The 288,358-nt window shown below is 40.4% G+C and overlaps 6 protein-coding genes and 1 long non-coding RNA gene across 31 annotated transcripts; 3 read left to right on the forward strand and 4 right to left on the reverse strand.

Moving 5' to 3' along the window:
* The first annotated feature begins 7,009 nt into the window (after positions 1-7,009).
* Positions 7,010-94,709, forward strand: LOC131240681 (myosin-6-like). Of its 7 annotated transcripts, none has more exons than XM_058239070.1 (43): positions 7,011-7,490; positions 8,707-8,835; positions 9,199-9,342; positions 9,654-9,799; positions 9,888-10,047; positions 10,225-10,283; positions 10,389-10,548; positions 11,345-11,494; positions 11,647-11,783; positions 11,894-12,040; positions 12,194-12,295; positions 20,470-20,527; positions 20,649-20,750; positions 22,525-22,562; positions 22,696-22,822; positions 22,918-23,088; positions 23,176-23,307; positions 23,411-23,520; positions 23,629-23,689; positions 42,417-42,594; positions 43,647-43,852; positions 44,116-44,235; positions 44,753-44,851; positions 45,712-45,816; positions 45,896-46,108; positions 46,582-46,785; positions 47,391-47,594; positions 48,060-48,263; positions 48,405-48,608; positions 48,744-48,883; positions 49,060-49,171; positions 49,257-49,334; positions 49,491-49,661; positions 54,204-54,356; positions 54,535-54,714; positions 74,459-74,626; positions 74,711-74,781; positions 74,869-74,962; positions 75,071-75,127; positions 92,091-92,147; positions 92,326-92,406; positions 93,681-93,763; positions 93,854-94,708. In XM_058239070.1, the coding sequence occupies exons 1-43, from the start codon at positions 7,488-7,490 to the stop codon at positions 93,966-93,968; spliced, it is 5,433 nt and encodes a 1,810-aa protein (XP_058095053.1). In that variant the 5' UTR covers positions 7,011-7,487; the 3' UTR covers positions 93,969-94,708. The 7 variants fall into 7 exon arrangements, with proteins under 7 accessions (XP_058095056.1, XP_058095053.1, XP_058095054.1 ...); XM_058239072.1 differs by having other exon boundaries at positions 7,012-7,490; positions 46,582-46,683; positions 93,854-94,707; XM_058239071.1 differs by lacking the exon at positions 92,091-92,147 and having other exon boundaries at positions 93,854-94,709.
* Positions 94,710-100,693: 5,984 nt separating this feature from the next.
* On the forward strand, positions 100,694-132,637 carry LOC131240683 (uncharacterized). 4 transcript variants are annotated; one of them, XM_058239080.1, is made up of 8 exons: positions 100,695-104,337; positions 104,439-104,525; positions 113,389-113,541; positions 113,889-114,052; positions 114,132-114,279; positions 125,192-125,314; positions 125,385-125,472; positions 132,219-132,390. In XM_058239080.1, the coding sequence occupies exons 1-8, from the start codon at positions 101,467-101,469 to the stop codon at positions 132,248-132,250; spliced, it is 3,666 nt and encodes a 1,221-aa protein (XP_058095063.1). In that variant the 5' UTR covers positions 100,695-101,466; the 3' UTR covers positions 132,251-132,390. The 4 variants fall into 4 exon arrangements, 3 of the variants coding, with proteins under 3 accessions (XP_058095063.1, XP_058095061.1, XP_058095060.1); XM_058239078.1 differs by having other exon boundaries at positions 132,159-132,294; XM_058239077.1 differs by having other exon boundaries at positions 100,697-104,337; positions 132,239-132,637.
* A 1,831-nt stretch (positions 132,638-134,468) lies between these two features.
* Positions 134,469-167,595, reverse strand: LOC131240684 (3'-5' exonuclease-like). 5 transcript variants are annotated; one of them, XM_058239082.1, is made up of 7 exons: positions 167,375-167,595; positions 165,596-165,956; positions 143,617-143,805; positions 142,946-143,076; positions 142,657-142,818; positions 134,864-134,974; positions 134,469-134,764 (listed from the first exon to the last, which is right to left on the reverse strand). In XM_058239082.1, the coding sequence occupies exons 2-7, from the start codon at positions 165,945-165,947 to the stop codon at positions 134,681-134,683; spliced, it is 1,029 nt and encodes a 342-aa protein (XP_058095065.1). In that variant the 5' UTR covers positions 165,948-165,956; positions 167,375-167,595; the 3' UTR covers positions 134,469-134,680. The 5 variants fall into 5 exon arrangements, with proteins under 5 accessions (XP_058095065.1, XP_058095064.1, XP_058095066.1 ...); XM_058239081.1 differs by having other exon boundaries at positions 165,596-165,960; positions 167,375-167,594; XM_058239083.1 differs by having other exon boundaries at positions 143,626-143,805; positions 165,596-165,960; positions 167,375-167,590.
* Positions 167,596-169,907: 2,312 nt separating this feature from the next.
* LOC131240685 (carbamoyl-phosphate synthase small chain, chloroplastic) lies at positions 169,908-177,455 on the reverse strand. 2 transcript variants are annotated; one of them, XM_058239086.1, is made up of 10 exons: positions 177,119-177,455; positions 175,459-175,597; positions 174,150-174,238; positions 173,960-174,020; positions 173,784-173,851; positions 173,473-173,601; positions 171,722-171,831; positions 171,162-171,509; positions 170,629-170,794; positions 169,908-170,279 (listed from the first exon to the last, which is right to left on the reverse strand). In XM_058239086.1, exons 1-10 carry the CDS (start codon positions 177,249-177,251, stop codon positions 170,212-170,214), a joined length of 1,311 nt encoding a protein of 436 aa, XP_058095069.1. In that variant the 5' UTR covers positions 177,252-177,455; the 3' UTR covers positions 169,908-170,211. The 2 variants fall into 2 exon arrangements, with proteins under 2 accessions (XP_058095069.1, XP_058095070.1); XM_058239087.1 differs by having other exon boundaries at positions 175,459-175,591; positions 177,119-177,453.
* An 11,965-nt stretch (positions 177,456-189,420) lies between these two features.
* Positions 189,421-214,663, reverse strand: LOC131240686 (increased DNA methylation 1-like). Of its 3 annotated transcripts, none has more exons than XM_058239088.1 (9): positions 214,225-214,662; positions 209,144-213,541; positions 206,172-206,295; positions 204,942-205,024; positions 199,965-200,206; positions 199,680-199,766; positions 191,804-191,903; positions 191,182-191,386; positions 189,421-191,081 (listed from the first exon to the last, which is right to left on the reverse strand). In XM_058239088.1, exons 2-9 carry the CDS (start codon positions 213,350-213,352, stop codon positions 190,234-190,236), a joined length of 5,898 nt encoding a protein of 1,965 aa, XP_058095071.1. In that variant the 5' UTR covers positions 213,353-213,541; positions 214,225-214,662; the 3' UTR covers positions 189,421-190,233. The 3 variants fall into 3 exon arrangements, with proteins under 3 accessions (XP_058095071.1, XP_058095072.1, XP_058095073.1); XM_058239089.1 differs by having other exon boundaries at positions 209,144-213,544; XM_058239090.1 differs by lacking the exon at positions 199,680-199,766 and having other exon boundaries at positions 214,225-214,663.
* Positions 214,664-269,500: 54,837 nt separating this feature from the next.
* On the forward strand, positions 269,501-282,611 carry LOC131240688 (uncharacterized). 8 transcript variants are annotated; one of them, XM_058239095.1, is made up of 3 exons: positions 269,501-269,760; positions 280,871-282,054; positions 282,152-282,611. In XM_058239095.1, exons 1-2 carry the CDS (start codon positions 269,729-269,731, stop codon positions 282,036-282,038), a joined length of 1,200 nt encoding a protein of 399 aa, XP_058095078.1. In that variant the 5' UTR covers positions 269,501-269,728; the 3' UTR covers positions 282,039-282,054; positions 282,152-282,611. The 8 variants fall into 8 exon arrangements, with proteins under 8 accessions (XP_058095078.1, XP_058095079.1, XP_058095077.1 ...); XM_058239096.1 differs by having other exon boundaries at positions 282,189-282,611; XM_058239094.1 differs by having other exon boundaries at positions 282,232-282,611.
* A 1,679-nt stretch (positions 282,612-284,290) lies between these two features.
* LOC131240689 (uncharacterized) lies at positions 284,291-287,741 on the reverse strand. 2 transcript variants are annotated; one of them, XR_009168840.1, is made up of 5 exons: positions 287,429-287,722; positions 286,805-287,228; positions 285,920-285,981; positions 284,482-285,218; positions 284,297-284,443 (listed from the first exon to the last, which is right to left on the reverse strand). It is a non-coding gene; the product is annotated as an uncharacterized LOC131240689 (long non-coding RNA). The 2 variants fall into 2 exon arrangements; XR_009168839.1 differs by having other exon boundaries at positions 284,291-284,443; positions 286,805-287,741.
* Between the last annotated feature and the right edge of the window lie 617 nt (positions 287,742-288,358).

The following is a 288,358-nucleotide window of genomic DNA, read 5'->3' on the forward strand; positions in this document are numbered from 1 at the left end:
ATCCCAAAGAGAGAGAGAGAGAAAAGGGTTTCATCAGCCGAAAATTGAAGATAGTGAAGAAAAATCCCTCAATTTCAAGAGAAAATGAAAACAAATCAAAGCTCATGTAAAGAAAATACCTGGAAAACGCCAACAGAGAGAGAGAGAGAAGAGGTATTTTCTTTACATGAACTTTTTCTCCCTTACATTTTTCTCTAATACATAATTAAGTAAATATGTATATATAAGTATATAAAAATATTTTTCTATCTTTAAATTCATTTCTTTATCTATTTATTTAACAAGCATATCTCCTTAACTAGAATGATTTACTTAATGTACCACATATGATTTTGGGGTAGGAGAAGCTAATTCAGCCAACCAACCTAGTTATTTTCCAAGATTCCATCGGGTCGATGGTCAAAAATTCATTTCATTCAGTTCATGGTCAATTTCAATCACTTCGCGGTCAAACTGGAAATTCAACGGGGCAAACATGAAATTAAGTGAGGCAAACATGAAATTGAGTGGGGAAAACTAGAAATTTAGCGGGTAAAACATGAAATTGAGTAAGGCAAACATGAAATTAGGGCTGAAAGTCGGGCCGGTTGGTTCGGGTTGGTGCTCAACCCTAACCCAACCCAAGGTTCCTATGCCTAAACCTTGACCTAACCCAACCCAATCTTGGGTTGGAAATTCTCAACCCAAGCCCAACACAAGAGGGCTCGACGGGTTGATTGGGTTGGTCGGGTGTATGCATGCTAATATTTTCATTATTATATTAGTTTATTATATTTCAATATAGGACTTATTTTTTGTATCTATGATTTTATTAATTATATATGTGATTATTCATCATAAAGAACTTCATTTTTTTCTTTAAAAAACCAAGCTAAAATATAGGACTACCCCTTTAAAAAGTCATGTAGCATAGCACGCAATCTATTTGGGAGAGAGAAATCCGACATATCTTGTTAGCTTGAGTCCTTAGAAATGATGTGGACAAATGAGACCCAACGTCACTAGTGTACGTTCTATACAAACAATCCACACTCAATCTATTTGCCCCGCTGCTTTTCATGCTTCCTCCGCTGATTTTCTAGTTTGCCTCGCTCATATTTCAGTTTGCCCCGCTGCGTTTCATGTTTCCCCCGCTGATTTTCTAGTTTGCCCCGCTCATATTTCAGTTTGCCCCGCTGTTTTTCTAGTTTGCCCCGCTGCTTTTCATGTTTTCCCCACTGATTTTCTAGTTTGCCCCGCTACTTTTCATGTTTCCCCCGCTGATTTTCTAGTTTGCCCCGCTGTTTTTCTAGTTTGCCTCGCTCATATTTCAGTTTGCCCCGCTGCTTTTCATGTTTCCCCCGTTGATTTTCGAGTTTGCCCCGCTGCTTTTCATGTTTCCCCCGCTGATTTTCTAGTTTGCCCCGCTGCATTTCATGTTTCCCTCGCTGATTTTCATGTTTCCCTCGCTGATTTTCTAATTTGCCCCGCTCATATTTTAGTTTGCCCCACTGTTTTTCTAGTTTGCTCCGCTGCTTTTCATATTTCCCCCGCTGATTTTCTAGTTTACCCTGCTCTTTTTTATATTTTCCCTGCTCTTTTTCATTCTTGCCTCGCTCATTTTCATGTTTGGCCCTCTCATTTTCATGTTTGCCCTACTAATTTTCATGCTTGCCCTCTCATTTTCATGTTTGCCCCGCTAATTTTCATGCTTACCTCGGGTGGTAGACTCTTAGGAGTTTCAACACCTGGTCAAGCGTTTGAGTATCCATAGGTGGTAAAATTCCACTAGTGTGAGTGTGTGGGGGTGTGTGTGCGTGTGTAAAAAAAAAAAACAAATCATTTCAATTTAGGAGATATGCTTATTGAATACATGGACAAAGAAATGAATTAAAAGATAAAAAAATATTTTTATATACTTATATATACATATTTATATAATTATGTATTAGAGAAAAATGTAAGGGAGAAAAAGTTCTCCCAGTAAATAAAATAAAATAAAATTCCGCCAGACTGCTGTGATATTTTATTTTTATTTTTTACTGTGTTGCATGTGTGGGTCCAATCATGAGGTTTGTGTTATATCCAAACCGTTCATCTATTTGGCGAGCTCATATTAAGGCTTGAGATGAAAAATAAGATAGATCTAGCTATCAAGTGGACCACACTGTAAAAGGCAGTGGGGAATTGAACGTCTACCATTGAAACCCTTTCAGGGGTTACAGAAGTTTTTGATCATTCTGAAATTTGTTTATCCTCTTCATCCAGGTCTTTGTGACCCTATGAATGAACTTAGATGGGGAGGATTTCTCGCAAACATCACAGTGGGCTCCACCTGAGTTTCCAATGGTTGACGCTCATTCAACAATGTTTCCTGTAATGTGGTACACTTGAGACTTGGATATACCTCATTTTTGGTCTCATATTATAAAATGATCTGAAAAAATATATGGACGGCATGGATGAAAAGAAAACATCATGGTGAGGCCCACGTACCACTGACTATCGGCCATGGGCGGGTGGTACCCAATCCGTTTCCGTGAAAAGTAGGGGTATTTTCGTCCTGGAATTTTTCGTCCGTACGAAGAGGTCGAAGTGCGTATGATAAGTTTGTATTGTTTCAAGAATATCCAATGGATAAAAGGTGGGGTCCACAGTCGTAAATTTCTTTAAATAATAATGGCTCATTCCCGGCTTGGGGAAATTATACGGTGGTCGAGGAAGAACCGTAATATGATCGAGCAGTCTCTCCTTGGGACACGTGGCGGGGCGATACGAAAATCAGATACGTCTATATGCAGGGCCCTAAAATGATCGGTTTATATCTAAAAACAACACTTCCATTAGACAACCCTATCAACCTGATCTGTGGCCATTAATGTGACGGTTCAAAACAAAATCAATTGACCGTCAAATATGCTGTGGGATTATCCGTATTAAAAGTAACGGATAGGATTGTCTCATCGGTTTTATTATTAAAATACAAACCATCTATTTAGTTCCAGTGTATGGATGGATCTGATCGATACATCACAGTGCCACGTGTACCAGGATTGATTGCTCTACCACATTGTAGTTATCCATGCTGTAGCGGATCATCTCCCTCCTTTTTCTAGCCTTTAGCCACCTCTCCCAACTTAGCCCGTCCGTAGAAAATGCGGGAATTCCATCTCGTGGGGCCCACAATTCAAATGAAACTAACCCTGCACAGGTCGGTTTCTCTACTACGTTGGTAGAATAAGCGAATGCTACAACTGCGAGCGTGGGGCCCAATTCGATGTCTGTATGAAATCTGAACCGTCCATCATGTGCGTCTCCTCATGGTTTCATCAGAGCCCAAAAGATCAGGCCGATCCAAGATTAAGATGAGACTAAACATTTAGAGCTGTGCCTAAAGCCTTTAAACTCACGACATATGGCCCACCCGAGTTTTGGACTGCACTGATCTTTGGGGTGTCCATCTATCCTTGTTGGTTGCATCTTATGAATGCATTGGATGACATTTAAATCTACGGTGGATCCCACACACAGTATGGAAGTTTTTAATGGTGGTGCCCCATCCCAACTGTTCCCTGTGGCGTGACCGACGTATGCTTTGGATCCGCCTGATTTTTCGCTGACAGGGTGAACTTTACGAGTTGCATCTTTTGGACGGAGCGGATTCGAGCCCCTTCCTCAGTGGACCCCTAATAATAAGACACTCAATGGATTCGGTGGGCCGCAGGACCTACGAACGGTTTTAAAACAGTCGAGGGTGAGGGTGGGCGCGGATTTCCTGCCAAAGCCTTCCGCAGGAGTTTCCTGCACTGGGATGCTGTGTGGAGCCCACCATGATGTTTGTGAGATATCCACCCCGTTCATCAGTTTTGAGAACTCATTTCCGGACACAAGATAAAAAATGAAGTAGATCCAAAACCAAAGTGGGCCACACGAGAGGAAACAGTGGGGATTCAAAGACCACCGTTGAAACATTCATATAGCCATGAAAAATTTGTAGCAGGCTAATCTTTTTGTATTTTCTTCGACTCGGTGGGAATGACCTTAAAAACGGTTTGGATGGCATATATAAACATTAAATGTAGCCAAGGAAGGTTTCAAAGGTAGGCTTCTTTTTTTTTTTCATTTTACCTCTTGTGTGTCATACCTGAGTTTTTGATCCACCTTATTTTCGGTGACGTGTCCTATAATAATCTCGAAAAATGGATGGACAGAGTGGATTTCTCGAAAATATTAGGTTGGCCCCACCCTGCATACCAGCCCGGTGCAGATTGGATAATATCCAACTAGGAACTAGACGGAAGTACATGTCGTGGGCTCCGTTGGACCCACCGTGATGTATTTGTTTTATCTAAGACCACCAGGCCTTGTTTGTTAAATCTGAAGTCTAGAGCCTGAATCTGAAATTTGAAGCCTGAATATGAAGTGTGAACGCTGAATCTGAAATCTAAAGTCAAAAAACTTGTTTGGTAATTATGGTGGAAGTCTGAAAATTAAGTACTGAGTTTAAGACAATGTATTTGTTAACAAATATCTGAAATGTGTTAATTTGATGCATTTGTCCTTATCTCCTGTTCAGAAATGTTTTACATTTTAAAGAAATTATTTTTTTCATTAAATGAAAATAAAATTATTATATTTGATTTAAATAAACTAAAGTAATTAAGAAAAAATTAAAATATCGTTATTCATAAAAAAAAATAAAAATAGATACATTCGTTATGTTGCCCCAAGAATATTTTAAATCAGGACGTTCAATCCTCACGTTTTGAGCCCCCTTATTTATTAGATCTATTTCAGTTTCGATCCCATGTCCTAAAATAAACTCATAAAAATGATGGGCAGGGTGGATTTCTCACAAACATAAAGGTGGGCCTCACCTATGTTTCCAGCGTAGGGAATTTTGTAAAGAGGCTTTGGCCGTAAATTCGGCATATGAATGTACATGGATTTCCAAACGAAAGCCTTTCGCATGAAGTTCCAATGCAATGATTTTGGGTGGGGCTTACTGTGATGTTTATGAGAAATCCAACACATCCATCTGTTTTTCGAGTTCATTTTAGGACATTCAACCAAAATGAGGAGTATCCACAACTCAGGTAAGCCATACAAGATGAAACAGTAAGAAAAGGAATGTACGCTTTTGAAACTTTCCTAGACTTCACATTAATGTTTATATTTCATCTAAACTATTTATAAGGTCATTTTGACTGAGATGAAGTGAGAATACCATAAACTTAAATTAATACAAAACTTTTGTGGCCATATAAATGTTTTAACGATGATAAAATAATTCCCACTATTTCCTCTCGTGTGGCCCATTTAAGTTTTGGATATATCTTATTTTTGGTGGCATGTCCTAAAATGAGCATACTCCGGGGGATTAGATAATTATAGGTTAGCGAGACTCGCTACTGAAGTGACGTCACCAAGTTCCATGGGACCATACCATCCATCCATTTGGAGATATCATTTTAGGGTATTAGACAGAAAATGAGTTGGATTAAAATTTGGAGTGGACCCCACCATAGAAACTAGTGGGAAGAGTGGCATAGAAACCAAGTGGGAAGAGTGACGCCTACAGTTGAAACCTTCCTAAGGTCTACTATGATGTTTATCTTAGATCTAACTTGTTCATAAGATGGATATCAAAAGAGGTAAAACACAAATTTCAGCTTGATCAAAAACTTTTGTGGCCCTTACAAATTTTTAATGGTGGACGATACTCTCTCCACTGTATTCTATTGTGGGGTCCACTCGAGCTTTGGATCTGACTTGTTATTTGGCTCGTATCTTAAATTTATATCACCAAATGGATGGACGGTATGGATACAACACATACATCATGGTGGGTCCCACATAACTTGGTGACGTCACTTTATAGCGAATTCTCGCTGATCAACCTATCAGTAGCTAATCTGCGTCGTTCGCTAGAAATCCGAGTTATCGGACGGAAGCGAATTAGCTGGTGTACCACACACCAGCTATGTAGATGATGTATTGGCGTTAGCAAGTTCCGTAGGTTACATCATGAATTATGTGTTATATCCAAACCATCCATCCATTTTTTGAGCTCGTCTTAAGGCTTGAGCCGAAAAACATGGCAGATCTAAAGATCAAGTGTACCACAATGCAAAAAGCAATGGGGTTTGAACATCTACCGTTGAAATCCTTTTTGTGATGACAAAGTTTCGGAACAATATGAAATTTGTTTTTCCCTTTCATCCAGGTATTGCTGACCTTACGAACAGATTCGTTGGAAAATAAACATTATGGTGGGCCCGGTGAATTTTTTAACAGTAAAAATCATGGTCCTGCTGCTATTTTTGATGCCGTACATTTGAGCTTCGGATATGATTATTTTTTTGATAGGAGAACAGTGTGGATATAATAAATACATCATTGTAGGCCCTTGTAACTTTGATCTCCTTTGAACCGCTGGTACAGCTCGGAGCTCGAGGAGCGTAGGCACTCGTCTTCCCACAACACGTATCTGCCCTCCCACCAACCCCGCGGCGGACGGTGGGTGTTATGTGGGCCATCATGATGTATGTATTTCATCCACTCCGTTCATCCATTTTTATTAATCATTTTAGAGTTAAAAAAAAAATGAGAGGTATATAAACCTCAGGTGGACCACCCCACAGGAAAACAATGGTGATTGGATATCCACCATGAAAATTCTCCTGAGGACCACCGTAGTATTTATTTGACATCCAATCTGTTGATTAGGTCATACAGGCCAGATGAAGGGAAAAAGCAAAGATCATCTTGATCCAAAACTTTTATGCCATAAAAGGTTTTTAATGGTGGACTTGAGTTTTATTCAATATCCATTAGTTTTTATGGTGTGGCCCACTAGAGTTTTACATATACCTCATTTTTGGGCGCGTATTCTAGAATGATCTGAAAAAGTTGATGGACGGTGTGGATCAAACACATAAATCATGGTGGGGCATATTTATGCGAAAGACTTTTGCATGAAAATCCGCGCACGGCCAGTTTGAGACACGTGGACGGTTGATGGAGCGAATAGCTACCGTTTGCGGCTCGCGCCATGCAAGCCAACGTCAGGCAAAAATAGGGGAGAAAAGAGGTTGCAGAGGTTTCGTCTTCACGCAGGCCGGTTTTCGGCAATCGGGCTGGTGAAGAAGGGCACCTCTTCCACACTCCTGTAATTCCACCTAAATGGAAAGGGCAGAAATGAAAAATACAAAAAGAAAGAGAGAGCCCTGACGTTTCATTTTTGCGGAAAGAGGGAAAAAATCAGACATTTCTCCATTTCTTCTTTTCCTCTTTTTATTTTCTTTCCATTTCCCGCTCCATTTTTTATAGGGTTTCAAAGGCGGGAGACTTTCTACGATTTGATTTTAGTTTTATTTTTTTGGATTTTTCATTCCTTTTTCTTAAATTTTTTTTTATTGGTTATCCCGATGCGATCTTCAAGGCGGGGAAGGTAATTGAGGGCGGATCAGGAGGCGGCTGAGATTCGGATTGAATCGAGGTTCGAAATGGTATGAATTTCGTCTCCTGCATTGTCTTGTCCCCCCCTTTTCTTTCTTTTGTTGATGAATTTGCGAGGTTCTTGCGTCTATGATGATGGATTTCATTGTCCAATCGTAGGATTCTTTTGAGGTTCTTCTTCTTCATCTCCTTTTTTTTGCCCCTGCATTTTTGTGTAATTTGGTTTGGGAAATACTGGTCGGAATTGACAATTTCCGTTCGAAATGTGTAATGTGATCTCATCATGGCCGATGAATTGTTCTGTTTGTATTTCACACTTGGCAGAGCTCGTGTGGATATTCTGATTTCATGCCTAATTCCTTTTTCTGTTCTTTCGCATTTCATGTTTGGGTCTTGTTTGCTTCTTGTGGCGCTGGAAATGGAAGAGCAGCTGCTTCGTAGCTGTGATCAAGTATAACCCATTTGGTTATTAGTTCACTTTGTGGTGGATTTTGATAATTTTTTTGCTGAACTCCTGTGACCGCAATTTTTATTCTGTAGATGTTAATCATTACTACTTTTGTCAATGAAAATGCTTTCGGATGGTCTCAACATTTGAAACTGAACATCCATTAAGGCCATGTCAACGCCATTCTCTGTTTGGGAATGGGTATTGAAGCAATTGGCGCGCATGGGTGCACACACACATTGCATGAGCTGTGACATTAGGGGCATTTTCAGTCATTTTCCCGAGGAAGGCCTTGATAAACTCAAAATAGATATGTAGGTTAGGTTAAGTTCAGAAATAGCTCCAAATGTAGGATATGATACTATAAAAGCTGTCTCGAGGAATGGACCCAATGGCTGTTTCTTCTCTAAGAAGTTGATACCAGTTGTAGTTCTCTATTGATATGTTATCAGCTCTTCCAATGATCATCATAAGCTTACATATTGGGAGTTCAGCTAAATAGTTGATCCAATGTATCTTTGTCACCAATAGTTAAATTGCAACTACATCATATACATTAGATGACTCATCTGAGATCAATCTTGAGAAATGATGTAATAACCAGTGGTCTTGGTAAACATCCGATGAATGCAAACAGTTATGCAGAACTCTGCTATAAATGACTGTATAAATAGCCTTTTTTTTTTTTAGGTTGCACGAGTATTTCTAGTTCAATATTTCATAGTTGTTTGCATGCATATGGGGCTTTTTTTTGGCGGTCTAGATTTGTCTAGAGATCGTATTAATGTAGCTGACTCTGCTGATACTGTTCTTTGCAGGTTGCTCCAGTAAAAATAGCAGTAGGATCGCCTGTTTGGGTGGAGGATCCTGATGTGCTTTGGATAGATGGGGAAGTATTGGAGGTCAGTGGGGAAGAATATAAGATCAGATGTTCAAATGAGAAGACGGTGCGTGCTTCGTAATACACTGAACTTAACTGCTCAAGTTCCTCGTGAGCTGTTGTCCAATGCTACCTTCTTCCAAGTTGTCCATGTTTAAGTTACAATGTCATTTTGTTATGTTACTTGTGTCTTTTTGAGGAATAGATGCTCTACTTTCCACTTTGAACTTCTATCTTGAGAACATCTGGAATTCAACCACAAAAGCTTTCCTGTTGTTGACTTGAGAATTGTTTGTTCATGGACCGATAAACAAATTGAAAAATGTTGTTCCCTCAAAATTTCTTCACAGCCTATTGTCTTCCCAGATTTTAAGGATGTGGATACTTGTGCTTAGATTTATGGATATTCTGTTCACTGTTCTCATTTCAGGTGGTAGCTAACGCATCCAATGTCCATCCTAAAGATGCCGAAGCACCACGTTGTGGTGTAGATGACATGACAAAGCTTTCTTATCTGCATGAACCAGGGGTCCTGCAGAACTTAAAATCTAGATATGACATGGATGAAATTTATGTAAGTATTTCCAGAGAACATAATTTGGATCTTTACTTCCACCAATGATCTATGCTTTTTGGTCTATGTTTGCCCTGCAGTCAAAAAAAAAAAGGAAAAAGATTTGTGCTTGCTGTCTGCCCTTAAGTGGGCCCAGTTGATAACTGGGGGAGTGCCAATTGATTGGGTATATCATTTTTGAACATGCAGTGTTCTCGTGTATGTGCATGGGTGTGGGCATGAACTACTAGACCTTGAACATGTTATTTGTTCTTTTTGGATTTACAAACATACGCAGTATAGTGTTTCTAATGGACCTAATGGTGGTGCAGACCTACACTGGAAGTATTTTGATTGCTATAAACCCTTTTAAAAGACTGCCTCAACTATATGACAGCCACATGATGGCACAGTACAAAGGGGCAGCCTTCGGTGAGCTGAGCCCTCATCCTTTTGCTATTGCAGATGCTGCATATAGGTACTTTCTGCCCTTTCCTTTGTCAGATCTAAGACTGAAGGGTTTCTTATTTAAATCACAAAGATAAAGCTCATTTCTTTGAGTGCAGACTAATGATGAATGAGGGGATAAGCCAGTCTATTCTAGTGAGTGGTGAAAGTGGAGCAGGTAAAACAGAAAGCACAAAAATGCTTATGCATTATCTTGCTTACATGGGAGGGAGAGCAGCAGCAGCTGAGGGGCGAAGTGTGGAGCAGAAAGTACTCGAGGTGAGAGGGTTACTTATTTTACATTTCACAGAAGGCAGTCCAAAAAAGAAGAAAAGAACTATTACACTGGACTGTGAGATTCTGTGGCTTCTGTTAACAACTTTGATTTTACAAATTATCACATCCATACTTCATATGATTTTAATGAGTTTTTTTGGCTTTGCTTCTGTTTGGCAGTCCAATCCTGTTCTAGAAGCATTTGGCAATGCAAAGACTCTCCGGAATAATAACTCCAGGTGGGGACACCTATTATGCAAGTTTCTTGATTTTGTTGCATTGTCTATCATATGGCATGTTTATTGGCTTAAGTTACACTTTCTTGGATGCTATAAAATATGCAGCCGTTTTGGTAAGTTTGTTGAGATTCAGTTCGACCAGATGGGGAGGATTTCAGGAGCAGCCATCAGAACTTATTTGCTCGAAAGATCTCGTGTCTGTCAAGTATCTGATCCTGAGAGAAACTACCACTGTTTCTACATGCTTTGTTCAGCACCACCGGAGGTATATGGTCTATGAGCTGCTGTTTCCAAATTCTTCTTCATGGGGAAAATGAGAGGTCAATGTGCCACACTTTAGTGAATTTGTGTGGGTCTTGTTTTTCTTCAAAGTTAAAAGTTCATTTGGTCATTTTCTTAGACAAATTCAGTCCATTTTTAAACCAGCAGAAGATGTTGAGCGAAATGGTACATGCCATGCCCCAAAAAGCAGTATCTAAATGGTGTGGAAAGTGCCAAAATGAACTTACAAACTTTTTAAAAAAAGACAAACAAGTGCCATGTCTCCAGGGTGCCACATTGCCTGCTTTTCTGACTAATTTCATGAGGCAAGCATATGCCTTGACACCAGGACGGGAGAATAATGTGACCATGGCCTACACTATATGGTGTTGTCAGAGAGACACATTCCCTGGCACATTCAAGAAACAGTTCTTTGTCATGCATGGTGTGTTATTGGCCTGCTGTATCCAAAGCTTTCCTGTAAAATTAGAAGGTGTCTTCCACATTACATGTCACCCATTTTAGAATGCCATTCAAAACATTTAGAATGACGTGCAAAACATTTTTGAACAACAAGGATAAAAATATTTAAGTGTGATTCCCAGCGGTGGTAAGCGCTCTATCAAATCATGCATCTTTTGAAGAACATATGTTCTATGTGCTTACTTCCACTTCCATCAGTTTTCCTGACCGAATTTCTCTAAATTAAAGTGAAATGAATGGTTAATGTGCATAAACTTTGAGAATGACCTATATGGCTCTTATTTTTAATTTTCTTTTGCTTGATCTCTTGCTGTCAGGATATTGAGAGATACAAATTGGGTAATCCAAGAACATTTCGTTATCTAAATCAATCTAACTGCTATGAGTTAGATGGGGTAGCTGATTCTAAGGAATACTTGGTAACTAGGAGGGCGATGGATGTTGTGGGAATAAGTCATGATGAGCAGGTACGTTTTCTTTTCTTTTCAAAAAAATTTCAGAGTTAATTCTCATGGGGCCTCTTGTGGAGTATGGATACCTGTACTGAATCTCTCTCTCTCTCTCTCTCTCTCTCTCTCTCTCTCTCTCTCTCTTTCTCTCTCTCTCTCTCTCTCTTCAGGATGCAATTTTCAGAGTAGTAGCTGCGATTCTCCATCTAGGCAATGTTGAATTTTCAAAAGGAGCAGATGCAGATTCATCGGAGCCTAAAGATGAAATATCTTGGTTCCATCTAAGAACTACTGCAGAGCTTTTCATGCAAGTGGTCACTTCTATGATTTCTCTTTATCTTTTCTGAAAACTTGAAGTGTGTCAATGATGCGCACAATGTGAGAAGTGCAAGACTTTATCTGCAATTTTCTGTTCAGGTGTGATGTGAAAGCTCTTGAAGATTCCTTATGCAAGCGTGTGATTGTAACTCGCGATGAGACCATTACGAAAAATCTTGATGTGGAATCTGCAACACTCAGTAGAGATGCTTTGGCAAAAATTGTATATTCAAAACTATTTGATTGGTAAGTTATGATTTTGTTTTCTGATATACTCTGGTGGGAGAGGTTAGGACACATTAACCTTCTATTTATTTATCGTTTCAGTTTAAATATGTTTTTGAACATTGTTTTGTGTTTTTGGACCTCGCTCATCCATCGATTCGCTTGTTGCTGCAGGCTTGTGAATAAGATTAATAGTTCGATTGGTCAAGACTGCAATTCAAAATTCTTAATCGGAGTACTGGATATTTATGGATTTGAGAGCTTCAAGACAAACAGGTGCTTAACTGATATGCTTTTTTGTGTTCATCATTTCAAGAGGCCATGTCCTTGCAATGAACTGCATGGAAATCCTCTACATTTGTGTGATGAAGGGTTACTTACCCCCATTATAAAGGAAGTTAGGGCGCACATGATTAGTAACTGTGCCATAGTTTTTCTGGTGGATTTCTCTTGTTCTTGATGGAGTTTTTTAATCGAATTTTGGAATTTGATATCTTCTACCTTTAAGGCTAACTAGTCCACGTCACTAGATGGAAAATATCCTTGAAGGTGGTTTCCTGTAAGATCGATAGTTTCAGCCTATTGGGATATCTTGAAATCAATGAGAGGAATAAGCACATAGAAGTTGACTGCCATTTCATCTGAGAGGATCACTTCCAAGGAGATTTCCACAACCTATATTCAGTCCAAATCACAGGTTGCAGATATCATCACTAAGGCATTACTATATGCACAATTTCTTTACTATGTTCGAAGCTGAGCATGACAGATATCTATGCTCCAGCTTGAGGGAGAGTGTTGAAGTGGGAATATTGTATTTTGGGTGGTCTTGTGGACTACCGTATGTCTTCTCTTATTAGTCCGTTAATATAAATTAGAGAGAGGGGTGTGAGAGTGCCCCAATCTCAATTTATCTCTAATTATGCAATTTACATGTTCAAATCCACCTATGAAATGTATAAAATTCCCATGCACAGTCCTTCACTCGCTTATTGCGTTCTTTTAGAATTTGGGAATGGCAATAAGTATTTTGAGAACAATAATTTGTAGGAATGTTCAAATCCCATTTTGTCTTATTCAAAACTAAAAATTCTTTTTTTCCATGTGTTGTTCAAAAAACTCTAAATATTAGTTTATCCAACTAGATCAAAGTGTATCTTGTGTGTTGTTTAAAAAACTCTAAATATTAGTTTATCCCACTAGATCAAAGTGTATCTTGACAATTTTATACAATGAGCTTCACCCACTTTAGGCCTTGTTTAGACAAAAGTCAAGTTTTGAAGTTATTATTATTTATAATCTATTATCCTATTGTTAAAAAGCACTCACATTTTAGTCAATTCTAAATAGATTAGTCAATTCCAAAATTTTAATCGTTTGCTTACCAATTATTTATGAAATTGATTATAGTGAAATCATTCACATATTTGCTAGGATCTATAGCTAGTATCTTCCACTCAGGGAGATTTTGGTGGATGGACCATGACTGAGAATCTTTGCACTAGGAATATTTTTTTTGGCATCATCCGTTAGTGGCGTGGCCCATCAAATGAACAACTATGGAGATTTTTAGGTCATGGTACTGTATACACTCTTGCTCACACATGCACACAACTCCGGCTTCCTCTCGTGTGATATTGACTCGAGAAAATGGTATGATTGACTTGAAGTCGCCACTATCTAGTAAATCTCCATGGTCGGCTAGACATCGCAAATGTTGGGGAATCATAGACTCCCCAACTAGAATGACTCTTGCGGTTAGTCTGCGCCGTAGTGTTTTAAATAGCAGTAGCGTGATGCGTAGCGCTCTGCCCTCTATAGCGTGTAGCGTAAATACATAGCGTGTAGCGTAAGCTACACGATACTTCTATTTTTTAATTTAAAAATAGGACAAATATAATGAATAGTGAAAAAAATGAAAAAATAAAAATAAAAATGCCTAAAAGATGATTCATTTTATCAATTATAAGCATGTTCAAAAAAGTTATTAGTTATTATTTATCAAAAGCCAATCCACATATATAAGCCAAATCAAATAATTATCACATCAACAACTTTCTAAACAAACCACTTTAATTAACAATGTCTAATTGAAACCACAAGTCACAACTATGAAAAGAAATAAAAATCCTGTAGGTTAAAAGTATCAAGTATAATATAAGTGTCACATTCCTCAACATTAGAAACAAAGAAAACTTGAAAAAAATAATAAAAAAATAAAATGGTAAAAAAATACATTGTAGCTTATGCCACAGACGCTACGTGCTAAGTAGCTATAGCGTACACTACTACCCCTGTAGCATACGCTACATGGGATTTACGCTATTTGGGACGCTACGTAGCGCTACGGCCACGCTACGCTACGTAGTATACGCTACCGCTACGCTATGGGCGCTATTGGAAATACTGGTCTGCGGCCAGGGATTTTCAGAAAGGGGCTCGGTGACAAAGAAGGAAGGTTTTAGGCACTCTTCTTTGCCCGTACCAAAGTACGAACTCTACAGGGTTTGATATTTTCTTCAAGGAGTGCTTAAGCTTTAAAAATATATACAAAAAATAAGAGGTATTCGACTAGAATTATGACAATGAAGGCGGAGCGCTCGACATTAATAATGATTGAGGAGGCGATAGGAAAGTAAAATAAAATAAAAGAAAAATGCAGTATATGTAAATGTAAGCAAGATGTGGCTGGTGATCGTGGATGATCGCGGTGTGTGTGGAGATGTGAGGGGAAATCCGAGAGACCTGACTCTCTAGATGTCAAAGATGATCGGATATCTTGAACTTGGCCTTTACTCCACTTGGTTTGAACCATTGGGAATCTTAAATCTCTTCTTGTTCTTCTCTTTCTCTCTCTTTTCTATTTTCTTCTCTCTTCCTCTCTCCACTAGCCCTTCCAACTGCTCTAGCTGCTTAAAGCTTCTCTTCTCACCAAGGAAGACCTCTCTCCCACTTTTCTTTTTCGAACGAGACTTGAACCTCCTCTTATATTGATGGCGGCGGGAATCCAAATGCCATTGGCGGTAATTGGATTTATGCGGGCTATCAAAGATCAAATCCTCAGGTTCTCCTTAGACAAGAAACCTAGGGATTCGAGCTCGGTAACAGATAGTGGGAATTGGATTCTTGCTATTGCACTGAACTTGAATCCCAAGGTGTTCTTAACGAATCGGTAGCTCTTGTTTGACTGGTATATGAATCTATATTCTCTCATAGTTGGCTTCCCTTGCTGGTTCAGATCAAGCAATGTAGATTTCCCCTATCAAGGGTGGGGTGTCTATAGGTGCATCCATGACGGACCCATTACATCAATGGTCTGGATCACATAGTTTTCCCAATTGTAGAAATGATACATACCATCAAAAGGAAACCTTGTTTCCATCTTAATGGCCAAGGAAAAGGTCGGTCCCAATTGACCATATTGGAAAAATGTCCAATAATTGATTGAGATCTTCAATCATGTGTCCCCCTTTTGATTGCCTCATCTCTCTTAAAACCCACTTTAATTAGATGATCCTAGCCATTTAATGAATGTTTCGGAAGTGGAAGGCTTGGAAAGGGACAATCCATATTTATTTTACTAGAGAGATTATGTCATTGTCCATCCTGTATGGTCTACTGTCCACCTTTGATTCCCCAGGTGTCACAAAAATTACTTTGATTGAATGATGCTAACCATCCGGGCAATGGCTTGGAAAATATATGGTCTGTATTGATTATTCTAGAAACAGTTATTAATTTGGACCTTAGATCACTTGAGGTCCACTTTATTGCTCATCCCTCTCAAAAATCACTTCGATTGCCACTTTGAGTACTGGAAGAGTCTCCTCTTGTGCAGCCACTTTAAATTATAAATTAATCTTGTTACACTTACACAAGCCTCCTCTTTGCCTTCCAACACTATAAATTATAAATCCAATCAGGTTTTTGAAAATTAAGAATACAATAGATTATGACACTTAAAGCGCTTTTGGTTATTTTTAGAAGGAAGTTCCAATTTTTGAAAATTAAGAATACAATAGATTATAACACTTAAAGCACTTTTAATTATTATTAGAAGGAAGTTCCAAACGGATGCTTTTGGTATAATGAGTTAATATATAATTAATCTTCTAGTAAGCTACATACTCTAAAACCTTTGCAACCTTGGATAACCAATCCAATAAGTCTTCCCCATGACAATGAATTTAAGGATTTCTACTTTAATGCCTGAATTATAACTTCGTTCAATCGCCCGATGAGTTGATCCTTATCATGATTGCAGTCATGGATTTGGTTTTGATCTTGATTTCATTTTCTATGTTTTTCTGGATCCCCATGTTAATGGAAAGGTTTAAGTTAAATTTGCCTCCGTTAGAACTATTCCTATCACATCCATACTACCTGATATCTCTCAACATGATATGATTTTCATCAACTGATCTAACCTTTCAGCTGTTCTTGGTATTTCTTTCTCCAAGGGAGTGTTTGGTCCATATCTTCTTGGGCTCTAACTAGGCATCCTTTTAGGTAGCATTCCAAACTATAAGTCCCCCACACATCAGCTCCTCCATACCAATTGATGCAATTTGAGTGCTTCCATTTGATCCAAAAACAACACAAATGACAAAAGAACGGAGTCGAATGCAGCAAAAGCGTTTGGAATGGTTGAAAATCGGTGTAATGGCAACTTGAAAAATTGATCTAATCCAATCAATTTCAAGAATCCAACAACTAAGCTAGGAAAAATAAAATTAATAATCACTAAGATACTGAATTCAAGGGGGAGGAAGTTTCTTTATCAAACTAATTTCCATCCGACTTGACTTCATCATTTGCCTCCCCCAAGGGTCTGTTTGGCGTGAATCATAAAGCTGTTTGCATTAGAGTAATGCTAGTGGCATGGATCGTTTTGCGTTTGACTCGCCACTAACAAGCTATGATCATAGCAGCTATGATCATAGCGTGTTTAACCAATTAATACTATTCCCTACTCTTTTTTCTTAGCGTTAGTTGAATTCTTATGCAGATAGTTGGATCCTGAGAAAGAGCTGGAATGCACTTAATTTCATAACAAAGAAGGGAACAAAAATTGTAGCATCTCTAGCCTGGCTTGCACAGGTATATTGGGGTGTGACTAATGTGGGGAGATCCATACCTTCTATCAGGTGAACCACTTCGTGTTTGGCTTTGCACCCAAAAAATGAGACCAATCTAAAACTCAGGAGGGCCACACCACAACAAACCATTCGAATTGAGTTGCCCACCATTAATACCCTCCACATTTTGTGGGGTCTATCGGGGTTTGTGTATGGCATCCAATCCATTCATTTGATGGACACCACTAGGATGAAAGGAGACCCCAAAATTGGAATGCCAAAATTAGACCAAAACTTGGGTGGGTACACCACGTAGCCGGTGTGATACTTTGGGCACATCCTTTTCTCATGAATCTTAACAATCCTACATTTCAAGCTCATGGTAGGGCATTCCCTGTAAGCATGTGCTGCACTAGCACCCATGCACAATGAGATTTTGGCTAGGGCTTTCCCTATAAGTGATGTGCTACACCCCACCTATGTGTGGTGAGAAATGGGAAAGGATTAGTTGTAGCGCCCCTTGGAAGTTAGTCACCACTACGACACTCGGTTGCCATGAGAAGTAGGTTAGGGTTCCTTTGCCATTTTGGACGAGTGTGGGTATGGATGGTCGATAATAGTGAATCCAACCAACCATGTGGAGAAATTTCTCAAAAAAATCCTTTTGATTGGGAGAAATGACAAAATTCTCGAAAATGGGTTATTTTCGAAACATACTTTGTGGGGCTCGAAACACACCTTAAACAATTCCCAGAAAAAAAAAAACAAATCCACAATAATCACCATAAATCTTCTAAAATCAAAATCTATCTACCCATAGCCTTCTTGGATCACAAGTCTATATGTGATAGTACAATTGCTGATGTTAGCCGTACGACGTCAGCAGTCTCCGATAGCTCCGATCAAACCCTCAATCAAAAGCGAAGGCTCTGATACCAAGTAGATGAAGATTGTAGGAGAATGAGATGATTGGAAGAAGAGGTGAGAAAGAGACAAGAAAAGGGAGGGAAAAGGCTAGGGTTTTTGTGTTGTATATTTTCTCTACAACACCCCTCTTGACTAGAGCTGGGCATGGGATGACTCAACTCGCCTGACTCGACCCGAATCGAATGGGTGAGTCGGTCCGAACCGAGTAGGCTTCGCCCAATCCGAACTCAAATCAAGTCGAGTTCGAGTTACCCAGTAACTCAACCCGAAACTCGATCCGAAACCGACTCGACTTGGATTTGGATATATAATAATAATAATAATAATAATAATAAACCCAAATTTCTAAGTATCTCTAACCTATATGCCGCACCCGACCCCAACCCGATCCCAAACTCTCTCTCCCTCCCTCACCCTCATCTTCCAAGCCCGACAACCACCCACCACCCTCCTCTCTCTCTCTCTCTCTCTCTCTCTCTCTCCCCTCTCCACTCCCTCCCTCCCTCTTCCAAACCTGGCAACCACCCACCACCATCACCACCCTCCTCCTGCTCTCTTTCTCTCATCTCCACTCCCTCCCTCCCTCCCTCATCTCTCGATCCGAATCAGTGCCAACTCGAACCAACTCGATACTTTTGACCGGGTTGGACTTAGTCCGGATTAGTCTAGGCCAGACCCAGACTCGGATTGGTTTAGGCATGCTGAACTCGGTACCAAGTCGAGTCGAGTTTGGGTCAGGCCTATTTCAAAACCGGATCGAGTCAGGTTAGCCCTAACTCAGTCCGACTCGACTCGATGCCTAGCTCTACTCTTAACATATATTGATATAAAGATATGGTACACAGTAGAGTATATAGTCTATGTATACACACTCACAAAAAAGGAATACAAATACACTTCCAATAGCCTGTGCTTTGATCCTCAAACCATTTGAGAATTGTTCTCTAGAGTCTTTTAAATCTTCTTGTTCTTGGCTTTTGTGATTTCCAGGGTATTGATTCTTAATCTTTGTGTTGTTTTCTCTTCACCATAGACCTCTTACGTAAGAGGTCAATGGTGCTTTTGAATGTTTGTGTGATGTGTTTCAAGGATGGGGAGTTGGTCGATCATCTCTTCATCCATTGCCTCTTTGTTAAAGGAATCTGGGAAGGCTTTTATTTTTTATTTTTTTGGGGTGGTGTGGGTGATGCTTGACTCAATTGGAAGTTTGTTGTTAGCATGGCATGGGGTTGGAGTGGGAAAGATAGGGAGGGCAGTTTGGAGGCTCTTGTTGCTGGCTGGAAATTGGCTTATTTGGAAGGAGAGACAATCGTTGTTTCATGAATTGTAATGAGAGGGCTGCCGAGATTTTTAGTAGGGCTAAATCTTATGTTATGGGATTGACTCTAGAAATAAAAGTAGTGGGAGATAGTTATTCTTTTAAAATGATAACCTTTCAAAAAAACAAAAATAAAAATCGCTTGACCTCTCAGAAAAAAGAAAAAGAAATAAAATCTGACCTTGAAGCCCTGGTTGATTGTAATCCTGATGGCTTGAGCTATTGCAGTCATGAATCATGGCTAGGATGGCCTACTACTTTTTCTTTTTAGAGTTTTGCACTTTCTGATACTGTTTTGGATCAATGGAGTTTGGAGAAAGCCAAAGAGTGATCAAATCATTCAAACCTCTATTGATTGACATATGTATGCTGAATTTGATGGTGGATTGAACAAACTGAAAATTAGTCCATAACCATCCAGTTTTTATTCTTGACAGAAAAAGATAAAAAAGTGCCAAACTGATGACCCATTTATGAAAAAAAAAACTGAAAAGGTGAATAATGTAGCAAGAAAGATTAGCTGTTTGATTTTTGGGAGTTGGGACAAGAGAAGGTGCTTTCCTGGGCTATTAAATGGAGGAAGAAGGCAGAGGAGAGGCACCACGGGTGGAAGAAATGATGAAGGAGAAAGAGTGTGGAGATAAGCCTCGACATTATGTCCGTGGTTTGGAAAATGAAGAAACAGAAGCTAATGGTATTTCAGCCGGGATCTCCACTGTTATCTCTCGAGTCAAACTGCTTGTTTGCTCTTGGTGGAATCTATCTATTGATTTTGGGGCCGCGGCTTCCAGATGGTCATCCCTTCTTTGTTTGCTTTGAGTTTTTCATAGGTGTCATTTGGTGTTTCCTTAAAAAAAAATTCAATTGCCAATCATTAGTAAAGGAAACGGAAATCAAATTATGAGGTTCTAGCAAGAAATGAAAATGGTCCCTTTCCCAGAAACAGGAGGTCCATCAACATCCATGTCTATGGGAAAGGATCATTTTCAAATTCCCTATCATCGGAAAAGGGCCATTTCCATGGACATCGATTTCCTTACAAAACTTCTCCTCGCTCCCAAACTGGCCTAATGTTTGATCCAAACGGTTCTCATTTTAGGTTTTTACAATTGATGGGTTTTGTGCAGTTTTGAGCAATTTTGCATCAATTTGACAAACGAGAAACTTCAACAACACTTCAATCAGGTTCATTATGAACTCCTTGTCCAAGTTCTTCTTCACCACTCTGATTTGCATAGTTTGGTTTTCGAACAAGTTCTTGATCTTTAATCAGAAAATTTGATTCATTGTTATTCTTTTGGGACAGCATGTTTTTAAAATGGAGCAAGAAGAATATACGAAAGAAGAAATTGAGTGGAGTTATATTGAATTTGTTGATAATCAAGATGTTCTAGATCTCATTGAAAAGGTTAGTGTTGTCTATGTGCGAAAGTTGTTGTATATACTGTGGTACTACAACTAACATGAATGATAACTTACCTAAGCAAAACATTGAACAACTGAGTGACAAATGATGTAAATCATATGCAAGAAAATATTAGTTTTTATCATCTAACTTTTACCTTTTGAATATTATGCTGGAAGGCACATTTATTATAGTTACCTCTTGATTTCGTGGTAAATGTTTTATTTATTTTATTTTATTTTATATTGTTATTTTTTTTTAATTCAAGAATTCAATCATACACAAGATCTATTGTGCAGAAAAGCAATTTCTTATCATTCTTAACTGGCGAAAAACTAAGTTAATGTGGAAGGAGATAATGCTAGAGGCATGCCAATGTCGAGAAATGCAGGCAACAAGACATGTCTGGAAACCTATCACAAGCTTCTTGCTTTAATTATAGGGATTTTACATACAACTACCTTAATGAAATTAGATATTGCATCCCAATGCCTAAATTAATCCCCTTTTTAACCTACCTTATTAACAGTATGTTACATCACATGGCCTTCGGAGTCGCTTCCTCCTCAAAGCCCCTTCCAAGCCATTTTTCCATCTCCCCAAGGAGCTGATGGAAGGTTATACCATCAAGTGCCAATCTTTGAAAAAGTCTCTTTTGGCATATGACATTATATAGAAGTCAATAATTTTTTTTTTTTTTTTTTTTTTTTTAAAAACTTGTGTTATTGACAAATGAATCCTGGATAAGAAACTTATGGATGTGTTTTCGCCAACCTTCTATGATTTTAGGGTAAAAATGTTGTATTCTCTCTCATATTTAGCCATGTTGCCTATGGCTAGATATCCGCCTCCGTGCTAATTCTTCCCTTGTCAGAGGCTTGGTTGTCACTCTTGACCCTCTTTCTCCCAGCTTCCTTTAGCAAGCTTGCCTTCCTCTTCCTTGTCAATACTTTGAATGGCACTCAATAATTCTTCTTTCACAGTTCATCTGCTGCAAAAGACTTGTGTTTTTCTATAAATAAAAAACTTACTAAACGGAAGTAAAAGAAATATTAATATTACACCAAGCAAGGAGTAGATATTTCTATGTAATAAAATGTCTAGATATTCACTAATGGGATTTGATTGAAGGAAACATACATCTTTTGTTTGTTTTCCAAATACTTGAGACTCCACAATCTTTTTCTTTGCTCGGGATGTTGCACTAGAAGAATCACCTTCTACAGTAGACCTTGTGGTTTCTCAAAAATAACCCATGTTATGCTAGATTTCACTCCACAATTGATGTGTCCTTCTTCATGTCAAAGAAGAAGAAGAAGAAGAAGAAGAGAAAGTAACTTCTTGTATAAACATTGAAGTTGGGTCGAACAAGGAACACATATTGAGGAATTTTCATTTCTCAAAGCAAGTATGCCTGATACATTCAAAAGTTGTCGCATGACATGCAAATCTGCAAAGGCCTCGGGAAGTTCTGAGATGATTGCTCATTGCAGGCAACTTTTCTGAGCTTATTGTCTGTCAACCCTAAACTGCCTTTGGTGTAATAAAAAGGCTGATTGGCTGTTATGAAAGCGACATTTTTAGTACCGTTACCTTTTGCTATTGTCCTTTACTTTTGGATGGATGTCATGGATGTTTCGATTGCTCAAAAAGATGGCCAATATTTGGTGTGGTTCCAGATACATTTAGATATATATATATATATATATATACACACACACACACACACACACACACACACTTTTTTTTCTTTAACATTTTGTTTAATGACTTCCAGAAGCCTGGTGGGATCATAGCTCTTTTGGATGAGGCTTGGTACGTATTGGGATATGAATTGACAGTTCCACTACCTTTTCTTTTTCATTTTCATTAAGAGTCTCAATGGATTTTTGTCATTATGATATTTGGTGATTGAGATGATGAAATTAGCGACGCATCTGTTCTGTAGTATGTTCCCAAGATCAACACATGAAACATTTGCCCAAAAGCTGTACCAGACATTTAAAACACATAAACGCTTCAGCAAGCCGAAATTGTCGCCCACAGACTTTACAATTTCTCACTATGCTGGGGATGTAAGTACATTCTGTTGAGGATAGCACAGTTAATATTTATTCATTAGAACTGCAAGATCCATGCTGATGCATAATATGTTTCATTCTGTTTGCAGGTCACATACCAGACGGAATTATTCTTAGACAAGAACAAAGATTATGTTGTTGCTGAGCAGCAAGCACTCTTGAATGCCTCGAATTGTTCCTTTGTTTCGGGTCTCTTTCCTCCTCCATCTGAGGAATCATCCAAATCATCAAAGTTTTCATCAATAGGCTCACGGTTTAAGGTATTATATTGAGGTTTGTCTATTGAGACATGTTGTTGACTGCCCGTAGCCCCTTCAGTTCTGAATCCCTTTATTATGTTTATGCAGCAACAACTGCAAGCCTTGCTAGAAACTTTGAGTGCCACTGAGCCACACTACATTCGCTGTGTGAAACCCAATAATCTTCTCAAGCCAGCAATTTTCGAGAACACTAATGTTCTACAGCAGCTTCGATGTGGGGTATGAAGGTTCTCACTTTTGGTTTATTCATACATTCTGTCTGTGCTACTTATTCATCTCAGCTACATTTATTCAAGGTCGAGACTTATCTGTTTAACTTTAGGGAGTCATGGAGGCAATTAGGATAAGCTGTGCGGGATATCCTACAAGGCGAATATTCTGTGAATTTGTTGACCGGTTTTGCATCCTTGCTTCTGATGTTTTGGATGGGAGGTAGCCCAAGTATTTTTCACAATATTTAAGACCTCTGTTTTCTACCTATGTTGCTTCTATGCTTCGAAGGTATTGACTTATGTTTTTATTTATTTATTTTTATGGCAGCTGCGATGAGGCCACTGCTTCTAAGAGGTTACTAGAGAAGGCAGGTCTCAAGGACTATCAGGTAGATAAATGATTGATTGTCCCGAGATGAGTGTTTGAGTAGAAATTCTCTACATGTTTCTTTTGCAGAGGCCTGTTGGTTCATTTATTTTGATGTTCCGATTTGAGTTATGTTCATCATAATTAAATGCTTTTAATATGTCGTGTTGATAATTTACTCCTGCATCAGCGAGCTAACTAGCACTGCAGCAATCTTCCAAATAACTTTGAACTGTCACAAACATCTCTGGCTTTATCCAAATCCTTAAAAAAGAAAAAAGAAGAAGAAGAAGACTCTTCCTTTATCCAATCTAAAAGGTGGTGCATATCATGAGAGCACTGGTAATCAGATTGGCATGGATATAATGCAAACATATATGAGTGGTTTTCTTCATCCATTCATCATTGTCATAGCCTCATCCCAGCTACATGGGGTTGGCTTTCATGATTATTTACTTGGCAAAGTTTGAAGATTGGCTGCCCATGTGACACCAACCCTGCTTTACTTGAGCTTGGGAACACCTAGTAATTAACGCAGGGGCATTTTCACGCCAGGCTCGAGTGGGGTGGTCTGTGGGATGCAGGGGCACACTCGGGGTGGGCAGCCCATGTAAGGTAGGTGGCTTGTGTGAGGCGGGTTGCTCGTGTGAGGCGGAACCCATGTGATGTAGGGCCCACGAGGGGGCTTCGGTCGAGGTCCTAACCCATGGGATGTGGCGCCTAGGCTATGAGATAAAGGGATTGATTTGCCACGCTCTATCAGTTCGAGCTTTTAGAGCAAGTGGTTAATTGTCCTGCATCACCTAAGGAGTTAATTATCTTCTTTAAAAGGGAAAGGTTGCACCAAATCTCTGAGCACTGCAAAAAAATAAAATAAAATAACAAAGCTTGCTCTAAACCAGCCGCCGCACCTACTCTACGAATCACACTCAAGTTAACCACAGACTTATCCACTTATCGAGTAAATCATTCCGCACTAGTTTTAGTCTAGTTTATTATATTTAAAGCCTCTTTTAGGATTGAATTCAAAATTACCAACTGACTATCAATATATCCACAGTTGGTAGCATTAGAAGAAAGGTCTCTTTGGTGCTTGAATGGGCCTCCATGAGGCCCAAGTTTAAAGCCCCTTCAATGAACGATTTCCTTTGGGGTTGGAAATGTTGTTGATTGATGTCTTAAATCTGTAAATCAACATGTCTGTCAAGGACGGTTCGATGCCATCGAGCATGCTTTAATGCCATCGAAGTCGGCTTGACGCCATTGGTAAAATCTGGAATTTATCAAGTTGGTTGCTGGACACTTTAGGTGTCCTGTTCGATGCCATTGAAGGTTGTTCAATGACATTGAACGCCTGCTCGACGCCATCTGTAAAATCCAGAAAATTCATGTTTAGTCGCTAGAATGTTTGGTCTTTAGTTCGATGCCATCGAAGTGGGTTCGATGCCATCAACGGTCTGTCGATGCCATCGAAGTCCCATCGAACGATTGCGTAGAAAATACGTAGAATTGCGTAAGTGCAGGATTTATTTCCTATTTCGATTGTGATTCACCTAGAGGCTATATATATGGGTGTAATCGGGATTAGGGTGTATCTCAGAGCTTTCTAATTCGTTCCTAGGGTTTTCAAGGGCTTGTAAGGGGAGATTCAAGGCTTGTTCGAATCGGGTATTCTCCTATCTCTTGTAATTTTTGCTTTCATAGTGATATCTGTCGCTTTGTATTGTGGTTTTTTCCCATTATTCCACGTTAAATTCGAAGTCTTTGTGATTGGGCTTGATTGTGCGATTAGAATACTTTGCTTAATTCATCCCTGTGTGTTTCCTCTCCCAACAAGTGGTATCAGAGAGTATCGTTAGGGCACAAGTTGAATTCGAAAGTAGAGCATCAATGACATCTAATCCTAAGTTCGATGTTGAGAAGTATTCCGGAAAAAATAATTTCGAATTATGGAAGGTCAAGATGATTGGCCTCTTAGTTTAGCAATGATTGGATGATGCACTCCTTGAGAAGCGGCTACAATCTATGACTAATGATGAATGGAACAAAACTGATAAGAAAGTGAGAACCTCTATCCAATTGTGCCTAACGGATGAGGTCCTCTACAATGTCATGAGAGAGAACTGCAGCAAGTTTATGGGCGAAGTTAGAGGACATCTATGACAAGAAATCTCTTGAAAATCGCCTATACTTAAAGTTGCAGTTGTTTAATCTACAGATGATAGAGGGAGGTGATGTTGAGGCCCACATTATGATCTGCAAATTGCTGGATGTGGAGGAAACAATGAAGGATGAAGATCAGGCATGTTTCTTGTTGAATTCTCTCCAGGCTTCATATGAGTCATTCAAAGACATTGTGTACTGGTAAATCGTTCCTTAGTGTCGATACCATTATCTCAGTCCTTCAAGGAAACACGATGAGAAAGAAAAATGGTAACATAGGCGCCTCTATAAATGCATTGGTTACGAGGGGGCAAAATTCTGAGTGAGACAGTGGATCTTCTCAATTGAGATCCAAATCCAAGGGCAAGGGAAAGTTGAAGTGATAGAACCGTGGGATGTATGAGCACATGAAGAAAGATTGTACAAATCCTAAGGCAAGAAAATAGAACTTAGAGGCTTCTTCCAGGGAAGCCAACACTGCCGAGTCCGATGAAGGTACGAGTGGAAGTGACATGTTGTCAGTATCTATGGTCGGACACTTATACGATGATTGTATGGATGAGTGGATTTTGGATACTAGGGTATTATATCATATGACTCCTCATCGGAGTTGGTTTTCCAGTTATAGAGAGTGCGATGGTGGCCAGGTATTTATGGGCAATGATAATGCCTGTAATGTGGTGGGTGTTGGAACAATGCGCATAAAGATGTTTGATGGCATGGAGCATACCTTAACCGAGGTGAGACACTTTCCTGACATGAGGAAGAGTTTAATATCTCTTGGAGCACTCGAGACGCTTGGGTGCAAGTTCACCGGTTTTGATTGTATTCTTAAAGTTTCAAAAGGGGCGCTCGTTGTTATGAAGGTACATTGGAGCGGGAATCTTTACAGGTTAGTCAGGGGTACTTCATTGGGTGAAGCTACAACGTATGTAGCAGATTCCACGTCTACACATATGTGGCATGCACGTCTAGGCCACACGAGGGAGTGGGCCATGAAGGTACTTTCTGACTGTTGTTTAATTGCAGTTTTTAAAGTTTTTTATTTAAGTATATGCGAGCATTGTATATATTGTAAACATTCAAGGTTACCTTTTAAATCTGGAAAACATGTAAGGGTGTTCTTGATTATGTGCATTATGATGTATGGGGGCTGGTGCCCATGGTTTTTGCCAGAGGGTCATCGTGGTTTGTCACATTCATTGACGATTACTCCAGGAAAGTGTGGGTTTATTTTATGAAAAATAAATCCGATGTTTTCACCAACTTCAAGCAATGGAAGGCGATAGTTGAAAAACAATTAGGGCGAAAGGTGAAGGTTCTAAGAACAGATAATGGTGGTAAATTTACTTCATGCAAATTTAATCAATACTGTAAGGATGAAGGGATCGTGAGGCACAACACAGTGCGCCACACACCAGAGCAGAATGGTGTGACTGAGCGGATGAAACAGACTCTCTTGAAGAGGGCCCGTTGCATGATTAGTAATGATGGGTTGGGCAAAGAATTGTGGACTGGGGCTAGGGGTGTACACGAACCGAGCTAGCTCGGTTAGCTTGTTCGACTCGACTCGAAAAAGCTTGATTCGACTCGGTTCGGAGCCGAGTTCGAGCCTAGTCGAGCTGATTTTTTGAGCTCGAAAATGAGTTCGAGCCGAGTTCGAGTTGGCCCCAGCTCGGCTTGACTTGGATCAAACCCAGCTCGAATCGAACTCTGATCGAACCAGTTCGGTGACTCGGTTACTTTGATATTGGTGTTGCTCACCAAGTGTTTGATGAAATGACTCAAAGAAGTGTGGTTGGTGTTAAGGAAGGTATGTATATGAAACCAACACCCTTTTTTTTCTTGATTTTTATGTTGCTTAGAAGGTGTTTGATAAAATACCTGTAAAACCATTGCTGTTATCTCAAACACAATGAGATTTGGAAGGTGCAGTCCAAGTGTTTGTGAAAATGCCTCAATGGCGAACTCGGCTCGAACTCGGCCCGAGATGCTGATCGAACCAAGTTGAGTTGGCCAGTCAGGCTCGAGGATCAAGCCGAGTTGAGCTGAGGCCAACTCGACTCAGTTCGACTCGATGTATACCCCTAACTGGGGCCGTTAATACGGCTTGTTACTTGGTTAATTGGTCCCCTTTTACGACCATTAATTGCGAAATTCCAAAGGAAGTATGGAGTGGTCAACAGGTAGACTACTTAGGATTACGTGTGTTTGGTTGTGAAGCTTACTCTCATGTACCGTCAGTTAAAAGAGATAAACTAGACCAAAGAGCCAAAAAGTACATCTTTGTTAGCTATGGTGGTGGTGTGAAGGGGTACATGTTGTATGACTGGGTCACACGGAAAATCATCATTAGTCGTGATGTTAAATTAGACAAAGGATCCTTTTAACATAAGGATGTGAATGAGGAATCAGAAAAGTTGGTTATGGACATTCAGGTTGACACGGATGATGCTCAGGCTAATACGGGTACATAGACAGAGGTACAAGAATAGGTGGAGCAGCCACCTATGAAAAGGAATCCGTCGCGAGATCACAGGTTACCAGCGATATATAGGGATGACTCTAATATTGCATATGCCCTCATTGTGGATGAGGGGGATCTATCTACTCTTCAAGAGGCTCTGGATGAGACGGATGCTGAAAAGTGGAAAGTTGTGATGGATGTTGAGATGAACTCCTGATATAAGAATGAGACGTGGGAGTTGGTGTGATGCAGGACATGAAAATTAATTATGATATGCGAGATTCTAGGCTTTAGATCATACTAGTTCAGAAACAATCACACAAAATTCTACATCCCACATAACGTTAAGCACTCAACAAGGGAAATCTATGCGGGTCCAGGCCTACACATGCTAGGGCTGGATCAATTAAAATTATAGGCCAAACAATGCTCAAAGGAGAGTAAATTCATCCACACATGCACAAAAATATTTTCCCAATCCAAGGGATTCATAGGTTCAATTCGGGGAACCCTAGGGTTAAAGAAAATGGATAAAAATTGGGGATTTAGGACAATCTAGGGCTAGGGCTTGGGAAATCAGGTGAGAGAGGAGTGAAAGAGAGGAGAGACAGAACCCGTAACCAGCCCGCGAGTGTGGACGGCAGGTTGGGCCTGACGCACGTGCGCTGATGGCTGGCCGCACGTGTGTGGGGCCCACGAACCCAAAAAAATGCCCTCTTGGGTCTGGTCGGCCAGGGGTGAGCTTCAAAACCTCTAAGTTTCAAGTCGATCTGATGTACAGTCTGGGCGTGGTACTCCGCTGAAGTTTCAGCCCTCTTGCAGGGCCAGATTCTGGAATTCTGCTGATGAGAGAAAAATTGCTGCAATAAAGGATAGATTTGTAGTGCAGATGATTGTGAGAGATGAGAAGGGTGGATGGTAGAAGATGGGAGCGAAGCAGGATAGATGTGGCTTCGCACCATGATAGTTAGCCCTTCGAAGAAGGGAGGGCTTCGCACCCAATTAGGTTTTCGTAACTTGGAAAGGAGCAGGAAAACGCAACAATTTTATTAATCTTCATTGAGAAAAAAAGCTAACAAGGGGTGCTTATTTATAAGAAAACCCTATACCCCAAACTCACGCCATGTGCGCAACCTATTACTTGGCGATGAAGTAAACACAAATCATAACTAATCAAAGTAATCTAAACTGTCCATGATATTCTAAATAACATTAATAAGCAAAACCTAAAATATGAGACTAATGAGACTAGCGGGCCACGATCATGAGAACCCATGATAGACTTTGTTTGACTATCGGGCCCACTCCAACGAACCAAAACTCAATCTTCTAACTAGGCGCCCTTCCTGGACGTTGTAATCGATCCAGATCGATGGTGGGGCCCTCCTCATTGCCTACGTGCGTGGAGGGGTGGGGGTGCATGTGCGTGATGTCCCCATCAACTCTCTCCCGCTGCGAAGATTTCTCCACTGGAGAAACAAAACTCCTGAACTGCTCCAAGATGTTAGGATCAAGTCTTTGAAGCTCCTTTTCAGTGCTCCACGTGCTGTCTGAAGCTGGGCGTGACTTCCATTTAACCAGGTACTTCTGAAACCTCCCGTCCGACGTTGAAACCATTTGATGGTCCAGACTATCCTCTATCTCTTCTCTGGGTGTGGGAAGGGTAGGTATGAGAGGTAGAGGCTGGGAAGATGGGTTGGGAGGGAGCCATGGATTAGGGGAAATGTTTGGGGAATCAAGATGGTTAGGTGACGGGCTAGACAATGTATCAGTGGTCCTCTGAAATGCAACTAGATCCTCTACATTGAATATGGGACGAATTCCCATGGAAGGTGGAAGATCTACCACATACGCGTTGAGACCGTTTTGTTTTATAATTTTGAATGGTCCAGTGCTACGCGCGTGTAATTTGTGAACAGCTCCCTGAGGGTACCGCTCTGGCCTAATGCAGACCATCACAGAATCCCTTACATTGAATTCCTTGAAACATTTATATTGGTCTGCAGAAAGTGAATAATGTTCATTACTAGTCATGATCTTCTGCCTGATTTCTTGATGCCATGAATGAATATGATGCGCAAAAGACTTTGCAGACTCTGACGGCCTATGGGACAGTGACATAGTGACCGGTCTTCATATTATCGGTGAAAAATCGATAATATCGCCAATATTATCTGTATCGCCGGAGTTGCGATACCGAAACTCACTTTTTTCGTTTCTCTTCCTAATATCGGCGAATATTCGGCAATTTTATTTTTCATGTAAAACACAATTGTCGACCAGAAATCACGACCTTGTCAAGGGATAACTGTAGCCAACAACTCCTTTTCGACAAGAAAAGGGACGATAATATCAGGGGCTGCGTAAGTACCAAAAAAGAAAAAGAAACTTTTGGAAGTGTACTTGTAGAATCGGATCGTTGATCATGGCCCTGTCAAATGATGATTCCGGTGAAGAACATGCGAAATCTTAGGAATTTTTTGAGATTTTCGGGATTTTAGGGTTCCCTTCTGGAACCTCTTCTCCGGGCGTGTTTTTCGGGAGTTTAGGGTTTTGAAACCCTTTTACAGGGAGGACGCGGGTTTACTGCGAAAGCTTTTCTCAGGAACTTCCTGCGCTGGAAACTTAGGTGGGGCCCATCGTGCTGTTTGTGAGAAATCCACTCCGTCCATCCGTTTTCTGAGATATTTTTACAACAAGAGGCCAAAAATGAGCCATATTTAATACTCAAGTGGGCCTAAAATGTGAGTATTGAACATACACAATTGAAATATTCGTGGGGCCACAAAAGTTTTGAATTAGGCTAATATTTGTGTTTTCAGTTCATCCCAGTAGGAATGATGTTATTAATGGTATGAATGACATGTAAACATCACTTTCTACCCTAGAGAGTTTTCAACGGTAAGAATTTTCCTACCCACCTTTTCTCTAATGCGGCCCACTTGAGTCTTGGATCCTTCTCACTTTTGGTCTCAAGTCCTAAAATGGGCTAAGAAAACAGATTTACAGTGTGGATTTCTCAAAAACATCACGTTGGGCCCCACCCAAGTTTCCAGTGTAGGAACTTCGGCTTTCGCAGGAAATCCGCGTCTGCGGATTAGGTGTTACGTGTGTTAGCGTGGAGCGTGCGACCTCGGTGGCGACGTGACGTGGATGTCACCAAGTTCTGTGGACCCCACCATGATGCATGTGTTATATCCACACAGTCCATCCATTTGGAGGGATTATTTTAGGTCATGAGCCAAAAAATGAGACAGATCCAAAGCTTGGGTGGACCACACCACAAAAAGCAGTGAGGACAATGATTCCTACCGTTGAAAACTTCCTAGGGCCCATAGTGACGTTTATTTGTCATCCAAGCTGTCCATAAGATCACATAGTCATCGATGAAGGAAAAAAACAAAAATTAAACGGATCCAAAACTTCTATAGCCCCTAAGAAATTTTCAATGATAAACGTTCAATTCACACTATTCACTGCAATGTGGTCCACTTGATCATTGGATATGCTTCATCTTTTGGAATCAAGCGCTATAATTATATGGTAAAATGGATGGACAGAGTGGATAAAGTATATAAATCACAGTGGGCCCCACAGAGTTGACTTGGTCCACTCAAGGTAATAATTCACACGGTGCGCAGTCGACTTCTCACGTCCAACTCGTTTAGGTCTCCAGGGTCGGTGGCTCAGTGCTCTGTGGGGTCCATTATGATTTGATATATTTTATCAATACCATCCATATATTTTGCCAGATAATTTTAGGGCATGAGCCCAAAAATGTGGCAGATCCGCATCTCAGGTGGACCACACCAAAGGAAGCAGCAGTGATTAAATACCCACCATTATAAACTTCCTAAGGCCATTGTAATGTTTTTTTGGCCATCCAACCTCTCAGGTGGTCCATTTGATCATTGGATATGCTTCATCAGAATCAAAAACACAATTATCAACTTGATCGAAAACTTTTTGTGACACCTTAGAAGTTTTTAATGGTGGGATTCAATCGCTACTGTTTCCTTTGGTGTGGTCCACTTGAGATTTGGATCTACCTCATTTTTGGGACCATGTACTAAAATGATATGTTGAAATGAATGAATGGGGTGGATTTCTAGCATATATCATGGTGGGCCCATGGAACACTGTCCAATAGCCACCTCGTTATTGGCAACATGATAAAGCAGATGCGTTACAGTGGGTACACAAAGTCCTTACGCCAGGACATGATTTGGCTAGTGACGTTAGCTAGATGGCTAGTGGTTGGTGCTATATGGGCCTAATCGTGATGTATTTATTTGATCTACGCTGTCCATCCATTTTTTCAGATCATTTTAGATCTTGATCCAAAACATCAAGCATATATAAATCTCGGGTGGACCACACCACAGGAAATAGTAGTGATTGAATGTCCACCATTAAAAACCTCCCAGGGTTCATTGTAATGTTTATTTGATATCCAACCTGTTGATTAGGTCATATAGACCAATTTGATGCAAAACTTGTGGCCCTTAAGAAGTTTTTAATGGTGGGCATTCAATCAACACTGTTTCTTGTGATGTGGTCCACTTGAGATTTGGATCTACCTATTTTTTGGGCTTATACCATAAAGTGATCCGGAAAATTGGATGGATGCGTCAGTATTTCAAACAAGTGTCATATCCAAGCCATCCATCACCAAGTATACCACTATATAGATTCCATGTCTCAAGAAAGGTATACTTTTTTAGTTCATTAACTTTTGCATGGCTTAATTATTATATGCTAGTTGCATTTGTATTATATGAATTCATTTTGGTTACAATTGGAGTGATTTCTTACAACAGAGCATGCTTTTTGGGCCCCATTAAATGAGAACTTATTATTTAATGCATTCTTTTTGTAATTTTTTATTCCTAAATATACAAATGTGTATTTAGGCATGCCCTGAAGTTTCACTGAAAAATTCCATCATTTTCCCCATGTTTCGCCATTTTTCTTCACATTTCCAGTTATCAGCGATATTATCAGCGATAACGATATTATATCTTTATCTCCAGTCAGCAAAACTTGTAGCAATACTGACAACTCGAACACTAATAGGGACAAAGTCAATAGGTTTCTTAGGTTTATAACAAGTAACGACTTCAAAAGGACTTAGACCTGTGGACCTATTGACAAAACTATTAAATGCAAACTCGACTATATGTAGTACGGTGTCCCACGTCCTGGTGTGTTGTACAACTCTCATAGGGGGAAACTCTTCTAGTAGATCATCAGGAAAGATATCACGAAACTCATTCACTACCGAAATGGCCTCAGTGGGTAACTTTACCTTATCCTCTGGTGCACTCTCTCTAGCCATAAGGCCATAGATGTCGTTCCACTAAAAAAGGTGGCCTACGTCTGCCAACCAATCTTGAAAAACTTTAAGGTCCAAGTGGCCATCAAATGTGGGGGCATCTACTCTAACTCCTTTGAGAAGTTGTGCATCGGGGTCATAGTGGTCTTGATGTACCTCACGGGGTGGGTGCATGTGTGCGCGCCCATAACCGATTCCTTGGCCACCTCCATTCCTTGGTTTATCCTCCTGACCACTTGCCTGAGATTGGGCATCTTCCCCCATGGTGGGGTTTGCCCTGGCGGAGGTCTCTAGTTGGGTAATGCGCACATCAAGCTGCTCAAGGCGTTGGTCCATACATTTGTTCCAAGCGCTTATCCAAAGACTCAACCTATTAGGTCAATTTGTTCAATGATTCTTGCAATTACTCCATTTTAGTGTAGGGTGCAAGCCAAAACCACGACCCGTACGTGTGGGCATACAACTGCTAACTCCACCTAAGGACCTTCTACTACGACTATATGCAACTAAATGGGACTAAATGACCCTATAAGACTCTATATGAGGAAAACTACACAACGCTGCCAAAACTCAGCAATATAGTTGTTAAAATATAAGAAAGTTTTGTTATTTATTTATTTTTTATTTTTATTTTAAGAAGCAACCTAGTTTCTAAAAATGAAAAAGGAAAGTTTCTAAAAAAAAAGCAACCTAGTTTCTAAAAACAAATTAGGAAAGTTTCTAAAAAAAGCAACCTAGTTTCTAAAAAAGAAAAAAGGAAAGTTCTGAAAATAGAAAGTAAGTAAGTTTCTAAAAAAAAGAAAAAGGAAAGTAAACTAGTTTCTAAAAAAGAAAAAGGAAAGGAAACTAGTTTCTAAAAAAGAAAAAGGAAAGGAAATTAGTTTCTAAAAATAGATTAAGAAAGTTTCTAAAAAATTAGTTTCTAAAAACAGAAAAGGAAAGTTTCTAAACCTAGAAATAGAAAGCTAAGTTAATTTCTAAAATAATTCAAATAAGGGGATAACAGAAAATTTCAGCAGCTTATGTCAGGGTTTATGGACCTCTAAACAGCCATATATGATGAGAATTGATGCGTAATAGACATAAACAACTAAACCCTAAACATGTAATGCATTCCCCTATAATAACCCTAAGCTTTGATACCAAATTTGATGCAGGACATGAAAATTAACTATGATATGCGAGATTCCAGGCTTTAGATCATACTAGTTCAGAAACAATCACACAAAATTCCACATCCCACATAATGTCAAGCACTCAACAAGGGGAATCTATGCGGGTCCAGGCCTACACATGCTAGGGTTGGATCAATTAAAATTATAGGCCAAACAATGCTCAAAGGAAAGTAAATTCATCCGCACATGCACATAAATATTTCCCCAATCCAAGGGATTCACAGGTTCAATTCGGGGAACCCTAGGATTAAAGAAAAGGGATAAAAATTGGGGATTTGGGACAATCTAGGTCTAGGGCTAGGGGAAATCAGGTGAGATTGGAGTGAAAGAGAGGAGAGAGAGAACCCGTAACCAGCCCGCGAGTGTGGATGGCAAGTTAGGCCTGACGCACGTGCGTTGATGGCTGGCCGCACGTGTGTGGGGCCTACGAACCCAAAAAAAGCCCTTTAGGTCTGGTCGGCCAGGGCTGAGCTTCAAAACCTCCAAGTTTCAAGTTGATCCGATGTACGGTCTGGGTGTGGTGCTCCGCCGAAGTTTCAGCCCTCCTGCAGGGCTAGATTCTGGAATTCTGCTGAAGAGAGGAAAATTGCTGCAATAAAGGACAAATTTATAGCGCAGATGATTGTGAGAGATGAGAAGGGTGGATGTTAGAAGATGGGAGCGAATCGGGATAGATGTGGCTTCGCACCACGGTAGTTAGCCCTTCGAAGAAGGGAGGGCTTCACACCCAATTAGGTTTTCGTAACTTGGAAAGGAGCAGGAAAACGCGACAATTTTATTAATCTTCATTGAGAAAAAAAGCCTACAAGGGGTGCCTATTTATAAGAAAACCCTATACCCCACAACTCGCGACATGTACGCAACCTATTACTTGGCAATGAAGTAAACACAAATCATAACTAATCAAAGTAATCTAAATTGTCCATGATATTCTAAATAACATTAATAAGCAAAACCTAAAATATGAGACTAGTCAGACTAGCGGGGCATGATCATGAGAACCCATGATGGGCTTTGTTTGACTATCGGGCCCACTCCAACGAACCAAAACTCAGTCTTCTTACTAGAGGCCCTCCCTGAACGTCGTAATCGATCCAGATTGACGGTGGGGCCCTCATTCTCCTTGTGTACGTGCGTAGGGGGGGCGGCGCGCGTGTGCGTGTGCGCGTGATGTCCCCATCATGGTGGAGCTTTGCGTCGGTTAAAAAATGATTGTGTGCAAGTGGATCTTCAAGAAGAAACATGATAAGTACAAGGCAAAGTTGGTAGCGAAGGGATACGCTCAGAAGGAAGGTGTTGACTTTGCAGAGATATTCGCACCGATTGTGAAGCAAGTATCTATCAGATTCGTGTTAGCGCTAATTGCTCAATATGATCTCAAGCTGGAACAGATGGACGTGAAGACTTTCTTCTTGCATAGGTTATTGAAAGAGCATATCTACATGAAGCAACTAGAAGGCTTTGAAATAAAATGGGCAGAGAACAAGATTTGCAGGTTAAAGAGGTCATTGTACTGCCTGAAACAGTTGCCTAGGTAGTGATATAAGAAGTTTGATTCTTTCTTATTGAGTCAGAAGTTTTGCAGGAGTGAATATGATCACTATGTTTATTACAAGATGCTGAGTAATGGCAAATTCATCATCCCGGTGATGTATGTTGATGACATGCTGATCGACAGCCATATCATGTTTGAAATCAATATACTGAAGACTCAACTATTAGGGACATTCGAGATGAAAGATCTGGGGGCTGCAAGGAATGTTCTCGGCATTGATATACACAGATACAGGAAAAGGAGTAGGCTTTGGTTATCTCAGGAAGAATACCTTGAGAAGGTGTTGGTAAAGTATGGGATGAACAAAGCAAAGCCGGTCAGCGTTCCTTACGCGACTCGTTTTAAGTTTTCTTTTGAACAGTGTCCTAAAACCGATGAAGAAAAGCAGATGTTTCGTGTGCCTTATTCGAATGCAGTGGGCAGTTTGATGTATGCCATGGTCTGTGTTAGACTGAACATTTCACAGGCGGTTAGTGTTGTCAGCAGATGCATGTCTAAGCCAAAGCAACACTGGGAAGCAGTGAAATGGCTACTTTGATACGTTTGAGGTACGCAGGACTATGTCTTATCTTTTGAGAAATCAAGGGCCAAGTTAGTAGGGCATGTGGATTCTGATTACGCAGGCAGTGTGGATTCTACAAAGTCAACTTCAGGTTACTCGTTTGTGCTAGCGGGTAGAGCAATCAGTTGGAAGTCGAAGTTATAGTTGTGGTGGCTCTTTTCACAACCGAAGCTGAGTATATGATAGTGACAGAAGCATTCAAGGAAGTGTTTTGTTGAGGTGGATGATAAATCAGTTGGGGCTTCTCTAGGATACCGTGCCTGTTAATTATGACAGCGAAAGCGCGATCAATTTGGCTAAAAATTTCTGTTTATCACTCACGTACTAAACACATTGATGTTCAGGTGCTCGAGGAAGGAGGCGTGACTCTGGAGAAGATTCACACGAGCGTGAATCCGACGGACATTCTCACTAAGGTGGTTCCCATAGACAAGTTCAAGTTCCGTGCAACTTCTTTGGGCTTAACGAAGGCGTAAAAGGAAGACGGATGATGCACAAGAAGCAGTGGTGGAGCAATGATGCAAGGCGGAATTAGAGATGATGAAAAATGAGATATGAAGAATGGCAATTGAAGACGTGGTGGAGATTGCTGTTGATTGATGTCTTAAATCTGTAAATCAACATGTTTGTTGATGATAGTTTGATGCCATCAGTAAAATCCGGAATTTATTAAGTTGGTTGCTGGACACTTTAGGTGTCCTGTTTGATGCCATTGTAGGTTGTTCGATGACATCAAAGGCTTGCTCGATGCCATCGGTAAAATCTTGGAAATTCATGTTTAGTCACTAGAACGTTTGGTCTTTATTTCGATGCCATCGAAGTGAGTTTGATGCCATCTTCTCCCTATCTCTTGTAATTTCTGCTTTCATTGTGATATCCGTCGCTTTGTGTCGTGGTTTTTTCCCGCATGGTTTTTTCCACGTTAAATTCAGAGTCTTTGTGATTGGGCTTGATTGTGCGATTGGAATACTTTGCTTGATTCATCTTTGTGTGCTTCCACGGTCCCCCAACAGGAAAATGACCATTATACATGGCAAGAAGAAATCAAAGGTTAAACTCTGATGTAAACCTCCAAATGGATATATGGTTGTTTCTTTGATAATCTGGGGCTTGCTGGTATATGAGATGCCTTGAGAAATGTCGAGCGAAATGGTGATGACTTTTTTCGGGCTATATGGTGAGGTTGTATCTAATTATGTGTAAGCTCTAGTAATCCAGGAAAGTTTGTGCAATTTCACTAGTTCCTTCTCTCTTGCGCTAGTGGTTGAAGGAGCCTTTAAAAATGCGATAAAGTTGGCTACCTTGACTAATCCAGGGTCAGGGAAATTGCATTTTGTAATATATGAAATTAAAGCTCTAGCTGCTCCTTTGGATGTTTCCTTTTCTAGTGTTATGATGGATTGGAATGGGATTGCAAACATTCTTGCTACAGTGGGAATCAATGTTTGTATTAGTATCACTACTAGTTTTGCTAGCCAGGGATACAGAAACAATATCGATACGCCTATATTATCACCGATAACTGGAAATGCGGGGAAGCATAGGGAAATCGGTGGAATTTTTTAGTGAAACTTCAAGAGATGTTAAAAATACTTATATTTGCTTATTTAGGAATTAAAAAAATTGCAAAAAGAACGCATACATAATAAGTTTCCATTTAATGGGGGCCTCAAAGCATGTGTTGTTGTAAGAAATCAGTCCAACCATCCCATTTATCCATCCTACAATCCAACCTTTCATCCAAACATCCATCAATATTTTAGAATATCGACAACACACGGTATTTTGCTGAAAAATCGTCGATAACTGGAAAGGAAATGAAAGATCGTGGTCTTAATATCACCTATGTTGCGATAATGATAATATCTTGATATTATCGATATTATTGTCAAAAATTTGAATACTATATACAATCATGCAGTGTTCGAAATATCAATATTGCATTACGTATCGCATTCTTGGGATACAAATACATATCGGTTATCGCATGGGTTATATCGTTTGTACCGGGTAATTTATCGTACTTTTTAGGAAACATGGGGAAACAGTGGGAAAATGGTTGAATTTTTCCATAAAACTTCAGGGATTGTTAGAAAAGATCTTAATACACACTTTTAAATCATAACATCTCAAAATAGAAGTGCACATAATAGGTTTCCTTTGTATATGGTCCCAAGCTATGTGTTGTTTGACTGAATTAATGTAACTATATTCAAATTGAATGCATAACATTTAGAGTGTATATGATGATCATTTCATCAGACACTCCTAAATAATTTAAAATTAGTTTCAATTGACAGCTGGGTGAAGGGAAAATTTGAGAAAAAAATTAATATTTTAATAATTTTTAATTAAAAAATAATTTTTATTTTCTGAAAATTGACAAGGACTTAACACATCAACAGATCAGCCCTCATACATGCCTGATTTCATGTTTGGAGTGCAACATTACAAGCAATTTAGGAGAAATTGGGGAAATTTCAAAAATTTTCCAAAATTTCCCAAATCGGACCGCCTACACTCAAATTTCAAAATTAGGGTGTATGTGATGATCATTTAATCAAATACTCTTAAATACTTCGAAATTAGTGTCAATTGACAGCTTTGTGAAGGAAAATTTTGAAAAAAACATGAAGAACATGAAGAACCAATGGATATCGAAATCACAGCTCCAGCTCCATGATTTTTCATGCAAAACATGAAGAACCAATGGATTTGTAACCATTTGACAGTGATTTAACACAATTTCAACAAAAAAGGGATCGAAAATTGAAAATGCTCACTTTATTGAACGTGTGGGATATATCGTCACTACCTATGCGTTTCGTATCACACGGGTGAGATATAAGATATATCGACCAATATCGTCGATATTTAAAATATTGCAATCATGCACCCATAAAAATTTTTGAAATAGATTTTTTTTAATAAACAGATTTTTTGGTGATATTATCGAAATATCACTGATACTTTGGAAATACAAGCGACACATGGAATTTAGATAGTTGGAAATATTGGCGATACATTGGCAATACAAGCGACACTTCGAATTTGCATAGTCGAAAATATTGGTGATACATTAGTGATACTCAGTGATACATCGCCGATATTTAGAGTTTCTGATGCTACCAATGTTATTGGTATCACTACTAGTGTTTTCGCTATCACAGAGCTGGAGATATGGCTAATATCAGGGACACTCCAAACAATGGTGGGAATAATGGGAGGGCTACTTGCACCCTGATCTTAATTTCCTATCCCTTAAGTTGTATCCTTCTTCTTTCTGATTACTTCTGTTAACTTTTACAAAAAGTGAAAAAGGGAAAAGAGAAGAAAAGAAAGATGGTGATGGTTAATATATGCATGATGCGCAAACAAAGAAAGGAATTAGTGGATCGCATATTCTTACACTGTGAATGGGACAAGATCAGCTGGGTGATAACAGTGGTCTCTGGTAGAGGTCATGGCTTGCTGGACCTCAGGTCCATTTTTGGAGAAAAGTAAAAGAATTTAGGCCCTAATTCCATACACAATCATATGGGGAATATGGAAAAATGGAATAATATTGAAGGACAAAGCTAAATCAATCACAGGTACATCATATGCTGTCGTCTCCATGGTATTGGGTTGGGTCATTGAGACTCCTGAAATTTCTGGATCTTCTGCTGCATCGATGAGAAGCAAATGGGATTCAATGGATTTTTGATGAAAAGGCATTGAGCATGGGAACCTAAATATTGCATTGTAATCTTGTTTGTGAGTATGTATCATTTTAGAGTGATGATAGGGTCACCTTCCATAATTGCTAGTGTAATCACGCTTTCCAATCATTAATGAAATTTTCATCTTTCCAAACCGAGAGGGAGGGAGGGAGGGAAAACAGCTCGTGTAGCTTTTAAGGTTATTGTGTTTTATCATATCTAATCCACAGGACTATGGTGATCATTTTCTTTTATCCTGGAACTTATGCGTTAAACTTCACTTTGGTTTCATTTATGTCATGCTTGTCGTGTTTGTCCTTGGATGGGATCATTAGGTTTATATTAGTCACTTGTCATTTGGAGCTCATATTACTCAATTATCTTTGCCATTATGCTGTGTGGCTGATGGAAACAATATAAGCACAACCAGTGTTCAAAGTATCGGTATTGCTACAAGTTTCGCTGGTTGGGGATACAGAATCAATATCGATATTGCTGATAACCAGAAATGCGAGAAAACATGGGGAAAACAGTAGAATTTTCAGTGAAACTTCAGGAGATGCTAAAATACACATATTTGCATATTTAAGAATAAAAAAATTTGCAAAAAAATATATATACACAATAAATTTCCATTTAATGGGGGCTTAAAAGCATGTGTGTCGTCATAAAAACCATTTGCAGGCTTCTCTAACCATCCAACCTTCCATCCAAACATCCATCAATATTGCAGAATATTGACAACTTATGATATTTTGCAAAGAAATCATCAACAACAGGAAAGGAAACAAAAGGTTGTGGTCTTGATATCACGCATGTTGCAACAATGATAATATTGAGATATAATTAAAATTAGCAACGACAAATTGAAAACCGCATTCAACAATTCGCTCATAAAAAATTTGAAATAGATTTTTTTTTTTTTTTAAATAAACAAACTTTCTGTGATATCTCTACGTTAGCGATATTATTGAAACATCGTTGATGCACTTGTGATACAAGCGTCACCTAGAATTTACACATTTGGAAATATTGGCGATATCGATACATTAGTAATACAAGCGACGCCTGAATCTACACAAATGAAAATATTGGCGATATCGATTTGTTGGCAGTACTTAGCAATACATTGTTGATGCTTGGAATTTCTAATACTACCGGTGTTATCGGTATCGCCAAGCTGGAGATAACGATAATATCAGAGATAATTCAAACAATGAGCACAATTGTGGAGATTGCTTGAAGCAACGGTGGTTGGAGGTGTGCTGAATAGGTGCATCTAAAGTATCTCAAGGGCTGTGTTTACGAGCGTTCATAATGGCTTTTATACTTGGAGAGTTCAAATACAGCTAGTAAAGCAACTGGAACATGGTATTAAGCTGTGCAGTTATGTTTATCCATCTTAAGGTTTCGATTAAGTTGTTGGTCGTTGTAGGCATTTTTATTTTTATTTTTTGGTGGTATACTGAGCTTTTCTTTTTCTTTTTTCTTTTTTCTTTTTATTGAAATTTTGTATATTTTGGTAAAAAGGAACTGCCAAGAGAGAAAAATAGTGGTTGCATTTAAATGTTTTGGTAATATTACTAAGGTAATGGTGGTGATCTTTACTGGGGTCTGAATAATTAGTTTAATGCACTTGCCTAATGGATTTTGAGTGGTTATTCCTTGCATTTATAGCTAATTTTGACTGATCAAACCCATAGATAGAATTGCCAATTGTTTTGATCTCCACTTAGAAGGCGCTAATATGCATTCAGAAAATGTCCTTATTGTTCCAATTGAAACATGCAGGTAGGGAAAACAAAGGTGTTTCTTAGGGCCGGTCAGATGGCAGAACTAGACGCCCGTAGGAATGAGGTTTTAGGAAGATCAGCTGCCATTATCCAAAGGAAAGTCCGTTCACACTTGGCCCACAAAACATTTGTCTCATTGCGGCGATCTGCAATAGAGATTCAAGCAGCATGCAGAGGTATTGAATACTATTAAATGTGTCTTAAGAGCAGTGTTGTCAAAATCCCACAATTTACGATTGAATGATTTGAGTCAAATATTAAGCAAAACGATTTGAATCCCAACCTTGAATCCTTTTTTATATGGATCTACGATTCTGTGATTTGAATCCTACAATTTACAATTCAAATCCCGATTTATGATTCAAATTATACTTGTTCTCTTGTATTTTAAGCTTCACTTGGCTTTCATTCTATGTTTTTAAATTGGTGGGGTCTTTAAGAATCGTTTAGAAAAGATAAATTATTTTATTTGTTCTTTGTAAGAGATTAAATGATATATATTTTCTTCAAAATAAAATCATGTAGCTTTTCTTCTTCTTCTTCTTCTTCTTCTTTTTTTTTTTTTTTTTTTTTTTTTTTTTTTGTGATTTCTTACTTCTTAACTAGTCGAAACACCAAATTGATGTATGACTTACCTGTAATGTTTTTATAGATGGTTACATTCATGCTGGCTTATGTATTCTGGAATGATGTTGAGAAATCAAAATATCTTTTTTCATCGGTCTACAGTATCAAAGGCCGCTTTTTCACTGTGATTCTGCATTAAAAAAAGGTAACAAGAATATAAATTATTAAAGGATCCTTGTATTTTTTTAAGGGAAATTTCTTGAAAGAGAAAAAAAATTAAAAATAAAGGAATAGGAATCCTTTAACCCTATCATGACATGGTATTACTTGGTGCACATTGATGGCATAAGGAAGATTGATGAGGTCTTAAAAAATCTGATTTATTTATTTTTTCAAAAGTTTAAGAAAATTATAAAAAAATATTACGATATACGACACAATTTGCGATTCGATACGATTCAACCATACTACGATTTGTGATATGATAACCATTTTGACAACATTGCTTAAGAGATTAATCTACTATAATAGATGCATTTTTTTCATCTGGACTTGTTTCCTTATATATCTAAAAGATATAATAAGCATTCATGTGTTCTGATGCAAAGGATACAGGATGCTGTTTTTGGACTGTATGTGAATTAATTTGTGCTTATTTCAGGACAACTTGCACAGAAAGTTTATGGAATAATGAGAAGAGAAGCTGCCTGTCTGAAGATCCAGAAATATTTTCGCATGTATCTTGCAAGGAAGGCTTATAAAAACTTGTCTTTTTCAGCCATTACTATCCAATCTGGTTTGCGTGGGATAGCTGCTCGTAACGAGCTGACTTTCAGGAGGCAGAGGAGAGCTGCAGTTGTTATCCAGGTAAATGAAATTGTTGACTAAGTTCATTGTGATTATGGATCTTGTGAAGGATCTTTGGTCTGCCCATCTCTTATTATACTTTTGCAGCTATTCGATGACAAGACTATCGAAAGAAATCCCACTCCTATTACTTCACTTCCGTGAAGTAGATGGTTTTTAGAACTATTTATCCTTTCCAGATCCTCTTACATGTCTTGCTGGAAAATTTAGTCTGCTATTTATTTTCCATCTTTATTCTGAGTGGTTTTAGTTCTTTACTCTAGAGTCAATGCCGCCAATTCTTGGCTCGCATGCATTATATGAGGATAAAGAAGGCAGCAATCACCACACAATGTGCATGGAGAGGAAGAGTTGCTCGAAGAGAGCTAAAGAAACTCAAAATGGTGAGCTTTTTATTTTTAGTCATACAATCTTGTTAAGGGAGAAGTTGCATCTTGTTATTCTCTTCAACTCTCCAAGCCTCTCTTTGGATTTGGTTATCACTGATAATGAATTTTCAGATAATTCATGAGAATTTTCTGGTGATAATTTAAATTTGTACAAGTTCGCACCTTGGTCTTACATTTTGGACTTTGACAAAGACTTGATTATCCTTTTTATGTTCCTCAGGGTTGATGTTTCTTGTAGAATCACATTCTGGTTTGCAATGTCATGTTAATTCCATGAAGTTGAAAACTGTTGCAGCAGCTTTTCCTCAAAACAGGAGCTGGCTAGTCAATGAAATAGTTAGCACTTGCTTTGTCTGTTTTATTCTTCTGTTATCAGTGACACTGTTCTAGAAACTAAACATCAACTGCCTGTTTAAATCCCTAGTTTTGTTCCTTTCATTTTTTCATAAGCCTCAGATCAGTTGATAGTTCTTCTTCTTCTTCCTTTTTTTTTTTTCGTCTTTATCTGCAGGCAGCTAAGGAAACTGGTGCTCTCCAAGCTGCCAAAAGTAAGTTGGAAAAGCAAGTTGAAGATCTTACGTTAGAACTACAGATGGAGAGAGGCATGAAGGTGAACTTAATAAGTACCATACATTCTTTCTGGTTATGTAAATCACATTTGTCCATATCCAAGTGATATCTGACAGAGTTGCTAGGAGTCCAGTCCTATTCTGCACCAATTCATTGGTTACGACCAAGGTGTAGATTACCTAGATCTGGACAGTAGTATTCTAGAGTTGTAGTATTAAGAAACCACCAATGGGCAGGGAGAAATTGCAGATTGCAGTTTTCTATCCTGAGATCTCATAATGCACCCTACTTTGTAATTCTTCGTTTAGTTAGGACTCGAAAGTTGGTGTTGACACTTTCGTGGCCTCAGGTTGTAGGATTTTCTTTTTTCGGAAGGAAGCAAGCCTTTGTAGTAATTTTTCTTTCCAGCAAGTGGTTGTGTAGCCATCATACATGCCATTGCTGTAATAACTTTAAGGCTTCAAAATGCGTTTATTAAAGAAAAAAAAATGAAAAAAAAATTGATGATGATTTTAAAATACAGAGATTGGCAATTGCTATTTGTTAATAGAATGTACATGCTTGCATATATCGCCCCTTTTTGAGTCAAAACTCAAAACTGTACTAAACCTGAACTTTACATTCTTTTTCTTCTTCTTCCTTTTTTTTTTTTTTGGCATTTCCATTGCTTTGATGGAAATTTTGACTGTCACCCAAATTAAGTGTGAACATTTCCCAGTACTTTAAAAAAATAAAAATAAAATTACTGTTATTATTTTTTTTATGCATGATGTTGTCATGACTCATGAATGAATAGGGAGAGGCTGGTGTGGCTCATTGAAGTATGGTTGTCTGCCAACTTGGTTGCATTTCTGATATCATCTTATCATGCTAATTCATGATTCTCATTTTCTTTTATAGGCTGAGATAGAGGAAGCTAAAACACGAGAAAATGCAAAATTGCAATCTGCTCTGGACGAGATGCTACTTCAATTCGAAGAAGCCAAAGAGATTCTGATGAAGGAGGTATGGTTTTCTGCCAACTTGGTTGCATTTCTGATATCATCTTATCATGCTAGTTCATGATTCTCATTTTCTTTTATAGGCTGAGATAGAGGAAGCTAAAACACGAGAAATTGCAAAATTGCAATCTGCTCTAGACGAGATGCAACTTCAATTCGAAGAAACCAAAGAGATTCTGATGAAGGAAAGAGAGGCTGCAAAAAAGACTGCAGAGCAAATTGCTCTGACACAGGAGGTCCCAGTTGTTGATAACGTGTTGTTGGATAAAGTTACTGTTGAAAATGAAAAACTGAAGGTGGGACTGTCATATCAAGGATGCCAGAGTTTTGTTGTGAATAACATAGCATTTCAAGTTCATCATCATCATCTAACCCTTATTCCAATCAATTGGGGTCAGCCGTATGAATCCTGTTTCGCTACTCCACTCTATCAAGGGCAGGGAACGCCTGAGCATGAGTTTGGAATGTCAGATTGTTCGGATTCATGTTGAAAGTTATGGCATAAGTTTGATGCCAGCCGCCAGCTTGTCACAGCCCTCTTTTATCTTGGCTGGGGACTGGCAATGAGAGCATAAAACTCCCATAGGCACAATGTAGTAGACTATTATGTAGGTTGATTACAATCAAGCGCCATCAAACAGTCTATGACATATGTTGACTACAATCAATGAGTTATAGCATTTCAAATTAGTTTGCCTAAAGTCCATGGGCTAACATAAATTTGCATCTGCTTGTGATACTTATGTCACTCACCATTAATTTATTATAGGTTATGGTGAGTTCACTGGAAAAGAAGATTGACGAAATTCAACTGGACGGGATTCAACTTCAATTCAAAGAAACTAAAGAGATGCTGGTGATAGAACAAGAGGTTGCAAAAGAAGCAGCAGAGCAAATTCCTCTCATGCAGGAGGTGCCAGTTGTTGATAATGTGCTGTTGGATAAACTTATTGTTGAAAATGAAAAACTAAAGGTGGGATTGCCATCTCAAGGTTGACAGAGTTTTGTTCTGGATAACAGTGTTTCAAATTCTTCATCATCATCATCTGACCCTTATTCCAATCAATTGGGGTCAGCCATATGAATCCTGTTTCACCATTCCACTCTATCAAGGGCAGGGAACGCCTGAGCATGAGTTTGGAATGTCATATTGTTCAGATTCATGTTGAAAGTTATGGCATAAGTTTGATTCCAGCAGCCAGCTTGACACAACCCTCTTTTATCTTGTCTGGGGACCAGCAATGAGAGCATAAAACTCCCACAAGCACAATGTAAATAGACTATTACGTAGGTTGGTTACAATCAAGAACTATCTAACAGGGGTCCCTACTCATGGCTCGGTGGTAGACTCAGAAGAGTTTCAACATAGAGATCATGGGTTCGAGTACCAATTGTGGTGTGTGTGGGTGTGTGAGTGTGTGTGTGGTAAAAAAAAATTGCTATCTAACAGTCTATGACATAGGTTGATTACAATCAACGAGTTGTAACATTTCAAATTAGTTTGCTTAAAGTCCATGGGCTAACATAAATTTGCATCTGCTTGTGATATTTGTGTCACTCACCATTAATTTGTTATAGGCTATGGTGAGTTCACTGGAAAAGAAGATTGACGAAATTCAACTGGATGGGATGCAACTTCAATTCAAAGAAACTAAAGAGATGCTGGTGATGGACCACGAGGTTGCAAAAAATGCAGGAGAGCAAATTCCTGTCATGCAGGAGGTCCCAGTTGTTGATAGTGTGCTGTTGGATAAACTTACTGTTGAAAATGAAAAACTGAAGGTAGGATTGCCATCTCAAGAAAAACAGAGTTTTGTTATGGATAATATAGTGTTTCGAATTCATCATCATCATCTAACTGTTATTCTAATCAATTGGGGTTAGCCATATGAATCCTGTTTCGCCATTCCACTCTATCAAGGACAGGGAACGCCTGAGCATGAGTTTGGAATGTCATATTGTTCGGATTCATGTTGAAAGTTATGGCATAAGTTTGATGCCAGCCGCCAGCTTGACACAACCCTCTTTTATCTGGGCTGGGGACTGGCGATGAGAACATAAAACTCCCACAGGCACAATGTAATAGACTATTACGTAGGTTGATTACAATCAAGCTCTATCTAACAGTCTAGTTGATTGCAATCAACGAGTTATATCACTTCAAATTAGTTTGCCTAAAGTCCATGGGCTAACATAAATTTGTATCTGCTTGTGATATTTACATCACTCACCATTAATTTGTTATAGGCTATGGTGAGTTCACTGGAAAAGAAGATTGACGAAATTCAACTGGATGGGATGCAACTTCAATTCAAAGAAACTAAAGAGATGCTGGTGATGGAACAAGAGGTTGCAAACAAAGCAGCAGATCAAATTCCTGTCATGCAGGGGGTCCCAGTTGTTGATAATGTGCTGTTGGATAAACTTACCGTTGAAAATGAAAAACTGAAGGTGGGATTGCCATTTCAAGGATGAAAGAGTTTTGTTGTGAATAACATAGCATTCAGATTAGTTTGCCTAAATTCCATGGGTTAACATTCATTTGCATTTCTACTAATGATATTTATGTCACTCAACATTAATTTGTTATAGGCTATGGTGGGTTCACTGGAAAAGAAGATTGAAGAAATGCAATTGGAAGAGATGCAGCTTCAATCCAAAGAAACTGAAAAGATGCTAGTGAAGGAACAAGAGGCTGGGAAAGAAGCAGCAGACCTAATTCCTGTCCTACAGGGGGTCCCAGTCGTTGATAGTGTGCTATTGGATAAACTTACTTTTGAAAATGAACAACTGAAGGTGGGATTGCCATCTCAAGGAGTTTTGTGACGAATAACATAACATTTCAATTTAGTTTGCCTAAATTCCATGGGTGAACATGCATTTGCATTTCTACTTGTGATATTTATGTCACTCATCATTAATTTGTCGTAGGCCATGGTGAGCTCACTGGAAAAGAAGGTAGATGAAACTGAAAGAAAGTATGAAGAAACACACAGGCTTAGTGAAGAAAGGCTTAAGCAGGCTATGGACGCAGAGTCAAAGATAATTCAATTGAAGACTGACATGCAGAGGTTCTAGTAATTTCTTTGCTAGCTTTCTTACTGTTAAGCTAGAATTAAGCTTCAGCTTCAATGGATTCTGCCATTTCTAAATAATAAGAAGAAAACTATTTTAGTGCTCCCTTGTTTCTTTCTCATGATTGTCCTTTTTTTGTAATTGAAAAATCATTGTTTACTTTTTGTCACAGACTAGAAGAAAAGCTCTTGGACATGGAGACCGTGGATATTCTAAGGCAACAGGCCTTGTTAAAAACACCTGTAAAACACATTTCAGGGCATTTGTCAATTCCAAAAATGAAGGTGTATATGAGTTCTGGATTAATTCAAATCTTTATTTCATGGTTCTCCTCAGGATGGTTCTATCTTAGGATTTCTTTACTTGCAGAATTTGGAGAATGGTCACCATGAGAATAATGCATTATCCAATAGCAAGTTGAGGGCATCCCAGGTTCAGAGACAGCATGTATGTGCTCACTAGTATCAGCATTCATCTAATCTGTGTAATTTATTAGTTTCAAAAAGAAAGAAAGAAAAAAGATTCTGTGTAATTTATTATGTGCTTCATGCCTTCCTCGGCCTAACTCAATTCAGCCAATGTGATGATCCTCTTTTGTCACAGGAGAGCTTAGATGCTCTTATGAAATGTGTGGTCCAAAATATTGGGTTCAGTCAAGGAAAACCAGTTGCAGCATTTACCATATACAAATGTCTTCTTCATTGGAGATTGTTTGAAGCTGAACGGACTAGTGTTTTTGACCGTCTTATTCAGATGATTGGTTCTGCAATTGAGGTAATTGAATGTTGTTTATACAGATTCGTTATTTATTTGATTTACAAATCTTGGAAACATCATCTAAATAATATCCCATTAGACAATTCCATTTTCTGGAAAACGTTCATGTAATAAATTCTTATTGAACAAACACAATTATGTACTCTTATGATGAAGTGGTTATTTTCAGTTTTGAAGAACTGCATATCTTTGTCATACAGATAATAGATATCAATTTATGCACCCAATGCCACCTTCGCCTCATTACTCTTCCTTTTCAACGATTCTCCTCTCCCTCTACGTTTACTTTCTCATAAAATCCCTCAGCCTTCAATGCTCACGGATCTTGTAGGGTTGGAGAGCGTAGGGCATTTGTCTTCCATATTCACATTTTCTCTCCATCTCATATTGTAGGGGATGCTTACCCCTTTCTAGCGTCGTGTCGTGGTCCTCTCCCTCTCATTCATGACTTACATCACCAATTAAGGCTCTTTCTTATTCTCCTTTTCTTGAGCAACACGCATCATTCACCCTCATAGTCCAAACCTATACTTTAGGACCCTTCCCTAACTACTTACCCCCATCACTCCCTCTACTTTCATTCAACTTCCTTCAATAACCTTTAAGTTTCTTCAAGAAATGGGATGGAAATAATGATAAACAAAACAAAAATCCATAGCTATATCAGCTGGTGCCATCCCCAAACATCCATATCATTTACTTGACCTCGAGATGTTATCCCATATGATTAGACTGGTTTGGAGAATTGCACACTAAAACAGTTGGGCTTTTATAAACCTGTTTTCTGGATAGGGGAGAATTGCACACTAAAACAGTTAGGCTTTTATAAACCTGTTTTCTGGATAGGATCACCCAGTTTGGATGGGTTTTCCAGTTGCAAAAATGAACATGAACATCACCCCCCCCCCACACACACACGCACACACAAACAAACAAACCCACACTAGCTACAACCTCCTCCAACTATTGCCGTCCAATCCAGTGTAGGTTATTTCTACAATACACTTGGAAGGGTTACGTGTAATTCCAGATTGTCCATCTGATGCGGACATCAGTGGTGCACCCTTTAGAGTGTACCAGAGGAGGAGGCGTCGCCGACAGAGTACCGGAGTGGAGGAGTTGATGTGGATGGATGTTGGGTCCATCGGACCCATTTTCTGACACGCTACGAGTGCAAGAGCGGCATGACCACACCCTGACCATAGATCCATGAGTCGGATTTCACACCCTACCACACGGGTGTTTTAGTTTTACGTGTTTTTGTTCTTTTTTCTTGTTTCAGGGGCTTTATTGTACTTTCTTTATTTTTTCATCTTTTTGTTATTTTTCTTGTTTTCAGGGGCTTTAGTGAACTTTTACTTTTTCCATAGCTTATATATACATTGTGAGAAACCCTATTTTCATTATTATTGAATGAATAGAAATTCGTATCTTTTCTTCTTCTTTATTCAAGAGATTAGAGTTTTAGGATTGGCCCTTGGGTGTTGAGGATTCCACCCCGATTTCAAGTTTTCTTCTTTCTAGATCTTCGATGTGTAGGAAAAGGTAAGAATCATCCTCCTTTTCTTTTGACAACAAAAAGACCTGTACTTTTTTCCATCTCGAACCCTTCATTCTTCACCCCTTTCGTTTCTCTCTAGATATCCCCTTTCTAGTTTGAACGGAAAAGAGGGATGGTTAGTCAGTACAATCAGATGCAAACTTGACCATAGACTGACTTATGCTAGATCTGGGATATCATCATATCCCTAGGTCCTTCATTTTTACTGTTTACACAATTTTATGCTAAGGGGCATGATCCTGACGGAACGACCTCATTATTGTGTTGAAATTTACCTAATCCCTTTGATTGGAAATAGTTAGTTGATTCGTGTATTTATTTGAACATTCTTTAACCTGATTATACATACATCTAGGATTAGGACATCACATGTCCCTGCATCACCATCTAGAGGGCATCATCTTGGATGACTTATGTGTGGGAAATAACACTTATCGGAGGATCATAGCGATTCATTTCCTTCACTTCTCAATGCTTAATGTTGACCATAGACAGTTTCTCTTTCCTACTATCCCTTTGGTGGCCACTATTTAGATGGCTAGAGTCATTTGATTCTTGAATCATCTGCCATCAATAGTAGGGACCAATATTGTTAAAATCTTACAACTTACGATATATGATTTTAGTCGAATCTTAAGCAAAATGATTTGAATCCCAACCTTGAATCCATTTGAATCCTATGATTTAGTGATTCAAATCCCAATTTACGATTCAAATTATTCTTGTTGTCTTGTATTTTAAGCTTCACTTGGCTTTTATTTTATGTTTTTAAATTGGTGGAGGCTGTAAGAATCCTTTAGAAAAGGTAGATTATTTTATTTGCTCTTTGTAAGAGATTAAATGATATATATTTTCTTCAATATAAAATCATGTAGTTTTTTTTTTTTTTTTTTTGTGAGTTCTTACTTCTTAACTAGTCGAAACACCAAATTGATGTATGACTTACCTGTAATGTTTTTATGGATGGTTACGATCATGCTGACTTGTATGTATTATGAATGATATTTCAAAATCAGAATATCTTTTTTGTCAGGCTACAATATCAAAGGCCGCTTTGCCATTGTGATTCTACGCCATTGTGATTCTACATTCAAGAAAGATAACAAGAACATAAATTATTAAAGGACCCTTGTATGTTTTTTTAAGGGAAATTACTTGAAAGAAAAAAAATAAAGGAATAAGAATCCTTTAACACTATCATGACATGGTTACTTGGTGCACATTGATGGCAAAAGGAAGATTAATATGTTTTTAAAAAATTTCTGATTTATTTATGTTAAAAAAATCAAAAATTTAAGAAAAATGTAAAAAACCTTACGATTTACGATACAATTTGTGATTCGATACGATTCATCCCTACTACGATTTGCGATACGCTAAAGATTTTTGCAACATTGGTAGGGACCACTAGATGGACAGTCTCAATGGACATGTCACCCTGTCACGTGTACTGTCATGTGATGGCTATGCCATATTCCATTTCCACGGTGTCAATCTCCACCCAATGTAGGCCTAGTTTGGCCTGCGTCATAGCATTATTAGCATAAATATAGTTTTAGTATGATAGATAATCTTGTGTTTGGCACTAAATTTGCTATGCTCATAAATGTAGGTATTGAAATAGCATTATTCACTGCCTATTTTTTCTCTAGCGTTAACTGTCGTGTCATGCTAATAGCTGGATTCTGTGAAAAAAAAACTCTGAATCCAGCTATTTTGACAAGGGAGTGGTTCTAACATGTGTGGCATAGTCGCATGGAAGAAAGGTGGATTAGATCCAAACCATCCATCAGGTGCTCAGCCTCTTGTTTACCTTGAATCCCAAAAATTAAGCCCATCCAAAACTTCGGAGGGCCACACCATTGGAAACAGTTGAACTGGAGACACCTGCCATTTCCTATGTTTGGCCCACCTTAGTTTTGAATAGTACTGATTTTTGAGATCTTGTTGAAACATGTATTATTGCATTTGATAGACGGTGTGGGTTGTATGTAAATAATTTGTACACCCCATCTTCATGGTAGGCACACCCCCACCCCTTGCCACACTAGCGAGAAGTCAGGCTCTTTTTCTGAATTTTTTAAAAGGGAAGGGGACTGAAGATTGGCTGGTGGTCTATCTTAGTTAATGCACTTGCATTGCCAAAATTGTACCCGCGTGGCTGTTTTCAGAAAAACCAGTCCGTCTAGATCGCTGAGTCAACTATGGATGGAGCATAACCTAAAAAATGGAATTTACCCCTCACACATGTATGTGATCATTTTTCCAAACATCATATATCCATTGCATTATTAATACATGCTTATACAGATAGATAGTATCATTACCAAAATAATTTGATCAAGGCAACACTATCCATATAGCTGCGTGGCTTGTGCCAAACGGAGCCGTAGCCTTCTAGTTGCTTTATCCATCCAACAGCAGGTCATCTCATATTTCAAGTATTTCAAGAATTTATCTTTTTATAACTTCTTTGTTTTAGTTAATTTACTTATGGCACTTCCATGGCATCATGGTTAACTTCTTTGTTTTAGTAAATGGTTTGATGCTAAGTCCAGGTTTTAAAACACTGGTATGACTCAGAGCCACCTCCAATTCCCCACACAAGGACCAACATCCTTGCATACCTTTTTTGAAGTCTTCCACTTCATGCATAGCCCTTCTGCCATGGTCTTCCAGTTAGATTATACGAGGGCTATTTAAGATTGGTCGGGGCTTAGGCTGCTAAGGCTCTAAGTAGGGTTTTCTTTATTTATGATTCCCCGCACCACGCCCCCCCCACACCCCACCCCCCCCCCCCCCCCCCCCCCCCCCTTTTTTTTCTCTCATTTGTTCATTTGGGTAGATCAAAATCTTCTATCCCTGCATGTCACGAAGTACATAGTTTATGAGAACCTATTTTCACTTTTGAATTTCGCATAACATGAAATGTAACCTGATTCACTTGTTTTAATATGAATCTATAATCTATTATGCAGAATGAGGAGAACAGTAATCATTTGGTTTACTGGCTATCAAATACATCAACTTTGTTGTTCTTGCTACAACGAAGTCTAAAAGAACCTGGTGCAGCTGGAGGCACTCCTCACAAACCACCCCCTCCAATGTCATTATTCGGGAGAATGACCCTAGTAAAGAAGCACCTTTTTTCTTTTTTACTTCATTTCCCTTCATCATTATGGAACTTGATTGCCTCTTGGGCATGGACATGATTAATGCATTTTCAGATTTTTTTTCAAGTGCATAAAGTAACTAAAACATGACAAAATTGCTCATTTCGCTATAAAATGTGATTTTATTCTCTCTCAGGGATTCCGCTCTTCTTCGAACCTTCCGGTAGGTAATCTGGCTGTCATACGCCAAGTTGATGCGAAGTACCCTGCCTCGCTTTTTAAGCAGCAGCTCACAGCATATGTTGAGAAGATATTTGGAATTATTCGTGACCAACTGAAGACTACTTTGACACCACTGCTTACTCAATGTGTTCAGGTGTGGTGAAAGTTAGCTTCTTCTTCTTCTTCTTCTTTTTTTGTCAATGAGTAATGGCACCTCCTCTTTTTTTTTTTTTTTTTAATAAATTGAACACGAATGAAGTGGTGAAACACTCATAAATCATAATATAGTTATTTACTCTTATCCAATATTTTAAATATCAATGTATCGACTGATATATCCCACGATATATCTTGTATCCCACCTGTGCAATACAAAACGCACAGGTAGTGCTGATATATCTCATATGTTCAATCTGATGGGCATTTTCAATTTCTGATCTCTCTCTCTCTCTCTCTCTCTCTTTGAAATTATGTTAAATCAGTGTCAAATGGTTACAAATCCATTGGTTTTTCAGGAAAAATCATGGAGTTGGTTCTTCATGTTCTCCATGTTTTTTCAAAAATTTCCTTCAACTAGCTGCCAATTGAGATTAATTTCAAAGTTTTTAGGAGTATTTGATGAAATGATCATCACATATGCTCTAATTTCGAAATTTGTGTGTACGTGGTCCTATTTGGGGAAAATTAGGGAAAATTCAGAATTTTCCCAATTTCTCCCAATTTGCTTACGATGTAGCACTCCAAACATGAAATCAAGCATGTATGAGGGCTGATCTACTGATTTGTTAAGTTCTTCTCAATTTTTGAAAAATAAAAATCATTTTTAATTAAAAAGTAATAAAAAGATATTAAAATATTATTATTTTTTTGAAATTTCCCTTCAACCAGCTATCGATTGAGACTAATTTCGAAGTATTCAGGAGTGTTCGATGAAATGATCATCACATACACTCTAAATGTTATGCATTCAATTTGACTATAATTGTATTAGTTAGGACACTATACAAAGGAAACCTATTATGTGTACTTTTTTTTTTTTTGAAATGTTATGATTTAAAAGTGTGTATCAAGGTCTTTTTAATAATCCTTGAAGTTTCATTGAAAAATTCAACCATTTTCCCATTGTTTCCCCTTGTTTCCCAAAAAGTGCAATAAATTACCCGATACAAATGATACATCCCGTGCGATAACTGATATGTATCTATATCCCAATGATGCGATACGCAACACAATACTGATATTTCGAACACTACTCTTATCACACTTTTAGCTAAGGTATCGGTTACTCTCTTTTTTTTGAAAGAAGAAGGAATATTATTAGTGCCAAAGGCCAGAAATACAGAACACAACAGAGACGAACACAAAACAAAATAGAAAAAAAATAAAAATAAACAGAAAAAATAGAAAAATAAACCCCGAACAACACCCTCAGGGAGCCCACTCTCTGATATACAAGGCAATCCGATTATACACACCAATCTTAGAACCAAAGATGTTTTGGAAGCACCAATTATTCCTTTCAAGCCATATAGACCAAAAAATGGCAAGCATCACTACCTTCCACACACCCCATCCCCCCCCCCCCCCCCCAAAAAAAAAAAGAAGAAAAAAACAAAGCTTTAATTGAACCTCGACATCACCCAATCAAGGCAAATGCGGCTACTTCATCAGGCTTGCTACAAATAAAGGCAAATGAAATGTTTTAGGCCTTGTTGCATATTGGAAGTCAAAAAATGTTTTAGGCCTCTTGTTATTTGTGACAAGCAATCACAGAGAGGCCCCTTTCACATATTTAGGAGTCTCAATCTTCAAGGGCAGGGCGAAGAGAGCTTACTTTCTATCTACGTTGGAAAATTTTCAAAACCGATTGGCGGGTTGGAAAGGGAAAATCTTGTCTCAAGCTGGCCGAATCACGCTAATTAAACATGTCCTTAGCAGCATTCCTGTCCACACAATGGCAGCGACAGACATACCCCGCACTCTTCTGGGCGAGTTGGAAAGGGCTGCTGCCGACTTCTTTTGGGGCTGTAACAAAGATAGAAAGAGCTGCCACTGGGTAAATTGGAAAGTCGTCTCCTCCCCATTGTCGGAAGGTGGGTTGGGATTTCAAAATTTGACCACCATAATGCAGGCATTTAGGATGAAAATGGCATGGGTTATCCTATGCAAGGCTAAAGGTAGTTGCTGGGCAACTTTTATGAAAGCAAAATACACAAACGACCTTCATTCGGAAGGTAGCGGGAGGCTGGTCCCTTGGGCCTCGCCCTTGTGGAAGCAAATTCGCAAAACTTTTGCATCTATTGTGGCAAGTTTGCGGTGGTTACTAGGGAACGGGCAGTGCAGATTATGGGAGGATGACTGGACAGGACTTGGGCCCTTATCAGGCTGGAAGCTTCAGGCAGCCCCCTCTCTGCCTCAGCCGCAGCTGGCCCAAGTCAGGGACTTCATCGGGCCTAATGGGTTGAGGGACGTGGTTGCGGTCAGAAATCATCTGCCTGCTATAGTGCTCGATCACGTGGCGGACAACGGGTATTGTACCTTCGATTTGGAAGACAAACGGGTGTCGGTTGCTTCTACTTTAGGCGAGCTGAAGGTTGGTCATGCTTGACTGTATTCTAGACCCCCTGCCGTTAAAAAAAGGTGGTCCGTTTGGGTTTGGCACTCGAAGCTACCCCCTAAGATCTCTCTACTCTCTTGGAAGATAATTCACAAAGCCATCCCAGTTGATGATAGAACATAATCAAAAGGGCCCATTTGGCCTCGAAATGTGTGTGCTACCATGACCCCAATCCGATCCACACAAAATCTATTGACCATGTCTTCTCCTTGGGAGAGCTCACCTCCAAAGTTTGGACCTTCTTTCAGCCCATTTTCAAGATTCAGACTTCCCACTAGGATTCAGCAATCATCAGAGCTTCTAAGTGGTGCGCATTTGTAGCAACATCTGACCAGCTGCACACCCTCACGGGTTTTATCCCCTCACTTATTTTTTGGGAGATCTGGATGTCCAGAAATGCGGCGGGATTCGAGGATGTCCCAACCTGCCCTTCGAGAGTTATTACTAGAATCCAGCTCTGGGTTAGCTGACTCGTTCCATCCCTCCCTCCCCCAAAAGTTCTAAAGCGAGCTTCCTCCTTAGCCTTATCGGCGCAAGGCTTCAATGGCGTCCCAAGCGTTAGGAGGGAGATCCAATTGATCAAATGGACTAGGCCCAAAATGGCTTGGGTCAAGATCAACGTGGACGGCTCATCGCTGGGGAACCCGGGCCCATCTGGGGGTGGTGGCGTGGGTAGAAATAGTGATGGAGATTTTTTGTTTGCTTTCACGTCTGATTACAGTGTTGGATCCAACTCTCGAGTAGAGATCATGGCAATTTGGGAGGGCCTCTCCCACTGTGTGGATTTGGGTTACTCCAAAGTGGAGGTAGAGAGTGATTCCAAAGTGGTTGTGGACATCCTTGCGATGATCTCATCTCCCCCATCGGCCTTGAGCTACTAGTGGTCCAGGATTAAGAGGATATCGGCCGACTTGGAGGTCTCCATCTCTCACATCCCCAGGGAAGCAAATGCAGTTGCTGATGATCTAGCTAGGAGGGGCAGCACTGCTCAGTCCCGGATGCTCTTCCAATCAGCAAGGGACCTGCCTCAGATTACCAAAGGCCTCATTTTCCTAGACAGGGTGGGATTGGGCAACCTGAGGTAACACTAGTTTCAGTAGTCAATTCCTTTCTTTTTCGTTCTTACGATAGGCGGACCCCGCCCCTTTTTATAGTTGGGTCAGCCCAAAGCTCTCGTGTAAAGTTTCTCCTATCAATATGATGATGTCTAATTATTATTATTATTATTATTATTATTATTATTTTTAAGTAGTTTTATTGGTTGGTTAATTATGGTCACATTTTCTTCGTGAAATGGGTTGGATTGGTATAATTCTGGATACAGATTATTCATTCTACTAGATCTAATGTACTTCTCGATCTAATAAGTACTAGTAGAAAAAGGTTTGATGATTATAGTGTGGAGAAAAGAGGAGAAGAGTGAGAGAGAAGAAGAAAGAGGAGAGTTTGGGGAAAATGTTCTGTTAGGCTAACATGCCCTAACACACAATGTTTTATTAGAATAGAGCATATAGTACACTACGGGAGTAGAGGAAAGTGTGCACATGCACTTACATTAAAGGAGCCACTAATCACATACACTTGACACTAACACTCTCTAGAGTACCTTCTGTCAGAATTGAGAAATCCTATGGCTTGAATCTTTAGTATTCTCTTTTTATTACTTGTGTTTTACTTTTTGGGCAGAATACGGTCACTTATTGTCAATAAGTAACTGAAAGAAACCTCAGAAATGGAATGGACAAGACTAAACAGGAACAAAATACCCCACTCCTTTGATTCTTGCTCAAGTTAGAGAATGAAAAATTATCATGTCTGGTTTCTTCAACGGATGGATCCATGAGAATTCACATATCCCAATAAAAAAAAATCTAACTCAAATGATCCTGTATTACAAGCTAAATTGGCTAAAGGGATGGGACATATTTATAATGGAGAACCTGCATGGCCCAATGACCTGTTTCTCTAGTTGTCATTCTAGGTACTACTACATGTAATGTTGGCCTAGCAATTCTTGAACCATCAATGATTGTTGAACCATCAGGTCCATTTGCAACTCCTTAGAAATATTAACTAAATGGTACTTCTTTTCCTTTTTTCAAATCCTCCATATGCCTCTTTGCATATAAGAAATCGTTTTGGATTTTCATCCCTGGTTGTTTGTTGGCATGGGACGCGTGGTTCCGAAAGGTAGCTCATCTTGTTTGATGAGCTCCTCCCTGCAACATGACAAGCAAAAGAATGATATGGAGCCATGGGCTCCACTTCATCAAGAACTGCAGTGGTCAAAACAATAGGGTGTGTATGCGAATAGAAAAATTTGCAACTTTTGTCTGACAGCTTTGATCTTTGCTTCATTTGAGTGTTCCCCATCTGGATGGTCTGAAAAGACCATTCTAATCACTCCTTTTATAAGAACTCTGTCAATACTGAAGGGACCTGGATTACCAGGGAGGATCAATTGAAGTTTGATTTCATGTCTTGAAGAGTAGATATCTCCATTTGCTCTTTTAGTAAATCGAAAACTGAAACCCCTCATCTTTTTAATGAAGACCTGCTTGATTATATTACTTTTGATGCTTGTTGGTTTCTTATCACCAAAGGAGCTACCACACGTTAAAGATGCATTTATTCAGCTATTTACAAATACACTGGTGAAGTGCAGATTGGAGCATTCACATAAAGTTCTTTCATCTATCAATCAAGGAACTGGTCTCCTTTTCGAGAAAAAAAATAATAATCCAACATCTTGAATTACTACAGAAAATGCCCCTACATAAACTGAGTCACTTGACAATGAATGGAAAGATGGATAACTGATTAATGCACCATATTGTGCATAAAACAAAAATTGGAACGTTTATGTTCTCAATGTTGAAAATGGTCCAATTTAAGAATTTTGTTAATTTTAAGCCATCCACCAAAAAAGCTTCCATTCTTGGGGAATTGATGTTTTAGGACTACTCAAGGAGACGCTTCCCCACCTCTGAATGACAAGGCTCATCTTTCTTGAAAGGGATCCTTTTGATGTTTGGATGATCTATCCTTATGTGGCAAGGACAATTCGCTTTTTAGATGTTTGCGTGCCAAGGGTTGATCTGTGACACATTGACTCAATGGTTTGGATGCATTTGTTTTATCCTTTTCTTTCCTCATTAGCATAATTTGTGTGTTTGTTTACACATTGTAAAAAAATGCTTGCGACTCTTCAACCATACACCTGTTACACTTGTAGAGATAGTTACGGTTGTAACAGGTGTCATTCGAGAGATATACTCTATATACAACAGGACTCAATACTTTCAGTACTCTGCATAGCTATTGTTTAGTGCTACATGTGAGGAGGATGAGTCACCACCATTTTTCTATTGCTACTCAACTAAGAAAAATGTTTTAGAGCCAAAATCTTAAAAATTGGAGCTTTAACTGTAGCATATGCTACATCCTCTCTACACCACGCAGTGTATAACATACACTACACTACAAATAATGCAAGCTACACTACAAATAATGCAAGCTACAATACAAATAGTGTGCGCAACATGAGACTTGCACCACTATGGACAATATTCAAAATTCTAATCTTAGTTAATATTGCTAACCGAGAAGTTGCCCAAAATGACCACTTTTGTTACCATGGGTGGATAATTCATGAGTGGACAAATTGAGCAGGATGTTACCCATAGAATTCAAGCTAGGTGGAAGCAATGGAGATGTGCCTATGGAGTTTTATGTGATCGCCATGTACCATTCAAATTGAAAGGAAAGTTTTACAGGATAGTTATAAGACCAGCCATGCTTTATGGGATGGAACGTTGAGCAATCAGGGAACAACATGTTCATATGGATGTAAAGAAGAATATTGAAGAGGCATGAGGTAAAAACAACTATCCTTGTGGGCGACAATTACTGATTCCGCCCGAAAGCAGAAAAGGAACATTGAACGGAAATCAGGTCTCTAGGTAAACGTTAAAGAGTTTCAATGAGAGAGATTAGGTCTCTAGGTAAAGGAGAGGAAAAGGTCAAGGTCGATCACGAAATGTATCCTGCCTTAGGAAATCAGAGGGAAGATGCTAGCGGCTCCTGGGTACCAATTAGGAATAGCAAGAGCAATCATGGAGGTTGTCATACCGAGAGATAGATTTACAGCGTCCTATGGAGGGTTCGTGTTTGTGTGGATGAGTTCAAAGGATGAGCTGGCTTGGGCGATGAAGATGCTACATGGAAAAAGTTTCAGAGGAAAGAAGCTGAAAATGCAACGTGCTCGATTCGACCCTGAGATGAAGAGAAAGGGAAGGGAGCCAAAGGTGGAGAAGGTTCAAGCATCCAAGCTTTCTAGGGGCCCTACTAAGTCCAGGGAAGAGAGGGAGCCTCCACCTCCAACGAAAACAATAGAGCAGAGGCTGGAAGACCAGCTTCCTATCAGGAGGCGATGGTGCTCAGGCAACCCAGGCCTGGCCCGGATCTTCAGGATAGAGGGTCGAACGCGGTATTAGTCGGTATTGAACGGAAGCTTGCTTGTTGGAAGTGCTGTTATATGTGTCTAGGAGGTCGTTTAACCCTCATCAAGTCGGGTTTTTTTTTTTTCCTAATATGCCCATTTATTTCATGTCGTTATTCCAATGCCCAAAGGCGGTTCTCTCAAGGCTAGAAAGGTTGAGACGAGAATTTTTTTTGGAAAGACGCTAATGAAGGAAAAAAGTTCCATCTCCTAAAATGGGACAAGATGTGTAGGCCTGATGGGGACATCTCGCGCACACGCACTCTCCCCCTACTCACATACGCAAGGAGGGCCCCACCGTTGATCTGGATCGATGATGGCATCTATGGAGGGCCTCCTAGTTAGAGGACTTTGTTTTGGTTCCTTGGGGTGGACCCGATTATCATGTGGATCCCATCATTGGATCTCATGATTGTGGCCCACTACCCTAGGTGACCTAGGACTTTGAGTTTTGCTTATTACCGTTATTAGGAACATCTTGAACGGTTTAGATTGCATTGATTAGTTGTTATTTTTAATTACTTCGTCTTTAGGTAATAGTATGCGCACATGGCGCGGCTTTTGGTGTATAGTTTTTTCTTATAAATAGGCAACCCCTTGTAGGTTTTTTTTTCCATTAAAGATGATTAATAAAATTCTGCGTTTTCCTGCTTCTCTAATTTTCTGAGTTGTGAAAACCTAATTGGGTGTGAAACCCTCCCTTCTTCGGAGGGCTAACTACCGTGGTGCGAAGCCACACCCATCCCAAATCATCCCCATCTCCTACCCTCCATATTCCTCATCTCCTACAGCCATCCCCTCATCAAATCCACCCACGTTTGCAACTAATCTTTCCCCTACAGCAGATTTCCAGAATATGACTGTAACACCCTGAAAATCGGGGGTCGAGCAGAAGCTTAACTCCCAAGTTCCAACGCATCACTAATGCAACATAGATAATGATGATTAAATGTTGTCCGTATTAGTGCATTAAACATGAGTGGGATTGTACCAAATTAGCATATCATACTCCAGAGACAATTAAATTACGTAAGCGGAAGACTGTGATAAATATATAGAGCATATAAGTGATTGTAAGTCCCCAGAGTATGAATGTCACTAGGTTAAATAATTATATGTATAATTCCAAAATTTACAAAATAATAAAGTGTAATGTCATCTAATCCATATCCCTGTAGCCCCGGTGATGCAACTCCAGTTCTACATAGACCCGCCAGAGAGTTGTAGGTAGGAGACCTCGTCGTCATAGAAGGCAGGCTCCGCCTCGTAAGCCTCGCCATCACCTGAAACTACAACAGAGTCTGGTTGATGTTTTAAAACACCGTCCCAGAGTGGGAGTGAGTGATCAACTCAGTGGTGCTATGAGGCAAAGGTTAACATGTTATCAATTCAGTCAAGCAGTAATGATAAAGCAATACAACAAGCATTCCTAAGTACTCTGGTTAATGCAAGGATGGGATGCGATAATGATGTATGCCCTCGCCTACACTCCCTCTGCGACATCATCTCACGGTCGCGTATGCAACACTCTCGCTGTGCTCAACTCCAATGCCAAAGGCACATGCAATGATGTGCATGTGCGTGATTAGCCAAGTTCTTAGTTAGACCTATTCATAAAGCAGGTTTGGGAAGCTAAGGTACCTCCCTTTATATCATTTATCCAAACAATGATCCATCTAGGGTCGTCAATCCTAGTTAATCACATACGATATGCAAGTTTACGAGTTTACACTATAGGTCGCTACGGGAGGCTCGTCACCTCAGCGTAGGCTTAATTCATACTCGAGGTCACTACGAGAGGCTCGTCACCTGATCGTAGGCCTATTTTATACTTAAGGTCACTACGGGAAGGCTCGTCACCTTAGCGTAGGCCGACATCTCAAATACGGTGTCCCATACACCACCATATTCGGCTCATGAGTTTGGGTTGCTCACTGGTCACTACGGGGAGGCTCGTCAGCCCAGCCTAGGCCGACAGTTCGACTACGGTGTCCCATACACCACCATGCTCGACTCATGAGTCTTAGCGGATTGTGGTACCAAGGTTAAACGAGTTTTGCACTGGTAAGTGGTACCTTGGATTCAGGCAGTAGTGTCCATACATGGTTAACACACATAAGGCCAATCGGGTTACTTGACAAGTCCGATTGGTACGAGCGCTTGTTAAATTAATCAACATGGAGCGCATACACACTCCTTGTGGCCTAACCATTGTCGATAATCACCATACGACTCGGATTCATCGAACGTGTCCGTGGTGGCGAAACTAGTTCGGCCACTGACATTAAATCATTACCGAATGCCTGGACTATGTATTAGTCCCAATCATACTCAGATACAATAGGTATTCATATGTGATAGTCAAGACAGCATGTGACAACCAATTTAAATATAAATCTCATTTAAGCAGTACATCATAGTGCACATGTTGGCATACATAGTCATTTCATCCATAAAGGACGTAGTAGCGATATAAGTAACATGAAGGGAATTGTAACTATAGATGAGGTAATTGAGAATCCTATCTCAACACCCTCATTAAATACATTTCAACAAGCATTTTCTCATTCAGGCATTTTATCAAACACTTAGACTACACATAACACATACATGTAATAAATTTATTATAACGTATATTATAGCAAATCCTTCCACAAGGGAATTGCCACACATATAACAATCATGTAATCTCAATCCACAATCATGGCAAGCACAAATCATGATTCCATATTCATTCAAACATTTCAACAAACACATGGAATGCATTATATTCGACATAGTTCATATATATGTATAATACTTAGAAAACAACGCATCCAAGTACATGTGACAGCAATCAAGTCAATCATAAATTATTAACTGACATTGAAAGCCTTGAAAACCATAACCTAAATGTTTATTGTCCGTACCTTCCGTCGGTAAACTCGTATCAAACTCAGTTCGATCACTACGCCTTTGTCTACAGCACAACGGCTACCTAAATCAATGAAATAGGTTAGCTATTTCACCGATCTACTTATTTGGATATCTAAAATAGATTAGGGTTAGGATTTCTTACCCAAAAATGGTTTCGGACTCGATGGTGTAGCGATACAGGAGGGATGATTTGGCATGTGGAGCGGTGGGAACGAATCCCAGCAACTATCTCCCACTTTCTCTCACTTCTGCTCACTCTTTCCTTCTCTTTTCTCTCTTTTCTCTCTCCTAGGGTTTAGGGAATTCGTATGGAATGAGAGAGGGGTGAGTTAAGGCCCTTATATAGGCCCAGAATTGATGTCAATGGCCCCGGGGCCATGGTATACTTAGGTTATAGCCAAAGAGTGGCTATTTCGGGCTAACGGAGCTCATCTGGAGGTCCATTTCTTGCATATGGTCCGGTGAAAGTTCCCTGACAATGGATCTATGTCAGGTTAAGTTTTTGGTTCGATCAGGTTTGTAAATCGACCGCGGAGGACCAATTTCAGTTCAACGGTCATCGTCACTCGATCAGGGTCACAAGTATACTAACATATGTAGGGAAATTTCCTTGATCCGAGGGTGTAGTTGGGTCAGAATCTGACGGCCTGAAACCTTAAATTTGGCCTGCAAGTGAACGGCCCAAATAACTTAAGTTTGAGTTCATTTTCTAAAGATATTCGCGTTTCTCACACACTTTGGTCCAGGCTCAAGTTGTGCATTTCTGGATACTATTTGGACTTGATTTCCGAGATGGTTGTCAAGCCCAGTAGGGCGGTCATAATTGTATTGTTTCGCGGTAATCAGACTTTCGATGCGCGGTCCAGGTCCGATACGGAGTTTCAGTGTGCTCCCGAGAGCAACTGGGTTTTGAGATTGATCCTAGGTTTTTAGGTGATGTAGAGTTAGCGATTCTACTAGTTTTGGGTCTTGCAGTTCGTATAACAAGCGGTCCAAGCTAATCTACCGATTAATTCAGTTTATTACTTAATTGATTTTCGTCTAATTTCTACATGCTTCGATCCTTAGCGATTTCTGCCTGAGGTGGTACTCGGGTCATTGTACGTATTTTTCCGAGACGTTACACTGACCCTGCAGGAGGGCTGAAACTTCGGCGGAGCACCGTATTCAAACTGATCATCTGTTTGGCCTGAAATTTGGAGGGAAGGTGGCCCATCCCTGGCCGACCAGCCCTAGCTAACCAATTCCAGATTCGTGGGCCCCACACACGTGCGGGCCGCCATCCACGCACGTGCGTCAGGCCGGTTTGCTGTCCACATGTGCAGGCTGATCACAGGTTCCCTCTCGTCTCTATTTCACTCCTCTTTCGCCTTGTTTCCATAACCCTAACCCTAGATCATCTCAAATCCCCAAGTTTTATTCCACTTTTGAAACCCTAGGTTTTCCCGAATTAAAACATGAGAATCCCATGGATTGGGAAATAATCCTTTGCATGTGTGAATGAATTTACTATCCTTCGAGCATCGTTTCGTCTATAATTTTTAATTGATTCAGTCCTAACAAGTGTAAGCTTGGTGTTGAGATGTGGAGCCACATCTAGGGGCTGCACGACCGGTCGTGGCCCCTGCTCGATCGGTCGTGCAGCCCACACAACCAGTCCTGGACTGGCTCGACTCAAAGTCCAGGAGCATCAATTTTGGGTTTCGAGGTGCTCGACCGGTTGTGGCCCGTGCTCGACCGGTCATTTAGCTTGCACGACCAGTCGAGGTTACACAGATTCGCTTACGGATTTGATGCGGACTTTGGATTTTTGAGTCGGCTTTCGCAAGGGTGCAAAAGGGAAGTTGCCTAAACTATATATAGATGTCCCTAGGCCTTTTCTAGGGTATGGGGAAATAATTCTAAGGTGTGGGCGAAGGGTTTTCTATGTACTTCCAAAGGAGAGGTTAGTATATTGCCTTGTAATCTTCATTTTTCTTCATAGTGGAAGTTTGCATCCGTGGTTTTTTTTTTTTTTTTTTTTTTTACCCTTGTTGGGGTTTTTCCACGTATATCGTCTTGTAGTTTGTTTGGAATGCTTTGATTCTTTTTCTAGTTTATATTTCTTTTTGTTTATCGTTTGTGGGTGAAACTTGAGATTGGATCTCGGTTCACTGCGTTGTTGGCGTGCTGCGCAACAACTGGTATCAGAGCTATTGGTTTAGTTCTATTGGGAGCGATGACAAAAGAAGGGAAGACTAGAATTAAGAAGTTTGATGGTTCAAACTTTGCCTTCTGGAAGATGTAGATGGAGGATTATCTGTATCAGAAGGACCTCTATATTCCTCTAGGAGGAAAAGAGAAAAAACCAGAGAAGATGATAGATAATGAATGGTTTTTATTGGATCGGAAGGCTTTAGGAACGATCCGACTCTCTTTGTCCAAGAGCGTCGCCTTCAATATATCCGAGATGAAAACCACAAAAGAATTAATGGAAGCCCTAGCCACCATGTATGAAAAACCCTCAGCGTCCAACAAGGTTCATCTTATGAAACAGCTATTCAACATGAAGATGTCAGATGGTGGGAGCGTGACTGAATATCTAAACGAGTTCAATACAATCACGAGCCAGTTCGAATCCGTTGGCATTGTTTTTAAGGATGAGGTCAGGGCGTTATTGATCTTGTCCAGTCTGCCAGATAGTTGGGATGGTTTGGTGATTGCTGTGAGCAATTCCTTAGGGTTGACAAAGCTAAAATTTGATGATGTGGCCAGTCTAATTCTCAGCGAAAAATTTAGAAGAAAGGCAGCAGGAGTTTCAGGGGATTCAGGGAAAGCTCTAAACGTTGAAGGAAGAGGAAGATTGCTGAACAAAGGAGGCAATAAACACGGGCGTTTTAAGTCAAGGAAGAAGTCCAAGGGACCGAAAGACAAAGGCGGGTGTTGGCATTGCGGCAAAAAGGGGCACATGAAACGTGATTGCAGGGCGCTTAAGAAATAAGAAGGAAGCTCTCAAGGTGGGAAGGATTCAGTGAATCTATCTGAGGAGAGTGACACAGAGGCGTTGATCTTGTCTCTTGATGCGAGGAATGAGTCTTAGGTTATAGACTTGGGTGCTTCGTTTCATACCACTTAATGTAAGGAAGTTCTGCGTAATTATGTATCAGGTGACTTCAGGAGAGTCTACCTGGGTGATGATGAGCCGTGCAGTATTGTTGGAAAGGGGGGATGTTCATGTAAATCAGAAAGACTTTGAAATTGAAGGATGTCAGACATATACCGAGTTTGAAAAGTAACTTGATCTCAGTGGGGCAGTTAGCCGATACCGGTTATGTGACGACATTCACCAGTGATTCCTGGAAGATCACAAAAGGTGCCTTGGTGATATCTCGAGGCAAGAAGGAAGGTACTTTGTACGTGACTTTAGGATCGTATAGTTCACTCACAGTCGCATCAACTGGAGTGAATGGACAGTTATGGCATCAGAGGTTGGGACATATGACTAAGAAAGGGATGAAAGTGCTATTGTCAAAAGGGAAGCTACTAGGGCTGAAGTCTATTGACTTGGAATTCTGCGAGAACTGCATGTATGGCAAGCAAAAGAGGGTCAGCTTCAAGAAGATGGGACGCGCTCCAAAGACGCATCTGTTGGAGCTTGAACACACTGATGTGTGGGGACCGACACATGTATTATCTCTTGGTGGCTCACGTTATTTTGTTTCCTTTATTGATGATGCTAGTAGAAAACTGTGGGTCTATTTCTTAAAACATAAATCTGATGTATTTGATGTATTTAAGAAGTGGAAAGTTATAGTAGAAAACGAGACAGGTAAAATAGTAAAATGTCTCAGATTTGATAATGGGGGAGAGTATGTGATAAGAGATTTGAGGAGTATTGTGCAGCAAATGGAATCAAACATTAGAAAACGATTCCAGGGACACCGCAACAGAATGGTGTGGCTGAGCGCATTAACAGGACCATCCTTGAGTGCGCCAAGAGCATGAGGTTACATGCAGGGTTGCCCAAGACCTTTTGGGCAGATGCTGTGAATACTGCCGCATATCTCATCAATAGAAGTCCCTCAGCACCATTGGATGGTGGGCTACCAGAAGAAACGTGGACTGGGAAAGAAGTGAACCTTGCACATCTCAGAGTGTTCGGTTGCACTTTATATGTTCATATTGATTCAGAGCACAGAAACAAGTTAGATGCGAAGTCCAGGAGGTGCATGTTTATAGGCTACGGGCAGCATGATTTTGGCTATAGGTTTTGGGATGCAGAAAATAGGAAAATCATCAGAAGCAAGGGCGTAGTCTTCAATGAAAAAGTGATGCATAAGGACAGTGTGTAGGAAAATAAGGCCGAGAAAAAGGAATTCGTAGAGATGGAAGAGTTGCCGGATACGGGTGTTACAGCACCACAGGATGATCATGCATAGGAGCATTATGAGGCAGAGCCGCATACACCGGTTGTGAGGAGGTCTACTCGGGAGAGGAGACCCACGGTCCGATACTCACCCTCCTTACATTTTCTATTGTTGACAGATAATGGTGAACCGGAGTGTTTTAAAGAGGCATTACAGTCGAATACACGGGTTAAGTGGGAGCAGGCTATGGATGATAAGATGGACTCTCTTGAGTCTAATCTTACATGGGAGCTAGTCACTCTACCCAACGGTAAGAAAACTCTTCATAACAAGTGGGTTTACCGACTGAAGGAGGAGCACAATGGTTCGAAACGGTATAAGGCTAGATTGGTTGTGAAAGGGTTTCAACAAAAGGTAGGTATTGATTTCACTGAAATATTTTCACTTGTGGTGAAAATGTCTATGATTCGTATGGTCTTGAGTATAGTGGCTACAGAGGACTTACATCTAGAGCAGCTAGATGTTAGGACAACCTTTCTTCATGGGGACCTCGAAGAAGAGATATATATGCATCAGTTGACAGGATACGTGGCACCAGGAAAGGAGAACAAGCTGTGTAGACTGAAAAAGAGTCTATATAGCCTGAAGCAGGCCCCGAGGCAGTGGTACAAGAAGTTCAACAGTTTCATGTCGGGAAACGGTTTTATGAGATGTCATGCAGACCACTGTTGCTATTTGAAGAAGTTTGATACATCGTACATCATCCTTCTTCTGTATGTTGATGATATACTTGTGGCTGGTTCAAGCATGAAGGACATCTCAGATCTTAAAAGACAACTGTCTAGAGAATTTGCCATGAAGGATTTAGGAGCAGCAAAACAAATCCTAGGCATGAGGATAAAGCGTGACAAGGAAAACAAGAAACTGGTTTTGTCACAGGCAGAATATATAGCCAAGGTACTTGATCGATTCAATATGGGAGGTGTTAAGCCAGTTAGCACTCCATTCGCCAACCACTTCAAGCTATCTAAGGAGCAAGGTGCAAAGATGCAGGAGGAACAGGATTACATGACTAAAGTCTCAGACGCGTCAGCTATAGGGAGTCTCATGTATGCTATGGTGAGCACAAGACCAGATATTGCTCAAGCAGTGGGAGTTGTTAACAGGTTCATAAACAACCCCGGGAAGGAACATTGGGAAGCTGTGAAGTGGATCCTTAGATACCTGGTAGGTACTAAGGATGTAGGGTTGTGTTATGGCGGATCGGAAATGAAGTTACAAGGCTACGTGGATTCAGATTTGGCAGGAGATGTCGACAGCAGAAGAAGCACTACAGGTTATGTTTTTTCTCTGGGTAGTGCGGCAGTCAGTTGGGTCTCTCAGTTACAGAAGATAGTATCTATCAGTACGATAGAAGCAGAATATGTTGCGGCTACAGAAGCGTGCAAGGAGATGGTGTGGATGCAAGGTTTCATGGAAGAATTGGGTAAGAAGCAAGTAGATTGCAAGTTGTACAGTGATAGTCAGAGTGCAATACACTTGGCTAAGAATTCAGCCTTTCATTCAAGGACCAAGCATATTGCCATCAGATATCACTTCATACGTTTGTTACTAGAAGATGGATCGATTGCTCTGGAGAAGATTCATACAAGTAAGAATCCTGTGGATATGCTGACTAAGGCGATCACATGAGAGAAGCTGAAGCTTTATTCAGCTTTGATTGGTCTTCAGGCTTGAAGACAGGGAGGCGATGCACTCCGGATGTAGAAGACGAATGTTTATGGCTATGTGTCTCCAAGTGGGAGATTGTTGAGATGTGGAGCCACATCTGGGGGTCGCATGACCGGTCGTGGCCCCTGCTTGACCGGTCGTGCAGCCCACACAACCAGTCCTGGACTGGCTCGACATAAAGTCCAGCGAGCATCAATTTTGGGTTCTGAGGTGCTCGACCGGTCATGGCCCGTGCTCGACCGGTCGTGCAGCCTGCACGACCAGTCGAGGTTACGCAGATTCGTTTCCGGATTTGATGCGAACTGTGGATTTTTGAGTCGGCTTTCGCAAGGGTGCGAAAGGAAAGTTGCCTAAACTATATATAGATGTCCCTAGGCCTTTTCTAGGGTATAGGGAAATAATTCTAAGGTGTGGGCGAAGGGTTTTCTATGTACTTCGAAAGGAGAGGTTAGTATATTGCCTTGTAATCTTCGTTTTTCTTCATAGTGGAAGTTTGCGTCCGTGGTTTTTTTTTTTTTACCCCTATTGGGGTTTTTCCACGTATATCTTGTCTTGTGGTTTGTTTGGAATGCTTTGATTCTTTTTCTAGTTTATATTTCTTCTTGTTTATCATTTGTGGGTGAAACTTGAGATTGGATCTCGGTTCACTACGTTGTTGGCATGCTGCGCAACACTTGGACCGTCGTAGATTCCCCTTGTTGAATGCTTGACTTTATATAGGATGTGGAATTATTGTGCTTGTTTCTAAATTATTATGATCTAATTCCTAAGATCTTGCACGTCATATCTAATTTTCATGTCCTGCATCAAGGCCAATTAAGGAAGAAGGGGCAGGAATTAAGCCGTTGGGGTATATGAATGCCGCGTTGTTGGGAAAATGTATTTGGAGGGTTGGAGTGGAGAAAGGGAACCTATGGAGGGAAGTGGTGGCTACGAACTATGGCACTCATGAGTGTGGTTGGTTCATTAAGTCTTCCTCTCTGTACCGAGCCTCTGTGATTTGGAAAGTAGTTGCGTTCACTGAGCATATTGTGCGTAGGGGCATGTCCTTTGCTATTGGAAAGGGACTTCATGTTTGCTTTTGGCTGGATGTTTGGTGTGCTGACCAAGCGCTTCAAGTTATGTTTCCAAGAATTGCTCGTTTGGCTCCTGACTGATTCGTCATAGTAGCGGATTGTTATTCAGTTATGGGGAACTCGATAGTTTGGGCACCTCTATGTCGCTAGGATTTATTAGATGCAGAGGTTAATGAGTTCTCTAGTCTCCTTAAGAAACTAGCGAACGTCAAGTTTGATGGGTAAGAAGCATATTTTATTGTTTGGGCCAGAAATGCTTCTGGGAAGTTTTTCGGGAAGTCGCTCTTTGGATTGGTTTTAGATCCAATGCATTGCCTCCCCCTTCATCCATTCCATCTTTTTTTTTTTTTTTTTTTTTGGGGGGGGGGGGGCGTTGTCAAAGAATTCTTACTATTGATAATTTGCAGAGGAGGGCTATGATCCTCCCTAATACTTGTTTGTTGTGCGTGAATAGTGAGGAGATGATCGACCACTTCTTCATCCATTGCCCCTTCGCCCAGAAAGTGTGGAACTATTTCTTCTTTTTTTATTCCTGATGGAGTGGGTAATGTTGGTGATGGTAGAAGATCTCCTTTGGGCTTGGCATGGTGGAGTAGGGAAGTCTGGAAAAGCGGCAGGGTGACTGCTAATTATGGCAATGTTTTGGGCGATTTAGGGGGCTAGGAATGGATGTTGTTTTAGAAATGATTGGGCAAGGCAGACAAGGTTATTAGAAAAGTTACTCTTCTTATGGAGTGTTGGCCTTTTAATGTAAAGACCATTGTGGTCACTCATCCGGTTCTTTTTCTTTTTTTTTTTTGGGTGTTGTATTCTTTGTTCGCTCTTTGCGAGTTTTAATTTAGTTCTCTCTATAAAAAAATGATGGGAGTAGCTGAATTGAGGATGTTGAGATTGATGAATGGCAAGACGAGAAAGGATATAATTAGAAATGAATGCATTTGAGGAAACTTGGGAGTAGCACCAATAGGTTGTAAGATGAGGGTAATTAGACTTGGATGGTTTGGCCATGTGCAACGAGACCAAACACTACACCGGTTAAGTGAGTCGATTCAAGTTGAAGGCTCTAAAAGGGAAGGGGGAATGCCCAAAAGGAGTAACTATTAAACGAGTTCACCTCATGCATACTCCTGCAGAAGACAATGTATTTTAGGGCATCTCATTCCTTTGGTTCTCAAGTGCACCATACTTGTAATATATAGATAGAATTGTTCTTATCTTGTACTTAATAGTTATTTGGACGTATTGTATTTCCTAAAGATAGATAATCTCTTTTCTATACGAGTCCCTCTTGAGTCAATGTGATGCATTCAGATCATCCTCTCAATTCTTCCATCTCTCTCTTTGTTCTTGCATTTTATAACACAGCTCTTAAGCATCCATTGTGGAGAATAGCTAGGGAAGATGAAATGACAACATTGGAGAAAAATCAGTCCTGGAAGAAGACTATATTACCCGAAGGAAATGTCTTGTTGGCTTCAGATGGGTGTTCTTTCTCAAACATCATCCTGTTGGAAGTATTGCTCATTACATAGTCAGGATGATAGCTAAAGGCTCAAATCAATGGCGTAAACAACTTGGAAACAGCTAAAGGCTAAACACAGATAAATGGCGTCAACTACTCGAAAACGTTTGCTGTGGCTGCGAAGCTTAACTCCATCCACATCCTCCTTTTTATCTCTGCTAACATAAATTGGCCTCTCTACCAACCTGATATTAAAAATGCTTTCTCCATGGTTATCTTCTTGAAGAAGTCTATATGCATCCTCATCCTAAATTTACTCATGAGGGGGAAGATCCCCCTCATTTGTCACCTAAAATAGGCTCTTTATGGGTTGTGCTAATCGCCGGTAGTCTGGGTTGACAAATTTAGCACCACTCTCCACAACTTCAGTTTTTCTCAGTCTAGTTCTGACCACTCTGTTTGTCAAAACTCAAGGTGAACTCTTTCAACTGTATAACCCAGCTCCACACATGCCTTCACATGTTATAACATGGCTTATGCATGAGGGATCCAAGTCACCTATTACGTGGGCCCTAGTTTGTAGATTCTCTGGTCTGGGAATAAGGCTATTCAGCTCATCTGGTGAGGTACATGTGTACATTGAATATGGACCAATTGGGAGCTTCTTTTTAACCATTAGTTTGTTTTTGCATTATGGCCCTCTTGATGTGCAAACCTCAGTAATGTAGTTTCATCATTAGTGCAGACATGTCCGCCTGGCACTTTATGCTGTTTAAGTTGCATAGGGTCTACAGTGTGCGAGACTTAATCCTTTCACTAAAGCAGTTTAATTTGGAGTTTTTTTCATGACATGCATCAAAGCATAAAAGAGATTGTGCAGGAGAATTTGAAACTGTGATTTCTATTTAGGTTTAAGAGTTGTCTTCCTGAGGAAAGTTCGTGTAAAACCAGCCATAACTGCTGGTATTTTTTAGATTGTTTTCTTGTGGAGATCCATGTAATTTTATATCAAAGAAAATGTGCCATAGATTGGACAGGAAGCAGTTTGTTTTCCTGCAAAGCTAAACTTGTACCAAAAAGAAAAAAGAACTCTGTTCCTATGAATTGGTCCCAAAATTTTAGAAATACGTGAAAAAAATATCTTTTAAGAGTAGAATGCTTCTTTGTAGTTGGGGATTTTGTTAATTATGTCTTGTTGGGGTGTTGAGATGTTAGAAGTGGTTAATTTTTTGCTACTCTGAAACTTCAGGCACCAAAAGCATCAAGGGCAAGTATGCTTAAAGAATCTGGAGAATCTTCTGGGAATCACGCTCCAAGCAGTCATTGGCAGATCGTTATTGAAAACCTGAAAAGCAGTCATTGGCAGATCGTTATTGAAAACCTAAATACTCTTCTCAAAACAATGCAAGAAAACTTTGTAATGATATTTCTTTTCATCTGTTGAACTGAGTGAAATCACTCCATATATGCACAGATTGACTTGTGCTTATCCTTGTTTCAGGTGCCTTCGATTCTTATACAGCATATCTTTACTCAGATTTTCTCATATATCAATGTGCATCTCTTTAACAGGTAGACAGCTATCTTATTGTGATATATCTTTAGTCTCTACTAAAAGGATAACTGCTGATATTAGAGAACTATATAATGCTGCTGCAGCCTTCTCCTGCGTCGTGACTGTTGCACCTTCAGCAATGGAGAATATGTGAAATCTGGGTTAGGTGAATTAGAGCAATGGTGTGCGCAAGAAGAAGTACTTATCTTGCATGTGAACTTTATTTAGCCTCCTAATGAGATCTTGCTGATCTATGGTTACACCAGAACATTTCTTGTTTGTATCTGACCATTTCTTGCACTGCAGCATGCAAGCTCCTGTTGGGATGAACTTAAGCACATTAGGCAAGCTGTAGGATTATTGGTACGCAGATTTTGATCTCTACTAATTTGAATGTGCTTTTTTTTTTTTTTTTGTCTGATGAATTTGTGCACACTGTTTGTAATGGTTAAGGCACACAAGCAGATAAGTAACAGTTAATGCAATTTTGGATAAACTATGATTTATAAGAAAACGTTATTTGCTGGTTTGTGTATTTGCTCTGGATAATAGGGATTTGACCAATTGGCTAGCTGATTTTTCAACCATTTCTCGAGTGAAACAATCTTGACAAATAAATTCACAACCACATATGTAGAAAGAAATGGTTAAGGCAGATTTTTCCCCTTTTAAATGTTAATGGGTAAGTCAGATTGTATCATCTTTCATTTATAGGAAAACACTTATTGTTGCCCCTGGTTCAAGATATGACCAGATCAATTCACAAGTTGTTTAGGCTACCCCGTCTAAAGCGAAGCTGTATTTTTTTTTTTTTTCAGATTCACAGATCACAGTGCAGATAGGTAACAGTTAAGGCAGATCTGGATCTACTATGGTTTTGTACAAAAACTTGTTTGTTGGTTTATATCTTTGACGTAGGAGAGATAAACAAAGATGTTTCTAGTAGAATTAGAACAGTTTTGGATGAAGTGGAGATACCTCTTGGGGGCAGTGTGATTACTGTTTGGCAATAAAAATTAAGTGAAAATTTTATAAGATAGCTAATAGATTGGTTATGTTGTTTGGAATGGTGGTGGACAAGTGGCAAGATAAGTAAATGCTAGCCATGGCTGATGCGGCTGATTTTCTGAACTGTGCAGTGCACTAAGAAATCTGCTGGGCTAGAAATAGATCGACTGAGATCCACCACCTTGGTCACCATGATCTCTAGCCAAACTGTCATGTTGTCCAGCACCATGGAAGAAATCACAACTGCCAACTTGGCTGTCCAGCTAAGCACTGATATTGGAGCCATTACAAACACCAAACCAACCACCACTATTGCGGGCACCACCATGGTCACGTCGAGCAAGAAGCACTGGAGGCTTCAATAATTCGATGTAGAGCACTGTTGGAGACTTTGCTTGAGAATAGTAGCAGGTAGTTTGGCAAAGGTAAATGTCAATGGATGCGATAGATGAGAGTCAATAAACAACTATTCCCATTTCTAATTTGTTTACATGAGAGATGAAATTCAATAGCTGCAGTCAGATTACAGATACTCTTGATGTTGCACAAGTTACTCATAAAAGGAGGAAGTGCTGTGACAAGGATACTAAAGCTGTTGATTCAAATAGAGCATGTGTGCTTGATATTAGTGAGTAAAGGTGGTCTTAGGACGAAGTACATGTAATTTGGTTAGATCAATTGTCCAAGTACTTCCTCAGTATGAGTGGCATTGATACATGATAATATATTGATCCACATAATGCCACTTTTGATACAGAGAGGAGTTAGGCAAGCGGTACGGAGGTAGAAGAGAGCCCCAATAATTTCCTTGAGTCCCTATGGGTGAAGGAGAGGAAGAGATAGAGTAAGATGATAAAATAAAATAGAGGAAGTAGATAACATAGAAGAGGTGGTAGTAGGAAAATCAGAGGGAGAAGAGGGAGAAAACGTTTGAGAAGATGCTATATCATATATATTTTTAAAAATAGTATGAAAGAATGAATTTTTATTTTATTTTTTAATTCTTAAAAAACAGGCCTAGGGCTTCAAAAGAAGAAAAAAGGAAAAATGATTTTCAATTCGAAGAGAAGGGGAGGGATGGATTTGAGAAAAAGATGAAGATGAATGGATTTTCTTTTTTCAAGAAAAGAAGGTTTGATGTTAGTGTTGTTGTTTTGTTGGAATTGATGAGAGTGTGAATGCTTCCACGTGAGTGGTCACTTTCACTTCTGCTTTCAATTGTGCAAATGGGGTGTAGAATTGACTCACATGTTAAATGTTTGATTTTTGGAGTTGCCACTAGCCAAATAAAGGTTAGAATCTATGGCTGGCTAGACACCGTAGAATCACTTACGGGTCATAGAACTTGAGATTCCTCAACTCAGTGACTCTTGCAGTTGATATGCGACCGTCAATTCTAAGGGCCTCGTTAACAGAAGAGGATGGGTTTAGGCACTCTCTTCTACCCGCACAACATGCTTTCTCCACTCTATGGGATTTTATGATTTTTAGGGGGATTTAGTAGAATTTCAACATTATATATCTAACCATATTTCGTATAACCCACAAGGGGCTGGGCAAGGAAAAATAAAAGGATCCTAGCGTTATTGCATAGAGTCAAATGACTATAGTTTGGCAAAATAAAATGAAAATGCAGGAAGTAAAATGAAATGCAATCATGGCCTTACTACGTGGAATTTAAGACCCCAGATAGGCGAATGTAATAAAGAAAAAGAGATGTAACAAGAAGGAAAATAAAAATGCAAATTGATGATGCAAATATATTAGGAATGCGTGGAGTGGAATGCGATCTGGGCTTGATTGACATGTGAGAAAGAAAATGGGATATTAGACACCCTTTTTGTTCAAAAGGGATGGTAAGATATCTCCAATTCCAACCCTACTCTTTGGCTTTCCTGGCTTCTTTAATGAATTGTTTTTCCAAGAGCCTCCTGAGTCGGAGAGGACCTTAGCGTCGATCAGGAATCTCTGAAGTCTTCAGAGAAGAGGACCCACCTGGCTCGACTCGACTCAACTCGAACTTGGCTACGCTCGACTCGAATATATTATATTATATTATATATATATATATATTATATTTAAAAATAAACAAGTTAAAATTAAAAACTAAAAAAAAAATAAATCTTACCCTACCTGGTCGTCCGTCCCTTCCCTTCCCCAACCTGCCGCGCCCAAGTTCCTCTCTCTCTCTCTCTCTCTCTCTCTCTCTCTCTCTTGAGTTCGACTCAGTGTACGCCCGACTCAGCGTCTGTCCGACTCGTCTCAACCGTACGACCTGCACTTGGCTACTCGCCCAAGCTCTCTCTCTCTCTCTCTCTCTCAGCACCCACAACAAGGTACCTCTATGGCTCTCTCTCTCTCTATATATATATATATATCATTGAATATTTTATTTGGGGGTTGGGTTAGGTATGTTGGGTGCGGGTTGGGGGCTAGGTTGAGTCAGGTGTGAGTGTTGGGTTGGGTTGGGTTTGGTGCTGGGTTGAGTCGGGTTGGGTGTGGGTGTGGGTGCTGGCCAAGGTGTTCTGTAATGGTAACGGTGGCCGTAACAACTACCATTGTTACCTTTATGATACGGGACGTAACGCTTGTTACGGCCCCCGTAATGGCCGTTACGGTCTCTCTTTTTTTTTTATTGAAAAAAAATCCTTAAAAACCTATATTTGCCCCCCGTAATGTTGATTAAAAAGTATGGAAAACATGTATCTGCTCCATAACAGACAATTACGGGACTATTATGGCCTTTATATGGGACGTATCGTGCCGTTGACGGCAATTACGGGTCATTTTTTCCATAACGACTGTTACGGCCCCATAACACGTAACGGTTGCCACTGTTACATTTACATAACGGCCTTTACGGCACACCATGGTGTTGCCAGATGGGTTGGGTGTGGGTTTAGTCAGGTGTGGGTGTTGGGTCGAGTTGGGTGTCAGTGCTGGCAGATGGGTTGGGTCGGGTTCGGTGTTGGAAGATGGGTTGGGTCATGTTGGGTGTGGGAGCAGGCTCGACTCGAGGTAAGCTCGCCTCAATTCAATCCACTAGCTCGCCTGGAGCTTACCTCGAAAGTTTTGGCAAACAAGCCAAGCTCCAATGTTAAGCTCGAGGAGAGCATGGACGAGTCAAGCCAAGCTTGGCCCACCTCAGCTCAACTCGACTCGACGTACAACCCTAATCAACATATGTGCATCGAGAGTGTCCGCGAGTCGTGATTTTGAATGGTTAGAGCTCCTGCGCATTTTACGACCTTACAAGGATAGCACACTTGAATTTGGAAGGGTAATTCTTGATGTTGCACAATCCCCTAAGATCACTTGTAGGATTGGTTGTTGTAATGGCCAGTTGCCTTCGCTTTTTGCGGCTTTATAGATTTCCCACTTTCGTTGCTTCTCTTCATCATGATGGCTAAAGCCCTTACTAAAATGTTGGATAAAGGTATCTCCTTGGCCTTTATAAATGGATTCAAGGTGGATAGGGAAGATTTCAAGTGTCTAACCTTTAGTAGGGGTGCACATCGAACCGGTAGAACTGTGGAACAGGACCGGAACCGTTGGATCGGTCTGGTTTGGTCCAGTTCTAGACAACACCGGTTCCGGTTCCAGTTCCAAAATTTCAAGAACCGTTGGATATGGATCGGTTCTGGTTTAGGGCCCTATAGAATAGAACTGAACCGAACCATGAACCGAACCGTTGATCCGAACTATGAACCGGTTTAGGTTACCTTGTTTGCATACATGCATTTCAGGTCTAGCTTTTGATTCTATTAACTAAACCAGATGTTATTGGCACAGGTATTTAACTGAATGATAAGGAATGTAAATAGCTATGAATAGGACATTTCAGTGAATGAAATTTGCAACAGTTTCCAGAACTGAGTTCCAGACGATGAATTCAATCCTTTCACCATGAGTATACTTGATTTTCCATTCGTGCATGCCACCCAAAAACCAAGATGTATTTATCTCTTTTTAAAATTGAAAACCTCAGTTTCCTTTTGAGAGGGCTCTGGTTCACAAACTATGTTTTGCAATAGTAACTTAATGCAATGTTCTCATGGTTATATCTCGAGAAAAGCTCATTTCTTGGAAATTCTAAACTTTTTCTGTTGGTTTTCATTACTTTCAGCATCTCCACCAAGCATCAAGGTAGCATTTGCATTAGATATTGTCTTCCATAATACATTAGAATATATGCACTTCAAACCTGTATGCATTTATCTTATATCAAACTGTCCATATTGTGGAGCTGCACTTTGGATGGGTCATAACCCAAAAACCATACTGAACATATGATTCTAATTGGTCCATTTGTTGACATCCCTATGACGGATAATTATAGGTTAGGATTGTCTAATCAATCTGATCTTGGGGTCATGCCCATCTGTAGTCGCCCCATTGTTTGGATGATTTGGACTGAGTTGCATACATTCAATGTGTGCTCTGGCCGAGTGAATGTGTATGAATCTCTGGGTGTGTATCAAATATCTCAAACATTTGAGCGAGAAGGTGTGCTAGGCCGAGTGAATATGAATTGTCTCCTTCTATGAACATTATCTAAAACTTCTCAGGGATCATTTGGCATCTGGGCTAGATGTACGGTGGATATAAATGGGCTGGATTTTTAAAAGCCCAGAACCGTGGAACCGAACCATTTTTCACGGTCCAGTTCCGGTTCGGTTCTAGGGTGCTAACGGTCCAGTTCCGGTTCCAAAAATCGTAAAACAGTTAGGTACGGTTTGGTTCCGGTTTCACCCCAGAACCGGACCGAATTGACCCGTGTGCACCCCTAACCTTTAATTCGCTGACGACACTATTATTTTGTAATGCAAATGAGTCTCACGTGGACAATCTGAGGAAAGGTTATTTGCTTTTTTGAAGCAGTCTTGAGTTTAAAGGTGAACTCTCCAAATGCGATATGTTAGTCATCGATTTACCTAAGGAGGCAGTAAAGAATCTGGCAGTAGTGTTTGGTTGTAGGGTGGGTGCATTCCCATCTAGGTATTTAGGTTTGCCACTATGTATTGGGAAGCCCACTAAACACCTTTGTGATCAGGTTGTTGAAAGGTTTGTATTAGAGAGCAATTTAGGATAATTCTGAGTTTAGGGTTTTCTCCCACACCCTCTTTCTCTAATTTATATCAATAAACTAATAAGAAATAACATGTGGTAGTCCATAAGACACCAAAGTCCAACGTTCTCATTTCAACACCCCCCCTCGAGCTGGAGTATAGATATCTATCATGCGCAGCTTGAAGCATAGTGAAGGAAAGTGTACGTATGGCCTTAGTAAGAATATCTGCAACCTATGATTTGGACTGTTGTAGGGACATGTGATGGCCTAACCCTAGATGCATGTATAATCAAGTTGAAGAGATTCAAATAATAAAATTAATCAAGTAACTGTTTTCAATCAAAGGGATTAAGCAAATATCAACACAGAGATGAAATCATTCCGTCATGATCATGCCCCTTAGTATAAAATCACCTAAACAGTAAAAAATGGAGGACCTAGGAATATGAGAATATCCCAGATCTAGCATAAGCCAGTCTACAGTCAAGTTTGATTCTTCTTACTAGCCATCCCTCTTTTCCGTTCAAACTAAAAGGGAACATCCAGAGAGGAACGAAAGAGATGAAGAAGAGGTGGGTTCTAGATGAAAGAGAATACGGATTCTAGGGCATCAAAGAAAAGAAGACGGTTAATTCTTACCTTTTCCTGCACCTCGAATATCTAGAAAGAAAGACAATCTGAAACCGGGGTGGAATCCTCAACACCCAAGGGCCAATTCTGAAACCGTAATCTCTTTGGTAAAAAAGGAAGAAAGCATACGAATTCTCATTCATTCACTAGTAAATTAGGGTTTCTCACAGTGTATATATAAGCCACAGAAAAAACAAAAAGTGCACTAATGCCCCTTAAAACAAGGAAAATAACAAAAAGACGCCTAAAACTAAGACACCAGCGTGATAGGGTATGAAATCACCCCATAGGAATGCGGTTAGTGTGCGATCGTGTCGCTCCTGCACCTGTAGCGCGTTAGAAAATGGATCTGATGGACCCGGCGTCCATCCACATCAACTTATCCGCTCCGGTACTCTATCGGCGACGCCTCCTCTAGTACACTCTAAAGGGTGCACCACTGATGTCCGCATCATGGACTGAATGTAGGCTATGGTAATCTCCTTGGAAGCAATCTTTTCTCAAATAAAATGGTACTAAACGTCGATATGCTTAGTCCTCTCATGGAAAACTGGATTATTTACGATGTGGGTTGCTACTTGATTATCAGAATAAAGCATCATAGGATCACCCAAAAACAACTAGAGTTCATTTAATAAAGACTTGAGCCACAACAGCTCGCAAACTGCATGTCCCATGGCTCTATACACAGCCTCTGTGCTGGAACCAGCCATCGCATTCTACTTCTTAGTCTTCCAAGTGACCAAATTTCCCCCAATGAAAGTACAGTATCCTGAAGTGGACTGCCTATCTGTAATAAAACATGCCCAATCAACATCTGGAAATGCCTCTATTTGACGGTGACCGTTGCTCGATATAAGATCCCTTGGCTAGGTGCTTTCTTCAACTATCTAAGAATGCTAAGAACTACCATCCAATGTGGAACTCTTGGCTGGTGCATGTATCTACTCACAATGCTGACAATGAATGCAATATCTAGTCGAGTGACCATGAGATATATCAACTTGCCAACCATCCTTCTAAGTTCTATATCTACCTGCGTCACCAAACAATTCTCCTTAATCATCCAATAACTTCTCAGGTCTCCATAGGCGTATCAGCTGGTCTTCGTTCAAGCATGTCAGTTTCCTTTACAAATCAATAACATTTCCTCTTAGAAAGGTTATTGTCTAACTTTGATCTGGCAACCTCAATGCCCAAAAAATAGCAAAGCAACCCTAGATCTTTGGTCTGAAAATTCTTTTGGAGATGCTTTTTGAGCTCTGAGATGCCAAATGTGTCACTCCCTGTAATGACAATATCATTGACATATACAACTAATGTTATCATACCCTTATCACTTTGCTTCATAAAGGTTGAGTGATCAACCTTACTCCGATAGAAACCATAAGTCAGCAACACCTTACTGAACTTGTCAAACCACGCCCTTGGATACTTATTTAGACTGTAAATGGCTTTCCGAAGTCTGCATACTTTTCTAGTCTCCCCCTGACCAACAAAACTAGGTGGTTGTTCTATGTAGACTTCTTCAGCTAAGTCGTCATGAAGGAATGCATTCTTAACATCCAGTTGATAAAAAGGCTAGTTTTTGGTAGGCACAATAGAATCAATACTCGAACAGAATTGAGTTTTGCTACAGGAGAAAATGTCTCCTCATAATCAAGTCTTTGGGTCTGGGTGTAACCCTTGGCAACCAAGCGTGCGTTCAACCGCTCAACGGATCCATTTGGGTGATACCTAATGGTGTAAACCCATCTGCACGAAACAACCCTTTTTTTTCAGCAGGAAAATCTGCCAACTCCCATGTACGAGTCTGATACATAGCAGCCGTCTCATTCTCCATAGCCTTACGCCAACGACGTTATGCCAATGCATCATGGTAATTTGAGGGCATGATGCCTTTGACAAAGATAAAGTAGGAATGGAAGAACCTAAGCAATGGTAAGAAATGAAATGAGAGTTGTGATGGTGGGTGCAAGATTTAATACATTTCCTGAACGCAATAGAGAGATGCAGATCAATCGGAATAGAGGATGGACCCACAGGTGAAGAGGAAGATTGAAGGTTGCCTGAATTAGGAGGTACAACAACATCTCCAACATATTTTGGTTGTACAGTAGCAGAGTCGGTAGGTCTAGAAAGATTAACCATTGGGCAAGGGACTACAAAAGAAATGTCCATGGAGGGTGACTCCCCCTTACCTTTGGCAGTGGTGAAATAGAGAGTCCTTAAAGAACGTGACATCGACACTCACATATATAAAATGAACAATGGAGGCAAAACACCTATACCCTTTCTGTATACGAGAGTATCCAAGAAACACACGTTACTGCTCTAGCATCAAGTTTGTCATTGCTAGGTCCAAACTTATGAATAAAGGAAATGCACCCAAATACATGAGTAGGTAATGGAAAAGGTTCTAAGTCAGGAAACGTGGTAGAATGAGTTTTTCCATTCAACACTACGGACGACAAACGATTAATGTGGTGATAAGATGTGAGAATGACATTACCCCATAAATGTTTAGGAACATGCATATGGGTGAGTAAGGATCTGGCCACTTCCAACAAGTTTTGATTTTTCCTTTCAGCCACTCCATTTTGTTGCGGGGTGTGGGTACATGAAGTCTGGTGTAAAATGCCAGATGACACCAAATAGCCTTGGAATGAAGTAGACAAATATTCCAGTACATTATCAAACCGAAAAATAAAAATAAAAAATAAAAAATTGATATATTAGTGTAATATTGATTTTAAATCTCACGATGAAACAATAAAAAAATATAAAAAAAAACTTCAGACTGATCTTTCATAAGATACACCCAAGTCATGCGCGAGTAATCATCAATAAAAGTAATAAAATATTGAAAATCATTAAAACTTGGGATCCGCATGGGACCCCACGCATTTGAGTGCACCAAATAAAAAGGGACATAACACCTAATATCATGTCTTGGAAGAAAAGATAAACTGCGGTGTTTTGCCAATTGACATGTGTCACAATTGATTGAAGTAATTGAAGATAATGAAGGGACTAAAAGTTTTAGAGATTCCAATGAAGGGTGACCTAACTGACTATGCCATTGTAAAGGCGATGCGTTAGTATGAAGCATAACACCAGAAATTCCTAGATCAAAGTAGTAAAGTCCACGTGATTCACGACCCCCACCAATCGTCCTCCTCATCTGCAGGTCTTGAAATAAATAATGAGAATGATAGAATGCCACAAAACAATTTAAGAATTTTGTTAATTGGGTCACAGATATAAGATTAAGTGGTAAGTCAGGTACATAAAGAACCAAAGATAAGGACAAGGCAAAACTAGGACGAGCAACACCTTTACCTTGGACCTTAGATAAGGATCCATTAGCAAGGGTAACAGAGGAACACGATGGTGAGGTGGTTAGACCGTGGCTCCTGAATCAATCACCCAAGGGGTGGTACTAGAGGACGCAACAAGAGCATTACCTGTGTCAGCTAGAATAACAATGGAGGAAGATGGAATTGTCACCGCCATATGCCTACCCATCATCCTCTTATAAACATCGCGAGGAACTGTGATGGTGAGTGAATCTCCTGCAGAAGTAGGGCTAGAAGTATCAATAGATGGTCCACCGTTTGAATACATCGCTTGGTTAGCCATTGGAGGTCGACAATGAAGAAGCCAGCATCTATCAACGGTGTGATTCGTCCTCTTGCGATGAGTGTAGAAGCGTCACTATCCAATAAGGTCGGAAGAGAAACTACATCCACGACCACATCCAACACCACATCCCCCTCGTCTTCCCTCCCGACCACCTCGACATCTAGAAGCTGTCACAAAAGCTGAGGTTTCTCCAAAGCTAGCAGGAGAAGTAGTAGACGGAGGAGAAACACGAAGGACAAGAGCAAAGACATCAGTCAATGAAGGAATGCCACCACTCCCTAACATCTTGAGATATATCGGGCTCATGATATGGGCGCAAGGTCCCAAGAAATAGGGCTACACCAAGCTCTTGTCTAAATTGTCTCTGCTAGGCAATATCATTAGTGTATGGATGCGCATAATCCACTCATTGAACAATCCTTTGAACCAGGCACAATGCTCATGAAGATTATCTCCCTATTTCATATTATAAATTTTCTAAAAAAACTTCATAGAGGCGATTCATGTTCTTCTCAATTGAGTATAACTAGTGCAGATTCTCCCATACTTCTTGAGTCGTCTCATGACACATGACTGTGGTATGCACTGTCTCATCCATACTCCCATATAACCATTTCCTAACTTGTGCATCATCCTCACTACACTGATGATAGGAAGAAGAGTCCTCAGAATGACTACCATTTGTCAAGCATTTAATTGTCCATTTAGATTTCAAGAAAAGCTTAACAAAACACGCCTAGGGGAGGAAATTAGACACTCCTTTCAGTTTAACTGAAGTTATTTGTGGAACCTCATATTTCACATCAAGTTTCACATTAACACTGGTACTACCCATGATGTAGAAATCACATAAGAAATGTGTGACAACACTTGGAAAGAGATTTGGCTGTAATGAGATTCCACAACAGTAGATCAAAAAATAGATGTACACACCTGAAAAGGGCTAATATAACGCTGGAGACTTTTTTTTAATAAAAAGAATACCTAGGGGTTGGGGTGCGCGAGCGGTTCGCAACAGGGGAAGAGAGCAGGTGTAATGTCTTGAATTTTCACTATTTTGGATTGCCAAAAATCTTTATATATATATATATATATATATATATATATAGCCTATGTCGTCACTTACTGACCCTTGATGGTTGAGGTGAGCCTATACATAGGTGATACCAATAAAGAACGGCACAAATTCGATTAATCAACCATAGGAAGCTAATGAATCTGCCCAATCACTTAAGCATCGAGTTTAGCTTCATGATGTGTTCACATAGGGCCCAAATCTAGCCGGCCTATCACTGAATAATCAAGATGACCACAACTAAATTAAAGACATACCTAAAGCCGAGACAACTATGGGTCAGATCTTAATTAATAAACCAAATCAACCCAGTTACTCATTTAGCCTAAGAACCAATGGTCGAGTGATTATGCCCGATTCGCCATTTTTACTAATTACGAATAAGCCACACTGTGAACGTAGTTAATCCAAACCCTAATCATTGCGCATAAGAATTCTTGATACCTAATTTATTCCAGAAATGCCTTGATTATCCAAACGAGCTCTAGACCGCTCGTTAGTGTGCCACTAGTTCCAAAACTATAGAATAATGTCCGTCTCACTGGGCTTGACGTCCATTGCGGGTGGCGAATCAAGAAAGTACCCAGAACTGTGCAACTTGGGCCAGAGGCCGAGTGCTTGAAATGAGCAAATACCCAAGGCTGAAACGTGAAACTTAAGTGAAATGAACCTCCCACTCTTTCGTGAAGTTGTGACTTTCCGACCGTTAGATCGCGACCAAACTCGAGGTATGAGTTAAAGTTATTTCCCTGCTCATATCCATATAACTGTGGCCCCGATCGAACACTGATAGTCGTCGATCGCAAGTAGGGTCCCTGCGGTCGATCAAGACATCTGATCTCCACCAAAATTCGACTGATTGCTCATCCTACGATGGGGCACCTGCCCCATGGCGCGGATGAACCAATAGGCCCCTGAAGGAGCCCTCTGGGCCAAAACCTAGCCCACTAGGGGCATGCATGTTAGGAAAAGGGCCCCCTTGGGCCATTTAGACGTAAAATCCAGACAACTTAAGGCCTAAAATTTCACTTTCTCACTCTCATCCGAATTTCTAATTGCAAGGGAGTGAGGGAGAGGGGAGAAGAGAAGGTGCCTCCGTTGGAGCCCGTAACCACGCCCTTCTGTAGAAAGCGGCTCAGCGACGATAGAGAGGTAATCCCTTAACCCCCTTTTGAATTTGAGCTTTGCGAGCTGTCGCGTGTACCCTTACGAGCTAACCTATTCGATGCAGGGTGTCGATCCACCAATTGCTCGGTCGATATCCTAGGTGTGGCACAAGAGAATCGTTGGATTTCCCCTAGGTGCAGACCATTACCTTTAGGTTACCAATTATCAAACCTGTGTCGTAATTAATGATTGTGTAGTGAAATTTGGAACTACATGCTAAACGATGAGTAATTCTTAGGTGTAATATCCTCTATGAATTGTGAATTTTGCCTAGAATAGTTGATCATTGATTGCATGCTAGAATAGACTGTTTTTGCTGAAATTTTCATGCCCATATGCTCCACATTTTCCCCTTGTTATATGTGCGTAATTATCTGGTTGTTGTAAATTGTGCGATGATTGAATAATGCACTACATGCCTAATTGTTTGCCCATATCAGACAATATCCTGAATTACGGATGAGTTTGGTTGCCTATTCCTGAATAAAATTGATTGTGGCATGCTATAGAATTGTAGTCTATTAGTAATTGGGTTGACCAGTAAATCGGAAAAATTCACAAGGGCAGCCCTGTTGGATCGACTGCCCTGGGCCAATCTGACTAATTCAGGCCGAAGACGGACAACCGACAGTAGTTGGACTACATGGGATGCTTGCACCCAGTGTCGATTGCGCCATAGTTCGCCTAAGTTAGTTGAATTAGTCCGCTAGTTGACCAACCATGTGTGTTCACCATGTATGATCACACCTATTTGAACCTGAGACACCCCACACCCCTGGAATGCCTACTTACAACCGCTATGATATGATCCACAAGTCTCGTGAGCTGGTGGTATGGGACATTATGCTCGAGCTATCGGCCTACGCTAGGGTGACAAGTCTCCTCGTAGTGACCGCGAGCAACCCAGTTTACAAACCCGCCTTTCGTATGAGTTCAGCTGGGAGTGACGAACCTAGACAGATCAAGGATCGCAGGCACGAGGCCGCTACAGCCGCGTTGGGCCTCGCGATCGAATTAGGGCATTGATTTCATGGGAGTGCCTCAGTTTCCCCGATCTTGTTGGACAAACGGACATAACTAAACACAAGGCTAACATGATCACTATCCCATTGCATTAGTTAGGTTGGCGACTCGGCAGTCGAGGTCGCATTGAAGGAGTGTTGGTCATATGCAAATGTATAGATGGAGTCGCTTGAGGGAGTGTTAGATGGCGATGGCATGCATCATATCATAATACCATGTATGTGCATTAACAAAAGTATCTAGGGACTGTACGCTTAAATTGCTTTTCATTAATTGTGCATGTGGATTTGATAGCTTGTGTAACTTGATGTTAATACAACCACTGAGTTGATCACTCACTCCCACTCTGGGACGGTGTTTTAAAACACCAACCAGACCCAATCTTAAATACAGGTATCACAGAGTCCGACGTGCTGGATGAGGCATCTATAGACTCGGAGGAGGAGCTCTCGTATTTCCAGCTCCTGGGCAGGCCACTGTAGGTCGCCTTACGGGCAGCAATGAAATTTTGGGCCGATACGTTTCGTATTTTAGAACTACATGTATTTTTGCTGGGATGTAGTCTCGTACACTGGATATATACATTTTCTTGTTAATTGTATTTTGAGTTAAATTCTGCGTTTAATCTAGGGTACATCACAGTCCATTGTAAATATCTTGAATGCTCACATACTAAGTAAAACAAACTATAGAACCCGCCTCCACAAAGCATAAGTGACACCTGGGATATCGGGAGTCGAGCATTACTCGGCCCCTGAAATCCAGGGCGTTATAGCAAGGGTGCTGGCAGTGGTGCTGGGCGAAGGTGGCAGCGCTCGAAGGCAAGGACAGAGATCTCAGGGGCGGTAGTAGCACTTGAGGGTGGCTGCGCTTAAGGAGAGGGCGGAGATCGCGACGCGATCGGGACAAGGTTGGGGCTGGGGCTGGGTTTGGGGCGACAACATGATGCATCGTTGGTGAGGGTAGGGATGGGTTTATGCCGATGAGTATGGGTTCGCGATTGGGGTATGTGGTAGGGGTTGGGTGCGCAAGGAAAGGGGGCCGGGTGCAGCTAGGGTTTGCAGTAAGAGTTGGGGTCGAGGTGCGCAGGGAAAAGGGCCAGGGTGCAGCTAGGGTTCATGGAAGGGGTGCACAGGGAAAAAGGTCGGGGTGCGGCTCGGATTGTAACAGAGGGGTTGGCGAAGGGCATGGTTCACAGCGGAGAGGCGGCAGTCGGAGCTGGCAGCAGACGGTGAAGATGGGTTTGCAGCGGATCTAAATGGGGTGTACCAGGATTGAATGGGATTTGGGCAATCGGCAACGACATGTGGCACAACGCCTTTCTCTAATTTATATTAATTTAGAGATTAGGGTTTTCTCCCACACCTTATTTCTCTAATTTACATTAATAATCTAATAGGAAATAACATATGGTAGTCCATAAGACCACCAAAAGTACAATGTTCTCATTTCAATAGTTTAAAAAGAAGTTGTTGTCAAGGAAGCGACATCATCTATCTTTGGGTGGAAGGATAGTCCTAATCAATGCAACCCTCTTGAATCTTCTGCTATATTTCTTCTCTTCATATGCCTTACGAGGGTGATAAAGAAGTTGGAAAAGCTTAGGAGGATTTTCTTATGGAAAGGTGCAGAGGGGAAAAGTAAATTTCATCTTGTGAATTGGGAAGATGTGTGTAGATCGAAGATTGATGGAGGTGCGGGTATCAAGAAGCGAGAAATCATGAACAAGGCACTATTACACATATGTCTATGGAGATATGGATTGGTAAAGGACAAATCTTTGGAAAGAGATTGTTGCTATGAAATATGGGGCCGTTGAAATGGGATGGTGGTCAAAAAAGTCCTTCATGTACAAGGCTATGGGGATATGGAAGGCGGTCGTGGGAATGGAGGGGAGTTTTAAGGAAAGGGTGGGGTTTTCAATAGGCAATGGGAGTAGGGTGAGGTTTTGGGAAGATTTTTTGTTAGGTAGCTTAAGTTTATAGAAAAATATTCTAGTCTGGCATCAATGTCCTAGGATCTAGGAATATTTATAGCTCAATGCTTCTTATGGCTAGGTTCTAACGTTGTTTGGACTCCTCCATATTTGAGGAACTTGCAAGAGGAGGAATTCCTATCGCTTTCGAAGTAGATTTCGAGCATGGTGCTCAATTTGGATCCGGATTTGATGAAGTGGCTTGAGGACAAGTCGGGTCTATTCTCTATTAAATCCTTTTATAGGAAGTTAAGTAGCCCCACATTGGCAAAAGGCTCGGCTCATTTGTCTTTATTTGTTCTTATGACGCTCCCCTAATGATAGCAACTTTTGCATGGTTAGTGGGATGGAATAAGGTGCTCACTATCGATAATCTCTGAAAGAGGGGGTTAATCACTATCAATGTCTACTTGCTTTGTTGGAAGGCTAATGAGTCGGTATATGACCTTATTGTTCATTGCTCATTTGTGAAAGTCTATTTCAAACCTTGTCTTGGTCTTGGCATGGAGGGGTAGGCAATGTTTTAAATATCGAGGATATTAGCCAATATATCCCACGAGATATCTTGTATCCCACCTGTGCGATACGAAATGCACAGGTAGTGTCGATATATCCCACGTATTCGATTCGGTGAGCATTTTCAATTTATGTTCCATGTTTTTGTTGTAAATTACGTTAAACCAGTGTCAAATGGTTCCAAATCTATGATTCTTCATCTTTTCCATGAAAAATCATTGGAACTTCGATTTCGAGATTTGGTGGAGATGGGTTAAGTTGCGGAAATTTGAGAAAAATCTAAATTTCTCATTTTCTCGCAAATCAGTTGCAATCTCTATATCCAAACACAAATTTAAACATGTATGTTACCTGATTTAGTGATTCTTCTTTTGCTTTTGAATGTATTGCTTGGGTTTCCATACATTTCTTACGTTTATAAATTTTATGAATATACTTTGAATATACTTACATCAGTTCAATTGGAAAGCACATTTATTAGGACCCCATACAAAGGAAACCCCTATTACGTGCACTCTCTTTTCTTTTTTCTTTTTTTGTAACGTTTTGATTTCTAAGTTTGTATTGATGTCTTTTTCAACTATCCCCGAAGTTTCATTGAAAAATTCGACCAATTTCCCAATGTACCCATGTTTCCCAACATCAACAATAAATTACGCAATTCAACCAATATATCCCATGCGATAACCGATATGTATCTGTATCCCAAGGGTGTGATACATTACGTGATAACGATATTTAAAACATTGGGGGTAGGCAAGGTAGGTATGAAAATTTGGAGGTTGGCTTTGCTTGCCAATTTGTAGGTGATTTGGTAGGAAAGGAACAACATATGTTCAACAATCTATTGGGGAATATTTTGGGGATATTAAGTAGGGCTAAAAGCAATTTATTGAATGGGTGTCGGTGTCTCCCAACTTGAGTAGATGTTCTCTCTCATGCAATGCTTGGGCTGCATAGTAATTTTTGGCCTTTAGGCTACCTTATCAATAAAACCATTATCTTTCATAATATTCTTTGTTTTCTAGCTTTTGCCTCTTTATTAATAAAATCATTACCTTAGGGGCAATGGCATGACTTTTATAATAAAATTAAGATATTTTTGTTGGATAAAATTATCCTTAGGGGCAATGGCGTGATCTGTTGTAAAATTGTAGTTACCTTCAAAAAGAAGTAATCCATAAGTGATTTTTTTTTTTCTCAAATATAACTACAGGTGATACACCAGAAGTCTACAATTTCCCTTGATGACATCTGCAACAACCTATGCCCCGTAACACTCTCTCTCTCTCTCTCTCTCTCTCTATTTATATTTATATATATATATGGGTGTGAGCAGTCAGTGTGTGTGTTTATTTATGCATGTATGCATCATGTAAGTATTTATGTACGCACACATACATATGTATCTATCCATTTATCGCTCACTCACAGATTCATACTGTCTGCAGATCCTGAGCATCCAGCAGCTTTACAGAGTATGTACAAACTACAGGGATGACAATTATAATACTCAGAGTGTTGATGAAGATGTAAGTCCAAATGACTGAGGATCCTGTCCCAGACAACACGACATTACCTGCGTACTCTTGTTGGATATGTATCACTAACCTGTATCAACGTGGCACCTGTTTAACAATCCCACATGTGCTTATTCTCTTATGGCTGTGTGATATGTGCATGGGCTTATGCTCTTAGCAAAGAGTGTAAACCAAGGTTATCTAGATCGCAGGTCTCTCCAGTGTATGGTACAAGAATGTGTACAGAGTACACTACTTCCTCTAATGCATGGTATGCTAGGGGTAAGATCATGTAGGTCACTTCAATACCTTGACTAAGTATCAGAATGGATTCATGTTGGAAGTTACGGCATAAGTTTGACACCTGCTTCCAACCTGACACAACCCTGGGGACTGGCAATGAGATCACAATACTCCCTCATCACAATGTAATAGACTATTAACGTAGGTTGATTACAATCAATGAGTTACCTTGAAGTAAGTATCTACAACATAGCTTTATATATGAATTGATAGTGTAATCTATATATGAAGCAATGGGTGGTATTATTATAGATCCCGCATGCTTAGTATCATATTATATGCATTCTAGACCATCAATGGAAGTATAGATCTCTACATTCTAAATACAAAAGTTACATTATAACTTAATCAACACTAAGATTATAGAACTAAAATATTGGGTTGGTAAAAATAGCAATCTGGGTAAAAAATGACCCATTATCTGGATAGTGTGATTTGGAATGGAAAACATAGGGGGTTGGCGATTTGGTAACGTTTGTGTAAACCCAGATACTGGGAGGATATGACAGAGTTACATTGTGAGGTGAGCTTTTACAGTAGTAATTAAAAGTATTAGGCATATATATGGGAGATAGTCTTTGCCTAGCTTGATCTGGGTATTGTAGACTTCTCTTTTTGGATGTTAACTTATTTGCTGGGATTATATTTTCCCTTCACAAATAAGAGAAATACGCAGTATTTCTTTTTCTGATTAAAAGAGGGTGTGTCAAAGTCAGCCCCACTACACTTTTTTTTTTTTTTCATTGTTTATTGTTGTGAAGTTTTCATTTTGATTATCAACATGTTGTGAAGTTTTCATTTTGATTATCAAAGCAAAAGGAAAGTGTTTGTCTCCATATAGTAGGGGATATTTGCCATTTTGAATACTGGGGCATCTCATATGCACTAACTGACTAACATTCTACTAAGTTACCTGAGACCCAAAAAAAAAAAAACTTGTTTGGTAAGTTTAAACATGCGAATCCTTTATTATCTCTCCTCAGGTCATTGCCAGCATGAGAATGCTGATGACGGAGGATGCCAACACTGTTGAAGGCAATACCCTTATTCTTGATGACAACACTAGGTAAGAAAATTTGTGCCCCTATTATTGCAATGAATTATAAATGACAAGTGCATGATCTAAATACCTTATATCCAACGTTTCTCAATGCAGCATTCCATTCTCGGTTGATGAGCTATCTACTTCCCTTCAAGAGAAGGACTTCTCGGATGTCAAACCTGCGGCTGAGCTTCTTGAGAATCCAGCCTTCCAATTTTTACAGGAGTGAGGCTGTGAAAGTTTCAAGCATTCTTTCATTCTTTTTTCTCCATGCATCCCCACAACTGCCCTGAGGTAGAAAGAAATCTCGGGCTTTCATGTAAATCCACCCCATTCTTTTTATTCAGGTCCGTAGCTGTAAATTTATTCTTTGCATTTCGATGTGTAAAATCTCCTAGAGATAGCTAAAAGGGTATTACCCTGCTGTTGAGTTTGGTCTTTATATTATCGTCTCCTCCCCATCTTCTTCTTTTAAGTAGTGGGGAAGAGAGACCATTCTTTGTAGATATAAGGCAGCGTTCATTCATTGTAGGGTGGTAGGAGGAGCCATATTAAACACCCCCCCCCCTGTAAAGCAAATTAATTACTGCATCTAACATCTTATTTATAGCATTTTTTCTCTTTCAATTTTTTTTATTTTTTTTATTTTTAACATTGACTAGATTGAGATTGGCTAGAAGACTTGTATTCAATTCTCCTACTGAAGCTGTACAGCAGTTTGTATAACTAGACATTGCTTGCTACTTCTATCTTCAAAGAAGGGTGGTTTCTGCCAGATTTATGTTGATGTTGATGACATGTATTCACTTTCTGCTAAGAACAGTTTATGGAATGAAGCATTTGGAAGCTTCTTGCAAATAGCTCTGTGGGCATACTTGGATGTGCTCGGACCATTTTCTTAAATGTTATGTAGACGTGTATATTTTTTTTATGACTGGTGCTCTCCAATCTTGTCGCTTGGATCTGCCTTATTTGTTGGTGTTGCAATTAGTTGCGAGCTCGATAACAGTTTTAACAGATTCGGAGGTGGCATGCACTTGATGGCATATAGTTTCGCTGTTTTGTTATTGAAGCGATGCTGTAAAGAAGCATTGCAAACAAAGACCATCACAAGATGTAGTTCATGAAGGAAAAGTTTGGGTGCTTTTGGTCCACCTTATAAATGTGGGGTTGATTTGATAAGGATGCCTCCAGATCGGTAAAATATTACGGCCATGTGTGTGGGAATGGGTCTTGATTAACAAACACTGGTTTGTTGCAATAAACCACTGATGACAAGATTCACAGTTGAAATTTTCTTCTGGTGGGCCCTATCCCCAGGCCCCCCACAGTAGTAACAACCCCATCTGATCTACAGGCTTCTATCAGAAGCTAGAAATAGGCAAAAGGTTCGGTGGTAAACATACGGAAGGAAGATGGTTAATGTTGTTAAATCACTGCAAATGGATGGTCTCCATTCATTAACTGTCAGCCACTGGCTTGAAGCTGAGTCGCAGTGAAAAGGACGGGTAAACGAACCCAAGAGTTATATGATGTGTTCTTCCAATCTTATTTGCAAGCGGAAGTAGGACTTACATGAAATTGGGAGTACTGGTGCTCAGTGCTCACCACCTTTCCGTGCATATATATATATATATATAGAGGCATGCTCCCCTGCGCACCTATGCAAGTGTGCACCTTTGCACACGTGTCATGGGTGTCTAATCTGAACGGTCCATGTGATGCGGAATCCCATGAAACCCCCTGCGATAAATTTTCACCCTGATCTAAATTTCTGGTGGGCCATAGCAAAGAGAAATGCAAATCAAGGGAGGAAACTGTTTTCATTTTCCATGGCCCATAAAACTTTTAGATTAAAGTAAAACTTGGTCCCGGGGGGGTTTCACGAGGTGCTGCTTCACATGAACGGTTCAGATTTTGGATCCACATCAAGTATGATGGGTTCTCAAAAAAGTTCGTATGTAGTACGTACGAACCAGTTCGCAGGTGAGCGTTTTCCTATATATATATGTGGAGAGATTAGATAATTGATTGTTGATTACTGATCGGAGAAGGCTGTAGATGATATTGCGTGGGAGAATTGAGGCCTTTGGATTGTTTTATAGTGGACAATGTTGCTATCTGAAGCTTCCATCTCAACCAAAAGAAGGAAAGCCGATTTGAGTCAGCATCAAAGAACCCCTTTAAATGGGGAGTTGTTCTTTTCGGTAATGCTGTCAATGGGCTGCGTCCTGGCCAGGATGAGGTCTGTCAAAACCCCTGCATGCTGCCCTGCGTGGGCGGTAAAGTGTCAAAACCAACAGGCCTGAGCTTGATTATGCATGGCACGCACCTGCCCACCCACTTTTATGCAAGATCTGGGCTGTTCATTTGCTGCCCCCATCATCCATTATATTTGACAAAAAATGCCCTTGTGCACTAAACAGGCTATAGGCTGGGTTGGACGCGGAATACTGACACTGCCAATAGCAAAGGGGCTATTGGACGGTGCTCTGTGGGCCCCACAATGTTGTATGTGTTTTGTCATGAGCAAAAAAAAAAAAAAGGCAGATCCAAGTCTCAGGTGGACGACACCACAGGAAAACAGTGGTAATTGAACACCCACCGTTAATGTTTATTTGCCATCCAACCTGTTGATTAGGTCACAAAGACATGAATGAAGGGAAAAGACAAATATCAGATCCAAAACTTTTGTGAAGTTTTTAATGGTGGACGTTAAATCACTCCTGTTTTCCTGTTGCGTCGTCCACCTGAGACTTGAATCTGCCTATTTTTTGGCTCGTGCCTTAAAATAATGCTCCGAAATGGAGGGCGGGCGTGGACAGAGCACATACGTCATTGTGGGCCCACAGAGCACCGTCCAATAGTGACCGGTAGCCACGTCACTACAGGCAGTGTCAGTACGTAACATGCATCCACCCTTGACAGTCATGCTTTTCAGCTTCGGTCCCCCTCTTGGAGAGGAAGTGATGCTTGTCACCCTACGATTACGATTGGCATGACCAGCCAAATGCTTGTCACCCTACGTTGAGAGGTTTGCTAGAATACAGCCCGACGAATTGCAAGAGGATACATCGGAGGTTAAGTTCGGTGATCCTAACCGTTTACAAGATGGACCTCACCGTCGGCGTCGATGGAGGGTACTTAGCAATGAGACTCTCGAAGTGGAATACCTTAGCACTTTGAATTTTCTTTCTTACTTTGAATATGGACGTACCGTCTCCTCGACGGTTGCTTTGTGGATCATTGATTCAAAAGTCTTAAAATTTTCAAATCTTGAAGATTTTTGACGCAGACACTTTTACCGCTGTATTTCGTCAGATTAACAATTTGGATCATTGACTCCGTATTCAACGGCTATAGTTCAGGTGTACCCTATCCAAGCACGTTGGGTTGTATTCGTTCGGGGCGCAGCTTCGTTGATCCCTGGATCCACCGAGGTGGGTGCCTCCCTGACTGTGGGGCCCACCTTGATGTACTTTACTGGAAACGGATTGGCTACTCCCCCTGACACCAGCCCCGGAGCTGGTGGTCGGTGCTCTGTGGGCCCATCATGATGTATGTGTTTCATCCATTCCGTCTATATATTTTTCTAGATCGATTTATGGTAATACACAAAAAATGAGTTATATCCCAATCTCAACTGGACCACATTACAAGAAACAGTGTTGAATGAACTTCGACTGTTAAAAACTTTTTGGGGGCCATAAAAGTATTGGATCAAGTTGATCTTTGTTTTCTTCCTTCATCTGGGTCTTTATGACCTAATAAACGGATTGGATTTCAAATAAACAGTAGATCAGGCCTTAGGAGGATTTAAATGATAGATATCCAATCACTGTTTTTTAGCTGTGGTGTGATCCATTTGAGATTTATATCCCTCTCATTTTTCGGATAAAGATATAAAATGATATTTTAAAATGGATGAACGGAATGGATGAAACACATACATCATGGTGGGGCCCACAACGCACCGACCACCAGCTCCAGGGCTGGTGTCAGGGGGAGTAGCCAATCCGTTTCCTATTTTACTTACGTCTATGCTGTCCAGACGTTTTGAAAGCGGGCATAGTCCCAAAAAAAGAAACAGAAAAAAATCTTAGGTGGACTAAACCACGTAAACTTATCCACCGTCAAAAACTTCTTTGGGTGTCTGAATGTTTATTTGCCATCCAACCTATTGAGAAGGTCAAAAAAACTGGACGAAGGGACCACAAAAATATAAGCTTCATTCAAAACTTTTGTGCCCACGAAAGGTTTTTAATGGACAATCACCACTGTTTCCTGTGGTGGGATCCCCATGAGATTTGTATCTACTTCATTTTTCCGATCATGCCCTAAAATGATATGTCAAAATGGATGGACGGTATGGATGTAAGGAAAATACGTAAAGGTGGGCGGGATCAACCTGAATCCGCGCCCTTCGTTCGGACGTGAATTGCCGTGACCCGGCAACAGGAAGTTACTGCGGTTGGAAGCTATGTGGGGCTCACAGAGGTTCCCTTTACCAATCCACTCCGTCCAGTAGTTTCTTGAGATCAAAATAGAATAGGAATCCGAGAATCAGATATATCCAAAACTAAGGTGGGCCATACCGCACGAAACAGTGAGAATGGAAACGTCCACTGTTGAAACCTTCTTGGAGCTGACCATGATTTTTATATTCCATCCAAACCGTTCATAAGGTTATTACCACTCAGATAAACTGTAGGCACAAATATCATCCTGATAGAAACCCTCTGTGGCGCCCACAAAGCTTCCAATATTGGGCGTTCAATCCCTGATGTTTCGTGCGGTTTAACCCACCTGAATTTGGGATATTCTTTAACTTCCAGTCCTATTTTGATCTTGAGAAACTGATGGACGGAGTGGATTTGTCAAGGGAATCTCTGTGGGCCCCACATAGCTTCTGACAACAGGAACCTCATGTGGCGGGGGACACTGGCAATCCGCGTCCGTACGGGAGATCCCAGTCGCCTGACTCGGTGTGCTCCATTTGGTGTGGCTAGGCTGATCTGTTCATCAGGTGGGCCTCACGTTTAGTTTAAATCTAGACCGTTGGTGGATTTTACCGCCTTCCCATTTTTAATGAACGACTGGATCTCACTCACGTGTCCCACCGGCATGTCTGAGCACGGTCCCGCATCTTTCCATGACATTTCTCAAGAACTGCCGCCATCTTATTCTGGAATTTGTGAAGCTTGCCATACGAGTTACAGGATCCACCGTACATGTCTGGCCCATCTGATGAAGATACCGACATATTTTTTGAGGCAGCACAATATGAGCTGGAAGGTCCACCAGATGAACGACCAGGATCTCGCACGCTTCTGCGAGTAGCGATCTTCGCTATCTTCTAGTTGCCAAATTTACTACTTTACCCCTGCGATTTGCTATTTTATGTTCAACAAACATTCGACTGGTCACTATGTATCCGTATGCGTAGAGGGAGAGCTTGTTTTGCTTCTGTCGCGAAGGATTGCGTCCTATGCCCGCCCGTCTCTAGCCCCGAATGGGCAGTTCTGTGGGAGGGCCCACCGTGATTTATCCGTTTATCCAAGCCGTTCATCACTTTTCTCAAATCATTTTAATATATCACCATAAAAATGAGGCATATCCAACACTCAAATTAACCACACAACAGATGACTATCGCATTTAATGCAACCAAGCTTATTATCTAGTGTGGTCTACTTGAGCGTTGGATCTGCGTCATTTTTATGTTATTTCCTTAAAATAATCTTAGAAAATCTATGGACGGATTGGATAAACAGATACATCACGGTGGCCCACCCACAGAACTGCCCGTTCGGGGCTAGTGTCGGGCGGGGGTAGGACGCAATCCGCGTTCCTGTCGCGACATAGAATCCTGCGTGCGTCTCCACCCACTGGGACCTACATTCTGAGATGGTAAGATTCTTTGAACCGTCCATATTCTATTTTCTCCTACAACTAAGATATTATCCCGTGATCCAGCTTCATCGATAATTCTGACCTTTGATTTTTAGAGTTTAATTCGAACCGTTAAAAAAATTTTCTTTTCAATTTCTAAATTCATCTACAGATATTGGTCCAATCATCCTTTTAGTATAATTTTCTTAATATAGGCGGCTCCGATCATAGGATCACTTATCATGTGGGCCCTGTGGGCGGTGACAAAAGCTGGCTTGTATGGAAGTCGGATTGCCTACTAGTTACTCAATACGCTTTATAATACGCAGTAAACTCTTCTGGGCCCACCTTGAATGTATGTGGTTTATCCACGACATTCATCCATTATTTTTTCAGATCATTGTAGGGGTTTACCCAAAATTGAAGCATATCCAAATCTCAAGTGGACCACACCACAGGAAACGGTGGGAATAATGATTTCTACCGTTGAAACCTTCCTAGGGGCCAAAGTGATGTTTATTTGTCATCCAACCTGTCCATAAGATCACACACAGAAATGGATGAAGGGAAAACATAATTATAAGCTTGATACAAAACGTCTGTGGCTGGCAAGAAATTTTCAACGGTATACTTTCAATGCACACCTTTTCCTGTGGTGTGGTCCACTTGAGCTTTAAATATTTTCGATTTTTTTGGATCAAGCACTAAAATTATCTGTTAAAATGGATGGACGGAGTGGATAAAATACATAAATCGCAGTGGGCCCCACAGAGCTTACTCAGTACGCAATCCGCTTCAAAACGAACACTAGATGGTACAGAGAGAGGGGAAATGAAAAAGAGGAACTACCGAATCCATATGCATCAGAAGCCCAAGAGTTCCCTGATGCACGCGTAATTCATCAATCTAGACCGTTAATCTAGTGGGACCCACTGCAGATGGGAAACGACCAAAAACGTATCCAGATTTGAAGATTTGTCCATAGAATCTTTGGGTAGAAAGGATTTGCAGTAGCGATAGGTTACAGCAACCTTCCTTTGTTAATGCCGACTTGCAAGGGATGTCGCTCTCTCCCGCACCCCATTCTTGAAATTCCCAGGCGTAAGCAACGGATTCCTTTCTTTTCTTTCGTCCATTTCCTCTCTCTCTCTCTCTCTCAGGAAAAACCAAAATTCCATAATCTAACCTTTTGAACTCCTCCCATTCCGTCCAGAAAATACAAATCCAGCTTTTGTTTCCTCTCTTTCACTGAATCTAAAGAGACAGGTACCCTTTCCAGGTTTCTTTTTCAATCATTCCAGAATTCAATTCCTAGAATATCCATTTCGATTTTCTGGGTTTTTTTCTTCTTCTTCCTCGGTTTTGCTTTCTGGGAATTGAAAGAGGGAGTATGAGCTGGGATTCGAACCGATTCCAGCGATTGATTCTGCTATGATTTTGTGGATTGACCGTCTTCTTATATTTGATTGAATCTGTTCTGTTCGCCATTCTTGCATGGTGGAAATTCACATGGTGGGTGAATGTGGGAGATTCTGTGATGGTGTCTAGGATATGATTTCAGCCTCTCGAGAGCAATTGATGATTGTTTTCGGTATATTTCATTGATTTGATTTGGCTACGTGGTTGTGATCTTGATTTGTTGGTACCCTTTTTTCAACATCGATGATCGTGACACAGGAATTCAGAAATCTATGTCAATGATATTTATCTAGCTTCCTCACTTTTGTGAAATTTGGATCACTTGAAGATGTTAGTCCGATGGATTATGGGCTTTGAGAACTGAAAATTCATGAAATTTAGGTGGATCAGAAAGCATGTTCAGTGAGTCTGAACCAGATGTACGCACATTTGGAGAATCAAGGGATGGAGAGGAAAGGTGGGCTCAAGGACCCAAGGAATTTCTATGCACAGGTAAGCAGACAAGATTCCTTTCGAAATATAAATCGCCATGTCCCTGGCTCTTCAGGCCAGATGACCCCACAAGAGTCTGTTTTTGTTGTTCTGGGTGATGGGCCCCACATGGGGAAACGCGCGCATAACATCTCTGTGCAGACGGGTGAGGAATTTTCTGTGGAATTTCTTCAGGATCGGGCCACTTTGAGGAGAGTGCCCAGCAGACTTGATCTGGAACGTCATGGGATGAGAGGAGGGTTGAATTTCAATCAGAACGTTCATCCAGGCTATGAAGATCTCACTGGCATTCAGTACCTTCATCCAGGCTATGAAGATCTCACTGGCATTCTTGGGCATAGGAGGACAGCCTCCGATTGTAGTTCCGATGCCTCGAATGTTTCTCTTGGAAGAGGGCATGCTATGGGAGTCATGGACAAGGGTTATTCTGATCAACCGAGCAGAGTTTGCAAGGAGATTACTGGCAATGCATCCAGTAACTCGTTGGATGAAGTTAATTGTGATCCAACCATTCCTGGACAGATCGCTCAATCGGGTGGTTCTCATTACGAGTATTCTCATGGTTATGCCCTTCACAGGTCGGAAACATCGGACGGTTATCAATCCAGCAAGATGAAGTTCCTATGCAGCTTTGGTGGAAGAATCTTGCCGAGGCCAAGCGATGGAAAACTTCGATATGTGGGCGGTGAAACACGGATTATCACCATTAGGAATAGCCTTTCTTGGCAGGAATTGTTCCAAAAAACTTTAGGCATTTGCAACCAGCTGCACACAATCAAGTATCAGCTCCCAGGTGAGGATCTTGATGCCCTCGTATCGGTGTCGTCAGATGAGGATCTTCAGAATATGATGGAGGAGTACCAAGGGCTCGAATGTGTTGAAGGTTCCCAAAGGCTTCGGATATTCCTTATATCTTCAAACGAATACGATAACTGTTCTTTTGATGCAAGATCTGGGCAGAACAACTCCGAATATCATTACGTTGTTGCTATTAATGGCATACTAGATCCAAGTCCACGGAAAAGTTCGAGCGGGCACAGCTTAGCTAGCCAAATGGGGCATAACTTGGACAGATCTCCAAGTTTTCACAAAGATTCTCCCTCTTTGTTGCATCCTTTGGATATTAGAGATGGCAATAGCCCCACAAATCATGCAGGAATCTACTCGCATCCCTCTGGTCAGTTTTTTATTGCCTCACAAAATGCTACCAGGTCCCCCAATTCACCTCCTTTCTCTCCCATGCCAATTCAGCAAAAAGATTCCAGAAATGCTCAGAAGCAATCACGTGAGGGTCAGTTCTACCATGTTGGTAATGAAAGCGCACCTTTTCTCACAGCCCAACCACCTGACAACTCTTATATCCTAGATTCCAGCCATCGTCGGCATGGAGAAATGGCAAAGCATCCTCACAACAAGCATGCAGATGCTGACCAACCTGTTAAATCACGCGAGGTGCATTTTCACAAGCGTACACCTAGCACAGATTTAGCTCGTCCTCCAGCATATGGTCGCTGTGACAGCGACTTGGGTTATTCCTCCCGTGAAAAGCCCTTGCTTAAGGAAAGAACCTTCCATTCAGAAAAGTTCCCAAGGCAGCAAGAAGATTTGTTACATCAGTTGGCAGGATCAAAAGATTCGATTGGTTGTCATAATGGGATGTCTCATGCGCTTTCCGACTCACAGCTTGAGGAACATGGTGGGAGGTCTGTGTATGGTTTGCCAGAAGGACCCACGTCTGCATCGACTTCACCCATGAACCACTGTATACTACCAGAAGGTTCAGCACAATCTCTCAAGAATACAGAAGCCATTGATTCAAAACACCAAGTTCAGTCACCTAATGCAATTCCTACCTGCTTCCAGGCAAGACAAGATTCCTCAAGTTCTGTTCAGCATCCAGAACTTCCGGACAGAAGTGAATCTGTTCATCACACAGACCAGGAATTAGAAGGATCAGAGAGCATGATGTGGATTCCCACATCATCATCTGCCACTTCAGAAGCCAGTCAAAATGTTCTTAAAGAGCATTCCCGAGGCTTCCAAGTGGATGAAACTGCATCTGCCCATTCCATAACTGCCAATGGTCAGCTGTATGGTTTGGCTAAGGAGCCATTGAAATATGATCTGGGAAGTGAGGCAGGTGATGTAATGACATCTATGCCTTCTTTTACATTGTCCAAGAATTCTCCTGAAGTTGTGGGCCTAGATATAGTTCCTGGCCCTAATGCCAAACAACAATGTGATGTTTCATGTTCATCGGATGATCAACCCTGCTCATCCATTGACCAAATTGCAGATATATCACCTGGTTTACCATCTGTTGTTACACACAAAATAATGGACAGCCAAGAAGCAAGAGCAGCAAGTTCTGTACATTTGTCTCCGCTTACCACAAACAATGACGCTGGTGTAAGCTTGAACTTGCATACTAATGATCCCACTTCTTGGTCTGTATTTCGGAATCCAGTTACTGGTCCAGCTTTCAGGGGAGAAGCTTCTCTCCTTGATCAGCATCTTGTGAACTGTCCTTCTTTGTATGTTGAAGAGGTGCCTTTGAAGGGAGAAGATACTATGTTAGGCTATGACGAGTCCAAAAACAATTCCTGTGGGGAAATTCAGCTCAAATCAGTGGTCTTAGTTGAAGATGTAACTGATTGTGTTCCTTCTGGAATCCACTCATCCCCAACAGTGGTTCCTCATGTACGGCATGCGACAACTGATGATCTGCAGATTGGGGACATCTCATCCCCAAAAGTAACAGAAGCTGAAAGCATGACTCCAGAGTCTGAGTGTGAGGTAACTTCTCCTTTTGGCATTTCATCTGGGGGCATTTGGTTATATTGGCCAAGCTTTTTCTGGTCCATTTGAGTTGTTTCCGTCTGTCTTCTTTTTTCTAGGACATCAAAGTTGATGACGGAGATATGGATGAGACTATCAGTGATGCTGCAATAGCTGAAATGGAAGCTGGCATCTATGGATTGCAGGTCAGTCACTACTGTCTTATGCGATTCACACTCATTTTGAACTGCAGGTACCTTGGCTACCATGTTTGGGTGCATAACTTTCTTTCTAATCCTGCAGTCAAGAACCACCATCATATATTTAGTTTCCTGCCGGTTTAGGATTTTACTTCATGATTATCTGCCAAGAGCTAATTGAAGGGGATATCCGAAGCTGAGATGCCGTGGAATTATGGGCTGATAGAGGACCAATTTATGATGCTATATTTGATGCACTCCACTATCTTCCCTCAAAGCATGTGGAAATGTTTAAATATCCTGTTTTTTTTTTTTTTTTTTCTTTACAATCTCCAAAAAAGGAACCCCGTTGTTTTAAAACGCCTCCACACCAACTGGCAAAGGCGTTACAATTCCAATTCCAATGGTCCTGCTGGATTGAAGATTTGTTCATAAACCACTTAGGGAACTATCTGTTGGAGATTTCTGGTCCGCTTGGAATTACAATTCCAATGTTTCTGAAGGTGTACCGCATATATTACTATTATTAAAAAAAAATTGACACCATTTGTCCTCTGTTCCCCGCCCGGGTTAGCCATGGCCCTAGAATTGTGCCAATCAAAATGATCTCGGCCATCCAATTTGAGGCCTTCCATGCATTGAATAAGGATCTTAGTTTTCTTAATCATACATTTTCGCCACCTACTAGAAAGTTAGGATCACTGAATCTGTGAAATGCCTCTTGCTTATTTCTTTTTCTTAATTTCTTTCAATGGACACAAAGTCCATTTCTGGGATGAAAACATAAACCGTGGTGGTTTCTTGTTGTTCATGTATACTCTATAGAATGAGGAACGGAATAACAAACACCAAAGCTTAAGAAGACATCCACCACCTAATGTTTTATGCTGCTTCCATTCTTCCTTTGGCATATGCTTATGCTTTGCACTTTGACAGCACCAATATAAAGTGTTGTTCTTAGTATTGACTGTAGCCCATTTCTTTTTTGGATTACGAAAGAATTGTTTAAGAAAAGAAAATCCTTCAAAAAAATTTGTTTAACAAAAGAAAATGAATAACAGATCAAATGAGATTTGGGGGTCCCTTTCATGAATCCTGATCCTGCTAGATTGAAGATCTGTTCATAAACCACTTAGGGAACTATCTGTTGGAGATTTCTGGTAAGCTTGGAATTACAATTCCAATGTTTCTGAAGGTGTAGCGCTTCTACAAGGGGCTAGAATTGCACATGAATCGACCTTTTTTTGCCTCTTATGGCCATGGTATTAAAAAGAAGTTACGTTACGGCCATAAAGGTCATGGTGTAAAGGAGATGGTCACCTCCATTATTTAATAAATGGGCCATATAAGTCCCTATTATTTATTTATGTAATAAATGGACTATATCGGCCCGCATTGGCTTATATGGGCTGATACACCCTGTATCAGCATCATTACGAGGCTAATATGCTATTTCAGGCTGATACGACCATAAAGGGCCCACTTTGAAGACTTCTATTTTCAATTTATCGCTATTTTCCACTTCTTTATTCATATCAACCTCGAAGAAAGCTAAAAAACTATGTTTAATGTAGACGTAGACTACTTTGAGGATCAAAACACAAAATTTGTGTGAAATTCGATGAATTGAAGCTGAGCGGACTATTTTGGAAATATTGGAATGGGTAAACTACCACTTTTCCTTTCCTTATTCATAATGGGCCCTAATCCACCAAATCGTGCTTGACTTCTATTCGATTAGGGCATATTTGGTTGACTTTTGGTAGGTCAAGTTGACATTGATGATTGAACGCACAACACTCTTTCCAAAGAATGGCCCGTTCACCATCAAGTACATGTCCAAAACCAAACAATAATACATATTTGGGATGCCCGCATTTTCTAGAGTTTTACCAATATGTTTTTGAGATTCTTTTACCAAAGAGAAATTTTTCGGTCGTTATAGGGCCATATTGGCCGATACAGCCCATGTACGTATCAACCAGCTATTACCATTACATAATACCTTCTTCTTCTTCTTCTTTTTTCAAAAAATTATATATTTGATTATCTCAAAAACCTTTACAAGTGGGCAACTTCTTTACATAAAACAGAAGACCAACCTTGAAAACCGAAGAAATAATTACAAAAAACACCCAATAGGGATCAGACCATTTTGATCGCACCCAAACCCACTTTGTCTGGAAAAATGTTACCTCGAACCTAACGGGGAAGATCTGAAAGATTCTCAAAAGAAACATGAGACTAAGAAGCACTACCAAAATGGGCCAAGAAATCTGCCGGCAAGCCTGGCTGCGCTAGCCCATTAATCAGGTCAACTACGAGCCTTGAATCTGACTCAATAATAATATGATCGAATCCCCTAAGAAGGCCATCATGCACCGCTCGCAGCTCGGCAACTGTGTTGGTCCCAAAACCATAACCGTGTGAAAAGGCAAAAATGAAATCACCCCTCTCCCCTCTACAAAGTCCACCTCCACCAGAACTCCCGGGATTCCCCCTGGCAGAACCATCCACGTTGATTTTGATCCAACCAGGCTTTGGCCTTATCCACCTTACCACCTCTATTTTGCCGCCAGGATTGACAATTGACGGGGAGAAATTATGAGGCGCCCGCAGCCCTGTTGCACCTCCACCGTTATGAGTAGTGTTTAGTAAGGAATCCCACCATCTGATTTTAGCAACGACTCTATCAAGGGACACCAATCGACCCTCAAAAATTGCTGCATTGCGAGCTTTCCACAATTCCTAGATAATTAAGCAAGGAAGCAACATGAAGTTTACCGATCGTTGATGCAAGGCGTTAACAGCTGCCCACCATTGACCAAACCTCGCTTCAATCGATATTATTGTCATGACGTTTATGCCGATCTGATTGCCAATGGCCAGCCAAATAGTCTGCGCCAACCTACTGTTCACGAAGAGGTGAAGTGGAGATTCGGTGTCAAAGGAAAGGCTGTTGCAGCAAACACACTTTGACACAAGCTGAACTCCCCGGGATTACACTGCACTATCCACCGGCATTGCATTTTGAAACACCTTCTAGACTAGGAGAGAAATTTTTGGGGGAAGTTTCGTATGCCATACCCATCAAGACCAACTTCGAGTCGGATATGACACCACAGACAACGACCAGGCAGATTTAATAGAAAAAGCCCCTAATGGCGTTAATGGCTAAAATGGCATATCAACGTCATCTGTTATACAAAAGCCTGCCTGAAACACGTGATCAATGATGATTTGAGGAAGAAGAAGAAAAGCTGCAGAGGGAGGGAGAGGACCCATCGGTTCGATCACCTGACAAACTTGGATATCCTGCAAGCCAATAGGCATGTCTGCTTCAGCTAGCAGGTGGAGAGGGCCCAGGCCCGTCCAATTCACCATCCAGAAATTGCAATGTCCTGCACCAATTTGCCATTGGATGTGAGCATCAATAGAAGGAATCAGGTCCCGTATATGTTTCCACAGGGGTTAAGATTGCCTGCTAGCCGAATTGAATCCGCTTGCAGACAAATCTCTATGATACTTTGCCGTCATGAACACCTTCCAGACATTCTCCTCTTTCCCAAACTTAATAGTCCAAGCCATTTTAAAATGGAACGCCCTCATAATGTTAGCAAGTTTCCTGAATCCAATGTCCCCCTCATCCTTTGGCGTGGACAGCAACTTCCATGACTTCCAGTGGCACTTTGTATTCCCCTCGGACCAGCCCCAAAAGAAATTGGCCATATGTTTTTCAATTGATTTAAGCACTTGAGCATGAATATGGACCGCCGCCATAGAATGGACCGGAATACTAGAAAGAACATTCTTAATGAGTACCACTCGCCCTGCTTGGGATAAGATACGACCCTTCCACCCATTAATACGCCCCACTACTTTATCCACTAAAGGCTTAAACTCACTTGCTTTTAGCCTCCCTTCTCTTATAGGAACACTCAGATACTTTAAAGCGGAGGGTGATTTCCTAAAACCAAGGATTCCTTAAATTACTCTGAGCCGAGACCTCGACAACTTTTTGGAACAATGAAATGAACATTTTTGCTGGTTAATTCTTTGGCCCGAGGAGGCTTGGTAGGAATCCAGAAATATCTTGTGATTGAAGGTGATTCAGCCAATGTGATTAAGTGGACCAAGTCAGCTTATTAATTATTATGCCTGCAAGGTTTTCAACTTCATGGATGAATTCCATGACATATGTACCAATTATGTTGTTGAATTCTCTCATGTGCATGGAGAGGCGAATGCTGAGGTGGATAGCTTGGCAAAAGAGGGGGTCTGTAGATCTAGCAAGATGATTTCTATTTTGGGTATTCTGAATTTATCATAGTTTATTAGGCATTGGTTTTAATTCAGTTTTTTAAGTGGTGTTGTTTTTTGCTTGGCAACCGCAATAACCGTTGCATTTCTTTCTTAGTAAAATTTTGATGCTATACATGAAAAAAGAAATAATAATAATAATAACATCAATTAGTGGAAATCATTCCCCATACAATTTTGATTTTGTGGCACCTTTAGCTAAGTTATTGACCATTTCATTAGCCTATCTACCAATAAAAGCCAATGGAATGTTTAACCTATCAAGTAATTCATATATTTCTCCAAACTTATAGTGAATAAACACCCATATATTATCTGCAAACTTGTTTCCATATTCTTTTATCCTTTCTACATCTAGGAACATAGGGTTCACTTAGCATCATTATAGATTTGTAAATTCACCACAGGACTAAATTTCATCCTCTCTCAAATTCCTAAAGTTGATGTTCGTTACCAATCTCCCCCTAGAAATTCATGGCACTCCTTGACAATACTGTTGATCGAAAAATAACAATGGAGGAAACCGAATCAAATAAAATATAAGATCAAACTAGGAACAGGCTTGAAGCACATATCAAATACACTTTCCTTAAAGCGCTATTCGCCCCCTCATTGGTATGAGATCGTTGTCAGGTTTATAGCAAACCACTTCCAGGGTACAATAAGCCTCGGTGGATCGGCATGTAGCAATCACGAAGATTCCACAGCAGGAACTCGGTACGCAGTTTTCTATTTTGGCACTCTCTGTATTGTGAAAAACAGAGAACCCACATCGGTTGCTTACAGAGAGAGAAAGAAGATAATAGTTGTAATTATATTTAATCCTTGATTTACACGGGGTTATATAGAGAATGAATGGGCGTGTGTTTTCACAAAGAAGTGTTTCTTAAAGACACATCTAAAACTGTTCACAACGGTCAAGTCTTTTAAGAAGAGATGATTTAACTCAAAAGGTGGAAGTAACTATTTTCTTATAACGGTTGGATTTTGATGACCAAACCATCACAACGTTTAAAATCCATCGACCAACCGGCGGACGGTCAAAATATTTCAAAGAATTTTCACGTTTCAAATAAGTTTTTGGAGGGAAAATGAAATCCAAATCTCTTTCTATTTAACCAACCCAATTGAGATAAAATCTCAATAAATACTACCTTTTGCAATTACTCTTCATAAAGCCTACGGACTTTAACTGCCAGATTCTCCTCCTCACCCATCCATATATGCTCCCAAAGTCTCATTTTATCCTCTAGTTTTAGGCTCGCAATTTGTACTTGCACTTTGGATTCCCCACCCACTTCCTTGGCTTCTCTACTTGCTAACATTATGAAATAGATGTTTTTGTACTCCAAGTCCAACACTTGAATCTCTTCCTGCTTCTCCCTGTGCTTTGTGCAATAAGCCACTTCAAATCTTTACTTTCAAATAAAAAATAAAAAAATTGTCCTCTTTTGGGGGTCTCTGGTTTGCAAATATTTTAAATTCTCATCCTGCCACCCCTACCGACAACTCTTTGATCCCAGCCTCTATGTTTAAACCTGAATTTATTATCAAGATAAAATGATGAAGAGCATATTGAGATGGTCCAGTCATGTGAAATGAAGACTGGAGAGAGCTTCTGTGAGGATGGGAACTTTCACTGGGGTTGAAGGGCCTGAAAAGGGGATGGAAAGACCTAAAAGGACTTGGATTGAGGTCTTGAGAAGAGATATGAAGGGCTCGTTCACATACAGAGGATAGGGCCTTAGAAATGATTGGTGAAACAGGAAGGCAAAGCCAACCCCAAAATAGTTTAGACAAGACTCAGATGATGATGATGAATATGTCAAATTGTAACATAATTAGAAAAAATGTCATATTGTAATATGCACATCCAAATAACATTAGTAAAGAAACAGATCATGTGCCATATAATACAACCGTTTACCAAATGGTATATTTTCCAACATATTGTGTAATGCATATTGCATTCTTATTACTTTCACCCAGTATCTCAGCCAAATGATGCATCAAACTTGAAAAGGCTGCAAGTCCCTTATTAGGTCTGTAAGTTACAGATGGTTGAAATCACTACATTATGGCAGCCTGGAAATCAAGGTATCATTTACGCCCTGCAATGAGCCGGGCTTCTATCATTATTTTAGGCCTGGCCTGTTCATGAACAGGGCCTGAAATCAGGCCTGGGTCCAATCAATAATGGTCATAAATGGGCCTGGACATGGCTCTGGCCAGGCCTCAATAGAAGTTGTCATCAAAAAAGAAAGAAAGAAAGAAAGAAAGAAAAAATGTTTCTGATTGGCCTGGGCTGGTCCTTTGATTAATAACGCTTGAAATTCACATCCTGTCCAGCATGCTGCATTGCTGACTAAAAAGGCTCAAGCGAGGCAGCTTGCTGAAAGAATGATTGGCCCAGATCTCGGGACAGCTTGTTGAAATATAGCTTCCACGGCCTTTTTCGTCTATCCATGGACAATGGATGCTCAATATCTTGGTTCATACCTTGGGAAGAAGGGGTACTGTGGTTCCTTGTTTCTGAAGAAATCTGCCTGAGGCAGAGATTGAATTCTCTAGGCTCGTCTTTGCTGCATCAATTAGAGGTGGAAGGATCGTCTGGGACAGATGGGTTTGGAATCATGACAGTACAGGCTGTTTCTCAGTTCCTCTCTCTCTCTCTCTCTCTCTCTCTCTCTCTCTCTCTCTCTCTCTCTCTCTCTCTCTCTCTCTCTCTCTCTCTCTCTCTCTCTCTCTCTCTCTCTCTCTCTCTCTCTCTCTCTCTCTCTCTCTCTCTCTCTCTCTCTCTCTCTCTCTCTCTCTCTCTCTCTCTCTCTCTCTCTCTCTCTCTCTCTCTCTCTCTCTCTCTCTCTCTCTCTCTTTTCTTTTTTTTTTTTTTTTGAAAAGTAATGAAATTTTATTAAAAGAACCTACCAAAACGAAAGATAGGTGCGGAAAGAAAACAGCCCCAAATTACAATCAAATGAAAGACAAAAGACTAGAAACATCTACGGCCTTCAAGATGGATGCCCATCCCACCACTTCCACCTTAACCTTCCTCACCACCTCTTCCACATATCCACTCCTATTCTGAAAGCAACACCTATTCTGTTCCACCCAAATCACCCATAGCACTACCAAACGAGCCGTTACATCACCTTTCCTTCCTTTCCTATTCCTCCGCCATGCCAAGCCCATGGGAGGTCTTCAACAGACTTCACATCACCTACGATATTTTGGAAAAATCAAGGAAGCACCCCCACACCTTCAGAGCAAAAAGGCAATTGATGAAAAGGTGATCGATCCGCTCAGCATCGTCCATGCACATAATGCAAATGTTGGGAAGGATCATGGATCTCTTTTAGAGGTTATCTATGGTCAACAGGAGTGAAAAAGGGTGACCAGATTTCCCTTCCAAGGGCGAGTTCCAAATCAAGCTATAGAAAGAACGAACAGTGAAGTGACCCGAACTATGCACATGCCACATCATTGAGTCCTTTTCACCCACGGAGAGGCAACAACCCTACAACTGGTCCAGAAGTATAACAAAATCACCCACTTCCTGATCTGACAAATCCCTATAGAAAGGGAAAACCTCCGCAGATGCAAAAATAGTGAGCTACTGTAAAGGATCCTTTGTGTCACATCTGGAAGTATAAACAGTCCCCTCATATCCTTGATTTTGTGTGGTTGGTTCAGAAAAACAAGATTCTCAGGGTCGACAATTTGCAGAAGAGGAACATGATCATTCCGAATGGATGCTCTATGTGCCTAAAGAACGCGGAAACAGTTGACCACCTATTTCTTTAGTGTTCCTTCACCCAAGAACTCTGGTGCAAACTTTTCCACCTTTTCAGGGAGACTTGGGTTGCCACAATCCATGGTCGAGTTCCTTTTGGCTTGGCATGGAGGGGGGAGAGGGAGCAATTTGAGATCTTTGTGGAGACCATCGGTGATAGCTGTTTCGTGGGCAGTTTGGCTAGAATGTAACACCTGGATCTTTAGTCGAATCTTCCGGGCGCTGTTTTTCTGTTTTTCTCAAAGCCAAAAGAAATGTGATGGAATGCGACCGTGTGGCAAAAATTGTGGGGGATATGCAAGGGACCTTTTTTTGGGTCTTCCTGTTTTGTTTTCCAGTTTTTGCAATGGCAGCATGTCATCTTTTGTAAGCTTTTGCCTCTTAAATAAAGTTTTTGGAATTAAAAACAAAACAAAAAGACAATAGGCCGAAGCCAGTTTGTGGTAGGTCACTCCTTTAACTTAGACGAACCAGCCCAGCCCATTTCCAGTCCTGCCATCCTTTTTTTCCGGAGAGGTACGTCACTGCGTGCATCAGGCAAACCAAGCTATGCTCCTAAAAATCGACATGCCTGTAGTTTTCCAGGTTTCTTAACATTGTTCAACACATGGGAAGTCTAATAATTGTAAATATGTAAACTAGTTTTGATATGCAGGCCTTTGTCTCCTTTTCTAGTTATTGATTCTTGTGTATGATCTTTTGTCAATTAGATACGTTTCCATTTCATTTTCAGCTGAATGTTCAGATGCTGATTGACAGATCATAAAGAATGCTGATCTTGAAGAACTGCGAGAATTAGGATCTGGTACATTTGGAACCGTCTATCATGGGAAGTGGCGGGGAACAGATGTTGCTATTAAGCGGATAAAAAAGAGCTGCTTTGCAGGGCGATCATCTGAGCAGGAGCGATTGGTGCGTTCAGAACATTATTATCACTGATCTTACCCTGGTTGAATGTTGGTTCTCAATAGATATAAATGTTTGTTCAGTTTTTGTTTTTGTTTATATGAAGTAAGACTAAGCAGTGACCAATTGGCTTAGGGAACTGCTTCTGCTGTCCAAAAATGGTGATTTGATTACCCTGGAAAAAAAAAAAAAAAAAGGAAAAATAGTTTCAGTATATCCAGGAAAAAAAAGTAACTTCCACCTTTTACTCTCTGTCATATTGTAGCACCTGTTTAATCTTTACAAATGGATTGAATAAAGGAGTTCTGTTGCGCATTTGTTGAATGTACATTTTATTATTCTTGTCTTTGCAGACCAAAGACTTTTGGAGGGAGGCACAGATCCTTTCTAAGCTTCACCATCCAAATGTTGTAGCTTTTTATGGTGTGGTTCCGGATGGGGCTGGGGGAACTTTGGCAACTGTAACTGAATTCATGGTGAATGGATCTCTCCGGCATGTGCTTTTAAGGAAGGACAGGTTAGTTATCCTCCAGTTCTCTTTACTTTTGCTTGTAGATAACCTTGAATTTTTGAAGACCACAGACTGCTCTCTGCAGGTTACTTGATCGTCGTAAAAGGCTGATAATTGCAATGGATGCAGCTTTTGGCATGGAATACTTACACTCGAAGAACATTGTTCATTTTGATCTGAAATGTGACAATTTGCTTGTCAATATGAGGGATGCCCAACGACCTATATGCAAGGTAAGTTTTACCTCATACTATCGTGTAGAACAAATGGCTGCTTGAGGATCCAAGCTAATAGATAGGAGAACTCCTTTTCATTTTTTACCTGAATTCTTTCTCCTTGTTTTATTTGCTTCTGACGTGAACCTCGCATCACAGTCTTAAAATATTCTTGGGTATGAAATGAGCATCATGGATTTGAAAAGGTTTCAGGTTGAAGATTACTTATAAGGTGTGCTGATTTTCAATTAAAATGATTTCAAATCTATGATCAATGTTCTAAAGGCTTTAAAATTAGTTAGTATATGAAATGCAAATTTTTTTTGAGAGAGAAATAACTGTTTTATTGATTAAACAACCAAAAGGTCAATGAATTACAACTCAGCTCAATCATTACAAGAGAAAAAGCATCCGCATAGAGCGGGAAACACCAACGCCCATTCAATTACAGCACTTTCTGCCCTATTGAAAACCCTCGTAATATTCCCCGATAAATTGTTAAAACAGCTTCTTCTTTTTTGCCTTTCCCACATGCCGATGAGCAAAGCCATTCTCCAGATTCTCTCACCTTCCTGCCTATCCCTCCTCCATGCCATGACCAAAATAGATCTGAAATTGACTTTGGCATCACCCATGCCACCCCAAACAGTCCCCCCCCCCCCCGAAAAGCGATGAACAAACAGATGATCTACTGACTTGTTGGGCAAGCATTGATAACAATCAACCCCTTATTTTGAAGATTGTTGATAGTAAGCACCTTGTTCCATCCCGCTAACCACGCAAAAGCTGTTGCTATCTTGAGGGGAATGCCATGGTACCAAATGAAAGACATGCGATAAAGCCTTTGTCGGGGCGGGGGCGCTAAGCTTCCTATAAAAGGATCTAATAGAAAAGCATCCCGACTTGTCCTCAAGCATTTCATCAAATCTGGTTGCAAACAAAGCACAACACCCGAGAACCGTTATGTTAAATTTAAAATTTTCACCTCTTCTCACAAATTTCTTCTACATGGTGGAGTCCAAACTCCATTAAAACTTTGCCACATAAAGCACTGAGCTATATTTATTTCCAGATCTGAGGACACTTAGTCCTAGATAATTATCTTTTAATCTTCTATTTCCCAACCATACATCTTCTCAAAATCTTACCCTTCTTCCATCTCGTACTAAAAATCCCACCTCTTCTTCAAATCTCCCCTCCATTCCCACAATTGCCTTCCACATCCTTGTAGCCTTGTATATGGATGACTTTTTCGACCACCATCCAATTTCCTCTTCCTCGTACTCCCTAACAAATATTTCCTAACACAAACTGTCCTTTTCAAAGCCATATCTCCAAAGCCATTTACCAAGAAGCACCTTATTCATTATTTCCAACTTCATCATATCTGCACCTCCATTTTTCTTTAGTCTACACGCATCTTCCCATTTCATAGGATGGATTTTACTTTTCTCCTCTACTCCCTTCCATAAAAATGCGTCCTTAGCCTTTCCACTTTCTTTATCACTCCCATAGGGCATTTAAAGAGAGAAAAGAAATATAACAGGAGACTCGTTAGGGCTACCTTGATTTTGACAATCCTTCTACCCAAGGATAAATTTCGCCACTTCCATGACGACAATTTCTTTTCAAACCTTTCAATAACTTGATCTCAAAGGTGGGTTTCCTAATAGATAGAGGCAACCCCAAGTCTATAGATGGAAACGTTCCGGCGTCGCATCCAAACACCACTGCCAGATTCTTAACCACCTCCTTGGGTAAAACCTATACCTAGTGTTCGAGTTGTTGGTATTGCTACAAGTTTCGCTGGCCGGGGATAAAGATAAAATATCGTTATCACCGATAACTGGAAATGCAAGAGAAACAAAGGAAAACATGGAAAAATGACGGAATTTTTCAGTGAAACTTCAAGAGATGCCTAAATACACATATTTGCATATTTAAGAATAAAAAATTTGCAAAAGGAATGCATACATACAACTTTTCATTTAATAGGGGTTAAAAGCATGTAATGTCGTATGAAATCACTTCAATAGTAACCAAAATGAATTATATAATATAAATGCAGTCATCGTATAATAACTAAGACATGTAAAAATAAATGAAATTTAACATATACACCCGTCTGGCACAGCTTAACATGTTGGCAATATTGTTCACAAGTCATCCTCTACTCATACCAATCCATCTAACCATCTAATCTGTCTATCCATCTAACGAATCATCATAACCATCCATCCAACCATCACATCAATCCATGCCATTCATATGTTTTGCCAACTTATTTTAGAGCATGGTCCCAAAAATGAAGCAGATACAAATTTTAGGTGGACCACACAACAAGAAACAATGGTCATTGAAAGCCCATCATTAAAAACTTCTTAGGGTCCACCATAATGTTTATTGACCATCCAACCTATTGATAAGGTCACACAGACCTAGATGAAAGTAAAAAACAAATATCAACTTGATCCAAAACTTTTGTCCCACACAAGGTTTTGATTGGTCAATAATCATTGTTTCCTATGGTGTGGACAATGTGGTCCACCTGAAATTTGTGTCTGCTTCATTTTTGGGACCATTCCCTAAAATAAGCTAATAGAACATAACGGATGTCATAGATATACATTACATACATCAAGGTGGGCCCTACTATTAAGGTCCCACCCAAATCATTGGTTCCTGTCGCTCAAGCTTACACAACCCTAAAGTTCTACACACGCAACACGAACATCCTGCAACAAGAAACTATGGGGCCCATCGTGATGTTTGCGAGACATCCACTCCATCTATCCGTTTTGCCAAACCATGTTAGGAGATGGGCCCAAAAATGAGGCAGATCCAAAACTCAGGTGGGCCGAACAATAGCAAATAGTGATGATTGAATGTCCACCATTGAAACATTTGTGGGGCTGTAGAAGTATCCAATCAGGCTAATATTTTTGTGTTTTTAGTTCATCCCAATAAGGATGACCTTATGAATGGTTTAGATGGCATATATGCATCACGATGGAGCCCAGGGTGGTTTTAACGATCGGCATTTCCCTATCCACTTTTTTCATGTCATGCAGCCCACTTGGGTTTTGGATATGCCTCATTTTTTGGCCCATGTCCAAACGTCATCTGAAAAATCAGACCAATGGGGTGGATTTCTAACAAACATCATGATGGCCCCCACAGCCCCAACTAGCTTCCTATCACAAGAAGTTCCTGTTAAAGGCTTTTGCAAGTTGCCCCTAACCAGCGATGTGGGTGGGACCTGGCCATGGGACCCACTTCAATACATTTGTTGTATATCTGCGTCATCCATCCGTTTTGCTAGCTCATTGCAAAGTATGGGTCAAAAAATGAAATAGATCCTAATCTTAGGTGGACCATTGACCACACCACAAGAAACAATAGTCGTTGACCATTAAAAAAATTTTGTGGGCTAGAAAAGTTTTGGATCAAGTTGGTATTTGTGTTTTCCTTTCATACAGGTCTGTGTGACCTTATGAACAACTTAAATGGCAAATAAACATTATGGTGGACCTTGGGATGTTTTTAATGGTGGGTATTTAATGACCATTATTTCTTGTGGTGTGGTCCACCTAAAATCTGGATATACTTCATTTTTCATCCCATGCCCTAAAATGACATGGAAAAATGAATGGATGGCATAGATATACAAAGCATACATTGAGGTGGAACCCACAGAGTCGCACAATCACTGGTCGCAACTTAAGTTGCGTGCAAAGGGAAAGAAGGAACCTAAGATTTCTTTTAACCCTAAAGTTCAATTTGCACCCACAAACAAAAGCGGAACAAAATCCTGATTTTTTTTCACCCTAAAATCATGTTAGAAAGAATCTTCCCAATGTTAATTCTTTCCAAGAATGAGAATATTGCATGGGAGGAAGTTTCGATGGAAAACCCCAATAAGATTAGGAAAAGCTCGCTGAAATCCTTGGATATTTTTTGTTATTTCATACTTTTGAAGACTGGCACACAATCCAATCACTTCTCATCTTCCGAAAAGAGGTATTTCTAATTTATTTTGTTTTATTTTTTTATTTTCTAGTATTTACGTTCTACCCTCACCCGATTTTATTGGCGAAAATTCAAAAAAAAAAAAATTTAAAAAAAAAATCGGAGAAATTCAGAAGAAAAAAAAAACGACAAAATCTTGCTGATATCCTAAAGAGAAACGAACTTTGGATTTTTGGTTTTGAAGGGCCAGCGAGGGTGAAATTATTGGCGACAATTCGAAAAAAATTTCGACAATTTAAACATTGCCTATTCTCAAATTATTGCATTTATGAGAATTTACTTTTAAGCTCAAGATCGCTGCAAAACAACATATAACCTGTGTTTTAAATATCGACGATATTGGCTAATATATCCCACGATATATCTTGTATCCCACTTGTGCGATACGAAACGCTTAGGTAGTGCCGATATATCCCACCTATTCGATCCAGTGAACATTTTCGATTTCTGATCCTTTTTTTTTTTTTTTTGTAAATCATGTTGAATCAGTGTCAAATGGTTATAAATCTATGATTATTCATGTTTTCTATGAAAAATCATGGATTTGGAGCTTTGATTTTGATATTTAGAGAGATGGGCCACGTTGCAGAAAATTGGGAAAAATCGAAATTTCTCAATTTCTCGCAATTCAGTTGCAATCTTTGTATCCATACACAAAATCAAACATGTATATAACTTGATCTAGTGATTCACCTTTTGCTTTTGAATGTATTGTTTGTGTTTCCATACATGTCTTCTTAAGTTTATAAGTTACATGAATAGACTTTGAATATACTTGCATCAGTTCAGTTAAACAATGCATATATTAGGACCCCATACAAAGGAAACTCCTATTATGTGCACTTTTTTGTAATGTATTGATTTTTTGAGTGTGAATTGATGTCTTTTTCAACAATCCCTAAAGTTTCATTGAAAAATTTAAACAATTTCCCAATGTTCCAATGTTTCTCAACAACAGTGATACATTACGCAATACAATCGATATATCCCATGTGATAACTGATCTGTATTTGTATCCCAAGGGTGTGATACATTATGCGATAATGATATTTAAAACATTGCATATAACCTTTCTCAGATTGTCCACTTGGGAATTATTTGCATTGCAAAACAATATGGTGTCATCTGCAACTTGAGGATGGGATAGTTGAAGGTCTCCCCTATACACCTTGAATTTGTTTAGTAGGCCCTGTGAGACTCCTTTATCCAACATTCTACTTGGAGCTTTTGTCACCACGATGAAGAGAATAGACAATAACATATCCCCCTTGTTGTGGACCTCTAGATGATTTTTTATTTTTTATTTTTTTAAAAAAAAAAAAAAACCTTTTGGTGACTCATTGACTAGGAGCGAAAACTTGGTAGATGCGACACACACTTGAATTCATTTCCTCCATTTATCCCCATAATCGAGACGACCTAACATGTCATCTAGGAAGTTCCATTCCTCATGATCATACACGCCTTTTCCAAGTCTAGTTTGCAAACTATGCCGCTTTTGCCTTGTACCTGGAAGCAATACACTCGGGGACAATCAATGGACTATCCAATATTTGTCTACCTTCTACAAAAGCGCCTTGGACCTTGGATATAACCCTTCGATAGTGGCTCAAAATCTCTTGAATAAAATCTTGGCCAAGGGGTCCAATTAAACTTATTGGCCTAAAGTTCCTCAAACTGTCTGCACCCTCCTTTGGAATCAGTGCAATGAACAATGCATCGAGCTCAACCAGGAGTGTACCACTCTCGAAAAACTCACGGAGAAAAGCAACAACATCATTTTTTACTGAACCTCAAAAGATTCGGAAGAACACTAGGAGAAAACCATGTGGCCCTGGAGGCTTGTCCCTCCCCAATTCATCCCATGGTGTGCCGTTAAGGCCGTTACGGGGTCGTAAAGGTTGTTATGTAAAGGTAACGATGGCAACCGTTACACGTTACAGGGTCGTAACGGTCGTAACAGCCATTATGGAAAAAAAAAATGACCCGTAATTGTTGTTAACGACACGTTATGTCCCCTGTAAAGGCCATAATAGCCTCGTAATGGTCTATTACGGGACATATATAGGTTTTTCATACTTTTTAATCAACATTATGGGGCAAATACAGGTTTTTAGGGAATTTTTTTCAATAAATAAAAAATAAAAAAGAGAGACTGTAACGGCCATTATGGGGCCGTAACAGCCGTTATGCCCCGTATTGTAAAGGGAATGGTGGTGGCCGTTACGGCCACCATTACCGTTACGGAACACCTTGATTCATCCATTATTGCCTTGATTTCTACTTCGAAGACCGGCCTCTCCAGAAAAGCCACTTCCTCCACAGAGATAGATCGGAAAGTTAGATTATCCAACCACGGCCTCCGCAAATCTTCATTTGTAACCAGTTGTTGATAGAATCTGACAAAAGCCTCCCCCACCTTGGCTTTTTCCTCAACCCTGACGCCATCCACCATCACGCTATGGATTTTGTTGGTCCTAGCTCCTATGCTTGCTAAATCATGGAAAATTTTGGTGTCATTACCCCCTACCTTCAGCCAGGTAGCCCTTGAATGTTGTTTTCACTCTTTTCCTCCTTCAGGCAACTTTTATATTCTTTGATAGGCTCTTGACGTGCCCCCTTCTTATCCATTGCCTGCATTTCATTGAGGATAGCACCCATCTTGTGTTCCCAACTATTGAACACTTCCTTTTTCCACCTGATGATCTTTCCCTTTAAGAACCTTCCACTTTTGGAATAGGACGATGCCCGGATAGCCTTCTACCACAAATGAAACCCACCATTCCTTAATCGGCTCTGCAAATCCATCCACTTTAAACCATGCAAGCTTGAACCTAACCGATCTAGGTCCTCAATCATCCTCCTCTACTTCTAGAAGAATCGAACAATGGTCCGAGACAGTTCTTGGTGGACCACGCTGGGTTATCAGTGGGCGCTTCTCAATCCACCCAATTGAAATGAAAACCTATCAATCTTGGACTAAATGGGTTTTTCTTGTCTGTTAGACCATGCGAAACTTACATCACCCATTGGAAGATCTATTAATTCGTTTCTTTGCACCCATGCCAAGAACTCTGACATGCTCCGAGTTATTTAAACCCCTGTAGATTTTTCAAAGGAGAACCTGGTTACGTTGAAATTCCCCCCTACACACCAAGGCACTCTCCATTTACTTCCAGCTGTTTCTCTGCCCAGAAATTAGTTCGCTGCCCCGGAGGGTTCGGTCTATAGATTGCCGAAAAGGCCCATCTGACGCGACATCCCCTTAGAAGCACTAACAGTTTGGCACTGAAAAATCCCCACTCCATTCTTCTTTCACCCATATTGAGGTATTCCATATTATGACCACCCCTTCCGCCACACCCACCGCATCCTTCACCACCTAATCCTTCACTTCTCATCCAGATATCATCAACGATTTTCTGATTTAGAGAGTTCATCTTGTTCTCCTGCAGTGCAACCAACTGTACCTCATAACGCTTGCATATATCCTTGATTTGGGCTTGTTTCAGGGGGCAGCCCAGGCCACACACATTCCAGCCAAGAACTTCTATTGAGAGCCTATATTATCTCATATCAGAAAAATTCCTCTCTCCTTTTGGGGCTTTTCCTTTCCTCCCTTTCCCCCTTCCTATGGCTGGAGTTCCTGAGTCCCATCAACTCTCTCACTCCCCTTGGAATTCTTAGAACCTCCTGCTGAGCTGACACCTTCTCTTTCTGAATTCCCCTACTTTCGATGAGTTGGAAACGAGCAATATAGTCCACTTCACATTCTCCAAAGGGTGACCCCAAATCACCCTACCCACATTTACCGGTGCTTCCCAAACCCATTGCATACCTTTTATCATTGAAACATGACTTCCTTTTGTTTTTCCTTGGATCAATGCTACCTTAGAGACTCCTGTTGAGATCTGCCTATCTACCTCAATGCTTGTAACTGCCATCTGAAAGGGGGAAATAACTAATGCTTCTGCTATCTCTTCCGCTCCATTATGATCGTACATCATCAGCTCCCAATTTTCAGCTTTGAACCCACAGTCTACCTCTTCTGCTGCAACCAGCTTGCTTGATGCTCTGTCCAATCTGAACCCCACATCTGCCACAGTGGTCGAAGCTGCCTTCGATCCCTTCAACTCCAGAGAAACTCGAACCAGCATCGAGATCGCTGGGTCTCTCGATCGCTGCTCTCCACTAATAGTCATTGCAGAGATGGTTCCTCTGTTCGGGATCGAGAAATACCTCACTTTGCATCTAGGGGAACTTAAAGATGATAGGGCATGTGCCGCTTGAAAGTCGAAAGACGCACAGGACTCCTCCCGCACACAAACCACTTTCATCTCTCCTCTCCCTACTCCAAGTGTCACAGTGCACTGCAAAGTTTCTACTGCAGCAGCTTCCTACGTCCACATGTTGCTCAGAAAAGGCACCATCGTATCTCCCTTGTCAGAGAATGAGCCGAGCATCAGAACTTTATTTAATGCCCCGCTGCCCTCCTATGTTGACTCCATCTCTTGTTGCCATCCGGTCTTGGCTTTGAACAAGTGTCAGAGTGCAAAAGCTGCTGCCATTCTCTGTTAACTCCCTGCTTGCCACACATCCCACATGCATTAAATGATCCATCCTTCTCCTGCTCCGCCGAATACACATCACTCCATGCTGCTCCCCCTATGCTCCTGCAAGCAACCTTGGTTCCGCTTCTCCTCTCATCTGCTGCCACGAACCCACCTACCTCCTCTCGCTGTTGCATTCGACATGTGTCCCCTCGAGCATCCAGAGATCTGTCAGAGCACCCAGTTCCTACACCTTCATCTCTCTCCTACATCCCATCCTTTCTCCCCCACCTCCATTGCTACTTCACCTCATGTTTCCTTCCAGATCCTCACTGTCAGCTTTATGTTGATTCTCCTCTTAGTTTCGCATTGTATTCTTTTCCTGCCCTTGAGCGGGCCTTCTAATAAATAACCATTTTTGATATCTTGGTTGATAATTCTTGAGAGTGGAGAGACCCCAAAAAAAAAAAAAACATGAGAGTGGAGATTGAGAAGGGTGTTGCTTATATAATTAAAGTGGGGTGGATGAAGTGGAGATGTGCCTTTAGAGTTCTGTGATCGCTGTATACCAATGAAATTGAAGGCAAATTTTATAGGATAGCAATAATACAGGCCATGCTCAATGGGACAGAATGTTGGGCAGCTAAGGAACAACATGTTTGTAGGATGAGCATAGCTAATATGAGGCATGTTGAGATGGATGAGTGGCAAGACTATGAAGGACAAAAATAGAAATGAATGCATTTGAAGGAACTTATGAGTAGCACCAATTGATTCTGCGTGGGATAAGTCTTAGATGATTATGATTAGTGTTCCGGAGATTGAAATCTGATTGCAAATTGTATAAGGGGGTTGAATTGAATATTTAATTGGAAGATTTGTCCAAACTACTAATTTAAAAATCAAGCAAACATGGGAAAAAAAATATGCATCTATTCCAGATCCACATCCATCATTTAAAAGTAATGATGTATAGTCTGATTTCTGGGAGACTCAACTTTGGGAGATCGGATTAGTTGATTGCCTTTGGTGTTTTCTTGACTCCTTGATTTCAGGTAGGGCCTTTGGGATTGCTGGCCCTGTAATTTGTTTTTGCTTTCTTCACTTGTGGGTTGCTTAGGTTGGAGCAACAAGAGGGTCACTCCATGTTTTTGGGGTCTTTGTGTTTTTGTTTCTTCAACCTTTTTTATAATATTTAGTCATCTTTTCATATTTAAAATAAAAATTAAAAAATTAAAAAAAAATTTAAAAAAAAAGAAGAAGAAGAAGAAAGAAAGAAAGAAAGAAAAAGAAAAGAAAAAACTGTGAAGAGATCAAAACGAGCCACCCATGGAAATGGATTGTAGTTTATGAAAGTACATCTATAATTATTGAAACATTTTGATAGGCGTGGAAGCATTATGAACATCAATATTACTATATTGACATTGCCATTGTCCTCCTTGGCTTAAGTTGCATGGCACATAAGTTCCAATTTCATATTGAAATACTTGGTGGTGCAATTTTTGTGAGTATTGCTAACTTCTCTTCGAATATTTGCTACAACCACCAAGATCGACACCAGCCGCTCCGCCCGAGCTCGCCACTTCTCTGAGAGAAAAGGTGACCCTGCAAAGAAACAAACAGACTACTGCAATGATTTGACTTAGGAATCACAACTTTCGATTGTTTCCATCAAAACTCTCTCAAGATATCAAAATGACCATCCGTTGATGTGGAAACACGTAGGAAGAAACTGATTTGACATTATCATAAAAAAATAAAACTGGTTTGAAATTTGCCAATGTCAAAGGAAAGCTAAAGATTCTCTGTTGTATGGTTTAGCGTGTTGAAAAAAATAAATCCAAAACTCTGTATAAAAAAAACAAAATAAATAAATAAATAAATAACTCTTAAAATTGCTTACAACTAAAAGAGAAAACAGTAACAAAACTCTCATGATTCGGGCCAAGGTTTTATGATCCTTTTTTTAATGGAATTATAAGATTCGAATCATGAATCATGAGCATAACCCACTTCCCTTTCAGACTATGGTTTAGTGAATTGTAAGATTCAACTCATAAACCGTAAGAAACAATGTCAATGATTATTTGCGGAAATTTTGGAGAAGGTGCTTGGACTTTTAAATTTCCATATGTATGCAGCTGGGCAAGATTATTATGACGATGTTGATGTCTTCGCCATTACAAATTGTGTGAAACTTAGCATTCTTAAAGAGTGAACAATAGAATCTTATAATAATTAAAAGCATGGTGGATCAGTGGGTTGACAAAACTTCTTCAGTTTTGGTTTTTTATTGTTGCTTATATTATCAATGTCACTCACTGTTTATTGGGACTTGGCTTTCACAGGTTGGGGATTTTGGATTGTCGAGAATCAAGCGCAATACTCTGGTTTCGGGTGGTGTTCGAGGAACTCTTCCTTGGATGGCACCAGAATTATTGAATGGTAGCAGTAGTCGGGTATCTGAAAAGGTAGGCCTATTCTTTAGTGGTCACTTCAGCCATGTGGAAACAATTAAAAAGGTCCTTTGGGTTTCGACAGGTTGATGTTTTCTCGTTTGGTATTGCAATGTGGGAGATCCTTACAGGGGAGGAGCCCTACGCCAATATGCATTGCGGTGCAATCATAGGTAAGCTTCGTAGCTTGACAATAAAATTTCAGTGCAACGCATATGATCCATATTCTAAAGATTTAACTGTCATGAATATCTTCAAAGGTAGCAGACATATCAACCCCAAAATTTGAAGATTGCTGACTAATTTTGAATGCCAATTGAGACAATAATGTTTGTGTGGGAGCAGCTTACATGCATAGAGAGAGAAGGGTGCCAAAAATGGTTTTGATAGTAGGCAACCCAACGCCACTCAAATTTCACAATGTCATGGTGATCCCCATAGGCTTTGTTGAACTAGTTCCGTAATACTACCATCAGTGCGGGCTACATGAAAAGAGGAGCAAACAATGGGAGTGGGCTACTCGCATGAAAGAATGCAATGACAAAAATACCCTCAGTTAAAGTGTCAAAGGCATTCCCATTTTCCAAACTTTTATGCCCCTCCCCATGACTAGTTGCAAGCAATGTTAGAAATATTGGTATCGTGTTACATATCGTACCCTTGGAATACAGATACATATCGGTTATCGCATGGGATATATCAGTTGTATCGCATAATGTATCGTTGTTGGAAACATGAGGAAACATTGGGAAATTGGTCGAATTTTTCAATGAAACTTCAGTGATTGTTAAAAAAGACATCAATACACACTTATAAATCAATACATTACGAAAAACAAGTGCACATAATAGGTTTTCTTTGTATGGGGTCCTAATCTATGCGCTGTCTAACTGAATTGATGCAAGTATATTCATATAATTTATAAATGTAAAAAGACGTGTGGAAACACAAGCAATACGTTCAAAAGAAGAATCAATAGATCAGGATACATGCATCTTTGGACACAAAAATTGCAACCTATTTGTGAGAAATTGGAAATTTTTTATTTTTTTTCAATTTTCCGCAACTCGGCCCATCTCCTCCACATCTTAAAATTAAAGCTCCCTATCCATGGTTTTTCATGTAAAACATGAAAAAGGTTTACATGAAAAATCATGGATTTGTAATAATTTGACGCCAATTTAACATGATTTATAGAAGAAAAAAAGAGAGGGGGGGATCGAAAATGCTCATCGAATTGAACATAGGTTTCGTATCGCATAGGTGGGATACAAGATATATCGTGGGATATATCAGCCGATATCATCGATACTTAAAACACTAGTGGCAGGGGCACTCTAAAAGTGGCCAAATGCTGCCTTTGTTATATATAGTTGAGATTTATGCTTATAAATCATATTATAAGACTACTGGTCACCTACAACTGCTTCTAGACTTGACCAATGTTTTAAATATCGATGATATCGGCCGATAGATCCCACGATATATCTTGTATCCCACCTGTGCTATACGAAACACACAAGTAGTGGGATATATCACATATATTCGATCTGGTGAGCATTTTCGATTTTCGATCCTTTTTTTTTGTAAATCATGTTGAATCAGTGTCAAATTGCATGAAAAATCATGGATTGAGGGTTTCGATTTCGAGATTTGGAGGAGATGGGTCAAGTTGCAAAAAAAAATCAATTTTTTTTTCAGTTTCTCGTAAATCAGTTGCAATATTTGTGTCCAAACATTAAATCAAACATGTATGTGACCTGATCTAGTGATTCGTCTTTTACTTTTGAATGTATTGCTTGTGTTTCCAGACATCTTCAGTTAGATAGCGCATAGATTAGGACCCCGTACAAAGAAAACCTATTATGTGCACTAATGTTTTGATTTATAAGTGTGTTGATGTCTTTTTTAACGATCACTGAAGTTTCATTGAAAAATTAGACCAATTTCCCAATGTTTTGATTTATAAGTGTGTTGATGTCTTTTTTAACGATCACTGAAGTTTCATTGAAAAATTAGACCAATTTCCCAATGTTTTCCCATGTTTTCAACAATAGCGATACATTACGCGATACAACCGATATATCCCATGCGATAACCAATGCATATCCGTATTCCCAAGGGTGCAATTAGGGCTGTTCGTGAGTCGAGCTAGCTCGAAAAACTCGCTTAACTCGTCTCGAGTCAGCTCGGATTGACTCGGCTTGAATGGCCAATTCGGGTCGAGTCAAGCCTTTTTTGTGAAGCTCGAGTTGAGTTCGAGCCGAGTTCGAGCAGGAGGTATTTCAACTCAACTTGAACTCGAACTCGAGCTCGACTCAGCTCGATTAATAATTTTAAAATTTTTAAATCATATATATATATAAGTTGTAAGTTTAAGTTTTTTAAATTTAAAAAAAAAAAAAAAAAAACCCTAGCTACACCCGACCGACCCCTCTGCCCTCTTTCCCTTTTCCCTTTTCCTTTCTTCTCTACCCCACCCACCCACTGCCCGCACGCCCGCCCAGCACTCCATTGGACCAGCACGTTGCCCGGCGCCCGCACGGCCATCTGGCCCATCTCTATCTCTCTCTCTCACTCTCCCCATCTCGCCGAGCGAACCAGCGCGACTGCGCCCAATCTCGACTCGGCCCGATCTCTCTCTCTTCCAATCTCTCCGAGGTAGGTGTTTAACTTCTTTTTTTTTAATTTAACTTATAGATTTATTTGATTGGAGATTTATTTTATAAATTTGTAGATTGGAGGCTGGATTAGGTCAAGTTGAGGTTTGGGACGGGTTTGGGTGGGTTGGGTTGGGTCGGGTTGGGGTTAAGGATGTGTTGTGGTGGCTGGCTTTGGCCGTCACACATATATGTGCTTTGTCTTCCTTATGGTTTATATTTATAACCAAATGTGCGACTAATATTTATCAAATACCATCAAATATTCATTGAACCTTTTGAGTTAGAAAATAACCACTTACATTAATCACAAGTTCACGACCTAAAATCATGCTCATTTGGAAGTTAATAATCACATAACCTACCCTTTGTGTGGGCTAGACTGTATGAATTGTCTGGCTCAAAAATGGGGCAATCGCTTCCATTTGCCTTGTGCGCTACAGCCCACTTGATGAATGAACTGGTCTGATTTTTTACAATATGGCCTACCAGATGGAAGGTGCGTGTGTGGATGTAATAGGGAGCACTCTAACTTATAGTGCTCTGGGAACTAAAAGAAGCCTTAGAGAATTAGTTAGAAGCTAAATATGCTTTGTTTTTAAATAGTATGCAACAACCAGCAATGTCTTCAGATGATCCATCCACTGCTATCTGAGATTATAGATCCCAAGTGTACTCCCCAACTTCTGGAAGAATGAAAATCCAATGTAAATTGTGTGGGGGCAGATTTGTTAACAAAACAAATCGGCTTAGACTACACTTACCAGGTCGGGGGGGAGATGCAAAACCATGTCCCAAAGCATCAGAGGAGATATGATTTTTATACTAGGCTCTTGTAGACTCCAACAAGAAGCCTTCTATCCCCTCCCCCACACCGAATAGAACTAGCCATAGGATATACAATAACAGACCTGTTGTGACGCCCCGTCACTGTGGCCACATGTGGGCGGGCACATGTGGGCGGGCCCCAAGATGGTTGGCAGGCTACTGTGTGGTTGGCAGGCTACTGTACACACAGTGAAGGTGAAACTTTGTCCCACATCGGAAGTGTCGTTTGAAGTAATGGTAGCTATATGTGGAGTTGTCACCCTATACTGCATGAGGCCTTTTGGGGTGACCCCAAGAACAAAACCATGCGGGCTGTGCCCAGAGCGGACAATATCATACAGTGTGGGCGTGGGCTGTTACACCTGCTTTAATCAACGAAGATTCTGAAATAGAGAGGGTGAAGAGAATAAGTAGGGAAGAGGAAGAGGAGAATGAAGTTAAATTAAGAAACTTGAAGAAGAACAATTACAATTAGCCTTGAAGTTAAGCAAGGAAGAGGCAGATTTATCAAGATATCAACGATGTGCTCCTCAACAACATGACGCAAAAGTAGGACCAAACTCAACAAGCAAGAAGCTATCAAAGTTTATTTCCAAACTCACCTCATTCTACAAAAACTTGGGTATTCCGTATAGATCAGCTCATAAAAATAGTTTGAAAAAATTAGCTGAATATATACAAAAGCATGGTGAAATAATCCATCCACCTTCTGATTCAGGAGAGGTTAATGATCATATTGGAGAGGATACTACCACCAGCCCGAGCTTGGATGACGAAAATTATGGATCTGATCTAAAGTAGGATAAGGAGAATAAGAATATTAAAAATTAACTTTGATGTATTGGGCTGAATGCCACTTGTTAATGGCCATTGTAGTTGTCCTTGATCCACAATACAAGATGGCAATGGTTAGATTTGTTTTCAGATCACTTTATTCCAATTCTGGAAGAGTTTCAGCGGAGACCGCCATTATTAATGCTGCAATTGAAGAGTTGTTCGCATCATATATTGATAATTCGGCCGAAACATCAAGTAAAATAGGTACTTCTCAAACTGCGGATGGTTCTTCTACTGCCGGCGAGCGACTTCGTGACTTTATGTCTTTTTTAGACGAAGACGAAACGGAGACGTAGAAAATTGAATCCAAAGTAGAGAAGTATCTAAAGGAACCGGTCATAAGGATACAAGATAATGATTTCGATATTTTGCAATGGTGAAAGTCTTGAGCTTGTGAATACCCTAGACTTTCGTTGATGGCACGGGACATTTTATCAATTCCAATTTTGACCGTGGCATCAAAATCAGCTTTTAGCACTGGGAGCAGGGTAGTTAGCAAGTATCGAAGCTCACTCGCCTCGAATACAGTTGAAGCACTGATATGTACACAATATTGGTTGCATCCAGTTTGGGCCGGTAGCAGTTTCGATGTTGAAGAGTATGAAGAGGACAATGGAATTGAAAACGTGGACCAGAATGCTTGAAGGAAGATAAGCTTTAAAAATTTTCATGAACAGTTTTATAATTTTTGATATATTTTAACTCTTTAGAATTGATGTTGATTATTGAGGACAAAATGTGGTTTTGTGGTATGATACTGATAGTATCTAGAGGTTTATGTTTTAGTAATGTGGTATTAGCATATGAGACATTTAATTTGTAATTTTTAGCCAAAAATTTAATAAGTTAACATATGATGATATGAACAAGCTCGAGCTCGACTCGAGTAAACTCGACTCGACTTGAACCACTAGCTCGACTCGAACTCGACTCGACAGCTTTGGCAAACAAGCCAAGCTTCAATATTGAGTTTGAGGCCGAGCTCGAGCTCAAGCTCGAACTCGAGTACAGCATGGACGAGTCGAACCGAGCTTGGCCCACCTCGACTCGACTCAGCTCGATGTACAGCCCTAGGTGCGATATGTAACGCGATACCGATATTTCAAACATTACTCAACCTACAACCCATTTTTACAAGAGCTTTGCCCTTTGAACATACCCAATATTTTTAGGTGCGAAAGTGGGAGGGTTGGGTCGCACAACCCTTTATCAATATAATCACATACCCTTTCAACCTCTTAGCATGTGTTTCTTCCTAGGGTTGTCTACACGTACGCTAAATACACTACGACCCCTGTAGCGTACATTACGGGGGACTTATGCTATCTACTAACGCTATGTAGCGTCATAGTTACACTACGGATGCTATTCAAAACACTGGTGGCTAGATAAAATCTACAACCCTTTTATAGCCGTTCATCATTGCAGGCCATGGATCTAGCAATTTCCGGACCCAAATCTCATCATCTAGATACTATCGAAAAAGCTCGGACAAAAAATGGGGACATGGACCACCCTCGAATGCTAGCTTGGTCCATCAGTAGTGGGCTAATTTAAAATGAGGGAGATATCACGTCTCGAAGATCATCAGTAAAAGTTACTCACCCCTGGACATGGGAGTAAATTTTACTCGCCTAGAAGAGGCTTTCTTGCCAGAAACCAAGGTGGACCGTCCATCTTAATAGAACATCTAAATTCATCTGAAATTTCATCAATGTGGGTTTGAAATGTTTTTTCCTGGATTTATCCAAATTGGGGTGTCTACAATCACATATATACTTTCATTACACACACACACATAGGGGAAAGGTACTATAAGGTCGAGCTTTGTGGACCTCACCGTGTTGTGTTGGACATCCACCCCATCAATCAAATGCGGCCTTCCATGTTGGGCCATGGACCTAAAAATTAGGCCAATCCATGACTTGGGGAGGCCACACCACAGACAACCGTTGAGAGTGGATGCCCACCCATTGAAACCTTCCAGATTGTTTAAGGGCCCACTGAGATGTGGTTCAGACATCCAGCCCGTCCACTTCATGTCCCACTTGGATGAGGGGTCACACCAAATTTCAGACCATTCCAAAACTCAGGAAGGCCCCACCAAGTTCTTTAGATGTGTTAGGCATGATTTCACATGGTTTCAGATGGTGCCGCCTGCCTGAGTTCCGGATTCAGCCGACTTTTGGGACATCCCATAAACCTGGAGGGGACCCACCAAATTCACGGTGTGGATGTTCAACACATATCATGGTGGGGCCCACTGAAATTGACTTTTAGGAAGCCCCATAAGCATCCAAAGAAAGAAAGGAACATACCCTTCAAATAACCAAAATACCCTGACCTGTTGTGTGAATATTTTGGGCACTCTTATAAGTTGGCAAGTTGTCTGATATGAGAGCATCAATGCTAAAAAAATAAAAAAAGGTTTTTGAGATGTTCTAGTAAGATAAAAAGGTTTGAACTTAGTCAATGTTTATGATCATGAACTTTCATCATTTGTTGTTATTGCAAGCTTTTTTTTTTCTTTTCAGTGTCCTTGGAGAGACATTCCATTTGTTCATGCTTCTTATAACACTATCTTGGTAACATAGTATGCCTTGTTGTGATGAAGGGGGGATTGTGAACAACACTCTTCGGCCACCAATTCCTGATCATTGTGACCCCGAGTGGAGAAAGCTAATGGAAGAGTGTTGGTCGCCTGATCCTGCAGTCCGCCCATCATTCAATGAGATAACTGGCCGGCTGCAGGTCATGTCAATGGCACTTCAGGGCAGAGGACACAATCCAGTAAACAGATGAAAAGCTCTACCTTTCCTTGCAATTCACCAGGGCTTCCAAGTGAAGGTAGATCTGAGGACAGAATATAGAGAGCTCCCATGGGAAGGTTGGGCAGTTTCAACAATCATGTCTTGGTATGAAGATGAGACGACAAACCTCGGAGACGAGCATGAATAATATCTGTAATGTTCTTCCTGCCTTTGATTGGTAATAAATTACTTTGTTTTTTTCTTCTTTTTTCTTTTTCTTTTCTTTCTTTTTTTCGTTTCTTTTTTTTTTTTTTTTGTAAAGTTATATATGTGAAAAGGGCTCATTTACGACCGATTCCTGTTCAGTTGTATCTCCTTTTGGCTGCACATCCATTGATTTAAACATGATATGATTATGAAAATGATGAAAAGGAATGGATATGTGATAAATGCATGGCTCTAGCAAGATAGGCTGTTAAATGTGTTTGGATGGGCAATTGGATTGAACTGTCCACTCGTTTGATGGACCATTCATGATAAGGACCAGATTTGAAAATTGGGCCAATCCACTTATCGGGCTGGACAACATCAAAATCAATGGAGAGCTCATGATATAAATCAGTGTATTAGTGGGACTCACCCAATGACCAGATTGGCTTGATTTTCACCTGGTGATCATCGCTGTGCATCCCACCTTTTGCATGGATTGGATATTCTCCACTGGACATGTTGGGAAAACAAATGGGTGCGTCATACACCATTGTATCTTTTTTTTTTCTTTCTTTTTTTCCTTTTTTTGGTTAGCTTGTAAGTACACACCCCACTGTCAGTACACACTTCACTGTTAGCCACCCCCACTAGGGAATCGATACCACCACCATTGTATCTAATCATTTCTCTGCCTTAAAAATCCTCCCTGACCTGAAGATTTTTACTTTTTTAAACCTTTGGATCAGCACCCCACTGATAAAAGGTTTGGGAGAACGCAACAATGACCAGAGATAACAGTCATAGAAGCAATAGCATCCAATCTAGAACATAGTTGGGGTTACTCCATACTGATCCCAGCAATTGTCCGGATCACTAGAACATGGCCTGACTAATATAAAAAGAATACATGAAGACTTTCACTTGAAAAGGGAGTAATTAGTTAATATCTATTGTCCATTTAACCAATTTTAGACAATATAAATCATTGATCGTGTCCAAGAGCCATCCCAACTGTAAGATCAGAGGGATGGTTAGATCATTTCCGCTGCTGTAGTTAAGCAAACTTGTAGACAAGTGCTGTACACCTTCAGCTTTGTGCGAAGGGTCTCTAACATTGCATAGATACGGTCAGATCCAGAGGCCCACCCATCCAGGCCTTTCACATTGTGCCTTGATCACTGTAAGTACATCACATGCATACCATCCCAAGAACATCATACTATGAAATGGCAGCCGATCAACTAGATCATCTTACTGCATACAGGCGGTACATAGGTAATCCATGGCACGTGGGATTTGGTCCACCTTGAACATGCCGTGGGCTATCAGGTGCATCGCACATGCATTAAGGAAAAAAAAAAAAAAGGTACAGCTAGAAAAATGATGGCCGCACATGGCATGTGCTGCAAATCTCTTTTCCGTCTTGCATGAATGATCTCATATTTTTTGGTTAGTATGATCTGGGACCATCATCGATTTCAATGGACCAAAAGAGGTAGGCCAAATATTGCCAACACAGACTCTATATTTCCAACCCGTCCCCTGACATTGTGAACTACATAGGTCAGACCCAAACATCACCCAACAGTAAGAAATCATCAGAATAATGCAATTTCATATCTATTCTGCATTGCATTGATAATTTCTAGAGTACAAAATGTTTAACAATGATGCCCACTTAAATAACACAAAGGACCTGCATAGTGTTGAAGACGGAAATTTTTGGTACTGCTCCAGCAAACATTACAGTTTTGCAGACACGTAACAGTCAGTACGCACGAGTTCACAGTTTGCTGTCCAAACCAACGATCTAATGGGACGCACTGGATGGTGGTTGATCATAAGCTTACCCAGATTGGGAGATCCCAACACTTTGATTGTTTGTTCTCTCCTTAACCACCTATTCCTAGACCATCTTTTGAAAGGTTAAGATCTTCTAATCTGGATGTTGCTCAAGTAATTCACCCACACATGTTGTGGCCCATCTGATCAAACATTTGGGATCACCAAACCACGGGTACAGGAACCTACAAATCAGCAAACTGCATTTGTGCTGATCAGCAGGGCCATTATGATTTGAGCGAGTCGTTCTGTATTCAAGGATCCTTGTGATCATGTACACCATTTGCTTTCTCCTCCACAACTTGGTCGTTAGCTGCATCTGGTAAGCTCTTTAGCACCTACAGTTAAATGCAGAGATTGAAATTTTTTATATACATAATTAAACAGAGGCAAATATGAGCTGTTCAAATAAGTGGGCCATCGTTTTCTTGTCTCACCTGATACAAGTACCAAGAAGCAAAAGCATCTGTAGCAGCATACTGGAGTTGCCCCTTCGATAATGCATTGGCTTCCCAGTTTCCCATTCTGATTTTGTTGGGTTTCTCCAACTGCAAACAGCAAATGAAATGGCATCATCAAACCTCTTCAATAGTTGTTAGAGCAAACTTCTGCCTACATGAGTGTAATAACCAATTACACATTGGCAGTTCTAAAATAGCATCCTAAAGCTTCAAGACCAAGACTTTTAGGCTTTATTGGTGTTGTACGATCCTCGCCGAGCCCATTGATCAGCAGCCTGAAAAAAGATGGTTCAGAAAAGAGATGCAGCAACAGTCCACATGCGACTGAGAAAAGAACGATTGGTTAGGTAGGATCTTCCAATAGGAGGATTTTGCATGGTCCATCAATGGTGGGTCACATTGGATCAAGGTATGTATCACTGAATCACGGACCATAACCGTCATCATCATTATCATCTAAACCTTTTCCCAATTAATTGGGGTCGGCTACATGAATCCTATTCCGCCATTCCACTCTATCAAGGACCATACCTTCAATTAGACCATAGGTCATCGTCTTTTCTTACTATCCCCATCCACATCCTTTGGGCTTTACCCTTGCAGTTTCAAGCCTTCAACTTGTACCAACTCATTCCTTACCAGTGAGGTTCTTGGTCTCCATTGCACACGACTAAACCATCTAAGTCTACTTTCCCTCATCTTATTACCTATTGGTGCTACTCCCAAGTTCCCTCAAATGCATTAACTTCTAATTTTATCCTTCCATATCTTGCCACTCATCCTTCTCAACATCCTCATATCAGCTACACTCACCTATAGACATGTTGTTCCTGAACTGCCCAACACTCGTCTTATAAAGCATGGCTTGTCTTATAGCTATCCTACAAAATTTCCCTAACAGTTTGAGCAGAGGCACATCTCTATTTCTCCCACCTAGCTTGAATTCTATGGGCAACATCCTTCTCAATCGCTCCACTCTCATGAATTATGAATTATGGACCCAAGGTATCGAAAAATGGGCCACACCTGTCAAAATTAAAAACCCCAGGATACCATCATATCCTTGAATCAATGATCTCTTAGCTATAGAGGGAGAGAGAGGAACTTGTTTCAACAGTTCAATCATTACCTTGGAATCCATTGGTCAACTAAAATAAATAGTCTGATTATTAACATTCGAATGGTCCCTTATCGAAGAGATTGATGAGTTATGTAGTTTGCTTCAAATGTTGTCCAATGTGCAGCCGTCGATTTCAGATAAGGATTCCTTGAGATGGTTGTTTGAAAAGTCTGGAAGATTTTCAGTAAAATCTCTTTATAAGGTCTTTGTTGGAGGTCGTGCTATAGATGAGGAAAGTCCTTAAATTCACACTCCTATAAGTTCAATGCAAATTTCTTACTAGCATATTAAATTGCAGTGTGACTTTCTTTCCATCTCATTGTGTTTTTCAAGACTTGAGTACGGAGAGGATTATTGGTGTGGGGTATAAGCATGGTGGTCTCAACTTCTTGAGACAAGGGAAGCTTGCTGCTGCTAGTCTTCCGCCACATCTCGTTCATTTGTTTCTCAGTTATGGAATTTAGAGTCCAACAAAGCATCTGCTGCCATTTGGCATGCAAGACTGTCATGTGTCTGTTAGAACTTTACAATCTCTTATTCCTCAATTTAATAAAATTAGTGATGCTTACTCTAAATGTGAAATGTGTCAGTTGAGTAAATACGTTAGCAGTTCATTTCCTATTGTTGAGCATCGTTTTGATAATGTTTGCATTGGTACATACCGATATTTGGGGGCATAGTCATGTTGCATCTCTGGATAATTTTTCTTACTTTGTTACGTTTATTGATGATTTCTCTCGTGTGACTTGGGTGTATTTGATGCGTCGTCGTGATGAATTGTTTAACTTGTTTCGATCATTTCATCAGATGATCAAGACCTAGTATGATTGTTCCATTCAGAACCTTCATTCTGATAATGGTGGTGAGTATGCCTCATATAACTTAAATTATATCTCCAAGAGCATGGCATTCATCATCAACTTTCTTGTACCTAGACTCCACAACAAAATGGAGTGGCAGAGCGCAAGAATCGCCATCTTCTTGAAGTTACTCGCTCTCTTTTGATAGGAATGAAGGTCCCTAGGTCATACTGGTCTGCAGCCTTGTTAACATCATATTATTTGATTAATAGAATGCCAACCTGTGTCCTCAAGGGAGATATTCCAATATGTGTATTGAAACCTACCTGTCCTTTGTTTATTGTCCCTCCTAAAGTGTTTGGTTGTGTCTATTTTGTGCATTCATTAGGTCCATCCAGGGACAAATTTGCCAATCGGTCTATTAAGTGTATTTTCGTTAGATATTCTCTTCAACCTAAGAGTTATAGGTGTTATGATTCATCTACAAGGAAATATTTTGTCTATGAATGTGACCTTCTTTGAAGATCGCATATTCTTCTCTTCTTCATCTGAACACACTGATGCAATTAAGACAAATCATTTTCTGCATATGCCAGTTGTTGATACTTCTCCTTTTGCATCTCCCTTAGCACCCAAGCGGGTCCTCACCTATGTTTGCCGACAGTCGAGGACCGTCTGTATCAATAGCTCCTCTTCTAGTCTCAAGTATCTTCTCTCATCCTATCCCTATTGCTAGTCCTTAATCCCCTGTTGCTTCTCGTACTCATAGTCATCATCCCACATTAAATCTTATTTCTAATTTTGTCTCTCATAAGTCTATTTGACCATCATTCGTGCGTTCTTGGCCCCCATTTCCTCTTCCATTATTCCTAAGTCAGTGCTTGAGGCTCTTTCAGTCCCTGCTTGGAAGCAAGTAACGGAAGCAGAAATGGTTGCTCTTCATAAAAATGGCACTTGGGATCTTATTCCATTACCTCTAGGTAAGAGTACAGTTGAGTGCAAGTGGGTGTTCTCCATAAAGTATCAGGTTGATGGATCTATTAAGCACTACAAAGCTCATCTGGTGGTTAAAGGCTCCACATCATTTTGGGGTTGATTACAATGAAACCTTCTCACCTGTGGCAAATTTGAATTCGGTCCGCTTGATTATTTCCTTGGCCGCCAATCTTGATTGGCCTACGTTCCGACAGAATGTTAAAAATGCCTTCCTTCATAGCGATCTAGCAGAAGAAGTGTATACGAATCTGACCCTGGTTTTCAGCTTACAGGAGAGTATGGGAAGGTGTGTAAGCTGAAAAAGGCTCTTTATGGCCTTAAGCAATCTCCCAGAGCTTGGTTTGCTAGATTTGGTATTGTTATTCTCTCCTTCGGATGTCAGGCAGATCATACAATCTCATTCATACCCAACAAAAAGGCAGAACTATTATACTGTCTATGTGGATGACATTGTTGTGACTGGGGATGACTTGGAGTTTATTGATCAAGTTAAGCACAAGTTGAGCAAAGAATTTGATATCAAAGATCTAGGTCCATTGCAATACTTTCTTGGGATTGAAGTTGCCCACTCATCCAAATGCATCTTCATATCCCAAAGAAAGTATACTTTTGATCTGCTAAGTGAGACTAGGAAATTAGGTGCTCATCCATCTTTATTTTCTATGGACCAGAACCACTCGTTGCATGCATTTGAAGGTGAGAATTTGACAAATCCAGGTATGTATCATAGATTAGTTGGAAAATTGATCTACTTGACGATTACAAGACTGAACATTGCTCAAGCTGTAAGTATTGTCAATCGATTCATGCACTCGCCAAAGGTGCCTCTCTAGATGTTGTACATCGCATATTAAGATACCTGAAGTCATGCCCAGGACGTGATATTCTTTATAAGAATCATGGACATGTTAATATTGATGGCCATTCTAATGCTAACTGGGCAGGATGCTCAACAGACAAAAAGTCTACTTCTGACTATTGCACATTCGTTGGTAGCAACTTGGTTACATGGAGAAGTAAAAAACAGGCAGTCGTATCCCAATCCAGTGCAAAAGCAAAGTATAGATCTATGGTTCATGGGGCTTGTGAACTCATAGTTGAGATCCATTATGATAGAACTAGGTTTCCCCATCACCTCAACTATTCCTATCTATTGTGACAATCAGGTTGTCATCCATATTACATCTAACTCACAGTCTTTCATGAGTGGACTAAACACATTGAGGTTGATATATATTTTATTCGAGAGAAGATGTCCTCTGGATTACTAGCTACTTCATTTGTCAAATCTACAAAACAACTAGCAGACATGTTTACAAAGGCTCTCAACTCTCCCATTTTACAAGAAATCTCTGACAAGTTGGGTATGACAGACATTCATACACCAACTTGAGGGGGGATGTTGGAATATTAAGTTGGTAGGGTCATTTATGTAAGTATGATATTAGTGGGCTTATTTGCAAATATTGTATAAAGTGGGTTGTTATGATGTAATATAGGAAAAAAAAAAAAAACCTACACATATATTGAATAAGATAATAGAGAGATCCAACATTCTCTCTCTCACATTTTTCTCCAATCTCTTGCACATTCCTCGTCTTTGGTTCTTCATTCTTCAATAAGGTCCTAATAGTGGACAAGCTCCAAAAAAGGAATATGGTCCTCCCGAACGTATGTATTATGTGTTATAAAGTGACGGAATCAGTGGATCATCCCTTTATTCATTGCTCTTTTGCAAGAAAACTGTGCAACAGCCTCTTCCACTTCTTCAGTGTAGACTAGGTGGCTCTAAGTTCAATTGGCGGCTTCTATCTGGCATGGCATGGAGGGGGGAATAGGAAAGATTGGGACTCATGTCTGGGGCACGTTCCTTATCGCAGTTCTCTGGTGCATTTGGTCAAAACAAAATGATCGTTGATTTAATAACAACCAAAAGCTTGTTTCAGTGGTCTTCCAAAAAGCGAAATCAATGATCAAGGAGTGGATCTTTGCTTCAAAGTTGCTTGAGTCATTCCCCGATAGCTGGGTTGGGTTGGGTTGGGTTGGGTTGTAATTTTATTTTCCTTTTTGTATTCTTCTTTGGCTGTGGCCTTTTAATATATTCATCATCGTTCCCAAAAAAAAAAGCGTTCGAATTGTTGAATTCCACGATCAATAATAAGGCCTCATCACAAGGATCTGTAATGTGAGTAAAATACTTCTGGTAGCAATGAAGCTGGTTGACTTGAGACAGAGAACTGATGACTAATTTCAACAGCATTGGTGTACCAAACACCCAAGAACATGATGTGCAAACTTAAAGCCTCGAGTAGAACAGATGTTGTCCGCCTAAATCACAAGCAGCATTGTTTCTGGTTGAACTTGACATGCCGCAGCTCATGATCTGAGGGGTACATTAGCCTTTCAATTTTCCAAAAGAAAAAATAGGTGCCCTCCAAACAGCCTTTCTTTCAAAATTATCAATTAAAAGCACTGGATCTGCCCAAATAGGAATTTGAGCAGACATCCACATGCACCATAAATGTAATCAATTCTAGTGATCACATCTCTTTCTTCTTTAGTCAGTTGACATGATGGATTATAGATTCCAGATTTATTTGGACATGTCATAATCTTGCGGTGCAGATCACCAATAGTGCACATAGTCTTAAACATTTTGTAAAACTAAAACATTGAAAATGCCAACTAAACAGAAGCGCTGCTACTACCCTCAAGATGGTCTATCTTCAGCTGCTTAAATCTTTACTCATCGAGTTAAGTCTCATGTTTGCTGACCAGTCCCTATTTCATATTTGGTTGGCCCCATAAGGGACCAATAAATCAAGCTTATGCATATGGCAGAAGCCTGCTTTATATCACACAATTCACACCTTGCCCTGTCTATACACCCCCCAACCCCTCAATATGGTAGGGCTTATGTGGCATTCCCATAAGCTATTTGACTCACAAGGAAATAAAAGTATCTCAAGAGATCAGAAGATTATACGTTTAATGTACAGATGAATTACTGAAGAAACAAATGCACATCAATCAAGCAGTTACACTCACAAACCGGTTAATTCACATGTTTGTCTACTTAGTGGGGAGCTCCCTTTTCTTTTCTTTTTCTTCTTTTTGTTTATGTTTTTTTTTTTCTTTTTTTTCTTTTTTTTTCTTTTTTTTGACTTTTTGGCTGCTCCCTCTACCAGAATGAGGAACTCTAGTGAGGGCTTCCCAATGAGGAGAAGCTCAAGCACTAAGAGTTCCCTCAGTTCCAACCCATAATTCTGAATTCGTAGAGGAATTGAGTAAGAGCTGACCAATCTAATCTAAGATAAGGTTTCACCAATTGAAAACACCAACTAAGAAAAGACCTTAAATGAGATTTTAATTTAGAAAGGAATGATCTAAATCGACCATTTTCTTTAATAAAACCTTGATTTAAGATCCAGCCTACCACCCTTGGCAACCAAGACGTGTGTGTGTGTGTGTGTGTGTGTCCTCACATGTGCAGTCACACGGAATCATGGGGTGCCAATGATGGCTGAGAGTAAAAGAAAGTCAAATCCCAAGTGCACAACTAGAAATTTCTGTGTATGCATGAGCATGTCATCATGTGTGCCTGTGTATCCGTTTCAGGATGAGATTTACCAAATTAAGTAAAACATGATAAATTAAAGAATAAATTAAAGAAACATGATTAATCAAGAAATACTCCAAGCAGAACTTGCTTGTCTTTCACTGCATGCTCTAAACATCAACTGTTCAAAAATTCCCCTTCACAGGTGACCCGCAATAGTTATGCTACAGATCCATTTGAGGCTTTACCACGCAAACATGGGAGTCATGTTGGTAATCATGTTTCAGCGGGTTTCCTGCTATTTTGTGTAACCGGCTACTCAAGCATGACTTTCATATTAGCGATCTTCTTTCTTGGAATTTGATGAAGCAGTATATGTTCAACCAAAAAGAATATAGGAATCTAATGTATTTTCAATGAATAAAAGAAAACCCTAATGCTGCAAATTCAATTATCTAAATCTCAAGTAGAGTATGGATTACTCTATTAAATACGATTAAATCTAACTTGAGAAAGAATAGAATAAGTTAAACAAATATTAGAATTACCACACAAATAGCTTGAAGAGGGCCTGAATTTCTCTTTGACTTTTAGAAGGATTTTTTTGTAATTTTTCGTTATTGAAATGAATGAGAGAAGGCCTATATTTATAGCCAAAGGATTTAGAAATTCGATCAACCTAAAATTCAGCTCGGCTGGCCAGATTCCAACGATTGCGATCCAACGACTCTCGGATTTCGAGGTATTAGAAAAAACAAATTTTCGGCTGGCCTGAGCTAGAATTCAGCTGGTTGAAGCTCCAATTCGGTTGGCCACATACAGGGTTCGGCTGGCCAAATCTCCCTGAATTCCAAAGAAATCCATTGCTGGAAACTTGACTGAACAAATTTTTGGGCTGGCCAAATGTCAAGTTCAGCTGGCCAACCCAAAGTTGGAATGGCCGAACTTGCAAAGCTAGCAACTACCCATCTATATAACCTACTGTGCTGGCTCACCTTTCTAGGCATGCATGTACTAGTTAGGTGGGGAGTGAATACTGGGGTGGGAAACATGGGACCATGTTAGCATTTGAGCGGTGCCAATGGGAGCCTCAGCCATGGCCGGTTACAAGAACCCAGGTAAAAGAGCACACAAACTCAGGTAAAAGAGCACAGAACTGGTGAGCACACTATCACAAAACTTTTGCCAATATATAATTTAGACGCCTCTGGGAGAAAGGCTAAGATGATGATGATTACAATGACAATGATTAACCAAGAAATAGAGTTGATAAATAATGGATATGTTGAAATACCTGTTTACAGGTGAGCGTTTCAGTTAGTGAACCAAGGCTCCACTTCTTGGGAACTCCACCAAGCTTTATATTTGCAAGGCCAGACAGGTCTTCCAAGGCTTTGATACAGACATTATAATCTTTCATAACCTTCACTGCATCATTGGCTATACAAACTCCAACCTTGACATGTTCAAATCAAGCACTGTTTATAAATATAGGTATATGGAGCCCATCGATTCTAGAGCGAGTTGTGTTCTGTTATTGAAAATTTTGGGAATTCCGAACATCATAAATGTGATTAACATACCTTGACAGATGTGCTGTCCTCCAAAAGAGATTGCAGAATGGGAGGAATCCCAGAGTGAATGATGTGCATCACATAACAGTTATCAGTGCCCATGCATAACTGCAGAACCGAAGCCTTTCCTTGGGCTTCTCCTGCAAATTTCATTTTTCCTTCAGTAGCACTCCAACAATCTAGGTTTGGTTAAAAGTGTTCAACCTGTACATGCAATCAGTTCTGCACACTCCTATTTGATAGGAAACAAATTCTGATGGAAATAAAGGTTTTAGCCAATGTTACCAGTATTTTGCCTCAAGGCTACCCAGGACCATCATTATCATTAGTAGCAGTAACGCTTTTCTTTTATTGTAGACTTGCAGTAAAAATCCTTAAGAAACTTGGTCATGTACATGTGCATACACGTGGAGAAGTGCATGTTAATGCGTTTAACCACTACAAAGATACAATGACACAAGGGAACCCATGATGCTGCCACCACCATGCCAATAAGTGATAGCAATAGAATGGACAAACACCAGCACCATCATGCAGATAAATCATATAAATAAAGCTGACAAACGCCACCACCACCATAAAGAAAAAGAAGAAGAAGAATTTTTGTAATTGTATGAAAAATGGAAGTTAGGCTCAAAGGAAATCAAACAAATGGGCCAAAACCTCATTTTTCAGCTTACTAAAACAACCTCGCCTGAATGTGGGCCTCCATTCTATGTCAAGTCCAAGAGGAATTTGATCGATATTTGGTTCATTCGCTTTAATTGTCTCCAGAAGCTCCATTGTGGCCTTCTCTACTTCACGAAATGTTCTACAGTATACAATGCGACCCCCAAATCTCATCACGGGATATTTCACCTGTGAGCTAACTGCAACGAGGCATTGAAATGCAACAATGTTATAAGTTTATAACAAGGGCAAAGATATAAATAAATGGAGACTATTACTGACAATTTTCAAAGTGTCATTTTCATTACATATATCAATGACTTGGGCTATGGAACATGCATCGATATCGTCGATGGAGACTATTACTGACAATTTTCAAAGTGTCATTTTCATTACATATATCAATGACTTGGGCTACGGAACATGCATCGATATCATCGATACTATTGCAGATACCAGGGTATGTATCGCTTTCTAAGGTAAACATTGAGAAAAAAGGTGGAATTTCTCAGGAGATGTTGAAAGACACTTTTTTTAAGGTTTCCCACTTATGACTCAAAATGTTACAAAAAACAAACCTGCATAACAGGTTTCCATTCTATAGGGGCCTAAACATGCCTCGTTGAACAAAAGCAATGCAATTATATCCAAAATAAGTTCATATCATTCAAATATCATAACAATGCAAGTTATCAAAATTGTAATTGTATAGCAAATCGTTATAGACGTTGAATCATATCGAATCGGAAACCATATCATAAATCACAAGATTTTCTCTAATCTTCTTTTAAAAAAAAAAAAAAAATCTGAAAAAATATACATAAATCAGAAGAAAAAAAATAAAACTCATCAATTATCCATTTTCCATCAATATTCACCAAGAAAGTAAAATATGTCATGATATTGGTAATTGAGAACTTGTACACGATATACTTATCATGATAGTGTTGAAGGATTCTTGTGTTTCCTTTATTATGATTTATCTTTCAAGAAATTTAGCTTAAAAAACATACAAGTATCCTTTAATGATTTAACCCTTCTTGAGTGTAGAATTGTGTTGGAAAAACGGGTATTCATTTTTGTGGACCAAAGAAAACAATATTGTGATTTCTTTGTTTTGGGATTTTGAATATCAAAATCCCCAAATCTCCTCTGTTGTGAAGAACAAAATAAAACAATTGACCATTTTTTGAATGATTGTTAAAAGCCCCTACAAATTTGAAAACATAAAATGGAAGCCAAGTTTAAAAATGAAGAATACAGGTATAGTTTGAATCGTAAATCAGGATTTGAATAATAAATCGTAGGATACAAATTATAGAATCATGGGATTCATTTAAAAAGGGATTGAAGGTGGAACTCAAATCATTTTTCCTGAGATTCAACCCATATCGTAAATTGTTAGTTGTATATCGTAGGATTTTGGCAACTATGGATGCAACTAATAAAATAGAAGGCTAGGAAATATTGGCTTTAGGCTAGGAAATGGGAAAATATTGCCTTTAGGGTAGGAAATGGTAAGCACATCAGATTTTGGGATGATACATGGGTCATAGGGAACAGGTTGAGGGGCCTATTCCCAAGGTTGGCAGGTATTTCTTGTGGGGCGGATATCAATGTGGAGAGCTGCTTCTCCTTGGTGGGTAAGGAAGTAGTTTGGGCCCCTCCTTGCAGAAGGAATTTATCAAATGAAGAATTCTCAGATTTTATCAGTTTGTTAGATAAGTTTTCCCAAGGTCTCGCCGGTTATTTCAGAACCGGATTCATTGGTTTGGTTAAAAGGTAAGTCTGGTGTATCGCCCACACCAATGGGGGCCCAAAGGATTGGGATAGCCCAACAAGGTAGATGAGGAGTGGACTTACAATGGGCCCTAGGAAGGTTACAACGGTGGACCTTTAACCACTATTGTTCCCAAGGTGTGGCCCATTTGGGATTGGGATCTAACACACAATGGGGCCCTCGGTCCTTACACTTTCTGGAAAAAAAAAAAAAGGGAATGGGCAGCATGCTTGTAGCACACACATCATGGTGGGCCTGATGTAGCAGCCCACGGCCTAGGGATAATGGGTGGATAGTGTGTGTAACATACACATCATTGTGGACCTTACAAGAAGCAGCCCATGGCCAAAAAAATGGGTGGACAGCATGTATACAATGCTTACATCACGGTGGGCCTTATAGGGCGACCCACATGCTCCCAAAAATAAATGGACAGCATGTATATAGACCACATACAACATGATATTGGGGGCCCCACACAATAACAATGGGCAGCAAGGTATTCAACACGTCGCCTGGTGGGCTGCCTGCTGGACGGCCAGCCCACCAGTGGTTGGCCAGCTGGGTGGCCCACTAATGGATGGTCTAAATGAAACACATACCTCCGGTGGACCTCCTTAGTGGGTCCCATAGTCCCTTAGCTGGGCTCCAAACCAATCATCTCAGTAGGCCCAAAAGAGGGAAATGGTGGACGCCAGTCCCTACTGATGTTACAATGGGGACAGTTGAGATTTAGATCTGCCTCGCATCCAGGCCCATTGCCTAAATAAATATACATATATGGTGGGTCCCACCGAATGTGGGCCACCCAGGAGGGTGGGCCTTGAAAACAGATGGACGGCAGGGATAAAACATATACAGCATGGTCGGCTAGCCCAGCTGCTGCTGGACGCCCGTCCAGCAACACCTGGCCCGCTTGGCTCAAGCCCCGAACTGATCTGGGACACTGGATGGACGGTGTGGATGCATTCCACGTCAAGGTGGGGTCCACGTACATGTGGCCCACCGGCCTAAGCAAGCTAATATTTGTATTTTCCCTACATCCGGCTGGTGCCACTTGTTGGATAGGTTGGACGTCAACCACACTACAAGCCCTGATTTGATCAACGTGGCCATCTGGTTGCCACTGATTTAAGGTGGGGTCCACGCCAGTGTGGCCCACCAGCTTCTGGATCAAAGCTGATATTTGTTTGTTGTTTTTTTTTTTTTATCAACACCTGATCCACATCTGGACGATCAAGGGGAGGGGTGGACGGTGCAAATAAAACCCATACGATGGACAGTGCAAATCACAATGGGGTCCACACGGCTAGAGATCAAGTCGATATTGGTGTTTTCCCATCATACAAACTGTCCATCTGGACGGTCAGTCCAGTAGGGTGGACAGCAAGGCCGTCCCACCTGCAGGACGGTCTGGATCGCCCCTAGGTGGGCCAGCAAACCAGGAAAAGGAGAGAGAGAGAGAGAGAGGAGCTCCGCCACTATGAGCTCCTCTATCATACAATGCATACATCAAATGGGTCCCACCACATGTGCGCCTTCAAATCACAAGAATCAATGGTGGAAATCTCTTTCCCACCAACAATGTAAAGTCTAGATGACCTTCTTACAATGGAAACAAAATAAACATCGTGATGGGGTCCATGGAGAATGGCCCCATCATGGAATGATCATATGCATCTTGGTGGGCCATTGGCCACACCTAGGGCCCAAAATGGGGTCCCTACCATCAACCGGTAGGCCCCGCTTATCCCATGAACAAAAGTCCTAAGATCACCCACCGATTCCACTTTTTCTTGGTTCCTTGGAATGTTAAGCTCCTTAGCTTCTTCTTTGATGGAGGATGATGAAGGTTGAAGGGTTGGGATGAGAGGTTTGGGGTAGGAAGTGGGCCACACACTTGGGTTTCTTCTCTCCTTGGGATGCTTGGACAGTCACTCTCTCCTTAGGTTGCTTGGGGAATGGATAGAGAATGAGAGAGAGGGTGGTTGTAAGAGAGATGGGATGGAGTGATGGGTGTGAGTGACATGAGAGTTGACTTAGGGGGATAGGTTGCTTGTCTTGGGGAGAAAGAAAGCATGGGCTATTGATGGGATGTGTACTTGATTAATTGATGTGAAAGGTGGATAGAGATGCTTTGGAATCTCTTGAAATTTGCAATGCGCGGCGTTTCCTCGATATATACGCGGGCCGACAACTCTTAGTTTGGTTATGGCATTAGTGCGCAAGACATGGCGTTGGAACCGCGACGACGATGCGGTCGCTAGAGTACAAGTTTTATATCTAGTCGACTCAGATCTACGGGATGCGACTTAGGATCGCGGGCAAATGCTGTTTACAGGTCGCGGATCGCCAGAATTCGATGGGGAAGATCGCAGGAGTAGTGTTGTCATGTGCGCCGCATATGCGCACATATGTGATTGCATATGCCACATGTGCCAACATATGCGATGTATGCGATCGCATACTGCATATGCGATCGCATAATGGCCAACGGTCATATTTCTGACCTTTTTTTTACCCTTTTTTTTAATTCGGATTTTCTCTATAAATATGTATTCTTAGTATTCCTGCATGCCAAAAAAGCTCAAACTCTCTCTCTCTCTATTCTCTATTTCTCTTACTACATCCTCTTACATATTTCTAATTCTAACTTCTAAACACTCTACAATCTACATCCACTCCTCTCCATCCATATTCCATTTCCATATTTCTTTTCTTTTCTTTCAAGTTTCAAGAATCAAGAATCAAGGAAGGGTATAAGAATCAAGAATCAAGAATCCAAGATACATGATACAACCATATTCAAGAATCAAGAAGATTCAAGAGTCAAGACTCCCCTCCAATCTCCATCCACTGAATTGATTGAACTCTCTTTCTAGTTTCTACTTTCTAGTTCAATCAAGGGAACATACATAACATCACTCTCTCTTTCTATCTCTTTTTCTATCTCATTTTCATTCAGAGTTTCATATTTCATAATATCCAAGTTCTAAGTTTTCTAAGTTCTAACTTCTAAGTTTCTAATTCTAACGACTTCTATCATTTTTTTTTTTTAGTTTGTTTCTTAATTGATTTGTTACTTTATTAGTTGTTACAACTTACAAGTGACAAGTTACAACTTACAAGTTACAAGTAAAAGTTACGAACTTACAACAAGAATTCAAGATCAATACTCAAGTCAAGGGGCAAAGGTAAAGAGAAGACAACTTAGACAAGAATTTGGAAGTTGAAAGATGGAAGTTGGAACCTCTTTTAGATTTGTAATTTTAATTTTGTTTATGTGTAAATCTCTCTCTCTCTCTCTCTCTCTCTCTCTCTCTACAAGTGTAACTCAACTCTCTCTTTTTCTCAATTTTCTTTTCCCTCTTCTTCTCCCTTTCTACAAGTGTGTAACTCAACTCTCCCTCTCCCTCTACTAGACTACTACTAACACTAGTGTAAAGTGTGTAAGTGTATCTCTCTCTCTCTCTCTCTCTCTCCCCCCCCCCCCCCCAGTCCCATCTCTTTAGGCTCTTTACTCTTACTTACTCTCTTAGATCTTACTTCTTAGTTCTTAGTTTCTTACTTTAGTTTTCTTTTTATTTGTAGTTTACTTTCTAGTTTCTAGTTAGTAGCTAGTTACTTTTTAGTACTAGGATACTAGCAAGTGGCAATCAATAATACACACACCACCATCCACCATCATAATGTCTTCTTCCCAATCTTCCTCTTTGAAGCCCAAGTCGAATGACCCGAGTTGGAAGTATGGGCACTACCGTAGTGCTACCGAAAAGACTCACATAGTATGTAAGTTATGTGGGTATGTGAGTTCCGGTGGCATTGCAAGGGACAAGCAACACCTTGCACATTTACCGGGGTCAAATGCAAAGCATGCGACAAAATTACTCCAGAAATTCGAAGGGAGATCGTGGAGTATATGGAAAAACAATCAAGAAAGAAATGCAATAGTGCCCTACGTTAGGAGGAATATCTGAAATAAGATGCTTATAAAGATATAAATGTAGTTAATGTAGATAAAGCTAGTCCCACTCCCCCTACTTCGACAGGCTGGTCTAGACCACAAGTACAACCATCAAAAAGAGCCCGAGGGCATGGGCCCATCGATAGATGGTATAGACCACATACCACACGCCGAAGAAGTGATTGACCAAAGGGGTAGAGGGAAAGGGCTGGCTTAAACAACTTTAGAGAACCGGTATAAACAAAAAGATAGGAAAACCACAATTCAATATATTGATAAGTGGTTTTACCAAACCGGCATTGCTTTCAACGCCATTAAATCGAAAAGCTTCAAAGTAATGGTTGAAGCTATAGCTCAATTTGGACCTGGGCTTAAACTTCCTGCATATCATGAAATAAGGGAGACATGCCTAAAAACTGAAGTTGAATGTACACAATCCTTCATAGCTGAATATAGGGAATCATGGAAAATATATTGTTGTTCACTAATGGCCAATGGATGGACCGATAGATCCGGTCGGTCTCTCATTAACTTTTTGGTAAATTGTCCAGCTGGGACTATGTTCTTAAAATCAGTGGATGCGTCGGGCCATTCACACACAGGAGAATATTTGTTTAACTTACTAAATAGTGTAGTTAAAGAAATAGGTGAGGACTACGTTGTACAAGTAATTACAAATAACGCAACCTCGTATGTAATGGTCGGTCGTCTTCTTATGGAGAAAAGGCAACGTCTATTTTAGACCCCCTACGCGGCCCATTGTACTGATCTTATGTTAGAAGATATAAGTAGATTATTTATAAATGTGATTGCAAGGGCTAGAAGAATCACGGTCTTTATGTACAAACACGCCCTTCTTCTCAATCGAATGAGAAAACACATTGGGGGTAACTTGCTACGTCCAGCAGTCACCCGTTTCGCTACAACCTTTTTAACACTACAAAGGCTACATGCAAAGAAATCAGAACTTAGAAGCTTTGTAGTGTCGGCCGATTTTACAAGTGGGCCTTGGTCAAAGAAGGCTGAAGGGAAACAGGTTCAACAAACAATTTTTTCTCAAAGTTTTTGGACTCAAGTGGTAAAGGCACTAAAATCATCCGAGCCCTTAGTCACTGTGTTGCGATTGGTGGATGGGGATGAGAAGCTCGCAATGGGCTACATATATGATGCAATGGAGAGGGCGAAAAATAAGATCATGAACCATTTTAACTATAGAGACCGTGATTACAAGCCAATTTTAGATATTATAGATAGAAGATGGGGTAGCGAAATGTCATCCCTATTGTATTTGGCTGCTTACATCCTTAACTCAGCCTGTTTATTCGCTTCTGCTAATCGAGCAGAAGCACTAACTATGCATATGGTTGGATTTATTGATGTCTTGGAAAAAATGATTCCAGATAAAGAAGAACAGGACGAGATCTCAACTTTACTGGACTTCTACACAAAAAGTGAAGGGATATTCTCAAGGGATATTGTAATAAAACATCGGACAATGAAATTACCCAGTAAGTACTTCTATGAATGTTAGTGTACTATCAACTGTGTATTGAACTCTTACAAAAAGTTTTTCTACAAAGTATCTCTAAGAGACTAAGACTCTTAACCTATACTTAAACCGTTTTTCTCGGCTGACTAGTGGGTTGCCTATGGAGTGGACCCGAACAGGAAGGATCCAGCTCTAAAAAAGCTGGCTATGAAGATTCTTGGACTCACGTGTTCTGCCAGTGGTTGCGAACGCAATTGGAGCACGTTCGAGGCGGTAAGTTTAAACTGTTTAGTAATTGTTTTTTTGTAAACTTTAATTTTTTAATAGCCTAAGCTAAATTAATTACCTAAATAGCTAAGCCAAATGCGCTTTCTTTCTTGCAGATTCATACCAAGAAAAAGAATCGCCTTGAGCAAAAAAAGCCCAACGACTTGGTTTTCGGTCAATACAATCAAAAATTGCAAAAACGGTTCCAAAGTAGGAAAGAAAAGCCCGATTTCTTTGACCATATCTGCTTAGATAAGTTGGATGCAAATAACGAGTGGCTCATAGAGACGGAGGACCCGGCATTTGCTGAAGACGAGCTGACATGGGCACAAGTTGAAGATGTCGCATACAGATCGACACCTGGTGAAGGTAGTACCACTCGAAGGCGAAGGACAGAGGGGAGCCGGGGGGCGAGTAGTAGCCGTCAACCCGTTGATGAGATTGAGGAGATTGAAGAAGGAGAAGGTGATAATGATGATCAAGCTGAAGATCATCCACCATTGAATGTTGATGAAGTATTAGTACGTACGGATGATGAAGAAACGGAAGAAGAAGAAGCACATGTGGAAGAAGGAGATGACTCGAATGATGATGGTGGTGGTGGTGGTGGTGGTGGTGGTGGACCTAGTGGTGATATGCCACAATGGCTACTAGATCAATGTATATGATTAATGATTATTGATTAGATAAATAATAAATACATAACTTCTTAATTTTGTTTAATATTTACTAAGTCTAAGTGTGTTGATGTTGATGTTGTCGATTGTTGATAACTTGATATATTATATATCATGTAGTCTTGAATGTTGAATATGGATATTTCATATTTCATATTTGTTAAATGTTAATTGTTAAGAAGTTAACTATATTGTAATTTGTAAATGTATCATATGTATGTAATTGGTTTTATTTTATTTTTACTTAAATTAAATGTATTTCATGTCCCAATGACATATAATAATTTATTTTGATTTTTCTGATTTTTTTCTGATTTTTCTAGTTTTTTTTTAAATTTTTTGAAAAAATGCGAAAAAAAGAAAAAAAAAATATGTGACTGCATATGCGATTGTGCGATTGCATATGCGCACACGCACATATACAATCGCACACGATCGCATATGCTATTTGACAACATTACACAGGAGTCTAAGGAACAGTACGGACTAAGATACGGGCCTTACAATACAAGTCTCTTGCAATAAAAGAAAAAGTTAATTAAACAAGTTAAGCATCTAAATAGTATCTATAAACAATCCTTGAGTACTCCACTAAGGTCCTGAAAATCGGGGGTTTCCACTGGTGAGTTTGGTACCTTAGGTTCAAGCAATAGCGTCCATACATGGTGAACATACATCGGGTTAATCGGGTTACTTGACGAGCTCGACTGGTACGAGCATACGTCGAGATGATCGACATGAAGTGCGTAAGCACTCCGTGTGGCCTAACCACTGTCGACAAACTCCGTACGACTCGGATTCCTCGGACACATCTGTTGTGGCGAAGCTAACTCAGCCACTCGTTCGGGAACCGTTACCGATAGCCTGGACTACGTAGTAGTCCCAAACGCATGTAAATATAACAGGATAACACATGTGGCAGGCATATCAAAGTTAAACAATTAATTCAAGTAACGTAACCAATTGAACATTTCACAAAATACAAGGTAAACATAATTTGCACAAATGCATTTCATGCTAAATCACACAAATTTAATCTAAGTTACATAAAGGGATATATACACATAGCTAAGGTAGTTGAGAATCTCACCTCAACACCTATATAACATACACTTTACTAAATATTTACTCATCCAGACATTTGCACAAACACTTAGACTACACACATCAACATACATGACGTATGTTGATCACAACATGTATTAGGGCAAATCCTTTCACCAAGGAGTTGTCACGAATACAACACGCATATATCCACGACGGATAATCATGGCGATTCAAATTCCATACTCATTCAATCATTTCAACCTACACGGTACAACTCAATTATAAGTTATATTAGGGCAAATCCTTTCATAAGGAGTGGTCACGTATTCAACAATCACATGTTCACGGTGAATAATCATGGCAAGCACAAAACCAAATTCCCGACATATCCCATCATTTCAACCTACACATGGAATAGCCTATATTCAACATAGTTCATATATAACCGTAAAGCGAGGAAAACAGCGTATCTAACATGTGAAACGGCAACCCAGTCGGTTATAAATCATTCACCGACATTAAAAGCCTTGAAAACCATAACCTATACGTTTATAGTCTGCACCTTTCGCCGGTAAACTCGTAACGGATTCAGTTTGAATACTCCGCCTTCGTCTACGGCACAACAACCTATAGTATGAAATAGGTTAGCTATTTCATCACTTACCCTATTTGAATCCCTAAAACAGATTAGGGTTGGGATTTCTTACCCGAAAACGGAATCAGAATCGCCAGAATAGCGATACGGTAGTGGTAGCTAAGCACGTGGAACGGCGAGATTGAGTCCCAAGAACAATCTCCCACACTCTCTCTTTCTCTCTCTTTCCTTCTCTTTTCTCTCTTCTCTCTCTAGGGTTTGCAAATTCGTATGTGAAGGGAGAGAGAGGATTTAAGGCCCTTATATAGGCTCAAACGTGAGCTCAATGGCCCCAGGGCCATGTTATACTTATGTTATAGCCAAAACCCATCTGTTTCGGCTCAACAGAGCACTTCTGGAGGCCCCTTTTCTACATGCGGTCGGACTTAAGCTCCCTGACATTGGATCTAGGTCAGGCTAAGTTTTCGGTCCGATCAGATTTACAGATCGACCGCGGCGGACCAGTTCCAATTCAACGGTCACCGGTACTCGATTAGGGTCACAAGTGCACTGACATGGGTTGAAAATTTTCCCTGATCTGAGGGTGTAATTGGGTCAGATTCTGACGGTCTGAATCCTTAGATTTGGCCCGCAAGTGAGACAACTCAATTCACTTAAGTTTCAGTTCTCTTTCTAAAGGTATTTGCGTTTCTCACGCACTTTGCTCCGATCTCAAGTTGTGCGTTTCTTGATACTATTAGGACTTGATTTCCGAGGTGGTAGTCAAGTCCAGCAAGACGGTCATAACCGTATGGTTTCGTAGTAATCGGACTTTCGACGCGCGGTCCAAGTCCGATACGGAGTTTCGATGTGCTCCCGAGAGCAACTGGGATTAGAGATTGATCCTAAGTTTTAAGGTAATGTAGCGGTAATGATTCTGCACGTTTTGGGTCTTGCAGATCATACTTAAAGTGATTAGTGCTAATTTCACAGGTACTCTAGTTTAGCACTAGCTAATTTTCGCCTAATTTCTAAAGGATCTGGTCTTAAGTGATTTCTGCCTGAGGTGAAACTCGGGTCTTTGTACGGATTTTTCCGAGACGTTACAATCTAACCCCCTTAAAGAAAAATTTCGTCCTCGAAATTAGTACCTTTTTGTACTCCTCGAGAATCTAAGGGTAGTTCTTACGGACCTCGGCTTGTCTCCCAAGTAGCCTCTTCCTCAGCGTGATGCATCCATAACACCTTCACCAACTGGATAACCCTACTACGCAACACCTGCTCCTTCCTGTCTAGGATGCGCGTCAACCGCATAACATAAGTAGCATCCTCACTCAACTGTACCTGCTCCCATTTGATGATGTGGGAAGGATCGGGAACGTATTTCTTCAGCATAGATACATGAAATACGTTATGCACGCCCGCAAGTGGTGTGGGCAGAGCAAGATGGTATGCCACCACACCTACTCGATCAAGTATCTGAAATGGGCCAATGAATCGCGGTGTAAGCTTCCCCTTCTTTTCAAACAGAAGGACTCCTTTCATGGGGGAAACCTTCAGGAATACATGGTCCCCAACCTCGAATTCTAATTGTCGCCGCCTCGTATCGGCGTAGCTCTTGTCTGCTCTGTGCTGCCAGAAGTCGACGCCTGATAATGTCGATCTTCTCTGAAGTCGTCTGAACTAACTCTGGGCCAATCAAGCTCTTCTCGCCAACCTTTACCCAGCAATGCGATGCTCTACACGGGCGACCATGCAGTGCCTCGTAGGGAGCCATGCCAATACTCGCCTGAAAGTTGTTGTTGTAAGCGAACTCGGCATAAGGAAGACAGTCATCCCAGCTGTCCTTGAAATCAAGCACACAAGCTCGCAGCATATCCTCCAACACCTGATTCACCCGTTTCATCTGCCCATCCGTCTGTGGGTGGAACGCGGTACTGAACTTCAACTTCACACCCATCGCTTCCTGGATACGAGTCCAGAAGATAGATGTGAATCGCGTGTCTCGGTCCGACACAATCTCCATAAGAACTCCAAGCAAACGTACGATCTCCCTAATGTACAACCTGGCCAAATCATCCGCAAAGTTTGTAACTCTGATCGGGAGGAAATGAGTCGATTTCGTCAATTGCTCCACGATCACCCAAATGGAATCATGCCCCTTCCTCGTCTTCTGCAACCCAGAAATGAAATCCATAGAGATGAAGTCTCACTTCCATTCAGCTATGGGCATAAGCTGAAGTAAAACAGGAGGTCGGCGATGCTCGGCCTTAACCTGCTAGCACGTGAGGCAACGGGACACGTAATCTGCTATGTAGGCCTTCATGTTGTCCCACCAATAAGAACGCTTCATGTCTCGATACATCTTCGTACTACCAGGATGCATCGCCATCTTCGAATTGTGAGCGGCCTCCAGAACTTCTTTCCTCAAGTCATGGAGATTCGGGACGCACATGCGGCCACGATATCGCAAACCCTCATCCGTACCAACTCTCCATTCCGAGTCTTCACTATCGCTCAACTGCTCTCTCATCTCAACCAATGGCTCATCGTCCTTCTGAGCCGCGATGATTCTATCATCTATAAGTGGCCGCACACAAATGTGTGCAACACTCTCAAACGGTTCCTCCACGGTGAGCTTCTGTTCGAAGTCTCACACGAACTCTACCATACTCTATTCCGCCACCATCAGCGGACCCGCAAACTCTATGGTCTTCTTGTGGCTCAACGCATCAGCCACAAGTTTAGCCTTGCCCGGACGGTAAGAAACCTCAAACTTGAAGTCCTTCAAGGTTTTCATTCATCGCCGCTGCCTCATATTCAGGTCCCGCTGAGTGAATATGTATCTGAGGCTCTTGTAGTCGCAAAAGAGCTCGAACTCCTCTCCGTAGAAGTAATGTCTCCAGAGCTTCAGTGCAAAGATGACAGCTGCCAACTCCAGGTCATGTGTAGGGTAGTTCTCCTCGTGTTTCCTCAACTGTCTCGAGGCGTAAGCAATCACCTTGTCCTTTTGCATAAGGACACAACCCAGACCAACGCGAGATGCGTCGGTGTATATAGTATACTTAACCCCTTGCTCTGGCAATACTAGCACAGGGGCGGACGTTAGCTTGTCCTTCAGCTCCTGAAAAGCTGCTTCCGCCTTCTTATTCGAGGCGAACTTCAGATCCTTCCGTGTCAACTGAGATAGTGGTCTGGCAATCTTGGAGAAGTCCCTAATAAATCGACGGTAGTACCCTGCCAGACCAAGAAAGCTCCTTACCTCAGTAACCGAACCGGGCTGCTCCCAGTCCTAAACCGCGGCTACCTTAGCGAGGTCAACTGCTATCCCTTCCTTGGACACCACATGTCCCAGGAACTCGACTTCCTCTTTCCAGAAGTCGCACTTCTTATACTGTGCGAACAACTGGTTCTTCTTCAAAGTACCCAAGACTGCTCACAGGTATTCGTCGTGCTCTTCCCGACTCTTAGAGTATATCAGTATGCCATCTATAAACACGATGACGAATCGAAACAGAAACGGCTGAAACACCCTGCTCATCAGGTCCATGAACACGGCCGGTGCGTTCGTAAGACCGAACGACATAACAAGACACTCATAGTGTCCAAAACTTGTCCTAAAGGTCGTCTTCTGCACGTCCTCATCCCTGACGCACAACTGATGATACCCTGACTGCAGATCAATCTTCGAGAAGTATCGTGCCCCCTTCAACTGATCAAACAGATCATCTATCCTGAGCAAAGGATACTTGTTCTTCACCGTCACCTGGTTCAGCCTGCGATAATCAATACACAATCGCAGTGACCCGTCCTTCTTCACGAACAACACGGGCGCTCCCCAAGGAGACACTCGGTCATATGAAGCCTGCCTCTAACAAATCATCAATCTGTCTCCTCAGTTCCTCCATCTCACATGGAGGCATGCGATATGTCCGCAATGAAATAGGTGTCGCACTAGACACAAGATCAATAGTAAAGTCGATCTCGCGCCGAGGAGGTAGTCCCGGGATCTTCTCGAATACGTCTGTGAAGTCCTGAACCACAGACGTATCTCCCAACGTCGGACCATCAATACTCTCCAACAGAGAAGCGTAACAACTCAAACGGGAAGGGTGACTAACCTGAACAGGGAAAGTAAAAGCCGTGCCCTCAGGTCCATGGGCTGTCACCACCCTAGCCTCACAATCAATCTCTGCTCGCATCTCGGTGAGCCAATCCATACCGAGAATAACGTCGTAATGATACAGGGGGCAACAATCAGGTCAACTGGTACCATCCTGCTCCCTAAGTCTATCGAGCAACCCTCGCAAATCGGGGTAACGTCAGAAAAAGTCCCTGTGGCGATAAGGACCCTCACTCCCTTCGTAGGAGCAGTGTCTAACCCCAGTCGCTTGACTGCCGTGCATGATATGATGGAGGTAGTGGTCCCGATGTCCACCAATAAAAAGACTAGAATGCCTTGAATCTGTGTTGTGACCTCAAAAGCCATTGGTGACATGTCTATTATCTCTGATGCCTCGGCTGTAAGCGAATGTACCCAAGCCTGCTGCGGACGGTTCAGCTGCGGTATCATAGGCCGTTGAGGCGGCCTAAATCGAGGCGCCAGCGGCCGAAAGGAGGGGTGTGCTGGAGCTGATCGTAGAGGTGGGGCTGTAATAGTCTAAGGAAGCTGGCGGTTGGTCCTCTGAGGCGGTGAGAAACCGTTGTCCCTCATCCTGCTAAAACAATATCGGTCTGTATGCCCAACCTTCCCGCAGTAAGTGCATCGCAAGTCTGCTCGTCCTAGCTGAGTCGGTGGCGCCGCAAGCCTGGGAGAAGAGTCTGCACGTGGCCTCTTTCCGAGAAATGGCCTAGCCGGGAAATCAAGTCGAGGCCTAGGGGCCACGGGTGCACGAGTACAGGATTGACCATCCCCGTCCTGCTCAGCTCGCAACGACATGCTCACTAGCTCGGCATAACTGGTTATGTTAGCGCAACACATCTTCGAGCGTATCTCGGGTCGCAGACTTATCGAAAATCGCCGAATACGTATCGGCTCATCAGCTAACACCAACGGAGCGTATCTACCCAGCTCTGTAAACCTGTTCTCGTACTCCGCTACTGTCATCCCTCCCTGTCGGAGGCTGAGGAACTCACCCTCCTCGTCACGGTACGTAAGGGGAAAGTATTTCTCATGAAAGCGCGTCTCAAAGGCCTCCCACGTCCATACATAACCAACAGCCACGGTCCTCAAGACGCTGTCCCACCAGAGGCTGGCCTCCTTCTCGAACATGAAGGTGACCAACTCCACCTGCTCTGCCTCAGTACAGTGCAGCGGCCTCAGCATCTTAGAGATGCGGTCAAGCCAATATTCGGCCTCCTCGGGTCTGTGAGTACCTATAAAAGTAGGAGGCTGCAAGCACTGGAATCGCTCGAATGTGCCGCTGGCACTCGTGTTCCCAGCAGGGTGCACCGGTGGTGCAGGAGGGGTCGCGTGCATGCTCTGAGCAAAAACCCCTGTGACGGTAGCCAAAAATTGTTGTTGTTGCTGCTGGTGTTGCAACTGTTGTTGCTGCATCAGCAGCATCATCTACTCCAACCTATCAGGAGGAGCCGACTGTGGCACGTGAGGCGTCGAAGTAGACGCGCGGTTCTGCTCGTGAACCGGTGGTGTATAAGGTGGTGGCCCATCAGTGGGGCCAGTGGCTGGCAACGAACCCGTCATCGTATCGCCACCAGGGTCCAAGCTAGGGCCCGCGTGGCTATCGCTTAGGGGAGGTGCCCCTTCAAGCAATCCACAGAGTGTTAGACGTGCAATGTTCCGAGTAATCCTCAGAGGTCTGCCCTATACACAACATAGGGTGCAACATGTGTTAGGTTTCTGCATAACAACACTCAATTTCCCAAGCAGCGTACACATTCCATAACGAAAGAAAACTTCATGCATTCTATTTAATCAAAATTGTCACAATACATGAGATGCCTTACATGGATCATGACGAAAAATGCATGTGAACTAATTTAAACAACTTCAACATTAATCACACTAACAACCCTACCACACTACTAGACCTATAAAAGCTAACATAGAAAGCAAGAAAGCACAGAAAACATCTAGACGACGATAATATACGACCAGTCGTCTGACTCAGGCGATGGCGGAGGGGCACCCTTGTCCTGCAAGCAGCATAAGAGAGCTTTCAGGGTGTGCAACATCTTCTTGCACTTCTTCTTCACGTACGCTTGATGTTCTTCAAGCTTCTGTTTCACCTCGGCCCAAGTCTCTCGAATCTCCTGTCTGAGAACGGCCTGACCCTCCTCGACCTGAGCTAAACGGGCTCCTAAAGTAGCCCGATCCTGGTGATGCTCCTGTGATATACGGGGTCCACTTCGGGTCCCCCCGAATTGTACCGATTTGGCCCCCCAATACCGTTTGAGCCGTTTCGGGTCCGATCTCATGTACATTCGCGTTTTTCGGGTCGTTTGAGGTTGGAATGGGTTAGATCTTCGTCTAAACCCGTCGATTGACGGTTTAGAAGTGGTCTGAGATCGCCTCAAGTGATCACGGGTGTGTACAGGCACGATCTCGGCAGTCGGTTTCGGTAAATTTCGCCGATTGGCGAAACTGGGAATCCTATGGATGTTCCTACGTTTTGTCGCTCCCTCCTAAGTCATAGTGCGTCAGCGTACGTCATGTGACCATAACCCAGGTCCAGTTTAATCCAAATCATGCTCTGATACCAACTTGTAACGCCCAAAAAATCGGGGGTTTCCACTGGTGAGTTTGGTACCTTAGGTTCAAGCAATAACATCCATACATGGTGAACATACATCGGGTCAATCGGGTTACTTGACGAGCTCGACTGGTACGAGTGTACGTCGAGATGATCGACATGACGTGCGTAAGCACTCCGTGTGGCCTAACCACTGTCGACAAACTCCGTACGACTCGGATTCCTCGAACACATCTTTTGTGGCGAAGCTAACTCAGCCACACGTTCAGGAACCGTTACCGATACCCTGGACTATGTAGTAGTCCCAAACGCATGTAAATATAACAGGATAACACGTGGTAGGCATATCAAAGTTAAACAATTAATTCAAGTAATGTAACCAATTGAACATTTCACAAAATACAAGGTAAACAAAATTTGCACAAATGCATTTCATGCTAAATCACACAAATTTAATCTAAGTTACATGAAGGGATATATACACATAGCTAAGGTAGTTGAGAATCTCACCTCAACACCTATATAACATACACTTTACTAAATATTTACTCATCCAAACATTTTCACAAACACTTAGACTACACACATCAACATACATGACGTATGTTGATCACAACATGTATTAGGGCAAATCCTTTCACCAAGGAGTTGGCATGAATACAACACACATATATCCACGACGGATAATCATGGCAAGCAGGGATTCAAATTCCATACTCATTCAATCATTTCCACAAACACTTAGACTACACATTTCAACCTACACGGTACAACTCAATTATAAGCTATATTAGGGCAAATCCTTTCATAAGGAGTGGTCACGTATTCAACAATCACATGTTCACGGTGAATAATCATGGCAAGCACAAAACCAAATTTCCGACATATCCCGTCATTTCAACCTACACATGGAATAGCCTATATTCAACATAGTTCATATATAACTGTAAAGCGAGGAAAACAACGTATCTAACATGTGAAACGGCAACCCAGTCGGTTATAAATCATTAACCGACATTGAAAGCCTTGAAAACCATAACCTATACTTTTATAGTCCGCACCTTTCGCCGGCAAACTCGTAACGGATTCAGTTTGAACACTCCGCCTTCGTCTACGGCACAACGACAACCTATAGTATGAAATAGGTTAGCTATTTCATCACATACCCTATTTGAATCCCTAAAACAGATTAGGGTTAGGATTTCTTACCCGAAAACGGAATCAGAATCACCGGAATAGCGATACGGTAGTGGTAGCTAAGCACGTGGAACGGCGAGATTGAGTCCCAAGAACAATCTCCCACACTCTCTCTCTTTCTCTCTCTTTCCTTCTCTTTTCTCTCTCTTCTCTGTCAAAGGTTTGCAAATTCGTATGTGAAGGGAGAGAGAGGGTTTAAGGCTCTTATATAGGCTCAAACGTGAGCTCAATGGCCCCAGGGCCATGGTATACTTATGTTATAGCTAAAACCCATCTGTTTCGGCTCAACGGAGCACTTCTGGAGGCCCCTTTTTCTGTATGCGGTCGGACTTAAGCTCCTTGACATTGGATCTAGGTCAAGCTAAGTTTTCGGTTCAATCAAATTTACAGATCGACCGCGGCGGACCAGTTCCAATTCAACGGTCACCGGTACTCGATCAGGGCAACAAGTGCACTAACATGGGTTAGAAATTTTCCCTGATCTGAGGGTGTAATTGAGTCAAATTCTGACGGTCTGAATCCTTAGATTTGGCCCGCAAGTGAGACGACTTAATTCACTTAAGTTTCAGTTCTCTTTCTAAGGTATTCGCGTTTCTCACACACTTTGCTCCGATCTCAAGTTGTGCTTTTCTTGATACTATTAGGACTTGATTTCTGAGGTGGTAGTCAAGTCCAGCAAGGCGGTCATAACCGTATGGTTTCGTAGTAATAGGACTTTCGACGCGCTGTCTAGGTCCGATACTGAGTTTCGGTGTGCTCCCGAGAGCAACTGGGATTAGAGATTGATCCTAAGTTTTAAGGTAATGTAGCGGTAATGATTCTGCACATTTTGGGTCTTGCAGATCATATTTAAAGTGATTAGTGCTAATTTCACAGGTATTCTAGTTTAGCACTAGCTAATTCTCGCCTAATTTCTAAAGGATTTGGTCCTGAGTGATTTCTGCCTGAGATGAAACTCGGGTCTTTGTACGGATTTTTCCGAGACGCTACAGAAATCTCAACAAATATATCCCAATACAAATTTATTTAAAAAAAATTAAAAATTAAAAAGTCTTTTTTAAAAACCATTCCAAATGATCCTAATTAAATAAAATGCCATTTAAAAAGGTGACATGAATAACATAACACAACCACCACAGTTTTGTACAAAAAGCAATCGTTACTAATCAAATACATTTTTGCATAGAAAGCCATCATTAATAATCAGCACAGATTAAATTTTTAGAATACCAAGCCATTTGAACTAATTGGCCAACACTCTCTTAAACCCACGTGACCTGCATAAGTGGACGGTTGCACCCACCCAGCCTCAATCAACGGGTAACCATTTGTACATTAGCTGGTTAGACTATTACTCCACCCGGCCAGCATAAGTGATCTGTTTCACCCACCCAGCATCGATCAATGGAGGTTCCAGAAGGTACCAATTGGGGTTCTAGAACTTCCAACCTAGGGGTCTCAATCACCCTACCTATTTACACTTTAGGGATTTTCAACTCAAGGGACTCGATCACTCTACCTATTTTCTGCCATTCCAGATACAGTTCATAATTTTTCAAAATTAACAACTCATGACTTTTCCCAAATCAGTGTTTTCAAATTTTAAAATTAAAATAATAATAATAATAAATCACACGATCAATTCTACTTGGATTGAAAACTTGACACCGTTGAACATGTGATTTTGCAAAATCTGTCCGACAATCATACAGAAACTGTCTCCAAATATCACACATTTTTTTAATCGAAAATAATTCACAAACATGTTCTGAAAATTCACAAACTATTTCCAAGGATTTACAACACTTTTTCGACCATTGCAAATCTGGAAAAATCTGTATGTATATTACCATAAAATAAAATCTGAAAATGCAAGAAGATAAGATGTGTCACAATCTGGAAAATTTGTACATGTATTATAATAAAATAAAATCTGAAAATGCAAGATGATAGGATGAATCATAATCTGGAAAAAAATCTGAATAAAATAGAATCTGGAGAATGCAAGATGATAGGATATATAACAATCTAGAAAATTCTGAATAATATAAAATCTGGAGAATGCAAGATGATAAGATGTATAACAATCTGGAAAAAAGAAATCTGTAAATGCATGATACAAATCAGAGAGAGGTGAGCTACACTCACAATTATAATAAATAAATAAAGAGAAAACTCTTCCCTCCTCTCTCTCCTACTCTCTCTCTTCATGTTTTTCCCTTTTTTCTTCTTTTTTTCACAAATAGGATTTGGAACCCCCCCCCCCCCCCCCCCCTCCAAGTGCATGCATGCTCCCATGTGTGTGTGTGTACATCTAGGTGCACGTGCGTACAAGTGTGTGTACTCGAGTATGTACATGTGTGCATGCGCGTGTATCACTCTAGGGTCATTACAGATACAGAAACAGCTTTCAGTACCCAAATCCCAAATTTGATAAAGGCAAGGATTAGAAATCGCTCAATGTAACCTATTGCTTTGTCAAAGATGGTGTTAATATCATGTTGCACCATGGTGTGCCATAAAGGCCGTTACGTAAAGGTAACGGTGGCAACCGTTACACATTACAAGGTCATAAAGGTCGTAACGCCCATTATGGAAAAAATGACCCATAAAAGTTGTTACAGCCTCTGTAACAGCCCATTACACCCCTCGTAAAGGCAGTAATGGCCCCATGATGGACCATTATGGGGCCAATACAAGTTTTTCAGATTTTTTCAATTAAAAAAAGAGAGAGAGACCGTAACGGCCATTTCACCCCATATCGTAAAGATAACGGCAGTGGCCGTTACGGCCAATGTCGTTACAAAATACCTTGCATTAAAACATCTTCCAACACCCAAATCTAACAAGGACGAGGGTAAGAAATTGCTCAACGTAGAGAAGTCTGGAGAAGAAAAGAAGACCAAAATCATCTCTTTCTTATATGCTAAAGAAGAAGCAAAACAGTCAGATGTTTCACCTCTTATGCAAAAGCTCCTTCGTAAATATCAAAACTTGGTGCCTAAAGAACTCTCAATTGAACTTCCTCCTATGAGGAAAATTCAACATCATATCGACTTGGCACTAGGTTCAAACACGTTGAATCTTGCGTATTACTAAATGAGTCTGGCCAAACAACCCGAACTCCTACCGTTTGAATGGTCCATCATAAAGAAGTTCAAATGAAGAAAGAGATTAAGAGAAAGAAGAAAAAGAAGGATATCAAATAGAGTAGAGCCAAGTACTGAGAAGCTGCAAATGCACATCGCGGTAAGAAGATACATAAAGAATGTGACTTAGTTATGGTTTATCTCCGTAAAGAAAGGTTTCTAAGAAGAACTTTCAACAAGCTCAAGTCTAAGAAAATTGGTCCATGCCAAGTTAAAAGGAAGTTGGGTAACAAGCCTGTGAGATCAACTTGCCAAATGAATTAAATATCTCCCCGACTTTCAACGTGGCGGATTTGTTCGAGTATTATGACGAGGTGTCTAACATGCACAATGAAGTCATTATCAATATGGATAAATAGCTTCAAAAGAAAACGAATGAAGAAGTTGAACAAGTGTTGCACATAAAGACTATTGACACACAATGGAGCCAATAAAGCAATACTTGGTGAAATGGAAGAACAATCCCTATTCTAAATGCACATGGATCACAGGTGACAAATTGAAAAGAATGGATCTGAACCTCTACTAGTTTTATGAAGCATCCAACTCGCCTAAATCGAGTTCTTTCCAAACCCGAGGGAATGATGGAAGCCCACGACCCACGATAGGGCCCAACGTGTGCTGATTTTGTATCGTTTATTTATAGCTATAATTTACTACTTATGGGAGACGAAATGTGATGAATGATATGGGGCTAATTTAAAGATGTAATTGAAGATTTTGAGGACTATTTCCGAGATTTGCTTTCACTATTATTAGCCTTTTACCACTTAGGTTCATTAGATTAATTTGAAATTAAGTACGATTGATTTAAAATCAATCTATTAGTTAGGGGGATCCTCATTAAAGATTCATTTCGAGTCTATAAGAGAGGGGTATAAGAAACAAGCATTCCAATATATATATATATATATATATATAAGTGTAAATTTTTCTTAAATATTATAAAATGTTTAATAACAATAAAGTTACTTCTCCCTCTCTATTCCATTATTCTTATGAGTGTACTCTTATCCATTTCTTTGCGATTCGCATATTGAGATCTCATTGACTCAATAATTGGTTGCACCAAATTAGTAGAACTTCTATATACAGGATACACCTATGCCCAAGATCAAAGTTGAGAAACTTACATCGGCAAGGAGAAGGAAGGAGATCACAATGTACGTCTCTTGGGCTACCCGTTGAGTCTTTTTGACCGTCCAAGATTGGGTGAAGATGGTGACGGTGGTCTGCAGAGAGAGAATTTTGAGACTGGGTGGCTCGATTTCTCGAGGCTGATGTGGCCACTACCCAATTGGGTAAACGACGACCCCTAGATCGATGACGGTCCCTGTCGTCGTCATCTACATGACTGAGACAAGGGTTTTGGCGCTTGCGTGAGGAGATGGATTCAGCGAGAGAGAATGCAGCATCAAGCTCTTCTTCGTTAATTGGATCATCCCAATCCCATTCGTCAGGTTCCCTTCCTCCTCCGTTTTCCATTCTCTCTCTCTATCTATCTCACACACACACACACACATTTGGATGTAAAAGAAGGCAGGAAGTAAGTCAAAAGTACCATTTACTGGAGCTAGCTACGCAAGAGGCCTAAAACAAGGGGAAAACTTTGATACTCTGGAGGTGTGGTATATGACATGCAGGCAGTTAGAAATTGCATGCATGGGATGTGAATAATTCAAATTAAAGTGCCCAAATTATAGCCCCAGTTTATGTGTATTGTGAACCAAAAATTAATCTCTTTTTATTACCTGATTATTGGATTGGTGGACACTGGACATTTATTGGACGGTTAAGAATGAGAAGTATTCAAGCGGTCCTACTTCAACAGGTTTTCATGCATCGGAGATTAGAATATTTCGACCAAAATGACTTTTGGAATATAACTTAGCAACAATGGGTTCCACATATTGGTCAGTTAAATCTCAGTTTAACTATGCCACGTGTACAATATCTAAGTGCCTAGGTATCAAGCCTCACACTGGCAGAGTGTCAAATAATCTGCAAAGAAAATTAGGTCTGTCTGGTCATCAATTGTCCACAGCTTATGCCAAACATTGACCATTTAAGTTATTGGACATTTCTTTTCATCTATCCATTCTTTTTGTACACTTGCAAAACAAACTTATCATGGGACGGTAGGGATGAGCATAATTCTCAGGGCAGGACCCGCCTAACTACAGCCAAAACCTACTTGCCGTGGTTATCAATGGTTTGGGTCTTCAAATCCATGTTTCAGTAATCCAAACCATTGATATGATGGACACATGCACCAAAACTCCCAAATTGGAAGATCTTAGCCATATAGTAGTGGGCCTTACCGTTATATGTGAATTGTTGATGTATTTCCTGATTTTTGCATGTGATCCTTGCACGGGGTCGTGCTAATATTGCCTGTCATTCCAATTCCGAATGTAGAGACATTTGCTACGTGTCTTCCTTGACCATCTTTTTTGGCCACCAATTTGAGGGTTGGGATTTCTCCATCTGGGAAATTTTTAGTGCATGGACATCTACAATGGGGCCCCCAATATCAACAGTTCAGATCACTGAACCATGGCCCCCATTTGTCATCATCATAATCAAATAGGGTTGCACCTTGGCCCGGGCTCAACCAGAATCCGACATTCCCGAACTGAAATTTTGATCAGGTTGGGTTCGGGCTGGAAATCCTCAACCTAACCTGTGTCGAGTTGGGCTTGGGGCGTTTGGGAGCTTGGAATTGGAGGTAATTGGAATACTCAAAAAGAATCCTTTTCGAAATCCTCTCCAAATCCCAAGAATCAGAGGGACGAATCGGAATCCTCTCCAACCGCTAGTTTTTTTTAACGCTGGAAGGTTTCCTTTAAAAAGTTATTCTCACCCTCAACCACCTTTCTCTCCCAAGTCGCCGGAATCCAGAGCTTTCGTACCTGCTCCAATGTGTTTCTCTATCTCTCTCTCCCTGCCTTGCTACCGTCGCCGGAAATCTTGAAGCTCCCCGTACCTGCGCAGCTCGCAGGAAATCTCTTTTCGCAGCTTCCCGTACCTACTCCGACCTCTCTCTCTATCTCTCTGTCTCTCTCTCTAAAACCTACCGACGAAGCCAGCCCCCGTGAAAAATGGGAGGAGTTAGGCGCGGCCTCGGCCTTCCCCAAGACGGTGCGGCCCTTACAGTGGGGACCACCTTAGAGCGTGTATTCTATATCCACGCCGTCCATCCATTTTTTTCAAATTATTTTAGCGTATGATCCGAAAAATGAAGGAGATATATTCCTCAGGTGGACCACACCATAGGAAACAGCGGTGATTATTCGTTAATGTACCACAAAAGTTTTGGATCAAGATGGTATACGTTTTTTCCCTTCATCCAGGTTTAAGTGACCTTATCAACATTTGGATGGAAAATAAAAAATTTAGAAACAATAAGGTGGGCCCTAGGATTTTTTAAATGGTAGAGCATTCAATCACTACTGTTTCCTATGGTATGGTCCGTCTGACTTTTGGATCTGATTCATTTTTTATCTTGTGACCAATAATGATCTGGAAAAACGGATGGACGGCGTGGATTTATAATGATACATCAACGTAGGCCCCACGGCAAGGGCTGTACCGTCTTGCGTGAGGCAGGGGGCAGCACCTAAAAGGCTCCCAGGAAAAATGCTGTCCTGCGCGCCTTTTTGGATGAAAAATGCTCTCTTGCGCGCCTTTTTTAGGTGAGAACGGTGAATTGTGATGCTTGAATTATTGTCCGGAGAGCCTATTTCTATGCGGACTATTGCGGAGTTATTTGATACGGTGGCGGAGCGTGGAGCTTGATACGCAGGCGCTCTGAAATGTGATGCTTGATACTCCATCGTGTTATTTGATACTCTAGACAATACCATCCTTTCGATTTGCATCCTGAAGATTGGATGGCTAAAAAAAGAAATACAAGTGATCCAATATTAGTGGCTGGGATTGTCCAATCTGGATGGATTTTAAGACATGGTACTTGCACTGGCGGGGCCCAACAGACAAACGACTTGATCACGGAGCCATGTACCCCAGCTGAACAAACTAAAGACCCGAGTACATAGTGCATGTCCTGGTATTTGAGAGCCGTGCCGCATTTCACCGCAAGCGCACGTGTCAATGCCGCACATGTGTTGGAGATCCAATCTTTTCTCTAGGTGGGACACACCGATCAGATCTTCCTGCTCTTAAACAATGCCGTGTTAATCCCTGAATGGATGTAAGAATCAAAGGTCTAGCTACAATAATTCTTTTCTACCCGTCTTTTTTTTTTTTTAATTTGGCCCACCTGACAGTGAAACGGCATAAGTTCCAGGCCAATGCATCTAAACATTGGTCCACGTGATGGAAAGCTCAGATCTCACCAACGCGTGCGATATTGGTACGTGCGGTCTCGTGTGTAGATAGGTGCATGGCTTTGTAGGCTCGTGTGGGCTTTGCAAACCACCTCTCATAAGATTCTCGGGGACGGATTACGTAACACGTTAGTAGGTGTTACCTTGAATGTATAATGTATGGGCCCCACCTTGATGAATGTGTTGCAAATCCACACTGTCCATCCGTTTTTCCATCTCATTTTAGGACTTCATCCCAAAAATTAAGTAGATCTAAATCTCAGGTGGACCACACCGCTGGAAACTGCAGTGATTGATCGTTAAAAACTTATAATGGGCATTAAAGTTTTGGATCAAGCTGATATTTAAGACATTAAAGTTTACAAAGTAATTTCAAATTTCAATGGCTTTTGACCGTGAAGGGAAAGGTTATTTCATATGGGCAAAAGAGGGAGTCAGCTCGGATAGACCCACCAAGGTGTTTAGCTGAAACCCACCCGACCAACTGGTGATTGAAGTTACGGGAAATCGGGTTGGGGAGTTTAGTTTAGATATCGGGTTGGGTCAGGCCATGGGCTAACTCGACTTTCAACACCACCCAAGTTGCAAGCCTAACATCATTAAAAAACCTTATCCCAACTAATTAGGCTCAGCTATCATAGCCCCTACTAGGAAAACCAGGATGGTTGTGGACAAGCTTTATGCTGGTAGTAGCATTTGATCCTATCTTTTGGAGGACTGCTAAAATGCTAGGCCCACAGTCTTACATAAGGCAGCTCAAGTACACAACAAAACGTGCAAACACCGCATGAGTACAAGATCCAAGCCACCCACTGGGTGGGTCCACTTATCAGGTGGAGGGCAGTTTACAAAACAAATGTCCCAGCTAAACTTGTGCAAGCTGTGAGCCTGTTTCTAACATCGTGAGCCACCAGCCTATTTTTGGGTCGCATCATCAACACCAGACCCAACCGGTGAACAGCTTTGATCTTGTACCGATGTGCAGCATAGCACCAGCACATGTGATAGCCCACAGATGGGACGCCTCATTCCACATGGTCTTAGCAAAGCCCCTGACCTCATTCAAATTCAAACATGTGTAGCAGAGTCATAAGAATTGAGATCAAGCTAATCAATAATATAATTATAACAGAACAAAAGATCGCATATTAAAATCATGAATGGATTATCCTAACTGAAATTTCACACACTTCACCCAGCCATGAAAACAGATCCAAAAACAAAAAACTAAAAAACTTCCCCAGGACAACATAAGGAAATAGAAAAATAGCAAGAGGTCGAGGGACCCTTTTAACTCTCATCCTAGTCGCTTTCAAAACCAGATCCGATGCCAAACACATAGTGTGGTCGGAAATGTGGGAGTGTTTTCTCCTTTAAGAACCCAGAAGATGATGGAAGACTCAATGCATCGCCAAAGTTCTTGCCTTTAGTTTGGTTTGCATCATCAGTTGCATGAATTCCCTGAAAGCTGTAACATGGAAAATAATCCATGTTAGGAATGATCGTGAAATCACACATTACCATGGGTATGTCCAGTGCAAAATTTTAACATGCACACAGAACTTGAATTTCACAGCACACACTGTTCGTGGTTATTCACCTCCCCTCGAAGGCAGGGAAAGCAACTGATGCACGTCTTCTGCATGTGCATTCTTGTCTGCATGCCCAGGACTCGAAAGTCCATGGATACTTAGTCATTTTAATATTTTTCAAGGTGCATCCACTGTGTGCATGTATGAATGCAGATGAGCATGTGCTGTTTTATTTCATGGAGAAGAGATTTGCTTGGGAACAGAGTGGAATGAGGAATACATTACCGGGATCTGAATCATGAGGTCCTGGAGATGCCTCTGGGTGGTACTGAAGAGACATTATGTTAAGTGCTGGGAAGGCAAGACCAGCACAGCTTCCATCGTTCAGATTGATGTGCGTTACTTCCACGCCAGCCGGAAGCGATGCTGGGTCAACCGCATAGTTGTGATTCTGCCAGAAGACGCAACACAGAATAAACATGGGCATTCAGATATGATACTTCTTTTTCTTACTTTCTCTTCTTTCAGTTTTCTGTTTCTTTTTCTTCTCTTTTCTCTTTTTTTCTTTTCTTTTTGCTTATTCTTAAGATGGCATAAGTTAGATAATCCTGATTTCCGTTATGATATATATTCATTTACATGTGTAATGCCCAGGCAAAATAATAAAAATAAAAAAGTATAATAATAATTTTTTTAAAAAAAACTCTAAAAAAAAATCGCAATATGTAACAAGGAAATTGATCGAGTTTCCCTGTTACCCATTTATGAAGTAAAAATTGAAATAGGTTGATGTGGGTGTGCTGAGATAAGATGGACACCTGAGCACTAATCTCGATGATGCCATTACGAAGATTGCGTACTGGATGGTTTCCTCCATGATGACCGAACTTCATTTTAAAGGTTTTGCCACCCAATGCCTGGCCAAGCAGTTGGTGACCCATGCAAATTCCAAAAACAGGAACCTTCCCAATTATTTCCTTTACCGTTTCCACAGCGTAGGGAACTGCAGATGGGTCCCCTGGACCATTGCTAAAAAGAACTCCATCTGGCTTCATCTTTAGTGTCTCCAAAGCCGGCCATGTTGATGGGACAACTGTAATTTTACATCCGTACGATGCCAAACGCCTCAAAATATTATACTTGATCCCAAAATCATATGCAACAACCTGAGCAGAAGAAGAAGAAGAGAGGAGAGAGAAGAAAGAAAAGGTAAAGAATTAAACTTTTCGAAATTAAGAAGATTAAAAGAGAGAGAGAGAGAGAGAGAGAGAGAGAGAGAGAGAGAGAGAGCAAAAGAGAGAAAAGGTAAAGCATTAAACTTTTAGAAATTCTGATCCAGAAATATGTTTCAAATATGGCCATGTTGAGCTCTACTTACATGAAAGTTAACAAAATGATTCCTATCCTTGCTGAATTCCCATGCTGAATCTGTTTTATCTACCCATTCATATGGAGCATTACAAGAGACGCCGCTTATGAGATCAACACCTGCACAATTGCATCAAGATAAGCAATCTTCTTTCACGCAGTAAAATCTCAACAAGAAGCTAAACATTGAAAGGAATCGAGTTCAGAAATCTTATAGTGCTAAAATACCAGCAACTAAGTTCATTAATTCTCCAAGCAATTTTTTGTTTGTGAGTGGTATAGTGACCATGCATCAGTGGGTGCCTTCCATTTTGTGCATCCAACTACTCAAGTGCGACCCTTCATGACTGTGGATGTTTTGTGCTGAGTGGTTTCCCAGCAACTGCCTTGCATGACCGTACTCCGATTGCTCGCTCGTTGGGGCATGTTTGGAACCTGGGGTTCAATACTAGGTGGGACTGTTGGCATGTGAATAGCGTCAATGTGAACCTCTACAATGGCTAGCTCCAAGAGCCCAGTTAAAATAGGTAGATGTCTGGTTGGCATAGGTCAATAGAAGTATTGGCCCTAAATCGCTGAAGAAAGGGTAGTGATGATTACGATTTTTCTTTCTTTTAAGGATTTTTGTTTCTAGAAAGGCCATGCCAAATATTATTAAAAAAGAAGAGGACGAGGGATCCTAAAAATGAAGTACAGCAAACTAGATTTGCAAGAATTTAAACAAAAAAAAATTGATACAAGACAACAAGCAAAAGGCTTAAGAGGCAGGGGCCTAGAGATAACATCCAGCTTCACCCTCTTGAATACTTTGCAAGTTAGATTGTGGCGATTATGGAAACACTTGTCATTTCTTTCAGCCCAAATTGCCCACAAACTAGCCAGAAGCAATAACCTCTGACATTACCCAACTAAGTAGGCCCCAATCAACCAGCATTACCCAACTACAATGGAAAAGGTCAAAGAAACAATTTAATGCAGGGGCATTTTCACACCGGGCTCGAGTGGTGTAGCCTGTGGGATGCAGGGGCACACTCGGGGTGGGCGACCCGTGTGAGGCGGGTGGCTCGTGAAGCAAAACCCATGTGAAGTGGAGCCCACGAGGGGGTTCGGTCGATGTCCTAACCCATGGAATGTGGGGCCTGGGATATGAGATAAAGGGTTTGAATTGCCATGCTCTATCAGTTCGAGCTTTTACAGCAAGTAGTTAATTGTCCCACATCAAAGTAGTATCAGAGCGAGAGGTCTCGTGTTCGAATCCTGATTAATGTAGGGGCACACTCACTCGAGGGTGGGTGGCTCGTGTGAAGCGGAACCCATGAGGACCTCTTTTTATAAATGCCTCGTTTAATTCATCATAACCAATGCAAAAGGATACTAGCTCAATGATGAGCAAACTCAGCCAGGTTATGGCAAGAACATAACCTTAGAAACCTACCAGCTTTGGGCATGTTACAGTGGTTCCAAGGGTTTGTAAACTTTGAAATATGTATTTACATTTTACACTAATTAATTAATTAAATCAACATCCCTTTTTTCAACATCCAATATTTACCAACATAAATGAGAAGATTGGCTAAAACCAGAACTTCACACAATTCATGATATTCTGGAGATATACAAAATAATCAATCTCTATTAGGGTTCTAAAACTCCTTTCATTAGCTTTTTGTAGTGGGCAAATATAAACATTTACATTTTGGATTCAAAATCAAATTATGTGTAGCATGTTGCCTATTAACTTAATAATGATCTGAACATTACCAACAATATCCCATGTACGAGACATTTCCAAAAGCTCTTCATCCGACTTGGATTTTTCCGTGCTCAGTACACCTATAAGGCTTCCATCTTGTCTTAACCTCCGTGTTATTGCACGCGTATCCACATCATCTATTCCATAACAAGAAATACAAATAGAAAAACGTTATTACCGTACAAAAGAATGCAAATCGAAACAACAAATATCAGAATCCAAAAATAGGAGTGCTATTTATGAACATTATTAAAATGCATTTAATGGCTCCACTAAAATATAACACCAAACAAATTTACAGAATCTAAATATCACTTACATATACCCATGATGTTTCGTTTTGCCAAGTAATCTCCTAGTGGTTCTGTGCACCGCCAGTTTGATGTACTGAAGAACAGAGATTGCCAAAAGGTAAAACATGCAAGTATTAAATGAACAATAAAGTAATGTACTTTTTCCTACATAAATCAGCATGCAAATAAACATATAGCATACCAGATACTTAAACTTCTGATCACTAAACCACCAAGGAAGCATTGGTTTGATTCTTCATCAGCTGTTAGGGAAGGCAACAACCAATTTTTAGTTTTAAGAAAATGGTGAACAAGAGTTTTACATTCTGAGAGGGTTTTTTATTTTATTTTATTATTTTATTTTATTTTTGAAAAGGATAAAGTTGGCATACCATAGTTAATGCCAGTATTGCCAATATGAGGATTCGTCATCAGGACAAACTGACCCGCATAACTAGGATCTGTTAAAATTTCCTGATACCTACAATTATAATTTCATAAATCAGATTCCTGCATAATCAAATGCAAACATAAACACTTAAAGGAAGATAAAGTCTTATTGTGACAGAATATATAGAAAGCACTGAAAATGCTTTTTTGACAGAATCTTGACAAAATGTTATTCTGCAATCAACTGCAGCAACAAGAGAAGCAGAAAATTTTCACGGCCAGACCAAGATTATTGCAATTCGATTATTTATTTGTTTTGGAGAGATGAGAATTTATAATTTTTTATTTTTTTTTAAAGGAAAAAGGCTACAAAGAGGAGGGAAATCCCCACAAGAACACAAAGCTATATACAGAAAAACAGAAAGAAAAGGAGAAAAAGAGAAAAAGAAAGGACAAAGAAATCTAGGCAGAAACTAAAAGGAGGAAGAAGAAGAACCGAAAAACCAGACCCACGGCTGGCAAAGGTTGAAAAGCACAGAAAGTGTAGCAACAAACAATTTAATATACAATTATACACATATATAAGTGTTGCTTTGAACTATCCAGCAGGACCCACGTTGAATGCTAAAGTTGCTCCAAGTCATTCCATGCAGAGCAGTCAATACAAGCCACTCCCATCAAAACTTAACGAACACAATATCCCATTTATGTACAATCCACAACCTACACTAAGACCTTTAAAGTTGAAAGAGGACATTTTGCTCTATATATAAATTTCAGCACATGGAGGTATTAAGAAAAGATTGTGGATGTAGTAAGAAAAGACTTGATGACCTATTGTCTAATTGAAAGTCTGACCTTGATAGAGCGGAATGGCAGAACAGGATTCAAGTAGCTGACCCCAACTAATTGGGATAAGGCCTAGAAGATGATGATGATGATGATGATGAGAACTTTCAGCACATATGACAAACCAATGGGTTAAAGTGAAGGTAAAGCTCAATATAACTGATTAATAGTTTGATGACATGAAGAGGAATGTTGAGCCTGATCTTTCATAAAAAATAATAATAATAATAATAATAATAAATAAATAAAAATAAAAATAAAAAGAGGAATGTTGAGCCTGTGCCTGTTCCATGCAAATTTGTGCACTGATAAGTAAGATCATTCTTGCGACTATAAATAGACATAGGAAGAAAATTTGGATAGGTAACCAAGTGTCATATCGTGTCATACTTCCTCTGCTAGATAACACAAAATCCAAAATAGCAAGCATACCTTCTAGATAGACAATTGATATTTCCTTACCCTGTCAAAGATGTATTGAAAACCACTTCACCAACTTGTGTTCCTGAAGCACCGAATGACTTGGCCCTCCATATTGAACCATCTTCAAGCACAAGTCTAGCATCTGCCGTTTTCCATGGTCTTTCTCCCAAACCTATAGCTTGACAAGAAGATAATGTAAATACTATTTTTTTCTTCTTTTTACCATAAATAAGAGTTTGTAACAGACAGAAAAATGCAATGTTTGTCACTTCTATTTCTCTTGGATATCTACCATTATGTCTCCACGCATATGGCAGACATATATGAGGTCCAATGAATTCATCTGTTCGACAGACCACAAATAGACTGTGCCCAACCTAAAATAACACTGGTCAGATTATCATAGGTGCCAATTGGAGGACTTCTACCCTTAGAATGCGGAACATTGTTGGACATTTTTCTCATGATTCATTTTATAATCCTCAAAACTCCACAAATCATCCATTAATATTGTTCAACTGGTAATGTTTTTGGGGTACATCCATCCACCGCATGGCTCACAGTCACAGATGAACGGTCCAAATCTGACACATCTGCATATATGTGGTGCTTTCATCGAGGGACAGGTGGGACTAGAACCTTAGAGAGGAACAGGAAGAAACAAATTATTCTTTGCATCTTTTAGATCGTATTAACATCCACTGCATGCATGACATACATGTACATTAATCGAGAACAACTGGCAGCGCCTAAATGGATCAGCGTGGCCTGAAAGTAACAATGAAAGGATATCCTAGTGATCTAATCGGCCATCAGGTGGACAGCCAAGAAAAATAGTTAAGAGTACCGCCTCAACAGGCAAAATCCATCTGTTAGGACAGATTATATGGATTATTTCTCATGTATGGGGCTAGACTGCAGCATGATTTCCACCATTTCTTAATGTTGGGCACTCATCCACCAGCGCATATCATACAAATAAGTTAATCTAGGCCATCCAGTCATGGATACCACAGTGAACAGGGCATATCCTGAAAATTACAGCGATTGGACCGCATTAACCATCTAATATTGGCATGAATCTAGACTACTGGCACCATACATTTACACCCATCAATTGGATCATCCGGATTACTGGATGCATGTCTCTTTTGGGAAATGCTATCCTGGCAATGTAGCAAACCATTTAGACGTCCTGGATCAACATGCATACATGCCAGATATTTTGGTGCACAAGTAGCCGCCATTTAAGAAATCATGGAGAACATCATAGTTGATACCCCTAAAAATGATAAAAATACAAAAATAAATAAATAAACTACCATAGTAACCATTTTTAAAACGGAATTAGGGATAACAAAAAACAAAAACAAAAAGAATATCTCACTGCAAGCTTAGCCCACACGGTAATCGGGACTGTTGATCTGGTAGGCCACCGGATGGCCAGCGTATACGCTGCAGACGACAGTGATTGTACAGCGCTGCCCATCAAATGGGAATGATTTCAGAACTTTCGAGCTAACCGTCCATTTCTCCAGGCGACTGATCCGATGGCTGCCACGTCCAATCACCTTGCTTTCCAGGATATGTCCCATTGACATGCTGCCCCCACCAGATCAACGGTGGTGATCACACTACACAACTGCCACGTGAAAATGAAAACGAAATTGAAGAGCGAGAAAACGGGAATTGAAGAAACCTGTAGAAGCGTCATCTGAGGATAGTGAAACGGAGCATCTGACGCTGAAAACCCTAATGTTGGAGGAATTGGCTGTGCGAGAAGAGCACACGGACGGGCCTTTCATTGTAATATCCAGGGATCTGATAGCCATTTTCGTAAACCCTCTCTCTCTCTCTCTCTCTCTCTCCGAGACGGGGGCTGCTGCTGTAGCTGTGGCTGCAACAAACTACAGAGGCCGCATTACCATACGAAACAAAAATATCACAGCCACAGGGAGCGCTATGGTACTGCTTGCAAAAGACGAGAATATCCCTGGAATCACAATGAATTGCAAAGATGACCTTATCTCTATCTTGAAACGGCGGACTAGATACGGCGGACTAGATGGTGACAGGTCTATTCCAGGGGTTTAAAAACTGGACCGGAGGCCTACCGGTTTTCTTTGGCGGTCCGGTCCAAAGGCCGGTCCCGTTGGATTAAACCGAACAGCACCAAAATGCTTGAGGATGAGATCCACCACGTCCATCAGGTTCCAAGCGTCATATTAGGCCTTGATATTAAACATTTCACAGATCCAAAACCCAGGTGGACCTCACCGTAGGAAACGGTGTAAGATCTGCCCAAAACCTCTAAACCTCACGCTGTGTGGTCCACCTGATTCTAGAATAGTGTGATTTTTAAAGGGTACCTTTATCTCAGTGAAAATAGTCATGTGAATGGATTGGATGGCATATATAAACCTCTCTGGAGCCATGCAGAACTGACACTGACGGCATTGATTTCATCCGCTCTCTTCCCTAACTTGATTCGCGGGCACTTACAAATGTTAAACGTGGCGTATGTCTAATACGTGGAATCCACCGTTTAGATAGTTGTAAAAATCCTGACCTCTGATTTATAGACGCTTGTTGGTTGAAATCTGGACCGTTGAGTATTTCTCCTTCTTAGCCACCCAATTGATGTCCACCAATCTGATAATCGGATGATCTAAGAATCAGTAATTTTGGTTCGTTATACATCTAAACATAGAACTATTGACCATCCATCGAAGTCCACCAGAGTATGAAAGTTTCCATTATACAGATATTCCAGGGATTTGTACAAAACATCCAGTATATCATTTAAAAGCTTCATGCTAGCATCTCCAACGCCTTAAAGGTTGGAATGTTAGCAAAACTTTACATTAGATATGTTTAATTTTAGGGCCGCGGGTTCCGTGGATCCCTCACCATGGGGCGTACTTGGACGTATGTGTCTTACATTCAAGCCGTTCATCTGGGTCCTTACTCTTGCTCGGGTGGTAGACTCTCGGGAGTGTCAACACTGGGTCAAGGGTTCGAGTACCCATAGGTGGTGAAATTTCACTAAGGCCTGAGTGGGTGGGGGTGTGTGTGCGTGCGTTTTAAAACACAAAAAAAAAAAAAAAAAAAAAGAAAGCCGTTCATCTGTTTAGCTAGTTAATTTTAGAGTAGGAGACCAAAAATGCAGTAAACCCGAATCTCAAGTGGACAAGGTTATCGGAAATAATGGTAATTGCTTTAAAAAAAAACTTCTTAATAGCAATAAAAGTTTTTGATGAAATTGATATTTGTGTGGTCCCTTCACCCATATCAAAGATCTTCAATAGGTTATATGAAAAACAAACAATATCGTGAATTAATTGAAGAAACAAATGGATGATATGGATGTAAGACACAAACATCAAGGTGGAGCCAGAGTCGAGGATCCACCCATCCCACCCTGCCCTAACTTTAGTATAAGCACTAATTAGTCCCTACACAGGACCAATGTAACAACCCTAAATTTTGGTACATTATAAAAAAACTAAATTAAATATTTAAAAATTTTATTTTTAAATAAAAAATAAAAACAAGTCAATAGTTGAGTTGGTAGTGAAATTCTTAATTGAGAAAGAGGTTTAGGGATCGATTCTTGAAGTAGTAATAATAAATTTTTTATTTTAAAGATCATAAAAAAATTCAAATTCAGGATAAGGGAGGATGTGCTTTCTAATCGTTAGATCTTTTTAACTTTTTATTATGTTATTAATTTCTTCTTGATCTATACAATGGATGGCGTGGATCATCCACACCATCATTGTATAGGTGTGTAGAGTCAATTTTAATAAAGTGATGTTTTTATGATTTTGGTCTAATTAGTAATATTTTAGGAATAAATTAAATGGATGGAGTCTGATTATGCTAAGATAGATCTGTACGGATCATATGATCCTTAAGGCCAAAATATACAAGGGCCATAATTTTTAGATCAATCTAACAATCAGATAGGCCACATTAGTCAGATCTAAAAGTGTTTAATAAAGGAATCTTAGATTTTTGCGCAAGTGTTGGTATCACTTGATGTAGAAGGTCGAGATGGGTCATCGGTGTATGTGTGGTTAGATCCACACCATCCATCTAATGTGTAAAGGCAAAACATGATACTACCTCAAGAATCTGAATGATCTGACCATTCGATGGACCACCCCAATCAAGTAATTATCATTCAATTTTATAATATTAAAAAGGAGAAAAAAAATAGAATAGAAATTTTAATTATTTGATTATTTTGGATCTGGCCACCTAGGATGTTAATAATACAAATAAATAATTACATTGTAGATTCAATACTATCAAACTCGGGTGAGTAACCCAACTTGTCTCATAATTCATTAAAATTAAAATAAATCATTGTGATTGTTTGATTGAGTTACTGGTTTTGATAATTATACGATAAATTTATATGTGAATATTTTAATCGAGACAACTATGCCAAATATGAAAAATATGAATTTACATATCAATGTCTATCTTAGTAAAGCGTTACCATATGCGGGTTATGCCCAAGCCTACCGAAAGGTGGAAGCCTACCCAACGGGTGGATACGGGTTGATGACTTTAAACCCAAGCAGAATGCATACTGGCATTTATTTTGAGACTTTAAGCAATTATTTAGATTTATTTCTTTGTAATAATGTTAGCATGAAATAAATATCATTATATTATAATGGTATAATAAATTAATAATTTTAAGGTTCATTTTATTTTAAGAGTCGTCAAGATTTATATATGTTTAGTTGATTGGTGCTAAGTATTATGCATGTGTGATTGAGATTATGGTGTACCTAATATGGAATATAATTATTATCTCTAATTAAACTAATTAATGAATTAAATTAGTACACTTTGTGTACGAGTTACAAACTAAAACTCGGGTCTGAGGGTGCACACTCTGTACTCGGATTTCGGGGCGTGACAACCAACATTTTAACTAAGTCCATGACATGGTCATGGGTGCCCATGGACAACCCTGCATTCGGACTTCTATTTAGTATTTAAATGATAGTATGTTGTTATACTATGTGTTCTAGGAGTGACTATTTTATCTAAATAGTTCCATAGTAAGGTGTTGTTGTAAGAGGAGTCCATCCTTTCCTAACTCAAGTTTTTATAGCCTTGAAATTACTTTTCATTTTTATAATATGAACATGGCCCTCTATTATAGTTGTCACTTGTATCGTGGATTATAGTCTCAAAAGTAGGAATGCTTTTTTTTAAAGGAATGTGGGCTCCACTAAAAATTGAAATTTGATCCATTTCTTGGCTGATGTGATCCATTCATTTTAATCGGCAAAACCAGGACCTCATAGTAGAATTTTTTCTATTTCTGTTTTAAATTCTATGTGACCCACAACTATCTTAATGTTGTGAGTTAATTCTAAATTGTTTCCTTCGGTGTGGTCTATCTGTGATGAGTTTTATTCTTAAACTTAAACTGATGACATTAAATTAAAACCCTTTACATGTATATGAGTTGAATTTGCTTGATGACAATCCAATAAGCCCAACATAAGATGTAAATGGTTTTAAAATGTGGAGACCTTCTGCATGAGGGTCATTTGATTGCTTCTTTTTTTTCTTCACTGGTTTTTCACAAGAAGGTAGGATGGTGTTTTTTTTTTTACTCTCTCCATTCTTCCTCATTTGATTTCCTTTATAGTTGTTTTTAGATTTTATTTTATTTTATTTTTTGATATAAACGGGTGGGAGTTTGTAAAATGAAAGAGAGTGTGGAAGAATATTATAACAAATGAATTTTTATAATGAAATAATGTTGTAATTGATGAATTTTGCAATAAAATAATTAGAGCTAGGCATCGGTCCTGATCGGATCGGATTAGGTTCAACTCGACCTGATCTAAAATTCTACAGGCTGGACCCGAACAGTGTCCGACTCGGTTAGGAAAACCGAGTCGGATCGGATTGGGTAAAATTCGGATATATAAATTTAATTAAATTGTTTCATTTGATGTAGTCTACTTTAATTTTAATATACCTACTTTTTGTATTCAATGGCTAAAATAATATGTAAAAATTGATGAACGGCTTAGATAAACATACACATCAAGGTGAGCCCTACATGAATATGAAAGAACTTCCAATCTAACGTATACAACGTTTTTATTGAATCTCTGACGTGCAGTGCACGAAAACCAAGCTACTTGCCTTTCACGCAAGCAGGGCTGTACAGGGTAATTTTTTAATCCAAGGGAGCAAGGTTTGTAGATCTAATCATAGGATATATGTTATATCAAAACCGATCATCCATTTTCCAAGCTCGTCTTAAGGCTCGAGACAAAAAATAAGACGGATCTAACTATTGAATGGACCACACGAATGATTTAACCATGAAATCATTCTCTGCTGCTATTTGTGGTGTGGGCCACATGATCTTTAGATATTATTTATTTTTTACATAATACTCTATAATTATCTCTAAAAGTATATGAACGATGTAGATATGATAAATACATCACTGTGGGGCCATAACTTCGATCTCCTTTGAACTGTCCATACAGCACGGAGCTCGAGGAGTGTCACCGGACATCCGTCCTCTATGGGCCCCACCATGATATATGTGTTTCATCCATGCCCTCCATCTATTTTTATAGATCATTTTAAGTCATTAGAAAAAAATGAGGTATATTGAAATCTCAAGTGGACCACATTATAGAAAAGTGTTGAATGAATTTTGACCATTAAAAATGTAGGCCATAAAAGTTTTCGATCAAGCTGATATTTATTTTTTCCCTTCTTCTGGTTCCTCATGACTTGATCAACATATTTTATGCAATTTATGTGTTTTATCCACATCGTCCATTCATTTTTAAAAAAATTATGGTAATGAAATAATGTTGTAATTGATGAATTTTGCAATAAAATAATGTTGTAATACATGAATTTATATAATAGAAGAATATTGTAATAAATTAATGTAATAAATATTATAATTAATGAATGTTATAATGGATAAATGTGATGAATGTTATAATTGATGAATATTGTAATGAGTGAATTTTTGTAATGAAACAATATTGAGATGTGTTAAAGGTCAAATATTGCATATTCGACCCCAGTTATTACTTGATTTTGCGAACATGATACTGTTTAACGCCTTATTTTAATCGTGTTTGTGATACAAGGTGTATTTAGGAGCCTGAATTTAAAAAAAGGGTACTAAAAGCGTGAATTTGATGCTCTGAAGTCACCAAGGCAAGGGATGGACCCCAGGGGACTAAGATCAAAGAAATTACACACCAGAGATTGAAGAAAATCAGGTCACGTTAAACGGGCCCGAAAATCATCTAGAATGCAAGATCACAAGGTTCTCACTATCCTTTTGGCTCGAAACTTAATATATGGCATGAGGATCATAAATTAACCATACATGTAAAATTTTAGCCATTGGATCCTTGTGAAAGCGGCCCAAAAGATAGATTATTCCCTAAATTCTTGATTTGGGGCCCGTCTGGTATCTGGAAATGCTTCAATTTTGGTCTCATTCCTTTAAATTATATGGAAAACAGGTTGAATGAAGCAGATTTCCAGAATACATTTCATTGGACCGTGCACGTGGTCCAGCCGTGCATCACAATTCAAGAACTCGGTCAACAGGCGCTAACCGAGGATTTCTCACGAAAACGGACAGCGCCTGCACGCAGATTTCTATTTTTCGCTAGTGGGGCCCACTAATCATACATCTAGATGATCCGGGCTGTCCATGTGTTCATAGGAGGGCATGACCCTCGCTTAGGTTGACTTTTTGCCTCATACAAGTGTATTCACGTGGATCGTCGAAAAACGTAAGACTAACGGTGAATTGGTTTGATACAGTGGACCGCATCGAAACCTGATAAAAACTAATCTTTCTCGACTGGTTTTTCGCTAGGAATTCAATGAACGAAGTAGATTTTTCTTCCAGAGTTTATCAGGGGCCCACCGAGCATCACAGTGTACTCTATTTACACAGCCCTTGCGTCCGGGAAATCCGAAAATTCGGGGAGCTGTGGGCCACTGTCTTTAATCTTTTTGATGATCTGAACCGTCCATATGACGCCCAGGCTCCAGATGACCCCCAACCATGGAGTCAGAATCAACAAATGTATTTATCTTGAGCCGCAAATCCACTCCAAACATAGCTGTGTTGTGGGTTTTTGCACAGAATAAAGATACGCACTGCGTAACTTTCACACAAGCAAGCCCAGTCGACCCTCTTTGATGGCTATAAAAAGAGGAGAAAGAGAGAGATCCAGTATCTCAATCTTTTGGACGGGGAGAGAGAGAAAGCTTGGACGGCGACATCCTTTTTTTTCTTGGTTTTTCTTCCCTTTTCTTTATGGTTTTGTTTAGATCTTTCCTTAAGATTTCCTTAGCCTGATCATGTTAGGCTAAGCCTCTTAGCTAGGGCTAAGAGGTGAAGCTTGTAGCGTGATAGGAGACTTTTTGTTTATGCCTTTTGATTATTGAACTGAATTCGATTCTAATTTAATTATAAAAAATTACTTTAGTTTTTAATAGTTTGTTGTGACTTAAATTACAATAGATCGACAATGGCTTTGAGTTTTTTTTTTTGCATTATTTTGATTGTGAAGTTAGAAAGCCCTATTGAAAACTAGATCAAAGGAAGTTCAGGTATGAGTTTTAATATTATATCTTCCATCTGGGTTAAGATAGGACTCTAAGTCCAAATGTGTTCTTGAATAAAGTATAGATCTCTATGATCTCTACAAGTGGACCCTCTAAAAACCCTAGTTTTTCACCTTTGAATTTTACAAGTTTTAGTGAAATAATTCACAATTATTCCCTAAATTTTACCTAATTTAAATTACATCTTAGTCTAGTTCTAGTTGAAGTTCTTTTCAGATTACGTACAAGGTACGGTCCTTATGGATTCAACCTCGTTCTTACCGAGATTATTACTACATCATAACCCTATACTTGGAGTGTGAACAAGATGAAAGTATGTTGTATGGTAATAATCAATATTTACTGTGCATCGCATATTTTCACTGTAGATCGTCAATATTCAGTGTAAATTGTTGATATTCATTGTAAACCGTTGATATTAATAGTGGATTGCTAATATTTAATTGAGGATCGTTGATATTTAGCTGGTCATGAAATATTAGTGGTCATCAACTAAATATTAGCAGTCCTCAACTGAATAGTAACAATCCTCGACAAAATATTTGTGGTCCTTAACGGAATATTAGCAATCCTCAACAGAATATCAGCGGTCCTCAACTTAATGTCAGCAATCCTTAACAAAATATTAGTGGTCGTCAATTGAATATCAGCGTTCATCAACTAAATATCAATTATCAGCGGTCCACTTTAATAATATCCGCAATTCTCATTAAATATTAGTGGTCCACTACTAATATCTAGGTTCCACAGTGAATTCCACTGTTAATATCGGTGATCCTCAATTAATTTCCATAGTCCTCACTGAATATCAGTGGTTCCAATCTTAACATATGCGGTCCCACAATGAATTTCGCAATATATGTTATCTCACCATTTATACAACAAAAAAATGGTACCTCTACACTGTCCTCTCTTTCACAAATTCTCACCATTTAATAAATAAATAAATATATATATATATATATATATAACCTACAATTCTATGGCCCACCAGAATTTTAGATCAAGGTGAAAATTTGTCACATGGGGTTTCACGGGATTCCGCATCACATGGACCATTCAGATTAGACACCCATAACATGTGTGCAAAGGTGCGCACGTGCGTAGGTGCGCAGGGGAGCATGACTTATATATATATATATATATATATATATATAAAATATACCTACAATAACTATAAAAGGAAATACCATACCTTCCTTCCTTTTACAAACTCCCACAAATCATATCCAATCAGAAAATAATAATAATAATAAAATAAAAAATAATTATAAAAGAGACCACTACACCTATCTTTTACAAATTCTTACTATTCAAAATTATCTCATTATAAAATTTATCCATTACAAAAAATTATCAATTACAATATTCTTCCACACCCTCATCTTTTTTACAAACTCCCACCGTTCACACCCGACCAAAATAACTATAAAGGAAACCATCACATCCTCATCTCGTTTTACAAACTCTAATCATTCATACTAAAAATAATAAATGAAAAATGAAAAACAGATATAAAATGAACTAAGCAAAAAAGGAAGGGGGAAGAGAACCAAAAAACATCCTTCCTTTCACACCTCCCCCCCTTCTATGAAAAAAAATAGAAATGAAGAAGGAAACAATCAAATAGCCTTGTGCGGCAAATGCCTCATGTTTTGAACACATCAACATCTCATGTGAGGCTCATTGGGTCATTTTAAAGTAAATTTATCCCGTCCCACATATAGGAGATTTTAATTTCATATTATTAGCTTAAGTTTAAGGGCAAAATTCATCATATATGGGCCACACATAAGAAAATAGTTCAAAATTAACATACAATCTTAGTATAATTATAAACTACAAAAAGCTTCAAGCAAACAATGAAAAATCCCTCACGTGGGTTTATGGTTGTCTGATTAAAATAAATATATCAGATCAGCCAATAGGTGGGCTAAATATCAATTTTTGATGGGGCCGCATTCCTTTTTAAAAAAGTTTTTTTATTTTTTTTTCAAAATGAGAGCCCGCAAGGGTAGCAGGGAGATATTTTCATCCTCAAAAAAATTAAAAAGTGACTTTAGGACCAAAAAACTTTAGTTTATATAAGCTACCGCCATGACCACATCACAATATGAGACTACTTAGGCCAAAAACGCATAGTTGGCTAAATGTCACAGTTTATGGCAGATATGGGCATTTTCATCACGCTTACAAGTGTACAAAAGAATTACTCTATAAAAGACTGTGAAGAGACACGACAGGCCTAATGTACATTCAAGCCAAAAATTTATATATTCATGTGGTATAGCCAACGAAAATTTATTTATATATTCATGTGGTATAGCCAACCTAAATTTTCGAATAGACTCTTAAGTCCTGGTGAGGCTTACCTGATTAAAGAGATGGATGGCAAATAAACAACACTGTAAGCCCCACATTTTATTTAAACATTTCTACAGTGGGAGACCCGCCCTAAAGTCAATCATTATTTTCTTTGACATGACCCACCTGATTTACAAATCATGCTGAATTTTGGCATCTGGACCTACCACGTGAGTTTGACTAGAAAAACCCATCAAACCTGGGCGGATTGCTATCCAATTCAGGGATATGGATGGACCGTCCCAATTACTGGACGGTCCCAGTTCCACAATCGCCCAGTTTAAAATTATTATAAAAAAAAGAAAAAGAAAAGAAACACTTAAAATGTTCGTGGTGTGGCCAGTCCGAGTTTTAGAATACTTGAATTTAGGATAGTCCTTTCATCCCAATGAGGCACATCAGATAAATGAATTGGATGGCATGTAAACACCATGGTTGGCCCCACACAGAACTAACCGCCCCATCCCAACTTTTTCCTATGGTGTGGCCTACCTGAGTACCAGATCATCCTGATCTTTGGGATGCATGGTAAACATGAGGCAGGGTACCTGATGGATGGAGTGGATCTCATGAAAATTCGACTCACCTGATGGTTGGGTTATTTGCCTGTGTATTCATGTATTATTGCTTGGAAAATTCATTTGGCCGGTATTAATTTCTGCAAGTAGCTGATAGTCTGCTAGATTCAGCTCCATCTGAAGCCAGAGGATTCGTTATATCCTTCTGGTGAGCACAGGATCAGCTTAATGCAGAATCCGTTTTACGGACAAATTCCAGAATGCGCTGTACTTTCAAGGTCAAAGCATCTCTCAGGGGGAAGGCCTCCCACGCAACTTCTTGTCGACTAAAAAAACGTGCAATTAGCCGCGTGTGCACCCACTGGTGCATTCATGTCATCCAATCCATCCAACAGGGTTGTCCCATTTCAAAAATAGGATGGCCCAAAAATCATGCCAATCCAATCTTCATCTGGGCCACGTGGACAACCACACAAAAACCTCAAAATTCACATGATGGCCCACTAGATGTTTGAATAAGGGTATCCCATTCTCATTGTGGGGCAACCATGTCGGACCGGTTGGATGCCATACTTGCACTATACACCAGAGTGGGCCCCACACCTCAAAAGGTTGCTTTTACGACTAGTTGTAGGTGAGACCTTCCCCTTGCAAGGAATCTGGGTTGGAATGGAAGGAACTTGTTTCAAACAATGGGATCCGTTGCGTATGGAACAAAGCAGCAACTTTGGAGGGCCGTAATCTGGTGGACAAAAAGACTGACCAAAGGCTCACATTCAACAGGCTATGTACCATTAGTAGTAAAAAGACAGACCCCCGTCGTTCACATTCAACGAGCTACGGAAAATCTGCAGTAGGATCCAGCCACAGCAGCAACAGCAGGAGAGGTCCGGAAAAAGAGATCACCCACAGGCAACTGTACCACCAGTTGTGGCACAGTGACATCTTTCCCGCCAACATGCCACCTGTTTAGGAAATCAGTACCATAAAAACAATACAGCCCACTATGAGGATTAGGGCTGAAAGTCCGGCGGGTTCAACCCGACATTGGGTTGGGCTTGGGCAGGATATATAAGGTTCGGTGTCGGGCTTGGGCTATATAAACACCAACCCAATGAAACTTAGGTTGGCCTCGGGTTACGGTCTCGGGTTGCCTGACCTAACCTGAACCCAATCACAATATAAGTCATTATAAATTATAATTGAGCATGGATCATCCATGTTAAAGGGATAGGAAATTCAAGTGTCGTCGGGTCTCATTGGTCCATGTCATTTCCGATGACACAAGCTATCAAGATACACAGGATTTCTCTATCCCAAATAGATTGCATGCTACACAACATGACTTTTAAAGGAGTAGTTGTGCTATATTTTAGCTTGTTTGTTTAGAAAAAATGTTCTTTATGATAAATAACTACATATATAATTAATAAAATCATAACTACAGGAAAAAAAAAAAAGAAAAAGAAAGAAGTGTATTGTATATAATTAATAAAATCATAACTACATATATAATTATTAAAAAAAAAAAAAAAAAGACATGAATTGAAATATAATAGACCAACATAATAACGGAAATATTGGCATGCAACCACCCAACCAACCTGACCAAGCCCGCTTGGGTTGGGCTTGGGTTGAGAATACCCAACCGGAGGTTGGGTTGGGTTGGGTTAGGGTTGAGGTATAAGATCATTGGGTTGGGCTAGGGTTGAGCACCAACCTGACTTTCAGCCCTAACGAGGATCACTTTCTCAAAAAACATGGCTGATCCACTTACCAAGTGGGCCAAACCCATATTGTCAAGTCGAACAGTTGGCAGTCCATTATTTCCAACAGCGTGGCCCCTTGAAGATCGGACCACCCTGATTTTATTTTTCCAGGTGGCACTGATGTCCTACAGAAGTGAATGCTGGCAGGAAACATAGTAGGGAATCGCAAGTTCTTGTACCTCCCCCATAGGTGATCAGTGGATCACAATCCGCTGTTGAGTGTCTTATATAAATCTCCAATCGATGAGCTCACAGGAAGCTTGGCCTCAGCAAACACTTTTCAGTTCCAGAAATATGGAGAGCAAGCTTTGGTGATCCAGACTCGATCTGACTGGCCGGCAGTTGGAAGGAAGATGCCATTGAAAAACTATCTCCCGTATTGGATTATCCTAACCTTTCAATCAGTGCCTTGCAAATAGACAATTAAGAAAGGACAATACATCAAATGGACAAGGAAAGGCCAAAGATCTAAGGTACGGATATTCAATCTAGTAGATGCATTCCACATCTCACATCCTCGTTGAGGCGCATTAGATCAACATTCTGGATCACCGAGCCATGGGCCTCACATGTACAGTGAACTGTATGTTTGCTGATGCTCAGTCTCCCTATAATCATAAGGGAAGATCCCTACACCAGACACAAAGGCCACAGTGCTCCGTGGCATTACAAAAGCCATCATCTGCGTGAAATCATTTCCTTTCACCGACAAAATGCTTTACATTGTACCAGATTGATGCAAATTCGCAGTGGAACAGGTGAGTGCGCCAAAGATCTCCTTTGAAATGCCTAACTGGAGATCTCTTCATTCAGCACTCTATGGTACGGAAATTTACAAGAACCGTCCCCATCAGTCGACTCGGTTCTCTAGCAACTGTCTTCAAAATGTGGGACCTGTCACCTAATCTACAGCCATCGACAGCCGCCATCCATGGATCACAAAGCCAGCTTCCTCCACAACACCGAATTTATCTCCAAATGACCAAAACATGACCTTGGAGACCGACGGTTTGGACTGTGCAAGAATTTTCTCAGCAACACCTGTACAACTTCCACTACCCCACCCCCCCCAAGAAGCCAGAAAGAACAACCACTGAAGTCATGATACACCAGACACCAGCCGATGTCTGCATCAAAGTTTCAGTGGCGGCTTGAAAGTGAATACCAGAAGAGAAACAGTACTATTTGTCTGAGTTAGACGTCCGCATTCCACCTTCTCACCTCTAACAACAGCTAAGTCAATAGTTTGACTCATACCGTCAATGTTCCAAAACTCAAACAATCCAGCGAAAGTGGTTTACTGCAGGGTGGACCATAATGAACATGTTTGTGACGTTGGGTCTGAGACTTTCTTCCATTGGCAGCTGGATTTCCAAATCCCATTTGGCTTCCACAGGAAATTTGTAAACCATTGAACTTCCATTCACAGAAACAACCGCTTTTTTGTTTGAAAAGACCAAGACCACTCATAACCAGTCCTGGAATTTCCTGTCAGGTCAATCTTGCTGAGCAAAACTCCCATTGCCTGGGATGCCACTGACAAGCTGACAACCTGAATGGAAAGTAGCTCCCCCCTCCAAACAAGCTGCTGCTTTAGAAACCTTCAGCGAAGATGCTTGACAATGATGTTCCATACCGAGCTCTCCATGATTCTGCATGTTTGAGTTGGGGGCTAGCATCAGAGGATCCTCTCCTTTCTCCACCGATCTCAGGAGAGGGTAGCTTCCATTTTCCCCTTCTGATGATATCATAGTCTTTCTTGCATCACGTGTTCCAGTAATACCATCTTTTTCTTCAGCTCCACCGCCATCTCCATTCTCCCTTGTACACAAGGAATCAGAAAAGCAGCCTATACTTTCCTGGTTTCTCATGCAATTTGCTTTACTCACCTTAGCAAGAAAGTCCATGTTTCCCAATGCTGCAACTTCGCAATCCAATCTTGTTTTGTGGGAATTGTTGGACCTTGGGTCGGCATGAATTTCTGCACCCACAGCATTACCAAGTGACGTCTCACTAGCAACTTGCCAAGTGGAAACAAGCCTACTGCCATCACATGTGTCCAGGTTTTCTATCCCTGCACTGCAACAATCAATGTTAGAAGCATCTCCGCGATTGCTTTCTGCAAGTGTTGAAGCAGGTTCGCTAGCATACAACTCCATAAAATGTTTTGGCTGACTATGCCGTTGTTCTTCTTCTAATGGCAGAGCCCTGCAGTTCTGGAGCACATGATTTGCTTCCAGGTCAATTCCAACAGATTGTGGCCCAGGGTCAAGAACGGTATTTTCATCGCAAACACCAACTTCCCTTGAAGCATCTGTTATCAAGGACAATCCAGCATCCAGTCCTGCATTATGTAAAATAACTTCAGGATATCACAAGAAAATCTAGAAAAGAGAAGAAAAAACAATAATATGGTGGACCCAACAGAACAGGAAACCACTCACCTGCTTCTTCAGTTTCCATAGTTTCTATTCTGCACAAGGTCTTTTTGAGCAATGTTGTTCCAGGGAACATCATCAAATTCATGCGAGTTAATTGTTTCTTCTCTTTATCACTCATGGCTTTAAAGCCAAAACCTGATGTCCATGTCTCCACTAAAGTCGGGATTGCAGTGATTACCAGCATTTCGACCTTGAAAGATTTTAACATCTACAACATAAAATGCAAATAAATGAATAAACCCATAATGATATATGAATTAAAATACCTTGAACCATAAGGATGAAGAAAGTTTGCAGGGTTTGGAATATAACATGAATAAATCAAACAAACATGCATAAACCGTGACAGGCTGAGAGCCAAAACTCAACAGCATCCCGAGGTGTGCCTCAGGGCACCTTCCATTGGTGAAGGTGCAAATGCCCGAAATCGCACCTTACAACAGAGGGTTAAGGCTGGTTCTTCAAGGCTAATCCCTGTGACCTAAAGAAGATGAATGCAGCATGGGCAGCAGCATGGCATATGCTTTTAGCTTCCGTCGTCATTTTGGTCAGACATTTTTCACCTCAAACCCATTACAGAACAGGCAAAAAAATAAAACGCAAATATTGTTTGCAATCCAAGTACCTCTTCAATTGCATTCATAAGGCGTCGACACATCCCTTGGCGCCGATGTTCACTACAAGTGGCAATAAGTGGCATCTCTGCCAATGTAACTCCATGCACCCTGCACAACAAAAGGTTTCTTTCTGAATCACGAGTGCAACCAAATTCTACCACTTTGCAGGAATATAGTTGCATGAAGTGTGAAGGGAAGCCAGCACTAGATGATGATGATGAAAGATAGATTGGAGTTTGCAGATGTGCACACTTCCCAAGGAAGAGAGACCAGAACAAGACCATTAAACAAAGGTTCTAGTTTTCTTTCTATAAAGATTTTTCCCAGATAGATAATGGCCCAAATATAAGCTGTGATGATCAATATATTATTTCAAGTTCCCCACTGCCACACAGGTCAGAAATACCACCCTCAGGAGGCAACTGCTTCATGTCAAAAGTACTGCAGATTAATAAAGAACTTGTGAAACCCACATGCTCGGTTCCATGTCTAGTTCTAGAATGCATTTTTAGTTGAAACTTATAATCAACACCCACTCCTGATTCCAAGCAAGCCAAACCAGTAATTAGTAATTACGATTGATGATGCAACATGATATAAACATATTGAAGAATTCAATGCAGTTTCAAGATTGGAAGTGAATATCTTGAACTGACAGGTAGGACTGTCAACAGGACGTGCATGGGCCGGGCCAGTGTCTTCCCATGCCCAGTCCACAAAACGAAGCCCATGCCCGTCTTAGTCAAAATCTAGACAGGCCTGAGCCCGCCAAGGGACCAGCCAAATTTTTTCCTCAGAAAATTGAAGGGGGTGAGATTTTGTACAGTTAGGACGATGGCTTGGTGATCCAAACTGTTGATCCGAATCATCAGATCAACACCACTATCAAGAGAGGATCTCTCTAAATTCTTTTAGATTGGAAGATTATAACCTTTGATTATTGTCCTACAAATGGGTGGTTGAGAAGAAACACTAGATCGTGTTCAATAAAAACAAACCAAACATCCAATCTCCATAATAATTGGGGCATCCCCATCTATGGTTGATTTAACATCGGATCTATGGTTTAGGTGGGTAAGATTGGTGGTTTAGGTTTGTCAGGAGAAGTGTTGCATATCAGCCCTGGATATGGACTGCCGGAAATCATGAGATTGACTTTGCTCCTGAGCTTTTTCAAAGGTTGTATTACTCCTGCAACGACCTGAACGGAAAGGACGGCAAGGACAGCAACGGCAAGGACGGCAACAACGGTAACGGCGGATGGCAACTGGTCAAAAGTAGGAAGATGGCGACAACGAACCACGCTTGCTACAACAGCAGAAGATCGCAGTTTCCAACCTTGTTCGTCAAAGGCTTTCCCGATGGATGGTTACCAGTAAATTTCTCACGAGTCTTCAGAAGAGCTGGGGCAGTTATGGACGTCGTGATTCCAAAGTAAAAGTCTACAGGTAAACATAGGAGTTTTGCTCTTGTCAAGATGAGTTCAGAAGAAGAACTGTCAAGGGCGGTTGAAATGCTACACGGGGAAAGCTTCGATGGAGTTAAGCTGTTAGTGCAAAGGGCGAGATTCAGCCCAGAATAAAAAAGCAAATCACCAGGGGAGCATCTCCCCCATGGAAGGGCAACACTCCTACAGAGACAGGTCTCCAATACAATGACTTTTGATCTCGATCTGGCGACTCGCAGTCCTACAAGGAAGTGCTCCTGCAAACAAAGGGAGAAAGACTTCCACAACCTCCACTTCATACTGGATCTAAAGAAGACGTAAAGAAAGGCGGAGAAGAAGTAAAGGATGGGAAAGATTATATGGTGCACATTAAAAAAGAGTCATTTGATAAACAAGCACGGGAAATGCAGAGCTCCATGGTAGTGATGGTAAAGGAAGGAGCCTCGATTAATCAAGTGAAGGAATGGATAGAAGGTTGCTGTAGGATAACGAGGTACTAGTATACTATAAAGCCAATCGGGTACAATGAACTATGGATCAAAACCAGTCCAGACGTCAACCAGAACATGTTGATCATGGCAAGATCGTTACACAAAGAAGGTCCGATGAAGAAAATCATCAGTTGGAACAAGTTTTCCCTATTCGGCATGGAAGAATCCCGGATGCTTGTATGGTCCATTCCCTTGGAACTCTGGTACGAAGAGTTTTTTATATCAGCAGCTTCATGTCTAGGAAGGTTGATAGAACTGGACCCTAAAACGAAGCTTGGTGAGGAGTTGGGGGTGATCAAGGTTAGAGTCAGCAAGAGGAAAGGTGAAGTTATCCTAGTACATATCCAAGTTCTTGTAGAAGACAGGACATTATATCTTCCCGTCCAGAAAGAGAATCCAAACTCTATTTCTCCTCGTTGGCGAGATCTGTGGAGGGTCAGAGAAAGGGAGTTAATGCAACCAACTTCGTCGCAGAACTAGAGTTGGAAGGAGGAGCACCAAACCCATACGGCGCTGGAGTACCAGAAGCAGGAAAAGCAAACCGTCAGGCAGAAGGGTCTTCTCATCATGACAGAGCACACTTCCATACCATCTACGCGACATCTGGCACGATATCTTTGGAGGATATCATGCCAGCATCTCGAGCTCCTCAACTTTTCTCCCAGCCGTCCACGTGAAACAATAGAGGTAGATCCCTGGCTCCAACTATTGACAACTTTCCTCACACGTTATTGCTGGAGACACGTCACCGAACGGAAGCAGGAAAAGACGCCAATCGGGTAATGTATGGACCCAAATCCGATAATAGGCTCAGACTCGATGACTCTTCCATATCCGACGACAAAATCAGATCCAACGAAGTCAGACCCGGTTATGACTCCAGACCCAACGAGTCCATCAGAGCCATTGTTACATCCAAACTCGATGTCAGTCCTGGACCCGGCAATTCAGCCCTACCCGTCGACACCCGCAGATCCAAATACAACTCCTCACATAACCGACTCCAATGTGCGCCTTCAATCAGGTGCGTGCCTCCCTACCCCCTCGACTCAGTTCAATAAGAACACCTCGCTCCAACGCTGAGAAGAATTTCAAAGTGCGACAGCCGTGACATGTGCGACTTCATTTGTCGAGGCTGCAGATTCCACCGACAATGAAGAACCCTTCTTCGCGACAGGCACAGACCTACTTCCATGGTAGTTAGATTGTGCAAAGACCCCTGATTGCATGACGCCAAGAACGTTCTACAACCGGGACTCTGATTCAATTAAAGACTTATCAGGGCTGTTCAGCGAAGACATGGGAGATGCGGTTATATCAGCAAAACCTCTTCAGGTCAAAATGGGAAATCAATAGGGGAAGGATGGAGAAGTCGAAAACCAGCAAGCGAAGATAATAGGAGTCATCCAAAAGAAGAAATGGATCAAAGAAGCCATGGGACACGTCGGAAGGTCGATTGGGCTTTCATTCGGAGACGACCCTGAAGATTTTATTGCCCTCTTTCACTGTGTGGAGAGTCGGTAAGACCTCTAACATCGAACACACCTTCCACGTCAAAGAATAGTAGGGAACACAAGAGAAACAAAACGTGAGGCCATTCGCATCAAATAGACAAGTCAGGAGGATCTTCAGCGATAATCAGGATTCAGGAGGATCAGGGCAATGTTTCCATATGAAGATTCTGTCAATGTGAGAGGCGTGGGGTCAAAGAAAAAGAGAAGAATCATAAAGGATGTGTGTGGTAGAAGTAAAACAGATATCATCTGTCTTCAAGAAACAAAGGTGTAAGCTATCAGTGACAGACCGATAGGCTCTATCTGGAGAGCAGCAGACGTCTCATGGGAGTCCTTAGATGCCAATGGTTTAGCAGGAGGAATTCTGATAGCGTGGAAGACATCGGGGTGGACCCTTCTGGATTCCTGGAGAGGAGAGTATTCTGTTTTGGTTATTCTAAAAGATTTTGCATCTGATTTCACATGCCTCATCTCTTCGGTGTACGACCCTAATGAAGAAGGCAAGAGAAAGGGCTTCTGGGAGGAACTGAAAGATAACAGAAAAAAATTTGCAGGCCCTTGGTGCATAGGTGGAGATTTCAACATAGTGCAGTACGTAGTTGAGAAATCTAATGGCACAAAAAATTCCTCAGGTATGTCTGCATTCTCTAGCTGGATTGAAGAGTAGGAACTGATTAATCTTCCTCTGCTAGGTGCGGAATTTACATGGACGAATGAGAAAGCGAATCCAACCAGATCCAGACTTGATCAATTTCTTATTTCAAATGAATGGTCTGAAGCTTTCCCCTCCGTAACGCAGTCTATTCTTCCCAGACCCACCTCAGACCATAGCCTGATCTTCCTCTCCGTTGAAGAAAAGAACTGGGGCCCAAAACGTTTCAGGTTTGACATCACCTGGCTAAAAATTGACAGGTTTCAACAGCTTATAATAGAATGGTGGCGTGAGTTCAAAGTAGAGGGGTTCACCGGATACAGGCTTTACAGAAAATTGAAGCTCCTAAAGTTAAAGATAAAAGAATGGAAAAATTCAGTGCTTCATCAAAGGGAAATAGAGACAGAGGAGATATTATCCGAGATTCTTGCGATGGATAAGGATGGGGCCAATGATCTGACGTCTGTTGAGCGGTCGATAAAAAAAATGCAGCTCATCCAAAAGTATTCTGCTAGGATTCTGGAGGACAAAATATCATGGAGACAAAAATCAAGAGCTAGGTGGATTAAAGAAGGCGACAAAAACACTCATTTCTTCCACTCCATAGCTAGCGCAAGAGCCAGAAGAAACAAAATTGTCAGTTTAATGGTGAATGGGCAGAGAACAGAGGATCAACATATCATTTCAGAAGAGGTTATACGGTATTTCAATGACCTCCTCAGGGGCAAGGAGTGGAACAAACCACACCTTGACTTATTGCAATTCAACAGATTATCTGAGGAAGAAGTATCTGGGCTAGAGGTTCCAATAACTGTGGAGGAAGTGAAAGGGGCCATTGAAGATCTTGGAGGTGAAAAGGCCCCTGGTCCTGACGGTTTTCCTATAGCTTTCTTCCAATCCTTTTGGGAAGTTCTAAAGGAAGACATTATGGACTACATGCTTGAATTTTTTGTTAGAAGCCGCATATCGAAAGAGTTAGGCGCCTCATTCATCACTCTTATTCCAAAATCTTCAGGTGCAGAATCGCTAAAAGACTTTCGTCCCTTCAGTTTAATTGGTAGCCCTTACAAAATCCTGGCAAAAGTCTTAGCTACTAGATTGAAAGAGGTGTTAGGGAAGATCATCTCTCATAATCAGAGTGCTTTTATACCAGGAAGACATATTGTAAATAGTGCTCTTATCGCCAATGAATGTGTGGACTCAAGCCATAGATCAAAGCGTAAAGGGATCCTATGTAAAGTGGACATCGAAAAGCTTATGACCACGTTGATTAGAGATTTTTACTATACATGCTTCAACGGATGGGTTTTGGAAAGAGGTGGAGGCAATGGATAGGGGAATGTATGGGGTCAGCTTTCTTCTCTATCCTCATTAACGGCTCCCCTACAGGCTTTTTCAAAAGCAATAGGGGGCTGAGGCAGGGGGATCCCCTATCGCCTTTCCTGTTTTTGATAGTGGTGGAAGCTCTATCGAAAATGCGTAATAATGGCTAGGCTCAAGGCATCATTGGCGGAATCAATGTGGAAGGTATGGATGCGCCGCTATCTCACGTGCAGTTCGCCGACGATATCCTTCTATTTAGCAAGGCTGAGGAAGAAAAAGTCTTCAACCTGCGTACGATTATCCGGTGTTTCGAGGTAGTATCGGGGCTCAAGGTGAATATGACTAAATCAAAGATGTTCGGCATAAACACAGAGAACGAAGAGCTTCTAAAGTTTACGACTTTATTTGATTGTGTGACGGGTTCCCTTCCGACTACTTTCGTGGGCCTTCCCCTCTGCATTGGAAAACCTCCGTTACACATGTGGGAAAAGGTAATCTCCAAATTCAATACTTATCTTGCTAGATGGAAATGCAGATACCTCTCTCTAGGCAAAAGAATCACTCTCATAAAGGCAGCCCTCTCGAACCTTCCATTGTATTTTATGTCTCTCTAAAAATGCCCGGGTCCGATTCTTCAAAAACTGGAAAAGCTAAGGAGGAACTTTCTGTGGCACGGAAGGGAAGTTAAAAAGAAGTTTCATCTTCTAAAGTGGAACGATGTTTGCAAACACTTCCAAGATGGAGGAGCCGGCATCAAAGACCTTAAAACAATGAATAGGGCTCTTCTTGGAAAGTGGCATTGGAGATTGGGATCGGAGGATGGTAGCTTGTGGAATTCTGTTATTAAGAGTAAGTACGGGTGTTCTAAGGGTGGTTGGTGGACCAAATCTGCATCTCGGTCCAGACCTTCAGCGGTGTGGAAAGGAGTACTAGCCATAAAAGATGAAGTTCTTAAAGAAATCAGTTTCTCAGTTGGGAAAGGAGACAAGATCAGTTTTTGGTCTGATAAGTGGTTGGGGGATGGAGCGTTAAAAGATAAATTCCAGCGCATTTATCGCATTGTGGTTAACCGGGAAGCCTCAGTAGCTGACTCTTATGTTGTGACCGGGGGTGTACTAGTGTGGAATGTGGAGTGCAGGAGAAATCTTCGTGATAACGAGGTTGATGAGTAGATGGCTCTTCTAAACTATACTCAAGAAGCCAAGATTGACCCAGAAAGTGCAGGTAAGTTGGTTTGGAACAATCATAAATCAGGAAAGTTCTCGGTTAAATCGTTCTACAGGTGCATTGACAAAGGAGTGGGCAAGGGAGGAGATCTTCACCAACAAAAGTTGGAAGTACAAAGCTCCCCCCAAGATTGTGGGATTCACTCGGTTCGTTGGAATGAACAGAGTTCTTACGATTGATAACCTAAGGAAAATAGGGATGATTATCACTAACATTTGCCTATGCTGTATGGCTAATGAGGAAACGGTTAACCATTTATTCATTCACTGTCCCTTCATCAACCACATCTGGAAGGATATCCTATCTGGCTATCTCGTTTCGAAATGAATTGGGCAGCCCCAACTTCAGCAGGAAGATTTCTAAGGGCTTGGCACAGTATCACTCTTGAGAAGAAAAAGTTGCTGCTATAGAGAATGTCGCTGCTTGCTGTCTGGTGGGCAGTTTGGGAAGAAAGAAATGGCAGATGTTTCAATGGAATTTCCAATCCAGTTGAATATGTCGCTGAGAGAGCTAGACTGTTAATTGTAGAATGGGCAGTTAACGTAGACAAGCTTAAGGATTTTAATCTGCAGTTCTTATTTTCCTAATAGTCTGTGTAGCCTCCTTGGCGGCGCAGGCAATCTGCCTTGTATATTTCTTTCCTTTTAATGCATCATGTGACTCTTCAAAAAAAAAAAAAGATTGGTAGAGAGAGGGAGGGAGGTGAGCATTGTATCATCACTGTCGTTGTAGAGAGGGAGAGGGAAGGAGGCCACCCTCGCTGTCGAAGGAGAGAGGGAGGGGGCACAAGGGGGGTGTGACAGAAGAGGTGTTAGAATTTCATGCTACGTATGTTATCAAATTACAAAAACACCCCTATAACATAGAGGTTGTAAATCTCTGACGGGCCATGCCTACAGGCTCTAGAAGTCAGCCCGATCCCAGCCTGATTAATAAACAGGATAAGAGTTCCAGGCCTGGACACGGCCCTGATTTATAAACCAAAGCCTGGTCCATGATGGGACAGGCCCGACAGGCCAGCCTGGCCCATTGACAGCCCTACTGAAAAGTATGCCATATCATTCCCAACCACCAAATTCATCAAATTCAACCCTGTATAAAAATTCCTTTGGAAGATGATAATACGTTCTTCTAGTGAAGACAACAAATCCAAACCATTGAGATAAAGTACGTTCAACCTGGAAAGAAAAGACAAAAGAAAGAAAATCTTTCTTGGATAAGGTATTGTACCTAATGGATGCTACAGAAACAAGTTCATCACCCTTCTCCAAGACCACAGTGTAAAATCCTTGATAATTTAAACGTGTGAAATCCGATCTGAGGATCATGTATAAAAACAATAAAACACCACATCAGTAGTCAAACTCTAAAGAAACAGCATAAGAGTAAAGAATCTGACAGCAAGCTCAGTAAACATGACATGATGTCCAGCAGAACACACAAAAAAGTACTCAGTAATGCAGCTTCAAAAAGATCAGAAATAAAGAAATGAATAGTTCAGAGGAAATTACTCACCCCCAGTTGTATAAAACATGAGGTATCATGTCTATGCCCGTTCTTGGATCCACCATGGGGAGAAAGCTCTCCTCCATAATACTAAGTGCCACAGCTAATTTTGTATTGCATTCTGCCATCTGCGCAAATCTTTGTGCAGAATGAATCTTTTGGTCACCATGAATGCATCTCAAAAGTGTCCAGGAAAAACCATCTACAATACGGTTTAGGATTCCAACACGGGAATGTAGACCTAAGTAAACCTGCAAGAACTGGTAAATCACTGTTCTAGAAGAAAGACGCAGGATAAACAGATGTTGGTCAACTGTTTTCTAAAACAAAGAAAAACTACACCCAATAGAGTTTGAACCCATGAAATCTACTTCTAAAACAAATGTCCAAACCCCTACGCTAGATACATGTTGTTTGTTAATAGATATTAATTTTCTATGCCCCATGCTTTAAAGCATTAACTATGATCACCACACACAAAGATTCAAGCCCAAAAGCCATCAGGAAATGAAATAGGCAACCATGAAGATCTGAAAACATACCATATGAGAAGTGCAGCCTGTGTAGGAACTTCACAGGTGATGTCTCGTGGTTGGGTCATCTAGGCCTCAAAATATAAAAGAAAATATTTGGTTTGTACCATTCAAAAAAAAAAAGAACAAGAAGAAGAAGAAGAAGAAAGTCTCTAGGTAGTGTGGTTTCCGTGCATAGGCCTCCCTCCGTCCCTTTGGGCCAACAACCCAACAACCTAAAACAGCGCATTGGACGGGAGGGGGATCCCTCCCTCTCGGGATCAACAAACCAAAACCCTCCAAGGGAAGGAGGGCAGATATTAAGCTTTTCTCTGTTTTATGAGATCTGCACCTCACATCTAGGCTAAACATTTCATTCTGCTAATGTTGGGAGAGAGTAAAATGCTACAAGGGATTCAATTAAGGGTCGTTTGGATGCCTGTAAATGGGGCTAACCGTAAATGATTTGCAGGTAAATAGTTTACAGTGTTTGGATGCTGAAAAATGCCTATAAATCATTTACAGCTTTCCCATTTGATTTACAGGCAAAAGGCAGTGATTTCATTTATAGGCTCTCCATTTACAGCCTAGAGCTATATTTTCAAAGATTGGCTCTCCATTTATGGAACTTAAACGATTTGCCGACTATCCAAACACAGACAATTATTTACCTGAAAATTCTTTACAGCTAACAGCCAAACAGGATAGGCTCTAAATGATTTACAAATTACACCTGTAAATCATTTACCACTTAAACTATTAAAGGCACCCAAACAACCCCTTACCGAAGGAAGGCCCATCATCCCGATTTATACAAGGAATACTTTTCCTTTATTTTGACGTACCTCTTTGCTTTCTTTCAATGAAATTGTTATCTTACCTCTTTGCTTTCTTTCAATGAAATTGTTATCTTTCAAAAAAAAAAAAAACAGTCAGCAAGAGGGCTGCTTCTAGGTTGGAAGGATAGAGAGTAATAAAATGAGTGTAGCTGGAAGAGAGAGAGAGAGAGAGAGAGAGAGAGGACATAGACATTTTTGGCAAACTGAGGTTTTGGTGGGGGCAGATTGTTATTTAATTTTTTGAAACGCAACTAAAGCATTCCAAATCTTAATAGAACCCTAATAAGGATCCCGATCTAGATATCATTAAGTTTCTGAAAAGAAAAGAAAAACAATCGATATGTTTGACTTAGGTTGTCAAATCGCTATGTAATCCGATGCCGCTCTTTCAATGTATGAAGACTCTCCCCAATCTACTGCAGAATAGAGGAGAGCAGGGAACACTGTGAGGTAGGGCTCTGTGCACATAGAGAGACGCTCAAGGAGGGCCCAAGACATGTGGAAGTGTGGAGGGAGGAGAGAGAAAGAGAGGCACGGTACTCTCTCACTCTCCTTTTCTTTCTTCTTTTCTCTCTCCCCCTCACTTGGATGTCCAAGGCTCTCTAATGCTCTCTATTCCCTCTCTGGTGGATCTATTTATAAGGAGAAACAAAGCTTATAGACTTTGGTAATACACTACACCAATAAAAGTCTATATACCTACCTTATCTATGCATCCAAATTAACCATATCCCTCAATGGTCCAGTGGCAGCCACTACTGACCAAAACCCCATACTTGCCTGAGAGGTAGACCACAAGATCTCAACCATTAGATGTCTATTAAGCACGATAAAACACATTTAACTGTTAAAACAAAAGATCAATAGTTAACAACCTTCGATTAAATATTCAAAACCTCCTTTTTCTTCTTCTTCTTTTTTGTCGGGCCCAGCTAGAAAAACCACATGATGGAGATCACTAAGATCTAAGCCACAAATAAGATCCTCAAGGTAACTAGTGGATCCCATGTGGAAGCATGTGGGCTTCTTATACCGAATCCTAATGCATGCACCCAACCACCCGCATGTCAGTCACTAATGTCATGTTGCAAGGTGAGCCAAAGCACAAAACACTAGGACCATTAAGTCCCACCATGACTTCAAGTCTAAGCAATAGTCAAAGCTAGTGCACAATCAAGTCAATCCAAACTAGGCATGATGGGCCTCTGAGACCATAGACTCGATGTGATCTCCTAACTTAAGCACTCAGTTAGGTCTAAGACACAAGAACTCGCATCTGTTAACACTCACACTCCTATGTAGGGTAGGGTATATGCACCGACTCGTCATCAGTTTCCTCACACAAGATAACCAATAGACCTTTCACAGATTGCCCAATCCCAATACTATGGTCATGGAACTTAGTATACTGAGATCGATGAAACACAACTTTGTCAAGAGCCGTTGTGTCTACATTCACATTCCCCTAGGACAACCGAAGGAACCTCTCCCTGTAACCCACAAAATCAAAGATAGTTTAGGTTTCCTACACATTCAATTATGGTACACAAGGTAAAACCAAACATATGTGGTCATCTATGTACACGATCATAACCATCATTAACTTTTCAAGGCATACCATACTCAGTGTTTGAAATATCGATATCACGTTACATATTGCACCCTTGGGATATGGATACGTATCGGTTATCACATAGGATATATCAGTTCTATTGCTTAATGTATTGATGTTGTTGGAAACATGGGGAAACATTAGAAAATTGGTCGAATTTTTCAATGAAACTTTAGTAATTGTTAAAAAGGACATCAATACACACTTATAAATCAATATATTACAAAAAACAAGTGCACATAATAGGTTTTCATTGTATGGGGTCTTATTCTATGGGTTGTCTACATGAATTGATGAAAGTATATTCAAAGTCTATTCATATAATTTATAAATGTAAGAAGACGTGTGAAAACACAAGCAGTACATTCAAAAGCAAAAGAAGAATCACTAGATCAGGTTAAATGCATGTTTGATTTTATGTTTGGCCACAGATTGCAACTGATTTGCGAGAAATTAGAAATTTTTTATTTTTTCATTTTCTGCGACTTGGCCCATCTCCTCCAAATCTCAAAATGAAGCTCCCAATCCATGATTTCTCTTGTTTTTTGTAACAATTTGACAGTAATTTAACATGATTTACAGGGAGAAAAATGATCAAAAATCGAAAATTCTCACCGGATTGAACATGTGGGATACATCCGACTACTTTTGTGTTTCGTATTGCACAGTTGGGATACAAGATGTATTGTGGGATATATCGGCCGATATCTTCGATACTTGAAACATTGATCATACTAACACAAGACAGGGGGATGAGTCGCCAAAAAGCCATTTTGTTCCAGAGTGTCACCCAAAACTCTCAAGTGTGGCATTAACTTTTAAAGCAAAGCTCCATTCACCGGAAAGGAGCTCAATTTGAAGTTTCTGGGTAGAATAGATCTACAAAGAACAACTACATGATTGCATATGCATAATGCATGCAACTCGAGCATGAAGGCTGGATTCACTGATTCATCAACCAAGGTTTAAAATTTTTTTTTTTTTTTAAAAAAAACACAGTCAAGGCTGAACTTGAAGTAATAATAATGTAGAAAGACAGCTAAACCAATCACGCATTCAGACTCTAGTTCTGTGTAATATTTGATGAGCACAAAGGAACATCATATGCAATCCAAAGTCTCAATATCAGATAGAGACCCAGCAAGACTATCAATTCAACAGCACCAATGACAAAGATGATAACTTTGAAAACAATCATCATCGTAGTCCCCCGTACTTGGGGTTGGCATATTTCTCGTGGTAGCTTGGCAAAAGTTCAACCAGCTGCCCGCCTGGCATCAACCATCCTTTAACCAGGCTGGGAAGCAGCTGGTGCAATCGTTGCCAGGCAGAGTTTCTGAACAGCTAAACAGCAAACGTCTTAATTCCCACCTTGTGACAGCTGCTAGACAAGCAAAGGTGAAGGTCATATGCAGTCAAAAATCACAATATCATATACAAGTCACTATCAATTCAACAGCACCAATGACAAAGAAGATAACTGTGAACAGCTAAACAATCATCATCTTAGCCTTGTCCCTCCTATTTAGCATTGGCTTATTAGTTATTTCTCATGGTAGCTTGGCAAAAGTTAAACAACTGGCTGCCCACCTGGCATCAACCATCCTTTAACCGGGCTGGGGAGTTGCTAGTGCAATCGCTACCTGGCAGAGTTAATGAATTGCTAAACCATAAACGCCTAATTCCCCCCTTGAGGCTGCTATTAGCCAACCTGCACATCCTTACAACCCCCCACCCACCCAAACATCACTGAAACCATATTTGGATCTGCATACTAACCTATCCATCAGTGTTACCATCAGTTTGACAACCACTCTCTTATTCTTTTCTACTCTATATAGAAAATATAGAATCGTCTCCATCCACGGGCTTCTACAATGCTTTCATTAACAAACTAGACAACAATTTTCTTTCTCTAACTGTTCAAAAAGAAAACAACTCTTCCTCTATCTAAAGCAAGAAACTACTTCCAGTCTAAACTGAATGTGAAAAACAGGATACTTAAGAATCTTTGCACAAATACCTCTTGACAGTTTCCTCCGCAAAACCATGTACCAGAGGCCACTTCTTTATATATACTGTTTTCATTTATGCACATTTTGTGATCTGTTAACAGAAACAAAAATATCAGGTTAAACACTTTTTCTTTTTTCTCTTTATTGTGATAGTTAACGAGATATATTGAGGGGTGGGGGTGGATGAGATATATTAAGAAAAAGTGATATAAAGCATCAAGAAAGAGAGGGAAATGAGCTCCAGATAAAAGTGTTAAGTCCTACTAACAACCTCCTTACGTGGTGGCCAAGGTATTTGCTTCTCTACCGACATAGAAAGAAATGTTTAGCCTTAAAGCTATATAGAAATTCTGGATAAAATATACAAAAGCCTCCAAGGGTTCGGATATCTTGGAATTTGGCCATGAGATAACATTACTCGAATCATCTTTCATGATAAGTCTCCTGGATTCAAATTAGGTAAAATCCCCAATGCTCTGATAAGGCCTTATCTTCTGCTTCATTCAACTCTCCGACACCAGTCCATCCAGAAATGTCATTTTTTATGGCCTTTATCATCCCTTCAAACAACCCCCATCCCCATAAAATTGAACACCATAAAAATAATTTTATGGCATCCATGCTCCATGCTCAGGACTCCTTGACTTGTTCTTCGGAGAAAAACAACACAAGTTTATTTTCCTTCAGTTTACCAAATTGATGTTTATTTACTTCTAGACAGGTGATGGAAAAAAATAAAAAATAAAAAATCTTGATCATTTCATAGTATTAAGTTTAGATAATATTAAGAAAAGCTAATTGCTAAAATTCGCCTGTAAACAATGAATGAGAAAATGATATTATTTGTGGCATTGTTCCAGGAAAAAGAGAAATGAGGCGCTTTTGTCTTCTTTTCAAAATTATTGTACCCAGAGAAATAAATATAATTGAACTTCCTTCTTTTCTTAATCTCTTCTTTTTTCTTTTTTTTTTGAGCAACTAACTTTTTATCTATTATTTTTTTGACTCATTTCTCCATTTTTCCATCATTCCTATGGGACCCATTTTTGCACCTCAGAGATTTATTATTATTATTATTATTATTCCTACCAGTGCACCTTAGAGATTTCCAATCAAAATAAGAAATCCTTCCTTTCTATTATCATTTAAATATATATTTTTTTACTTTAAAGAAGAAGCTACCCTATATATATATATATAGAATGTCATAAAAATAAGCTAAAAAGGCAAACAATTACATTTGTTCTCGCATTGTGAGCACTGTAATACGATCAAGGAACATGAAGTCTCTTTCTCATTGACCAGATCCCCGCAAATCTCACAAGTGCAGTTTGGGCAGTACCAATTGCCTTCAGGGAGTTCCTGAATTAAAGATACAGAATTAGACAAGAAAGGTGATGTTATTCAAATCAATATAGAGGAGTAAATGAAAATGTACATAACAAACCACCCCCATAAAGCCCAAAATTATCAGACTGATCTAAAACACTACAACCATAATTGGCATGAAGGTTTCCAATGCAGCACACCAAGGCCCTTGTAGGGAAGTGAAGCAGAAACAACAAGCCAATAACAACAACAACAACAACAACAACAACAAAAAAAACAGTTGCTCATAGTAACATATAAAACAACACAATACCGAAAGGTAACCACTATGCGTGCAAGGCTGCATCCATGCAATACAAATTGGAATTTCAGCAGCCAGACTCAAGCATATTATGTTCACTGCCATTACCAAGCCATGTTTGGGAAGGCATCATGTTCATCATGTCAACGGATCAGCATTTAGCACATCCAAGAGGAACCATTGAAACATGTGCTTTGGAACCAACTCTCCCACCAATTCTGTGGCCAGCTTGGAAAGAAAGAAATAACAGGACTTCTAATTGGTGATAGTGGACCTAATTACTTCTTGGGCCAGGTCCTTATAGGAGATCTCAAGGCATAGTAGGGATGACTTTGTAAAAATTGAGTAGGTCTTCTAATGTGATGGGGGTGTAAGGGTCTGTGGTTTCCCTTGTGGGCTGTATTTTCTCTGCCATTCTGGGCCTTTCTTGTGTTATAATGAACTATCAATTTCAATAAAGAGAATGGAAAACCATTCAAATACGACTACTTTTCACTCGGTGTACATTTTTTTAAGTAGTCACTCGGTGTAATTTATTTTTCATCCACAATTCAAAATACTCTTCTGCGGATGCCAAATTCTTTCTCAGAGCCCACTTTCTTTTATTAGACACAACCATCATTAACTAGAAAGATGCTCATGACATGTGTACCTTCATGAGGCAGTTCTTCGTTTCTTAAGAGTCTTATCAATGATTCAATATAGAGCAAGTTCATGGCTATATGCAGCAGCTGCTGGATGACAGAGTTCCAGTTTTCCACATCATTCATCAAATGACTGCATAGATGTCATTTCAAATGTTTGGACAACATCTAATTCCTTTAATGCCTATTTAACATCCACACTCGGAAGCTAATGGCACTGGTCACATCATATAAGTGATTTGAAAGCATGCGAATGCATAATGTGTATATGATGTTCAGTGGCACGCCCATGAATAATTCGACTGCACCACAAGTGCTTCAAATTAATGCTGCTCATGGCATGACTGTAGATCGTATGATGTTGGGTTGTTTATTTATAGCATGGCATGGTTGACCAAGATAGCATGAACAGATGTACTTTTTAAATGCTAATGAACAGATGTCTGAACTACCTTAATATAGACCGTCTAGTTTAACCTGTCATTTGCCACCTTTCACTCTCATTAGTTCAATCTGCAGTTCGGTTTCACCATAGGTGAACGAGAGGCTTCACCAAATGAGCAGATCATTGAAGCAGACCAGTTTCAGCCAGCAAGACCCCTATCGGTTCGAAGTTCCAAACATTATCAAGGATTAGTTAGGGTCCTTGCAGAGTACATGCCATGTAACAAACGACCATTGCTTAAAGACCAGGCCCTGTTCACTAACATTGGCATCACCAACATGAATTGCCCATGTAACAGGCGAGTTGTATAGACGCAACAGGATTCAGCATATAATTCCTCATATTGGTCAAATCATCAATACAGAGCCATAAGGACTAAATCACATGCATGACCAAAGCATTATGGATGGGGTAAGATACCAAGTTTCTCCATACTCATATTTTTCAGATTTTTTTCCTCCAAAAAGGGATAGATGGTGGCAGGAGGTTGTATAGATTTAACTCACAGTCATGTCAGGCACAATTACTGAGCCTAAAGACTACTCATGTGTATCAACCAAAACAATTTTAAGTAGATATGATCATGCAAGTACATATAATGTAAGATAAAAAATTAAAACTAAATTACCAAACCCTTTTGACATCACTTGCTACACTCAAGCAAGCACGCACATATGTATATTGACTTTTAATTTGGCTCAGATCAAGCTGAGTTTCTCATTTGTTCCTAAAATTGGTGTTGGAAAACAGACCCTGATTTTCCATTATTTAAGAGATCAGAAAGGCAGTAGGTTTGCTAAATAGGTCTCCAATGTGTCTTCTTTTTCTCTTTTTTTGAAAGGTTAGGATTTTATTAATCAAAGAAGGCCAAAATGGCCAAAAGAAATACAAAGCATCCCAAGAAATAGAAGAAAGAGAACAATCGCCAAAAACAATTGAGTTTGAAACCCAGTCCATTACATTGAATTTTCGCCGTCTATGGACCTCCGACACTACCCCGCATTGCCCGTTTAAACCAATGTGTCAGAATGTTAATGCTGTAAAATAGAGAATAAATTCATGTCCATGAATTCAGTTCAAGAATCCAATCCCTTCTCTCACTGTCATTGTATGCCCCACAAAACCAGCAGGGAGTGCCAAAGTCTTAGACTCTTAGTATACATATTATTTTGCTAGATATTAAATCATTATGAAAGCCATATTGTGAGAAAAATTACATGTGACAAGATTGAACTCTTTAGCCATTGAACTAATTGAATTCCAGATTTTATTCATCTACAGGCACATAATGGAATTGTTTGGAGGCATGAATTAACTGATAGCAAGCAGCAGTAGCAATTATATATATATATATATATATATATATATATATATATATATATATATATATATATTTATATATATATATATATATATATATATATATATATATATATATATATATATATATTAAAATGCATAAAAAAAGGTGCATGCTAGTGAAAAGACAACCTGAGTGGACAAGCACGACTGATGAAAAGTAGATGGACAGTTATCACAACATATCAACTCCCCGCCATCGCCACAGAGACCGCAAGTATCATCATTTTGATCCACCTCATCTACTTGCACTTGCCTTCTGACACCTTTCCTGGCCTTGTATTCAGAAGACCAACCCTGAAGCTGACATAGTGTGAATGGCCTACCAGACTCCAGGAAAAGGTTTAAACAGGGCCGTTGTAGCTTGAAACCAGCATGCACCTTAAACTCAGACACCGAAAGCTTCTTGTTGCAGCATTTACAGAGCAATCCATCCCTCGTAATCCGGCCATTTTTTATCACTGCACCATCCTTTGGGCTCCGGTACTGGATCACATCATTCACAGACACAACACCTGTGTCGAGCAACCAGGCCAGCACTGTTCTTGCACTGGAGAACCACTTTCCATCGATGGAATGCTTTCCCCCTTTCCCAGGATTCCGAAGAAGCAATTTGCAACTACCATTTTGACTCTTGAGCTGTCTTGCAACTTTTGAATGAGCTTTACTTCTTTTCAGAGGAATATGTTTGCTGTTGGAGCTGAAATCCTTGTTTATGATAGCTGAAATCAAAAGGTCATCATCATCAATCAAGCATCGACGCGATCTCTTTCGACCATTTTCATGGCGGAGTTCAGATTTTTTCTCCTTGGGAATTTTTCTGCTTGATTGAGGGTCCATAGGCTCAGATTTTTTTGCCCTGCGAGTATTTGTGCTTGTGCGAGGGTCCACATGTTCATCACCATTTGCAGGAAGCGAAGGAGCTTCATCAGTTCTATTCTCGCATCTGAGCTTCGTTAGGCTCTTGCAATCAGCTGCTGCGTCATCTGATTCTTTGAAATCACCCTGGTGCTGAAACTTCTTAAATTTGGATGAGCTCACATGTCGATTCTGGGAAGAGCTGACAGATGATGTGTTGGGACTATCATTCCTGCAACTACCTATAGACCATTTCTCACTTTTCTTTAAATGACCATGAGTAAAGTCATCAAAGTCTCCATCTAAATTTGTGAAATTGACATTTGGGGATTCGACCTTCGGAGGGAGGGGTAGATCTGCCTTTTTATGCTGACTGAATGATTTGGGAGCCTTAATTTCCGATATCTTCTTAGACTTCTTACGTACCTTTTTTGTCGAACCAACTTCTGTTGTTGCTGCAGACGCGCTGCCCTCTTTCTTAGATTTAGAAGCTTCAAATGTAATGTCAAGCTCCTCTTCATGAAACTCAAACTGCTGCAAGCCCACTGAGCGTGTTTCCATTTCCAATTGCATTGGCCTTTTCTGGTGGACCAATAAATCCAGACCATCTTCATCCTTGCCATCTATATTGAAAGAAAGGAGTTTTCTGCTGGGGCAGCTACCATTATAAACAGAAGACTGCTTCTGTACAGCATGTCCTTTGGCAGTATGAAATGAGTTCTCGTGAGCACACACCTCTTTCATGCAGTTCTCATTCACTCCATTACATAAATTCTCATGCAGGAAAAGAAATGGTATCTGCTTTTCTACCATGACTTCTTCACATTGATGGCTACCTATGGCCAACTTTGCATTGCATCCAGAAGGTATCATACTTCCATATATTTTTTGTCTTCTTTTAGAATTACGAGTAACTTCTTGGCCCCTGTCAAAATTTATGAAATTAGAACTTTGTGATCCAACCTTATTAGGTGTCAAAAGAACATCCTTCTTGTACTTGTGATATGATTTGACTGCCTTAATGTATGATCTCTTCTTAGACTTCTTCTGTGTCTCTTTCATCAAACCAATTTCTGGTGCTGCTGCAGATGCATCCTCTGTTGCAGAAGCTTCAAAAACACTCCGAGTCTCTTCTTCAAGATGTTCAGAAGGCTGTAACCCCTCCGAGTCCATTTCCCTATCTGACAAAATGGTGTCTTCTTGGTGGACTGAAAGAACGAGATTAACTTTGACCTTATCAACCAGATTGAAACAAGGAAACTCTCTGCTGGGGCTACTCCGACAAGCAGAAGACTCCATTTCCGGCAGCATGGTAATTCCTTGGACAGTAACCAGTGTGTTGTCATGAGTCAGCACCTTATTGTTGCATTTCTCATCCACTCCATGAGGTAAGTTCTCCTCCTGGGGATGTGAGCATGGCATCTGCAGTTGAATTGTCGATTTTTTACATTGTTGATTATGTTCAGTAGGTATTATAATTTCACATGTCTGTTCCTTTGCCTCTTGCATATCCGTCACATCAATTTCAACATTCAAACCGAGGGGTGTCGGTTCTCCTTCTACTCTGCAATCAACAGTTCTATTCATAGAAGCACTTCCAGCCAACTTCATGACCTGGGATTTTGATGGTTCTTTGACCAAAACACCATCCACAAGCAAGTCTTCAGAGTGAGACTCCTCAACAACAGCTGAATAACATGCTGATGTGGTCGTTCTCTTTGGCTCACTTTCTGACAAAATCCCCTTCTTGCTACCCAAATCTGTAGCATCAGCCGAACCATTCTGGATGCTCCTGGCCAGGCTTTTAAGGCTTCTTTCACATACATCTCCATCATGAAAAAGCTTCCTATTTGTTTTTCCCGATGTACAGATGGATTGAAAATCTTCATTTCTGTGATTCCGTTCACAGGAGATAGAGAACCTTTCACCGGCATCCCGATGATTAGAAACATTTTCAATCCCCTCTGCCACTGTCTCTGTACTTTCAGCAACTATAGGAGTGCCGTGGAGGCAAGCATCCACCTGGGTACATAAGCTATCTGACTCGAGAGCTAGGACCGAACCCTCATTTAAGCTGCCCAATTGATCTGAAGAGGTTTCCACAAGCTGATTTCTGTCCCCATCCATCTCCATGAGCTGATTTCTGCCCCCATCTATATGTTCTATTGGAGAAATCATGTCCTGATTCTTGTTCAATTCAACTGAAACACCTCCGATAGCTTTCACCGGCCTCCCCGCTTTCAGAACACCAATCTTTTTGTCAATGAATACCATGGTCACAAAAGGATTTAGAAAATTCCATCTTTGCTGCAGTGAAACAGAAGATTTCTTTTTCTGCATCTCTTTTTCAATATATGCTAGGGTATCTGATAAGTCGCACCAAAACACATTGACATCCGTCCACTGCCGCCCATTATCTTCCTGCATTGAATAAGTTCCACCAGGAAACAAGCTATCACCACAAGATTTCCAAGCTGAAGGTAGTGAACATATAACCTTCATTGTGGGTGTTATATAAACTGTGTCCATATAAGACAACCTGTTTTTCCTTTGACGCAATTCAATTTCCCAGCCGGCAGCCAACAGAATACGTTTGATATGTTCACGAAGACGTGGACGGAGCTTCTTTATAAAATCCCTCTTCCAGGCCACATTAACTGAATCTGACTTCAAAAGATCGGAATCCCGGGGTTCTTCTGTGACAACTTTAAAAGAAAGAGCAAAAGGCATGTCTTCAACTGCAGTAACTGTATCTGGTGGCAAATGCCTGGATGCAAAGCTCTCCTGAGAAACAGGCGAGGTGACGACTTTCGGCTTGGTAATTTCCTCAGCATCTCTTCCAACTGACCTTGCTAGTTTAATATCATCAGAGGCTTTCGCATTATCTGCCCCACTGCTAACATCCATTTCTCCGTGATGCTTAAGCAAAACACAACTTGATATAATGCCCAAACTAGAAGATTCAACCAAGCGGCACGCTATTGTGTCGCCAATGCTGTAAAGACCTGGTGCGGCCACAACAGAGGCGAGTTCCGTTGATGATTCCAATTGAACCAAATCCTTCCGAGCATCAAGCAAACAATAACTCGGCTCTCTATTCTCATGGTCAGGAAGTTCCCCAGATAGCTTTATACGCTTTACATTCTCATGTCCAAACCCCTCATTTACAGCACCGACATCCTCTCCTAAAGATTCTTTAACGGAAGACAAACTCGTTAGACTCGAATGTTCACAATTCACATAGGACAATGCATTCAAGGGCTTACTCTCATCTGCTTCGAAATGAATAGCACCAGTAACAACACACCTCTTACTTCCATTTCCCTTCTCGTTTCCATAGAAAACTTCCATGAATATCTGTCGCTCGTTGTTTGATCCTTCAAACCCATCATCATGCAAACCGGCAATTTCTTCCCCGAACAACACCTTCATCGACTCTTCCTTTGTGAATTCTCTCCTTGACTTCGATCTTTTCCCTGACATTTTCTCACAGAAAAAGGTGTCCAAACATCGAACAAACGATGGAGTTTCTCACCCAATGATTTGAAGTGAAATCCCACGTTGAGGGATTTCATGAAGCGAAAAACAAACAATCTGTTGGTTGCAGGTCCAGCAGCAAATCCCTGATGACCTCATCTAGGAAAGAATCCCGTTTATGCCATTCAGTCATTGCTGCTAAGAGAGACAGGAAACAAATTCAGAAACCCCACAACATAACTTGATTGTGAAGATTTGACCCAGATTCTTCTTATTGAACATTCACAAATAAAAATCAACTTATTGGAACCATAAAAAACAAATTTTTCGTACAATCCTAGATTTCTTCCAAACAACCGCAACCAAAATTCAACATAAACAATTGGGGGAAGGGGGGCATTACTCTTCAAAAAAGAAAAATGAAGCGCCATTTCTTTCAAAGCTAGGAACTTAAATTATCACATTCATGACAAGAACACCAACCTTTCCATCCAAAAGAAAATAAAATAAAACAGAACCCCTCAAATTCCCAACAAAAACCCCAAAATCCTTCCCAATACAGAACTATTAGGGAAAAAACGACCCAGTTTTCCAAATCTCAAAGCCCCAATTCCTACATTCACGCCAAAGATACCAATCTCGCAAGCTATCCCCATAAAATCCATCAAATTCCCAACAAAAATCCTCCCAAATGAACAAATCCTCGAAACTAAAACCGACAAAATCCTTGAAAGGAAAAAAATCTACCCAGACCCCAAAGCGCAGAACGCAAATCGAGCAAAATCAAGCCCTAACACATAAAAATACGAAAGATCCAACGAATTCCACAGTATTAAGCAAATGAAAGACGAATTTGAAGAGAGAAGAACAGTACGTACCTCGGAAACGGGGCTTGGATTCTCCAAGCGGAAGAAAATCAGGTTTAGGGTTAGGGTTGGGTTTCGGTAGCTGGGAAGGAGAGAAGGAGCGAAGGTAGAGGTACAGAAGGTAAAAAGGAGGCTCCTTTGGCTTCATCGCCTACTCAAAACCCAAACCCAACCGTACAGAACCAAAAAAATAATAATAATACTATGTATATGCTGTGGGGGTTTTGGACCTGTGGAGATTTTTGCCAAATAATGTTCGCTCCCTCTCTAATGTGCATTGGAATGTATGAATCAAACATGAATCAGTTACGATCTTGCGTTGGGCCACACATGTAGACATGATTTCAATCGTTGATTTTACTACCGTTTCCTAGATCGGATTTTTGCCTGGATAAGTTCCATGGAGCGACCGACCTCTTGCATGGATTAGCATGTTATGCTAAAAATGAGACATTAGGGAGAAAGAACGGAGCCATTTGATACTCTGGATGTGTACGAGACTTGATATGCAGATACTTAAATATGTGAACACAAAACAAATCAGACCAACTGAATTTTTGAGTCACCAGCTAAAAACCTGGTCGATTGAATAATCCTGACCTTTAATTCGTGGACACTTATTTGTTGAAATAAGACTATTGGATTTTTTTAAATTTTTAACCGTTTAATAAATGTCAATCAATCTAATGATCAGATTATCGAAAATGGGGTGTTTTGGTTCATCGGATATCTACACCGGTAGATATAATGTGGATGGTTTTATTTAAATTAATTGTAATCCGTGTTTACTGTTTTTAGGTAATTTGTGAGTGACTGCGTATCATCATTCACGCCCTCCAGTGTCATCTTTTTTATTGTAAAAGAAACCGCTGTATGTGAATGTATGAAAATTCACCCACGATGTTTTTTCTTTTTTCGTATATGGTACGGTGCTAGTGGGAAGCAGCAGCAGCTATGATTTTGCCTACGGAGGTAGGAGCGGATTAGGTACTGCCCCGGCCGCACCAAAGACGGTACGTCCTTACAATGAGGCCCACCTTGATATATATATTTTATATCCGTGCCGTCCATCTGTTTAACAGATCATTTAAGCACGTGAGCCCAAAAATAGAGAAGATCCAAATCTCATGTAGACTATAACTTAGGAAAGAGTGTTGATTGATCGTTAAAGGTCCAAAAATGTTATGGCCTATATAAGAATTGGATCTGCTTCAATTTTGGGCTCATACCTTAAAATTATCTGTCAAAACGTATGGACGGTGTGGATATCGAAAAAATACATCCATATGGGCCCCACGATAAATGGTGCACCGTCTTGGTTGAGGCCAGGGCCGCACCTAATCCGCTCCGTACGGGTGTTTGCGGGAATACATCCTGAACATTGCGGAAGGATACATTGTGACATTATCGTCATAGTACATTTGAATGATCCATGCCGTTGATATAATGGGCCTTACAATGGATGGGACATACCAAAAGAATTTTCAGATGGAAAGATTTCAAACATTTGATTACTTCCATTAAACTGAGGCCGACCGCATGTGGAAGAAGATAATACAAATGATCCAAGGGTTAACATATTCCGATCTAAGTTTTTATGATTTTATCATTAACTGTCAACCATCCAACGTCAGACCAACGGTTTGTAATATTGAAACATGATTCTGGAACTACTGGCTAAAGCCCTGACGTGTCATATTGCAATAGGTCGTTATGTATTCTAATAGACCTCCGTCGCACGAGGCCGGGCAAGGACAGTCGGCAACTGCAGCTGGGCGGTGATTGGGTACTACCCCCACCAGCACCGGACGCGGATTTCCTGCGAAAGCCTTTCGCAGGAAGTTCCTGCGCAAGTACATTGGGTGGGGCCCACTGCAATGTATGATAGAAATTCATTCCGTCCATCGGTTTTGAGAGCTTATTTTAAGACGTGCGACCAAAAATTAGGTGGATACAAAACTCAAGTGGGTCACACCAGAGGGAAAATTGGGAAAAGAAATTCCTACCGTTGAAACCTTCCTAGACTCCATCTTAATGTTTATATGCTATCCAAACCGTTTATAATGTCATTCCAAATGTGATGAAGTGAAAACACCAAAAATATAGCTTGATATAGAACTTTTATGGCCAAAATAATGTTTCAACGGTTCTCACTGAATACCCAATGTTTCCTCTCGTGTGGCCCATATGAGTATTATATAAATCTATTTTTGGGTATTATGACCTAAAATGATCTCTCAAAACGAATGGACAGTGGGGATTTTATACAAACATCTCGGTGGGTCCCACGCAGCATCCTTGCGCAGGAACGAAACTCGCGTCCGCCAGCACCTCAGTAGACGGACGCGGATTGCGCACTAACAGCTTCAGTAGCGCGGGGACGCGGATTTCCTGCTAAAGAAATACCTACCGTTGAAGCGTTCCTAGGCTCTGCATTGATGTTTATATGCCATCCAAGCTGTTTATAAAGTTATTAACACAATGAATGAAAATACAAAAAATTTAACCTTAAACAAAGATTTTATGGTCATAAAAATGTTTCAACCTTTCTAACTGAATTCTTACTGTTTCCTCTCATGTTGAGTTTTAGATCAACCTCACTTTTTGTAGCTTGACCTAAAATTTTTTTGCAAAACGGATGAACAAAATATATTTCACAAAAACTATGGTGGTGGCCCCACCCAGCATCCTTGTGCAGCAACTTTCTGGTAAAGGCTCTCGCAAGAAATCCGCATCCGTAGCGAGGTGGAGTGGCTGGTGTACCTCACACCAGCTATACAGCTGTTGTATTAATGTCAGCAAGTTTTGTGGGTTTGATTATCAGGTATGTGTTATATCTAAATTGTTCATCCATTTGGTGAGCTCTTCTCAAGGCTTGAGACGAAAAATAATACAGAACTAATTATCAAGTGGACCACACTACAAAAAGCAGTGAGGGGAGTGAAAGTCTACCATTGAAACCCTTTTTGGGGTCACAGAAGTTTTGGATCAATATGAAGTTTATTTTTCCTCTTCATTCAAGTCTTTGTAACCTTATGAACAGATTAGATGGAAAGTAAACGCTATGGTTGGCCCTGTAAAATTTTTAATGATGAAAATCATCATCTCCCTGCTATTTATGGAGTGGTCCAGATGATCTTTGGATATCATTCCTTTTTTGAATAATGCTATAAAATGATCTCAAAAAATAAATGAACAGTATATATATAATAAATACATCACTGTGGGGCCCATAAAACTTTAATCTCTTTTGAACCGTTCGTATAACTTAGAGCTCGAGGAGCGTTAATGCTCGTTCGCACGACACATACCTACAGCAACTATATAGTTGGTGTGTGGTACACCAACCAATCCACTTCTGGCTACTGGCAGTGCTCGTGGGCCCTGCATAATATATGTGCTTTATCTAAACTATCCACTACTTTTCCATATCATCATAGTGATTGATCCCAAAAAAATGAGGGATATCTAGAACTCGAGGGAACTACACCATTGAATGTCCACTATTAAAACTTCCCAAAAGTTCACTGTAATGGTGATTCGTCACCCAACATGTTGATCATATCAAGCACACCTGGATGAAGAGAGAACACAAATATTAGATTAATCTAAGACTTAGTTGGCCCTGAGATGTTTTTAATGGTGAGTGTCCAATCACCACTCTATCCTGTTATGTGGTCCATATGAGATTTAGATCTGCCCAATTTTTGGGCTCGTGATATAAAATAGTCTACGAAAATGGATGAATGGCCTAGACAAGACATATATGTGATGGGCCCATAGAGCGCAGTTAATAGCCACTTGGCTCTGGCATATGCAATCTCTGTCTAATGAAGACAAATGGTCTTGTCAGGGGCTTTGTGGCCATCATTGTAATGTATTTGTTTTTATCCACCCAGTTTATCCATTTTAAAAAATCATTTTAGATGATGAATTTTTAAAAAAAATGTAGATTGATTATTATAATGTACCATAGCTTGAAAAAATCAGTGAGGATCTTAGAACAACGTTCACGAGAACAGAATTTTTCAATTAAGCTGATATTTATGTTTTCCATTCGTCCAACATGCCTACCTGACTTATAATCAGGTTGGATGGAAAGTTAACCTCACCATGGGATCAGTCTTTCGTCACCATTGCATTTGTGGTGTGGTCTAATTTAGCCTTCAATTTACCTTCTTTTTAGGCTTATGCTCTAAAATGAATTTTTCAAATAAAACTATGGTAGAGATAAAACACATATATCATCATGAGCCCATGATAAGATTGTCCCTTGTTAAAATAGTCCTTAATTATGACGTCATGGAGGCAATAATAGCGGTATTTAAAACCATTATTATTTTAGCCATTGTACACTATTCTACTTTTTCTTAATATGAAAATACCACTTTGCTAGCCATCTGAGTATATCTAAATATTGCATAGTTATCCTCTTAATTACACTAGTTTCACCTGTATTTAAGTGTCAAATTAATTTACAACATGTGTTTTCTACGTGCAAGATAATTCAAAAGCCTAAGATAAATACGTGTTTAAATGGAGGAATTAAATCTCAAAATAATGATTAATGAATAATTAGAAATTTGGAGGACATTATTGAATATTAAAATTAAATATCTAGAGGACATTATTGAATATTAAAATTAAATATTTGGAGGACATCATTGAAGATATCAACTGCTAAGGTTCCAAAAAAAATCAAGTGCAAGTGATAGAGAAAATACTAAAAAATCACATAGTACATTAACATAAATAATATACTGTTCGGTCCCACTTGAGGTTGGTTCTATTTGACTGAAAGTGCACAAAATAGTTCAATGAAAAAAAGTGATTTTCATACATAATTCGGCTCAACGCTTCAGTGCAACTAAAGTTAGATCCAATGCCACCAAATGAGAGTTCGGTCTGACCTAATGAGACATAGACTTCAAAATGAATTTAAGGAATTTTGGCTGCAATCGAAAGGCAGATTCTGTCCAACCAAAGTGATGTTCAATGCGACCGAAGGCTACAGTCGATGCGACTAATGCATAACAAAAGTGCATGAATCTATACTCAGTTCAAAGTAGATGTGAAATTTCCTATTTAAATGTATGTTTTAAACTCTTCCAATTATGAATTAGGGCTGGGGAGAGAGATCAATGGATGGTGGAGCTTTCATGGAGCCATCCTTCTTATTCAATCCCTTAAATTTAGTATGTCATTTTTAAATTTTATTTTATTTTTATTATATGATGTTAGTCATGTTGGGCTAATCTCTCAATCAAGGCTAGTGGATGAATATTATAGTTAATTATAATATTTAATTTATTTATTTCAATAACAACGGCTTGAATTATAACAACATATTGAAATTAATTTGAATTTTAGTTTAAAGTCTTTTAATTGTTGATTTATGAATTTGTTGTGAACAAATTTTGCAAATGATGTTTTAATTTAACAATTGCTTAGATTGAATTGGAGAAGGAATCAGTGTGTATAATTGATTGATCTATTGCTGCATAAGAATACTTTAGACACTCTTGATTTCTTACAATTTATGTCTATATGCTTCATAAAAAAATCGTTCATTGAAATCATATCTTATAGGTGTTGATTATTGGTTTAACGGAATTATATTCCAATTGTATATGATAATACTTCAATTCTAATCGAGCTATAAAAGTTAAATAATCAATTAATAAGATACTATGATTGTTATGAGTAAATTCTTAGATCCTTAGTCTTTTATTATTTTTCTAAACCCTTGACCAATTCGCTGGATTAAAAACTTAGACAACATGTTTAGCCATATATTGGTTATAAGTTGTGTTTCTCATTTCCTGAGGTTTCAACATCGGTCATACAAAGTTATTACTACATCTCAACCATGCACTTGGATTTGTCAACCATTTGGTTCGATTATCGTTCACTTATACAGTGATAGTTTTTTCACGGAAGTCGAGAGAACCTTTTAATAATAAAGCCTCACTAAATCAAAAGTTGAGGCCACCCCTCGCCCGATCTAATCCACTCACTTTAGTAATTTAAAATTAAAAAGTCGTGAACCCATAGTATAGTCATGTATAAAAAATATTGAAGTTATTTATGGCCCATAAATGCATAAGCATTATGCGGTAATTTCATACTGTTTCCATTGGTGTAGTCTACTCGTGATAAGTTTTTCTTTTAAGCTTCAGCAGATTGTATGAAATTAAAACCCATTTCATGTGAAGAACTTGGATATGCTACAAAAATGATTTAGTGGGCCCCACATAAAACGTGGGATGGGTTCAATAGGTGGGTTCCTTTTATGGAAAAGGCCATTTGGCCATTTTTTATGTTATTCTTCCTTTTTCTTGGGAGGGGACCATTTGCCGGTTATAACCATTTTCACCTCCATGGGACCCACTCCGACGAGCTTTCAACATGCATTCGGCGTCATTCCCTCAATTTCAATGAGTTTTTAAATATTTTTTAAAGATTTATAACTACACTCTCCGATGTAGAAGACATGACGGCCAAAGGTAGGTTTAGGTTTAGATAATAGTGACTTATGTGTGTTGTTTTTGTTCTTATTGATGGGTATTAATATTAATGGGAGTTTATGAAATGGAGGAGGGTGCAGTGGTTCCCTTTATAATTTTTTTTTTTGGGTATGAATGATGAGAATTCGTGAAATGCATGAAATTTTATAATGGAAGAATGTTGTAATTAATGAAATTTGAAATTGAATAATGTTGTAATGGATGAATATGTTAAATATTGTAATTGATGAGTGTTGTGATTGATGAATGTTATAGTGGAAGGAAGTTTGAATGGATGAACAGTCATAACTCCCAATGAGTCGTGGATCCCACGGAAATGATCATGTAACTCCCTTGTTACATGTCTAATTTAGACGATCTTGTACTCGATGAAAACGTAACTTGATGAACTTTCAAATGACTTTAAATTATCTCATTTAGACACCATTTAATTGCCCAAAAGTGGGCCCAAAATTACTTAGACCACTGATAATCATTGTGTATCGTCAGTACTTGCTGTAAATTGTTGATCCTATAAAAACGGTAATAACTCTCTTGTTACAATTTTGATGTAGGTGATCTTATACTTGTTGAAAACGTATTTTGATGAACTTTTAAATAATATCAGAATCACCTCATTTATATACTATTTGGTTACCCAGAAGTGGGCCCAAAGTTCATGATGACATTTATCACCAAATGAGATATCGAAATAGGTGAACTTTGGGTCACTTTTTGATAATCAAATGGTATATAAATGAGGTAATTCTAAAGACATTTGAAAGCTGGTCAAGTTACATTTCTAACAAATTTAAAATCGCTCAAATTGGACATGTAACGAGGGATTTATAATAATTTGTGTGGGGCCAACAATCCACGATGAGTATCGGTGATGCACAATAAGTATCAACGATCCATAGTAACCATGGGCTTACTTTTGGACAATCATTTAGTATTTAAATGGTGTGATTCCAAATCTATTTAAAAAGTTCATCAAATAATATTTCTTATGATTACAAAATCATATAAATCAGACATGCAACAAATGAGTTGTGACCGTTTTTGTGGGACCAATGTTCCATAGTGTGTACCGGCGATCCTCGGTCCTTTATAAACTTTAGGCCCCTTTTGGACAATCAAATAGTATCTAAATGAGTTATTTCAATAGTCATTTGAAATTTTATTAAATTACCTTTCCATTTAGTACAATATCAACCAAATCAAACCTATTATGAGGGAGTTCTCGCCATTCTCATCGGATTGACATCCACAATGTGTATTAGCAATCCAAAGTGAGTATCACCAATATTTACTATGGATTGTCAAATTTTAACGAGGATTGCCGATATTAACTGTGGTTAACTAATGTTCAATGTGGATAATTAGATCTTGTACTCGTTAGAAAAATAATTTGATGAATATTCAAATAGTTTTGAGATCACCTCATCTTAACATCATTTGATTTGATTACCCAAAAGTGGGCCTAAAGTTTATCAAGGATTGTGGATTGCTGGTATGCACATTGGATCGCCAATCATATGAAAACGGTCGCGACTACCTCGTTACATGTCGATTTTGGTTATCTTATGCTCGTTGGAAATGTAACTCAATGAACTTTCGAATTACTTTAAAATCATCTCATTTAGACACCATTTTTCATTACAATATTAATCCATTATAACATTCTTCAATTGCAAAAATCCATTCATTGCAATATTCTCCCATAACCTCTTCCATTTCACAAACTCTCACCATTCATATCTAACCAAATTTTAAAAAACAACTATAAAGGAATCACCACACCCTCCTCCCTATCACAAACTCTCACCATTGACACCCACCAACAAAAACAAATATAACATATAAAAGAACTTACGTGTGCTTGCCATAACTTCTACATTGGAGATTGTGACAGGAGAACTTAAAAAACTCTCTTTTGCACCCGAAGTTTTGCTAAAACTTTGTTAAACTTTGTTAAAGGTTGGCTACAATTTTTTGTCATCGTCAGGGAGTGTAACGTTTGTCCATGCAACTATCATCTGCCAATAAGGCTTCAGATCTTCATGTGGTCTCCTCCTGTAAAATAAAAATGAACGAAAAAGAATAAAATGACAAAAGGCCTTCCCATATAAGGGCCCCACCTTTTGAACCCACATAGGCCCGATGTGAGGCCATTGGATCGTCTTGGAGCATATCCAAGTCATCAACATGGAATGAGTTTTAATTTCATGCCATTTTGCCGAAGTTTGAGGGAAAAAACTCATCACAAGTGGACCATACTGTTGGAAATAGTATGAAATTAGTGTACAATGCTGATGTAGTTGCTGGTTACAGGCAGCTTAAAAAACTTAAAATGACCATATTGTGTGTTCACGACTTTCCGATTAAAGTGAACAGATTAGATCGACTGAGGAGTAGCTCCAATAGTTGATTTAGCAGGGCTTACATCCCAATTCTCAAAAGGCTCTATCAACTTATGAGAAAAGTTATTGCTGTATGAATAAATAACTTACAGAAAAGCATTTTCATCTTGAAAAAAGTCAAATAATGCAAGAGGGCTATAATAATAATAATGACTTCATATGATGATATCATAACTTTTATAACATCATAATTGAGGGTTGTTTTAATTAATATCCTCATTACAAATGTAGCAATTAGATGCGAGCATAATCCAACAAGTGTCATACTAACCATGTAACCCACTTTTATGTATTTATTGTATATCCACTCCGTACATCCACTTTTTTAGCTCATTTCTGATAAAAAAATGACTCAAAAAAAAAATCTGAGCCGGACTACAGTACACGAGATAGTCTTGACTACCCGTTAAAAATTTATTGTAAGCCATAAAAGTTTTGGATCAAGCTTATTTTTGTTTTTTCCTGCATCTAATTTTTTGTAAAACTATAAACAGGTTGGATGGCAAATAAACATTACAGTGGGCATTGTGGTGGGCCTTAGGAAGTTTTTAATGGTAAGCGTTCAATCACCAATGTTTCCTATAGTATGCTCCACATGAGATTGCTTCATTTTTGGTCTAGTGTGTTAAAGTAATATTTCGAAACTTAATAAACTACATAAATATACAATAGATACATTAAAGTGGGCCCCATGGTCAGGATCGCACCATATTATGTCGGTCCGGCCGTACCTAATCCGATCCCTAGTGCAATTGGTGCTACTCGGCAAATTCACTGCCATTTACGAGAGCGGATTGTATGTGCCCCGGGCACAAAGATATACCTTTGCCTAAGGTTGTGTGGGCTAATAGAGATGTTTGTGACAAATCCATTCCGTCCATACGTTTTAAAGACAATAATAGGATAGATTTTTTAAAATAAAGCAGATATAAAACTTAGGTGGGCTAGAAAAGATGAAACAGACAATATTATGATAGATTTTTAAAAATAAAGCAGATATAAAACTCAGGTTGGCTAGAAAAGATGAAACAGTGGGAACATAAGCGTTCACAGTTGAAACCTTCCTTGAGCTGAACATGATATTTAAATGTCATCCAAACCATTCACGTGTTTATTACCATTCAGATAAACTTTATGAAATATCATCTGATACAGGACTTCTGTCACTCCCAACCATTCAATCCCCACCGTTTCATGTGGCATGGCCCACATAAGCTTTGGATATGCCTGTTTTTCATATCCTGATTCTATTGTGGTCTTTAAAGGCATATGAACGGAGTGGATTTGTTACGAAAATCTATGTGAAACCTTTCCTGAGTTGACCATGATATTTATATGCCATCCAAACATCCATAGAATTATTACCACTCAGATAAAATACATGAATAAACATCATCATGACACAAGACTTCAATCACCACCAAGTGTTCAATCCCCACTGCTTGGTGTGGTATATCTCACATGAGTTTTAGATCTTCCTGATTTTGGAATCATGACCTATTGCTGTCTTTCAAAAACAGATGAACGGAGCTGATTTATCTCAAACATCTCTACGGGCCCACGCAGCTCGGGGCACATGCAATCCGCACTCCATTTTCGAGAGTGGATTACGTGCGGCCCCGGCCTCACCTAACAATGTGCGGCCTTGACTGTGGGGTCCGCCTTGATGTATGTATTGTATATCCAGGTTGTACATCCATTTTTTGTCTCATTTTTAGAAAGTGTTATAAAAAATGAGGCATATCGAGATCTCATGTGGGAAATGCCATAGCCATAGGAAACAACGGTGACTGAATGGCCACCATTAAAATTTTCATGATGCCCACCATAACATTGAATTGCCATCCAACGTTTTGATAGGGTCTTACAAACCCGGATGAAGGAAAAAAAAAAGTAAATATGAGCTTGATCCAAAACTTATGTGGCCCACAAGAAGTATTTAATGGTCAATCACCACCATCTCATGTTTTATGGTTTGAGACTTGGATTGCTTATTTTTGGGTTCATGCTTTAAAATAATTTAGAAAATGGATGGCCGGAGTGGATACATAGTACATATGTCAAGGTAGGCCATACAGTGAGGCCACACCTTGTTGGGTGAGGTTGGGGCCGCACCTAATCCGTTACCGTACTTTCTGGGGTATGGCGAGTACCATACTCCTAGCAACATGGCCTACCTATGATGTACACACGTGGAATCCAAACCATGGGAGCAGATTACGTCGGGTAATTAATGAGTTTCATAAGGTTACAATAGCATGGTAAATGCTTGTCAAGGAGAGTTGATTTCCCCATCAAGGCCTCACCCAACGTAATAAACCTTAACAAAGTAAGATTTGATTAGATCACGTGCTACTGTTACATAAAGACTATCATATGTGAAAACTTTCAAAGAGTTATTTGTTCGGTGAAGCCGGTTCCCTATTAAAGAGGGGCCCACCTGCTTTTAAAGGGTTGTCAGCTAGAGTACATACACATCGAGATTGGCGGGCCCATGGTATGTTGGGAAGTGCCCATTGTTGAAACCTCCCTAAGTTCTTGGGTAATGTTTATATGTCATCCAAACTATTCATAGGGCTATCCCCATTATCATGAACTGAAAACACAAAAATATTAGCCTAATCAAAAAATTTTCAAGGATGAGCTGAAAAAATAGGAATATTTGCTTAATCAAAAACTTTAGTAGCCTCATCACAGACACCTCACAAAAAAAAAAAAGAGGTTAAACTAACTACTCTTAACTTCGGATAAGCTTTGATGAAAACATCTTTGTACAACTCGATACCCAATGGACGACTGTGCAAGTTGGACACGATATACTTCAGGCAAACCATGTGATGACTAATGGACCGGATCGATAGATTAAGGGTCTGCTCGGTCCGATCTTGACCAAACTATCGAGACTCCTCATCTACCCGAAATGCACAGCTCTTCAATAGGGTGTCTCCGACTAATCTAAAAGGGCCTAAAAATTCAGATCGACTGGATAGAAATGGACCTAGGCACGACCTAGGAATGATTAATGGGTCAAGTTGATGGGCCCAAAAGCCTATGGTAATGTATATTAGCCAATTGTCTGAGTAATCCAGAAGCGTTGGTTACGCACATCCTTGATCATGTCGCATTTGTCATGCTCTAAAGGTACCAAAATTCCAAACTAGTCGAGTTACCCCAAAACCTCCCGGAGATGATCACCAGATCCGATCGGTCAATGCCAAACCTAGTAAAGGGTAAACCATGGCCGCCCATCCCAACCTCGAAATTGTGGAACTTCCCAGTACATATTGTTTTCTATGCAGAAAAAGACATCCTACAACAAACCCTTCGATCAGGAACTGATTGTCCAAAGTAACTAATGGTGTTGCAAATTGTGATTATTTAAAAATAAAAATAAAAAATCCCCGGCAGGCATAAAGAGCACTTATAGCCTACAATTGACTTTTGAATGGCCAATCAAAGGTCTATTTAAACAGCACAATGGTGAGCCATAAAAAATAACAAAGGGTTGTGACAAACGGTTAGCCTAATTAGGAGAATAGATGGGGTTAGGGATTAGTGTACGATCACTAGGTGGTGGTTGCACGTGTAAAATCCACCGAAAACCTCCATCAAATATAGGGAAAAAAAGCCTGAATATGTTGTTGCCCTACCCAACTAAAGAGCAAATATTCATGTAAGAATAAGCTATTGAAGTCAGAGAATATAATTGGAATTTGGTCCTCTTTATGAAAAGAAGTGTCAAGTCTTCCATTTTTCTCCTAATATTTCAAATCAAATTGCATTTCATTCACATTCCAAAACACAAACTACACTCACTTATATTTTTATCTATTTCAACAACTCCCATCTTCATCTATCTTATCTTTTATTTTATTTGGCCTGCCCGAAGTCTTGAACTTTGTGAAGTACGACTAGATGTGGTAAAGTTAAAATCACATTGAATCCCCAAATAATCGATAAATCCCGTAAAGTAGATATTGCACGTGGCGCGGACAGAAAATGGTGCTTAACCCCATATTTTTCTGTCATCGAAGCCCTTACTCATAATCTACGATTGCAAACCAACCACGAGAGTCATTCAAGTTGGGGGATTTCACGATTCCCTGACCTTTAAGCGACTATATAATTTCATGAAAATTGTAAATTATAAGCTTCATTTGGCTAGTGGTGACCTCAAATCATATGTATTTTCACATTTGAGTTAAATCACACTCCAACTACAACATACTATAAAGCGACAGTATGGGAAGGAGGGCACCGCTTGCACGGGGGCATTCACACCCACTAATGTTTCAACAATGGACATTTAATCCTCATTATTTCCTGTCACGTAACCCACTTTAAGTTTTAGATCTGCCTTATTTTTGGTAACATGAGTTGGCAAAACTCACGGACATGGTGAATTTCTCACAAACATCACAGCAGGCCCCAGTTAGCTTCTAATCGTAGGAACTTATTGTGACAGGCTGTTGCAAGCAATTTGTGTCCCTTGGTGTTACCTGACCTTAGTGAAACGTCTCTCTAAACCGTGCATATGGGACGAAGATTGCATATTGACATTGCAAGTAGCGAGTCAATGCTCTATGAACCCTACCATGATGTGTGTGTTTCATTCATGTCATTCGTCCATTTTCCCAACTTATTTTAGGACATGAGCCTAGCACAATGAGGGAGATATAAATCCCACACTACAATAAATAATAGGAAATAATGATGACTAAACTCTTACCATTAAAAACATCATGGGTATCATAAAAGTTTTTTTTTATCAATCTAATATTTGTGTTTTGCCTTCATCCATGTACGTATGACACAATCAACGACTAAATGACAAATAGGCACTAAAATAGGCACTAGGAAGTTTCTAATGGTGGGTGCTCAATCACCATTATTTTCCTATGGTGCATGCCATCCACCTGAGATTTGGATTTGCCTCATTTTTTAGCTCGTGCCCTGAAATAATGATCTAAAATAGATGGACGATGTGGATTAAAACACATACATCATGGCAATATCAATATGCAACTCTTGTCCGTGCACGTGGAGAGACTTCATCCCGAGAATCATCCCAAACTTAGGTAGTAAACAACACAAAATTTATAGTCACACCTTAAACTTTAATGTTCACATGGTGTGGCCATCTAAGTTTGAAAGTGTTTATGATTGGCTTGATGTAGCTAAATCAGTGATAAAAAAAAAAAAGAAAAAGCCATCATGTGTTGGCACACTCATACAGAAATGGGAGAGAAACATACTCGTAGTAGGAAAGACCACAGACACCCATCAGCTATGGACACATGTCCTGCCAAGAGGCCAGGTGCTCAGAACTGTATGCACGGTCACAACTCGAAAGGTGGTTGACTCTTGCATGACACGTGACCAATGGATACAAGGCACACATTACCGTTGTCATGCGGAGGAAGTTTCGCCAAAGACATGCCATTGTCAGATTTCTCGTAGTCAATAATATGCACGACATTGTCGTCCTACATTTTAATTTACAAGGAAACTCTTTTGGATGAATATTTGAGATATTTTTAAAAGTCACAAGAAAGTCAAATAATCTGTGGAAAACTATTCAGAAATAAAAGCAAATTGTTTATGATGGTATAATATGACGAGGACTCCATATTCGAGTCAGATAAGGTGACTACATAATTGGAATCTTGCGCAAGTATCAAGATCTTACGCACCACCAGAGCTAGGCAAGACCTGACTCGATTCGGCAGATCCAACTCATCAGACTCGGTTAGATCCGACTTGACTTGATCTGAATGCCAGAGTCGGATTTGGATCGAGTAGATCCACCCGGATCTGAATCTCGATCGAGTCGAGTTCAAGTTGCATAGTAACCCGACCCGACTCGATCCGGTCGAACTTGAACCGATTTGAAACTCAAAACGATCCATATCGGGTAGTATTTAAAAAAATACTTTTACCTCTCAACCACAACCCTACCCGTGTCATGCCGAACCCGACCGGAACCCTAACCTTCCTCCTCCTCCTCCTCTCTCTCCTCTCCAGTCCACTTCTCTTCCCATCCAGCAGCAAAGATCCATCTAGCGGCAACAACCCACCCGTATCCTAGACGAGGACTGGAACCTACCATCCGACTGGCCAAACGAGTACTTCATCGATCGAAACCCGGCATGCTTCTCCGTCCCCCTACACCTCCTCCTCACGGGCGAGCTTCATGTCCCACTGAAAATGTCCGAGAAGCTCCTCTACTAGGAAGCCTCGCTCTATGAGGCCTGCTCGATCATATGCACTCTGCAAAGTGAGGCCCAATCAATGGCAACCGTCTTTGTCTCTCTAGCTTGATTGTCAGCTAAGCCCCAGGTGATGGCACTGCAATCCACGCCGACCCTGATGGTGGATGCTACGTCGCTCACTGCAGCATGGTCCACGTCTATGATTGGATGCTCAAAGAACATTCCCCAATCAACCTCTACTACCAGCGGGTCAATGATGTGGGCTACATCGATTTAGAGAGCATTGTGATCAGTGCTTGCAAGAGGCTGGGTGGCGACGATGGAGGGATGAGAGCTTTCAGTTCGAGGACTGGCGATCTCAGGCATAAATTTTAGGTAAGCCATGACAATCAATTGAAGAGCTATACTGCTAGAGCTTTGAGTTTTAAGACATATTTTAGAAATTTTGCTAGCTGTGGAGGTAGGAGCATGAGTATAGACTTGGTATCCGTTTCGATACGTCAACATTAAATTTAAAATGACCCATTGACCCGATCCAAATCGTAGCCAACTCGATCCAACTCGATATCTTTAACCGAGTTGGATTCGGTTCGGGTCAGCCCAGCCAAGATTCGGTTCGGATCGAGTTAGGCTTACTGGACTCGATCCTGAGTTAGATCAAGTTCGGGTCAGGGAGTTGGCAAAACCGGATTGAGTCGAGTTGGACCTAACTCGGTCCGACTCGACTCGATGCTTACCTCTACGCACCACCATCACCTCTCTAAAGTTATAAAAGCAGCACACGACAATAAGCTAAGGGATGCGTGCCAACATAAACACACACAAACTTTTAGCTCTACATTGTTTATCATTTCCGTCCTCCATAAACACTTATTAGTTTCTTAACTTAGTTTCATTCACTTTTGTTAAACACTATGCTACAGTTAGCACAGAGCTCAAAGTTTAGCTTATTAGCTTAGCTTCTATATTGTTGAGCGCATCATTACAGTACACTTGTGCTTGTGGGTTAGTATAAATATCCACGACCCCTTGTTGAATCCCCATATTACTAAGTTCTTAATCGATACATCTCTAGTCACGTCTTGTTAAACTCACACTACCACTGTTTCATGAATGTTTGGTATTTTTCACAATCGTTCACGCTAGACCGCCGTAGGTAATTTCTCTGCTTGCTTATTTATTTATTTATTTAATGATGGCACTATATTAATACTTGGATTAATAAAATCGACTATAAAACTCTTTATTTTTATTTTATTTATCTTTTTTATTTTACTAAGAAACATGATATAAACTATAAAAAAGTTATAGTCTTTAAGGCAAAAAGGACTCATTCAGAAAGACTATCCATCCCCCTCTTAAATTGCCTGAATGTTATAATAATTAGTGGTTGAATAATTAGGCCAATCTGTGGATGTTGGACCTTGGGCGGATCGCGCTCACACTGGTGACGATGGATTGAAAGTGCTTACATGTGTGATTATAAAAGAGGTTATATTTGACCGAAGTCACCATTAGTCAATTAATCTGATTCCATGGTCGGCTAGGCCCTGTAAAAATTTTAGGATGGAGAATCTAAGAATTCCTTGCCCTAAGATGACTCCTTGATCTATGATTGAAATTTTGAGTAAAGAACCATGGTTACAAAGAGGGAAAGTGTTAGGTACCCACTCAACCCATATGGATGTACGACCTTTCACGAGATCTCTCAAACTTTTGACGATTAGATTGGTTATTGCATACTAGTGATGTAAAATGTGTGTATGATTCTGTGTCGAATGTAATGAATACGACAAGCTGTAATTTTCGCTAAATAAACCATCTTGGATTGTCCTCTTGCCAATTAATCCAAGTTTTTAATGGACAAGATCCGATTAATTCGTCGACCCATAAAGCATACATTTGAATTGGGATGCTGATTGTTATGTACATGATGCAATGTATACGATGCAATGCCGTGTTGGATGCAACACTTGTGACAGGCTTTGGTTCAGGCTAGATAAATCTACCCTAACTCCTCCACTTGCCAAAGTGATTAACCAGTACAAGTTTCTGGTGGGTAGGATCCAACTATATCGGCAAGCCACAGAACATATATTTATACTGATTGGGTGTAAGTTGCAGTACAAAAATGATGAGCTTGATGAGAAGGGTTGAGAAGGGAATAAGTGTTGCATAATGCTAATGTTGGGATTAGATGAAGCTGATAGATGATTGGACGGTTGGATAGACGATAGTCTCATAGGGAGTGAGTTAAGTGTCTATGATTGAGGTTTTGATAGCTTAAGAGGCTATGATTGAGGTTTTGATGGCTTAGGAGGCTATGGATTGGGTTGGATTAAGCTTGACCTAGGTTGGACTCTTTCCTACGGCTCTTTCCTCTCTTTGATGGATAGATGGAATGGTTGGGCTAAGGACTTAAGATGGAGTTTAAGAGTTTTTTAAGACTATTAAATGATTCTTTTACACTTGAAATGAGAAGGGGAGGGGGCTATTTATAGCCTCCGAGTACAATTTTTTCATAATTTTTACAGAGTTTGGGGTTAAAAAGGGCTTGGATGGACTGGATTTGAGATTGTCATGTGGCAAGATCTTAAGGGTTGAATTGAATGGCATGTGCCATAATTTTAGGTGTAATAAAGGGGCCTGGGAGTCCATTCACCGAGGCACGTGGATGAGGGGTCGCAAAGTGGGAGGATGAACACGTACTGTGCTCCCTGCCAGAGTTGGGAGCCCGCCACATGGAAGGTGCCACCTAGGCCACATGGGACTCCCTGTTTTGGCAGGTAAGCCCCCTCAAGTGTGTGGAAGACTCTTCTAAAGTTGGTGCCAGTTGTTGTACCTCCGGGGTTTTTTAATGGGCTCTTAGTTGGGTTAGTTTTAGGTTTGTGTCTGACAATGTGAGTTAGGTGGGTAGGCTGACTAGGTGAGTTCACTTGGTGAGTCGACTCAGTGGGTTGACCCGGCAGCTTGACTTGTTGAGTTGGTTGAGCTTGACTAGGTTCGGGATTTGGATTATGTTTGGGGTTTGGATTAGGGTTTGGGTCAGGTTTATGATTTCTATCCAACCTGATCAACTTGTTAGCTTAGGGTGAGGTGTTTACATAATCTTCAGAGGTCTAATCTTAATTTGGCTAATTCAGAGCTTGGGGTCATAGGTATTCAGATTTATTTTGGTCGAATATGACCTGACATGCCCGAACATAATTTAATTACACACTGTAAGACATGTATCCTAATCTATATCGTTCCATAGACTCCCGCGATTATCCTTGTCGAATTTCGGCAACCTGCGTCCTGTAATCGGCGTTTGCGCATGATCCTAAGTCGTACCCCGTAGATCTGAATTGACTCGATTCAAAACTTGTACCATCACGACTGCACCATCGCCGCGGTTTCAATGTCGCGTCTTGCGTACCGATGCGATACTGAAGCTAAGAGTTGTGGGCCTGCATATATTTCGAAGAAACGCCGCACGTTGCAGATTCTGAGAGAATCTCTACGACCCATCACAACAATCAAGTCAAGTACATCCCATCACTCACCTATACCTCTCTCTTCACCAAGTCAAATGAACCCATAACTAGCCATTCTTTTCTTACTAACAAGTTAGGGCAATCCATACCCCATGCCACCTCATGCCCCCAAAAGTCAAGAGAGCTCATACCCTCCATGTCACCTCCTCTTACAACATCCCTTCTCTCTCTCTCATTCTCCACCCATTCTCCCAAGCAAGAGAAGCAATCGTCCAAGCACTTCCAAGGAGTGAGAGAGCTTTGTGCGTGGCCCACTTCCTACCCTTCTCATCTCTCATATCAACCCTCCAACCTTCATCAACCTCCATCAAAGAGAGAACTAAAGAGTTTGGCATTCCATCGGACCAAGAAGATCGAACGGTATGGTGTTTTATAGGCTTACATTTGTGTTTGATGATGGGCCAAGTAGGACCTACCGATTGATGGTATGGATCTCACTTTGGACCCTAGGTGTAGCCGATGGCCCACCATGATTCATATATCCATCCCATGATGGGGCCATTCTCCATGGACCCCATCATGATGTTTAATTTCCTTGTATAAAAAGGGTCATCTAGACCTTGCATTTTGGTGGAGAAAGGATCTCCACCGTTGATTTTTGATTGGTGGGTTCACATATAATGGGACCCACTTGATGTTTGTTGTAATGCATGGAAGGGAGGGCCCATACTGTCGGGGTCCCTCCATTGCACGTCGTCTCTCTCTCTCTCTCTCTCTCTCTCTCTCTCTCTCCCCCATATTCCATGGCTCACCTTGATGTATTTGATCCATGCCGTCCACCCAAATGGACTAAACCCCTGTCCAACTTGCTGCCTATTTTCAGGTAGGGCTGAACATAAGGAAAATAAATATTAGCTTTGATTCAAACGGGTGGACCACACTGACGTGGACCCCACCTTGATGATGTGTTGATCCACACCGTCCGTCCAAGCAAGGACGATGGGTCCCATGGAGAAAAAAGTTGTTGTATTGATGTCAGCATGCTCTAGGGTCTGATCCAAGGTATGGTTATATCCAGACCATCCATACGTTTTTCCTTGAGGGTAGGACCCACCTTGTAACGCCCCGAAAATCGGGGGTCGAGCAAAGCTCAACTCCCGAGGTCTGGTGCATCACTTATGCAACATGGATAATGATGTTTAGATGTCGTCCATATTAATACATTACACATGAGTGAGATTATACTAAAACAACATATCATATTCCAAAGATAATGTAATTAAGCAACGGAAGTCTGAAACATAAGTATCTAAATATGAAAGTAATTCACAAACTCCGGAGTATGAGTATGTAACCGGGGTGAATATATATACATGTTTTGTTTTAAAATGAGCAAAATATCAAAATGTAAAGCGTTCAACTAATCCATAAGTCCCTATAATCCCATCGAATTAGCACGAGGTCTACTTAGACCCTCCTGAGGGCTGAACGTAGGAGAATTCTTCCTCCAAGTCTACAAAGTCCAACCCCGTCGCATAGACTTCATCGTCACCTATATCTAAACCAGAGTCTGGGTGGTGTTTTAAAACAGTCCCAGGGTGGGAATAAGTGGCCAACTCAGTGGTATTATAAGGCAAAGGTTAACATGTTATCAATTCAATCAAGTAGTAATGATACATTAATACAGTAATCACTTCCTAATTACTCTTGTTAATGCAGAAATGATATGCAGTAATGATGCATGTCGTCGTCTGCACTCTCTTAGCGATATCATCTCACGATCGTGCATGACAAACTCCCTAAATGTGCGCTTCTTCGCTAAAGCACATGCAATGTGGTGCATGATCATGTTAGCCAAGTAATTTATTAGGCTTATTCATTCAGCATATTCGGGAAGCTAAGGTACCTCCCTTTATATCACTTATCCAAATAATGATCCATCTAGGGTCATCAATCCTAGTTAATCACATACGATAGGCAAGTTGTATGGCATCACCCCTGATGAAAAGCAGTAGATAGGTAAGTTTACGAGTTTACACGAGGTCACTACGGAGAGGCTCGTCACCTCAGTGTAGGCCTAGTTTATACTCGAGGTCACTACGGAAAGGCTCGTCACCTTAGTGTACGCCGACAGCTCGAATACAGCGTCCCATACACCACCATATTTAGCTCACGAGTTTGGGTTGCTCACTGGTCACTATGGGGAGGCTCATCACCCCAGTGTAGGCCGACAACTTGACCAGGTGTCACATACACCACTATGTCCGGCTCATGAGTCTTAGTGAATCTTCGTACCATGGTTAAACGAGCTTTACATTGGTAAGCGGTACCTTAGATTTAAGCAGTAACGTCCATATATGGTAAACACACAATAGGCCAATCGGGTTATTTGACAAGTTCGATTGGTACGAGCGCATGCTAAAGTAATCGACATGGAGCGCATAAGCACTCCACGTGGCCTAACCACTGTCGACAATCATCGTACGACTTAGATTCACCAAACGTATCAAATGTGGCAAGACTAATTCGGCCACTCGAACAAGAATTGTTACCGATTGCCTGGACTACGTAGTAGTCCCAATCATACTCAAATACAACATGTGGAGACATGTGATAATCATACAGGCATTTAACAAACAATCTAAGTACTATACTCATTTGAGCATTTTATCAACATATTGAACATGCTACCTAACATATCAATTCATCCATAAATTGTATAGTTGAAATTAAGATTACAGGAAGGAAATTATACATATAGATAAGGTAATTGAGAATTCTATCTCAACACCCTTATTAAATACAATTCATCAAACAATATCTCATTAAGATATTTTATCAAACACATAGAACATGTTATTATACATATGTATTTTATACATAAATCATGGTAGTTGACAATCCTATCTCAACGCCCTTAATAAATACAATAATAAATACAATTCATCAGACAATTTCTCATTCAGACATTTTATCAAACACTTAGACTACACATTACCACATATATGAACTAAATTGGTTATAGCATATATTATGGCAAATCCTTTCACAAAGGAGTTGTCATACATACAACAATCATGTATTCTAGGTTAATAGTCCTGGCAAGCACAAATCATGATTTCATATTCATTCGAACATTTCAACAAACACATGGAATGCATCATATATTCACATAGTTCACACACATGTATAAATTATCGAATTCATCGTAACTAAGATCATATGACAGCAATCAAGTCAGACATAAATCATTAGCTGACACTGAAAACCTTGAAAATCATAACCTAAACGTTTATAGTTTGCACCTTTCATTGGATAACTCATTTCGAACTCGGTTCGAATCCTACGTTCCCATATACAGAACAACGGTACCTAAATCACGAAATGGGTTAGCTATTTCATCGATTCCTCTATTTGGATTTCTAAAATAAGATTAGGGTTAGGATTTCTTACCCAAATCGAAGTTGGAACGACTCGTGTAGTAGGGGTGCGCATTTAACTGGTAGAACCATGGAACTGGACCAGAACCGTTGGATCGGTCCAGTTTGGTCTGGTTCTAGACAGCACCGGTTTCGGTTCCGGTTCCAAAATTGCAGGAACCATTATATATAGTTCGGTTCCAATTTAAGGGCATGTAGAACCGAACCAAATCGTTAACCGAATTATGGACCCGAACCGTGGAATCAATCCGTTGAACCGTGGCCTAGAACTGTGGATCTGAACCTTGGATCCGAACCGTTGATCCCAATTTAAAGTTTAAAACAAAAAAAAGCCTATCACTTTCTCATTCTCTCACCGTCTCCCTCTCTCTCACCGTCTCTCACCCTACAACTCGCTTGCGGTTCTCTCTTTGGTCGTCCCTCTCTCTCACTCGCCATCTCTTCACTCGCCCCTACCCAATCTCTTCACTCGCCGTCTCTCCCCCCCCCCGTCGTTGGAAATCTTGAAGCTCCCCATACTTACTCAACTTGCCGAAAATCTCCCTATGCAGCTCCCAATACTTGGTAGAGAGTAGAGTTGCATTATTCTTTTACAGTTTTAATTGACAACTGATAGAGAAAAATATTAGGAAGAATGTTTTTTTTTTTTTGAAACGCACCCAAATCTATAGAATAGTAGATTTACTGTTTTATGATGTAATTTGGTGAATTGGAGTTTTTTCTTAGTAGAAAATGGAGTTGTATTTTGTGTCTTCTATTATGTTTTTAATTGATAGATTTTAGAAAAGGAGATCAAGAAGAATTTTTTAAAAATATTCAAATCAATATAATAGTAGAGTTTTTGTTTTAAGATGTAATTTGATGATTTGAAGAGTTTTTGGCTATTGGATTTTTTTTTTTCATCTTTTTTGCTTTTGTTAAATTTTCTAAAAACCCAAAACCATGGAACCGATCCGGAACTGAACCGGTTTTCATGGTCCGGTTCTGGTTCGGTTCTAGTGTGTTAACGGTCTGGTTCCAGTTCCGAAAATCCCATAACTGTTAGGAACGGTTCGGTTCCGATTTTACCCCAGAACCGGACCGAACCGACTCGTGTGCACCCCTATCGTGTAGCAATGGTGGGGAGGCGAAACGGCGTATGGAGTCGTGGGAATGAATCCCATCAACGATCTCCCTAACTCTCACTCTACTCATCACTCTTTTCTCCTCTTTTCTCTCTTCTCTCACCTAGGGTTTGAGAAAGTCGTATGGAATGAGAGAGAGAGATGGGTTTAAGGGCCTTATATAGGCTTAAAAGTGATGCAAATGGCCCCACGGCCATGGTATACCTAGTTTGTATCAAAAGGGCGACTGTGTTTTACAAACAGGGCCCATAGGGAGGTCCACAACTCACATACGTCGTAGGGTAAGTTCCCTGCAATGGATCTATGTCAGGACTGTTTTTGGTGCGATCAGACAAACGGATCGGCCGTGAGGACTTGTATCAGATCGACGGTCGTCGTTCATCGATCAGGGCCACAAGTATACCGATTAGTGTAGAAAAATTTTTCTGACCCATGGGTGAAGTTTGGTCAGAATCTGACGGTCCTAAGTCTTTAATTTCGGCCATGAACAAATGACTCGATTCACTTAAGTTCTGGTTCTAAAGATATTCACGTTTCTCACACACTTTTCTCAGGGCTCAAGTTGTGCATTTCTGGATACTATTTGGGCTCGATTCTCGCGATGGTTGTTAAGCCCAATAAGGTGGTCATAACCTTATAGTTTCGCAGTCATCGGACTTTCGATGTGCAGTCCGGGTCCGATACGGAGTTTCTATGTGCTCTCGAGAGCAACTGGGTTTTGAGATTTCCCCAAGGTTTTGTTGAGTTAGCGATTTTAATAATTTTAAGTCTTGTCATTTGTATAGATAGTGGTTCAAGTTAAATCCAACAATTATTTAGTTTAGTACTTAACCAAATTTCGCCCTAATTATGACAAAATAAGGTCCTGGGGTAGTTCTATGCCCCTTTTTGGTACTTTTAGTTAGTATATTATTTTAATTATTTTTTTAGTAGTTTGCCATCAAGTCTACTTTATCTCTACCAAATTTCACTAAATTTTGTATTGTAGAAAAATTTTAAAAATTTCAGAAGTAGTATCTGTCCGAACTAATAATTTTTGGACAGTTGTCACATCAACCTAGATTTATCTATATTAAAATTTTTATTATATTTTCACTTATTTTTATATGAAACTAGACTTATCAAGCTTCAATCTGACTTTTAAATTCACCTAAATCAGATTATATTGAGGTAAATATGAATTTTTGTCGGTCGAAAACTGCAGAAAACTGCAACGAGGGTCCACCAAAACTTGGTGCACCGGCGGCGCGCCATGGTCAGGGCGGTGGCGCTTTTGCCCCGCTGTACTGTCTGGTAGTGGTTTTGCCATCCGATATTTGAAATGGGTGTATTTTGCAAACCAGAATGAGCTATTTGATGTACAATATATGATTTTCAGGTAGGAGAAGCTGATCTATCCAAATAACCTATTTATTTTATGATATTCCATAAGATTAATGGTCAAAAACCTATTTTATTTATATATTTACTATTTATAGTAAATTTTATTTTAAGTATTATTTTTCATCATTTAAACTTTATGATTAGTGTCTAATATGAAAGTATTTAGAAAAATTTGAAGAATAAGGTGGTGAAAGGTGAGATTTTGAAGGAAATGGGTTGAAAGGGGATTTGAGTTTTGAGAAGTCGATAAGGTATTATGATAGACTCATTGCCTAAGGATGTCTAACTCCAAGTTGACAAAAATTCGGGACGTTACACACCCACACGTGCTATACGTGTGGGATGAGGCCCATCTTAATGCATGTATTCTATACCCGCACTGTCCGTCCATGGACGGTGCTGAGGGACGCACCATGATGTAATATCCAGGCCATCCAGGGCCTGGACGTTGCTACTAGTTTTAAAAAATAATGATAATAATAATATTATAATATATATGTATGTATGTATGTATTATATACATATTTGGTGGGGCCCATGTGGGGATCCACCTATTGTTGAAAGCAGATTGGCTGGTGTATGGACGTCACCGGGCTCTAATGGCCCCACCATGTCTGGTGTTTCATCCAGACCGTCCATCTGGGTAGTGGCCTGGCCACACACCAGCTATATAGCTGATGACGTCAGCTAGCCCTATGGGCCCCTCGTGATGTATATGTTGTATCCCAACCATCCATCATCTGGACGGTGGGCCCCAACAGCGTGGCTACTATGCTGGAAAGACGTCAGCAAGTTCTGTGGGTCCAGCATGATGTATGTATTACATCCAAACCGTTCATCCAATTGGCAAGCTCGTCTTAAGCCTAAGACTAAAAATGAGGTAGATCTATCAGGTGGACCACACTACAGAAAACAGTGGAGAGATGAACGCCTACCATTGAAATCCTTTTAGGATCACAGCAGTTTTGGATCAAAATGATATTTGTTTTTCCTCTCAACCAGGTCTTTATGACCTTATGAACAAACTGGATGAAAAATAAACGTGGTGGTGGGCCTTGAAAATTTTAAATGGTGAAAATCATTATCTCCACTACTATTTGTGGTATGGTCCAGATGATCTTTCGATATGATTCATTCTTTTTGAAATGCACTAGAATGATCTCTAAAAATAGATGTATGGTGTAGATAGTTCACCTAGAACTGTGGGCCCACTTGATGTATATTAGGCCCATTGGTGCGGCCCACTTGATGTATATGCAGCCCATTGATGTGGCCCACTTGATGTATATAAGGCCCATTGGTGCGGCTGTGGATACGGCCCACTTGATGTATATGAGACCCATTGGTGCGGCCCATGTGATGTGGCCCACTTAATGTATATGAGGCCCATTGTGATGTATTTGAGGCCCATGGGTTGAGGCCCAATATAATGTATAGAAGGACCATGAGTGAGGCCCAATGAGACGTATGTGAGGCCTTTGTGTGGGGCAGAATGTGATGTATATGAGGTCCATTACGATGTGAGATTCCACCATGATGTATGTAATGATGTTTATGACGGCCATACCTTGAGAGCAATGATGGTTTGACATCTACATTTTAAGAGCAATGATGGTTAAATGTCTGCATTGTAACTTTCCTTAGGGCCCATTGTTAGGCCCATACTTGTTGTGTGTAGGCTGTCTAGGCCCATCTTCGTTATGAAGATAGTTCATAACCATATAACATGCTCAGTATAACTCCATGATTCATGTCTATACGCATTATATGTATGCTTGATATGAGGAGTGACTGACATAACATATGCCTTTGGACGGATTGTTTATGAGACTCACTGATAGGAGTTGTCCACATGAGCGCGTAGTATGCGCAGGATTGTTGCATGATTAGACAGTGTGATTCATGCATCTCGCATTGGTGTGACATGATCATTGTACGCTTTGGCGACATCAAGGCCGTGGCCTCTACAGACACATCGTGGATAGCCAGATTGGATACCAGAAATATTGGCTCTAGCACTATAGGCATATAGGATGTCATTGGGTGAAAATTTCTGAACCTTTTTTGGTACTAGGAGATGCTCTAACGTATAAATCGAGTGGAAACATGAGCGCATAAGTGCCAATACCAGTAGGTCGCGTCTCTCACTATGTCGTGGTCAGTTGAAAGGGGGTGTGGCCTTATCCGCCAAAGTGAGGGGGGCTGTAAGGTAGGTTGAGTTTGACTAGCTCACAAATGGGTCTGCTATCGACGAGCCGGGTAGGTATTGGCAAACCACTGGTCAGGCGAATTGTGTGGTCTCTTCCACTCGCTGGGCTGTGCAGCTAGGGAGGCGGTGGTCAGTGTGGAGTGTACTAGACCCCGATGATATTTCAGAGATGAGCTATATTATTATGTGGATTCAGATGAGGACTGACATGCTTGTGTTGCATCTAACATAAGACATTTGACTACATAGGCCTCACATCGCATGACCTTGGTATGGCCTATAACATTCATGTCTTGCATCGCATAGCCTTGGTATAGCCGATAGCATTCATGCCTTGCATTGCGTAGTCTTGCTATAGTTGATAGTATCCATGAACTTACAGCATATTTTCACATTAGTCTGATATTGCATACTTGGCACTTGCCTTGCACACACACTTATACCACCCTCTAAGCTTTTCGTAAGCTTATGCGCGACCGTTGTGTGCAGATGACGTTGGATCGTAGCAGCGTTGAGGCAAGAGCGCGTGATAGATTATTTTAAAGTTCTTTGATCATCTATATTTTTCTTTCTGCATTGTACTCAAAGTTTTCGATATAGTGGATATGTGGTGATGTTGTTTTGTGACTTGGTTATGCCTGTGGTTATGCTCCATTACCAAAAAAAATTTATATTAAAAATCTCTCTTGTAGGATCCCAGGATCAGAATCTGGAATATGGTGCCACGAGCCGAGAATGGGGCACTAAGAGGCTGTCGATGCCGAATTCTGTGATCGGAAATTCTTTAAGCCCGGTTTCCGAGTTTACGGCATGACAAAAGTTGGTATCAGAGCATAACTTGGGAATACCTGAGGATCACATCACATACCTGCTATGAACTTATAATGATAGGTTCTGAGTTTGAGTAACCTAGCGATTTTCAGACATAGACCCTTAACGTGTGTGCCTTTGAGAGTTCTCAAGGCTGATAAGCCCTTGTTTCTTCCTGCGGGACATGCCGCCTAAGAGAGCGACCCGAGCAACTTCTACTCCCCCGTTCGAGACCAGCGCAGCCCCGACATCACCCATGATTGTAAATCAGCTTCAGCAGATGCTGCAGGCGATGACTACTATCCTTCAGGGGCAGGGCAAGCATCCCACTGTTACGCCAGCTCAGGCAGAGTAGGAGCACGCGAGCTGCCTTCTTCGAGACTTCCGACAGCGCGATCCCCCGCACTTCCAGGGCGAATCAGACCCTACTACAGCAGAGATATGGTGCTCTGAGGTGGAGAAGATATTCGATACTATGGGATGTACGACCCAACAACGGGTCTTGTTAGCTGTATTTCTTCTCCAGGGCGAGGCTCAGCACTGGTGGTCATCAGTTGCCCGAGCAGCAGCGGCTGATTTTGAGTGGACCTAGGAAGACTTTGTAAACCTGTTCGACTGAAAGTTCTTTCCCGAGCATATTCAACAGCAGTGCGCATTAAAGTTCAAGACTATTGTTCAGGGAGACATGTCCATGTCGCAGTATAAGGCATGCTTCGTCGAGTTATCGAGGCTCGCGATATATCATGTCGATGATGAGGGGAAGAAGGCCTGTCGTTTCGAGAATGGCTTGCATCCTGCCCTCAGGAGTCGTGTGATCGGACACGTGCTTCCAACATTTGAGCATATTGTATAGAGGGCCTAGGTCTACAAGGCAGATTAGGCCAGTTTTCAGAGGGCCCATGATCAGAGCGGAGACCAAATGAGGAAGGCGCCCTCCGGTAGCTCCCAGTAACAGCAACATCATCCATGACAGTGACGTATGACCCACACAGCATTCCGAGCACCAATAGCACCTTCAGCACCACCCTTGGGACCGTTCTCAGGTGCTTGCTTTGGATGTGGTAGGACAGGACATCGTAAGCATGAGTATCCCCATCCGCAGCAGCAGCAGCAGCCGAGGGCACCGCATAAGGCTCCACAGTAGCAGCATCGACTGTAACACTAGTCTCCAAAACCTCTCCCGCAGCAACAGAGGCAGCAGATCAGGCTGTCATGTGGTAACAGCAGCAGTAAAGACCTCAGAAGGGATAGACACCTCTCCAGCCGGCCCAAGGCAGATTTTATGCTACCCAGCAGGACCCTCAGTCATCAGGAGGGGTCGTCGAGGGTACTCTCCCTATTTCTACATGCATTACGCGTGTATTGTTTGACTCTGGTGCATCGTATTCCTTTGTAGCCGAGGATTTCTGCTAATCGACTGGTTTGCTATTAGAGTCTACTCGTGAGGGTTTGTCAGTATCGACTCCCTTAGGGAAGACTGCAGTGTTGGGTCGATTTTGCTTGTTTTACCCCGTTTTGGTTGGAGATATCTTTTTACCTACCGATCCAAGTTTGATGTCATCTTGGGCATGGATTGGCTTACCGAATATCACGTCATATTAGACTGCTCCGCGAGGACAGTCACGTTCTGTACACTCGTTGTGCTGCAGTTCCAGTTTGTTGTCGATTCCAGAGGAGAGCAGCTTTCCTGCCTGATGTCGTATGCCGTTGAGGAGCGAGTTGCTTTGAGTATCGACCAGCTGCAGGTCGTTTGTAGTTTTTTTGATGTGTTACGGGAGATTCCGGGGTTACCACCTCATCGGCATATCAAGTTCCAGATTAATCTCGTGCCCGGTATTGCGCCTATTTCGAGGGCCTAGTATCGTATGACACCGTTAGAGTTATGGAAACTGCAAAAGTAGTTGGACGAGTTGTACGAGTTAGGCGTTATCTGTCCAAGCAATTTACCATGGGAAGCACCAGTACTCTTCGTGAAGAAGAAAGATGACTCGTTGAGGCTTTGCATAAACTACTGCAAGCTCAACAAGGTCACGATTAAGAACAAGTATCTGCTCCTGAGGATTGATGATTCGTTTGATCAGCTGCAAGGTGCACAATTCTTTCAAAGATTAATTTGTGTTCTGGTTATCATCAGATTTGGGTCCTTGAGGAGGATATCCTAAAGACAGCATTCAGGATGCGCTACAATCATTTTGAGTTCTAGGTCATGTCCTTTGGACTGACTAATGCGCCCCAGTATTCATGCAGTTGATGAACGATGTCTTCCGTTTGTATCTCGATCAGTTTGTTGTGGTGTTCATCGACGACATTCTGATATATTTGAGGACCCATGAGGAGCATGAGCAGCACATAGAGATTATCTTACAGACCCTCTGTGCACACCAGCTTTACGCGAAGCTGGAGAAGTGCGAGTTTTGGCAGGAAGATGTGAAGTTCCTCGATCACGTGGTGACGAGGGAGGACGTCACAGTGGACCCCTCGAAGTTGATGTCATGCGTTAATGGGGCCAGCCCACGAACATGTCCGAGATTCGCAGTTTCCTTCGTTTGGCGGGATACTACCGACGTTTCATCGAGGGATTTTCCTGTATTGCTGCTCCATTGACCAGGTTGACCCGAAAGGGCGCCGAGTTCGTTTGGAGTGACGCTTGTGAGTAGGCATTTATGGAGCTGAATGACCATCTCACGTTCGCTCCTATCCTCACTCTTCCCTATGGGAGTGATGGATTTGTTTTATTTACTGATGCCTCACGAGTTGGCTTGGGTGTTGTCTTAATGTAGCATGGGAAACCGGTGGCTTATACGTCTCGCCAGCTCAAGGTCCATGAGTTGAACTACCCCATGCTGATTTGGAGCTGACAACAGTTGTCTTTACACTGAAGGTGTGGAGGCACTATCTCTATGGGGTTAGGTTCAAGCTCTTTTTCGACCACAAGAGCTTAAAGTATCTATTCTCTCAGTCTGAGCTGAATATGAGGTAGAGGCGTTAAATGAAACTCCTGAAGGACTATAATTTTGATCTTCAATACCACCCAGGCAAGGCGAACGTGGTAATAGATGCCCTCAACCGTCAGCCATGAGGCCTGGTGGTGCACATGATGATTCCGGAGTGGAAGATGCTTAAGGATGTGTCAGCATTTGACTTTAAGATCGGCTTGCAGTCTTCTATTGTGCGGTTATTGAGCCTGTCGATTCAATCTTCTCTTATCGTAAGGATGATCGAGGCACAACAGGCAGATGAGTCATTGTAAAGTTATCAGGCAGAGGCAGCATTTGAGGGTCAGTCATATTGGCAGATTGGTTCTGATGGTGGACTTCGTTTCATAGGCCAATTATGTATCTCGAATATTCTTGAGTTGCGCAGAGATCTTATAATAGAGGCATATCGATCGCGGTTTTCTATCCATCATGGCTCGATGAAAATGTATCGTGATATGAGGCGTCAATATTTTTGGGCAAGGATGAAGCGCCAGATAGCCAGTTTTGTGGCCGAGTGTGACGCGTGCAAGCGTGTCAAGGCCGATCATCAGAAACCCCCTGGTCCCTTGCAGCTGTTGAGCATCCTATTGTGGAAGTGAGAGCACGTATCCACCAATTTTATCATGGGTTTGCCGAGGACTCAGTGTAGTCACAATGCCATATGGGTTGTCGTCGATCGTCTGATGAAGTGTTGCATTTTCTTGTGATTCGTGTGACCTAGACTTTGGACTGGCTTGTGAGGTTATTCATGATAAGATTGTGAGACTGCATGACATTTCAGTTTCAATCATTTCTGACCAAGACCCGAGGTTCACATCTCAGTTTTGGAGGAGCTTCCAGACGGCGATGGGGTCTGATTTGCAGTTCAGCACTGCGTATCATCCGTAGACTGATGGGCAGACCAAGAGGATCAACTAAATCCTTGAGGATATACTCAAAGCTTGCGTGATTAACTTCGTGGGTAGCTGGGATGAACACCTGCGATTGGCTGAGTTCGCGTAAAACAATAACTATCAAGTGACCATCGGTATAACTCCTTTTGAGGTATTATATGGCAGACCGTGTAGATCTCCAAGTTGTTGGACCAAGGTTGGAGAGTGTCGTCTCCTAGGTCTCGAGCTTGTGTAACAGACATCAGAGGTCATCGACATCATCAGGCAGAGGATGCGCACAGCTCAGAGCTGACAGAAGAGTTTTGCTAATCGTCGGCGTCGTCCCTTGGAGTTTACTGTTGGAAACCATGTGTATCCTAAGGTCTCACCCATGAAGGGTGTGGTTCATGTTGGAGCGAAGGGCAAGCTTGTCCCGAGATTCATTGGTCCTTTCGAGATCACTGGGCGCGTTGACACTGTGGCCTATAGGCTTGCCTTACAATCTCGGTTGTCTGATGTCCACAACATTTTTCATGTCTCTTTATTGAGGAAGTGTGAGTCAGACATCGTTTCCGTTATTGATTGGCAACCGTTAGAGGTTCATGAGGACGCTTCTTTTATTGAGCAACTAGTTCGTATCCTTGGTCGGAATGAGCAGGTCCTCCGGACTAAGGTCATCCCCTTGGTGAAGTTGCAGTGAGGGCATCATAGTGTGAATGAGGCGTCTTGAGAGCACGAGGCTGAGATTCGCAAGTGTTATCTCCATCTCTTTGATGATTGATTGTATTTTGTATTGTCTCTAATTATATATGATGTCATGATTCCTCTCTTTTTTATGAGTTTTGCTTAGTTATAATGATAGTGTAAAATTTGAGGATGAAATTTTTATTAGGAGGGGAGAGCTGTAAGACTCGTATCCTAGTCCGTATTGTTCTGTAGACTCACACGATTATCCTTGTCAAATTTCGACAACCCGCGACCTGTAATCAGCGTTTGCGCGCGATCCTAAGTCGACTCAACTCGAAACTTGTACCATCGCGAGCACACCGTCGCCGCGGTTCCAACACCACATCTTGCGCACCGATGTGATACTTAGGCTAGGAGTTGCGGGCCCTCGTATATTTTGAAGAAACGCTACATGTTACGGATTCCGAGAGAATTTTTACGACACATCAGATCAATCAAGTCAAGTACATCGCATCACAACCCATCACTCACCCATACCTCTCTCTTCACCAAGTCAAATGAACTCATACCTAGCCATTCCTTTCTTACCAACAGGTCAAGGCAATCCATACCCCATGCCACCTCATGCCCCCAAAAGTCAAGAGAGCCCATACCCTCCATGTCACCTCTTCTTACAACATCCCTTCTATCTCTCATTCTCCACCCATTCTCTCAAGCAAGAGAAGCAATCGTCCAAGCAATTCCAAGGAGTGAGAGAGGTTTGTGCGTGGCCCACTTCCTACCCCTCTCAACCCTCCAACCTTCATCAACCTCCATCAAAGAGAGAACCAAGGAGTTTAGCATTCCATCGGACCAAGAAGATCTTACAGTGGGTGTTTTATAAGCTTAGATTTATGTTTGATGATGGCCAAGTGACCTACCGATTGATGGTATGGATCTCACTTTAGACCCTAGGTATAGCCAATGGCCCACCATGATTCATATATTCATCCCATGATGGGGCCATTCTCCATAGACCCCATCATGATGTTTAATTTTCTTATATAAAAAGGGTCATCTAGACCTTACATTTTGGTGGAGAAAGGATCTCCACCATTGATTTTTGATTGTTGGGTCCACATGTAATGGGACCCACTTGATGTATATTGTAATGCATGGAAGGGAGGGCCCATATTGTCGGGGTCCCTCCATTGCACACCGTCTCTCTCTCTCTCTCTCTCTCTCTCTCTCTCTCTCTCTCTCTCTCTCTTATATTCCATGGCCCACCTTGATGTATTTTATCCATGTTATCCACCCAAATGGACCAAACCGCTGTCCAACTTGCTGCCCATTTTCAAGCAATGCTAGACATAAGGAAAACAAATATCAGCTTTGATCCAAACGGGTGGACCACACTAACGTGGACCTCACCTTGATGATGTGCTGATCCACACCGTCCGTCCAAGCAAGGACAGTGGGTCCCATGTAGAAAAACACTGCTGTATTGATGTCAGCATGCTCTGGGGTCTGATTTGAGGTATGGTTATATCCAGACCATCCATACGTTTTTCCTGGAGGGTGGGACCCACCCACTCACGCTGTACGTGTGGGATGGGGCCCATCTTGATGCATGTGTTCTGTACCTGCACCGTTCGTCCATGGACAGTGCTGAGGGACACACCATGATGTAATATCCACGCCGTCCAGGGCCTGGACGTTGCCACTAGTATAAAAAAATAATGATAATAATAATAATAATAAAATAATTATATATATAAATATATGTATTATATACATATCTGGTGGGCCCCACGTGGGGACTCACCTGTTGTTGAAAGCAGATTGGCTGGTCTACCACACCAGCTATATAGTTAGTGTATGGATGTCACAAGGCTCTGACGGCCCCACCATGTTTGGTGTTTCATCCAGACCGTCCATCTAGACAGTGGCCTGGCCACACACCAGCTATATAGCTGATGACGTAAGCTAGCCCCGTGGGCCCCTCGTGATGTATATGTTGTATCCCAGTCGTCCATCATCTGGATGGTGGGCCCCAGCAGCGTGGCTACTATGCCGGAAAGACGTCAGCAAGTTCTGAGGGTCCAACATGATGTATGTGTTACATCCAAACCGTCCATCCAATTAGCAAGCTTGTCTTAGGCCTGAGACTAAAAATGAGGCAGATCTATTAGGAGGACCACATTGTAGAAAACAATGGAGAGATGAACGCCTACCATTGAAATCCTTTTAGGATTACAGCAAATTTGGATCAAAATGATTTTTGTTTTTCCTCTCAACTAGGTCTTTGTGACCTTATGAACAGACTGGATGGAAAATAAACGTGATGGTGGGCCCTGGAATTTTTAAACGGTGAAAATCATTATCTCCACTGCTATTTGTGGTATGGTCCAGATGATCTTTCGATATGATTCATTCTTTTGGAAATGCTCTAGAATGATCTCTAAAAATAGATGCATGGTGTAGATAGTTCACCTAGAACTCGGGGCCCACTTGATGTATATGAGGCCCATTGATGCGGCCCACTTGATGTATATGCGGCCCACTTGATGTATTTGAGGCCCATTGGTGCGGCCCGTGGATGCGACCCACTTGATATATATATATGAGGCCCATTGGTGCGGCCCGTGGATACGGCCCAGTTGATGTATATGAGGCCCATTGGTGTGGCCCATGTGATGTGGCCCACTTAATGTATATAAGGCCCATTGTGATGTATTTGAGGCCCATGGATTTATGCCCAATGTAATGTATACAAGAACCATGAGTGAGGCCCAATAAGACATATGTGAGGCCTTTGTGTGGGGCCAAATGTGATGTATATGAGATTCATTGTGATGTGAGATTCCACCATGATGTATGTAATGATGTTTATGACGGTCATGCCTTGGGAGCAATGATGGTTTGACGTTTACATTGTAAGAGCAATGATGGTTAAATGTCCGCATTGTAACTTTCCCTAGGGCCCATTGTTAGGCCCATACTTATTGTGTGTAGGCCGTCTAGGCCCATCTTCGTTATGAAGATAGTTCATCACCATATAACATGCTTAGTATAACTCCATGATTCATGCCCATACCCATCATATGTATACTTGATATGAGGAGTGGCTGATCATAGGATATGCTTTTGGGGGATTGTTTATGGGACTCACTGATAGGAGTTGCCCACATGAGCACACATTATACACAAGATTGTTGCATGACTGGACAGTGTGATTCATGCATCTTGATTGGTGTGACATGATCACTTTACACCCTAGCGACATCAGGGTCATGACCTCCACAGGCACATCGTGGATGGCCAGATTGGATACTGAAAATATTGGCTCTAGCATTGTGGGCACATAGGATGTCCTTGGGTGAAAGTCCCATAACCTTTTTGGTACAAGGAGATACTCTAACGTCTAGACCGAGTGAAAACATGAGCGCACTAGTGCCAAATACCAGTAGGCCGCATCTCCCATTGTATCGTGGTCGGTTGGAAGGGGGTGTGACCTTATCCGCCCGAGTGAGGGGACTATAAGCTAGGCTGAGTTTGACCAGCTCACAAATGGGCCTGCTATCAATGAGCTGGGTAGGTATTGGCAGATTACTGGTCAGGCGAATAGTGTGGTTTCTTTCACTCGCTGGGCTGTGTGGCTAGGGAGACGGCAGTTAGTGTGGAGTGTACTAGACCGCGGTGATATTTCAGAGATGAGCTGTATTATTATGTGGATTCAAATGAGGACCGGCATGCTTGTATTGCATCTAGCATATGACATTTGACTACATAGGCCTCGCATCGCATGGCCTTGGTATGACCGATAGCATTCATGCCTTGTATCGCATAGCTATGGTATGGCCGATAACATTCATGCCTTATATCGCATAACCTTGATATGGTTGATAGTATTTATAGACTTACTAATATATTTTTGCATTAATCTGATATTGCATACTTGACACTTGCCTTGCGCACACACTTGCACCACCCTCTAAGCTTTTCGTAAGCTGATGCATGACCGTTGCGTGTAAGTGATGTTGGATCGCAACAGCGTTGAGGCAGGAGTGCGTGACAGATTATTTTGGAGTTCTTTGATCATCGGTATTTCCCTTTCCGCATTATACTCAAAGTTTTTGATATATTGGATATGTGGTGGTGGTGTTTTGTGACTTGATTATGCTTGTAGTTATGCTCCATTACAAAAAAAAAATCATATTGAAAATCTTCCTTATAGGATCCCAGGATCGAATTCTGGCATATAGTGCCGGGAGCCGAGAATGGGGCACTACAAATGTTGTCGGCGCCGGATTCGACGATTAGGAATTTTGTGAGCCCGGTTTCCAAGTTTGGGGTGTGATACACACATTTAACCAAAACCGGGTTGTCCATTGATATGTGGTCATGTGTTCAAATTGAACAACAACATAATGATACAAGTTTAGGTGTGTCCCATCATCCTGGTAGAGCGCGCATAGTGAATGGGTTGGGATGGCATATGAACTACACCATGGAACCCACATTCATTCTATCTAGAAATGTCTATGATGGGCATCAACACCTCGTGTCCCCATTGTTTCGTTTGGTGTGGCCCACCTAAGTTATGGACCACTATGGTTTTTGAGATATTAGCCTAAGACTGGGGGTCTCATTTAAAGGACATGGTAGACAACAATTAAATATTGTGAAGGGCCCCACACAAGGGGATCGCATGGTAATTACTATAGGCTTTAATGCATGCGATCATCATGAAGAGCAACTATCAGGCCCACAATGACATGATTTTTTATCATTAGGCACTTTCTTGGTAGGAGTGGGACCCATTGCATCTTGGTCCAATGCATTGATCTGGTGGGCTTCAACATGTGGCCACAGACATGGGATTTTAAAATCTAATAACTATTCCCCTTGTATCTCCTGTTGGGACGGATGACATGATACCCGGATTAATGTAATTTAATTTTCCATCTTTTACAAACACCAAATGCAATTAACATTGGACCAAATGTAATTCCATACCACCTAATCCCACATTCCAAACAACTCATAGGATCCTCTTAATGCATCAAATCGATGCCCGGAGTGGGCCCTATCAAATCAACAGTCCAGATCACTGAGGAAAATAGCCCACTTCATATGGAGTTGTGCACCAGGACACCATTCATGCCTTTTCCCCACCTTTGATGGTAATATTGTATTATTAAACGAATAAAGAAGGGTCACGCTTTAGCAAAGGTGGGCGTTAAAGGGCCATAGAACTAAGCGCGATAAACCGATTTCTTCATTTGTTGCGTTTCACTCATATCAAAACTTGCATAATTCTCATTGGTATGAACCACTCGAGTAATTGCCTAGGCCACTCCTTTGATGGATAAGTAAATAAAAACACTTAGTGGACAATTGAAACCTTCAAAGTGCACTTTTCATTGTCAAGGCTTCACCATCACCAATTTTCCTTTGCGCTACTCGTGTTCAAATGGCCAATAATCAGATCAATGCGAATTTCCACCGCATCCAACACACCGTGGGGACCACTTAACTAACCGCTAAGATTTTTCACTGGTGGATGATCCAGGGGAGGGAGCTGCACTTTTGGAGGACTAGTGCACTAAATAGGTGGTCTCGTGTAGGGTTTTTGGTCCAAATAGCCATATATTGCGACGTGATCGTGGCAAGAGCTCATCTTTTCTAATGTATGTTTTTGTAGCCCTAAAACCATTTTTTTATTTTTTTAAATGAAAAAAATGCCCCTAGTACGCCCGACTCTAGTCTCGAAAGAGGAAACTGTTTTTTTAAGGGATGTGGGCCCCACCAAAAATTGAAATTCAGCCCACCCATTTGTCGATCTAATCCATTCATTTAAAATGGACAACCATAACCCCATAAGTAGAACAGGGCATCGAGTCAAGTTGGACCGAGTTATGGTTGACCCAACTCAATCCAGATTTGAAATATGCCTAACTAAAACTCGATGTGACTTGGTACCGAGTCCAGCATGCCTAACCTGATTCGAGTCCGGGTCTGGGCCAGTTCGTGCCTCGCTGGGTTTCCAGCAAAGGAAGGAGAAAGGAAAGAAGGGAAGGAGAAGAAAGAGAGAGAACAGAAAGGAGTGAGGGAGAAGAAAAACAGGGAGTAAAGAGGAGAGAGAGAGAGAGAGAGAGAGAGAGAGAGAGAGAGAGAGAGAGAGAGGATGTTGGTGGTGGTGGTAGGTGGCTGTCGGGCTTTGAAGAGGAGGGTGAGGGAGGGAGAGAAGGTTTGGGATCGGGTAGGTTTTTTATTATTTATTTATATATATACTTAAACCCGAGTTAAGTTAGGTTTTGGATCGAGTTTCGGGTTGAGTTACTCGATAACTTGGAATCGACTCGGTTTGAGTTGGGACTAGGCGAAGCTTACTCTGTTCAGACCGAGTCACCCATTCGGTTCGGGTCAAGTCGAGTTTGAATGAGTCAGACGATTCGAGCCATCTTGTGCCCAACTTTACCTAGAAGAGGGTTTTTTATGTTTCTTATGACCCATAATTACACTAACGTTATGCATTAATTTTGAAATATTTTCTCATGTGTGGTCCATCTGTAATGAGTTTTACCCTCAAACTTGGGCTAATGACATTAAATTAAAACCTCTTACACGTGGTCAGGATGGATTTGCTTTAAGACAACCTAGTGGGCCACAACTAAGATATGAATGAGTTCAAAACGCGTGGCTCTTTCTGCACAAGGGCCATTTGGTCGTTTCCTTCTTCTTTGGTTTTTTCATGGGATTGGGGGAGGGTGTGAATGGGAGGATAATGTTTTTTAGTTCCATTCCTTCTTCCTTCATTTGTTCTCTTTATAATTGTTATTTTATTTTATTTTACATACATACATACATACATACATACATACATACATACATACATACATACATACATATATATATATATATATATATATATATATATATATATATATATATATATATTTGTATGCATGACGGAAATTTGTGAAATAGAGGAGGGTATGATGGTTCCCTTTATAGTTTTTTAAAATTTTTAATTTTTATATGAATGGTGTGAGTTTGCGAAAGGGATGAGGGTGTGGAAGAATGTTGTAATAGATGAATTTTTGTAATGGAGGAATGTTGTGATGGAAAATTTTTTATTGGTGGGAGTTTGTGAAAGACAGGAGGTGTGATGGTTCCCTTTATATTTGTTCTTGTTATTTGTCTGGTTCGGTATGACTGGTGGGAATTTCTGAAAGAGATGATGGTGTGGTGGTTCCCTTTTATAGTTGTCGTGAGTTTTATAATATGAATAGTGGAAGTTTGTGAAATATAGGATAGTGGTAGGAAACCTTTTTTGTTGTGTCAATAGTGATACAACATGGATCGGGGATTTTATGTGGACAGTTGATATTCAATGAGGATCGCAGATATTGACAAAGGATCGCTGATATTAACAATGGAATTTACTGTTGACCGCAAATATTAATAATGGACAACTGATTTTCAGTGAGGTATGTGGATATTATTAAAGTGGACCGCTAATATTCAACTAAGGACCACTGATATTTAGTTGATATTTAGCTGATGACCACTGATATTCAACTGAGGACCGCTGATAGTTAATTTGCCATCAATTAAATATCATCGACTCTCAACTGAATATTAGCGGTCCCACTTCTAATATTAGCGGTACATAATGAATATCAATGGTCTTCTCTCAATGTTAGCAATCCACAATGAATATCGATAATCTATAGTGAATATTGACAATATACGCTGAATATGGACAATCTACGGTGAAAATATCGGCGATCCACAACAAATATCGATGATTCACCATACAACATTCATCCATTACAATATACTTTCATCTCAATATTCTTCCATTATAAAAATTCATCCATCGCAATAGTCATCCATTACAATATTTATATATTTCAATGTTCATTACATTTATCCATTGTCATGTTCTTCCATTGCAAAATTCATACATTACAATATTTTTTTATTACAAAATTTATTGATTACAATACCCTTCTATTATAAAAATTCTCCCATTATAGTATACTTGCACACCTTACCTTTCACTAACTGTCATCGTTCACACTAAATAAAAAAACTATAAAAATAACTATAAAGGAAACTAATGAAATAAGAAGGAAGAAGAATGAATGAGGAAAGAGGAAAGAGGAAAGAAGGGAATAAAAAAAACACCACTTCCCTTTCATGGCCTTCTCCCCTCTTATGAAAAACTTTGAAGGAGGAAGAAAATGACCAAATGGCCCTCGTTCGGGAAGGACCATAGTTTTGAACCCATCCACATATTAGCTAGGGCCATTAAGTTTTCTTGAAGCAAATCCATCATGTCTACATGCAAGGAGTTTTAATTTTATATCATCAGTGCAAATTTGAGGGCAAAATTCATCACAGATATATCAGAGAAAATAACTTATAATTAGATAACTTCAAATATAAAATAAGAAAAATCTTCATGTAGGTTTAAGATTATCCGATTAAATTGAACGAATTAAATCACCAAAAGAATGAGCTGAATTTTAGTTGTTGATATGAGCCATGTTCCTTTTTAAAAGACATTTTCCTTTCAAGACTAGAACCCACTGAATTAGGGATAGATGCGGCAAAAGAGTATTTTTCATCCTCCAATAATTTGAAATTTGGTTTAAAAGTTACCGGAATTTAAGGTAGGAAAGGATGGACTCCTACCACGACCACATCCCACTACCTGGCTCTGGACAAAAAACAAATAAAAACCCTCTCATGAATACTCTGCCACTCACGTTGCTTGATGCACAGCTCATTGATCGTACACGTGGTATGGTTTAATTCGAATTAAACCGACTAAGTACTGAAACCAACTGTCTCTAAAGTCACAGACCGAACATCGAAATGTCTGACCGATCCTGACCTCTGATTCGTGGAAACTCCATTGACTTAGGATCATTGGGCATTTTAACCATCCAATAAGTGTCCACAAATCCAATAACCAAGATAGTCAAATTGCCCTTACTTTTGGCTCCTGATGCATCTATACTGGAACACAAGTTGAATTTATTTTTTATTTTTTATTTTTTTGGAGTTATTTATGCCACAAGCATATCATCCATCACACCCTACCACGTATCAAAGTTTTTACTGAGAATTTTATAAAAAACTACCTAATAAATATAAATAGAAATTTACCACTGTACGACCCATTTATGGCCATTTATCTGTTGAAACCCACCGCTTTTTACCTCACCAGAAAAGCCTCAGCTGTACGGACGACTTGCCAAAGGTCAAAAATGCCTTTGCTTTTTTCCTTCAAGCGGATCGACTGGTGCTCGAGGAAGAGCGCGGACGCTCCTCGAACTCGAGTTGTACACACGGTTCAAAAGAGATCAAAGTTACGTGGCCCCACAGTTATGTATTTATTATATCCACATCGTTCATCCATGTTTTGAGATCATTTCGGAGTATTATTTAAAAAACTAAACATATCCAAAAAAACAAATAGACCACACCACAAAGAGTAGCGAAAAATTGATTTTCGCCGTTGAAACTTTTGTAGGGCCCACCATAACATTTATTTTCCATCCAATCTATTCATAATGTCACAAAGACCTGGATGAAGAGGAAAAACAAATTTCATAATGATCCAAAACTTCCGTGAGGGTTTCAATGATAGACGTTCGATCCTCCATTGCCTTTTACAGTGTGGTCCACTTGATAGCTAGATCCGTCTTATCTTTCGTCTCAAGCCTTAATATGAGTTCACCAAATATGGACGGTTTGGATATAACACATACCTCATAATCAGACTCACAAAAATCGGTGGGAATTACAACAGGATAAAAAAACTAGCGAGATGGGGTCCACCGGGCCAACCTGGTTGACGGGGCCAGAGTTGGGTCTATTGCTACGGATTATAACCGTAGCTATGGCCATAGTGCTATCCACTTTTTTCTCTTTTTTTATTTATTTTTATTTTTTACATGGAGAACTTTATTCTACATACATTTTTCTCTAATATATATTTATATAAATATGTATACATATGCATATAAAAAAAATTCTCTCTTTTTTTTTTTTTTCCATTTCTTTCTTTATTCATTTAATAAGAATATCTTTTAAACCAAAATTAGTTACTTGACGTACTACATATGATTTTGGAGTAGGAAAAGCTACTTTAGCCAACCAACCTAGTTATTTTCCAAGATTCTATCAGGTCGATGGTCAAAAATCCATTTCATTAACTTCCCGGTCAATTTCATTCATTTTAGTCACTTCACGGTCAATTTCATTCACTTCGTGGTCAACTCAATTCATTTCATGGTCAATTCCCTTCACTTCACGGTGAATTTCATGCATTTTGCGATCAATTCCCTTTACTTCACAGTTAATTCCATGCATTTCACAGTCAATTCCCTTCACTCCACGGACATTTTCATGCATTTCATGGTCAATTCCGACGATTCCGCTTCACTTCACGGTCATTTCCATGCATTTCACGGTCAATTCCCTTCACTTCACAATCATTACCATGCATTTCACAGTCAATTCCGGCGATTTCGTTTCATTTCATGCATTTTACGGTCAATTCTCTTCACTTCACGGTCATTTCCATGCATTTCACGGTCAATTCGCTTTACTTCATGGTCATTATCATGCATTTCACAATCAATTCCCTTCACTTCACGGTCATTTCCATGCATTTCACGATCATTTCCAGCGATTTCGTTTCATTTCACGTCATTTCCATGCATTTCACAGTCAATTCCCTTCACTCCATGGTCATTTGCATGCATTGCATAGTCAATTCGCTTCACTTCACGGTCATTACCATGCATTTCACGGTCAATTCAGGTGATTCCGTTTCATTTCACGGTCATTTCCATGCATTTCACGGTCAATTCCCTTCACTTCACAGTCATTTCCATGTATTTCACGGTCATTTCGCTTCACTTCACGGTCATTACCATGCATTTCACGGTCAATTCCGGTGATTCTGTTTCACTTCATGGTCATTTCCATGATTTCACGGTCAATTTCGTTTCACTTCATGGTCATTTCCATGCATTTCACGGTCAATTCCCTTCACTTCACGGTCATTTCCATGCACTTCACGGTCAATTCCGACGATTCTATTTCATTTCACGGTCATTTCCATGCATTTCACGATCAATTCCCTTCACTTCACTGTCATTTCCGTGCATTTCATAGTTAGAGCCGGGCAAAACAGACCCGATCCGGTGGATCCAACCCGATCAGAATTGAACCGACAGTCTGTATCGGTGTGGATCGAGTAGCCCCATCTAGATCCGAAATTTTTTCAAGTTGAAGAAATTTTTTCAAGTTGAGTTCAGATTGGCCCTGATTAGACCCGACCCAACCTAAAAACCTAGTCCGATCCGATCCTACCCGATCCGGAGTAGTTCTTATTGATCCTTCTACTTTTTTGTGGTATGGTCCGCTTAAGCTTTGGATATGCATCAATTTTTGTTTCAACCACTAAAATGATTTGCAAAAACAAATGAACGGCGTGGATAGATCACATGCATTAAAGGTGGGCCTCAACAGAGTTTAGGGTGTACAATGACAAGTGGATTTGCTGGTGTACCATACACAGATATGTAGCTAGCTATACGCGTTAGCTGTAGGTACGTGTTGTGCCAAGACAAGCACTGACGCTCCTCAAACTCCAAGTTGTACGAACGGCTCAGAGGATATCAAAGTTACATGGGCCCCACAGTGATGTGTTTATTATATCTACACCATTCATATATTTTTAGAGACCATTATAAAGCATTGTCCAAAAAATGAATAATATCCAAAGATCATTTGGACCACACCACAAATAGCAGCAGAGAATGATTTTCACTGTTAAACAATTTGTGTGGTCCACATGAAAGTTAGATCTGTCTTATTTTTAGTCTCAAGCCTTAAGACGAGCTCGCCAAATGAATGGACGGTTTGGATATAACACATACCCCACCATCAGACCCATAAAACTTGCTAACCTTAATACAGCAAGTCACAGACTTGCGTGAAAAAGAAGTCACTGCACTTTCGTGCAGTGCACGTCAATGTAATATGTCTAGAGAAAGCACCACTTCTTTCATAGTCATGTGGGGCCCACCTTGATGTATATGTTTTATCTAAGCCGTTCATCCATTTTGACGTATCATTTTAAGCGTTGAACACAAAAGTATGATATATTGAAGACTGAAGTGGACCACACTATATCAAACGATCCAAATCGTACCCAACCCGATCTGACTTGGTTTCCCTGACCGAGTCGGACTTGGTTCGGGTCAAGTCAATCAAGCATCGGATTGGTCCGAGTCAGGTGACCCGGACTCAGTCTCGGATCGGATCGAGTTCTAGTTAGACTATTGGAATTTCGGATCGGACCAAGTTAGGCCCAATCCGATCCGATCCGGACCGATGCCCAGCTCTATTCACAGCACTTCACGGTCATTACCATGCATTTCACGGTCAATTTCAACGATTCTGTTTCACTTCACGGTCATTTCCATGCATTTCACGGTCAATTCGCTTCACTTCATGGTCATTACCATGCATTTCACGGTCAATTCCGACGATTCTGTTTCATTTCACGGTCATTTCCATGCATTTCACGGTCAATTCCCTTCACTTCACGGTCATTTCCATGCATTTCACGGTCAATTCTAGTGATTTCGTTTCATTTCACGGTCATTTCCATGCATTTCACGGTCAATTCTAGTGATTTCGTTTCATTTCACGGTCATTTCCATGCATTTCACGGTCAATTCCCTTCACCTCATGGTCATTTCCATGCATTTCATGGCCAATTCCGGCGATTCCGTTTCATTTCACGATCATTTCCATGCATTTCATGGTCAATTCCCTTCACCTCACGGTCATTTCCATGCATTTCACGGTCAATTCCGCCGATTCCGTTTCATTTCACAGTCATTTCCATGCATTTCATGGTCAATTCCCTTCACTTCACGGTCATTTCCATGCATTTCACGATCAATTTCAGTGATTCTGTTTCATTTCACAGTCATTTCCATGCATTTCACGGTCAATTTCCTTCAATTCACAGTCATTTCCATGCATTTCACGGTCAATTCCCTTCACTTCACGGTCATTTCCATGCATTTCACGGTCAATTTACTTCACTTCACGGTCATTACCATACATTTCACGGTCAATTCCGACGATTCCGTTTCATTTCACGGTAAATTCCCTTCACTTCACAGTTATTTTCATGCATTTCACGTCAATTCCGACAATTCCGCTTCACTTCACGGTCAATTCCATGCATTTCACAGTCAATTCCCTTCACTTCATGGTCAATTAACTTCACTTCACAGTCAATTCCCTTCACTTCACGGTCATGTCCATGCATTTCACGGTCAATTCCGGCAATTCCCCTTCACTTCACGGTCAATTTCAAATTGTGTTATATCCAAATTGTCCACCCATTTGGCGAGATTGTTGTAAAGCTTGAGCCTAAAATGAAGATAGATCCAAAGATCAAGTGGACCACATTGTAGAAACCTGGTCGACCCCAAATATGATAAATCAGGCCAAAGTGGGGTCGATCGGGTCCGGGTTAATGGCCACAGATTATAACCATAGCCATAACCATAGTGCTATGCACTTTTTTTCTTCTTCTTTTTTTTTTAAATTTTTTATTTTTACATGGAGAATTTTATTCTACCTACAATTTTCTCTAATACATATTTATATAAATATGTATATATAAGCATATAAATTTTTTTCCTCTCTTTTTTTCATTTCTTTCTTTATTCATTTAACAAGAATATCTTCTAAACCAAAATTAGTTACTTGACGTACCATATATGATTTTGGGGCTGAAAGTTGGGCGGGTTTAACCCAACCAACTTGTGACCGACCCGACATTGGGTTGGGCTTGGGCAGGATGTATTGGGTTTGGTCTCAGGGTTGGGCCATACAAACACCAACCCGATAAAACTTGAGTTGGGTTCGGGTTGAGGTCTCGGATTGCCTGACCTAACCCGAACATGATTAATATATAAGTTCCTTATAAATTATTTATAATTGAATGCAGATCATTTGTTTTGAAGGCACAAGAAATTCCAATGCCGACTGCTTTCATTTAGTCCACATCATTTTCGATGACTCGAGCTAACAAGATATGTCGGATTTCCCTCTCCCAAATAAATTGCTTGATACAAAATACGACTTTTAATGGAGTGATTGTCCTATATTTTAGCTTGTTTGTTTAGAAAAACATGAACTTATTATGATAAATAACTACATATGTAATTAATAAAATTATAGGTACAAAAAATAAGATGTGTATTGAAAATACGGTAGACTAATGTCATAATGAAAATATTAGCAGATATCTTTCCGATCAAGCCCACTTGGGTTGGGCTTGGGTTGAAAATTCCCATCCCGAAGTTGGGTTGGGTTGGGTTAGGGTTGAGGTATAGGAACCTTGGGTTGGGCTACGGTTGAGCACCAACTCGACCCGACCCGACCCGCTCGACTTTCAGTCCTATATGATTTTGGGGCAAGAGAAGCTACTTTAGCCAACCAACCTAGTTATTTTCCAAGATTCCATCAGGTCGATGGTCGAAAATCTATTTCATTCACTTCGTGGTCAATTTCAATCAGTTCTCGATCAATTTCATTCATTTCATGATCATATTCATGCATTTCACGGTCAATTTGCTTCACTTGACGGTCATTTCCATGCATTTCACTAATCAATGCCCGTGAAGGGAATTGACCGTGAAATGCATGGAAATGACCGTGAAATGAAACGGAATTGCCGGAAATGACCGTGAAATGAAATGGAATCGCTGGAATTGACCGTGAACTGCATGGAAATGACCGTGAAGTGAAGGGAATTGACTGTGAAATGCATGGAAATGACCATGAGGTGAAGGGAATTGACCTTGAAATGCATGGAAATAACCGTGAAATGAAACAGAATCGCCGAAATTGACCATGAAATGCATGGTAATGACCGTGAAGTGAAGGGAATTGACCGTGAAGTGTATGAATATGATTGTGAAATGAAACGGAATCTCTGGAATTGACCGTGAAATGCATGCAAATGACCGTGAAGTGAAGGGAATTGATTGTGAAATGCATGGAAATGACCATGAAGTGAAGGGAATTGCCCATGAAATGCATGGAAATGACCGTGAAGTGAAGCGGAATCGTCGGAATTGACCATGAAATGTATAGAAATGACCGTGAAGTAAGGGAATTGACCGTGAAATGCATGGAAATGACCGTGAAATGAAATGGAATCGCATGGAATTGATCGTGAAATGCATGGAAATGACCGTGAAGTGAAGGGAATTGACCGTGAAATGCATGAAAATGACCATAAAATGAAACGGAATCATCGAAATTGACCATGAAATGCATGGTAATGACCGTGAAGTAAAGCAAATTGACCGTGAAGTGAAGCAAATTGACCGTGAAATGCATGGAAATGATCATGAAATGAAATGGAATCGCCGGAATTGACCGTGAAATGCATGGAAATGACTGTGAAGTGAAGGGAATTGACCGTGAAATGCATGGAAATGACCATGAAGTGAAGTGGAATCGCCGGAATTGACCATGAAATGAAGGGAATTCACCGTGAAGTAAAGCGAATTAATCATGAAGTGAAGCGGAATTGCCGGAATTGACTGTGAAATGCATGGAAATGACCGTGAAGTGAAATAGAATCGCCGGAATTGACCGTGAAATGCATGGTGATGACCGTGAAGTGAAGCGAATTGACAGTGAAATGCATGGAAATGACCATGAAGTGAAGGGAATTGATCGTGAAATGCATGGAAATGACCATGAAATGAAACAGAATCGCCGAAATTGACCGTGAAATGCATGGAAATGACCATGAAATGAAAGGAATTGACCGTGAAATGCATGGAAATGACCGTGAAGTGAAGGGAGTTAACCGTGAAATGCATGGAAATGACCGTGAAATGAAACGAAATTGCCGAAAATGACCATGAAATGCATGGTAATGACCGTGAAGTGAAGCGAATTTGACCGTGAAATGCATGGAAATGACTGCGAAGTGAAGGAAATTGATTGTGAAATGCATGGAAATGACCGTGAAATGAAATGGAATCGCTGGAATTGACCGTGAAATGCACGGAAATGATCATGAAGTGAAGGGAATTGACTATGAAATGCACGGAAATGACCATGAAGTGAAGGGAATTGACCGTGAAATGTAAGCCCCGTATCCTAGACCGTACCGTTTCATAGGCTTCCGCGGTCTTCCCGGTCAAATTTCGGCAACCTTCGACCCTTAATCGGTATTTGCGCGCGACCTGGATTCTCATGCCGTCAACCCGAGTCGACTCAACCCAAGACTTATACCTTAGCGACCGCGTCGTCGCCGCGGTTCTGATGCCGCGACTTGCGCGCCGAGGCGATACCCTGGTCGGGAGTTGTGGGCCAGCGTTCGGTGCGAGGAAACGCTGCGCGTGCGAATTTCGAGGGAATCTCTATAAGGTGTCACATCAATCAATCAATCTCATCAATCCCATCATGTCAAGTACACATCAACTTTCACCCTTTCCCAAGCAACCCCTAAAGTCATAAAGCTCTTACACAACCCATGCTTTTCTTACACCTTTAGCCACAAAAGTCAAAAATCTCTTACACTCCCATCCCTCTATTCCATCTATCACTCCATCACCCATCACTCCCTCTCTCTCTCCCCCTTACAAGTCTCTCTCTCATTTCAACTCTCCCTTAAGCAAGAAATCTCATACGTATGAACCTCTCCAAGCCCTCCCATGGTGAGAAAAATGCTCATGTGTGGCCTACCTTTCCATCCCTAGATCTCTCATCTCAACCATCCATTTTTCATCTTCCTCCATCAAAGAGAAGCACAAGGAGCTGAGGAAGCCAAGGGAGCAAGAAGATCAAGTGGTGGGTGTTTTGATAGGATAGTTTTTGATGCTTTTAAGATGGGCCAAGTGAGGTCAACCGATCAATGGTTTGGATCTCACTTTGGACCCTAAGATGTGGCCAATAGCCCACTTGGATCATCATGATCATTCCATGATGGGGCCATTCTCCATGGACCCCATCATGATGTTTATTTTCTTGCATATTTAGGGTCATCTAGACCGTCTAATTTAGTGGAGAAGGGATCTCCACTGTTGGATTTAATTTTAATGGGCCCACATGTAATGGGACCCACTTGATGTATGATTTAGTGCAAAGGAGGGCCCATAATGCCGGGGTCCCTCCATCACGAGGATCTCATTCTCTATCTCTCTCTCCTATCTTTTCTTTTTCTTATTTTCTTTGTCTTGATATGATTGTGTGGCCCACTTGAATGGACCCCACCATGAAGTAAGTATTTTACCCAAATTATTTATAAGTGGGGACCCACCTTATATGTGTAGTACCCACACAATCCATCAGTGGTGGCCCACCTGAGCAGGCCCACCTTGTATGGCAGACCGTCCAGCGTCCCTGGACGCTGGACGTTTTAATGGGAAAACACAAATACTAGCTTGGTTCAAGCTTGGGTGGTCCACTCATGTAGGCCCCACCTTGATGTATGTATTAAATCCACACCATCCATTCCTTTCCCAAGTCCCTTTTAGGCGTTGACCCGAAAAATGGGATCAATCAGACCTTCAGGTGGGCCATACCATAACAAATGGTGGTTTTCACCATTAAAATCTTCCCTGATTGGTTATACACTGAAATATGCCCAATATTGGGCTTGTTTTGCTTGTCTGAAGGTATGAAGGGCCATTGGACGGAGTGGATTATCGGACGTGGGCCCCACCTGTGAAAAACCGCAGGAAAACATTTTTTTTTAAAAAAAAAATCAATAACAACGCTGCCGTGTCAGAAAGTGCAGCAGGTGCTGCCTGCGCGCCAGCGCCCAGCGGACGGGCGGACAGGCAGCCACCCACGGCTGTAGCCGTGGGCCCCACCTTGATGTTCATCTGCCATCTAACCCCTTCATGAGGTGGGCCCCTCCCTGAAGAGGGCCCACTCAAAATATCAGCTTAATCTGAAACTCAGGTGGCCCACACGAAAGGAAACAGTGAGGTTGAGCGTCTGCCATTGAAATCCCTGGTCTGGGCCACAGAAGTGTTGGATCCAGCCGAAATTTGTTCTCTGTATTCATTTGGGCCCACGGGACATTATCAATGGATTGGATGGAATGTAAACATTTTGGTGGGCCCCACATGGAGCCCACAGTGATGTATGGGTTTTATGGCCACCGTTCAGGCGGACGGTGGGGCTCGCTGTGGTGTTTGTGTAACATCCCCACTGTCCAGGGACGGTGGGCCTGTTGCATGCGTGTGTGGTGTGTGCGTGTGTGTCTGTACATTTATAAATATAAATATATATATATATATATATATATACATATATACATAATATTATACTATGTGTAATATTGTGTGTGTGTATATATATATATATATATTATTATATATAATTTGCTGATGTGGGAGGCCCACCTCAATTTTCTTGTGGCCTGTGATTGAGGCCCACCTTGATATATATGTAAGGCCCATGGTTGAGGCCCACTTTGATGTATATGTAAGGCCCGTGGGTCGAGGCCCATTTAATGCATTAGGGGCCCATGGGTCGAGGCCCATTAAGATGCAATGGGGCTAATGGGTTGAGGCCCATTTGATGCATGTATGGGGCCCAACTGGCGAGGCCCATTTGATACATATAAGGCCTATGTGAGTAGGCCCATTTGATGCACTCTAAGGCCCACGGGTTATAGCCCATTGCAATGTACATAAGGCCCATTGGTGCGGCCCATTGATGTGGCCCACTTAATGAATATAAGGCCCATGTGATTTGGCCCATTTGATGTATTTAAGGCCCAATGGGATGTACCTAAGGTCCATTGCAATGTGTGATCCCAGCATAAATTATGTAATGATATTTGTGACAGTTGTGCCTTGGGAGCAATGTTGGTTTGATGTCCACATTGCAAGTATAGTGTTGGTTAAATGGCCGCATTATGCCTTTCCTGAAGGCCCATTGTTAGGCTCGTACGTGTAATGTGTAGGTCGTCTAGGCCCATCTTTGTTATGATTATCATCCATCCTATTTAGCATGTTTAGTTCTATGATTCATGACCATTTGCATCATATGTATGCTTGATATGAGGAATGACTGATCGTCGCATATGACTTTGGGCAGATTGTTTAGGGGCTCCCGTACAGGGGGTGTTGCCCTACATGAGCGCACGATATGCGCAGGATTGCTGTATGACTGGATAGTGTGAATCATGCATTCGCATTGTGTGATATGGTTACTATACACCCTAGCGACATCAGGGCCGTAGCCTCCACAGACGTATCGTGGTTGGCATGATTGGATACCAGAAATACTGTTCTACATGGGGTGCGATAGATATCCCTGGGTGAAAGTCCCTAAACCCTTATGGTACCAGGAGGTTGCTCCAACGTCTAGACCGAGTGGGTGCATGAGCGCTGAGTGCCGATTACCAGACGGTTGCGCTTTCCACTGTGTCGTGGTCGGTTGGAAGGGGGTGCCCTTACCCGCCCGAGAGTAGGGGGCAATGCTAGGCTGAGTCTGACCAGCTCGAGGAATGGGTCCGCTATTGACGAGCCGAGCCCGATTTTGGCAGGCGGATAGTGAGGTCTTTTCCACTTACCTTATTGAGCGCAATGGGGCGGCAATCTGGCTTGGAGTGTACTAGACCCCGATGATATTCCAGATTTTGAGCTGTATCGATATATGGACTTAGATGATGATTTGTATGCTTGAGCTGCATTTCGCATTGCATGACCTTGGTATGGCCGACATCATTCTTTGCACCGCATGGCCTTGGTACGGCTAATGAGATTCTTAGCATTCATCAGCATGTTCCGCATTACTCTGAAACTGCATAACTACATTACTACCTTGAGCATACACTTTCACCACCCTCTAAGCTTTCTATAAGCTTATGCACGACCGTTGCGTGCGGGTGACGTTGGATCGCAGCAGCACTGAGGCTTGGGCGCGTAGCTGGTCTTTTGTGGAGCTTTTGGTCTATCTTAATTGTATTTCCCTTATGCTCATTATACTTGTAAAGTTTTTTATTATAGTGGAAATGTGATGGAGTTTTTGGTTGTTGTTTGTGGGTTATACCTTTGGTTATGCTTGTTATGAATCAAACTGATGTTGAAAATCCTCCTTGTAGCATCCCAGGATCGGAACCTGGTGAATGGGCGCTGGGAGCCGAGAATGGGGTTCTACGGAGGCTGTCGGCGCCGGATTCGGTGATCGAAAATTTTGTGAGCCCGGTTTTCGAGTTTGGGGCGTGACAGGAAATGCATGGAAATGACCGTTGACTGAAACGAAACCGTCGGAATTGACTGTGAAATGCATGAAAATAACCGTGAAATAAAACAGAACCGCCGGAGTTGACCATGAAATGCATGGTAATGACCGTGAAGTGAAGGGAATTGACCGTGAAATGAAACGGAATTGTCGGAATTGACCGTGAAATGCATGGTAATGACCGTGAAGTAAAGCGAATTGACCGTGGAATGCATGGAAATGATCGTGAAGTGAAAGGGAATTGACCGTGAAATGCATGGAAATGACCGTGAAATGAAATGAAATCGCCAGAAATGACCATGAAATGCATGGAAATGACCGTGAAGTGAAGGGAATTGACCGTGAAATGCATGGAATTGACCGTGAAGTGAAGGGAATTGATCACGAAATGCATGGAATTCATTGTGAAGTGAAGGGAATTGACCGTGAAATGAATTGGGTTGACCATGAAGTGAATGAAATTGATCGCAAACTGATTAAAATTGACCGCGAAGTGAATGAAATGGATTTTCGGCCATCGACCTGGAATCTTGAAAAATAATCAGGTTGGTTAGCTAAAGTAACTTCTCCTACCCCAAAATCATATGTGGTACATCAAGTAACTAATTTTAGTTTAGAAAATGTTCTTATTAAACGAATAAAGAAATAAATGAAAACAAAGTGAGAATTTTTTTTTTATATGCTTATATATACATATTTATATAAATATGTATTAGAGAAAAATGTAGGTAGAATAAAGTTCTCCATGTAAAAAATAAAAATTAAAAAAAAAAGAGAAAAAAATGCATAGCACTACGCTTATGGCTAGGGTTATAATCCGTAGCCATAGGCCCAGCTCTGACACGGTCAACTGGGTCCTAACCCGATTGACCCTAACTCGTTGTCCCCCCTCTTGCAATTAGTGGATTAATGCTCTGGTTATGGCTACGGTTATAATCCGTAGCTATAGGAATCCCCCGCTTTACAAAAATTCAAAAAAGCAGAGGGATTTTCGGCCTTTGGCAAGTCGTCCGTACAGATGGGGCTTATTCTGGTGAGGTAAAAAGCAGTGGGCTTCAACGGGTAAATGGGCCATAAATGAGTCGTATAGTGGTAAATTTCTCAAATATAATACTAAAGATACGCTACTTTGTTTACCTCGGCACAACGTATGTGTTTTATCAACGCCGTTTATCCATTTTTTCCAATAATTTTAGGCTTAATAAAAAAAATGATGTGTATGTAAATCTCTGATGGACCACACCACATGAAACAGTAGTGATTGAATGTCCACCATTAAAAACCTCCTAGGTCCCCTTGCCATGATGTATGTGTTTTAACCATTCCGTTCATCCATTTTTTCCAATAATTTTAGGCTTAATAAAAAATATGATGTGTATGTAAATGTCAGATGGATCACACCACATGAAACGGTAGTGATTGAATGTCCACCATTAAAAACCTTCTAGGCCTGATTGTAATGGATATGGAAAAAACAAATATAAGCTTGATCCAAAACTTTTGTAACCCTCAAGGAAATTTTTAATGGTGGGCAATTCATCACTGTTTCCTATAATGAGGTCCACTTGAGATTTGGATTTAAATAATTCTTTGGCTTATGCCATAAATTGATATGGAAAAAAATAGATGGACGGCATGGATGAAACACATACATCACGGTGGAGCCCAAAGAGCACTGACTGGCTACCCGCAACGCACTTAGCCAAATTACACCATAAAATTTATATTTCCGGTATATCTTTTAAGCATTCAAAAAGCTTCTTAATCAGTTCATATAAAGCTTCCTAATCAATTCACATAATTACCATTGCATATCATGAATGGGTGGCTCGGTTGCTGGCATCTCCACGTTTATATAAAATCCCCACAACCATGGGTCCTTTACTAGGTGTTTGGTCAAAAGGCCATACAAATAAGCTTTATAAGAGCTTCTAATGAACCATATGATTGAAAATAGTGTATAAAACAACACTCAGTTTTAAAATTATTTCTATTAGTGTGGCCCATGTGAATAAAAAATGAATATGATTTTTGAGCCACATGCTTAAAGTTTTGTTTTATTTCTATTAGTGTAATCCCCGGGAATCAATAATGAATAGATTTTTGAGCCATGTGCCTAAGGTTTTGTTTGGAATTTATTGGCCAGGGTAGATTTTATCTAATTATCATAGTGGGTCCTGTAAGATTCAAGGGAAGACATCTCTCAACTATTTTATCTGGTGTGGCGCTAGTCAACTTAATTTTTGGTCTATAAGCCTAATACGAAACTAAATATCTAATGATCAGAGTAACTCTTACATATACGTGGAATCCAGCTCGTTAAATTAATTTAAATGGCTAATCCTAGGGAAGAAACAACCATTCATGCCGGTGGTTCTGTCCGCTTTTAATTTTTATTGAACCACCTTAATGATTTTATGAAATCCACTCTAACCATTAGATGAAAAAGCAAAGTTTATGTATAAGGCTTAAAAATCAGGCCCATCGGTATTTTTGACGGGCATAATAATGGAAACAGTTTGAATGGTAAATGTTGTCCTGTGTACTTTCTTCAATCATGTGGTCCACCTAAATCATGGATGGGGGTGGATTTTGGGTCCATGGACTGTCATGATATGATTCACCTGATGGTCGTGGTAGATTTTACATAAACATCAGGTGGGGCCCATCGAAAGAGGACATATATTTGTGGTCGCACACCCACTCAAACCGGTGGTCAAAGAGACGTAACGGAAGGTGGCGTGAATGATAAGCTTTTATAAAACGTATTTTAATAGGGTAGTGGAATGTAAAATTCGCATTAATTAGGTAGTTTTTTGTAAAATTCCTATAAAACAGCAGTTGTTGGCTTTTCTCATTTTCACGTGCGATTGATTTTCTTATTCAACGAAAATTCCGCTCCTTTGGTTTTTCCTCGGTTCTGTTTTTTCCCTCAATATCAGCAATAACCAAAGAAAACCCCCAAAACCCTTTTTTATTTTTTATTTTTTATAGAGGAATTTTACAGAGAGAGCGAGAGAGAAGAAAGAGAATTTTCGAATTTTCCAGATCTATCTGCATCATCGAATCAAATGCCAGCGATTCGATCATCTCTCAAATTTCTGTAAAATCCGAACCCTTTTTTCCCCTTCTTCTAAGGATTTCGATTTTATTTTTATTTTTTCCTTATGCATTTGTTCTTGATCTGTTTCTTCTGTTTGCGATCTGCGCCTTTTAGGTCATTCGGGGATGAATCCGTGCTTGGATTTCCATTTCTTTGTTGGATAGAGTCGGCATCTGGTCGGGGTTAGGGTTTGGATTTCTTGTATTGTAGGGAAGGAAACGGTATCTAATTAGGGTTAGGTTTTGGGGGCTTTGGTAATAGTTTGGGCGATGGAATATCTTGCTGTGGATAGTTAAATCTTGTAAAGATTCTTGTTTTTACTTCACAATCTGATGTTCCGTAAGTGCAGTTTTGCTTTTTGGATTTTGATTATAACAAGCCAAGGAGAGATTGTTTTGGGGCAAGGAAATTGGTTTCAGGGGCTTTGCTGTTGTGGATTTTAATGTTGGATCGAAATGATTATGTGGAATTCAGTATTCTGGGCGATGTTAGTGGAATACAGGTACAGGTATTGTGAACAGGGTGCCTAGATCCAATTTCTCAAGATATGGTTGCAATTCACAAGTATTATAGTGCTGAACTATTTCTGACAATTGTCTCAATTCGGGCTTTTAGCCCAATTGAAAAGGTGTAGTAGGTGTAGAGATCTGGATAGATCTAGTTTTAAGGTCTTGGGGAAGGGGATCCGTCATCTGGGCCCCTTATCAGAGAATCCAAGCTGGGTATTCCATATTTTTTTTTCCTAATGATGTGATATGAGTATCATTGCCTTGGTGATTGGTCACCTACGAAAAATTAGGCATATGTTTTAGGCTGTAGTGACCTATGGTTTTACAGGCAATTAGCTAAGAGCCAGACAACTGCCCACAAATTCAAACGTAGTCCTAACCATTTCATTGCTGAAGGTTTCTATATATATATATATATATATATATATATATATATATATATATATATCACATTAGGGCCATACTACAGGTTTTGCCACTTATTATTATTATTATTATTATTATTATTATTTTGGTTTAAGTTATGGCCTTCTCAAAAGAAGGAAAAACGTGACAATTTTCATACACATGGCAAACAAGAACTAGATTCAAACTAATCATCAGCAGACCTTTCCTTGGATGGCCATATCCCAAAATCACATTTATCAAACAATCCTCACCATTGAAAGGGAGAATCTTGGGAAAAGATAATGGATGGTCAACAGCTCAACCCAGTCCTGTTGACCATTGATATTCTTCAAGAAAAGGTTCTCTAGTACAACAGATGTGAATTTTACAATCAGTGTGTTTTTACCTTTTGGATTATGACCTGACTAAGGTAGGGCTGCTTAATTTTTAGTTTGATGCTATACATGTTTGCCACATGTATGAAGATAAGCTTAGGAGGTGCATGGGAGCTTTGCTGGTCTAGACTACTCTGGCATTTTAATTACCTTTCCTGGCATCATATGTTCTGAGTATGAAGTTAGAAGAGTAGATGGCTTTGAAGGGTTCTTTACCAATTAATGGGAGCATAATCCGTTTAAAGATTTCCTTTACTTTGAACTTTTTGGCAATTCTTCATTTGTAATGCACTTTTTCCTTAATGACTGATGTCGTGTTTTTGTGATTGACTTTAGGTGTTTGAGTTGATGGTTTTGAATTTGAAGCAACATTTGATTTTAATGCCATCTCTATTTTTGCTTTTGTTTTTTTTTTTTTAAAAAAAAAATTGTTACTTTGTATAATTGCATCTGCTTGTGCATTTTCTGATTCTTGTACGGTTTGGATATTTTGTACATGACCATCATCATTCTTTTACGGAATAAGTGCAGGTTTTAGGACACTTTTGTGGAGCTTGAGATAATTGTAAATGTGTTAGTTGAAGGCTGTAATTCTTCAAGATTTTTAGGGCACTGGATTATTTGTTACAGTCTTTGGGAGATTCTGCATTGGCTTGTTTATAGGATTTCATCATCGAAACAAATCAAGATTGACCATCATTATCATGCATACAAGCTGATTACTGTCATAACAATTCAGAAGCTACAAGGCGTAGGGGACTAAAGTTCGGAGTTCCTTTTTCAGGGTAAGTATTTACATCTTGATAATGTTGGAGGTTTGTTTCCCAGCTTTTCACACCCTAATATGTAATCTTTATACTATTTTCCAGATATTCTTCATAATGTGATGGACTGACCTCTTATTCTTCCTTTTCAAGTCTCCTTAGGCTTCCATTAGTGCCTGCATTCAAATTCATGACATGTTGTTACTTAATATGTAGTACTTAATCTTAATGAAGTAATGGACTCCTTGTGGGGTAAACTTGAATCACCATCTTTTTTTTTTCTTTTTTTTTTTAATACTAATTTTTTAATTGATGATGCAATAATGTAATAAACCTTAGGAGAGTAGAAGGAAAAACCTAAAATACATATCCTGCAGACTGGGTAAATGATCATAAGTCTAAAAAACAACCTTCTTGATTGGCTAAATTGTTGCAAATGGAATTTGCTTCTTGAATGGAGTTAATTCATTGCAAAGTCAAATGAAAATAATATCTTTTGATGCATTTTCCACCTGCTGTGAGCAAGTCGATTCCTTTTCGATACATAGGAAGTCAATGTTATTGACTCACATTGGCACATTTGAGAAGTTTCAATCACATGTAGTTGGCCTCCTACAGTGGCCTCTGTTTCTCTCAATCACATTTGGGAAGCATTTGCAGCATAGCCTAAACTCCATCCCAACCTTAGTTTTGCACTAGTTCCAGCTGGCCTCCCCCAGTGGCTCCATGTAAGTGATCCAAACAGAATCAATCATTAACCCTGTGAAAACATCATCTAAACAAAACTGGTTGGCCTTTTTGGGTCATCCAGTGGTCCCAGTTCTCATTGATTGCTGCAGTGTGTATTTTCTTCAATTATTCCTTTAGAATGACTTGCATTGGCAGCTTGGTATTGACCATCTGTCCTAGTTTGAGGGATTGATTCTAAATTTGAACTGATATGCTAAAAGCGCTCCCCTGATATAACCATGCAACAAGGAAGTGAACTATGGTCCAAGTAGAACTTGGTGAACCAAGGTATGGGAAGATCTCTTTTTTTTTTTTTTGAAAGATTACATCCATAAGCAGAAATATATTGGCTTTTGTCCATGCAAGAGTGCATTCTTACTGCCAACAAAAAAGTCTAAGCATGTTGTTATGTGTCAAATGAATGCATTTCCAACTCTTGAAAGGGGCATAATCATGTGGCAATTGGTTAATGATGATCAACAACACGATTTACAAGATCTATTTTCCTGTGAATATGGTTCATATAAAAATCCACATGAAAAATATAAAAACATCTCTGTGAATGCATTTGCTACTTGTCATGCTGCATTTGATTTTGACCCATCATTTTGCATATGGGACATGTGGTGCAACCCGGTTATCGAGTCAATGAGATCTCGACACCCGAATCGCAAGAAATGGACAGGAGTACACCCACAAAAATAATGGCGTAGAGGGAGAACTAATTTTGTTGATATCAAACTTCTTCTCTTACAAAACTTAAGAAACTCACACTCAGAAAATTTTGGAATACTTACCTCCTACACCGGCTCTCCTTTTTTATACCCTAAACGAATCATTAATGAGGAGCCCCCAATTAAGAGATTGATTTCAAATCAATCTAATCTACCTAAGATGGTAAAAGCTTAATTAATATTAAAAAGAAATAATCCTCTGAATCTTCAATCATATCTTCAAATCAGCCCCATATCATCAATCACATCTCCCCATATTTCCCACGAATAATAAATTGCAGCTCTCGATATTTAGGTCCAAATCTATACATAAACAGTCCAAAATCAGCACATGCTGGCCCTATGGTGGGTTGTGGGCCTGCATCGACATGCCATTAAAATATCACATTTAGGGCACTCAACAATGACTGATGCACACTAAGGGCCCATTTGGATGCGAGGAAAAATCTGAGCTAAACTTATGTCTCCCAATAAAGATACTTGAAAGACAAGTGTACAACATGTGATATGGCAGGAAATGAAATAGGGCTTGAAGAGAATGGGATTTTGTCCCCTTTCAGGCCAGTTTTTGTCTCTATGGAGTTAAATTTTTGTGAGCTGAACATGCCAAGGGTATGAACTGTTCATCAGGTAGATTGAACCTGTACCAATCCCTTCACCCCAGAAGTAGGTAAAAATGATCTTTAAGATGCAGCATAGGAAAAATTGAATCCACACAATGAGGATCAATTAGTAATTTAGTATTGAATGTACCAGATTTTGTCACAATTTTCCTTAACAAAAAGAGATTGTTGAGGTATCCTCAAACTACTCTTTTAGTAATATGAACTATTAGAACTAAGAAAAATCACACTTTCTAAACACCAAAGTCTAGACGAGTCTTTCAAAATCTTTATTGAATAAGAAATCAACTTTGCTACTGATCATCTTTTCTTGCTTCACAAGTTCAATAACAAAAGGAATGTGCCACTAATTTTGAGATGAGATGAGAAACTAATACGATACTCTAGCTAAATGTTTGGCTATATTTGATAAGTGGCTCCTACAAATACTCTAGCTAAACGTGTGGCTATATGGTATTTGTGGCTCCTACTTATACTCATCTGATTGTTCTTGTGGGGCCTGCAGTTGGTCCTTTATTGTGGTCATATGATTGACCTTGTGAGCCACATAATCCATGGGTCAATAGGTTGTCTCTTTGGACCCTAAATATGGTTCAGCTAGTATGCGGGACTCATCCCTGGTTCTTCTTCCATACAGTTGATGGATTGGTGTTGTTGATGAATCCTATGATTGATCTTGTGAGCCACATAATCCATGTGTCAATACGATGTCCCTTAGGACCCGAATTATGGTTCAGCTATTACGTGTGACCCATTCCTGGTTCTTCTGTTATACACTTGATGGATTGATGTTCTTGATGAATCAGTCTCCCCTAGCTTGAGAGAGATTGGCTCCCTCGAGCTAAATAATGGAAATGCATTCTTTGTAAAGATATGGCTTTATGTGCTAGAAATCTGTAACTGCAATCCATGTATTGTCTGATCTTCTCCTGTTCCGCTTCACCAAGAACATTTGGTAACCACCATCATCGAGCACATCTTCATTCATTGCTTCAGTTTGTTTTGGCAGTCATGGTACTTGTATTGCTTGTCCTCTTTGTTTCATGAGATAGGCGGTGAGGTCTCTGTATTGAAGAGTGTCAATTTCAGTTCAGGTTGAAGCTTGATAAGACGATGATAAGCTGATCTCCAATGAGGTGGAAGTTCGATATGCTATGTATTATCACGAAACTGTAACTTGCGATATGATCTTGAAGGAAACCTTTCTATTTGAATAGAACCATAACCTCGTCTCCTTGGATTGAGTGAACTGTTCTCACATGTCTGCTTGCCCCTATAATTTTCATTCTAACGTCTTCGTGGATCATCTTGATGCTGTGGGAGAAACCATTGGCCTCCTTACTTGGTTTAATCACAATAGGCAAAGGGAAATGATTTGTCTATGTTTAAACCTATATGAAATGTCAACAGGAGAATATCATGTCGTTTAATTGAATAATTATGAGCAAACTTTTCATGTGGAAGGATGAGGTCTCATGTTGATACTCATTAACCGGTCGTTGTAAGATATTCCCAAGACTTCTGTTCACCACTTCCGCCTCACCATCTGTCAATGGATGATAACCACCAGGAGCACTTTAGCTTCATGCCTAATTTTGCCTAGAGTCTTGCAAAAAATAAAGTATGAACTTCACACAGCAGTAAAAAATTGATGTCTTATGGAGAATCACAACAATCCACAACGTGTTCAATGTCTTCTTATAAGGAATGGAGTGTGTTATCTTATTATACCGATCAAACAGAACATAGATTGACGCATAGTCCCTCCGTGTTTCTAGTGATCCCAAGAAGAAATCCATGTTGATGTTTTCGTGCTGGTTAGGAGTGAGTTGGTACAGGTGGAAGGCTCTAAAAGGTCAAGGCAGCCGTGGATGGAGGTGGTAAGAAAAGACTAGATGACCTATGGTCTAACTGGAGGTATGGCCCTTGATAGATTGGGATAGTGGAACATGATTCATCTAGCCAACATAACTTAATTGGGATAAGGCTTTGATGATGATGTCCTCCTAAGGTGCAAAGGGAGTTGGCAAAGGTGTATAGGTTTTGGTGTTTTGCTTATTACCTTTCCCCAATTGGCAAGCTTGGCAGTGCTCAATAATGGGCCTAACACCTCTTTTCAAACTTAGCCAATAAAAAATGAACCTCAACTAGTGTACTATTTATCTAAATTGAAATGACCTCCAAATGCAACTTCCAAATAACAACCTTTGTAAAAGACTCCTAGGAAGATAAGGCCGAGAACCAAAGAATATGTACCTGTTTGGTATGATATACCACAAATGGTTGGAGTTTGAACACATAGCTGTCATTACAGTTATTTGACGGAAGATCAGTTCTCGCTATTCTAATCTCGCTTGATTTGTCTTGTAGTTCAATGCATCAACCGCTTGATTCTCTAATGTTACTTGGTTCTTTAGGATGAATGGAAACTCTTGAAGATAGGTGGTCTACTTAGCATGCCATGCACTCGACTTTGGAGTACACCGTGAATGCTTGATGGATGATTGAATGTTGCCGGTGTAATGCTTGCACAATTGCATAAGCTACCACGTTGTTAGTTGAGTTGCCTTATTTCTCACTTGAGCAATTACCACTCCCTGACTCTGTTTGAAGATGACCAGTGTTTGAAATATCAGTATTGTGTTACGTATCTCACCCTTGGGATATGGATACGTATCACTTGTCGCATGGGATATATCGGTTGTATCTCGTAATGTATCGTTGTTGTGGGAAACACAGGGAAATTGGTCGAATTTTTCAATGAAACTTCAGTGATTGTTAAAAAAGACATCAATACACACTTACAAATCAAAACATTACAAGAAAACTAGTGCACATGATAGGTTTTCTTTGTATGGGGTCCTAATCTATGCGTTGTCTAATTGAATTGATGCAAGTATATTCAAAATCTATTCATATAATTTATAAATGTAAGAAGACGTGTGGAAACATAAGCAATACATTCAAAAGCAAAAGAAGAATCATTAGATCGGGTTACATACATGTTTGATTTTATGTTGGGACACAAAGATTGTGACCGATTTGCGAGAAATTGAGAAATTTTGATTTTTTTTTTTTTGCAAATTTCCGCAACTCAGCCCCTCTTCTCCAAATCTTGAAATTGAAGCTCTCAATCAATTAATTTTCTTACAAAATATGAAAAATCATTGATTTGTAACAATTTGACACTGATTTAACATGATTTACAGAAAAAAAACTGATCGAAAATTGAAAATGCTCATTGGATCAAACATGTGGGTTATATCCCAATACTTGTGCATTTTGTATCGCACAGGTGGGATACAAGATATATTGTGGGATATATCAGCCGATATCATCGATACTTAAAACACTGGACTAGATAACTTGAGCTCCTTTATATAGATAGGAGTTACAACTCACTTTCTGAAAAATCTTCTATGTGGGACTAAAATTGCAAGACAATAAACATAAACTCCAAAATAAAAGGTTAGTTTCTATTCTCAACACTCCCTCATTGATATAAGATCTTCTATTGCCGCTCGTCTTTAGCTTGAATTTTCGACATCCATTTATTCTTCTCTTGAAATAGTAGCCCATCTAAACTCGATAACCATCAAATCACCAAACCATCATTCATATGCAAAGTCCTCTCAAAGACACAAGTGTAATTTTGCACAAGTGCGTGAACCACACTGCCAATGGTTCCGAGGGGGGCTACACCCACAATTGCATGTGAAGATACCGGCAGCACAATACTGTACAACATTAGAGTGAACCACACCCACAACAGATAATGGAGGCCTAATGAAGGAAGAAATGATCAATGTAAAGGAAAACTCGTGTTGGTTGAAATCGTCCATATTAGATGGGGTCACATTACATCGAACATGTTGTTTGTGGTCTAGCAAAACCAAGATTGCAACTCATTTATTTTGGGGATGCGAGGTTGAGTAATCCATGGCCTGATCTGCCACTCCAACTTCAACAAAGCAGTGCCTGGACTGCATATGCATCGACCCTCCCCCAAAAGAATATTATGAAGCTCCAATATGCCAACCATATGGTTGATGGATAGTGGCATTGAGAAGTGAAGGCATGGTGAAAAATGACAAAAATGGTGGTGGATAACTCCCACTCAGACAAAGATACACCACACAGATGGTCTTCTCCAAGACGATGAGAACTGTTTTTGTAATGATGAGGAAGTTCTCACCTGCACTAGTGTCTTGAGGGTCTATCAGGACGAGAATGGAAGGTGCAGCAAAGGCATAATCAAGGATGCTGAAGAAGCAGTTGGTTGCAATGGTATTTCCGGTGGCCCTATAAGATCGATTGCTTGGATGAGGATGAAGAAGAATAACAAACAGAATATGCAATTAACAAAATCTCACCCACCCTGATACCAATGTTGTCAAAATCCTATGGTTTATAAAATGATTTGAATCCCACCCTTGAATCCATTTTTATTTGAAACTTACGATTCTATGATTTGAATCCTACGATTTATGATTCAAATTATACTTGTTCTCTACCATTTTAAGTTTCACTTGACTTTCATTTTATGTTTTTAATTTGGTGGAGGCTTTAAGAATCGTTTAGAAAAGGTAAATTAATTTATTCTCTTCTTTATAAGAGATTAAATGACTGATATTTTCTTCAAGTTAAATCATGAAGCTTTTTTTTTTTTTTTTTTTTTGTTTTTAATTTTTTAATTTTAATTTATTACTTCTTAATTGGTTGAAACACCAAATTGATGCATGACTTATCTGGAATGTTTTTATGAATGGTTATGATTATGTTGACTTATATCTATTGTGGAATGATGGCTAGAAATCAAAATAATTTTTTTTTGTCGGTCTATAGAATCAAATATCGCTTTTCCAATGTGATTCTACAATCAAGAAAGGTAGTAAGAATATACATTATTAAAGGATGGTTGTATGGTTTTTAAGGGAGATTTCTTGAAAGACAAAAAAAAAGGGATGATTGATGAGTTTTTAATTTTTTTCTGATTTATTTATATTTTTCATTTTTCCAATATTTTAAGAAAATCATAAAAAATCTTACGATTTACGATACGATTCAACCCCCATTACGATTTGAGATATGATCACGATTTTGACAACATTGCTTGTTACCATGTTTAACAGACTTAAGGAAGAGAGAACACACGATTTATATTAAAAGGATTGATTCTCAAGTGCACAAGGTGCTACATTGTTTACAAGCTCTCCATCCCAAACTAGATGACGTAAACCCCTTTATATAGATAGGAATTACAACACACTTTTCCACTAAGTATCTGATGTGGACTAAACTCACAACACAATAAACATAAGACATAACACAATAAAAGGTTGAGTTTGTATTCTCAACATAAACTACACCGTGGTCCTAGTTTTCTTCCACAGTGATTTATTGTTGAGGACCATTGAAGATGGTTTGTCTACTCTTCTTGGTTTGCTTGTAACATCTCATTAGCTTCAGCATAACGCACTTTCCATTTTCAAGAAACCATTAGGATTCTTGTGTCCGGAATGATTTACCATTCGATCATGTAGCCATGGCCTTCCCCAAGAAAATATGAGTAACTTTGTTAGGATTATGTCACTCCGTACCAACTCTGATTATTTTTTCCTCAATGAAAAGTTAACCAAGCACTGTGAAGTCACTGGAATTGGAATGTCGTTCATTGTTCACCCACAGGATCCTATAAGGATTTGGGTACTTCTCAGTTTTCAATTGCAATTTATCAACCATTTCTTGTAAGGCTACATTCATGCTGCTAAAATTGTCAATAACAACTGTAGAATTCCCCCTATCAGCATTCATGTGTGTTTAACATGTTGGTTCTCAGCCTCTTTTTCTTTCTTTCTTTTTGGCTTCATTTGGTGCAGTTTTTTATTCATGGCACAATAAAACTGTTGCTTGTAAGATTGTACAATTCTTTAGTTTTTGTTTTTTTGGTCTTCTTGCGGTTCAGGTTCCTGTTCTTCTGGTTGTTCTTCTAGGCAGGTGCTGACTGAGGGGGTCACCTTCAATGTAACCCCTCCGCAAGCACCTGGGGGCTTCCAAGGGTTGGTGAACTAGGTTGAAGAAATGTGGGGTTTAAGTATAAATTATCTTTAGCTTTTTCTGTGTTCAGTGGGAACGGAACACTGATGCGGACTCTATTGTGAATGCAGATGCTAGGTTGTTTTTACTGACAGGGGATTTTCTTCCTGGTATAGCCATGTTTTTCTCTGTGTTGCTGCTTATAATCATGGTCTTTTTTATCAGTATAAAGAAGTCTTAGAAATTTTACTCCATGCACTGTCTGCCTACACATTCCTCAGAAACTTCTCAAGAAACGATGAACATAATCACTGAGCAAGATAGGTGCTTTTAGATGACACCCTGACCCTTACTGTATGTACAATGATTTGTGGCGCCTTGATTCTTGTCCACATCATTAGATGTGTACTGGAAGTTGGAAGGGTCTGCATTAAAGAGCACACTACACAGTTCCTGTTTCTTCTGTTGATTCCATCCTAGTCCTCACCCTTAAAATTGTGAAGTGGTGGCTAGCGTTCGTCTATGATATTTCCATGCAGATCCCCAAAAGGAGATATAATTGCTGAAGATTAGGACCTTTTCCCCTCCCTCCTTTTATTGGCTTGGAGGAACTTTTATCTCCTCACAAAGCATGGGTGTCGAAGATCATGATTATCCTTTCTTAAGGCAGAAAACTGGAAGCTTGAACCTCACTGTGAAGTGAAAAATCAAGCCTGGGAAGGATGTGTGCTATCATTTTTCTTCAGTTTGAGAACAGAAAGTTTCTCAAAGTGATTCAGGGTTCCAGATTGACACATCTTAACTGCTTTGATTTATTATTCAATTCTTAAACTGTCCATTAAAATCTATGTTTCTTCCGTTCTGAATCTATCCTTTGTTTCAAGGAACAATTGGCATCCTAACCGGTCTCATGTTTTAAACCACTTACTACAGTGCACCGAAGATGACAGATATGAAAGCTAGCACATCCACTGATGTAGATATTCGTGCTCTGCACAAGGAGTGGGATGAAGCTTCATGCCCAATATGCATGGACCATCCGCACAATGCTGTACTTCTCCTGTGCAGCTCCCATGACAAGGGCTGCAGATCTTACATTTGTGATACAAGTTACAGGCATTCAAATTGCCTGGATCGATTTAAAAAACCAAGAGTCGATCTTAGGAACAGTCCCGTTCTTCCCAGTCCGGCACTCACTGAAGGTGCAGATAGTGAGAGGTCTGGTCAGAGGTCCCTTCAGAGCCTTACTCCCGAACCCATCTTTGGAGGTGCAAGAATGAGAAGAAATCTAGTGCAACATTCTGAAGACTACATCTTTGAAGAAAATAATGGCGTATTGGCAATGCTAGAAGAAAATAACACCCAAGTGCCAGATGCCCATTTGGAAACTCAGGGGATGGAGACGGGCCCTGACTCATATAGAGATAGGAACAGTCAAGAGGAGTTGGGTGGGGCTGGTTTATCAGAATCGAGCTCACACTTGAAGTGTCCCCTGTGCCGTGGAGTTGTGAAAAGCTGGAAGATTGTAAAAGAGGCCCGGCAGTACCTCGACCTTAAGCAGAGGAGTTGTTCTCGGGAATCTTGCTCATTTTCTGGTAACTACCGGGAGCTGCGCAGGCATGCCAGGACAGTCCATCCAATGACACGACCTGCTGATGTAGACCCATCAAGGCAACGCGCTTGGCGCCACCTTGAACACCAGCGCGAATACGGCGACATTGTCAGTGCCATCCGTTCGGCCATGCCAGGTGCTATTGTGCTCGGGGATTACGTCATTGACAACGGAGATAGGCTTTCAGGCGAAGGAGAGGGTGGCCATGGCGAAGGCAGTGGGCCGTGGTGGACCACTTTCTTTCTATTCCACATGATCAGTCCCATGGCTCAGATTGATGAGCCAAGAGGCCTGTCTAGGGCCTGGAGAAGGCATCGCCGGACATCTGGATTTTCTGGCAGGCGTAGTCTGTGGGGCGAGAACCTGCTGGGTCTGCAGGAAGACGATGAAGAGGACTGGAATCTGGAGAATGATGTGGCCGACGACGTTCCAATACCGAGGCGGCGTAGGCGTTTTGTGCGTTCCCGGCCTGACGAAGATCAGCCGTGAGAGAGCACCATCTCTGGTAATTATACAGCTCTAAGCCTATTCTCAGGCACTGCTTGATAATTCTTTTCAATTGAGTTGGTAATTCTCAATCTCTTATGTTTTTTACTGTACAGAATTAAATTTGAACTGATGAAACTGCATTACATTCAGTCATCACTGCATAATATTCAGTTATCATGTTGAATCTCTTAAGACTGTTGCAGAGCCAATTGGGTTTGGAAATCCAGGAGCCCAGAAGGGATCTGCCTCAAGAAAAAAGAGGAAAAAATACCTGTTTGGAAGATCAGAGAATAGAAATGGTATATGATGGTGATGCCATCACATAAATTATTCTGTTAACATGTTTAGTTGTAAACGATACATTGTTTTTTCTTCTTTCTTTCCTTCCTTTCTTTTCTATTCGTATATAGGTTGTATTGGAAGTGCAAAGCTTGGAAGAGGATTCAGGACTGATGAGCGGATCAGCTTCCAGCTTTGCTCCTAAACTATCATTTCATTTGTGTGTATTTGGTTGAGACTGCTCTCCGTTGTCAAATGTACAGTAACCATGAAAGTCTGTTAGGCCTGTTTTCATGTCTTAGACTTGGGCTTGTGTTTGGATGCCTTCTCAGGCAAAGGATGGTTGAATCATTTAAAGTATGTGGACTGTCATCATGGAATGCATGTGTGGGTTGCTTTTTACATGTACCGTACTGATGCTGTTGCATGGCCATAATGCATGTCGGGGTTGCAGTCGGATAATAGCAAAAATGTTGAGAAGAGTCAGCAGGCCCCCTCATGGATGGTCGGTCCCTGTTTTGAACATGCATTCAAGTACAATGGCGTGTGTGACGCAAGGCTACACAGTCTTCCTGCCTGCTCACATGTTACACTGTTTTCATGGCACATAATGTAGCTTGCTCAGCCTCTCAGGCCGTGCTGTTTTCCTGCCGACCAAAGGCCAAGCGACCACATGTATGAACGTCAGAGACTTGCAAAATGCGGGCCCATCATGGAGATTACCAAGAAAAACAAAATAAAATCAGGTTGATCCCCTCATTAGGCGGGCAGCATCTTTTAAGTCGGCCAGAATGTTTAATGTCTGTGCAGTGTATCGGCAAGTTACACCCACCATTCTCTTGCACACATTAACAGGCTGGCAGAAAAGAAGAAAGAGAATGGAGTAGGGAAATGGCTTTGCTGGGGTTTTCCGTTTGTGAGTTGGTGATCATCACAAGCTATCTTGTCCTGATGGTTCACTCATCAGGTAGACCACTCGGCAATAGGTGGCTAATGGGTTGAACCAGTGTGCAGTTTGGCCCGCCTGATGAGTGGATTAGACTTATTTTCATACCAGGTAATTGTCATGTGGTGGCTGCCTTTTTATGCTGGTGAGATATCCCTCGCACGTGATATGCTTAGCATGCTGGAATGGGGTGGGGTGCGACTGCCTGACCGGTGATCATTGCTCGAAACCCCATTATCAGAAGTGTCATGAAAGAGGATGGGTGCGGGGCAATGTGTTTGTTTTGTTGTCTTGCACTTGTAAAATGTTGGCGAGAAAGACGGGGTTGCATACTAATGTAGCATGGGTTGTGTAGCCTGTGGGTGATCATTGCTTGTCATGCACATAAGGGGAAAAGGCAGCCCTTGTTTGACTGCTTTGAAATGGGAAAGAGAATTAGAAAGAGAGATGGTTGATGGAGCATCCGCATTGATACGTCAATTTCTGTTTCTGTGGGACGTGTAACATTTTTGGCCACATCATGTTTACAACAAGAGGTGGGCCTCTCCACCCTTTAGGTAGGTAACACCAGAACGCTTCATTCCATCAGAGCTGTCTATAGATTTTTTACTTTTGGGGGCCCACCCAATGAGCGGATTAGCCTGATTTTTGCAACAGATCATCATGGTGGGTCTTGCCTTTTGCATGGATTGAGACAATAAGGGGCTTGCAGTGCTTGTTTCAGGCCAAACATTACCTTAAGCATGCAGATTCACAAACATCACCTTAAAGCCTCACCTCATCGCAAGCTCTTGGACAGAGACTTAGACCCAGGTCATGCCCCGGAGAGCAGTGTCCTTAACCGGCTGGAGATGATTAATAGCACCTGTGCCGGCATTTGTTATAGTCGGGAAGTTTGATCCTGTAGCAGAATCTGATCCAAAGGGTATGATATAAACTAGATTATTATTATTATTATTATATTTTAAATTCATCAAAAATACCGTGCGAAATCTCTGTTTCCCCCCCTCTTCCTCTATCCCTATCTCATGAATATTACGTTTAAATCAATAGAGAACCTTTCTTCCATATGATGTCTCCACTCAATCAGTTGTTCGTTTGGTGGGGCCAATGAAGCTCTGTCCGAGTTAACGGCTTGGATTGTTAGTGTTATCCAGTTCAGTGGGTTCCACTGGATGAACTGCTTGGATCCCTACAAGCACTCCATTTGTAATATACTTGTACTAAATGCCATGTCTTAAAAAAAAAAAAAAAAAAAAAACAAACCAGTTGCCATGTTTTTTCGTTCTGCCCATATCGTGACTCATGATCACCAACATTTGTTGCTCCATAGTGCCCCACATGTAAACATGGCCCAAGATGGGATGCAACGCAATCAATAGGTTCAACTCCAAAAATCAATGGTCGGCTTTGATTCTTTTAAGCGATCATTGTATCATAGATTATTCCAAAAAGCACTTGGAAGATGGATGGTTCTGATTATGTGGCAATCTCTACATATGGGCATGAGGCAACACACACAGATAGATCCCAAATGGCATGGCGGCATAAGCAAGTAGAAGTTCTAAGATGCAGCTAGCATGACCCTTGCAAGTAGAGAAGGCCAAGTGAAAATCGAATTTGAAATTGTCAGCTTGGAATCATCATTTCTTCAAAGAGAGGAATATTTCTCCATGTAATTCCTGAATTGCTAAATCACTTGGAAGGTTAGCAAATTGTAATTTGTTGTTATCCACTTGCCGGAACGCGATTTGTCAATAGTTACTCTCCCGAGTAAACACATGCTTCTAGTCATCTCCTTGCATTGTTGCTACCACAAGCCTTGTTAGGTGTCTCTTCTTCCATTCTGCTCCAAACATGCACAAGAGACCTTTCTCCATGATTGATGGAGGCGGCAGGTAAGTTGGCATTGGACTCATGACTTGGAAGTTGCGACACGGCTCCATTTGATGGACCTACATGTTTGATGGCCCCACACATTTACACCATGTGGTTTAGTGGAAAACAAGAATCTATGGCTACATTGTGGTATGAATTATGGGAAATTAATAGGCCATTTCTCACTTTCTTCACAGCAAAGTGCACATTGTAATATTGATTGAGCTTTGCTAGAATACATACGCATGGATTCCAATAAGATGTGTTGGGGACTTCCCCTTTGGATCTAGGATCATTTTTAAATGGTTCAAATTGTTTATATGATGGGCCTCACTTGGGGACACTGAAAAAAATGAAAAAGACAAAAAAGCAAAAAAATGGTGTATCAGAACATTTCAACCCTTTCATCATTTGACTGTGGAAGTAAACTTTGAACAATCAAAGGTTGAAATCTTTTAATCTGACAATTTCATGTGGTTCTCTCCCGTCCACCATGAAGCCCATCACATCAAAGGTTTGTGTAATTGAGAAGTACCCTAATCCAATGTATAGAGTCACTATGTTATTGCAATCATCTCATTATATATTCTAGCAAACCTCATCTTGATTTGCAACTGAATTATTTTGCCATTTCCCAAAGAAGTAGGGGTGTGTTTGGTTGCACCAATTTCATGAAATATCGCCATATTTTGCACCAAATTAGGCCAATTAATCACGAAATATTGTCATTCTTGGTGCAACCAAACAGTTCCTACATTAAAAATTCAACACATCATACCTCATTGGATAACACAAATGCAAGAATTTCTCACTCCCTCAAGCTCGCCTTCCTCCAAAACACTGCAAAAGAAAATTACAAGTGAGGAAAGAAACATTAGCAAGCTCTGAAACTATCCATACATCAATAGAAGAGATACTGGAAAATAGGTTTTTACTAAATGATGTTCAATAAAAAAGACCGCCTTTCGGTATGGAGTGATTGTTATGATGGCCCATCTTGAGATGGCTATGTATCAATGTCTCCCCTATTGCAGTTTGCTTGTAGCCCAATTAGAAATGGACAATTGATATCAATGGTCCATATTTGGCAGGCTCCAATTGAATGGTTAGGATCATCCAAGGGGGAGTTTCTGGGTTTTCTTCAGTCTGATGTGGGGCCCACAATGAACGTTATGGATCACCAAAAATTTAGCCCCACATCTTGCATTTCAGTCAGAAGAAGCCCTATTCTTATCCTTCCAACCCACCATTCTAAAACTACAAACAGCTTCAAACAAATGAATGCATCCCAAAAACCCTATCCATTAATAAAAAAGTAGAAGAAGAAATGGAGATATTTGGGTTTTCAGTTTGTACAAGTGGGGTCCATGGTTCAATGATCCCAGACCATTGATTAGATGGGTCTCACCCTAGATGGACCATGCACCAAAAACATCCCAGATTGGAAGATGCAATCTGTAAAGTTATTCAGCCCTAAATATCCATTTGGTGGCGATAAATTGAAGATCAGTTAGGATTTTTCCATTTGGAAATTCTATCCAAGTTGTGGCTCAACATATCAATGTTTTGGATCACTAGACCATGATCCCCCCCCCAAAAAAAAAGGACGGCATCGGATAATTCATAAAAGAAACACTGAAGGATGAGTAGGGTTTAAATGTACCTTGATTGGAACTCTTGAACATGAGCAAGATCTTTCCCATGTGCATCAGGCCAGCTGACTTTCCTCCCTCCATTCCTCAGCTGATATTCTTCCACTATAGTTGTTTTCTTAAGATTGCTCTTGAGGGGTGGCCCCTCTAATGTGATTGAGGATGGCCCATCTCCTACTTTACCACCAACACCAATACTCTCCTTCCTCTCAACTTGTGGACCCTTTGCTTCATAACTAGAATTGGGTGGCCCTTTGGAGGGAAGATCATGGCTGTTGTTTTTGTTTTTGTTTTCGTTGTCGTTGTCGTCGTTATGTCTAGATGGGACATAACAAGAGCACACTAGAGAGGTGCACTTGTTTTGCGCCACCGCCGCCAGGAGTACGGATGATAGTCACTCACCTCTCTCTCTTTCTTTTACAGATTCATCTCGGCCTTTGAATTATAATCTATATATATATTTTTTTAAATCATATGCGGCCGTTATTATCACTAAGAAACTGAAAGAAACCTCAGAAACAAACATACGATATATAAGAAGACGAGACAAGTATAGAAATAGAAACAACTTCCGAAACGAAAGAGACTAAATAAGAACAAGAGAAATCCACCGAAGAAAAACTTTCCCTTTTTACCGAAGACTCCGTTATCGCCAGCTGGCGATCATAGGAGGAACACTGATTAGCCTTAAACAAGAAGACAAGAAGAAGAAGAATCTCTATGCTTACAAGCCATGGATAGAGGTAAGGGAAGGTAATGGGAAGGGAGGAAAGGAATTTATGCGAACGTGTCGAATGGTCATTGATAGAAAATGATCACCACCATTAGATATGTGATTAAGGGGTGTGGGGCCCACCTTGAATGATTGATTTGTGGGTCATGTAAAGATGGGAGGAAAAAGGTTCAAAAATAGGAAAAGAAGTGCAGCATGGGCTCTCCCACTAATGAGTGGCACTTCTTTTTGCTTTTACTCTGTCACTCATGAGTAAGGTGAATTCATGGCCTCATTGCATGACAAAAAGCATATGCTTTTTGATAGAGCTTTGTGTTTTGAATATGGCTAATCTCACACGCATGTGTCATCAACGAAGGAGCCCCACACGTACTTTGGTTCACGTGTAAGTGATGGGAACGTATGTTTAGGCGTGTGGGATTCTTTTCTCTACTTGGTTTTTTTTTTTTTTTCACCTGAAGACAATACAGTAGAGCCAGGAGAATGGGAATATGTATAGCTATCTCTTCTTGGTAGGATGGGTTATGTGTCAATCAGAACCGTTCATCTAGTGGGCCCCGTTATGGATGTCCCATATTTGTAAAATCATGCTTATTAGAAATTACTAACCCTCGTTTTTCTCCACTTTTCAGCACTTGATTTTAAGGTCAGTTACTCTTCTTTAGGGGTGTGAGATGAGTTATTTACCTACTTGTAAAAAGTTATTCTCCTGTCTATTCATATACATATTCATTGCTTATACACTGTTACCTGTGTGGTACACACCATCTAACCGGTGCATTGAGTGAGCCCACCGTGATAATGGGATTCCCTGAAAATCAGGCCTGTCCAA

Source organism: Magnolia sinica, chromosome 3 (assembly GCF_029962835.1).
Source record: "Magnolia sinica isolate HGM2019 chromosome 3, MsV1, whole genome shotgun sequence".
NCBI classification, from domain to species: Eukaryota; Viridiplantae; Streptophyta; class Magnoliopsida; order Magnoliales; family Magnoliaceae; genus Magnolia; species Magnolia sinica.

Bases quoted from the DNA above. Each gene is read 5' to 3' on its own strand.
- LOC131240686 (XM_058239088.1), bottom strand. From the start codon at position 213,352: ATGTCAGGGAAAAGATCGAAGTCAAGGAGAGAATTCACAAAGGAAGAG. The intron at 200,207-204,941 runs GTATTTGTGCAA...CAGTTCTTGCAG, and splicing joins GCGGAGGAAACTGTCAAGAG to GTTTACTTAGGTCTACATTC. The intron at 191,387-191,803 runs GTACTTGGATTG...TTTATGTTGTAG, and splicing joins TTATGAATGCAATTGAAGAG to ATGTTAAAATCTTTCAAGGT.
- LOC131240685 (XM_058239086.1), bottom strand. From the start codon at position 177,251: ATGGCTATCAGATCCCTGGATATTACAATGAAAGGCCCGTCCGTGTGC. The intron at 174,239-175,458 runs GTAAGGAAATAT...TTATAATTGTAG, and splicing joins TTCAATACATCTTTGACAGG to GTATCAGGAAATTTTAACAG. The intron at 173,852-173,959 runs GTATGCTATATG...TCTGTTCTTCAG, and splicing joins ATCAGAAGTTTAAGTATCTG to TACATCAAACTGGCGGTGCA.
- LOC131240688 (XM_058239092.1), top strand. From the start codon at position 269,729: ATGCCAGCGATTCGATCATCTCTCAAATTTCT. The intron at 269,761-280,870 runs GTAAAATCCGAA...CACTTACTACAG, and splicing joins CGATCATCTCTCAAATTTCT to TGCACCGAAGATGACAGATA.
- LOC131240684 (XM_058239082.1), bottom strand. From the start codon at position 165,947: ATGGAAAACGGAGGAGGAAGGGAACCTGACGAATGGGATTGGGATGAT. The intron at 143,077-143,616 runs GTAAGCTGAAAA...TGAAATTTGCAG, and splicing joins ATTCAGGCGAGGTTGTTTTA to GAGAAGCCCAAGGAAAGGCT. The intron at 142,819-142,945 runs GTATGTTAATCA...GAACATGTCAAG, and splicing joins AGGACAGCACATCTGTCAAG to GTTGGAGTTTGTATAGCCAA.
- LOC131240681 (XM_058239070.1), top strand. The intron at 43,853-44,115 runs GTAAATGAAATT...TCTTTACTCTAG, and splicing joins GAGCTGCAGTTGTTATCCAG to AGTCAATGCCGCCAATTCTT. The intron at 74,782-74,868 runs GTAGACAGCTAT...ATGCTGCTGCAG, and splicing joins AATGTGCATCTCTTTAACAG to CCTTCTCCTGCGTCGTGACT.
- LOC131240683 (XM_058239077.1), top strand. From the start codon at position 101,467: ATGTACGCACATTTGGAGAATCAAGGGATGGAGAGGAAAGGTGGGCTC. The intron at 104,526-113,388 runs GTCAGTCACTAC...GCTGATTGACAG, and splicing joins CTGGCATCTATGGATTGCAG to ATCATAAAGAATGCTGATCT. The intron at 114,053-114,131 runs GTTAGTTATCCT...TGCTCTCTGCAG, and splicing joins GTGCTTTTAAGGAAGGACAG to GTTACTTGATCGTCGTAAAA.